We start from the raw sequence: 279219 nt of genomic DNA on the forward strand, positions 1-279219 counted from the left end.
GCATTTCCCCAAATAATAGAGCAATAATCAAATATTGGTAGTATGTAACTATTATAAAACAAAATTCTTGTCTCGTAAGGTAAATGATCTTTTATCTTATTTAGGAGAAATACTTTTTTTTGATGAAAGTTGTTGTAGACATATCTATGCTTCTCAATTAAGGTCTTGATCAATTTGAATTCCAAGTAATTTTGCGGTAGTAACCGTCTCAATTTTCTCAACATGCAGTGATAAAGTTGGGGTTTTCTGATTTCTTTTGTGTTTTGACGACATCAGCATTGATTTTGTTTTCGAGGGATTGATTACTATCCCATTGTTTTCACACCATTTAGCAACCAAATAGAGATCATTTTGGAGATTATGACAAAACTTCAGAATATTAAAACAACGCATTCCGGTTTTATATTTAATTGTACAGGATGGACAGAAATTTACATGTTGTTGGGCCTGTTCGTGTGAATCTGCAACTTTCTGTATTTCGTTCATATTTACAGCTGAATTATGAACAGACACAGAACAATTAGAATTTAATGAAGAGTTCGCGTGAACAGCGTGGCAATTTTCCCTCCATGGCAATCGGCATATTTCCATCTTCATACGGCAATATGACAAACATATACCAACATTAATTTCACTTCTAGTATAACATCAGCTAAAGTAATATAATAATTATACAGATGGTGGATGGGGGCGTGATTAAACTATTCATGGTCATACACGTTACCTACAGCTTTTATTTCCGACAAGGGAGCCACAGTAGCTCGCTAGCCTGGGGGTCGCGTGTTTGATCCCTGCATTGGCCGAGAAAGTTCATCTGGGTTTTCCGGCCTGGTTTCTCCTTGTCAGTGGTGCAGGACGACGGAGAGGACCTGACAAGGAAAGCTGTCTAGTTGGATGAGACGAAAAACTGAGGTCCCGTGGATCCCTTGGTAGTTGGAATTCGATATAAGAGTAGGCCATAGTGCCGCTGCCCGGGCAAAATTTCTCCCATAGCACACTGTATGGCGTATATCCGTCTTCATTAGCCCAGTCGGAGTAGGACGTTAATCCCCATTTCACTTCACTTGACGCCTTCCCCATGTTAATCTCCGTATTATCTACTGATTTAAGACACTTAAAGTAAACGACCTTTCTTGATTTTGGGGATGTCATGTGGTTCAGCACTTCCTGGGGGGAACTGCCCTGTCACATCCAACCTTTCCTTGAAACCCCATTTCATTTATTTCCCACCATCAAGTTTTTAATTCGTGACCATGATTTAAATCCATTTATAACCTCGCACTAAAGTAATCTTTGTCATTTCTTAGCATTTTCAAAATATCTCGTTACTCCTTCAGTACTAAAGTTTATTTAAACTGAACGAGCGAAGTAATATTATTTTGTAGTCCACAAAATATCGAGGCAAATAATATTCCATGTGTACCGAATACACCGACCAAGTTATCTTTTGAAAGTCATCATTGATCCGTTCTTGTGCTTCTAGTAGAGTTAACACCAATTTGTTCTCCAAACTTGTGTAGGGGGAGAGTGGGGTGAAGTGGGACAATTTTCGACTCTTTGTAGATAAAGGTTTAAGTCTAAGAGATGAATCTAGTCAGAGAAGTAAACTTTGATCCATAATATAGCATAATATATTGGCTATAAGTTGTATGTATTAATGGTGGTGACATAATTTATGACTTTATGGGCAATCAAACAATGCACTTAAATATGGGGTCAATTGGGACATCATGCCATGGGTTGAATTGGGACTATGCAAGGAGAATTGGGACATCACATATATATTGATTAATTTCAATGCAGCCTACAAATAAAACTAGTATTATCTGTAAATAAATAAATATCAGATATTATATAAACTAACGGTTTATTATTCTCATTTAATTTGGCACATAAATAAAATTAAAGGTCATTACTTGAACCTCAAACACTAATGTAAGCAAACATAACTCAACCATAACATAATCATTTTACATGGAACGCAAGAAATAAATCTTGACTTAATAAACATAGCTCTGTATTTAATTTAACGAACATCTAATCCTCCAAAATCTAAGGGAAATATCACTCCATCTTTTGTTCTGGTGGTTGTGCCTCTAGAAATTGGTTTCGGTAGAATTGATTTAATCTGACTAGGCAATACATGGGCAATGTCTGCCCCCTGGGGTTTAACAAATTTGCCCTTAACTTTAGAACTTTTTCTGAAAAACTCAACTTCAATCATATTACCATCATCCTCATCGAGTGACAAAATCTGAGTAACAGAATACACACAACATTTATCATATTTCCCAACACCTTTAAATGCCACAACATAATTATTAATCATCAAACTACTTTTGTTAATATCATCATTGACATCTTCTTCGCTGTCGTATTCATCTGTATCATTATCATTAAGTTTAAAAGTTTCCTCAGATGAAGAAGAGCTTTCATAAACTTTCTGTTTCTGTTTACCAGAGCTCATATTTAACTTTTTCTTTGCAGATTTATTTGCATCCCTGATTGACTTTTGTCGTTCTTTTAACTGTGATATTGTTTTTATTTATGCATATAATGTTTTTCTGTGATATAATTTAGCCTGTCTTGTAATATTCACCATATGTTTGGCGCAATATAGCCCGGTTGGAGCTGGCGTGCCATAAAACCACATTTCATTTCATTTCAATGTCGTTCTTTTTCTTCTTCATCTGTTAAATTATCGCGAATACGTTTTAGCTCAGGAGTTGATGTTGCTACCATCGTCTTTCCCCTTTTCTTTCTTCAGCTTTAGGGTAACCTCTGATCTTCTCTGGAGTCAAAAATTCTTCATTATGGGAAGATCCAGGTAGTTCATGAACGTTAGGCTGAAGTATGTTACCATGACTATGGGAAGGTCCAGCATGGTCTGCATTTTGAGTCGGATCTGGTCGATCTGTAATCGAAGATGGTAAGAACTCATCTTGACCAAAATATGCTTGTTGAATGGCCATATTCCTGATGCTCGAAATCCTGCAATTATGTTACAAGGTGTGGAGGTTCTTAACCATGCAGTCCCTATCAACTGGCCCATTTGGTAAATGGTTATGGTTTTACCAGGATTCTTCATCATCCAACTGTTAGCTTCAGAATTAAAATATGTCTTAAATGGTCCTAAACCAGATCGGTCTAGTGGTTGAGTTTTGTGACTAATATGTGGAGGTAAAGTTATGATGTGAACTCCATTATCTTTGGCATACTCTAAATTTGTATAGGACAGATGGCTTTCATGGTTATCCATAATCAAAATTATTGGATTTTCCTTAGTAGAATTGGTATTCTGTACTATGTGCTTCATAACATCAAAAAATAAGGTAGAATTCATCCACCCTGAATCTGATACAAGTCCAAGTGATCCCTCGGGAGCACCTGTTAGAAATGAAATGAAATGAAAATTTTTTCTGGGGAAAACATACGTCAACGGTAAAGAGGTTCCGGTTGCTGAAACAACGGCACAGACAGTGACAAGCTCCCCCACGTTCACGAGAAGTAATTTGTCCAACTTGTTTGGTTCCCTTCTTGCTGATGACCTTGGGTACTTTCTGCACTGTTGTCACACCACTTTCGTCGAGATTAAATATTCTTCCCCCAACAACACTGGTTACTTTCAGCTCTTGCTCGAGAAGATCAAAAAAATTGGTGACTGTATGATGATTGAAAGCAGTCGCCCTGGCCAAAGATGTTGCTTCTGGACTGCGCAAGGACAATGATGGATGTCTACAAAGAAAAGACTTCAGCCATTCTATTCCAGCCATGCTGTTTTCACTCCATTGTTTAGGCATAGAGATGTTATTCTTCTGTGCAACTTGGAAAGCCAACTGTCTTGTCTGAATTGAAGTAAGTCCGTGAAACATCTTCGAAACTGTTTTTATATACTCAACCATGGTCTGTTCTTGATTCATTGTGAAAACAGATCTATGCTGATAATTTGGAACTAAACTGGCTTCATCATTTGCTTCATATTTCTTCATATATCTCTGCAAAGTACTTTTACTTATACCTCTTTCTACGGCAACATTTCGTAATGACTTTCCTAACTGTTTTACTGCCTCTAACATTGCTGCATGAGGTACTAAACCAATATCTGTTTTTCTTGAATATTTTCTAGGCATATTCTGCAAGAAAAAAAGAAGTGAGTTAAGTGGTACATATAAAAAGGAGTCCCAGTTCTCCCCAATATTGACTCATCTAATTTATGCTAGGCTTACAATGTTGACCTAATTAAATCTTTTTGAGGTCATGGTAAAATCAATGAACACATTAGTTATCTAAAAATCTCATAAATTAAAAGCTAAGTCATGTACAGGGTTCACAATAACAAAATAAAAAATATTACCTTTATCAGTAAAAAAACAACTTCTGACTATAAAATTCGAAAGAACAATCAGAAAAGGATGGCCTGACACATGGACCCATCTAAGGTCAATGACTGCACAAATGGTGTAAATTCATGCTGATTGGATGAAAATATTTGAAGATATAAGGCCTGTCCCACTTTACCTCCGTCCCATGTCACCCCCCTCTCCCCTACCAACCTAGTCATCATTGGTCCGTTCCTCTGATTCTAGCAGAGTTATCACCAACCGTGGCCAAATTGTTCTTCACCCAAATTCATATTCTGTAGCCCAACCATTACGGGGGCAAATGATATTCCATATACACCCACAACGATCGCGTGAATACACAGAACCAGTCGTCATTTGAAGTAATCATGGATCCACATTTCCCAGTCGTCATCCTTAACATTTTATTATACAATACAAACAGATATAAATACAAGATGTCTAGTTAATCCGAGTAGCGGGTTCTGATATCGTACTACACAAGTATCATTGATACACGCCAGATCTTTTTCCGTAGCCCTGTGCGCCCCCCCCCCCCCCCGCCACAAAAAACAAAACAAAACATTTTTAACAACCATTTGTGTTTTATTTGCACATATATTACATCTTTACATATTACATACGCGTCTTCATCCAGGCACGAACTGAACTTCCTCCAAATCTACTGCCCAATGGGCTTTTGCTTCTAGCCCTGTAAAGACAGCAACTTTACTAACACATGTAGGTATTTGAATTAAACTAATGCTGTATAACCTGACGAAAAAACATCAGCGTATTCCAAAAAAGGTGCCCTATTTGTGCCAGCCCATAACTGATAATCAAAGGTGGCCTATTTGTGATAAATAAAAAGAATATTTGGCTCAATATGGTACAAAATAGAATTTGAATGTGGTTTATTGATTAATCCTGTAGACATATAATAATGATTAAAAAAATTGTCTAAATTTGTATTGTTTTTATTCGCACTTAAATCTTGCATGACATTTTTTGAGGCTCTGTGCGACCGACCAATAGGGACCACGGTGATGATACACGCCAAACCTTTTCCCGTAGCCCTGTGCACGCCCCCCACCCACAAAAAAAACAAAACTTTTATAACAACCATTTGTGTTTTATTTGCACATATATTACATCTTTACATATTACATACGCGTCTTCATCCAGGCACGAACTGAACTTCCTCCAAATCTACTGCCCAATGGGCTTCTGCTTCTAGCCCTGTAAAGACAACAACTTCACTAACACATGTAGGTATTTGATTTAAAATAATGCTGTATAACTTGACGAAAAAACATCAGCGTATTTCAAAAAAGGTGCCCTATTTGTGCCAGCCCATAACTGATAATCAAAAGTGGCCTATTTGTGATAAATAAAAATAATATTTGGCTCAATATGGTACAAAATAGAATTTGAATGTGGTTTATTGATTAATCCTGTAGACATATAATAATCATTAAAAAAATTGTCTAAATGTGTATTGTTTTTATTCGCACTTAAATCTTGCATGACATTTTCTGAGGCTCTGTGCGACCGACCACTGGGGACCACGGTGATGATACACGCCAGACCTTTTTCCGTAGCCCTGTGCGCCCCCCCCCCCCCAAAAAAAAACCAAAACATTTTTAACAACCATTTGTGTTTTATTTGCACATATATTACATCTTTACATATTACATACGCGTCTTCATCCAGGCACGAACTGAATATCCTCCAAATCCACTGCCCAATGGGCTTCTGCTTCTAGCCCTGTAAAGACAGCAACTTTACTAACACATGTAGGTATTTGAATTAAAATAATGCTGTATAACTTGACGAAAAAACATCAGCGTATTTCAAAGGTGCCCTACTTGTGCCAGCCCATAACTGATAATCAAAGGTGGCCTATTTGTGATAAATAAAAAGAATATTTGGCTCAATATGGTACAAAATAGAATTTGAATGTGGTTTATTGATTAATCCTGTAGACATATAATAATCATTAAAAAAATTGTCTAAATGTGTATTGTTTTTATTCGCACTTAAATCTTGCATGACATTTTCTGAGGCGTTGTGCGACCGACCAATGGGGACCACGGTGATGATACACGCCCCCCCCCCCCAAAAAAAAAAACCAAAACATTTTTAACAACCATTTGTGTTTTTTTTATTTGCACATATATTACATCTTTACATATTACATACGCGTCTTCATCCAGGCACGAACTGAACATCCTCCAAATCTACTGCCCAATGGGCTTCTGCTTCTAGCCCTGTAAAGACAGCAACTTTACTAACACATGTAGGTATTTGAATTAAATTAATGCTGTATAACTTGACGAAAAAACATCAGCGTATTTCAAAGGTGCCCTACTTGTGCCAGCCCATAACTGATAATCAAAGGTGGCCTATTTGTGATAAATAAAAATAATATTTGGCTCAATATGGTACAAAATAGAATTTGAATGTGGTTTATTGATTAATCCTGTAGACATATAATAATCATTAAAAAAATTGTCTAAATGTGTATTGTTTTTATTCGCACTTAAATCTTGCATGACATTTTCTGAGGCTCTGTGCGACCGACCAATGGGGACCACGGTGATGATACACGCCAGACCTTTTCCCGTAGCCCTGTGCGCCCCCCCCCCCCCCCAAAAAAAAAAAAAAAAAAAAACATTTTTAACAACCATTTGTGTTTTTTTATTTGCACATATATTACATCTTTACATATTACATACGCGTCTTCATCCAGGCACGAACTGAACATCCTCCAAATCTACTGCCCAATGGGCTTCTGCTTCTAGCCCTGTAAAGACAGCAACTTTACTAACACATGTAGGTATTTGAATTAAAATAATGCTGTATAACTTGACGAAAAAACATCAGCGTATTTCAAAGGTGCCCTACTTGTGCCAGCCCATAACTGATAATCAAAGGTGGCCTATTTGTGATAAATAAAAATAATATTTGGCTCAATATGGTACAAAATAGAATTTGAATGTGGTTTATTGATTAATCCTGTAGACATATAATAATGATTAAAAAAATTGTCTAAATGTGCATTGTTTTTATTCGCACTTAAATCTTGCATGACATTTTCTGAGGCTCTGTGCGACCGACCAATGGGGACCACGGTGATGATACACGCCAGACCTTTTTCCGTAGCCCTGTGCGCCCCCCCCCCCCAAAAAAAAAAACAAAACATTTTTAACAACTATTTGTTTTTTATTTGCACATATCTTTACATATTACATACACGTCTTCATCCAGGCAGGAACTGAACTTCCTCCAAATCTACTGCCCAATGGGCTTCTGCTTCTAGCCCTGTAAAGACAGCAACTTTACTAACACAACTCGGCTGCCAAGTCTGCTTTAGATCTTCCCATATCTGAATATTTAACGCCATATAAAGATTTTAACTTTATTATAAATAATTTCATTTATGGCCGCTGGCAACGGTCTTGGGATCTTGCAGGCACAAATAAACTTCATCTCAGCAGGAGGGATGAAGTTGTTTTGTCTGGCTCAACCAGAATGTGAACACTGTCATGTTCCTTTGACGGTGAAGCACATTTTGTTTGAGTGGAAGTATCTTGGAAATATTAGATCAAAATATTACCGTTGTCAGACATTAAACCATGTATTTGCTCAACCGGGGCAAAATTGTAAGGTCCTAAACTTTTTAAGAGACAAAATTTTATTATAAGTTTTAATTGTATATATGTAACCCGTCTTCTTTCATTTTAATTGTTTATATTCATAAAGTATTTGATGTTTATTTTTAATTTAACCCTGCAGAACCCAAGACACCTTTTTTCCACAAGAAAAATATGATCTCCTTAAAAAGTGATAGCCATAGACTCGATTAACACCAAAATAAAAGTTTTTATTCAAATTAACCATTATTTAGGATTGGGGTCAGATTTGACCCACTGGGTACTTGGGAAACCTTTTCAAGAAAGAATCGTGTCAAACAAATACACTTCAAACAATGTTAGACTTCTGAAACAGTAATACAAATAAAATCAAGTACGAACAATCCAAACCATTAGACAAAATTCGAAGGTATAGGCAAATAGTGTAATCAGCATATGGACTGTTCACCGTGTACAAAATACACGACAAACAGTGGTAACAGGTGTCCGGAAGAGTAAGCTTACCCTGCCTGGCGCCATAGCTGCATCCAAACTATTAGGCGAAATCTCGGTAAAATAGCGTGATTGGCCAATGAACTATCCGTATGCAAAATGCACGTGATGAACAGTGTTAACGATGTAGTAGACAGACATTATCAGGGAGATAGTACACGCGTCAATTAAATATATCTAGAATAATTGCCGAGAGAGACATGTTATATTTACCAATCAAGTCAATATGACGGCCATAAAACTTTTTAAAGGTTTTAATAAGTTTAGTTCGCAAGTATCCCTGTAGTTGAAGCTTAGATGACAAATGCCTCGATCTACATTAAAAAATCTGAATAAAATGAACAAGCTCTCGCGTAACGAATTAGTTGAGACACAAACACTCCTTAAGCTGGTACCCCCCTGGGGTGTAGGGGGTGATAAGAATATACCCTTCGTATGTCCTGCGTGTCGTAAAAGGCGACTAAAAGGATCCCTGTAATGGGGCAACGTGTTTGCCGTGCGTTGTGTCGGTGGAGAGTGGAATCCTGGTAATTGAGTGGGGATTTGGCTTGCGAGCCTTTTCTCTGCAACACATTACTTTGGCCCATGGTTCACCAAGACGGGAGGTCAGAGTGGCCCACTCTGATCAATCGGCTATGGTCATTTCAGCATTAAAGAGGGTACTTTTTCTCAAGCTTGTTTTTGAACTAAGCTGATTAACCTTTGTGTCCTAGGTACCCTCTTTGACGCGTGGCCTGGGTCAATCAAGTTTGATATATACTTGTATACATCTTGCTTGAGTATACCCTTCGCCTTGCCCTGAGGCAATGCGCTGGCAATCCGCGCTGGTCCTCCCCTAGTAGGCAGGAAAGTAACCTGGGGGTGGCGAAGGGTGAATATCCAAGATATTATTTCATGGATCCCCCAATCCCCAATACGAAAAGAAGGAAGACAGACGAAGATCCTGATATTCCTGTAAAGGTATCTAGATCTTGGCCGAGGTTTCTCCTTATTGAGAGCACCTCAAATGTAGATTTTTCCAAAGTGTCACCTTTCTTGATATCGAAAGGTATCTCTGGCTTGGCTGGAGAGCCCAAAAGTATCAAGAAACTTAAAAGTGGAGCATTATGCAACTATGTTACTTAAATCTGACATGCTTGCTAATTACTCTATCAAAGTGACTCCACATAGGTCACTCAATTCATCTAGAGGTGTTATTCGCTGCCGGGACCTTGAAGGCAGCAGTGAGGAAGAAATGGTTGAACATTTATCATCACAAAATGTTACACATGTTAAAAGAATTAGTGTTCGACGTGGTGAAAAAATAGTTCCCACTAATACATATATCCTCACTTTCAATCGTCCCGACATTCCGAAATCGATAAAGGCAGGTTATCTTAATATTCCTGTTGACACTTACATTTCTAATCCTTTGAGATGTTTCAAATGCCAAAAATACGGTCACAGCAAAACTGTATGCAGAGGTAAAGAAACGTGTGCGCGTTGTGGCCTTGACGGTCACGAGAGCTCTACCTGTGCTGCTGATTTTTGCTGTGTTAACTGTAAGGGCAAGCATTCTGCATATTCTAGAGAATGCCCCGTTTGGCAAAAGGAAAAGAAAATTCAACAGGTCATGTCTGAAAGGAAGATCCCTTATTACGACGCTAAAAAACAGGTGGAAGTAACAACACTTATTCCACCTACTGGGTCTTTCGCTAGTAAAGCGAAAGTCCAGATGAGATCTATTAGCGTCCAGACATCGGAATCCTGTCTAAAAGGAGAAACACCGGTTTTACAGGATAAAACTGCCTCTACGGGTACTACGAGCTTAACACAAACGTATGTCGGCTCGGGAAAAAATAATACCAATAATGATAATAATACTAAAAATAAAAACACTGACAACAAGGGAGCAGGTAATACCCAAAAACATCCCTTACCCGAGAAGCCAAATAAAAAAATAGACTCTTCTCTAGATAAATATAGAAAAGGGAACCGGAAAGGTTCCACTTCCATAGACTTATATAATCGATTTGGAGTAGAGTCGATGGAGGAGGGTATTACTGTTGTTGAAAAACACAACGCCCCTCCCCATAACAAACCTCCTAGAAGTCCTGTAAAACCACCCTGAATATGGTCAATACAATGGAATTGTCGTGGTCTTAAGCCAAATTTTAATGAAGTTCAACTTTTAATTCAAAATAAAAATCCATTAGCTATTTGTCTACAAGAAACTTTTTTTAAAAATTCTGATAGTTTGTCATTCAGGCATTTTGTCTCCTACCATCATTTTTCAATTAATGATGGTAGAGCACATGGTGGTACTTCCATTATTGTCAATGGAGACATTCCACAGAGTCAAGTCACCCTGAATACTCCTTTGCAGGCAGTAGCCGCTCGGGTGACATTACACATTCCCTTTACGCTCTGTTCGCTATACTTATCACCAAGCCTTAATTTAAACCCCAGAGATCTTGATGACCTTTTTGCCCAGCTTCCTCTCCCATATATTCTTATGGGAGATTTCAATGGTCATCATCCACTCTGGGGTAGTCCAGATGATAACTTAAGAGGTAGACAAATAGTAGACTTCATTAACAATAATAATTTGTGCTTATTAAACGATGACTCGCCTACTTATCTACATCCTGCCACAGCTTCTTTTTCTTCCCTCGATCTTACCATTTGCTCTCCGGTCCTGTTTCAGGATTTTACATGGAGAGTAAATGAAGATCTTTGTGGTAGTGACCACTTTCCTATCTTAATTGATAATAATGGTCCCTCTCCAGTCGAAAGACCTTAGAGGTGGAAGTTGCATAAGGCTGATTGGGCTCTGTTTGAATCTTTGTGTCTCTTCTCTTTTGACGCAAAAGAGTTAGAAGATGCAGACGAGCCCATGGCCTTATTCACTTCAATTCTTCAAGATGTAGCTGAGCAGGCGATTCCAAAGACCACAACTGAACCAAAACGTTTCAATAAACCATGGTATAATGACGATTGCAAATCCGCTCTCAAAGAGTGTGATCGTATCCTGAGACGTTTAAAGAACCATCCTTCCATGGAGAATATTGCGGCATACCAAATGGATGGGCCCGTAGAACCATACGACAAGCAAAGAAGTCTTCATGGCAAGGTTATGTCTCAAGGATCAATTCCCGTACCACATCAAAATCGGTATGGGATAGGATTCGTAGGATTAAAGGTAAAAGTAGTGCATTATCAGTTAACCATCTCAATGTTGATAATTCCACCCTAACAACATTTCCTGATATTGCTAATTCACCGGCCAGTACTTTTTCATTCAATTCATCATCCAATTTCCCCTCTAATGCCTTTTGGGTCATTAAACATCAACAGGTGAAAAGGCGACTTAATTTCAAGTCCCGTAATGATGAATGTTACAATGATCTTTTTTCTATTGCAGAGCTCCGTGACTCACTTAAACAGCTCGCGATACCGCAACTGGTCTAGATGAAATTCACTACCAAATTCAAAAACATTTACCTTTTCCAACTCTCTTAATTTTATTAGATCTTTTTAACCGGGTTTGGATTGATGGGAATTTTCCTCCCTCGTGGCATGAAGCCACAATAATTCCCATCCCTAAGCCGGGTAAAGATCATACGAATCCTACCAACTATCATCCGATCGCTTTAACTCGCTGTATTTGCAAAACCATGGAGAGATTGATCAATCGAAGGCTGGTTTGGTACCTCGAGTCCAACAACCTTATTACTGACCTCCAATTTGGATTTCGGTCCCAAAGGATCTTGAGAAAGCATATGATACTACATGGAAATATGGTATCATGCGCGACCTCCATAATCTCGGCTTACGAGGTCGCTTACCTATCTTCATTAAAAATTTCCTGGAAGATAGGTCATTTAAGGTACGACTGGGATCAATCTTCTCTGACCCATAAATGGGGGTTCCCCAAGGAAGTATTTTATCTCCAACATTGTTTGCAATTAAAATTAACACTATCCCAGCGTGCCTTAAACCAGGTACAAACGGGGCTCTCTATGTTGATGACTTTCAGATGTGCTATGGTTCTACAGACATGCGGATAATCGAACGTAAGTTGCAGCTTTGTTTGAATTCACTTCAAAAATGGGCAACCGAAAATGGTTTTCGTTTTTCGAAATCCAAGACTGTCTGCATGCATTTCTGTCAGAAACGAGGTTTGCATCCTGATCCAGAACTTTTCTTGGATGGCAGCCGCCTTCCAGTTGTGGATGAAACCAAATTTCTGGGGCTGATATTTGATAAGAAATTATCATTTATCCCCCACATTAAAAACCTAAAAAAGAAATGTCTGAAAGCCCTCAACATATTGAGTCTTATCAAATACAGCTCAGATTATATCGAGCACTGATCAGATCCAAACTCGATTATGGGTGTATTGTGTATGGGTCTGCCCGCGAGTCTTATCTCAAAGAGCTCGACACCATACACAACCAGGGACTTCGAATCAGTTTAGGAGCATTTCGTACATCTCCAGTGGACAGTTTATACGTCGAGGCGCATGAGCCCTCACTGCACAACAGACGTAATAAACTGGCCCTGCAGTATGCTACGAAAATAGCATCACTTCCGAATCACATTTCATTTAACACCATATTTAGACCTCTTCATGAGCATTTGTATCTAGTGAAGACTAATGTTATTCCATCATTCGGTATTCGCATACAACCCCTTTTGTCTGAGGCTGGTATCAGCCTTGACAGTATTGCGAATACCCCTGTCTTTAGGACTCCACCGTGGGCTATATCTCCCCCAAAGATCGATTTCGATCTTACTCAACATAAAAAGAGAGATACTAGTTCTACGGTGTTCCAATCTCTCTTTAGAGAGTTACGGTCTAAGTATGGTGATTATGCTCCTATTTACACAGATGGTTCTAAGGATGGCGACCGGGTAGCTTCGGCTACCGTGACGCCATCTGAGACCATTTCTGTGTGTCTTCCACCTGCTGCTTCAATATTTACAGCGGAGCTCCAGGCCATTCTTCAGGCCTTGGGAGTTCATACAATCCTCTTCATCTTTAAAGCATATCATCTTTACTGATTCTCTGTCCTCGCTTCAAGCAATTAACAAAAAACAGCTTTAACACCCATTGGTAGCAGATGTTTATCGTCTGCTACTATCTTACGAGTTGAGCAGCAAAGACGTTGTCTTTTGCTGGCTCCCCAGTCACGTTGATATAAGGGGGACTGATCAAGCAGATTTTGCTGCCAAAGCTGCTTTAGATCTTCCCCAATCACCCTTTTTAATACCATATAAAGATTTTAAAGCATGTATAAATTATTTCATTTATGACCGCTGGCAACGGTCTTGGGATCTTGCAGGCACAAATAAACTTCATTACATTAAGCCTCTCCTAGGAGATTGGCCCAACTCCTATAGAACCAACAGGAGGGATGAAGTTGTTTTGTGTCGCTCTCGCATTGGTCATACCTTTTTAACTCATATTTTCATTTTGAAGCGAGAGCCTCAACCGGAATGTGTTCACTGTCATGTTCCTTTGACAGTAAAACACATCTTGATTGAGTGCAAACATCTCAAGTATATTAGATCTAAATACTACCGTTGCCAGTCAGTACGTCAGCTATTTGCTCAACCGGAGCTATATGATAAAGTGTTAACATTTTTAAAAGAGACAAACTTTTATTTTCAATTTTAATTGTATATATTTGATCATGTATATTGTTTTAAATATTTGTATATGTAAAAGATTTGTTATATTTATTTTTAATTAATATATTTTCTGTGATATTTGTTTTTATTTACATATATAAATTCAATTATGTGATATTGTTTTAATTTGTCTTGATAGATTCACCATATGTTTGGCGCAATATAGCCCGGCTGGAGCTGACGTGCCATTAAACAACATTTCATTTCATTTCATATTTTCATCTTAAAGCGAGAGCCTCAACCAGAATGTGAACATTGTCATGTTCCCTTGACAGTGAAGCACATTTTGATTGAGTGTAATCATCTCAAGAATACAAGATCACGATATTATCGTTGCCAGTCACTACATCACTTATTTGCCCACCCCGGGCTATATTGCGAAATGCTAAACTTTTTAAAAGAGACAGGTTTTTATTATAAATTTTAATTTGTTTATAATATATATATATATGTAATATTTATTGTTTATATGCATAAAAGATTGTTTTTATTTTTAAATTTGATAAAACTGTGATATTGTTTTTATTTATGCATATAAAATTTTTGTGATATGATTTAGCTTGTCTCAAAGAATCATTATTATGTTTGGCGCAATATAGCCCGGTTGGAGCTGACGTGCCATAAAACCACATTTCATTTCATTTCATTTCGTTGGCTGGTTTTCAGGACGCGACGGACTTGGATTTGTTGGAAGCATTTTGCGGGACAGTCTTAATTGCGACGTGCCCGGACGGGTGGTCACCAACTGACCAAGCTGTGATGATGCACTTGTTATAGATAATGCATACACCTGTATCACAAACCCCACCATTTCAAAAATATCAATTCGATCCCCCGCTATAAACCACTTCTGCTACAACAGCAAGAAAATCTATGGGTTCAAATTTCGCGGACTTTCAGAACGAGATATTGTAATGACGCAATTTTTCAAGATGGCTGCCCATGGGACAGGGCAGTTTCTTGGCTGCGGTTAAAAGGGGATTTTTCTTGCAGCCAGGATCTTCAAGCGCCGTGAAACATGTGGAGGATATTCAATGGAATACCAAGAGGTGAGTTTATTTGATTGATTTTATCCAGTAACAAATGACAAAGATTTAATGTCAAAATAAAAGCGTAGAACTGTAAACAAAACAACTGGAATTTTCCATTACGATCGAGTGGACTGCTTTTGACTTTGTATTTGCAGCTGTTAACATTTATAGCCCAGGCTTGTGCGTACACATTTGTCATGACTAATAGAGTTGCTATTTATATTAATTTGTCAAATTGTGAGACAATAATGGGGTAATACATGGTAGTTACGACATTTTGGCTTTTGTTATTATTGTTTGTTGTCAAGATTTGAAGTACACGTGAAGGTTATGATCTATATATCTGCTCAAGCGCACTTCCACCGGAAGTATTGAGTCACTACTATATTTAGTAACAAAATCGGGAATTCCCTTGCAAATATTTATGTAGATAGTTCAGTTGAGGTTGCATAGTTTAAGACAAGCGGTGATTTGACATGGGTTTTCCAAGTTTGGATCAGATTTTAGATGATGGTAAATTATATAAAATGAATACTTTATAATAATAATATGTGTCATAGTAATTCTGTGACACATGCATGTATTTTAATTATTGATTAAAAATAGACCCAGTACAGTAATAGGGAATATCATATATGCTGACTAATGAGTTGAAATAACATGTAATACTGGTATGCAGAATTGAAATTTAAAGTTGAATGCATTGGACTGGTCGCCGCTATAGCTAGCTGTTGTCTTTTATTGTAGCTCGGTGCATATTTGCACATTGTTTGTATCAAAGTATTGGGTCCCATTATTTTTTAAGGTAGAGAGCACTGACTTTAAAATGCCCCCGGTTCAATTCTCAGCTTGGGCCAGAATGAACCTTTGCATTTTTTAATCCTGTTTTGCCTTGTCTGGGGTAACATCTGATGGGTTGGAAGTGATGCCCCCCTCTTCATTCAGGATGGACAAAATTAATGGAGATACATCCTCGTACATACTTTAGTAAATAAAGCCTTGACAGTAGGATTTTGATGAAGAGGTGATGGCAACGCCGCTGTCCGGGCAAAATTCTTCTACCAAGCATTGTAGACATAGCCAAGCCAGTTCATACATGTCAAGGGTTGACCGAATGGTTAGCACGTGCGTGCTGTATCATACGGTCTGTCATTGAATCAACTGGTGTGGTTTTGATTTTCCGGTTGTACGTGACGAGGAGAAGGGTCGCCTGTCCACCTGATGGGTTTTCTCCGGGTTCTCTGGTTCCCTCCCACTGCTAATGACCCCTATGCACATGGGAATTAATGAAATAAAATTGAACCATATGTTAGTCCCGAAATGACCTAGTTTGTGTCAAGTGGATGTTAAAACCCATTTGTCTCTCTCATTTTTGGGGGGTTCGCAAATGTTACCTGTTCCTTATGATGATGGGACAAAATTTTTAACATCAAATCTATAATTTATTTCAGCATTACGGGCACATTTTCATGGCCCACGTGCAGCAACAGGAGCAAATTGTGTGGAAGAGGAAGCAATCAATTTAGATACTGACAATACATGTACCTCGTCAGAAAAAGAATCGAAAAATCAAATTTGTAATTTTAAAAGGTGAGTAGCTAAAATTCCCCTTAAAAATATGGTTGTACTTCTCTGCATGAACTGGGATAACGAAGACGGGCATTACCATCGAATGTTTCTTTGACCTATTCTTTATTTTGAATTCCATCTGTAAAGGTTTTTTTTACGTGCATGCTAATGTGCCCAAGATCTCGGTTTTTTTATCCATCCAAATGACTAGACTCTGTCCCTTGTTGGACCGTTCCGTCCTGCACCACAGACACAGGAATCCCTGTTTGAAAATACTGAGGAACTTTCTTAGTCAACACAGGGAGCTAACCTGGCTGAGACCTAATCATTAGCAAGCCACCGTCATGCTGACTGAGCCATCATGGCTCCATAATATGACAGCCCGCCATTCTACTAAATTGTAAAAAACAGGGGTCCAAGATTTTAAGTTATCTTAATTTTGTTTTTATAGAGAGGAGAAAGAATGTGGCCCCCATGTAAAATGGCAGCAAGCTGATCAGGACGAAAAAGACTGGTGGAAACGCCATTCTTGTCGAAATGATTTCTGGGAATTTTTTAATGGAAGTCACAATGCTTTTGAGGCCGTTACTTGGGTAAGTTTAGTTTGTTTTAAAATTGAACATGCTGTAACACAAATGATTGGATGACGGCAGCTGTTTTACATTACGGGGGGTTCAGTGGCCAAACGGTTTAACGTGTGCACCTGTCATGATTCCCTAGGTTACTCCTCAGGAAAGTTATGGTGTACCTGTAATAAATGCAGATTCACCGATTTTATAACTGCTCCAACAAATGCAGCATGGCTAACTTCCATCCTTGAAGATCTTTAAAAGATTTTAACATTTCAGTGAAAGTTGTTTAAACATACATTATGCAGGAGCTAAATCTGCCTATTGCAGGTCTTTCTTTAGGCCTTGAATGTTATATAAACTATTAATTAGACATTTATTAACATGAAAAGACCTTAATCAACTCTCGATACTATCTTGTGTGTATAGCGAGAACTTCCAGCTTCTTGTCTAATCTTCAGTTAGAAATTTGACCATAGTGTAAATAGTGACAGAATCTTCCATAGAGAAATTATTCTTTCTAAGATTATTGACTTGATTGTTAATATTTACAGGGTGCAGCAGTTGTTCTTGGTATCCAGTTATCAAGACCAAGATGGCGTGACCGTTATTTATACGATGGAACGGAACACAGACGAAGTAGTTTTCTCTACCAGGTGGCGTTTGCTCTTCCAGGATCTATAACAACTAAAAATTCCATAAGAGGGAAGCGTGAAGACATTAAGGTGAGAAAGGTTTATCATTGCTTTAGACAGGACATAATCTTGTGGTATACGAGAACTTTGCGTTGTGGAACTGAGCGACATTTGGACAGGGGTCTGTTTCACAAAATTTTAACTAAGATAAAATCCAAATTTTAGTAATTTGATTGGATAATATTAGATTGATTTTAGTGCTTATCCAATCAAACTTGAAGTATCTACTAAAATTTGGATTTTATTTTTAGTTAAAATTTGGAGAAACAGAACCCTGGTCATTATTCTATAGAAGACAAGTACTATCTATTACTGAGCGACGTTTAGTCAGGACATTATTTATGAAACGCAAGAGCTGTTTATTACTGAGCGACGTTTGGACAGAATATTATTCGATGGAAGACAATTTACTCTTTATTACTGCGCGATGTTTATCACTAGGATTCTTCAGTCTTTATCAAGGAATGAAAAGATATAATAGGACATTATGTACAGGTAAAAACTATACTTTGTTAATAATGTCGAATCGGAGACTCACCACTAATATTACCTTGAAGATGACCTGAGTCACGTTATAAAAATGATCAGTAAATTTATTCCACAGACATGTGTCCTGTTTAATTCCAGCTCAATTAATAAATTCAGTTATACTTCATTAAGGCTAGAAGTGAATACAGTCCTTTTTGTGTAAATGAATAACTATTTCCATTTTCATTGACTAAGGATCCACCTAATTATGGTCCTGTTAGGGCTGACATATCATTAACCTGTATTACATTTGGTAAGGATCGCCTAATCATTGCCCTGTTAGGGCTGACATGTTAACCCATAAGGATCTACCTAATTATGGTCCTGTTGGGGCTGACACGTCATTAACCTGTATTTAATAACATTTTTATTTGTAGACAAATGTTTCTGCCACCAGTAATCTCGATAAAGTAATGAAAGACTTTCAGATATCGTGCAAGAACTACTCGGCGCTTGGTAAAAGTATCATTGGTCTGCAACATATAGAATCTCGTAACATGTCCGCAGCTGTTTCCTGTTTAAAGGAATCCAGTAGTCTTGGTCATTCCAGTTCTCAGTTTAATCTTGGTTTATGTTATGAAGTAGGAGATGGTGTGGAAAAAGATTTAGATAAGGTAAATATTTTATTGGGTTTTTTTACCTTATGTTTTTGTAACATTTGTTTTAACCCATAGTCATGGGATTGTTTACACCTGAAAGCACAAGATCTGCCATTGAGTTAAGTGGCATGGTTTCGATTTCCCATTGTATGTAACAAGGAGTGAGGTCACCTGTCCAGCCCCATTGGCTCTCTGCTCCAGGTCCTCAGATTTCTTCCCACTGCTAAAGATCCCTACAGGCAACGAATTATGAAATAAAATTGAACCAAATGTTAGTTCCGAAATGACCTGGTTTGTGTCAAGTGAACGTTATATTTGTATCCATTTGTACTTTTCAGGCAATGGAGTACTATGAGAAGGCTGGAGAATCTGGACATGCTGAAGCCTTGTACAATCTAGCCCTTTTACAGGAAGATGAAGATACCATGATTGAACTCCTTGAAAAATCGGCTGACCATGGTCTGTCGCAGGTAGGTTGATATAAACAACTGATCTTAATTCGCATCAAACACTAATCAACTAGTGTCTGACATTTTGAGACTTTGAGAGAGAGAGAGAGAGAGAGAAAAAGGTTGACCGAATGGTTACACCAGTGTACTACTTTAGATCAGAAGGTCTGTCATTGAGCCAGGTGGCATGGTTTCGATTTTGCGCATGTATGTGACCAGGAGTAGGATAACCTGTACAATCTTGGGTTTTTTTCAGGGTCCTTCGGTTTCCTCTCACTGCTAAAGACCCTAGTAGTGTGTAACCAAATTATTGAAATAAAAATGAACCATATGTTAGTCCTGAAATGATGTAGTTTGTGTCAAGTGGATGTTTGTTATATATTTGATATTTATTTGATGTTTAAAGGCACAGAAGTATCTGGGTGTTTACTATTCAGAATCCACCGATACTGGAGACGTAGAAAAATCCACAGCGTTCTTTAAATCAGCAGCTGATCAAAATGTAAGTCATCTAACTCTATGTGACCTGTGATTGTTCATGATGATAACTAAAAATGCTTTCGACTTCTGACTCATCTTGCTATCTGGGTTCACATATGTTCAATATGATTATTAAATCGTTATAATTGTTTTTCGTGTCAATGATTGTGGTACGATGAGGAAAACTTATAGTGGCTGTTTATCAATCAAAACTTTACGAGATATCTAAAATATTGGCCATGTCAGTGGTGCAGGATGAAGTGTCTGACAAAGCATAACATCCGAATAGAACGTCAACGTAAAATAACGCCTGACAGTTGGAATTTGATAGTAGCCTGTGGTGCAGTTGTCCAGGCAAAATTTTTCTCATAGCACACTGTATGATGTCTGTCTGTCTGTCTTCATTAGCCGAATCGGAACAGAAAAGTAGGACGATAAACCCCATTTCATTTCATTTCCAAATGATAACGGACTACATAAATGTTTTTCCTTCTTCTTGTGGACAATTAACTGGAGGCTTCAGTGTGTGGATAATTCCCTTGAGGAGTCTGTGGACAATTCACTGGAAGCTTCAGTCAGTGGACAATTCACTTTTGATAATTCGCTGGAAGTTTCAGTCTGGTAGAATATAAGAGGCAGCGTTAAACAATTTTATTTTAAAAAAGTTCAGCTAGTTAAATCAAGAAGGATCGTCACATTAAATTGCATACCTTACATTTAGTCATGTACCTATGATGTTGTATATTTCAGGATAGCGAGGCCCAGTGTTTTTTAGGGATGTGTTATGAACGAGGTTTGGGAGTAGAGGTAAACGAATGTAAAGCTGCTGAACTTTATCATAAAGCAGCTCAGTCGGAGAATGATGGCGCCATGTATAATCTGGCAGTTTTTTATGAGCATGGTCTTGGTGGTGAGTAGTATAACAGTATTTTTTGCTTGTACTGGTGGTATACCACAGATTCTAAAAAATGCGTTAAAATCTGGATTATTGTAATTAAATAAATCAACTTCAATAAATAAGGTTTCTATTAAAAAAAATAATAATTACTTTGTTTACTTTTGTTATGAAGGATCAATCGTTTATCATGTCATATACGATGGACAATGATGGGGGGTTGGATGGCCAAATGGTTAGCACATGCACGCTGTATCATAAGGTTTGTCATTGAATCAACTGACGTGGTTTCGATTCCCCGGTTGTACGTGACATGAAGTAGGGTCGTCTGTCCAACCTCGTGGGTTTTCTCCAGGTACTCTGGTTTCCCCCTACTGCTAAAGACCCCTACGCGTAAGAGAATTATTGAAATAAAATTAAACCATATGTTAGTCCCGAAATGACCTAGTTTATGTCGAATGGATGTTAAACCCCATTTCTCTCTCTATCTCTCTTTGATGGACATAATACATCATGTGATTTACCATGGACATGATGTATCATGGACAAAACTATATGATTATAGCTACAGACTAACTTAATCTTGATTCGCTGAAGTCTTCTTCGCACATTTTTACATGTTATTTTTCTCGTTTCAAGGTTTACCTGAAGACAAGATTTCTGCCATGGAATTATATGATAAAGCAGCTAAAGCTGGTAATGAACACGCCCAATTCCGATTGAATGAAATAAAAGCCCGATCAGCTGTGGATGATTGGAAAGGTTTGTAATTATTAACTTTGTAACAGCAGTATTTTAATTATTGAAAATTTTCCCCTCCCACTGGATTCCCCTTGTCAGTGGTACAGGACTAGGAACCTGATAAGGAACAGTGTCTAGTTGTTACGATAATATGAAAAACCGAGGAACCTGTTTGCATGCACGTAAACAAAGCCTTGGCATTTATAATTTGACGAATAGTATGGAGTACACCTGACTTCATTAGGTGCGGGGGGGGGGGGGGGGTGTGTTTAATTAGAGAGAGAGGGAAATGGGGTTTAACGTCCACTCGACACAAACTAGGTCATTTCGGGACTAACATGGTTTTTAATTTTATTTACATAATTCGCTTGCGCGTAGGGGTCTTTAGCAGTGGAAGGAAACCGGAGGACCCGGAGAAAACCCACGAGGTTGGACAGGCGACCCTACTCCTTGCCACGTACAACCGGGGATTCGAAACCACACCAGTCGACTCAATGACAGACTTTATGATACAGCGCGCGCAGTTTAATTAGAAGGTCTGTCATTGAGTTAAGTGGCGTGGTTTTGATTTCCCTCTTGTACGTGACAAGGAGTAGAGTCGCCTGTCCAATCTCGTGTATTTTCTTCGAGGCCTCCAGTTTCCTTCCACTGCTAAAGACCCCTACGCACCAGCTAATTATTGAAATTGAAATAAAATTGAACCATATGTTAGTCCCGAAATGACCTGGACGTTAAACCCCATTTCTTTATTATTAATAGATATTATCATTGATATTAATATTTTCAGTTCTTTATGGCGACAATCAACAGACTAAAGAAGACCCGGATACAAGAATAAACTCAAGCAACACTCTAAGTGTATCTGCCTCTTCCCCAAGTATTACAGACTATGTTCGACAACATTTGGCACAGTTGAGTTTCACTTTCACAGAGAATCTGATTGCTGTAGAAAATACTGAAAAAGAAGACGAAGAAGCACCGAAAACTACGCAGAGAAAGAAGAAGCCACGACCCCAGTTCATATTAGGAGAAAATGACATAGATGATGAAGACTACATGTCTGATCGACAAAACGGACTACTAAAATTATCCAGTCTAAATCCGTCTTCCAACTGTAGCATTATGGGAATGGGTAGAAACAGCACGATGCCGGAACTAGGTTATATACCTTGTCCATGACGTATAATTAACGTTAGGTAATTTCTGTACTCTATAAATAATTTGAACATATCAGTTGTGATAAGATGTTCGCTGGCCAGGGATGCTGTTTTGCTTGTCCGACATTTTTAATCAGGGTTAATAGGGTCAGCAAAAAGCTTCCATTCCCTTTATTAAGAGACTTCAACTACAAATACTTTTTATGTAGTGTACGATCCTGGTCGGATGTTGGTCGACTCGTGCATCACATTAATGGACGAAACAGCATCCATGGTTTACGCTGAGAATGACGGAGATCATAGAAATAATCCAAGAGAACAGGAAATCGTAGAATTAATCCAAGAAAATTCTGATTTTTCTGGTCCAAGAATCAAATGTATTGGATTTTATTTTTTTGTATTCTGATGAAATCCTGATAAAGAGGTTTTGTGATATAATTATGAGAGAGATTTGTTAAGAATGATTTATTAATTATAATCATGTTTTCTGTACGAACAAAATATTCTCTTATATTCGTATGCTTTCGTGTCGTGAGTAAAAAGAGGAGAGTTTTATATTATGTGATTTTAGAAATTTAGAGCGATTGTTACTGATGTGATCCAATAACTTTTACATATATATGTAGTTTAGATCACTTGTTATTGATGTGATCCAATAACTAATATATATATAATTTAGATCATTTGTTTGTGAGATCCAATAACTATTATATATATAATTTAGATCAGTTGTTATTGATGTGATCCAATAACTATTATATATATAATTTATATATATGTTTGTGAGATCAATAACTATCATATATAGTATAGATCAGTTGTTATAAATGTTATATTATTATATATGTTATGCCAGACAGAAAGACTCTGAAATTACAAATAATTTTGACCAATGTTCCCTCAAGTTTGATTGCAGGTATTTATAATTATCTCTAGCAACTCATCAAGCTTTATTGGCAATTAAAAACACATCATCAAGTAATTTTTAAGGGATGTTTCATTATCAGAATTTTTTCCTATTTGGCCCAAATTTTGTGTACACATTAATTTCATTTGTGATCCCGATGCAAAAACACTTTAAAGAGGGAACAGTGATCAGGAGTCTACTTTTCGAAATGTAACGAGCAGAGTTTTTCATGTTTCTTTTTTTATGTCTGATTTAATATTTCATATTCATCGAACAACCTCATGTATCATAGTAGCCTTAAAATATATCTGTACATAAAAACTGATCACCCCCCACTGTTTTAGTCCTTATAACTTGTCTCATCGCAAACCTTCAAGCACAAAGATCATGTTTTTTATGTATATATATATATATTCATATTTAATCGCATACAGCTTTTTTTATTTTTGTACAGACGTATCAAGCTTGGATATATGTTACATGTCAATCACAATTCCTTTGTCACTGACAGTGTCAGGACTTTCAGTCAAAATTCCTCTGTCACTGAAAATGTCAGGACTGTCAGTCAAAATTCCTTTTGTACATGTCATTTACTGTTTCCCTGTGTCCCATCTTCATTCGCCCAATCGGTGCAGGAAAATAGGACGTTAAATTTCATTTTATTACCTGGGTTTTTATTTTCGATACCTTTTAATACATGTCTGTCAACATGACTGACTCCATGGATTGAGGGATATCTAGAGTTGATATGGCTGAATTTTGACAAGGAATATGACCATCACTCTAGATGGGGTTTTTCGTGCTATATTCATGTGGTTGTAACAAGCCGAGGAACAATATACCTGTTCGTTTAGTTGTACCCAAGCCAGGTAACAATATACCTGTTCGTTTAGTTGTACCCAAGCCAGGTAACAATATACCTGTTGGTTTAGTTATAAATGATTATAGAGGAAACATGAGAATATATTAGTTGTTGATGATAAAGTTTTTATTGATTTGTTACATCTCGTATCTCATTATGTTGTAGTGAAGAAAAATGAAACTTTATTATTTGACATAATTAACAAAAAAAACTACCTTAAGCTAGCCTCACAGACTGTAATTTTCACTGTTATAACCTTTGATAAAAAAAAGGTAGTAGCTTATGAGAACGTCTCCAATGATTTTTTTACGTATCGTGGAGAGAATCGTATGAGCGTTGATCTTAAGACATTTGTAGATCTAGAGTAGCTGCTTATTACTGGGGAAGCGTTGACTCTTACCTACCATAATAAAAAGCCATAGTGTGATATCGACAGAATGTTGTCTCACAGAACATCAAAATGTGTGAGGCTGGCGTTACTTGGCATTAAAAATGAACAAAAGAAGTGTGTAGTGGACCCCCTGGTGTCTTACAAATGTTTAAAATATCATCATTTTATAGCCAGTGATCTCATTACTTGCCCTGACCTCGCATCATCTACTCGACAATAGTGTTCACATCAAATACTTGCCCTGACCTCATGTCATCTACTCGACATAGTGTTCACATCAAATACTGATTTTATAAGTCCAGTATTCTAAATTATTTAAAATGATAATTGATAGACCAATCTGGGTGTATTTTCATATTCATGGATTCTGTTTGAAGAACATTAGTTTGATTTTATATTTGAAAAAATATTTCATAGGAAAAACAAAAACAAAAGAAAAAAAAAGATTCCTTTACTTTTACTGAATGTTGAATAACCATGGTAAAAAATTAGATGAAATAGCCATGAAAAAAATATTGAAATTGGAATATTTCAATATTTGTGTGAGCTCAACTGGACAGTATCTAGACATGTTTAAAATCATAGAGTGTTGTGTATGTTTATGTATATATACATTGTCAGTGCCTCAAATTATTCCCTCTGTGTTTCCATAATTTTTATCAGGAAGGACTTGTGTTTTGTTTTTTTTTTTAAAATAAAGTTTTGCTTTGGGGTTAAAATGAATTTGAATCAAAATTTTTTGGACATGTCTTAAGAATGAACACATCAATTGTGTTGAAATAATATCTTGTTTCAATGTTGTGATAATGATGCGGTTTTCAGTTATAAACTTTGACATAACATATTGGAAGATAATATTTCAAATTTCGAAAAAAAACGTTATTCAAGTACAAAAGATTTCTTTTAGCCCCAGGCAAGATGTGTGGACGTGGATTCAGGCTGTATATTTCATTACTTTATAAATAATTTTATATTGATTATTTTTGTTTGTTTTTACTTTAGATAAAGGGGATTATGTTTGATTTTAACAGGTATGATAGTAGTTAGGGTAATGTGTGTGTGTTCATCTGTTTATTAAATATATCCGTTGATTATTAAAAATGTTTTATAAACCTATATTAGGTTTGGAGTATCCTTTTTCTGTTTTTATTTGGGTACTTAAACAATATGTTAATAATAGCCCATTTGATGCTGATTTGTCTTTCTTTTAAAAAATAAATCTCAAATCAGGAGGGGTAGAACCATAGAATGTCTCTGCCTTGTACAACATAATAATGATATTTGAATTCAGATATCATCGTTCTAGAAGGTTAATATATGATTGCGTAGGTTTATATCTACTGTTATTACAGGCATTTCAGTACATTGGGTATTAAAATATAACCTACGACATCCAACCATTTTATATATCTTTATTAGATTCAAATCTTAACCAGTGTTAAATATTTATCTCTAAAATGTGGTCTATAGTCACTGGTGTTTAATATATCTCTAAAGTTACGTTACGTTTGTCTGTAGTCACCTTGTCTGTAGTCACCGGTGTTATCTAACCTTGATATTCAATGTTGCATGTTTTATTACTAGTGCTAGATCCAAGATCCCCCCTATTTTATAGTCAGCAATATCATTTCCGTGGAAGCGGACGTTAAATAAAGATACTTTACACACACGCGATAAAGAACAGTTTAACCTAACATTGAAGACTTTGAATTCGTATCCTTAACTTTGAAGTAGAAAATGAATATGTAAAAATTTATTAAACCGGTAAATGAGATGTTTATATTTTAGCATGTGTTTAAACAGCAATTGACAGATATTCTGTACTTGCCATATTTAATTAAAACCACCAGCACAAAGAATTTATTGTTATCAAGATTTAGATTATCATTTATGTAAAATAAATTTTATATTATAATGGTGATTTTTGTTATTTCTGTTTTTCTACGCCCATATTGCCATCGCTGGATCTGTCTAAAAAAGGTCATGAAATGCTGAATATTAATAGGATTCATTCGCCCATGAAATTTGGAAAAGATCTGTTAAAAACTGTGGTCTCCATCACATTCACAACGTTTTCGACAAACTCTGCAACGAAAAGTCGCACAACCGCACCACGCAGACAAGACAACTGCATCACAGGCAAACCCACAAACTAGTCAACCACACCACATGAACAAAACAACTGCACCACAGACACACCCTCGGACAAAACAACCGCACCATACAGACACCCACGGACATGGGCGTGAATTTAGGGGGGGGGGGACAAATAGGTCTCCGTCCCCCCCATGATTTTGATCGCCATGACAGATTTTCAAATTTATATCCAGATGATGGTGAGCTTGTTTCTACGTATCTAGATCTGAATCAGGACTTGGAACAAGAATTGCCATTCTTCAAGCGCCAGTTTTCGGCCAAATCTATTTCACTTGTGCACGAAGTGTTCCTCATTATGTCACCTGAAGTGAGACAGATGTTCTCTTCTGTCGAAGCTCTTCTCATCTCACACTGCTGAACCCTGCTCAGCGCAACTCCATGACACATAACCAACTGAACCACTTGAGGGCGTGTGCGGTGCATAATGACATCTTCATGTCGCCAAAGATAGTCAATTTTTCCATATTGTCATCATATTACCCCTAATTACAGCCTTCATCGAAATAACACTGGTACAGTAAACTGTTCGTAAGGAAAACTACCTACGAAACGACACAAAAATGATCATAAAACATAACTTACAATATGAACAAACAAAAAATTTGAATGAACAATTTAGTCATAATTTTAAAAAAATCATGGATATATAACTTAAAAGTCCATGAAATAATTCAACAATTTGTAAGGTCTCATTAATTTGCAATAAGGGGAGATAATTACACCAGGTGGCGCAGCTAATGGGTATTCAATATGGTGGACCACGTCAACAATGTCAATATTCATCATCACGCAAACCTTCATGCGCCGATAAATACGGTAAGTATGCAGCGATAAATTGAATTGAAATTAATATCAGGTTTATTTTTTGCCATATTTTCCAACCTTTCAGATGTTACACATAAGATCAGTAACAAACTAGCTTTAAAATGGTAATGAATTTCGGCTCTTTCAACTCTTGGAATTGGATCAGGTTTTGATTCCATCCATCGGCATCACTCACCTTCTGTAGTCTCTCTCTCTCTGTGTTCCTCGGAAGTTTATATTAATGACCGAAATCCTTCAATAATAATGTTATAATTTGTAAACGGTGGGTCCTTCTGATCTTGCATGTAGCGGACGCCAATCAGTCATTTTGAATTTGTCACTTTTTCCTATGATTTATATGTACCGGTACCGGAAAACCGGTATATCATATTATATGTCACGTCACACATCACATTATGTGTCTACAAATTGCTTTCAGTACTATTAGACTATGATTTGTATGTAGGTGTGTCTGCTAATAGTAAATTGCTGTCAATACTATTACATGTACGTGCAATACAGTGACTATACAGTAAACACCGAGGCACATAGCCTGATGTAATGTTGGGTCACACCACATTGTGACATTGTATATTCTAATTAAGCATGTAGTCGTAGAATTACGTACTGTGACATAACATGCACATCGATCAGGTCTTTTGTGATACAGAGTCATGGTTGCTCAGTGTATAAGAATTTAAAGAAGACACTGGGCACTAGCTCCTGCTCATTATAATAACCAGGAGGTCCTGTGTTCGATTCAGGTGTCGGCTCAGAAATTTTGTCAGTGATGCAGGACGGAGGGCCTGACAAGGACAGCTGTCTAGTCGTTCGGATGAGACAAAAAAACGAGGTCCCGTGTACATATTGGCGTGCATGTAAAAGATCCCTTGGCAGTTGGAATTCGATATAAGAGTAGATCGTAGCCCCGCTGCCTGGGCAAAATTTCCCTCATAGCACACTGTATGGCGTATACCCGCCTTCATTAGCCCAGGTTAGGAGCAGACTAAGTAGGACGTTAAACCCCATTTCATTTCATTGATATCTGTTTAATTTTTTTTGACTTTTGTCACAGAATGATGGGTAATATTTCCAAGTCATAGTCCATTGTCTGCCACCACATTTGAAAGATAACGATGTAATCTCTACACAAAAAAATAAATTTATATGTAGCTTTTATATGTACTTTCTACTTAAAACTATTCTTTTTAGAGTACGCACAGTAGGGGAAAATTTGATCTTTCTGTAAGAATTTTTCAGTTCCCGGATTATAGGTGACAAGGAGTAAGGTCGCCTGTCCAGTCTCGTGGATTTTCTACGAATCCTCCGGTTTCCTCCCACTGCTAAAGACCCCTACGCGCAAACGAATTATTGAAATAAAATTGAACCATGTGTTAGTCCCACAATGACGTCAAGTGGATGTTAACCACCATTTCTCTCTATCTCTCTTTCTGTAAGAATTATTTTATAAACCCATAGATGATTTACTTGTTTTTTCTAGGTGTTCTGACATATTGGTGGGGTTTTTTTTTTAAAACTTTCCTAGCCACATGTACATGTAATAACATACTATTAAAATACAATCATTGATTTTAAACAGGAAAATTGAATCTGAAGAAAGAATAAAACCAATGTCATTGAATAAAGTCTAGTAAATGATCCGTAATTTTTGACAATGTCCATTCGGTTTCCACGTTATCCTAGTTCACATTATAAGATTGAGGTAATTGTACATGATTTTTATTGATAAGGTGGTGGTTAATTATATCAGAACTATTTATAGTAACATGGTTATGGTATTGGCATGTACATGTAGGCTAGTATATAGTTTAGCTAATCAACCCTTGGTAACTGGCACAGATCCAGACCAGATCCAGGCCCAATCTACCCCTGGTAACAGGCGCGGATTCAGGCTTGATCTACATGTACCTTCGGTTACAGGCACGGATCCAGGCTCAATCTACCCTCGATAACAGGCATGGGTCCAGGCACAATCTACCCTTGTTAACAGGCATGGATACAGGCTCAGTTATGGGGAATCGGAATCTGAAATAATCGAAAATGGCATCTCTGCAGTGTGGCTCTTTTTTTTCAAATTTATGAGCGTTGACCCCGCAGATCTCCTGTTGTGTGCTTTTCGCAAATTGTGACATATGGAGATCTACCCCCGTCCAAAATTCACCCCTGGATAACCGTAATCAGAGGTGGGTTTTTTTTTCAGTCAGATAGATGTTTTCTGTTTGGCTTTCTCTCTATATTATATACATACTGTAGTAGTGACTAGTACATACGTTGGGTAATATTAAGTGATATAAAAGGTCATAGATCTCAATGATATAATCACATACATACATAACCTATGATTATCATCATATCTGTATAATCAGTACATTGTTATATAATCTATGTAGGGACTATATTAATCATTATATATTCACCAGTACATTGTACTATATAATTATTGGTTCTTTATGTTTCTCAAATTCTGTATTCCACAGATTTCACAGGGGGCCATCAATAAAAAAAATTTCAACTATATGTATGTAAACCACATGTTGAAATTTAAAAGCTGATTTACCAGTCAGAAAATTTTAGTTAAAATATTAAGTCATTCAGAAATGATCATTAGATTACAAACACCTTGAACTTTGAAGCACGATGTAAATACTTAGTGTTATGATTGTTTGAGCCCAGAAACATATGTCAGCCTTCGTAGAAATCTTTTGAGTGGTGCTTATATCATGAAATATAGCTTTTACTATTCAACGATTCCATGTCATTATTCAAATTCTATTAAAATATTCTGTCATATTTTAAGAGACTGTGACATGTGAAAATCGATGTATTTTCTATATCTGTTTATGTTTGAATAGTATCGACTACATAACATTGATTTATATTACCTAAATGTTTGTGTAGGACACAAATATAAATGTTATATTATTGATAACAGATATTACAAGATCTTCTAGTATAGTCTGGAAAAATTATTCAGAGATGAAATTATTGAGATATTTATGTGAACAGTACATGTAGATATTAAATTTGATATGAAACCACCTGTTACAGCAGACCATTTGATATGTGTATTGATTATTATAAACATACAACAAACAAAATATATCCTGTTATCAGACACATATACCATGTTGTTAAAATAGATGATGAGTTCCATTAATATTATAATTAATTTAGAACATTGTTTGATAATTAAACATTGTTATTGATTGGCAAATTATAGAACATTGTTTGATAATAAAACATTGTTATTGATTGACAAATTATTTACTGTCGACAATCTACTGATAACATGTAGACAAACGACCGAGATAGACATCGTAATATCATGGTAATCAGCAAATCTATCTGAGGTTTTTTTATTGGGTGATAATGTCATGGTAATCAGCGTATGTTTTTAAAATTTGTGATAATATTATCGTATAAAAAGCGTATCTTTTTAAAATTTGTGGTAATATCATGGACCTTATAATATAATGTATTATATGTTCCATGGTAATCGAAATATCTTTTTTAAAATTTGTAATTAATTACCATTACCCATTTTTTTTATGAATGTATACATAAAAGCGTTTTTTTTAATAGACATTAATAAAGACAACTTTATTTTTCTGTCGTGGATCACAAACAAAATCACGCTCAATATAATCTTTCTTTGATTCACTATAACAGAATTTTCTGTATGAATCGTTATTTCTATAAAATATCACCGAGAAAAGATGGTGGCAGTGGTGCTGGTTAAAAACTAGTGGACTGCTTGGACAACTGTAGGGGTATGATTTGTTGCCTGGCAACCTGTTTTTTTAGACAATGTAATTTTATATTTTACAGTCTGGTATAGATTTATCCAAATTATCAGAGAAAGAAAGATGGAGGTAATATATATTTATTCTCATCTCCCCACCCACACAAATCCTGATATAGGGTGGGAAGAATCGGCAGGATTTGTCAAACTTAATAGTGGAGCTTGTGAAGTTGTCAAGGATATTGTGTCTAGTGTTTCCAGGGCCAGATCCAGGAATTTTTGCAGGAGGGGGTTTGCCAGGTTCAATTATGTAGCTGAGCAGGGAGGAGGGTGTTGGACCCCCTCCCCCCCCCCCCCCCCCCCGGATCCACCCCTGGTTTCGTATGGAACGAAAATCCAGGATCCACCCCAAGTTTCGTATGGAACGAAAATCCAGGATCCACCCCTGTACACATTTGAATTGAAAGAAGTGTAGGCGGTAAAACCCCCTGTCCAATTATCTCTGTAGCCTGGTTATCAATTAATATTGTGTCCAGTTTAAAGCTGACCATTCAGTTTACAAGTATTTTATTTTTTCAAATTGAGTGAATGCGAAAGAAATTAGCGCTGCATGGAAATACATAAGATTGAATGATAATTGGGTTACACGGCAGTGAATATTCTCATTGCACGCATAAAAGAAATGATATGGGGTTTAACGTCCTACTGTTCTGCTCCAACTGTGCTAATGAAGATGGGCATACGCCATACAGTGTGCTATGAGGAAAATTTTGCCCAGCCAATGCCGGGCTCGAACACGCGACCCCCGGGGTAGCACGCTTAATACAAATGGAAATTATTACATGTTAGTTACAGAAGAGAATTTTGTATGGACTTTATATACCTGGTATTGACAGCGTGTAGTTGTTTGGATGGGACAAACAATTTCAAGGAGTGTGCATAAAACAACCCTTGACAGTTGATATTCAGAATAAGAGTAGTCTGGTCGCCCAATCAGGCTTTAATCCCGGTTTTATTTTGTTACATTTATATGATATTTTAAAAATAATATAGAAATTTAATTTTTTTTTTCACCTTTCAGAATCGAACACCAGCGGTTACATGAAAAACACAAGGGCCATGAAGCAATGCATGCTGAAATGGCCCTGATATTACTGGCTACATTAGTTGTAGCCCAGATTGTACTAGTCCAGTGGAAATTAAGGCATTTTAGATCTTATCAGGTAAGTCCATTTAGAATGAAGGCTACACGTATATATTACTGAAATGGCTTAAACCTGCAGAGCCACAGTGACTCAGTTAGTAGGACATTAGCTCACTAACCTGGCTTTAATTTGTCAACCCTTGCATCAGGATTTTCCGGCGTGATTCACCCTTGTTAGTATTTCAGGAGGGAAAGGAGGAGAGGGCTAAGGGACAAATGGTTTACCTCTTGCACTTTCTCTTGTAAGGGCTATCATTGAATCAAGTGACTTGGTTTCGATGCCCAACTTGTACGTGACAAGGAGTAGGGTTGCCTCATTAACCTTATATGTTTTCTCTAGGTTCTCCGATTTCCTCCCACAACTAAAGATCCCTATGCGCAAGCAAATTATTGAAATACCATTGAAATGTCCCAAAATAACTTAGTTTGTGTCAAGTAGATGTTGAACACCATTTCTCTCCCTCTCCCTCCCTCACACCCTCCCTCCCTCACACCCTCCTTCAATTTATTATATTATCAATCATATATTTTGTGTTTTTTCAGAGAGCAACATTATTAGGACTGAAATAGTTAAACCCCTCTTTCGTATTATCAAGGACATATTTTTTTTTTTTTTAGAGAGCGACATTATTAGGAATGACCTCTAGTCAAACCCTTTTCTCTCTCCTCTCCTGTCTTGTATTATCAAGGACATATTTTGTAAACTGCCTTTCCACTGCGCTCGGGACGAGGGAGGAATTACAGTGAGCTAACCCCGAGTTCTCTTCACCCTAGTAAGATAGACGAATATCCGTTTGAATGACCTTTATTCCAATGAAAACTCTCTGTGAAAGCTAGCTGAGTGACGAGTATGACTGTCAAACAAACCAACGTACATGTTCAAGGGTAAAAAGACTGTAAATTGCACAGGATAAACAAAATAAGTTTCCGCTGAAGTAGCGGCCATGCTTGCCGAGGTTAAACAAAGGGAGATAATTCTAATGTTATGATTTACTTAATACCACAACAAAATAGTTCCAGCACACTCCCCGTCTGATATCCTGTACTGGATATCACTTAAATGAATAAAATTAAAACACTTTATGAAATAAAACACTTAAAAATAAAATGTCCAATCTTTGGGAAGAGTCACTTTAAATTATCAAAATGTTAATTGTCCGTTTCCGAATCAAGTAATACCAATTCAGTAACTGGTCTGGTATAAACAGTTGGTTCACCATCTTTTATGATCCGTAGAGTAACTTTCCTGACGTTGTTGTCATCTCCAGGGAAAATCTGTTCCACCATACCAATAGGCCAATCATTGCGATGAAGTTGGTTATCTTTAAGTAGAACAACGTCTCCTGGTTTGAGGTTTGGTTGTGTACTCTGCCATTTTCGTCTAGGTTGTAGAGTGTGAAGGAATTCACGTCTCCATCTGTTCCAGAATGTATCAGCCATAGATTGAACAGCTCTCCATTGTGATTTATATAAGTCCTTTATATTAAATTGTCCTAAAGGTTGTGTGATGTGATCAACCTTTTGAGTGAGGAGAGTTTGTGGTGAGAGAATGGCTGGTGACTGTGTGTCTGTTGAAACCGGAACTATAGGTCGAGCGTTGACTATAGCTGTAACTTCTGCCATGAAAGTTACCAATACTTCATGTGTGAGATATTTTGAAGATACCTCAGCTAACATAGAGTCTAGGATGCGTCTGGTTATACCGATCATACGTTCCCAAACGCCTCCCATGTGTGATGAATGAGGTGGATTAAAGATCCATTTAGCCTTCCTATTATTCAAAAAGTTAATAACAGGACCGTTTTCGTCCATAATGACTTCCATGTTGAGTTCATTAGTTGTACCAATAAAGTTGGTTCCTCTGTCGGATCTGAACTCGGATACGTTGCCTCGAATTGCGATGAATCTTCTGAGAGCGTTAATAAATCCTGAAGTCCCCATGTCTTCAATGACTTCCAGATGAATAGCTCTCATGGTAAGACAGGTGAAGATGATCGCCCATCGTTTACTGTTTGCCTGGTGACCCCTAGTACGCCTTGAGACAACTGACCAAGGACCAAACGTGTCAACACCAACGTACGTGAAGGGTGGTGCTGGCTTTAGGCGGTTTCCAGGTAGATCTGACATCTTCTGGAACTCTTGTTTTCCTCGTAGTTTTCGACATTTAACACACTTGAAGATGATAGAGGAGATAAGACGTTTACCTCCAACTATCCAAAAACCTGCCGCTCTAACTGCTCCTTCGGTGAAATGTCTGCCTTGGTGTTGTACCAGTTCGTGATGATGCCTGATGATTAGAGTTGATATGTGAGCAGATGCCGGTAAAATAATTGGTGATTTCTCTTGAAAGGGTAACTCTGCTTTTGACAGCCTTCCACCAACGCGCAGCAAGCCATATTCGTCGATGACTGGATCTAGTGTGATTATGGTGCTGTCCTTTGGTAACGGTTTGTCAGCTTTTATTTTGATCAGTTCTTTTCCATAAGTTTCGAGTTGAACTTGTTTGATTATGAACCGTTCCGAATTAAGCTGGGCTTCAGTATTTTTTGATTCATTACAAACATGCCATCCTTTACAGTTTCCTGAACTGTGGTACATTTGAGCAATGTGAATTAATCTACTGATTGTCCAAGTAAGTGTTTTCCATGATGAGAATCGCTCAAACCGATGAATACCCAGCTTGCCTTTGTTGATAGTAGTGAGTAACGTTGTTACAATTGGTCGTACCTCAGAATCCTCTTCTGGATTCCGTAGTTCGTAGAAGTCATCTTCTTCGAATTGCTGTTTCTGGTAAAGGTGAGTAGGACCTTTAAGCCATACCGAATGTTCCAGATCAGATGCCGGAACGGACCTGGTTCCGAGATCTGCAGGATTTTTATCCGTAGGGATAAACTGCCATTGTAGAGGAATGGTTGACTTCCTAATGCGGTCTATTCTATTAGTGACATAGAGATAGAACCTACGTGTTCTGTTGTAGATATATCCTAACACAACCTTGCTGTCGGTGTGAAACGTGATGACATCCGGAGTAATATCAAGATGTTCTTGGATAATGTCGTGGATTTCGACTGCTAAGACAGCAGCACAGAGTTCGAGCCTGGGGATAGTATGACCAGAAGTTGGTGCTAGCTTCGCCTTTCCAAGGATGAAGCCAACATGATGATTTCCGTCAGTGTATGTAGTTCTCATGTAAGCTACTGCTGCTACGGCCTTTTCGGAAGCATCTGAATAGATATGCAGTTCCTTACGAGCAATGCCATAAGAAGTATCAGAATACATTCTAGGTATACGTAGATTATCAAGATGCTGTAATGAACATCTCCATTTATCCCATTCCGTGAGTTGTTTGGTAGGCAGAGGTTCATCCCAGTCTGTAGTTGACGACATAAGATTCCGCAATAGAATTTTGCCTTGGATGACGACTGGAGCGACAAATCCAAACGGGTCAAACAGACTGTTTATGGTAGACAATATACCTCTCCGTGTAAAAGGTTTGATTTCCTGTGATACTTGAAAGGTGAATGTGTCAGACGTTAAGTTCCAAGCTAAGCCTAAACTCCTTTGAATAGGTAGCGAGTCCGTAGAGAAATTGAGTTCTTTCAAGTCCTTTGCCAGGTCTTCGGTAGCGAATGCTTCCATGACTTCTGGGCTGTTCGAAGCTATCTTATGAAGATGAAGATTGCCTCCAACGAGAAGGGCTTTTTGAGTTCTTTTCATAAGATCAATGGCCTGTTCTGATGTGGGAAGTGAGGCCAAACCATCATCGACGTAGAAGTTCCTATCTACGAAGTTTTTGACGTCGATGCCAAATGTTTCCTGTCCTATGAGTGCAGACCGTCTCAGTCCATACGTAGCCACTGCTGGAGAAGGACTGTTTCCGAAGACGTGTACTCTCATCCTGTATTCGATAATTTCATTTTCGAATATGTTATCTTTGTACCAAAGAAATCTCAGGAAGTTTCTGTGGTTTTCCTGTACCAAAAAGCAATGAAACATCTGCTGGATGTCCGCTGTGATGCCGACTTCATGTTTGCGAAAGCGTAGAAGTACCCCAAGTAAGCTGTTGGTGAGGTCAGGACCTGTCAACATTACATTGTTAAGGGAGATATTTTCATGCTGAGCTGAAGAATCGAACACTGCTCGGATTTGGTCTTTCTTCTTAGGATGGTAGACTCCAAAAATGGGTAAGTACCAACACTCATCATCGTCTCTAAGAGGAGGTGCCAATTCCGCATGATTGTTATCGAATACCCTTTTCATAAATGTGAAGAAGTGGGCTCTTTTAGTTGAGTCCTTTCTTAAACTATAATCTAACGACTTGGCTCTGTTGGCTGCCTGAGTTCGATTATTTGGTAGACGGGGTCTATTTTCCTTAAAGGGTAACGGAGCAACCCAATTACCACTTGAATCACGCTGGAATTCTCGATCCATGATAACGAGAAATTCGCGATCTTCTACCGATGGTCCTAGTTTTTCGTCGTTGCGGGAGAGTCTAAATACGGCTTCCCCAATTCCATCGTTGAATGAATCCTGTGATGTGAAGACATCGTACCTTGTTGGATGTAGATCCTTTAATTCCAAATTATTCGGACAGGGCTCGAATAATGTATTTCGACCGTTTGGTAAAGTGTGAGTTTTGTTCACATTGATTACTTCCGGTTTATGTATGTTGCCTAGGCAAGCCTCTCCAATAATTACCCATCCTAATGGGAGTTGTTGAGCGTAAGGTGAATTACGCGGTCCTATCCGTTGATCTAAGACGTGATGAGCCTCAATCAAATCTCTGCCAATTAACAGCTGTATATTAACCAAATCATCCACTGGTGGTATGAATTCAGCTATGTCCTGTAGGTGAGAGTGATGAAGAGCTACTTCCGGAGAAGGTATTTCATCTCTAATTGCCGGTATGTGGTCGCACTCAATTAACTGCGGAAGTTCAAATTTCGCGCTTCCATCCAAAGATTCAATAGTTATTCCTGTTGCCTTTCTGCCAGACGTAGGAAACGTGCCTGCACACGATGATAGTGTGTAAGAGAATGGTTCTGCCTGAACTTCGAGTGAGTCGAAGATGCCTTTGTTTCCGAGTGACCTATTACTTTGATCATCGAAGATGCCATAAACTTGAACTGTCTTAACTGGATTTTCAGTTTGGTAGACTTTTAGTTGAATTATTTTCGCACAAGACTTGCCTCTAAACTTATCGCTGCATACTTGTGTACACTTTGATGTAAGTTGTTTTGGTTCCGTACGCTCCCCGCCGTGGTTGACTGGAGCTGAAGAGGTTCCACTGGTAACTGAATCCGAATTCACGTGCATAGCAGAAGCATGTTGGTTGCTATTGCAAATATCGCATTTGATATTTTCTGTACAAGCTGCAATTAAATGTTCTTTTGTTGCGCAACACCTATAGCAAAACCCAATAGTCTTTAAATATGCCTTCCGTTCACTGATGGGTTTATATCTAAAGGCATTACACTCGTTAATCGAGTGATTAGTATGATGGATTGGACATTTTGATCTATTATCCGTGACCTCAGATTGCTGTTTAACTTCTGTTTTCCGTGTGGAAATATTCGTCCTTAAAGCTGGAGCTGATACCTTTGAAGGGAGCCTATCCCGTTGATTATTTGGTTGATTGTAAGTGCGGTCGTAGGCAAAACTTGGATCATTCTTGGTCTTGCTTACATCTCGTATAAATTCCGCAAAGAAGGAAAATGGTGGAAATGGTACTTGATATGTCTTCTTATATTTGACAGCTTGGCCGGTCCATTTCTCTTGAATTCCCCGGGGAAGTTTGTTTACTATGGGGATAACTCCAGATGAAGAGTCAAAGTAGGCCAAAAGTGAAGCATACATCGGGTCTTCCTTGGCCGATTCGATTTCAGAAATAATATCGGACAACTCGAAGAGTTTCTTATTGTCTTTATCAGTGTATAACTTCGGAAAGTTAGCAAGTTTGTTCTTGAGTGATGCTTCCACCAGTTCTGGGCTTCCATACCTTTCATCAAGGCGTTCCCATATCCGTGCTAATCCGCGAGCTGGGTTGCTGACATTAGCTGCCTTAAGACTAATAGCATTTCTAGACGATTCCAATCCTAACCACTTGATCAGCAAATCCATTTCTTCTGAGGTTGTGACTTGGAGTTCCGACTTAATATGTAAGAAACCTGACTTCCATACTGCGTAGGATTCTGGTTGATCATTAAACTTTGTAAACCTTGAAAGGAGTAAGTCTTTCTTAAGTAAAAACCTTGAAAGTTCACCTGTTATGGTGGTGTTACTATTTAAAGTTGCGTGTGGAAGTGAACTAGGTTGTGAAAATGCAGTTGCGTCAGTTTTTATAGATGGTGCATTGGTGGGTGGTCCACGTTGTACCTGAGTCCTATTTCGTTCCTGTAATAGAGGAGGCGCCTGCCTGGGAAGTTGTGTGTGCTGAGCAGCAGGTTCCAATACCCGTGTTTGAGGGCTATCAACTTCAGGATAATATGGTCTGTGGTAATAATCATACTGATGATTAGACGGGTACCACTGGGATTGATAATCATAATGTTGTTCATTATAATTATCGTAAGGGTCATATTGTTGATTTTGATAATCGGTTAGGTTGTTTTCAAATAGTGTATCTTGATTCTGATCGACAAATTGTTGTGTGCGTTCCATTGTATTTTCCCTTGGTAAACTTCGTAATTCTGATTCGCATGATCTAAAACTTGAGCCTTTGTGTGATTGAAAAACACGAACTTCAGCCTCAGCGATAGCGACGTCAGTTTGCTGTTGAATAAATTCTAATTCGGCATCCAATTCTGCATTAGCATGCTTTAGACGAACAGTTTTTCGTTGTTCCGCAAATTGGGCCTTAGCACGAGCTGTCTCTGCTTTGGTCTGTTTTTCTAATATCATAGAGCTGGAGTCCGATCTGCTTGTTCCAGCCGCTCGCGACACTGTAATCATCGACCTAGAGGGGCCTTGTAAGTCGTTGTCACGTCCATTATCCGATGCCATATTTGTATGTGGAAAATTAATATTTTGCGGTAAGTGCTGTCCATACAAATATAGTTTTACCTTGCCGTGATAATATTCACCGTTATTCAATGAATATGTAGTAAGTAATGTTAAAAGAATGTAAATATTCAAGAATCCTTTTATTGTCATTTATGCCTTTTATTATTTATTTTGGCAGGAATAGTGTTCCATACAAATAAATTTAATGTTATATATGTTAAACCGTGCCGTTATTGTCAATAGAACAAACGAAAAAGTTCCTAGAATGTTTTGTAATAAAAACTGCAATCGTTGTTTTTTACAAATGGCTGAACCGGGCCACCGTAGTTTTCCAGAAATTTTTGGCGTGACTTGTTTTACAAGTGTACCAAGCACCTATATCAGACAATGAGAGGTTGTCTCACGTTGATATTTTGTTCCTATAGCTTGTGATTGAAGCTATGATGTCCGTGTTTACATGTGCAAACTAGTCTTTTTACTAAACTGCCTTTCCACTGCGCTCGGGACGAGGGAGGAATTACAGTGAGCTAACCCCGAGTTCTCTTCACCCTAGTAAGATAGACGAATATCCGTTTGAATGACCTTTATTCCAATGAAAACTCTCTGTGAAAGCTAGCTGAGTGACGAGTATGACTGTCAAACAAACCAACGTACATGTTCAAGGGTAAAAAGACTGTAAATTGCACAGGATAAACAAAATAAGTTTCCGCTGAAGTAGCGGCCATGCTTGCCGAGGTTAAACAAAGGGAGATAATTCTAATGTTATGATTTACTTAATACCACAACAAAATAGTTCCAGCACATTTTGTGTTTTTTTCAGAGAGCGACATTATTAGGAATGTGGTTAATACCGGTAGCATTTTGTATCAAATTTGTGTGGATCAGATTTTTAGTGATCTGGTCAATATTTTCTGTTGCCACTGGTTATATTACATTCCGGGCGACACAGAAGCCATTAGTCGGAACAACACCAAGGTTAGTTAAATATTATATTTGAGAAAGTTTTAATTTTAGATATGGGTATGTTACACTGTAACCCAGGTATCCTTTAATCTTGTGTATTTAGCATCAATTTCTTTCAAATTACATTCAATATCAAATCTTTGTTTAAAAATTTGTAAAAATAAACTAAAATCACCAAAAATCATCTTATTGGTACTTGTGTCCAGTTTAAATTTGATAATCCATATAAAATGATTAATTTTTCAACCATGTTCAGGAAATTAAACACATGTAAATCGGACATTCATTATCAAAATTAAACGGTCAACTTGTTAAAGAATAATCCTATTAATCCTATAATTCACTATTGCCAGTTGAGAAATTGGCAAAAATATCATTTTCAAATTCAAACGTTTGAAGATAGCTACTCCATGGTGGAGAATAGAAAACAAGGGAGGTAATTGTGTTATTATTTCCAATGTAAATGAGTTTTAAGTGTGAGAATGACACCTATGATCGTATAATAGTGGGTTGATAACCTATTGAGCAAATGACAGAAATAATTATGTTTTGACTTTCTTAGAAAATATGAAATTGTCGCCATTAACCATGTTGGTGCTCAAAGAGTAGAACGTTGAAACTGTTTGTCATAACCAGTATCGTGGTAAAGCAATTTGATTAAAACACAGATCTTATTTCGATTTGTTTTTATAGTTCGAAATTTTGTTTTACTTGTCTTTACTACACTAGGATCTGGAACAGTTGTTATCATTGACGTGTTCTGGATGATGTGAGGGATTAGCCAATGAAACGTTTTGTTATGGCAAGTTCTTGACCTTTTGATGCACTGGTAAACCACTAGAAATGTCAACACTGATTGATTAATCAATTTTTGACAACATAGGGTCAAAAGCCGCACGTAAAAGATCCCTTGCCAGTTGGAATTTGAAACAAGAGTAGGCCTTAGTGCCGCTATACGGGCAAAATTTCCCTCCTAACACACTGTAAGGCATATGCCGGTCTTCATTAGCCCTGTTCGGGGCAGAAAAGTAGGACGTTAAACCCCATTTCATTTCATTTAACTAGAACTGTAGTATACTGGTATGTATGTATATTTTCAGGTTGGTGTATAAATGGTTTTTATTAATATATAAACTTAGTTATGCAGCAGGTATTATTGGTTATATCATCATCATGTTCACCATTTTCGGCCTCAACTTATTATTTTTAATCAAACCACAAACAGCCATGGATATGGGCCTACTTATATTATTTTATGGTTTATATTTCGGCGTTGTGTCAAGAGATTTTGCGGAAGTTTGTGCTGATTCTATGGCAGCTCATATAGGTGTAAGTATATAAATCTTCATCAGCATCCAACTTCATAGCAAAATGTTTGCTCGTAGAAATCGGATTAAAACACAGATCCTCTTTCGTTCCTTTTTTTTACAGTTCAAAATTTTGTTTTATTTGTCTGTACTACACTAGGATCTGGAAGAGTTGTTATATAACAGGCGTTCTGGATGGTGTGAAGGTTTAACCAATGAAACCATCTGTTACGGCGACTTCTTGTCATGCGATACACGGAACTGTGAGTAAACCACTCGAAACGTCAACGCTGATTGATTAATCAATGTCTGACGTCATAGGGTCAAAAACTGCTCATACGATCCCTGACGTGAACTTCCAGTACAACTGGTCAGATCTTGTTATGTAGGCCATCGAAATTATAAAAAAACGAAACAAAATATGGATGTGTATTGTAATCAGATGGTGCTTATAGGCAACAATATCGGGTGGCTCAAAAAAAAAAGTTTGGTCATAGGCAACCATACTTAGGGTGTACCGTATTTTTCGGTGTATAAGGCGCACTTTTTTTACCAGGTATTTTATTTTCTAGAAGGGGTGCGCCTAATACATAGTATTAAGCAAATCTTGGCTTTTCTGTGTGTCAACATCGAGGTCTGAAGTTGATCATATCGACAACAGCAATAAAGATGGCGGCCATTTCCCATACCGATATCCCGTATACCGTTAGTCATAGACGACAGTGGCAACAATATGGGTCAATAGCGGTTTAGTGTTATTAAAATATCTGCAAAGATATCGTAAATAATTAGATGACATATTTTTCTGCTATTCCGACATTCCGATGTCGTCATTTTTCGTGCAATAAATATGGCGGCCATTTAAGATACGGTATCTGCTTTTCCGTATACCGTTAGTCATATTTCTATTATTCCGGCTTTTCCGTATACCGTTAGTCATAAACGACAGTGCTAACAATATCTGCAAAATTATCGTTAATATTTCTATTATTCCTGCGTATTTGATGACATATATTTCTGCTAATCCGTTTACCGGTACAGTTAGCCACTGTCGGCAATCCAAACAGTGTGTCGTCAACGGTGATATCAGTCAAGTTGACGAAAAGGCGGGGCTTACGACAGACAAAAAGTTTTCATTGGCTATTAGAAGGGTAATTTCCATTGAGCACACGCTCATTATACCATAGGCTATGGGTATTATCTGTTACAATGACAGCGTTAATGGGCGGGATTACAGTTAAACTGACAGAATACCAATTCTCTCTCAATTTGAGGATAATGTGCGGCGCTCCACCTATTCGCTTCTTTACTAGGTTTCATGTCGGTAAGTTTCCCTTTCATCGCCCTCCAACGTCTCACGTTTGACTCCCCCAAACTAAATTCACGACCCGCGGCCCTATTACCGTGTGCTTCAGCGTAACTAATTACCCTCAACTTCTCCTTAGCAGTATAAGCGGTTCGTCTCGTAGCCATTCTGAATAAATAATTTTTAAGAATGATGGAATGTTCACTGGTGTTTTATATACATCGGGGTGTTTTCTTTGAGCAAGACTGTCTTTTAGTAACCGTTTTAAGTTACCGACGGTTTTCATTCAACATGGATTCAGTGATTGGCCCATTGTTATAATTTACCGGTATAGTTAATTATCTACCAGTGAGTTGTTATCGTTTTCTTTATGAAGTCGTTTGTAGTTGACAAAATCATTGTTTCTTTGATTGGTATTAAAAATGCTATTGTATTATTTTACCGGTATAGTTAATTATCTACCAGTGAGTTGTTACCGTTTTCTTTATGAAGTTGTTTGTAGTTGACAAAATCATTGTTTTTTTGATTGGTATTAAAAATGCTATTGTATTATTTTACTGATAGATCTAAATGGCTACAATCTGGGTATTGTCATGACGCGTGGTGTGGGCGGGGCAACAGACGCTATCGTTTGTCAGTTGTTTGCATAACTTGGAGTAAACTGGAATTGTTGTTTCTCTTTTACCGGTAGTCAGGATTTAAGTTGTGAGTAGCTGATCATGATATATTATTTCTACAGGTATTATTTAATTTGTTTATCATCAAAACCGATTCATTTATCACAGACAATTACTCACGAATTTAACACGATGTAATAGACGGCCATGTTTGTTGTGGGCGGGACTTGAATGACAATTTCACTACCGTACGAGCAACAGAATTACAGCTGAAAGTTATGCAATAATGCAATTGCGTGTTATAATTAATATAAACAAATGTAACAAAAGCAATTTATTTCATAAAGAAATATAATTATATAAAGCTTGATACGGCTAAATATTGGTAATTATTATAACTGTAAACAATAGAGTTTGACCTATTTACTGGAGATCGCAGGTGGATTTGAGTCACATATGTTATGGCACGAGTTTCACACGCGCTGGGAAAGGGTGCGCCTAAGCCACGCATATTTTTTTTTTTCCTGAAACACCTCTGCCAAAGTCGCCCTGCGCCTTATCTACGCATGCGCCTTATACACCGAAAAATACGGTATTCGAAACAGTGTTCTGGTGCAGAGAACGGATGGAGATTGGGTTCTTGTCGGTCTCGAACAGTCGGGTATGCGTTCGCGAACACGTTCGCGTTCTCAAATCCCACACTACCTCGTTAGCTGGTACGAGGCGAGAACAAACATAGTCGATGCGTCGACAACTGCCGAGAAAACAGTATCATGGGTGCATTTATTGATTTAAAAGTTTAATACCGTCGAAAACTGCATGTAGTATGTTGCCAGCATAACACCAGGTAAAACGAAGTCATTTATGCGTAATACAATACTTCTCAAGTTATAGTAATAGATTGTATAAATTTAATTCAACTTGTTACCATGGATACCGTTCTCTCATGTTCGACACTCGTGCGCGTGTTCTCGCGTTCTTCCATGGTTCACGAACACTGTTTCGAATACACCCTTAGTGTCCCCAATAATAATGAGTACACTATTTAAAGTGGAATAATTCAATAAATATTGTTATATTTGTATATTTTTAGTATTATACTACAACTGGTTTACCAGGTAAAAGATTAGATCCTAATGTATGTGCTGTATGTGGTAATCAGATTCTAGTTATCAACAATGAAGATGCCATTATAGAAAAAACATGTAAATTATCATGTGATCATTTGTATCCTTTTATAAAACAAATAATGGGAGGGAAACAACATGAATGGCTGGTAGCTATCTAGATCAGGGTTGGGGGAGGGATGAATATAATGGCCGGTAGCTACAGGTACTTAGATCGTAGGTCCCGTGGGGGGGAGGGAGAATATAATGGCTGGTAGCTATCTAGATCAGGGAGGAAATAGAATGGTAGCTATCTAGATCTGGGAGGGAAATAGAACGGCTGGTAGCTACCTAGATCAGGGAGGGATATAGAATGGCTGGTAGCCACCTAGATCAGGGAGGGATATAGAATGGCCTAATTGATGTTGAGTGGAGGTTATTCTTACTCATCAATGATAATGGGAATAATGATAATATAATTTTGTCCTTAACGAGATATTTTCAGATTTCATGAGTTTTGTATCCGTGGTTGGTGTATTGTGGGTAAAAAAGAAACTTGTCCGTATTGTAAAGAAAAGGTTGATCTGAAGAGAATGTTTCCCAGTCCGTATCCTTTATAAATAAATATGACAAATTGTTTTTATGTTTTAATTTACAGGGTAGATTCTCGCTTCAATAGGAGCAACAATGTTTTGATGAATATGGTGCTGGCTTACAATTAAAGATTTTCTACTTTTCATTCCAGTATTCGCGGAAACATCTCTCCAGAATTTCATAGCCCTGTTACTACCATGGGATGGTTGTACGGCCATTCAAGCTTGGTTGTCCCCATAAGATTGTTGTAAGGCCCGGTTACCACCATAGGATGGTTGTAAGACCTTTTAATTAAATGTGTCTAGCTATTTGGATGGGATCAAAACATGAGCAGAACATTTAAGGTCCCTGGACAGTTGAAAGTTGAAGTAAGAGTAGGCAGTTTCGCCACTGCTGTTCATAGCACACTGTATGATGTATTTACGCTGTCTTCATTAGCCCAGTCGGAACAGTACATTAGGACGTTAAATTAAACCCTGTTTAAAAAAAATGAGTTATCGTTCAAGAATTGAATTCTATTAATCCAACAAATACACTTTGTATAATGCCAAGGCAGTGGTATTTAGTCATTTTCAGAAAAATCAGACCGAAACTGCTGGACAAAATTATCGCTCCTTGTACGCAAATAGTGTTAATTGTTGTGGGCCCTCTAGATGTCACAATTTTGATCTGATTTTGATAAAACTTAAAATATATGTTTATATATATATATCCCAAAGATATTGGTTCCTTTCGATATTCGTGCATATCGGACATCAACTTCCTAGATTATGGCCCCTGATTGTAATAAAAATCGCATTCTTTTTTTGAGCTTGTTCTCTGTCCATCTCTTGTAAAATGTGGGTGTATCTGATTGGGTTAAATCTCAATTTACACCATTGTTGGTCTTGAGAAGGAATACTTTCATACATCTGTTATATGGTAGTTATTTGGTCGAAGGGAGTTACGTAACAGAGTACTGGGACGTGGATACTGTAGATCATAACGTTAGTCATTGAGTTGTGTCACATGTTTTCACAAATGAAATGAGGTTTAACGTCCTGCTGTTCTGCTGCAACTGGGCTAATGAAGATGGGCATTCACCGAACAGTGTGCTATGAGTGAAATTATGCCTGGACAGCAGCGCAACTGCCTACTCTTATATCGAATTCCATCTGCCAAGAGATCTTTTACGTGCAATCCAATGTGTTTGTCGTCCCATCTGAACAACTAGACAGTAGAAACCACACTGGAAAATCCTGATGACCTTTCTCGGCCAACACATGACAAGGAGTAGATACACCTACCTAACCTCCGTGGGTTTACTCTATGACAAGGAGTAAATACACCTACCTAACCTCCGTGGGTTTTCTCTGAGATCCTCCTCTCCTAAAGACCCCCCCCCCCCCACACACACATGTAATATTATTATTGAAATAAGACAGACTCCATGTTAGTCCCAAAATGACCTCTGTAGTCGCGCTATATATATCTCTCTTATTCATTGGTTGAAATCTTTAAAATTATTAGGATTTGAAAATTTTACAAGATTGTAGATCATTTGTAGATTTGTCATTGTTTTTATTGGATATTAAACTTTAGTTTCCTTGACGATATAAACAGATGGGATCGACCTCATGTTATGTATGGTAATCTATTAGATTGGATACGTTATTTAGTTGCCTGGCAACCTGTTATTATTTTAATAGTTCAAGGTATAAACTGGACTCTAGGATTAGAGTAACTATGGTTACCTGATAGAAATATGTAAATAGAATAAATAATTATAAAGTAACACTACCTTCCTGTTTCATATTCATGTCGTTGTATGTTTCTGTGGGAATAGGGTATCGCTTGGGGTGATGGTCGTGATGGATTTCTCTACAGGCTTGGCAGACTGAAGCCTAGGGAGTCCTCAAGATGTAGGGAAATTCTCAAGAGCTAGGGGAACTCTCAAGATCTGGGGGAATCCTCAAGATCTAGGGGAACTCTCAAGATCCAAGGGAAATCTCAAGTTCAAGGGGAACTCCAAGATCAAGGGGAACTCTCAAGATCTAGGGGGGCTCCGGCCAAGGTGTATAATATTTTGGACACTGTCCTGAGGCTTTCTTAAACGCATTTTAGTGTTTAACACCTGTCATCATCCTCGACTTAGCTCATTTCTTTTTAAAAGGAGTGAAAGGTGATATGTTTTATAGTGGAATATCTCCGCACAATCAGAAACAATCCTTGGTCACCTCAAACTGTTTAAATAATCTAAATACCAAGGTTGTGTGTTTATAGCAAGGTTACCTCCCTTTCAATATATCACTCTGGGCTTGGTCACTGTACAATACCTACATCAGAACAGGATGATTGATCTGTACTTGTTCTATGCTAGATGTAGTTCTTTTCTTATGTTTTTATGGAGAAACTAGTTATCGAAATGCACAACAGCAGGGTTTGGGGGGGGGGGGGGGCAGGGGTTGGTGGAGTCAAGCATAAGAACAGGACAGCAGGGGTTGGGGGAGTAAAGCATAAGAACAGGACAGCAGGGGTTGGTGAAGTCAAGCATAAGAACAGGACAGCAGGGGTTGGTGAAGTCAAGCATAAGAACAGGACAGCAGGGGTTTATACTTGACCACTTGTAAACATTGTCTTTTATTTTCATAATAAATAAATAAAATTATTTTCATATACAAACTTTATTTTGATTATTTGATAAGGTTAAAAACACTGATTAAAAAGGACGGAATGCACGTATATTGACAATAATAAAATATATAAATATATACTAAAATAACTAGAATATTTATATAAATACAATATTGGTATCTCTCAACTATCTATATATAGTATTCAACAATCTTTAACACCATTAATCCAAATTCTTCAAAATCGATCAGTTTTAATCCTAATTTACCGTCATTTACAGTGTCGAAAGAGTGATTTCCCACATTAATCAATAACAATCAGTTTTTAAATTAATTATGAATCATTTGGTTCATTGTTCCATAAATTCCCCAGAATTAAGATTCACTGTTCGATAGCTCTCAATGTTAACACTTTAACTTGAAGCACCACCACCCCAAATACACAATAATATAATACTCTTAGATCTCCACACTTCAAATAATATTCTAAATAATTTAATTTTGGGTACATATCACTTCGACAGTACCAAATATTTTACTACATTTCACACTAAATAAAAAATTTACATCATTAAATTATTGAATTCTTATTTCTAATATTTGAGAAAACAAGCATGTTACCCCAGGGGGTTGTTCTCCCATTTCTAAAATCGGGTGTTATCTTGAGAAACGAAATGCACACATCTAAGTTGTGATTGCATGAAACTATTAACTTGTAAACTTTAAAACTGAATTAATGTGCGAAACTATTAGCTAACAAATTACTGCGCTATTATCGAAACAAAAATCTAATTGTAGCCTAAGTATCATGAATATGAAAATGGGGTGACATTTATTTCTGGGAGAACCACATTCCACTACACCCAGTGAAAAAAATTCATCTAATAATAAGATAATTCAAAATCCAAACTAAAGCTAAATAATATATCAGTTAACTAAATAAATAACTTCAACTAAAATATCACAGTAGTTGCTCGGTTCGCTCACGTAATGGACGTCAAAATAAATATTTATAAATAAATAAAAATATATAGGATAAAACAAAATATATAGACAGGGAGTTGCATGAACAACAATATATATAGGACCAGGGGCAGATCCAGGATTTTCAGAAAGGGGGGTGGCGTGCTGCCCCCACTTGGGAGTGCAAAGCCCGTCCCACATTGGGCAGACTAACAGGCAATCAACTAAGTCACCAAACGGCTTGAATCTGCACCTGAGGACGGGGGTTTTAAAAACAACAAAATATAAAGGACGGTAATTTGATATGTAGAATAATAATAAGCTATTTATATGCTTTCTATATTGTTTATATAATATGAATAAAATAATACCTTTTATTAAAATAATACTTTTTATTAAAATAAATAATAATAAATGAAGTGTCAGAACTTCTTTGATTTTTGGGTCCAAATAAAGATGTTAATTTGAAACAAATAATGGAACAAGTTCTGTAGATTTATTTTAATTTTAAGAGTAAGGAGAAGTTCATTTTATTCTTAAAACACTAATTTAATCTAATCTAATCTAATCGATGGACCCAAAAATGGTATCGAAGATGAAACTATCGCTCCAACTGGCTAGAGGTAATGATGCCTTAACCACTTCTCAATTACAGAGTTCACTGTTGTATATATCAACATAAATCAGAGTTGTCTTCTCCTTCTAAATATAAGTTTAACAGGGAGATATACTGGTTAAATGATCAGAAAACATTCTCAGAATTAAATTAAGAATTTCCTTAACTTTCAATCACTGTTTATGAGAAATACCATTGACCTATCTATGCACATAGTTTATAGTTGATGTATGTGATACATTAAAACAACAAAAGTATGATAAAAAAAATAAGGTGAACAATATTGATTAAACGTTTTGTGAAGTACTCGGAGCCTGAATACAGCAGTTGTAATAATATTCAGAGACAATATGTATTGAGACATTTGTTGATTATATTTTCTGTAAAATAGACGCTGTTATTATGGGATTTAGCTGAGACAATACTAGAACTATAGGGTAGAAGGTGGCCATATTGATACAAATACAGATGTTATTGTATACCCTGAGATATTGATGATGATAAAATAAAATAACTGGACAACCTTACTGAAATCATTAATAAAGGCACAGAATGAAATCTACAATGTACACCCTTTGTTAACTTTAAAACTCTGTATATCCTTAAGTGATTTTCCATAAATTTTCAAATGAGTACAAAATCATTTAGTACGATATCTACCTAAATATCACCTTTAAAATATCTTAATATAGATAGGCAGGCTACATTAATATAATATTAAAATATCTTAATATAGACTACATAGATATAATACTATTAAAATATCTTAATATAGACTACATAGATATAATAATATTAAAATATCTTAATATAGACTACAATAATATAATAATATTAAAATAAATAAACAATAGATCTATACTTCTCTTATGCTCATTTTACTAACATCTACTAAACACACTTTTAATATAATTATCTAGAAACTCATATCTATTAAAATACAGACGTTTTTTATTAATTAAATAGCTTAGGAATTATTCAATCTTTTTTTAAAAAAAAAAAAACTATTTTATGATGATTTTAGGCCAATCTAAATAAATAGTCCCACAAGTTCTTTTGAACTAAATTTTTTGTTTAAAATTTCAAAACTTAAAAGATGTAGAATTATGAGAAAAGACAACAAGTAATTTTTTTTTTTTTTTCACCACATGAAACAAGAAGTAACAAATGTTCCCGAAAAACTGAAGTTCAAATAAAGTGTGGTCTTTCTAGATTGAAATTATCCTTCTTCCGAGTTCGTATTATCACCCCAAACATGTTAAAAACATCTATTTCTTTATCTCTATTGATGTAAAACAGTTTAAATAAATAAAATAACTTGTGTCTATTTGTTGTTTAATATCGTGAGTATCGCATCGGACTTAGAGAACGACGTGGGCTGATTGAACGGGCTCGTCTCATTGGACTTACGGAACGGCTCCTGGATCGGGTTCTCAAGGATGGACTCAAACTTCTAACTGGGCTGCGACTTCTTCTTGGTGATCCCTGATAAACAGAAGAAATTATAAGTTAGTTTTCAGTTATATTTTAACTTGGTGTTCTTTGGGGGGTTGAATGGCCGAATGGTTAGCATGTGCGCGCTGTATCATAAGGTCTGTCATTGAGTCAACTTGTATGTGACAAGGAGTAGGGTTGCTTGTCCAACCTCATGGGTTTTCTCCAGGTCCTCCGGGTTTCCTCCCACTGCTAAAGATCCCTACACGCAAGCGAATTATTGAAATAAAATTAAACCATATTATGTCAGTCCTAGTTTGTGTCAAGTGGACGTTAAACCCCATTTCTCTGTCTGTCTTCGGGATTGTCAAGCCCTGTTATATACTTTACTGATCAGAAAAACCAAACTGGTGTTTACTAGACATTTAATGCCTATTTCATTTAATTAATGTCCGATGTTACATTGTTACTGATAGGAAAGATTAGATGAAATTAGGACTTACTAAAGATGCACCACGACGTGTGAGAGCTTCACCTTTCACTAGAACACGAATACCTTGTTGTAGACATGGCCATATATGGTGATTGACTAAAGGAGCAGTATACTCGGAATCATAACTACGACGATATCTGAAAGTAGAATGACGACGATGAAACAAACATAATAAGAAAAAAACTTATATATATAATAAGGAAACATTATTAAATATTCTTTATGATGTAACTTGTAGTTATTAAATTCTAAAAATTTCAAAACAGCGGTAGGCACAAATTATTATGTGAACTGAGTCAAGTGTGGTTTCGATCTGTTTCAAATTTATGGGGTTTAAGAAAGGTGAAATTCCCTACTTACTTGTTATCATCGAAAAGTTCTGCGTCTGTTGCTATGGCGATATCCAATGGATGAGCTAGGGCTGACATCTGCCATGCTAGTTTCACAGATTCTCGGATGAAGGGCTGGATAATAGCGAAGGTATTATCGGGACTCAGGTATATTTTCGGATTTCTGTTTAAAGCTCGAATAACATCCTGTTAAAAAAGAGCCAAAAAATATTATAAAGAGTTACAATCTAAGACTCTTTCGCTATATAGCCCGGTTGGTGCTTACATGCCATTAAACACACAATCATTTCATCTAATTTCCAATCTAACACTGTCAGTAAAATAGTGAAACTCAGGAAAATGTCCAGTCCTTCAGATGGGACGTAAAACCGAGGTTCTGTGTACACATTGTTGTGCATGTAAAAGATCCCTTGACAGTTGGAATTCAATATAAGATATGGTAGCAGTGCTGCACTACTGTTTGAGCAAAGTTTGCCTCATAGCCCACTGTATGGTGTATGCCCATCTTCATTAACCTCATTTCATTTACTGGTAGATATCTAACCATGTATAAATTACTTCAATACTACTTACAGCAACAAGGCCTGGAAGATCGTAAAGGTCTGTATTACGATTGATGTAGTCTTGAACAGCTTCTTCAAGGGTCTCGGGACCAAAATGGGTCTTAAGGAGATTAGAACGAACTTTCATCTTAAATTGACGGAAAGCTTGCTTGGCAGTACTGAATGCTTCCTACAAAATGAATAAAACAAAATTATAATTTACTAAAAAAATGATATTGTATTCACACAATAATCTTGGTACAGATTGTATACATATATCCCATCAAAACTTCTGGTGGATCACGTGGCTAAGTGGGTAATACGTTGGCTTGCTAACCTTGAGGTCGGGTGTTTGATCCCTGCAAAGGCCGATCCGAGAAAGTTCATCCAGATTTTCCGCTGTGGTTCCCCCTTGTCAGTGATGCTGGACGGAGGGCCTGACCAGGACAGCTGTCTAGTCATTTGGATGAGACGAAAAACCGAGGTCCCGTGTACACATTGGCGTGCACGTAAAAGATCCCTTGACAGTAGGAATTCGATATAAGAGTAGGCTGTAGTGCCGCTGTCCGGGCAAAATTTCCCTCACAGCACACTGTATGGTGTATCCCGTCCTCATTAGTCCAGTTCGAGCAAAACAGTAGGACGTTAAACCCCATTTCATTTCATTTCATTTCAAAACTTATGTGTAAACTGTAAAATATGTACTATTTGATTCTCTCTTCATCATGAGCACTTGTAAAGATCGTCCTTCTTATTTCTTTGGGGGAAAAGGACTTATTTAAAAACCAAAAGTACTTGACTGTACTGTTCAAAGGCTTTTAGTTCCACATGGCTATTTATTTATCAATATCATGAACTCACAATCCAATTAGTGTGGTCTAAAGACTGTTGATATTATGTGATCAACTGTAATGAAGGATGGCCTATAGACCTTTGATATTATGTGATCAACTGTAATAAAGGATGGATTGGTTCATATTCAAAAGATATATAAGCACATATTACTATTTTACTGGTCTAAGATAGCCTACATGAAGACAGTATGAAATCAGTAGAAATCAATGTAAACTTTAAATGGCCCAAAAAAGTGTTCAGGAAGACGTATGTTTGATCTTGTTACATGATCGATTGGTCTTGAATAAGAGGATGGGTATAACAAAGTATAGGCATAATCTTGTTGACTGTCTTTATTCTCGCACCATTACAGCTCGGCTCATATAATCACATGACATACAGAATTACAATAACCCTGTTAGTATTTGATACCACTACAGATCTTAACTTTTTATTTATGTTATGGCTTCATTCTACCATTATTATTCCAATGTTGGGGTTTAAATTTTACCTGTAAGGCAGTGAATTTACCTGTAAGGCAGTGAAAATAATTCTTTGTGTGTTTTCGTTGTCGTCTGAGTAGCGTCTCAAGGTATCCATGGCGTTGAGACGATCTTGAGCGAACATGTCGTTAAATCTTGAAATAAGGTTCTGTGATCGTACTCTCTGAACGGGGTCATCGAGAGCCAGGGGTGAGTTGACCTTCGGAACATATCGATACAAGGAAACGGAATCAGTTATATCCCTGAAAATAAAACAACTTTTATAAACACCAATCTCAAATGTGTCCCAGAAAGTTGGGTGGTCGAGTGGTCTAACACGTGTCTGGTACGTAACGGGGAATAGAGTTGCCTGCCTGACCTCATGGGTTTTACCAAATCCTCTGATTTTGGACCGGTCCATCTTCATGGAGCGTGTCCTTTAACACCCCCACCCCCTTGCAACAATAAGCCATTGTGGGGTCCTGAAACCAATACAGACTATAAGACTACGGTAGAAGAATTCAAATTACAAAACTTATGTTAAAGCTATGAGCATGCAGTGTTTCACGTAACTCTTCAAACCATAAAACTTACTTATCAGCGAAAGTTGTTCGTTTTACAGGAGTATAGGTGATTTCATCGCGTAAATTCCTTATTTTACGTTCGTAATCATCAACTAATCCTGCCTTAGCTCGTAATCTAATTACTTCTTCTTCTGCATCTGCGAGTCTGAAAAATACACAAATAATTAGACATAAACCAGATGTCACGTTTTATTTCTTCTTTCATCAGAATCAACAACTTTAACATCCACGTCTGTCGCCATCTCTAATGATGATTTTATAACGTTATAATTTATAATCAACATTTCATATTTTATTGTATCTGTATTGAATTTTGTAATAAATCTAAAAATACAACATCTTATGATATTTTTATCAACTTATCAACCATGTATACAATTTTAAAATTAATCAATTATTTATTTCAATTTTTCTGTTTTGCCTGTATTCTTATTTTGTATAATACATTTGTCATCATTGAAAGCAAATAAACAATGATGGTTTTTAATATCTTAAATAAAGAGGGGGTTAGAATAAGAAAGAGGTATTGGGGGGGAGAGTGGGGGGGGGGGCGGAGGAAGACTAACTACCGATATTTAAATTTTTAGGTCTATCTTAAATACAGAATTGTGAAAATAAAGTCAAAAGTGAATAAAAGTGAAATAAAGAAAGAAATTAAAGATAGTAGAGGTAAGGGTTTCTACAGTAGGTTGCCACTATAACACGAATTACTACTATAAGGCAAGTTTCCATATAAGACCTTAGTTCTGAAATCAGCTAGTTTGTGTCGAGTTGACATTAAACCCCATTTCTCTCTCTCCCGAAATGACCTAGTTTGTGTCGAGTGGACGTTAAACCCCATTTCTCTCTCTCTCTCGTATAAGACTAATGTGTCTGCGATATCACTTTTGGGGAAGCAGAAGTTAACGAAATAAAGACTAACATCTAAACATATAGTTCCACCCTTATTTATATACAAGGATCTAACAATAACATGGTTGTAGTCAGTGAACGACAACCATCAGGTATATAGCTATAATGCGGGTGTAGGTAAGTGTTAAAGCGACGCTGTAGTGTATGATAATAGAAGTGTTATAATGACGTACAAGTGTTGAAAGGCAGGCTTGTTATAATTGGTACCAAATACGTATTTATACTTAACCAATATCCACAAGTAAAATTTATACGCTGAAAGTGATTGGAATATTGTCTAAAGATATGGTTATATCACCTTAAATTCATTCCACAAGATACAGTAGATGTTATAGGCCTATCATTTGATAATTACAGATCAAAAACTATCTCACTACAGTTTAAAATTCTGAATAACTTTTACAACTAAAAATATGAATAAAATTCATTTCGTGGTTCAAACTTCTATAATACGGAAGGGCAAAACTTTTAAATCACCAGACAAACGTCTTTCAAAAATTAAAACTGGTCAAATTGATTTTAGATTTATATTTTTTGTTTTACTTAACTTACAAAAATTATCTTATTGTCCAAAAATATTATTTCATTCTCTATAAAATTTGAACATTATTATTTTGAATCTAAAGATGAAAAGGTAAGAATTTCTTACCTATCAGTATTTTTGAGAGAAACTTTAGCATCTATTTGACCTGCTAGGAATTTTTTTCTGGATGTGAGTAATGAAATATCTTCTCTAAGGCGACTAATTTCGTTGTGATACTCGTTTAAAATACCCGCCTTCATTCTTAAAGTTTTCAGTTCTCCTTCACAATCACCAAGTCTGAGAAAAATAATAATTCCACAAATTCCAGATTCCATTTTTATAAATTATTCTTGCTAAGAATTGTTCCCCAGTTTTGTTTTCAAAATATTTACGCCTTAGAACTCAATATTTGTTGGAAGAAAAAAAGTTTAATTTATATATGTTTGTTCTAAATTTGTCTCGATCACTCGCCAATAATGTTATCATTTGGTCCCTCGACAAGATTTGGTGAGCTGCAATGTTTTAATCATTAAAATACAAAGCTACGGATGGCCCTTACAGATGTTACCATTTGGTCCCTGGACAAGATTTTTTGAGCTGCATTAAAATACAAAGCTATGGATGACACCTACAGAAGTTATAAATAATATAGAACGACTGACAAATAAGGAAGATGGAGGATAGAAGTCGACAAGAATAGATAAATAAAAAGAGAAACAATAAAAAAAAAATAAACCTTTTTTTTATACTACATCTTCAGATAACTAGGGCTATTAAATACTTTAGTCTTGTTACAATTGATGGGGGGTGGCGGGGTGGGAACTAATGGTCGGGGGGGGGGGGGGGGCTAATGCTAATGGTCTAAGACATGCACTTTAGATCTGAAGGTCTGTTACATATCATGGTTTATCTGTTAAATGTCTGGTTATAGTAGTCTATCGATAACCAGGTCTCAATAAAACAACCAATCACAACTTTCAATTAGACTGTTAACATTAATTCCAAATATTGCAGGTGTAACCGTAACCTGTCCATCCATCCATGGACATTATAATACAATATTCTACGATCCATACAGAGAAAGTTCTAGGTTCCATAGTTCACCATTATTTAGAATTCATACAAAGAATCTAAAATAACAGTTTTACAGTGATGTTTACGTTGCTTCTATAGTAAATTTATCTAATAAACTATATTATTATTTTTATAAAAAAAAAAAAAGAGAAAATGTACTTTGAAAAGCTAATGATAAAATGTTATGTTATAAAAAAAAATCCTCTTGAAATTAAAATTATTTAGTTCTTAATATATTTGAATTTTACTACAGAAAGGTTTAGTCAATTTTACTACTAATACAGAAAGGTTTCGTCAATTTTACTACTAATACAGAAAGGTTTAGTCAATTTTACTACTAATACTGAAAGGTTTAGTCAATTTTACTACTAATACTGAAAGGTTTAGTCAATTTTACTACTAATACTGAAAGGTTTAGTCAATTTTACTACTAATACAGAAAGGTTTAATCAATTTTACTACTAATACTGAAAGGTTTAGTTAGTTGAATTGTGCTTTTAGAAGCTAATGATAAATTTTTTACTGATGTTTTATTATTGAAAAATATCTGGTTAACTATAAACCTAACTATTTGACTGTAATCCTGTTGCTATGGTAATACTATAAACCAGTTACTGTAGAAATGTCTTAATCCTGTTACTATAGTAATGTCTTAATCCTGTTACTATAGTAATGTCTTAATCCTGTTACTATAGTAATGTCTTAATCCTGTTACTATAGTAATGTCATAATGCTGTTGCTATGCTAATGTTATAATTCTAATCCTGTTACTATGGTAATATTATAAACCTGTTACTATAGTAATGTTATAAACCTGTTACTATGGCAATGTTATAAACCTGTCACTATGGTAATGTTATAAACCTGTTACTATGGTAACGTTATAATCCTGGTAATGTTATAAACCTAACTATCTGACTATAATCTTACTTTCTATCCCAGTGATCAAATCTCATATCTGTAAGTAAGTAATCAGTTGTTGAAGCTCGTAAATTTCTATTTAAAATGGCTTTAGTTCGTTTTATTCTGTAAACAATTTAATATAGAGAAATATTATAACAAGGTGATCTGAAACACAAATACATAAAACTCTTACTTTCGTTTTAACTCCCTTAATTCAGCTTCCATCATCATTTTCTCACTACTGGTCGATCTAAGCTTGTAGTCTAGTTCATCCTTCGTTTCACGTAATCTGTAAAATCAGGGCAGTTTTAATATGTAGATTCAATTCTCCAAATTGTGTTTTTATCATGCAACACGCAGAGTTATTCAATTTATGCTTTAATACATTTAATTGTATACAGAAGAGAGTTAAAATTTAGTTCTATCTAAAGAGAGTAAAAAGGTCAAGTTACTTACTCGTCACGGAGATCTTGATTTTCACTTCTAAATGACCTCAGATCAGCTTCAAGGTCATCAAGGGATGTCTCATACATAGTTTGAAGATGGTTCATTTCCCTGTCCTTTGCGGCGCATTCTGCTAGAACGGTGAGACTTGTATCTGTGGACAGATTACCACCAGTAGCGAAGAAACTTTGTCCTAGCCATGGTAGGAGTCGAGATTTAATGATGTTCGCTCCACCATATAGACCACCTGTAAAATCATAAAATATAAATCCTATTGAAGAAGGATAGTCAAGATGAAATGAAATAAAATAAAATGGGGTTTAACGTCCTACTTTTCTACACCGACTAGGCTTTTAAAGACGAACATACACTGTGCTATGAAGGAAATCTTTAAAACAGCATTTTTAACAATCAGATTACAATACAGATCTTTATTTTATTTCGTTTTTTATACTTTCGATGGCCTACACTACATAAAGATCTGACTTGTTATAGTGGAAGATAGTGTCAGGGGTCATACGAGCGGCTTTTGACCTTATGATGATAGACTTTTGATTAACCAATCAGTGTTGATGTTTCTAGTGTATTACACACAGTTCCGTGCACCTCACGCCAAAAATTTGCCATAACAGATCGTTTGATTGGCTAATCCCTCATATACATGTAATCCAGAGCAAGTCAATAATAACAACTCTTCCAGATCCTCATGTAGTAAAGACAATTAAAACGAAATTTCGAACTGTAAAAAATGAAATGAAATAGGATCTGTGTTTTAATCAGATTGTATTTTTATTTAAAAAACTAATTTACCTTCAGCAGCACAAACATTGAGCAGTTTAAACAGTTGACCTTGAACTTTGGCATTCAACTCAATAATTTCACAGCCTCTTGCTACATTCTGATCACACGTGTTAATCTGAAATAAAAATATACTTGTATTTATATATAACAATAATTCTATATACAGGTTAATAATACAGCTTATATTTAACGCAGGGTCCCAGGACAAGAAACTCGGCGAGGGGTTGGGGGTCTGGGTTTTCCGCGGAGGTTCTCTTCTTTGGGCTAGAAAAATGTTTGGCATACATGTGGGATAATTTGGGGTCACTTTGTTTCTACACTGCGATTTAACACAACATATCATATACCATATACAGTCATGTAAACTAGGCCCGGGCTAGGCCCTGATTACCTGCTGGCGCCCGGATACCTTCAGTCCCAAACAGAATAAGGATGGGCAGGTGGCTTATAGTTTTTCATTCACCAATTATTCTAATGAGAACCATTTATATCAATATGAACAATGTGTATCTAATGTGAATAATGATAATATAAACAATATTGTACAAAGTGAACAGGGCATTTATGACATGTCTTATTCATATAACAAATGAACAATGTTTTTTTTTTAAGAGAATACTGCTGATAAAGTTGTTAATCATGTATAGCTATCATTATATTTATATTTGTCACAGATCAAAGTTTGTACATGTTGTAATTAATAATATATAATATTAGATATCTGTTTGTGGTGGATGATATTATCAATGATGTTTTATCAATGATGTTCAAGTACTATGATGTTATAATTAGTTCTGTAGTTTGACAGTAGTAACGATTATACCACAGGCCTATTATAGTGTATTATAGAATGATGTTTTTTATTGATTAATTTGTGTATGTAATGACCCATGACTTTATAATAATATTATAAATAGAACACATTACCCTTGATAATATTATTGTTGTATTAAATATACCCCACTTTATCAATAATCTATATACCTATAATAGGTCAAAACAATTTATTTCTTCAAGGTCTTAATAAGACAAAACTCAGTTAATTTACATTTCTTCGTGATCTTGATAAATATAAATATCCTAGTGAATCCAATGAACAAGGTTTTGGTTAAAATTATACGATTGAAATATTTGAAACTAAAACTTTTGAAAAGGGAAACTCATTTTTTTTTTTTTTTTTAGATTATTTTTTTTTTAATTGGTGTGGCGGTCAGGTTTTTTTATTCAACTTCTAATACTGTCATGTAATATATTAGACCAGTTGGTGCAGAAAAGTAGGATGTTACCTTCCCCCCCCCCATTTCATTCTATTCAAACAGTTCAATGAGAGAGAGGGAGAGAGAGAGAGAGAGAGAGAGAGAGAGAGAGAGACATGGGTTTAATCCCCACATGACACAAACTAGGTAATTTTGGGACTACATATCAATGAGTTTATGAAATCTAATTCAATGGTCTATTATTGAATAGTTTACGGTAATGATATCTAGGGGTATATTATTGAACAGTTTACGGTAAATGGTTTAAAGTGTATTATATATTTACCTACTACTACTAATCATTTCAATCTAATGATTTATATATATACCTATACATACACCTGTAGATCAGGTAGGACTTAAATACCTGGCATTATGCCAGGTAAAATACTACTATATACGTTTAGACTAGTGACTATAATTGGCGGGGGAACTGCCAGCTAAGCATTTAATATATAATAAACTTGTCTCGTTCAATATAAAGGCTTATATCAGAGATTTATAACAGGTTTATCTGTAATATACACTATTACATAACTGTCATATATAACAGTCTACTCTTATTTTGGTTTCTAATTGTAAAGGGATCTTTAACGTGCTGTCAATTGTCATTGAGTCAACTGGCATAATTTCGATTCCCAACTTGTACGTGACAAGAAGTAGGATCGCCTGTCCAACCTCGTAGGTTTTCTCCACTAGTAAAGTCCCCTACACGCAAGCGAATTATTGAAATAAAAACTGAACCATGTGTTAGTCTCGAATTGTCCTAGTTTGTGTAGAGTGGAGGTTAAACCCTATTTTTCTCTCTCTTTCTCTTTTTATCAGTACCATCCGAATGACTGGATACGAGCAGCACTGACAAAGACAAACCACGCTGGAAAATCATGGGAAAGTTTCTCAACCAAGTCATGAATTAAACCCAGGGTTTCATAAATTCTAATAAACCTGCATTTCAGAGAATTGTGTATTTTCAAGGTCTTACAGTTAATGAACCAGTTGACTGATCAACTGTGGCCCCACTCTATATAGACAAACATTATATAGAAAGACTTTTACTTTTAATTACTTTTGTTCTCTTGACAGTAAACTTTTATTTTCTTGGCGGTTTAATTTGTTATATAAATATTAATCCAATTAATCTGAGCTGATATATAAAATATATAATCCGAATTTTAAAAAGTTGTGTCAACCATTTTAGAACAACAAAACTCAACTTGATCTCTGGAGATTGAATTTACAAAAACGGGTATGTAACACGAAAAAAAAAATTAAAAGAAACAGTTTTTAAGAAAATGGGATTTTTGACAAGGAATAGTCCTTTGGATGGTACCAAAAACTGATGTTATATTGTTTATATAAGTTATAACTATTTGAGATTAGTGGCGTATAACTATTAGTATATCTTAGTCAACTAGTACAGACTTGAATTGTTTTAACGCACCTGTTTTTACCTGCTAGGTATTCATTCAGTTTAAATTTTATAATTTATTCATCGACATGTTTTACGATATATTATACTGATATATTTCAAAATTATCTTTCCATATATTCAATAATATTTACTATTTATTTATCATTGATAGCGAAATAACGTTACAAAGTGTAGCATTCATAAACCCGCCATTAACAATCAACTACCTGTCGCATTGTCAGTTGTCATGGAGACGTGGACGCACTGAGCGCGACAATTCTAGAACGGGAATGACACGACAACTCGCAGCGTGAAACAAGCAAATAAATAACGAGCAGTAAAATAAAATGTCACTTACGTAATAATCACCCAGCCATCTTTCTAATTTTTCCTGGAGAACTGTAAATGTTCCAATATTCACCAAGCGACGTAGCGACTCCGACATTTTCTCTTCTCCTTCTGTCCTGTCTTCTGTTCGACTTGTTGCGAGACCAGATCGCGACTTGCACGCGGTAATACACTACTGTGATATATGAGTGTCACGTGACGTTATAACGGTAATCTACCTGTGGAATATGTGTGAGAGACAGATAGTAACTGTGATATATAGAGCGGGGGATATAGGTATATATATACATATACACATAGGTAAAGTTAATCTTAGTTACTGCTGAGCTACTTTATCTACTTAAAAAACACAGGGTGACTAATTAATTATTGTCCTCGAGAACAATATAATTAATTAATTAGTCTACCATATATATATATATATACTTACCTGTTTAAAATACCTACCTATTGACAAACAAATCATATTTATTATCTCGAGTGAGTACAACAAAGCCAAGAATTAAAGAATTAAAAATAATGGATTAATTGTAATCCTGACCTCTTATAATAACAATCATTATATTGTTTTTAATAGCATTAGAGAGATTAAAATCATTATTATTATATTTTTATTAATATTATTACCCCCTGGATTACATAAACCAAATATCAGACGGATAAAATAATTTATTTAACATTCACCCAAATTTCTATTGACTGCGATATGACTGCTACGAATAATATATATAACGAAGGCTTAACGGGTTTTTTTAACGTTTGTGTCTTAGGGATCACGGTGGCTACGTGAGTAAGACACTGGCTCGCTAGCCTGGAGGTCGGGTGTTCGATCCCTGCATTGGTTGAGAAAGTTCACTCAGATTTTCCGACGTGTCCCCCCCCCCCCCCCCCCTTGTCAGTGATGCAGGACGGGGGGCCCGACAAGGACAGCTGTCTAGAGGTCCCGTGTACACATTGGCGTGCACATAAAAGATCTCTTGGTAGTTGGAATTCAATATAAGAGTAGGCAGTAGCGCTGTTATTCGAGTAAAATTTCCCTCATAGCACACTGTAAGGTGTATGCCCGTCTTCATTAGCCCAGTTCTGAGCCGTGCAGTAGGACGTTAAACCCCATTTCATTTCATTTACCACGATGATAAGGAGAGGGAAGGAATTCGCCAGGGTTGTGATATTTTAACATGGTGTAAAAGAAATGAAATGAAATAGTGGTCTAACTGTTCTGCTCCGACCGGGCATGGATGGTGTAAAAGAGTAAGGGAAAATTCTCCAGGGCTGGGATATTTTAACACCAGGGGCGATAACTTATGTATACATGTCTTTATTTCCTCTAAAGATTCTGAAGATTACATAATTGACCGATCAAATTACAATGTAAGTGTAGTTTAATGGTCGAGTGCGAGACATAAAGTAATATATTGATATTGTACAAGGGCTATATCTATATATCACACAATGTCTTGCACGAGATCAATAAACATCTTAAAATATAGACACTATCCAGCACGTGCATTTCAATGAAATACGTCACGCGGGTCCAATATTGCAACTAGTAGTACCCCTGGCACATTGCCCGTACTATTATTTGAAATAATGGTACGCCAACATCAAAGGATGATGTCGCCTCACTATGAAGTATAGTAATGCATTCAGATTATCAAATAGCATCACAGAAATATTGGTCATTGTGCCCATGTTTATTATCCCGGTCAGTGCAGGAAAGTAGAACGTTACCTCCCCAAACCCCCTTCCCTCCCCAATTCCATTTCTTTGTGTTGTTGAAACGACAACAGTTTCCAGTTAACAATTTGTCAAAAATTTTGTATACTCAAAAATGTGTGCTACTAGTCACCGACAGGGACGGGCAATAGCGTTTTTGGTCAATATCACTTACTCATAACTTTGTCATTTTTTATATATAAAATCATTAATGGATATGATATGTAGACTATACATGTCTATAACATATCGTTTCCTTGTCGGTCACTTTTGTGGGGGGGGGGGTGGGGGGTGGATGGCTGAATGGTTAGCGTGCGCGCGCTGTATCATAAAGTCTGTCATTGAGTCGACTGGCGTGGTTTCGAATAACCGGTTGTACGTGGCAAGGAGTAAGGTCGCCTGTCCAACCTCGTGGGTTTTCTCCGGGGCCTCCGGTTTCCTCCCACTGCTAAAGACCCCTACGCGCAAGCGAATTATGTAAATAAAATTAAACCATATGTTAGTCCCGAAATGTCCTAGTTTGTGTCGAGTGGACGTTAAACCCCATTTCTCCCTTTCTCTCTCTCTCTCTCTCTCTCTCTCGGTCACGTTTTGCTATATTTTGGACGCTTAGACCAAAACACGCCCCTTGTCTGTCCTTATCGGTGATTAATAGCACCGCCGAAAAACTAATATCTTATTTCTATTTGTGATGACCAATATACTTAATATATATATAATCCGGTTCCTGTCCCACTTGTACGTGACAAGGAGTAGGGTCGCCTGTCCAACCTCGTGGGTTTTCTCCGGGTCCTCCGGTTTCCTCCCATTGCTAAAGACCCCTATGCGCAAGCGAATTATGTAAATAAAATTAAACCATATGTTAGTCCCAAAATGACCTAGTTTGTGTCGAGTGGACGTTAAACCCCATTTCTCCCCCTCTCTCTCTCTCCTGCCCCACTATGTCGAGTATGTTATTATTGTTTAACCGTATAGTTGTAAAAGTTTTACAGTAAACAAGTGAAGGGCTTGAACACAGCTAAGACTGTTTAATACTGTCTAAAGAACAAGTCTCGATTGTTCATTACACAATACAGCCAATAGATCAAATCACACGGTCTATTATCATAATAGATTTAACATTACTACACTGACTTGATAGGTGCTTTATAAAGATATATATACAATACCTGTATAATACCTGTATTATATATATAGAGAGAGAATAGAATATTTAATCAACTACCTGGTGACCTCAACAAGATCTTTTATATAATACTACACATTATTATTATACTATAAAACTTATAATATACAATACATATTATTATATATATACAACTAACAGTTTAACCCTTTAAAGATACATTATGTAATATTTAGATAAAGAGCTGGCCATAATAGTTGTTATAATAGTTGTTATAATAGTTCAAACATATAGATAATGTAAAATGAATAATTTGAAAATTTAATTCAAATTACCATATATTACCCTTTGAATGTTTGACAAGACGTGTGCAATAATTTCAACCACCACACTGGTTGTTCGAAGCTAAGTCTCGCTCCTCCATTTTTAGCTTAAATCAAATGGCTGGACCGTTCTAATCTATTTGATATCGGGGAAACCCTATGCCATCTAGAGTTGATTATGGTGTGTATAAGTTAATTAATGTCTAATTAATAGTTTATATAACATTTTAGGTCTAAAGAAAGACCGGTAATAGGAAGATTTAGCTCTTGATGTTTAATATTATTATACAATATAGAAATATACACTATTAATATAGACATATATTATACAATATAGAAATATACACTATTACTATTATTATACAATATAGAAATATTACTAGCTGGAAGTAAGAGAGTGACCCAAGTGAAATATAATAGAAAACACTTAAAGGGCAATATGGTGTCCACCAATATTATTTAATGTGATAGAACTGGTTAAACACATTCCAAATATAGTTTTAACTCAGATATTTTAGCACACTGATCAACAGTGACTATTCGCCAGGCCCCCTCAATTACTGATAAGGATGACATCGATGCGACTTAATGAGCCACAAATATTAACCTTTTTCCTCCGACAAATTAAATTCTAAAACATTTCTTTTTTTATGTATTAGAAAAATAAATAAAGACGTTTCGAGTATTTGTAGGTAAAAATTATTTCCTATTTAGTGTAAATGGGTATTAAAATGAGCCATTCTGCTCGAATCATTAACGTCTTATGTAAACAATGCAGGCGCCATTCACTCAATGATTGACGCCGCATGATGAGACCTCGTGTGTTGAAGGCAGTCATCTTTTCTAATTCTATTGGTGACCAATGTTGTATACGAAGCAATCTATCTTAAAGATTAAACCAATGTCTAGGATTAAACCATTGTCTATAATAGGATTAAATAAAATGAAGTTTAACTTGGTATGTTATTGTCCCTACGCCATTCAGTCTTCAACGAGGGATTTTTACCTACAATTCATCGAATTCCAAGGTTTCTTGTTCGTCCTATCCGAACGACTAGACATTGCCAGACCCTCCCTTCATCCACCACTGACAAAAGGAAACCATGTTGGAAAACCCCGAGAAACTTTCTCGGTCAATACCGGGTGCCCAGGTTAGTGAACCAGCGTCTTACTCACTGAGCCACCATGGAAGGGGTAACACAGTTGATAGATATCTGTTAAATAGCCATAAACATAAACCCAGGTGTTAATATCATCGACTCATCAAATAAAGGGGAGCTGTTCAGGGTATTTAATATATCATAAACTATATTTATATATGTATTAATATAACATAATATCATATTTATATATCGATAGGTATTTAATATATCATAAACTATACTTATATATACGTATATCAATAATATATCACTAATTATCATAAAAATCATTTACACCTGTGATTAAAGTTAAGGTGAAATACAAAACAAGAAAACACCTGTGATTAAAGTCAAGGTTAAATACACATAACCAACATTGAAAGGGAAGAAGTCAGAAATAAAATAAAATGGGGTTTAACGTCCCCATATATATCACGACGATATGGTGTGTTCTAACCCATTCATATTTACTTATCATGACCATGTGGTGTTATATGCTCTTTATTAATTACATATTACCACGATGGGGTGTTGGGGGAGCACGTGGCTAAGTGGGTAAGACGTTGGCTCGCTAGCCTGGAGGTCGGGTGTTCGATCCCTGCATTGGCCGAGAAAGTTCATTCAGATTTTCCGGCGTGGTTTCCCCTTGTCAGTGATGGAGGGTCTGACAAGGACTGCTGTCTAGGAGTTCGAATGAAACGAAAAACCGAGGACCCGTGTACACATTGGCGTGCACGTAAAAGACACCTTGGCAGTTGGAATTCGATATAAGAGTAGTCCGTAGCGCCGTTGCCCGTGCAAAATTTCCCTCATAGCACACTGTATGGCGTATGCCCGTCTTCATTAGCCCAGGTTAGGAGCAGAACAGTAGGACGTTAAACTTCATTTCATTTCCATGTGGTGTTATATGCCTTTAATACTTATATATGACGATATGTTGTGTTATATACCACGACGATGTGATGTGTTATATTCCCTTTAATACTAACGTATCATCAAATCATTACTATGTCAATATAAGATCATGAATATTCAATATGTTCAATATTATCGCCAATATTTACTTTTAACTTTTATTAATGATATGTTTATTCCCGGAAAAAGTCTCCACATATCAAAAGAAAGTTGACGTTACTTCAAGTGGCTTGTAAAAGGACGGTCCGCATTCCAGACATTTCTCTACAACCAATTCGTTAAACAATTAACGAGGGCTTTTCAACACGAACTAAAATGAAGCGGGGTTTAACAATCTATGTTTTGAAGACAGGTTTTCAACGCATTATATTTTTGTGTATACTAATATTTTAAAATGAATATTTTTTTCGTAATGAAGCGGAGATTTATATTAAACATACAAGAGTTAAATCTGTCTATTGCTGGTCTTTCTTTAGGCCTGAAATGTTATCTAAACTAATAATTAGACAATTATTAACTTTCTAACTCCATAATCAACAACTCTGGATCGATGGTATCTTATGGGTACAATTTTAAACCAATCTGATTAAAATACAGATCTATAGTTCGTTTCGTTTTATACTTTCAATGGCCTGTACTACATGTAGATCTGACCGGTTGTAGTGGAAGGTCACGTACGGGCGGCTTTTGACCCTATGACGTCAGACATTGATTAATCAATCAGCGTTGACGTTTCTAGTAGTTTACCCACAGTTCCGTGCATCGCACGCCAAGAACTCACCGTAACAGACCGTTTCATTGGCTAATCCCTCATGAGGTATCTGATAATGGAATAGCTTAGGGCCTCTTTTTATCTCAATCCGACACTGGTAGTACATTAGTTAGCAAGCCTAGCTGTCATGACCTTTAATCGAGGTCTGTGGTTTTCTTTAGAAATAAATCTGACTGCCCAATGCTACAATATTGATATTAACTATTGGAAAAACAAAATCCCAACAGAAATCTTGGTTTTATTCTTCAGATAGAAATGAATGAATAAAATGTTGTTTTATGACACGTCAGCCGCAACCGGGCTATATTGCGCCAAATATATGGTAAACTTGGAGACAGGCTAAATTATAAAACAAAACAATATTCATAAGCTGAACTTAAAACAAATATCACAGCTAAAGATTCAGACAGGACTGCGGGGGTTATAAACTTTTCAACCGGGCATAACCAGGAATATTGCTACATGGAGTCCAAGTATTTGTGTAGCTCAAGTCAGTTTCAACATTTATACAGTTGGATATTTTATATATAAAATCGCCGTGATAAATATTGCGTGATTCAGTGTTTAATTGGAATATACTATGTATTGAATAGTACAATTTATCACGAGCGTGTATTATACTATGATATATCGTGACAAACCCAACGATATAGTATGATATACTAACTACAAGTACTGACTTGACGTTTCTTCATTCAATCAACTGTCATACACAAATACATTCACATAGATTGTTTAAACTATGGGGCACGATACACAACTAATAAAAAATTCAATAACTTTTATAATTAAACATATTAATGCCAGAGAAAACGGGCAGATTTTTTGTTTTAAGATTATGGAACATGACTTTTTTTTTATTTATTAGATTACACATTCTTCAATGTACTAAATAACTTTTCTGTATTCATGCATTAATATATAGTCACGTAAAGGGGCGCACAAACATATTTTTTCCCGATCGGGGGGGGGGGGGCGTGTCATCATAAAATCGGCCCACACAACATTAGAAAATCAAATATTACCCTCAGCTAGGTCGAAATGTAGTTAGTAAGTATAGCACCATGTAATTTTTAAATGAATCAGTTAATTATTAATTTATAGGCCTATTTTGGTTTGATTGAATGTTAAGAGACTCTAATAAACAAGCCCATTTTCCGAAAAACCGGCCCACTCGGCAAAAAATTCGGCCCATTTGCCCATCTGGACTAAGCTCGGGGGGGGGGGGGGCGCACCCCTTGTTGTGCGCCCGTGTTTGCGAGATATATTGTTTCTGAATGACGAGTATACAACTTGTTATTTATATGAGAATTGATCTATTGTGTTTTGATAGGCTTATTGCGTGTACACCGATCATCATACCTGATTTGTTGGTGAGCTCGGTACAAAAAGGACACATCTCAATTCACATCTATGGCCAAAATAGCAATCCTGTTTTAATAGCCTACTATCACAATAGCAACCCTATTTTACTAAATAGGCAACATTATTTCCTATACACGAAATTAAATGAAATGGGGTTTAACGTCCTACTTTTCTGCTCCGAACTGGACTAATGAAGATGGCTATACGCCATACAGTGTGCTATGAATGACATTTTGCCAGGTCAGCGGGGCTACGGCCTATACTCTTGTATCGAATTCCAACTGACCAGGTTCTTTTACGTGCACGCCAATGTATACACGGGACCTCGGTTTTCGTCCCATCCGAACGACTACATCGCCTCTTTTCAGGTTTTCCGTCCAACACCACTGAGCCGCCGCGACTCCTACGCAATACATCTTTAAAGCCTCGCTCACGACCTGCCGTATGTGTTATGACACGCACGGGTGGTAGTGTTTGGTAGCTCGCAGACCAGCCGTAAGAAACGGGCAAGTAACGCGTAAGTCGCACGCACGGGTTTACTAAAAATCATTTCCCCGTAGACTGCCCGTACGTGACGGCGGATTGTGAGCCAGGCTCTATTATCTCGTTAGTACAATACTACCGTCATTTTGAGACTAACATATGGTAATGTTATTTCAAAGCAGAGTGGGAGAATTTTGCTAGGGCTGTACATGGCATTTACACAAATTCTTCTTTGATTTTTAGGGTGTTGTAACGCGTGTGCGTGAAATCACAAGTAGCCTTGTTTTGATTTCCCGGTTGTACGTGCCAAGGAGTAGGGTCGCCTGTCCAACCTCCGCCCCCCCCCCCCACCACAGCTAAAGACCACAGCGAAATATTGAAATAAAACTGAACCATGTGTTAGTCCCGAAATGACCTAGCTTGTGTCCAGTGGACGTTAACCCCCATCTCTCTCTATATATATCTTTGATTTTTACGTGTCGAAGGCTCTTTAACGTTCACGTCAGTGTGTACAGCGGTATCCCAAACAATGGTTTATTAATATGACCATGTCATCATAACTACCACTAACTGTCCAGTTGTTAACATATCAAATACTGATAGACATGTCAAAATATAAACTCGATATGGTTGTAGTATGAATTATATTGTATAGAATTGATATGTTTGAAGTATGAATTAATCAGTAATAAGTAGGCCTATCTATAGACAAATCAGATGCCAGAATGACGACGAAAATCAAACAAAATGGGATCTATCATTCCGTTCGTGTTCACCGACATCTATATTTGATTTTTTTCAAATGCTGATCTATTAACCGTACAAATTGGATAAAAATATGGCAACCATGACGGCACTGGGCAGACTCTCTGACCCGGTCGGAGCAGACAAGTTGGCAGGCGCATGTCTGGAGGAGTCCGGTGTCTGCCTTGCGCGCGCAGAGCAACTTTTGTTTCTCATTCCATGCTAGTCATGTACATGTATGAGCAGAAATGGTCTCAGAGGTTCTGATTTGATCAAATTCGCGGGGTAATTTCCCAGACCACACGCCAAACTTGGCGTTGTCTCTACCCCAGTCCCACTACTACTCAAATTCCTGAACGATCCCCTGGTAGAACGTTAAACCCCAATTCATTTCATATTTTTGTTGCCTTTTTACAATAGTATTACTGAAGCCAGTGATTATAGGCCTGTATATAATATACAGTAGAGAGTATATAAAGTTAATATAAGTAGATAAGATTAACTGATATTATTGAATATACTCTACTGATTTCACTAACCAAGATTAAATATACAACACAATCTAATCCTACTTTAATAACATCAGGTATCTTAATAACTTCTAGAACAGTTTAAAGGGACATCACCAGGTACGTTAATAACTTCTATAACAATAGGGTTTAAAGGGACATCACCAGGTAAGTTAATAACTTTTATAACAGTTTAAAGGGACATCACCAGGTACGTTAATAACTTCTATAACAGTTTAAAGGGACACCACCAGAAGTTAATAACTTCTATAATAATAGGGTTTAAAGGGACATCACCAGGTAAGTTAATAACTTTGGCATTTATAGGGATGCCATCAGGTCCCTTAAACATACATTATGCAAGAGCTAAATCTGCTTATTGCAGGTCTTTCTTTAGGCCTGAAATGTTATCTAAATTATTAATTAGACATTAATTAACCTATCCAGACCATAATCAACTCTAGATGGCATCGCTAACTTTCGATCTTAAGTGGATTGTGAGCCAATTTACTGCATAACATTCCTTCTCGATTAAACGATTAAATGGATAATTGAGACTACGCTGTTTATCCTACTGATTTTTGTAATGATGACCGAGGCTAGGCAGAAATTTTATTCGCTTAGTTCTCGGTTCATAGTGGATCAATTTGAATAAAATTTCAGCAAATTGCCTTTACGTTATCTAGTTTTTAACTATTATAATGAGAACTGTCAACTCGTTACCGAATCTCCCATAATGTATCTTTAAATAACTTCTATAACAGTTGCGTTTAAAGGGGCAACATCAGGTAAGTTAATAACTTCTATAACGGTTGGTTTAAAGGGACGCAGTCAGCTCTCAATAACAGTTGAGTTTAAAGGGACACCATTGGGTATGTTAATAACTTGTATAAAAGGGACACCATAAGGTCTCTTATCTCCACAATAAAGATCGGGCACAACACCCAGATACGTGATCATTTCTCGGGGAAATAAAACCCCAAAATGATATATTACACGGGCACTTCACCAACAATGTAGCAAACTACAAATATCTTCACTAGGGTCCCTTATATCAGAAACCATCGTCAAACCTAGTTCCCCCGAGAAATGTTCACGGATCACGATGGAGTTTAAAGGGACGGCATAAGGTCTCCAATAACGATTGGGTTTAAGGAAATGAAATGAAATGGGGTTTAATGTCCTACTGTTCTGCTCCTATACTGGGCTAATGAAGACGGGCATACGCTCTACAGTGTGCTATGAGGGAAATTTTGCCCGGGTGGCGGCACTATCACCTACTCTTATATCGAATTCCAACTGCCAGGGGATCTTTTACGTACATTCCAATATATACACGGGACCTCGGTTTTTCGTCTCATCCGAAGGACTAGACAGCTGTCCTTGTCAGGCCCTCCGTTCTGCACCACTGACAAAGGGAAACCACGATGGGGCTTAAAGGGACACCATAAGGTCTATTAACTCCAATAACGATAAGATCTAACGAGGCACCATCATACAATAGAATGGTGTTGATTTTAGGCCAATACTTGGGTCATTTCAGGACTTTCCAAACCAACTGGGCTTACGAAGACAGGGGACTGTTTCACGAAATTTTAACTAAGATAAAATTCAAATTTTAGTAATTTGATTGATTTTAGTGCTTAGCCAATCAAAATTGAAGTATCTATTAAAATTTGGATTTATCTTTAGTTAAAATTTCGAGAAACAGGGCCAAGGTTTACATAATGCAGAGTGCTATGAGGGCAATTTTGCCCAAACAGCGTCACTATGGACAACTCTTATTCCAAATTCCAACTGTTAAGGGTTCTTTTACCTGCACGTCAATGTTAACACAGGCCCTCCATCCTGCACCAGTTACACTGGGGAAACAGTGGCGGAAATTCCCAAGTAACTTTCTTGACCATCACTGGAAACAAATCCGAGACGTCCTGGTTAGGAAGCCAGCATCTTTGTCATAGAGCTACCATGACTCCATAGAAGAAATGGAGAAACAAAGAGAATAAATGGAGAAATGTTATATTGTGTTGATATTTTATGATAATTTATTTACAATGATATCAAGTCAACATTTTATACAGCAAACTATTTATATATAATAAACATACATTAAACAGATACAACGCGGGCAATATAATTATTACTACACCTGCTATAAAGATCTATATGCAGCTTACTTACTTAACACTAACTGTTCATGTCAAACGTTTATGTTTTTTTAAATTTTAACCCTTCTTTTTAGAATTATACTAGTTCGAGACACAGTTTTCTGTAAGAAAATAACTTTCAAATCTTGTAATAACCAAAATAAGAAATGCTGCATACAACCTCATATCAGAATGGTAAAAATATTGATTATAAACACTCCTTGCAATGTTAAGAGTGAGGGATCCTCGATAAATTCAAAACATGCGTTCAAAAAACAACACACGGATAGATCACAACCCACCTGCAGATAGATCTCAACCCACCTGTAGATAGATCTCAACCCACCTGTAGATAGATCTCGACCCATCTGTAGATAGATCTCAAACCACCTGCAGATAGATCTCGACCCACCTGTAGATAGATCTCAACCTACCTGTGGATAGATCACAATCCACCAGCATGACAAAGTAAAACATTATTTCTATTCATGGTTCTATATTAAATATCCAACATTTAATGTTTTCTCTCCACCCAGTGTCATTCAACCGTGAGTTATTTGTAAACAAGTAGGTAATCTATAAATATTGATATATAGAATATAAACAATGATTGGGATGTTGATTATACTTCTCTACATGTTAAACATGATAGAATGAGGAAAAATTCTATGCTATACAGTGAAATAATTTTTAACGTCCTATTTTGCTCCGACTGGGCTAATCAAGACGGAAACTCTGTGGAATACAGGCACAATCAGGTTTTTACAAGAGGAATCTAGTAACAAACAGTTGTTCTGAGACAATACCCCAGCCCCTCACATCTTTATTATCAGGGATTTACAAGAGAAATATACAATTATCAAGACCCAACCCACCCTCATAGCTTATAAACCTTTCTTTGATGAAACTTTTTACACACATTAATATATTATAGTAGTTCAGCCTTTTAATTAAACCTTTTAATTAAACCTTTGTGTTCCATGGTAACATATTTTACATAGTTTTTGTTATACAAGAGAAATAGGATGATGTTATCAGTCTCAGTTATAATATAACAATATAAATCTCAACTTGTAGTTGATTTATACACTGTCAAATAAAGACAGGTTTTACAACGTTATGTTTAAATCTGATATTATACAGTAGATCTATTTTATAGATATCAGTTAAATCTGATATTACGTAGATGTACGACATAATGTTAAATCAGATATTACACACATGTACGATATTTAAAGTGGATTTATACAATATCTATATCATCACACAACTTGATCATTGTCTGTAGATTGTCATCAGTACTGACATGGGTATTGAATGTCATGCTGTAGATTGATGTTAGTACTGACGTAGATATTGTCATACTGTAAACGTAGATATTGATTATCATACTGTCGAATTAAGTAGATATTGAATGTCATAAGAACACTGCACACAATGAGATTAGAACCACAGTAGAACTGATTAGACAACAATCATCTTTAATCTGTATGATCAGTACTTTCCCTCTGACATATTGCCAAACAGACAATTATTGACGTAATTCGCTATTTTTCCAATGAATATATCAATTTTTAGCATTATTTCAAAATTATTTTTTTTATAAATTACATTTCTAAATGTTTTTATACATCAAAACTATCGATTATTGTGTTGTAAGGTTCATGGCAAGCAAACTGTCCGACATGCAAGTTGGTTTATTTCAATACCAGTCAGTCAAATATGATCGAAATGAAAAGAAATTTAACATCCTACTTTTCTGCTCCGACTGGGCTAATGAAGACGGATGACAGTAAAGGTGGGCCGTGGATATTATACCACAGACGAATAGCGGCCATTATTTATCACGCAGCTATACATAAACTGACCATCAACAAGCCAGCTGTAGTGGTTGTATTATTCAGGTCACGTCCTAAAGACGTTTCACGAGAATATATCACAATCATCTGTTTCTATCTGTCAATAATCATTTTCTCCCGTAAATAATCCTGTGTAAGTTCAGAGACTTCCAATAAACAATCATCTTCTGGTAATGGTAATTTACAGATATACGGTGCTAGGGTGCTGAAATAATACAATTATATAAATATGGTGCTAGATTTACATTGGAATTAAAATGGGTTTAAGGACTTATTTTAGGAACCAAATGGGTTAAAGAAAGGGATGGTTTAACATCCACTGGTCACAGACTAGGTAATTTTGGGACTAACACATGGTAGGGGTCTTTAGCAGTGGGAGGAAACCTGAAGACCTGGAGAAAACCTAAGAGGTCGGACAGACGACCTTACTCCTTGTCAGGTACAAGGGATTTTTAACGGGCAGCCAATGTTATACACACGACGTCTGTTTATCGATCCAACAAAAACGACTTCAACAACTTTTCTTACTAGGACCCCTATTGTTTACCAATGATTAGGTGAAACCAAGCGCAAAATGGTGAGGCACTATTGTCAGAGAAAACCTTGTGGTTTTGGACAGTGCGCCAAGGCCTTACTAAATGAGCCAGTATAAGACTAACATACAGTCGTTTTACTATGGTTTTGTGTGGAAAGGGGAGAGAAGCACATAAACCTATAATAATTCAGTTTTTTTTGATGGACTAGGAGTGTGAAAGGTTATATATTTTACTACCTGAATGATTTTATTCCAGTAGGATCTTGTAGAGTAACTAGAGTGCGTAATAGATTGGCTGATTTCTTGGCCATTTCACATTGACATAACCTGTTGATATATAAACATTATAATTAACAACAGACTGTACCTACATTCAAAGTGGTATCATAAATCATTAAGGGTTATAAATGAAATAGGATTTAATGTCATCCGACGGGGTTAATGAAGATTGGCATAAGCCATACTGTGTGTGCTAGGAGAGAAATTTTGCTACGGCTTACACTTACATCGAATTACAACAGTCAAGAATTCTGTTACGTGCATCACAAGAGGAAACCACACCAGAAAATCCTGACAAATTTTCTCGGCCAACACCGGGAGCGAACCGGAGACGGGTTAACGAGCCAGCATCTTACTCACTGAGCCACCGTAGCTCCATCAAGGTTTATAATAGCATATGACTCTCAGAATGAGTTAAATATGTTTATTCTCGTAGCATGTCTCACTTATTCTTGTACCATGCCTCACTTATTCTGGTGGTATATCTCACATATTCCTGTGACAAGTCTTTACTTATATAAATTATTCAAGTGTTAAAATAGCTGTACTTACTTATCCCGAGCGTTTCTACAGTTTAATCCACCAACACGAACACATAATGATTGAACATCTAACTGTAGTTTATCTAAATCACAGATACTTTGTTCATCCTATAAACAATCAGGTATATATACAGCTTATACAGGTATTAATCAGGTGTTATATATATATATATATATAGCCTATACAGGTAACAATCAGGTTTTCTATAACAAGGTGGTGGAGTTGGTGAAATCCTCTACAAAATTAATCTCTTGTAAAATGAAATGATATGAGGTTTAATTTCCTACTGTTCTGCTCCGACTGGGCTAATGAGAGAGAAATGGGTTTAAAGTCCACTTGACACAAACTAGGTCATTTCGGGACTAACACATGGTTTAATTTTATTTCAATAATTCGCTTGTGCATAGGGGTCTTTAGCAGTGGGAGAAAACTGGAGGGCCCGGAGCAACCCCACGAGGTTGGACAGACGACCCTATTCCTTGTCACCTACAACCAGGGAATCGAAACCACGCCAGCTGACTCAATGACAGATCTAATGATAATCATTCAGCCATCCAACTCCCCCTGGGCTAATGAAGACGGACATACACCATACAGTGTGTTATGAGGCAAATTTTGCCCAGACAGCTGCACTACAGACTAATCTTATATCAAATTCCGGCTGGGTTCTTTTACGCAGGGTGACCTTGGGTGTCCTCAGGTTTTCATCCCATCTGAACAACTAGATTACGTTCCTTGTTAGGCCCTCCGTCCGGCACCACAGCCAGAAAATCTTAAGGGACTTTCATGATCAATACCGGGAGACAAACCAGAGACGTGTTGCAATGATGACAGGTGAGTGACGAGATGAATATGTATTGATTATGTTACCTGTTTGAGTTGTTCCAGTGTATAACAAAGATTTATATAATCATAAAAAACTTTTCCACCAGTCGACCAATTTAACACAGAACAACTTCTACTACCAAAACATAACTCTTGTAAAAACTTCATTAAATAATCGTAATTCTCTGTTTAAAATATAAATACACAAGGCAGAGTATTATTACAGGTTTATAACAACTTTACTGTGTTATTATAGCAACAGGTATCATACACAGGGGAGAGTATTATTACAGTTTTTAAAACAACTTTGCTGTGAGAATGCTAGTAACATTGGTATGTTGCTCTAGCGAATTCCACTATTTTGTCACATATATATATATATATGTTCAAGAAGTTTGGATATGATTGCCACTCAGCATTGATCGTACTTTATGTTATAATTTGAATTAAATCTTCAACAGGGTAATTAACAACCCAAATAATTCTATAAATAAATTGAATTGAAACAATCTGTGTAAATCAACAATTACTGAAATATTGCAAGGTACCATTTTATGGATATACAATTACTATGAGGATTCTCTCACATACAATCTCGGCTCCCAGAGAGAAGTTTACCATTCATTTAGCTCTGGGGAAATCATCAAATCGGCTGTTTACAAATGAAATTTTGATGTCACGATGTTGAAATTGATCCAACTCATGAGATGAACTGATGCCTAATTATCAAGAAATCGGCAGCATTACATTCAAACAAATCCAGTCAATCGGGATGCTATTGGGGGAGGAGCTTAGAAACCAAATTCAGACTGATTAATGGCTGGTGTGATTCCCCAGAGAGAAACGAACGGTAAACAATTCTGTGGGAACAGAGATAGTTTAGATAGAATACTATAAAGATAACCAGGATGTTTTACCGTTAATAATAGCATCAGAAGCAATATGTTCTAATATAACTAAATGAGCTTCATTCCATTTCTCAGCTTGTAATAAATAATCAACTTCTTCATCGTGTTTTCGTTCATATCTCGCTTTTACAGCCTGTATTATATAATACAATTTAAATATATTAAACAATAGCTAATCACAGACTAGCATACCTGTCATATATAACCATAGCTAATCAAAGAGTAGCATACCTGTCATATATAACCATAGCTAATCACAGACTAGCATACCTGTCATATATAACCATAGTCAATCAAAGACTAGCATACCTGTCATATTAAACAATAGCCAATCAAAGAGTAGCATACCTGTCATATATAACCATAGCTAATCAAAGAGTAGCACACCTGTCATATTTAACCATTCTGGATTGTAATTGGTATTTTGAGATTATAATGGTAAATGATGTTTCTATGGTTACGTGTGCGATTTTGCTGAATTTTTTTTAAAAATTCTGGCTGGATTTTGCATTTGTGCGTCATTTGATTGACTTTCTTCTTCGCTCATGCAGGCATTCCTACATATGAGTTTATTCGAAAGGCCAGTCAGCTAGTGGCCTGTCACTTAAATACCCGATCTCCTACTCACTTCTAGCTTTATGCATCCATACCAAAGGGACCAGTAACTTACCTTAGCTTCATGTATCCAGATCGAAGGGACCAGTAACTCTTCCAATATAAAACTTTCTTTTTCTATATAATCGTTATCAGTACTCAGTTCAACATGTCTGGTTAACAAAGACTTCACAGCTTCGATACGACTGAAAACAACAAGTTATTATTGTTCTTATAAAAATCAAAAATATTCAAATGGGGACAACTCTCTCTACCTGCATCATGTCCCCACAACTCTCTCTACCTGCATCATGTCCCGACAACTCTCTCTACCTGCATCATGTCCCGACCTCCTCACAGTAGCCTTAGAGAACTCACTGCTAAATATACTTCAATATTATTCCCAATACTAACAGGGACGTGGAATCGATGGGACAAAATGGAAAATATTACATAATTCATTCAGGTTTCAGCTGTATTTTGTTGAGTTGTCTAGGTTAAACCTTGTAATATAAATACTGTTGGGGTTAGTTGGTATTCAATGGAATTTAGTATCCCATATAACACTATATTTTGGTCATTTCAAATTCTATTCTTACGTGAGAATATTGCCGGAGCATGTGTGTTTCAGCTTCTTGATATTTAATTATCAAAGTTTGATTTACATGTATACTTTGATTTCTAGTCAGCCGTAGTTTAATAATGATAATATGAACATATGTATAGCCCAAATTCCACATTTAAAGCATGGTCTATGTGCCTGCTACACACAATTTTAAATTAAATATAACATTTAAACATACATCATGCAAAAGCTAAATCTGCCTATTGTAGGTCTTTCTTTAGGCCTTAAAGGTTATCTTAATTATTAATTAGACATAAATTAACTTATCCAGACCATAATCAACTCACGATGTCATCACTAGCCTGCAATATTTAGTGGATTAGGATCCGATTTGTTGCTCAACTTTCATTCATGATTTAATCATGAAATGGATAATTGAGACTATGTTTTTTTATTGTACCGACTTTAGTAACGATGGTCGAGGCTAGGCCAAAAATTCAATTGCTAAATTCTCGGTTCAGAGTGGATCAATTTGATTGAAATTTTCAGCAAATTCCCTTTACATATCTACTTTTTAACTATTATATTGAGAACTGACAGCTCTATACCTAATCTCCCATAATGTATCTTTAAAAAGGTATGTTTTAAGTCTTGATTGAAAATCTGGATTGAAAACACTCAATAGAAGGAGGACTGGGTGAATACTGGAAGATTGTCCGAATTTGATGGAGAAAGAAAACAAAAGCTCGCCATACGTGTGCTCGACGTCTATTGAATCAGTAATTGATATAAATTTTACCTCTGTGCTTCGTGGATATGTAGAACAACAAACACAGCCCATTCCCATAATCCTATTGATTCTAATTGTGCGGAGAAACTGATGTGAATGGCGGCTGTTAGATAAGGTGAGAGATGATGGTAGTTTAATCCTTGTAATACTTGTAGAAGATGCCAGCTACAAAATATAAAACATACACTAAACATTACTTCAACTTTTACAACCATTTTCTTGTTTCTGTGAAAAATGAAATCAACTCCTAGTTAGTGATCTAGCACCATGTACACTCACTGATCCACTTTGTCTCCACTATAACTCACATCTTGTGTGATTTGTGTGGAGAGATATGGTGTGCTTACTTTGATAGAAAGCATTGTTTAAACAAAATAACTATTGTTATTGAGCCAGGTGAAAGAGAGAGAGAATGAGAAATGGAGTTTAACGTCCCTTTGACACAAACTATTGTTATTGCTCAGTGTGAAAGAAAGAGCGAGGGAGAAAAATGGGGTTTCACGTCCACGACACAAACTAGATCATTTCAGACTAACATATGGTTCAGTTTTATTTCAATAATTCATTTAGCAGAGGGAGAAAACTGGAGAATTTGGAGAAAACTCACAAGGTTGGATAGATGAATCTACACCTTGTCATGTACAAGCTGGGTAGTGAAACCACGCCACTTGACTCAACCTGTTGTGACGTAGGTGTAATATTTACCTTAATCTGTAATCTACTTGTTGTGATGTAGGTGTAATATCTACCTTAATCTATTATCTACCTGTTGTGACGTAGGGGTAATATTTACCTTAATCTGTAATCTACTTGTTGTGATGTAGGTGTAATATCTACCTTAATCTATTATCTACCTGTTGTGACGTAGGTGTAATATTTACCTTAATCTGTAATCTACTTGTTGTGATGTAGGTGTAATATCTACCTTAATCTATTATCTACCTGTTGTGACGTAGGGGTAATATTTACCTTAATCTGTAATCTACTTGTTGTGATGTAGGTGTAATATCTACCTTAATCTATTATCTACCTGTTGTGACGTAGGTGTAATATTTACCTTAATCTATAATCTAATTGTTGTGATGTAGATGTTACTGGATTTAATATTTTCTCTAATCTGTGCATATGATCACTGTATAGTTTTAATATATGATAACACGTATCGTAAATCATCTCTTCCTCTTCACCGCTCTTATCTTTCATACTCTCTAAATATGGAGGTAAAGGAGGTTGGGCGTAACTACGATATTGATCAGAACCCTGGAACGCCTCGTCATACTCTTGTAAAGCTTCTTCTATTAGGGCGTTTGATTTACATTTAAACCTGGACAAAAATACAAAAAATTGTTGAAATATCACATTACATAAAGATAGGTTGCCAGGCAACGAAACATACGCCCCAGCAGCTAAATCGTCCGGGCAGTCAACAAGAGTTGTCGCATATTTTTACTTTTTTCGGTAATTTATACATTTATAATACACTAAAATCTGATTAAGAGCAACTACTCAGAAAACCACTAGAATTTGTTTGGTTTTTATAAAGTTCTGCCCCATGCAAACGTTTTGTATACAAAAATTTTAATACTGTATCATGAATTTAGCTGTTCCAAGTCATAAAAATTCATTGAAAATCAATATACTTGTTTGTCTCAATATCTTAAACTCTGTGTATCAATCTGCAGTCAATCGGATATTAACTTTGGCCTCTAGAGCGTCCACAAGATTTTTTGAAGTGATCAAGGGCCATAACTCCGGCAGTAATTATCGGAAATCGCTGAAAATCAATAGGCTTCTCTGTCTCATGACCTTAAACACTGTGTATAAATTTAAAGTCAATCGGATATTAACTTTGGCCTCTAGAGCGTCCACAAGATTTTTTGAAGTGATCAAGGGCCATAACTCTGGCAGTAATTATCGGAAATCGCTGAAAATCAATAGGCTTCTTCGTCTCATGGCCTTAAACACTGTATGTAAATTTAAAGTCAATCGAATATTAACTTTAGCCTCTAGAGCGTCCCCAAGCAATTGTGGACGCCGGACCGCCGGACGGACGGGGGCGACGACAATATACGACCACATTTCAATGCGGGCGTATAAAAATGGACATAACTTTAAAATCAATCAACACAGAATTTGAATTGTTATGTGCTTTTAACCCATTAAGCACGACGTTTTTAAAACTTTAACTAACTCCTATTGTGTAATTAATTTGACAAAGTGACAAAGAACTATGTACTAAGAATAGGTTCGGGAAAACACCTCCAAGGCGTTGTATTACGCCCTACACACAGTGAGTGGCAGTTGTCCAAGACGTTACATAATGAACTACACCTAGCCAGTCCCAGAGAGAGAGATTTAAGTCCACAAACTAGGTCATTTTGGCACTAGCAGATGGGATGTAACCAGAGGAAACCCATGGACAGGTGACCTTACTCCTTGCAACATACAAGCAGGGAATCGAAACCACGCCAATTGACTCAATGGCAGACCTTATAATCGAAAGTTCATGAATTAAACCATTAATGGAAATGAAATGAAATGTGGTTTAACATCCTACTGTTCTGCTCCTATACAGGGCTAATGAAGACGGGCATACGCCATACAGTGTGCTATGAGAGAAATTTTGCCTGGGCAGCGGCACTATCGCCTACTCTTATATCGAATTCCAACTGCCAAGGGATCTTTTACGTGCATTCCAATGTTTACACGGGACCTCGGTTTTTCGTCTCATCTGAAGGACTAGACAGCTGTCCTTGTCAGGCCCTCCGTCCTGCATCACTGACAAGGGGAAACCACGTCGGAAAATCGGGATGAACTTTCTCGGCCAATGCAGGGATCGAACACCCGACCTCCAAGCTAGCGAGCCAGTGTCTTAACCACCTAGCCACCATGGCTCCAAACCATTAATGGACTCTACAGCCCTATTCAATGTAGCGATGATATTTACCATAGATGTAAAGCGAAAGCTCTCTTCCAATCTAAGTCTTCACAGATATTGATGATGTCATCATCCGTTGTTGACAATACTAGTTGTCCAGACAACAATATATATAATCGTAATCTCATCTTCTTTATAAATTCATTAGCCTTTAAAATAATAAATACAATCACATTTATTTTATCTTTAACAGGATGACAAGAAACTGCAGACAGAGAGAAATTGGGTTTAACGTCCACTCCTGACACAAACTAGGTCATTTCGGGACTAACATATGGTTCAATATTATTTCAATAATTTGCTTGCGCGTAGGGTTCTTTAGCAGTGAGAGGAAACTGGAGGATCCAGAGAAAACCCATGGGGTTAGACAGGCGACCCTACTCCTTGTCACGTACAACCGAAAACTACAGACAAATCAACGGTCAACATTTCTTCATAACAACGTGCCAGTTGATTGACTCAACATTCAACTGTATGTTCCCAATAAACAGGGGGGTTGGATGGCTGAATGGTTAGCGTGCGCGCGCTGTATCATAAAGTCTGTCATTGAGTCGACTGGCGTGGTTTCGAATCCCCGGTTGTACGTGACAAGGAGAAGGGTCGCCTGTCCAACCCCGTGGGTTTTCTCCGGGTCCTCCGGTTTCCTCCCACTGCTAAAGACCCCTACGCGCAAGCGAATTATGTAAATAAAATTAAACCATGTGTTAGTCCCGAAATGACCTAGTTCGTGTCGAGTGGACTTAAAACCCCATTTCTCTCTCTCTCTCTCTCTCTCTCTCTCTCTCCCAATAAACATTGGGTAATAAATTAGAATAACAGCAGGTCATGCAGGCCTTTAAATAATATGACAGTACCCATGAACAAGAATATTGTTTACAGAGTATATTTGATTTAATCTCAAAATATCATCAAGGACTTCATATTTCATACCAAAAGACAAAATCAACCTTTGTCAGCCGTGCAAGTATAGAGATAATGTTCATGTGATCAAGACTACACATCAAATGACTCTGATGTATGGGTAATCTGGATGGTAAATATATATTAACCACACCTGAAGCTGTACAGAATGTCGTGTTCTTTTTGAAAGATAGATTACACTGTACAAGTTAGAAAGACACAGATCGTTACAATTTTATTCAGAAAACAAGAAATTGTCGGAAGAGAGAAAGAAACCACGAGGTTGGACAGGCAACCCTGAAAACACACAACTTGACTCGACGACAGGCCTTATCACTTAAAGCATACATAACACCCTGCTTAATTACCGAATGTATATAAAATGACTTACCCCGACTTCTTTCCAATCTTGTAATTGTTGTTCTAGTAATTGTTTTGATATACAACTACCCGCTGATTGGGCCAATAATAACGCTAGTCTATGGTCACCTGACTGCTGGGCCAATAAACATGCTTCCGCTATCTGACCTCCTGTTAAATGACTAAATATGGCTTCAAGATGGGCGTTTGTCTGAAACACAATAAAATAAAAGATATATCTAATGAAATTGGGTTTAATGTCAGACTTCTGTTCCGACTGGGTTAATGAAGACGGACATACACCATACAGTGTGCTATAAGGGAAATTTTGTCCCTACAGTAGAGCTACAGCCTACTCTTATATTGAATTCCAACTTCCAGAGGATCTTTTACATGAATACCAATGTGTATACGGGACCTTAGTTTTTCGTACCATCCAAACAACTAGACAGCTGTCCCTGTCAGCCCCTCTCTGTTCTGCACCACTGACAAGAGGAAACGAAGCTCGAAAATCCTGAGCGTCTTACTCACTTAGCCATCGTGGCTTCCTATATCTAGTGTAATCAGATCATCTATTCAACCTTTGACATCAACTAGATTATTTTGGGACTAACACATTTATTTCAAACAATTCGCTAGTTCATAGGGGTCTTTAGCAGTGGGAGGAAACTGGAGGACCCAGAGAAAACCCAAAAGGTTGGACATGTGGGGAAACCATGGTATTTGACTCAATGTGAGATCTTTTGATCTAAATGCACAAGTGTTAAACCATTCAGTGACATCCACGCCCTCCGTTAACCTTAATTAGAGCTACCAGTATTGATGTACCTTAAATTTTGATTCGTTAACTTCTCTATATATTTTATCAGCCCCAGTATTAGATAACCATTGTGATAACATTTCTCTTCTCGCTTGATGTATAGCGTACACATCTTCACCTAAAACAATAAACATACATGATGTTTAATGTCATAGCAATCTCGGCTCCCAGAGAAGTTTACCTTTCATCTATCTCTGGGAAAACTTGCCGGCCATTTTGAATGTCATGTGATGTATCCTTTCGACCAATTGTTTCACAAAGATCCAAGATGCGTCTCAAACTCCCATTTCTTCCGAAATTTCACGTATTTTATGTTCACATTGCCAAATCACTCACATTGCACGCTAAAAATAGTTCCCAGTAAATCATCAAATCCACTGCTGATGTCAAGATGTGGAAAATGTTACAAAGATCATTAATATGTAACTGATGTAACGAACCGATACCTAACTGTTGAGAAATAGGCAGCATTTCATTCAAATAAATTCAGCTAATCAGAAGCCACTTGGGGAGGAGTTTAGGAACCGATTTAAGAAAAGTTGGTGAGTTTTGCCAGAGATAAACAAACGAGCCAAGTTTAATGTGTTGGTTTTCTGCGACTGTGTTTTAAAGGAAATAAAGTTCCAATTAATCATTATACATCAATTGGGTTGTTTATTATTGAACAATGATCAGGAAATCAAGAAACTCATCAAACTAACATGGACACAATAAAGATTTGTTATTGAACGAATGTGAAAGATATTAGAGTGTATGATATATAAAACTATAACTTACTATGATATTGATAACCAGGCATATTACCCCACAATGCTACACACAGATTAAATACCATACTCATATGTTGTATTGTACCTTCATCTGGATGCCATTCTATAAATATATCATATCACTTTAATTAAACTATTACATTTTATCAAAAGAGTACAAAAGGTTTCTTTGTTAAAGATACATTATGGGAGATTAGATAAAGAGTTGGCAGTTCTCGCTATAATAGTTAAAAACTAGATAGTGTAAAGGTAATTTGTTGAAAATTTCAGTCAAATTGATCCACTATGAGCCGAGAAAAAAGTGGGTGAAATTTTTGCATAGTCTCGGTCATCATTACTAAAATCATTAATATAAACAGCATAGTCTCGATTATCCACTGTTTTGATTTAATTATCAATGGCCGTTAAGCGGCATATAGGAATCTAATCCAGCCAACATCGAAGGCTAGCCTTGACATCGAGAGTTTATTATGGTCTGGATAAGTTAATTAATGTCTAATTGATAATTTAGATAACATTTCAGGCCTAAAGAAAGACTTGTAATAAGCAGATTTTGCTCTTGCATAATGCATGTTTAAATACTACAGAATTTATTAGCTATGTGAAATCTTCAAATGAGAAAGAGATGTGAAATGTTGTAGCTAATGGGAGTGACAGTTTGGATTTGTAATACATCCATGTACTTTCCCTTAGCTTCTTACGGAGTTTAACGGCCAATTGACACAAACTAGTTCATTCGGAACTAACAAATGGTTCACTTTTATTTCAGTCAGAGGACCTGAAAGAAATCCACGAGTTTGGACAGACCACCCTACTCCTTGTCACGTACAATGGAAACCATGTCACTTGACTTGTGATTTATAGAGCACACATTAGACCAACCCCACCACATCTTCTTAGATTACTTGATATGTTTTCATACTTCTATCTTGTTATGGAAATACTAGTTATCTCATTTGATCCATTACACAAGGTCTATATGAGAGAGAGAGAGAGAGAGAGAGAGAGAGATGGGGTTTAACGTCCACTCGACACAAAATCGGTCATTTCGGGACTAACATATGGTTTTTAATTTAATTTCAATAATTCGGTCGCGCATAGGGGTCTTTAGCGGTGGGAGGAAACCGGAGGACCCGGAGAAAACCCACGAGGTTGAACAGGCGACCCTATTCCTTGTCGTGTATAACCAGGGAATCAAAACCAAGCCAGATGACTCAATGACAGGCCTTATGATACAGCACGCACGTTCTAACCATTCGGCCATCCAACCCTGTATAGAGTATAGATATTTAAGGCCTGTATACAGTGTAGATATTTAACTTACTGAGATCTTTCAATGTTTTATCTGTTAATGTAGAATATTCATGTAAAGCCGTTACACCACGTTGTGTAGCAAATAAAGGACAGCCATTATCAATAGTATTAACACTATTCTTTAACTGTATTGATAACATCTCTCTTTCATGATTCTATAAATAAACATAAACTCTACTTTCATTTTATATAATAACAATCCAATATAATTCATTTAGTCATAGCAACATGACAGGAGGACCAGCAGTAAACCTATGAGGTGGAACCTGCTACCAACCTCTTTGTCACGTATCGAAATGAAATGGGGTTTAACGTCCTACTGTTCTGCTCCGACTGAGCTAATGAAGACGGGCATACGCCATACAGTGTGCTATGAGAGAGAATTCCATCTGTCAAGGGTTCTTTTACGTGCAGACAGGACCTCAGTTTTTAGTCCAATCCAAGCCACTAGAAACTGTAACTGCACCACAGACAAGGGTGAACCTGAAGAAGATGGGACCTCCAGGTAAGTAAGCCAACGTCTAAATAATTGAGCCACCACCAGTCCCACGATGATATACACGATATAAACTTACAATAAATTGTTTATCTTCTGGTGAGAAGTAGTCTGCTACGTCTACCTTCTCCATGGCAACCAACCAATCTCTACCACTAGATTTAACTTGATTATTTCCCTTGTTTGATGGCAGAAGTGAAAATGGAGCTTGTTTGATGGCTTTATCTGTGAAAATAAATTTGTAATTTTGTGATATGAACATTATGATATTTTGAATGAATACATTTATTTTATGATCAGTAGTGGAATACCGCGTTTTATCAGTGAAATAAAAGTGTTATTCCACTGGCTAGCAGTAGTCCATGTTGTTTTTACCTAAAATGATTGTAAAATCATAAAATAAATAGAACATTTGTTGTTTTGTCGTGAATAACATATTTTATTTCATCTCTAAGTAAGAAAAGTTTTCTTGCTTCTCGATGAAATAAAATATGTTATTCACTCTAAAACGACAAATAACCTCTATGTATTATCCGGCCATATACAGCAGATACAAAAGGTGAAATGAAATTGGGTTTATCATCCTACTTCATTTCCCCACCAGGCCAATTAAGATGGACATGCTTCATGTAATAAACTAAGAGGAAAATTTTCCTAGGCAGCAGATAAAGTTTGTTAAGTGAATGTCAATGTTTTTGTACCATCCAACGGATGAATGACTGTAATTTGACAGGCTCTCCATCTTGCACAACTCGCAAAATGAAACAAAGCTGGTAAATTCTGAGAAACATTTACAACCAACACTTGGATCAAACGTTGGGCCTCCTGGTTCGTGAGTCTGTCCCTTACTTACTGAGTCACCGTGACACTTGACTAAAACGGTAACAATTAACAAGATTTTATGTAGCCTACTCAATAACACGTTGTTTTGATTGTTCTAGTTTTCTGTCTTCAGACTTGGTTTGGTATAAAATGGAGTCATCACTAGTTTTAACAGAGTGGTGCATGAATCATCATTAGACAGAATTTAAAAGATCATGTGGAATGTCTTCTGGATGTACTAATTCTATAGAGAACCGTTAATAGCTAGGAACTGCCCTTTTTACAAAATTGGAAGAGAAGCAGTTCTGGCAATCGGACATGGTTTAGTTGCCCACTGAGCTATACCAGTTTATGTAAAATGTATTTGAGCACCCACCTTCGATAGACTGGTAGACAGTGGTACCGCTATGAGCCAACGCCCAACCTGGACCCCATCCTACACGGAATGATCGGCCCATATAGCATCCAGAATCCAGCAGAAGTTTCTGTTGATTATAAACCATTGATTCTTCTACTGGTGGAATTTCTCGTTGGATCCGAGATCCTACGATTCTCCTCGGATAATCCGACTCCTTCATACCACTATGTATGTGAAGATATTCTGGATGTGGTGTTGATATAAAATGCTGGATATTTTTACGGGGTTCAGGTGTAAAAAGTTTCTGAATTTTGGCTGAAAATATAACATCAATTGACATAAAAATATTTTTTTTGTTTTTAAAAAAAGAAAAAGAAAAAAGGATTAATCTGTTATAAAAGAGAGGCATCTTGAAATTATTTACAAATTTAAAGAGAATTTTGTGAAGACTCTAGATTGAGGTTTTGTGGTCATAGTTCATATACTGACAATCTTTATACTTTGATTATCAGGAATTTTCATATATCAAATGTATGGGGGATCTTCTGAAAGCTAACTTTGTGGGGATCGTTGAAGTACACAGTTAATGACAGTACACTAATAGACAATTTTGTCAACTGTGTAGACATTATTCCTCTCATGAAAAGCTATGATGGTCAAAATCAATGTGATCCGACAAACAGAACATTGGTCTTTAGTTGAATCTACATACAACACTTCAACAAGGTAAAGATCTAATCTTTTAATGGTGAGAGGGAGAGAAATGGGGTTTAATGTCCACTTGACACAAACTAGGTCATTTTGGGACTAACACATGGTTCTTTAGCAGTGGAAGGAAACCGAAGGAAACAGTGAAAACCTATGAGGTTGGACAGGTGACCTACTCCTTGTCACGTACAATCGGGGAATCAAAACCATGCCAGTTGACTCAATGACAGACCGTATAATACAGCGCGGACGTGCTAACCATTAGGCCATCCAACCCCGCTCTTTCAATAGTGTTTTATAATTGATTCACAGGTCACAGTAGATACACAAATACTGTGTATTACTGGGGGATAACAACTAGACAAATTACTCAGTAATTGTACTCAATTCAATTAAAGATACTTATGTAAGATTTAGATAAAGAACTAGCCATTCTTGCTATAATAGTGCGAAAGTAGATGATGTAAAATGAATAATTTGAAAATTTCATTCAAATTACTCTATTGCAAACGAAGATATTAGCCTTTGAAGGTTTGACAGACGTGCAATAATTTCAACCACCGTACTGGTTGATCGAAGCTAAGTCTCGGTCCTCCATATTTGATTAAATCAAAGTATCGCTGAAGCATTCTAATCTATTTAATATCGGAGAAATCTGATGCCATCGAGAGTTGATTATGGTCTGGATCAGTTAATTAATGTCTAATTAATAATTTAGATAACATTTCAGGCCTAAAGAAAGACCTGCAATAGGCAGATTTGCATAATGTATGTTTAAAGGAACCAATAGTCTTTTATAATTACTCTTTACTCCTGATACACAAGATTACCTGGGTTACAGCGTTAGTAAAGACTAGCCGAATCTCTCAGTAATAAGGAATAATTGTATTCTAAAGATTTGAACCTATAATTATAAGATTACCTTTTGATTCCATTTCAATATCTGTTGGTAACGGAGATCTGGGTATTGATAAAGGAGATGAATATTTGGACATCAGTGATTGGTTAAAAAGACTTGGCATATTTTTCTCAGCTTGTTTTAAAAGTGGGGAGGCGTGACCGGATGATTTTGTGAAAGTTGATAATTTTCCTGAAAAGTAAAAAAGATAGGTTGCCAGGCAACAAAACATACGCCCACAGCAGCTAAGTCGTCCGGGAAGTCAACAAGGGTTGACCCATATTTTTTCTTTTGTCAGAAATGAAAACATTTACAACACATTAAAAACTGATTACGAGTAACAACCCATTTGGCCTTTAGTTCTACCCTATTCTAACATTTAGCATACAAAACATTTAATATCAATTTCCATAATCATTGGAAATTCTTGAAAATCAATAGGCTTCTTCGTCTCATGACCTTAAACACTGTGTATAAATTTAAGGCCAATCAGATATTAACTTTACCCTCTAAGGCATTCACAAGCAATTGTGGATGCCGGATGGCAGGGGCGACGACAATTCAATGTGGGTGTATAAAAACTAGGGTTTTAAAAGGCCAATATCTAATGTTTCATAACTTAGTGCACTAAAATATACTCAAAATGATTTTAATTTGAAAACTAAACTTAAATAATAACCCCTGGTAATCTTGTAGGATGGAGTAATGACAGGTCAATCAGAACATTTTACACAACACCTATAGGTCACATGGCTTATTTATATCTGTAGACTATTATAAATACTGAATGGATTGATTTATTTTGACGTGTAGAGATTCAACTTTCACAAGAGTGTAATTTACAACAGATATAAAACCTGTTAATCTGTTTTAATTATAAACATAGGGTCAAGTCAACCAGTGTTTTAATATCAATATGATTATTTAATCATTTGTTTCTGTCTTCAGACTTGGTTTGGTGTAAAATGGAGTCATCACTAGTTTTAACAGAGTGGTGCATGAATCATCATAAGACAGATTATTTTATACTTTCAACGGTCTCTACATCAGACAAATTTCTGTTCATAGAATCAAATGAAATCGGGTTTAATCCCTTACGTTGCTGCTTTAACTGGCCTAATGGAGAGAGAGAGAGATGGGTTTAATGCCAACTCGACACAAACATAAAAATGTTATGGAGTTTAACAGTTCTGCTCTGACCAGCCTAATGGAAATCAGCATACGCCATGTAGTGTCCTATGAGGGAAATATTGCCTGAACAGTGACGTTATAGGTTGACCCGCGACAAGGAGAAACTAGATTCTGAGGTACTTGTTGAAGAACACAGGAATTAAATCAGTTTACCAACAATCAAACAATATTTGGCCATCATTCTCTCACATAGCCCTTTTTCCCCTGTGGTTATCCTGCCTTGATCTGGAAAGTAAGCTTGACGTTTTTTATTGAATAGAATGATTTGTACCTTTCTCCAGATCCCCGTAATCATCTTCCGTAAAGAATGATGCTTTCATCACCTGCATATTCTGTGGTCCGACACCGAGTTGTGAGGCTAATCTATGGGAAGATGGGATAGATTTCAAGTCATCATCATCTGAAATAAATACAATTGTAATTCAGATAGATTTTCTAATCTACTTGGGCCATCTTTAATCTAAAAAGTCATTGATATTTTTCTGTTATCACATGCACAATACAAGGAAAGCAAATATATTTTATATTGGGAATGAAATAAAATGGGGTTTAATGTCCTACTGTTCTGCTCCGGCTTGAAGAATTAAGACAGGCATACACCATACAGTGTCCCATGAGGGGAGTTTTGCCCGGGCAGCGTCACCATGGCCTACTCTTATATCAAATTCAAAGTGCCAATTCAAACGGCTTGACAGTTGTCCTTGACAGGTCCTCTATCCTACTAAGCGACCAAAATGAAATGAAATGGTGTTTAACTTGCTACTGTTTTGCTCTTACTGGGCTTATAAAGACGGGCACATGTTTTACAGTGTGCTATAAGGGGAATTTTACTTGGTCAGTAACGCCATGGCCTACTCTTATTTCGGAAAATCCTGATGAACTCGGCCAATGCAGGGATACAACATGCAACCTCTGGTCTGGCGAGCCGGTGTCTTACCCACCTACCAAGCGACCAACTGATTAGACTACAATAAATCACAAGTGTTTAATTTTGACCAATAGAAATTGGGATGTAGTCAAGTATCGCTACTGTTGTTTTATTAGTATGCCCTTTTAATGATGTCTGTAATACTATGACGGTGCAAGGGAAGGAAGTCAATAGGTCAAGGCTACCAAACATTGCCATGGCTATCAAACAATATTATTAAAATACACATCTATATTTCGTTTCGTTTTTTTATGCTTTCGATGGCCTACACTATATGAAAATCTGACCCTATGATGTCATTTGATTAACTAAACAGAATTGATGTTTCTAGTAGGATACCCACAGTTCCATGTATGGAACGTCAAGAACTCGCTGTAACAGACCGTTTGATTGGCTAATCCCTCTCATCAACCAGAACATTGGTTATATAACAACAACTCTTCCAGATCCTATTATAGTAAAGACAAGTAAATGGAAATTTTGAACTATAAAAAAACGAAACGAGACGAAATAGGATCTGTGTTTTAATCAGACTGAGTTATCAAAGTCCAAGGAGAAACCATTTGATTCTGATCAGCAACATAGCCAGCCTACCTTCAGCTTCCATTTTCACTTGTCCATCACCTTTCATGACATCTGACATATCAGCATCTTCATCACTGATGTCAAGAACTTGATCTTTACCCGTGTCACCATCACCTGTTGTCATTGGTAACAACCCTTGACCTTTCAACAGTTCACCATTTTGACCTTCACCTTGCACTTTATGCTGTTGTATTTTCTGTTTCTGCCAACAAATCAAAAGTTGAACCAATCAGTGAATTGACAACATGCCAGTTAAAATCGAGATTCATACAAATTGGTACACTGTAAACCAGGTATCGTTTAATCTTGTGTATCTAGCACTAATTTATTTCACATTCGTTTAATATCAAATCTTTGTTTAAAAATTCATAAAAATCGTTTAAAATCACCAAAAATCATCTAATTTGTACTTGTGTCCAGTTTAAAGCTGCCTGATTAATTTTGATAACGAGTGTCCAATTTACAAGTATTTAATTTCATGACCACTGTTCAAATATTAATCATTATACATCTATAATCAATTGGGTTGTTTATTTTTTAACAGTGATTGAGAAATTAAACACTTGTAAATTGGAAACTCATTATCAAAATTGAATGGTCAGCTTTAAACTGAACATAACTACAAATTAAACGATTTATGGTGATTTTAAATAGGTTTTTTTTACGAATTTTTGAACAAAGATTGGATATTTAACAATGTGAAAGAAATTAGTGCTAGATACACAAGATTAAATGATACCTGGGTTACAGTGGTATGTGATATATATATATTATTCTCGTTCAAATTAATTGCCTCACCCATGTTTTATACGGACTTCCAGCTACTTTCTATTGTTCACCGTATCGAATTGTAGTCTAAAGTTGTCAGAAATTAGTGAAAAACATGGGTGATGTAAAAATTTTCTGTCTTCAGACTTGGTTTGGTGTAAAATGGAGTCATCACTAGTTATAACAGAGTGGTGCATGAATCATCATTAGACAGAATTGGCAGTCAAATGTGTTTACTTATTTTTCAGACAATATGTAAATTTTCACGTGTTATAAAGAATATTGTCATAGCATGTATAAACCATAATGTCATTATGTTTGTAGCAATATGAGCATCTATACTCAGTGTATGGAGTTCAGTGTATTAAACGTACAATATTATTATTTAATATTTAATCAAGTAAACAAGATATCGTTAAATAAACCTCTCGCCTAGGCTTTAACTAAATTAAAGAGGCCTATCAAAATATTTGAGCCAATAGTTACATGTGACACTGGCTTTTTTGTCATTATATCTTGGTAAATATGGAACGGGATTAAACTGATATTCACTTTAGAGATTCGGTTATCACAATATTCTAGATTGTAAGGGATGAAAAGAGAGAGAGAGAGAGAGAGAGAGAGAGAGAGAGAGAGAGAGAGATGGGGTTTAACGTCCACTAGACACAACTAGGTCATTTCAGGACTAACATGTGGTTTAATTTTATTTCAATAATTCACTTGCGCATAGGGGTCTTTAGCAGTGGGAGGAAACCAGAGGACCCGGAGAAAACCCACGAGGTTGGAGAGGCGACCCTACTCCTTGTCACCACGTACAATCGGGGATTAGAAACAACGCCAGTCGACTAGATTCAAAAAGAACAACCAGTACATTAAATGAATATTTCTATCACTCAGTTCACGAAGTTTAAACATACATTATGAAAGAGCTAAATCTGGCTTTTGCAGGTCTTTCTTAAGGCCAGAAATGTTATCTAAATTATTAATTAGACATTAATTAACCTATCCAGACAATAATCAACTCTCGATGACATCTTATGCATCAGATTTTCACTGGATTTAATCTAATCTGTTGCTCAATGCTCATTGATGATTAAATCCAAAATGGATAATCAAGACTATGATTTTTATGGTACCGACTTTAGTAATGATGAGCGAGGCTAGGCTTAAAATTCAAAAGCTAATATCTCAGTTCAGAGTGGATCAATTTGACTTAAATTTTCAACATATTCTATTCACATTATCTATTTCTTTTAACTATTATAGTGAGAATAGTCAACCCTTTATCTATTCTGCCATAATGCTTCTGTAATTAAACACAAGTAAATTAATAAACTTTAAAATATATATTCTTGAATCCAGACTTTTATTGATGTACAAAGACAAATGTAGACATGTATTGGATATAAATCAAACATTATAATATATATATCACAGTAGGTTATATAAAATATATATATAAGATTACTGACGTCCGAGATAAACTATACTAAGAGTGAGACAATATTGAACAATAGATTCAATCAACTAGTCTCTTACAGAGATCTTTTAGTTTTAAACCACCTGTATACAATCATTAACATGTCCATAATCTTGTTGTTTATTTATGATTATATTGTCACTTTGTAAAGTGCCCCTTAACATGTTATATGAAAGGGTGAACTATAAATATGCTGTAATAATAATAATAATAATGATTACTACAACTGTATGATGTGTTTACTAACTCATAAAGATATTTTGGAATGGTTTATGAGACATGAAGCAGAATATGAAAACTGACTGGACGGAGAAGGCCATTACAACAACTCTCACTAAACTTTGTTTCTTGGTATAGTTTTTAATCGGATGTCAGTGTATATATTAGAATCAAAATCTAGCAAAATAAAAACATGCTATAATATCTAAATATTTAGTTCCATAATAATATAAATAAATTGAACAAATATTACATTATACCACATTGAACAGAATTAACAATAACAATAGTACATATCATAAACAGGGCCAGCTTTACATGCTGAAGGGCCCGTCAGCAACATTTCTGGCAGACATTTAAGTTTACAGCTTACGTCTCTTTTTTTTTTCAAAAATTCATTTATTAAAAATAACCAGAAATGACTGCTTTCTTCTATATTAAATATGTAGCCTACTTATAATAAACATAAGAAGACTGGATCCGATTATTCTAGCATGGAGGACCAATATGTCCCAATAGGTGCGATTAATGTCAAGCTGAATCTTTTATACAATAATATGTACATATAAAGTAAGAACATTAGAATCAACAAATGTACATGAAATATTTAAAACAACAGCAAAATAAAATATTTATATCAATCGTAGTCAACATCCAGAAAAATACATTTGTTGCCAAAAACATTTCATTTCAAGCTGGCACCCAACAAATGTTATGGTGACAAGTATCAACAAAAGCAGGTAAGTGCTTTAGAAATGAACTTGGCTTCTTTGTAGAATTTAAAACAAGTGTCCATTCTAACCTTTCGCCGTCTACAATTGTTCCGCTTGAGAGATGACAGTAAGCAACTTGTCAGACATTTGAATTCCTAAATCAACAATTTTACTCAAAAACACTTAAGTATATTTTGAGAAGTATATTTTCTGCTTTCATTAAATATAATTGAAAAAGATTTAATAAGTCTTTGTGTGTATAACAGATGTGAATCGGCATAGGGCCATATTACAGAACAGTTGTTGGATATGGCGGCCATTTAGGACAGAGATCTATTCTCGAAGTATGAAGTATATGGATCTCCGTGTATAGAATAAAGTGTGCTAACAATCAACATGGCTGCTATGTACAATGCACCAGAACAACTGGACAAACGATGGCTGACGAAAAGTAATAGTTTGTGTGATTCTTACATAAAAACAAATATTTATTGGCAATGTGTGTTGAATTGATCAAATTATTATCGTAGAAACGTATCTTAAAACAGATTCAACAACCACCAAAATAATAAAAATATAATTTCATACAGTTATTTTAATAACTTCACTCATGAATTATCAGACACAAAAATATTTCCCATAATCCATCAGAGATTTCCACCAATTATTGACGGCCTCTTATTTGGTTTGCGGGATCATACATTAGGCACCTTTCACACTGGTCACTTTTCATCCAATCATACAGCTTGTTATAAACAGCTAGGTAATTACCTGTACAAGTTGTTGATTGGTTTGAGCCGTTTTCAGTTGTTTTTTCTCGGCCTCTGTTGTATTCTCGTCATCAGAATCATCAACCAAACCATATTTGGAGAAATGTTTCACCTACAGAGAAAAGTAAATTAATTTGAAATTTATTGTGTTAATTTCACTTGCCAGTAAAACCCCTTGGGTACGACTTCATTCTCAGACTTAAGTTAAGAATTTACTCAATTTTCAATCCCTGTTTATGAGAATTATCTTTGATCCAGAAACACAAAACTGTGCACATAGTTTTTATTGATGTATTTGATACATTTCTACATTATCATTACTTGAGGGAAAAAACTTTAACTCAACAGTAACTCTTCTTAAAATGTTGAAAATAGGGTGTCAATTTGTATCAGAGGCTATTCTAATAATAGAAAAATGAAATGGGGTTTAACATCCTACTTTTCTGTTCCTAAACTGGGCTAATGAAGACTGGCACATGCCATACAGTGTGCTATGAGGGAAATTTTGCCCCGACAGCGGCACAAGCCTACTCTTCTATCACATTCCGACTGCCAAGGGATCTTTTACGTCCATGCCAATATATTCATGGGACCTCTGTTTTAGGTACCATACGAATGACTGCTATGGAAGGTATTTCGATCCAATATCTATAAACTCCAACTTACCCCAAATACCCAAGAACCAGTCTCGGGTCTATAATCGATAAACTTGGCGCCAATTTTAGCCGTTATTTCTTCTATCTTCTCCTGATAATTCATAGCCGTTAACCGTTCAACAGACTGAAACAATATAAAACAGTGTTATAGAACTATTTTCTCTTGGATGTCGTCTATTTTAACTATGAGAGAGAGAAATGAAGTTTAACGTCCACTCAACACAAACTAAGTCATTTCAGGACTAACATATGGTTTACTTTTATTTTGATAATTCGCTTGCATGTAGGAGTCTGTAGCAGTGGGAGGAAACTCACAGAAAACCTATGAGGTTGGACAGACAAGCTTACTCCTTGTCATGTACAAGCAGGGAAAGCGAAAACAAGCTACTTGACTCAATGACAGATCTTATGATCTAAAGTTCATATGTTAAACAATTCGGCCACCCAACTCCATTGTAGAGAAAGAGAGAAATGGGGTTTAACATCCACTCGACACAAACTAGGTCATTTCGGGACTAACACATGGTTCAATTTTATTTCAATAACTCACTTGCGTGAAGGGGTTTTTAGCAGTGGGAGGAAACCGGAGGACCCAGAGAAAACCCACGAGGTTGGACAGGCGACCCTACTCCCTTGTGGAGAAAAAATATTGTTTAATGGTACAAACCTTTATAGGTGACCTGGTTGATTTATCAGCAGGCCAGACACAGTCCAGCGTTACTTCTGCTTTTTTATTCAAGCCTTCCCCTAGAGGTGGTTTATCATCATCATCAGGGTATATTACAACTTCTTTACGACGGAAATGAACTGAAAACAGACAAAACACTTTTATAACATTTATAACAAAACAGACGTCCATGTCTTACAATCAATTTTAATTTAATAAAGTCAATTATTGTAAGAATGTCAGGACACTGTGGTAACGAAAAACTGATTTCAAGGATAAATCTTTATTTTTTTTTTCATGCATGATCTCGAAAAACACAGGACTGTGACAGGAGACTACTGAAACAATAGATTTCTATTGCTGAACTATATAAAGAGAACACATTTGGTTAAAATAAAGGAATTCTTGTAAAATAAAGGACTTCTTGTCACATAAAGGATGTATAAATAAAGATCAATCTCTTACCAATTTCATCAAGATTTAATCCGGTTAAATTGGTCAATCCAGGGAAGAAAACACTTCCATAACCTTCACGACCAATGGTAAAATTCTCGACTATACATTCACCATTATCGTCCACGTTGTCACACAGCTCGTCTAAAGATGGGACAGTAAAATATCCAGGACGTCGTAAAACTATTCCAGCTGGATGAGGCTCGTAATCAGTCTCCTGTAAAATAAAAAAAAAAATCATGAAATATCCAAATGAAAAACAATCCCTGAACAACAAACTTAAAGATATATTAGGTTAGAGCTAAAATTGAATAATCGAGACTTAGTCTCTGTTGTCAAGTGCCATTGCTATGATAATAAATAATCCACGCTATTTTTTCAAGAAGTTATAAAACGGGGCTCAGAATTGAATGAAATTTTTTCAATATTTTATTTTTTATTATCTAGTACATCTTTAACCAGACTGCATGATAGTAAAGTGGCTCTAAATAACTGTTGTTGATATATATACCCCCTCCCCACCTCTACAGGGACTATTTATTGTCCGAACGGTCATAGCACACCCAATTGTGTATGCCCGTCTGTATTACCCTTGTTGATGCAGAAACGTAGAATATTAAACCACCATTTCATTTGCAACTCTGATACAACTCAATTTCTTGTCAATAGATTGCCATTTTGTGAAATGAAATGTGGTTTAATATCTTATGTCTGTGCACTGACTGGGCTAATCAAGACAGATGTATGCTATACACAGTGCTATATCGCTATGGCCTAGTCTTATTTCCAATTCCAACCGTTAAAGGTGTAACGGACCCCTGTGTTTCGTCTCATCCAAACGACTTTATGCTGTTTGTCGCCAGGCCTTCAAGTCCTGCAACACTCCCAAACTGGAACCATGCCAGAAAATTCATATAAACTTTCTCTGCCAACCTTGGGATTGAATACGGGACAGGTAGGTTAGCGAGTCACCATGGTTCCCTGGATTGCCATTTTATCTATTTGAATATAAATGTATAACTCACATCATCTGATTGTTGTTCTTCTATCGAGTTTCTAATACCATTGTATCTATCACTGGATGTCGGTGTCTCATTTAACTCTGTACTAGTTTCACCTGATAATCTGGGCTTCTGGAATATTGTGATAGTATCATCCAGACTGCTTGCACTGTAAATACAGGAGAGACATTTTTTCTTTATTCAGGGCTGGCCACGAATAAATTGATGGCGAGCAGATGACTGCTCACGCAAATTTAGGTTTGGGCGAGCAAGGCGAGCAATAAAAATTGCTCACGCAAAATGTTGTTTGCGTGAAACACATTTTGTAACATTGTTTCAATTTAAAATCATAAGAAAATTGCTATTCCTGGCACAAAGTTTGCAGTAAACATGTGTGACCATCGCTTTCTGTTTTTAACAGTCATACGTACTCTTCTTTATTAAAACCAATTTCCGTATGGATTTCTTCACCCCACGAAATAAATGTGGATAGGGCAATCAGGTTGCCTTTGGCCATTATTACGCTTAGATTGAAAATTATACGACTGCACAATGGAATAAAAACCGAAGTTCTGATAAAATAGGAAATATCGATAAATATTAGTTTGAAACGTGTTCATTTAGCGTGAATGCCTAATGCCTAATTCTTTACTTTAGACTCGATTATCACGCGTTCGTTACTGGTGTTCGTAGGAAAACCAGTCATAACGTTCAGGTCTAAAGTGTATTTTTAGTAACAAGAGTGCTGAGTAACTTTTTAGCCAATCAAATTTAAGGAGGAAATGCCGCGTGCAGCTGGGTGAATCTAAGTTTGACAGACGAATTTATGAAGTTTTTGACATTGTTGGTTTAGTTTCGGCAATCAACTTGTCAATATTTTGATTATTTTTTACAGGGTTTTCTTAAAATTTTGCGCGAGCAACGAACCGCTCGCGTAAATGTAGATTTACGCGAGCACAGAGCGAGCGCGAGCAACTGCTCGCGTCTCGTGGCAAGCCCTGTTTATTACTTTCAATAAATGGAGTTCTGAGTTTTCATTCTGAGAGAGATTTTAATATCATTCTCTTCGTGTCTAACATATGGTACAACTTTATCTTAAGGATTTACTTGTGCGTAGGGGTCTTTAGGGTGTAAACTGGAGTAAGAACACAAGTCTAGGCAGACAAGCCTATACCTTGTACTATACAAGACTGGGATTGAACCCATTCCACTTGACTCAATGACCGATCTTTTGTTATATGATAACTTACTCTTTCTGTGAACCTCTATTGATAGGTTCCATCAATTTTCTAGATCGGATGATATTCTGGGAATCTAGAATTCTTCCATTATCACTTTCTTCCAAATTTATCGTCCTATATCAAAAACAAAACAAATAGATAATAGTAGGCCATAGCACGGTTAACTGGGATAAATTTCTCCTTTTAGACACCCAACTGGTTCATTTCAAATATCATCTTAACTAAAAGACAATAGAATGTTGCCAACATTGCCAAATTTGAAATTTTACACAAATTTAGTCCATCAAACATTTGCAGGCCTGGAAATGACGACTTTAGATGTACCTGACAAAATGTCAGACACCAATGAAATAGTACCTGACATTTTCAACTTAGTGCCGGACATGTATTATAATATCAATAAAAAGGACAAATCAGTGCCGGACAAATTGATGACAGGCACCAGAGGTTTTGTGCCTGACAAAGCCTGAATCTGTGCCAGATATTGTCTGTGACAGGTGCCCTATTTGAATGCTTGTAAAATTAATTAGTAGTGAAATATTGAAAATATCTGTCTTCAGACTTGGTTTGGTGTAAAATGGAGTCATCACTAGTTTTAACAGAGTGGTGCATGAATCATCATAAGACAGAATCTTAATATGAAACCGGTCACAAAGGAAACGTCTTATAAAAATAATGTTGGTTGTAAAGGATGTGAGTTATAGGATGTGTTATATAACTTACTGAGCTATAGGATCTGTTATTTTCTGTGTTGATGGTATAATAGAACAGTCAGACGAAATACTTAAATCAGGATATAACCTACAAAATATATAAATATACTCTTATAGACACATTCACGGAATATAACCTATAAAATATACTGTTATAGACACATTCACAGGATATAACCTATAAAATATACTGTATTAACACATTCACAGGATATAACCTATAAAATATACTGTAATAACACATTCACAGGATATAACCTATAAAATATACATCTGTTATAAACACATTCACAGAATTTGATTTACTCTTTACTGATTAATTCCCCCCATTATGACCACACTACCCACGACAACAAACTATAAAGCTTCAATTAGTGAGATAGAAATGGTTTTTGACACCCACTCAATGCAAATAAGGTCATTTCGGGACTAACATATGGTTCTATTTTATTTCAATAATTCATGTAGGTGTCCTTTATCAGTTAGAGAGAGTAATGGGGACTAACATATGGTTCAATTTTATTTCAATAATTCGCTTGCGCGTAGGGGTCTTTAGCAGTGGGAAGAAACCGGAAGACCTAGAGAAAACCAACGACAGCAGGGATTTCAAAATCACATCACTTAACCAAATGACATTAAGTGCACATTCAGCCACCCAACGTGTACATTAGTCTAATGCATGGTATTATGTATAAAATATTAAGATTCAACCGTACCGTTTAACTGGTCCTGATGTAGGACTGGTATCATTATTAATTGATATGTTGCTAGGATACGGTGATGTCACGTTACTAGAACTATCATCATTATCGTGATTCTTCTTTAATACCAATTTCTTGACACTCTTCCTCGGAACAAACGTATCATTACCAAAACTAAAATCATCGTCTCCTAATCCTTCAAATAACTGGGCCTACAACATAACATAACATACAGTATTGATAAGGATCACTTGAGTATAGGGGTCTATAGACGTGAATTGAAACCAGAGGACCTGGCGTAGGGGCTCAAAACCATGCCACAGGGTTCCCGCGGCTTCATCAAACATTTTTTCAAGGATATTCAAGGATAAATATACGTCAAATTCAAGAATTTTCAAGGACATTTTTTAGCCTAAAGTTACAATTTTTCATCTTAAAAATAACCAAAACATTACCAACTATTGTTATAATCTCATATTTAAAAGGAATTGAAGACATTTGAAACAAAATTAAGGATCTCAACTGAAATTCAAGGATATTTTCCTATTTCCGCGAAATTCAAGGATATTCAAGACCTTGAAAATGAAATTTTAAATTTAAGGATATTCAAGGTTTTTCAAGGACCGCGGGAACCCTGTGCCACTTGAATCAAACTAGGTCATTTCGGGACTAACATAGGGTTCAATCTTATTTCAATAATTCGCTTGCGCATAGGGTTCTTTATCAGTAGGAGGAAACTGGAGGACCCGGAGAAAACCCATGAGGTTGGAGAGGCTATCCTACTCCTTTTCACGTACAACCAGGGAATCGAAATCACGCCAGTTGACTCAATGACAGACCTTATGATACAATGCACAAACGCGCACACGCCACCCATTCAGCCACCCAACCCCCCAAGGAAACAAGAGGACCTGGAGAAAACCCACAAGGTGACTGAAGTCAGACCTTATGATCTAAAGAGCCCTCATTAGACTATTTGGCCACCCTTTTATTCATACAACATAATATCCAAACAGCTATGATTCTTCTGGACTAGTAGCATAACAACTAGTTTGTTGTTAATAATACTTCCCAGATGGCCATTTATTCCTGTTGTGTAAACAATAAATAAATAATATTTACCTTGCCACCATTTAACAGATTGTGTAGAGATTTTGGTTTAACTTTTTTCGTGGGTCCAGGGCTGACCTTGTATTGTGAGGATGTCATGAGAGCGGCACGTTGTGCTGTAGGATTAGTTGGTTTTAACACATCTTCCTTCTTAGCACCCGTCTGTAAAATATATAATATTATAATAATTTACTTTCAGACCAAAATGAAATGGTGTTTAATGTCCTACTGTCTAGGACACGGATTCTCAACCAGTGTGACGCGTACTAAGAAAATGCGAAAAAACACATGATCCCAATTGAGCATTCGCTGATGTTCATAGATGTGTTTTTCTTTATTTAGTTGGGGATCACGTGGCTAAGTGGGTAAGACACTGGCTCGCTAGCCCGGAGGTCGGGTGTTCGATCCCTGCATTGTCCCGAGAAAGTTCATCCGGACTAGCATACACCATCAGTGTGCTATGAAGGAAGTATACTACGACCTACAATTATTTTAATTTCAAATTGCTTGTTTTTTAGAGTTTTTTTTTTAAAATATAGCTAATTATATACATGACATCTATCAACACAACTATACACTTTACGCGATCACATTTTCTATTCAAATAATTCAAGTTTATTTACTGAAATACAGTCAAATTTTATTGCTCTTTGAAAGCTTGGTAAATATTTTGCAAAAATCTTCGAAGCTTTAAATGCTTATTTCTGCAAAAATATCTATACAAATCAGATTTCAAGTTTTTCAAAAAATTCTAAACCTAAAAAGTATAATAATGGTGTTTAAAATGAAGATATTTGATATCCGTAAGAGATTAAAAAAGAAATTTACAGGTTTTAGATTCCAGAAGAGAGGATGATCACCATATGGACTGAGAGCTACAGCCAATAGTTGTTGTTGTAACATAGAGTTACTAGCTGTAGATCCAGTATTACTGAAACAAAAAAACATAACTTTCACTACAGATGCCTTTTTCTCAAACAGAATTAGTTTGAGAGTACAATTATATTGCATTAATATTGGTAGAAAGTTAAAATCATTTCATAGAGATTGATATTTACCCAATAAAATAAAAGAAAAGATCAAAGTAGCTTTTTTTCAGAAAATTTAGTTCCAAGTGTGATTAGTGTAATCTTGGAGCAATAAATATCGGATGTGAAAGACCCAATTAAAAAAGTATCACAGACAGAGTAATTAGATATCAAATATAACAGACTATAATTAAATATTGAGTGTAACAGATCAAGTATTTAAATATTGAGGATAAACTTACGTTCCAAGTGTTGATGTATTTCCACCAAAATTACCAAGTCCTGATCCAAGACCCGTTCCAAATCCTGTCACAAAGAACAATTTCATTAGTTTTTGTATGTGAAAAGATAAAATTTCAAGCAGAATTTGAAGACTTGAGAAAGAAGTTGAACTAGGAGTAATCTCCATCATTCCACAGCAACAATAGCAAAAGCTCTGTCCACACGTTGTCACATCAAGTTATTTTAGGAAGATAATTCCCAAAGTCTATCTGAGCACCGTCATGATCTTTAATAATAATAATAATAATGTGCATATTTATAATGCACTATATCCACAAACTAAGTTTATGCTCAAAGCACGACACAATTACTATCCCGGTCTCTAGGATACAGGTAAAGCCTGATTACCTCCCTTTACCCCTGAACTCTTTTTAAATGTTAGAAAGACCCCCAACATATGCTGCTTCACTGAGCGCAACAGTTTTTTGTGTAATACATACACCATCCTACCGGTACCCATTTACAGCTGGGTAGACTGGAATACAGGGATGTTTCGTCTGGTTTTGAAGTTACGGATACAGCATGGCATTTTAATATACCTGAACGTCTCCTCAATGAGGTCATTTATTCTATAACTACATGCAAATACAAGCAAATATCATTGAATACAGCCATTGAATACTGTCATTGAATAAACTATGGTTGTATTCAATGGCTTGGACACGTACTACTTTTGTCCCAAATGACGTCACTATCAGAATTACATCAAACTCTAATGACGTCCCCACTTGGCAACCACAATTTTTGTAAAAAAGAAAGAAAAAAGGGCGGAATCTATGATGAATTTTAACAAATTTTTTGATAATCTGGATAGTACAGTGTATTTTGAGATTTGCTTGTAGTTATAGAATAAAAATAAAACTCAATGACCATTGAATACCGCTTGGGTTATTCAATGGTTCACTCAAGTGTATGCCTATTGCATTCAACTCGCTATCCCTCGTGGAATACTTGCGCAGGGATACACTCTCTTGAACCATTGAATACCCCCAGCGGTATTCAATGGTCATTCAGTTCTATCTATATATTATGTACTTTTTAATGGCTGTAACGAAAAAAGTCTGTGTAAAGTTAACCTGGATTATCTACCATAATTTAAGAAAGTTAAAAGAATAATTAATTAGTTATTCGTACCCGTGGTTGTGTTAGTTGTACCAGTATTATTTAAATTGAAACCAAAGCCTGGTTTATTCTGTGCATTACCGAACATTCCTCCTGTATTGGCAGCGTTCAAACCACCGAGATTAAACGTGTTGCCGCCTGCGTTAAAACCTGTTGTACCAGGTGTAGCACCAAAACCCGTTTTATTACCAAACAATCCTCCCGTCGCTGCTGTGTCTGGAGTAAACAAATAAGACATTTAGATATCTTTTTTTTTTAGCTAGAAATCCGAATAGTATCGAGACATAGTTTAGTAAATCTTACTAACAAGTGTTCAATTTACAAGCATTTTAATTTCCCGTCTACTGTTCAAAAACTTAATGATTATACATCATAAACTATAACACATACTTATGGAAGAACAATTACTGATTTATTTGGGCGACGTTTCGAAGAGTATTCTCTCAACGTTTTCAAGCAAGAAACGTCGCCCAAATAAATCAGTAATTGTTCTTCCATAAGTATGTGTTATAGTTTATTGCTCTATCCAGTTACTAAATGCCTCTAAAAGATGATTATACATCAATTGGGTGGTCGAGAAATTAAATGCCTGTAAATGGTATAATGGGCAACATTACAAATTAAATGATTTTGGCTAATTTTAGACATTTTTTTTTACAAATTTTTCAAACGAAGATTTGAAATTGAATGAAGATTAAATGATATCCAGGTTACAGTTTAGTCTTCTATCTACTTTCAATTTTCCATGAGTTTTCTACACTGACTGGGCCAGTGAATAAAGGCTTACGTCATGCAGTGTGTGGCCAGGGAAATTATTCCCAATTCCAACTGTCAAGGGTTCTTTTTTGTACACAGAACCCCAGTTTTTTGTCCTATCCAAACGACTAGTCACTGTTCCTGGTCAGGCCCCTCCATCTTGCACCACTGACAAGGGGAAACCACACCATGTGTGTATATAATTTGAAAGACTTACTTCCGAATCCTGGAGTGGCAGTAGCATTACCAAAGCCTATTGTAGCAGTTCCTGCAGGTTTAGCTCCGAATAGATTACTACTGGTGTTGTTAAATAAGCCTGTAGAGGCTGTAGTTGTTGTACCAAATCCAGCAGGTTTATTACCAAATAGATTACCTGCCTAAAAATATACAGAAATACACCATACTAGTTAAATATATTATTGAATCCATGTAATTATTAAAGATACATTATTTAAAATTTAGATAAAGAGCTAACCATTCTTGCTATAATAGCTCAAAAATAGATAATGTAAAATGAAAATATTGAAAATTTCATTCAAATTACTTCATTCTGAACCAAGTTATCACTGTTTGTAGTTTTAACAAGATGTGTGCATTGTGGTAACCACGGCTCAGGTATATTCGAGACTTGGCCTCGCTTCCTCATTTTTAAATGGTGAACCGTTCTAATCTAGTTAAAATCTTGAGTATCCGATGCCATTGAGAGTTGATTATGGTCTTTTCATGTTAATTAATGTCTAATTAATACTTTATATAATATTTCAGGCCTAAAGAAAGACGTGCAATAGACAGATTTAGCTCTTGTATAATGTCTTTAATAAAAATAAATAAAGGTGTCTGATGTATATCACGATATAAAATATTTCCTATATAAAGTAAAAGATTACATAAAATAGAGAGATGTAAAATTAGTAAAATGTGACAATAATTCCTGGACCAGTTTGTATTATTATCATGTAATATCATAATTGACAGTTATTTATGCAGTTTTAAAACAAGGCTTTCGCAATTTGCCCACGATATTCAAGTGCCTTGACCCGAAACCAAACTGAACAAAAGATATTGTTAGAAAACACTTACAGAAATCAAATCGACCAAAAGATATTGTAACAAAGAACTTACACTTTGAGCTGGTGTACCAAAAGCTGTATTACCACCAAATGATGTTCCACCAAAAGTTGATGTTCCAGTGGCTGTTCCAAATAAAGGTTGTTGCTGTGTTGTGGCTGTTGCTCCAAACAGAGACTAGAACAGATCATAATGGAGAATTTATTCGTCAAACAAATATTCAACTTTATGCAATCCAACATCATGTTAATTCTTATCTATGTTAAACGCTGTTTCATTGGCTGATTCAGTGAATTCAGAAAGAGAGAAATGAGGTTTAACGTGCACTTGACACAAACTAGGTCATTTCGGGACTAACATTTGGTTCAATTTTATTTCAATAATTTGCTTGCGCATAGAAGTATATAGCAGTGGAAGGAAACCGGAGGACCCAGAGAAAACCCACGAAGATGGACAGATGACCCTACTCCTTGTCACGTACAACCGGGGAATGGAAACTACAATCGTTGACTCAATGACAGACCCTATGATACAGCGCACACGCTAACCATTCGGCCATCCAACTCCCCGCATTTTTCAAGATTAACACATGGTCTATAGTAGTGAGAGGAAACCAGGGGACCCAGAGAAAACCTTCCACATTGGGCAGACAATGCTTCTTTTCCCTGTCACGTACAAGCATGGGATTGAAACCCCACCACTTGACTCGTTAACAGACACTATGGTCTAAAGCACATGTGTCAAGACCATATAACCCCCTTCCCCCCTAAACCCCATGACAAAATAAAAGTTTACCTTCCCACCACCGAAAAGGGTACTAGGTTGACTTGTATTCGTAGTTCCAAATCCAAAACCAGTAGTGTTGTTACTTGTGCTTGGTGTATTACCAAATATAGATTTATTTGCTCCAAATAGACCTGTAGATGACGCCTGGGTGGGTTGTTGACCAAATACACCACTTCCTGATGATGTTGGTGCACCAAAACCTAATGAAACAACAATATGGGTCATTAAACTTTTAGGGGAATACATCAGACAATTGGTTATCAAATAGTCATTTCTATGGTTACACTATCATGTTGTCCAGAGAGAGAGAAATGGGGTTTAACGTCCACTCGACACAAACTAGGTCATATCGGGACTAACATATGGTTTAATTTTATTTCAATAATTCGCTTGCGCGTAGGGGTCTTTAGCAGTGGGAGGAAACCGGAGGACCCGGAGAAAACCCACGAGGTTGGACAGGCGACCCTACTCCTTGCCACGTACAACCGGGATTCGAAACCACGCCAGTCGACTCAATGACAGACTTTATGATACAGCGCGCGCACGCTAACCATTCAGCCATCCAACCCCCCTCATGTTGTCCAGGTTATGATCTTAATGAAATGAAATGGGGTTTAACGTCCTACTGTTGTGCTCTGACTGGGCTAATGAAGACAGGCATACACCATGCAGTGTGCTATGAGGGCAATTTTGTCCCGGCAGCGGCACTACAGCCTACTCTTATATCGAATTCCAACTGCCAAGGGATCTTTTACATGCATGCCAATGTGTACATGGGACCTCGTTTTTTTGTCCCATCTATACTACTAGACAGCAAAACTTTGTCAGGCAATCCGTCCGGCATCACTGACAAGGGGAAACCACCCCCGGAAAATCCTAATGAACTTTCTCCCACAACACCTGGAGCTCATGGCTAGTGAGCCAACATCTTAACTCACTTAATGACATTATGCTTCCGAAGGGCTTGTGTCTAACTAGACTCACTTAATGACATTATGCTTCCAAAGGGCTGGTGTGTAACTAGACATGTGCAACCAATTGGATTAAAACACAGATCTATATTTTGTTTTTTAAACTTTCGATGGCCTTCACTAATGAAGATCGGACCGGTTATATTGGGAGGTCATGTCAGGGTTCATACAAATGACTTTTAATCATATAATGTCAGTCATTCGATTGACCAATTAAATGTCAGTGTTACCAGTTGTCTATTTGGAAATACAAATTTTGCTTTGCTTTATATCTCTGCGAATGTCTACCCACAGTTCCGCGCGCCACACAATATCAACTCGACACAACAACCCAGAGCGTTGGTTATATAACAACTCTTCCAGATTCTAGTGTAGTAAAGACAAGTAAAATGTGAGGGAGAGAGAGAGAGAGAGAAATGGGGTTTAACGTCCACTCGACACAAACTAGGTCATTTCGGGACTAACATATGGTTAGGAAACTGGAGGACCCAGAGAAATGGGGTTTAACACCCATTCGACACAAACTAGGTCATTTTGGGACTAACATATGGTTAGGAAACCGGAGGACCCAGAGAAAACTCACGAGGTTGGACAGGCGACCCTACTTCTTGTCACGTACAACCGGGGAATCGAAACCACGCCAGTTGACTCAATGACAGACCCTATGATACACAAGTAGAATGTAATTTTGAACTATAAATAAAAATGAAAGGAGAAAGGATCTGTCTCAATCAGATTGAGTGATCTTAGCAATAGAATAAGATCGGTCCGTCTTGACATTCTTGTTGTAACTGCTGCCTTCGCCCTCAAAATAAAAATCTGTCGTTCTGCCGTTCAATTTACCTGTTGTTCCACCAAAACCTGTTGTATTTGCGTTAAAACCGAATCCTGTCGACGATTGGGTGGCTGCAGCAGGTGTACCACCAAATAATCCTCCTGCCGTCTGCTGTTTACCTTTTCTGTTGGCACCATAATCTTCAAATCTTAATTCCTGAAACAGAGAGAGAGATGGGCTTTAATGTCCACTCAAATTAAAACTAGGTTATTTCAGGACTAACTAATTTTACTTGCCATGTGCATATAGTCTTTCTATCAGAATCAAAGCATCGTGTCTGATCTCTGCTTATGAAACTAGAGAGCTGTGATAGACCTTTTGCTATGTGTAACTATGGCAACCAGTTGTCTGTGTCAATTTGTATTCTAATAGATAAATTAAATGAAATGGGGGTTTAACGTCCTACTGTTCTGCTCCTATACTGGGCTAATGAAGATGAGCATACGCCATACAGTGTGCTATGAGGGACATTTTGCCCGGACAGCGGCACTATGACCTACTATTATCAAATTCCAACTGCCAAGGGATCTTTTATGCACATGCCAATGTGTACATGGTTTTTCTTCACATCCGAAACTGCACCACTGACAAGGGGGAAACCACAGTGGGTCCTAATAATAGAAAGTGATCTCGTGGAACATCTGCCAGTATATACGCTAGATCTTGATATTTCATGCAAGGACATTGACTACATGCTGGAAATTCCTGGGGAACTTTCTCGACCAACTCCTATTTAGCGAGCGAGGATCATACTCAGTGAGCCACTGCATCTTACCGAGTTACGGTGCCCTGCGTTATTAAAAGGTTACTAGAACAACAAATAGGATGTGTATATTATACCTCTAAACTTTTAGTTTCGTATTGTTTCATGGCCGTGATACATTGATGTCTGGTAGCAATACTCGTTGTTTGTCCATTCTTGACCATTGAATCTTGACCACCTGGTGGTTCAAACTTGACTACTGTACCAGATGTACTCTGAGCTGTACCTCCGAACACTAAAAATATAAACATTTATCACATTATCTCTAAAAATATAAACATTTATCACATTATGTCATGTTCTTTATAACAATTCACTTACATAATAAAATTATTGAGCATGCTAGTGCAATAAGGTGAACAAGTGCCATTTCACACAATCTATAGGGTCCACAACCTTGAAATACCATATTTTTACGCTATTTGAGAACGAAGGGCGGCCATTTTGTCTGTCAATTTTAGGCCGATTTTCACGAAATTCGAACTCAGCCGTCCTTAGGGTTTAACGGTGATATAATAATACGTTTTTTTTAAATCAGATAAAAATTATGACCTCTACATGTATAGAGTCCACAAGCTAAAAACGTGATGTGGGTGTATAAAAATGAATGATCTTATTTAGAAACAACAGCATTTGTCCACCATATTGCTCTAGCATCCTCAATTACTAGTGGATGGGGAAAGTGGTATAAAGTGATGCATTTCAGATCATAAGATCTGTCATTGAGTCAAATGACATGGTTTCAATTCACAGCTAGGAATAGGCTCGACTGTCCGACCTCATGGGTTTTCTCTGGGTCCTCTGGTTTCCTTCCACTGCTAAAGAACATTTATAAAAAATACAATTGAACCATATGTTAGTACTAAAATGACCTAGTTTGTGTTGAGTGGACAGCAGCTTTTTCGCCTACTCTTCGTCAAATTCTAACAGCCAATAATAAAAGTTATGTAACTTACTTGTTCCCCCAGTGTTTTGACCAAATAAGGTACTTCCTGTATTCTGAGTATTGGATCCAAATAATCCTGTATTGGTACCAGTATTCGTACCAAAACCTATAAAAATTAATTTACATTATTACAAAATACCATGAATGAATGTTATATAACCTGATAACAGCAGTGGGTACAACAGTTCCATGTGCTGTACAACTTTAGGTTTGCCATATAACTCGAAAAGATTAATTCTTTAAAGATACCTTCCCGCGTACAAACTACAAACTGGGTGATTTTGATGATATAACAGAAGATGCCTTCCCACATATTTGATATATTTGGACTAAAAACATATTTAAACTAAATTAATCCATCAAAAATTTGCTTCAATTCCCTTTTAAAACATTGTATTATTGTATTCACGAGGAAGTACACCAAGGTATATAAAATCTATTTTTAGAAGCAATGTTTGTCACGTAACTTGATTGAAAGAGGGCCGATTTTTAGAATGTATTTGTCATTACTTACTGTCCATTTACCAAACTTATTGAAGCCTCGTTAAATTCTTTGATTATGACCTGCCAACTTCTATTTCTACTGTTTAATCACAGAGCCTGTTGTACGCTTAAACACCTCAATGTTCCCAAAAACAGTTAACCATTTGATCAAGAAATAACAACTGCTCCTTAAGTCAAGCTGGCACACATAAGCTGACAGATAATGATACCCTGAATTTTTGCCCAGTGCTTGCCCCAAGAGTGTTTTTCGGATAATCAAGTATCTTTGTTGCAAGATTGGGCAGACATGACGTCTGTCTATAATTTCCACATATATACAAAATTTGCCATACTTTTATTAGAAATAACTACCCGATAAATAGTTTCTTGGGAATGTGTCTTTAACATCAGAGCAACACAAATACTGGGTCATTTTGGGACTAACATTGCTGGACAAGTGAGACTACTCCTTGTCACGTACAAGCTAGGGATCGATACCCTGCCCCCAACACAATTACAGGCCTTATGATCTAAATTGTATGCGTCAGATCACTTGACCAATCCAACCTCTTTTCTGCATCTAGTCGAGAGTTCGTTCTCTAATCCACCTACACTAATTGGTAGAAAAATTGACAGAGAATTCTCAGAAAACTTTAAATCTATTCCCCCCATGTGCCATTGTCTGCTAATCTACAATAATTGATTCTTACCCGTGAAACCTGGGGTCTTTGCTCCAAAAGCTGCATTATTATTGGGTGTTGAAAATAATCCACCAGCTGCTGTTTGGGTATTCTGTCCCCCAAACAAACCCCCCGCTGCATTGGTATTCGGGGTGGCACCAAAACCGGTCGTTCCCCCAAAAGATGTTTTATTACCAAACAAGCCTGGTGTATTATTGTTGGTGGAACCAAACAGACCTCCTGTTTGACCGGCACCAGTCGTAAAAGATGAATTGGCTGCTTGACCAAAACCAGCTGGTTGAGCTGTAATCAAATATAACATTTATTTATGAGAGAGAGAGAGAAAGAGAGAGAGAGATGGGGTTAACATCCACGCAAAACAAACTAGATGATTCTGGGACTCGGGTGAATCTGCTCATTGTTGTGTACAAGTGTTGCAACTTGATTCAATGACAGACAGGACAGGAAATAACGGTTTTAGATTTACCTGACAAAATGTCAGGCACTTACGAAATAGTACCTGACGTTTTCAACTTAGTGTCGGACATGTATTAATAATATCAATAAAAAAGACAAATCAGTGCCGGACAAAATGACAGACGCCAGAGGTTTAGTGCCTGACAAAGCCTGGATCTGTGCCTGACATTGTCTGTGACAGGTGCCTTATTTAATTTCTAGGCTTGATGACAAACCTTATGGTCTAAAGCGCATGAGTTCAATAACCAGTCAAAAACCCACAATGTGTCTCTTTCTTTGAATTTTACAAAATATTATCATTGGTTGAAAAATAATCTAGTTTTTAACGGACATTCCATACAGCCTACATAAGATTTAATTTATATTCAAAATTTAATTTCAATTTAGTAATATTAATGAATTATGTTGTTACCTGATCCAAAACTATTTCCAAAAGAGGCTGTAAAATAAAATACAAAATGACTGTTGTAAGGTGAAAAGTTTACAATAGTAACATCAACATGTTTAAAACTATATATTTGTCTTACTTACTGTATACTTATCAAGATGGAGATACACCGTGAGGGGGGCTATGAGGGAAAATTTGGCTACAACAGCCTACTCTTATTTCGGTTTGCAACTTTCAGGAGATCTTTAACATTATATAAACCATTTTTATGACCATCAGAGGGACTAAAAATTTTACCGTGCCAGGTCTTCTGTGAGATACATGTATTGAGAGAGAGAGAGAGAGAAATGGAGTTTAACATCCACTCGACACAAACTAGGTCATTTTGGGACTAACACATGGTTCAATTTTATTTCAATAATTCTCTTGCGCATGGGGTTCTTTAGCAGTGGGAGGAAACCGGAGGACCTGGTGAAAACCTATGTGGTTCGACAGGCGACCCTACTCCTTGTCATGTACAACCGGGGAATCGTAACCATGCCAGTTGACTCAATGAGAGATCTTATGATACAGCAAGCACGTGGTAACCGCCCTTATATGTATTGAAATAAGAACAAGCATGAGATTATGAGTGAGATACTTACATTGACAGACCTTATGATACACCGCGCACGTGTTAACAATTCAACCATACATGTATTTAAACAAGAAAAAGTGTGAGATTACGAGTGAGATAATAAAACTTACATGGTGTATTGTTAAAACCACTAAACATGACTAATTGGTACTGTTAGGATATTATCTGTAAAAACATTGTAATATACATCAATTGACATCAATATAGGAAAACAGCGAACACAAACAATAACCAAACTTCATATTGTCAATTTATCAATATTAATTGTCTTCTAAGATCTGAATTTTTAATTACTGGTGTTTAATGTCCACACAATATAAAGTCGATAACTTCAAGGGTAACACAAACACGAGGCCTATATGTTTATTCTAATAATAGGCTTGGATGTACACGGTATAGGCTTTATTTTCACACTTAAACTGGATTTCTCAGTTTTTGAGATAATAACAGACACAAATAATACAATCAATGTACTATTATAGGACTTTGATAGCGGAAAAAATTACAGCATTTTTTTATGTTTAAAAAAAAAAAAATTTTTTTTTGATGTTTTAGTTTTATTAATTTGTTTTTTTAAAATGGAAAAGTATTTTTAAATTCAAAACTTGATATTACAGATTACGCCATATCAATGTTTCATTTTTTGTTACGAATAAAAATTGATGCTTTAATGTGGTTTCTGAGATGGAAACCGTATTTATAATTACAACATATTATAGATAAAGCAAATGTAGATACATGTACAGCATGTTATATTTCAATAGATGAAAATGTAGGGCAAAACGGAGCAGATATAATTTTTGTTTATTCTGCCCTTTTGTACTCTTATTTGAAAATTATGTAGTAGCCCATGGTCTCACCGCACATTGTCATAATGTACTTTTGTAAACTAATTAAAAGTATCAGTTTATGAAATGGGGTTTTACGTCCACTCGACAAGCAAGCTAGCTCATTTCGGGACTAACACATGGTTCAATTTTATTTTAATAGTTTGCTTGCACATAGGGGTCTTTAGCAGTGGGAGGAAACCGGATGTTCCCGGAGAAAACCCACGTGATTGGACAGGCGACCCTACTCCTTGTCACGTACACCAGGGGAATCGAATCCATGATGAGAGATCGTATGACACAGCATGCTAACCATTTCCCCCCTACCCCTATGTACACAAGACCTTGTATTTGCCCCTTACCACCTGACCCTACATAATACAAGGAGGGGGACCAAACAGAAATCCAGATGAACTTTGTTGGCCAATGTAGGGCTTAAACATGGGGTCTCCGGTTAGCGAGCAAATGTCCTCCCAACAACCCATCTATCAAATCTCATCCTATTCCTGGCGAGATTACGCGTCTTATCAAATGATGTCAATGAAAATAATTCTCACACTTTTCTGTTCTGTTCTGTTCTCAGGCAATGTCTGTTACCGTACATATTAGATTTTGAATATAATCATCCTGTTCAAAATAACCTTATTATTTATCACAAAAATGTTGATCACATGCAATTGGAAAGCCAATTTCATTAAACCTGATCAGTTTTATATGCACATCCAAGATCATAATAATTTAAAAACTAAACTACTAAGTCTAAAATCAGAAATGATGTATGAAATGTTTGACTTTCTCTTTTCATTTCCTCATTTCTATAAATAAAACGCAATAATATTCTAATTCTGACTCTCGTCTCAAAAATATAAAATTTAAAACCCTGTCCCTGGGACCCTTACCCTATGAATTGCACAAGGAATATGTTGTTTACTTTCGTTTCAGCCTACACTTAATAGTGCTTCGTGAATCATTGTTTGATTTGGATTTTTCTGACTGTAACTAGTGTTAATTGGTTTTAACCAGATGGCACTCGATCGCGCCTAAAAATAAATATGGCGTCGTCTTACCAACATGTGAGGGGACCAGTCAATTTATTGTGATAATTGGGATATCATGTCGGAAACAAACGATAGAATAAACATTTAAAATATCCTTCCTTCGTATAAACTAAACTGGTTTATCAGCAAATTTAAAATGCATGTCCTAAATAACGTAGGTATCGAGTGGCGGGAAACGGAAATAAGCGAACATATCTGAAATAACAAATGATCCCTATTGTTTGGTGCTGGACTCTAAATACGAAACGAATGAATGAGTCACTACGTTTTATAATTTCAGCACTCCTTCAAAGCAAATCACGTGAATAAAATTGCATACGTCCCCAGAATAGAAAGTATGTGTTATATCATAAAATGCAATGTGAATGCACATGAAATGAACTCGCACATTTATTTCTTCCTTTTTATTTACTAACAATAGTTTTTAGAAAGATGGCAGACATTCCGTAATCAGTGGGTTCTACACTTCACAGTTTTCGTAATCATTCAAATATCGATAAAAACAATTCGGCCTTTTAAAGGAACTTTATGTTTTTAGTAGGGGTATTTGGTGTTACGGGTATTCGAGATCGATAAATGTCGTAATTTGTTGTCCTAGATCCTTTTTTATTCGTGATTCGTGGTTGTAATTGAGTTCGAAACAGCAGACCTCAAAACAGACAAGTCTATCGATTTCATTTTATTTCTCTTTATCAATAATAATGGTAAAAATGACAGAAAATATTTCCCCCGTCCTACTAGGCATGTGAAAAATCTCAGGCTATGAATTTTGAATATAAATATATTTTGTTAATGTGTTAAACCAAGTGATTACGAATTGACATGTCAGCTGTAAACAGTTGACGCGTGCCCAGACGATTAAAATAGGTAAAAAATAAAATTTAGGAATCAAGGAACTTTATAACTAAACAAAATGACTAGGTGAAAAATTCAATACTTTTTCTAAAAATTATATTGAATAAATGTCCCCAAAATATACGTTTATTTAAATATACTCAAATATTTTAGTTTCCGTTTCCTCTTATTTTCTATTTGATGAATTTCGTTATCAAAGTTTTCCGATAGTAAATTTGTACGTGACCATAATAAACAGGTACCCGGATCTCAACAACGAGCACTGACCTACACTTGGCGGGTACCGAGAATTATTCAAAAAAATTGTCGGCAAATTAAAATATTTCTTTAAAATTTAATGCTGACATGATTTATAAGTTATTAGGGAGTATTTTGGTATAAAAATGTCACAACATTTAGGAACGTCGAACGAGAGAACGCTCGAAGTGGATTACCCGTTACACAAAGCCTGTCGAGACGGCGACCAGGAAAAAGTAACGGCTTTGTTGTTAGCCGGCCAGCATGATCTATACGAAGAAGACGGTTATTATGGCTGGACTCCCACGCACTGGGCGAGCTATTTTGGGAAAGTAAGAATAGTCTGTTTAGTTCCTTTTATAAATATTTGGCTACTGTGTAACATTACGGATGGACTATAGTATATCGACCGTCACTCACTGTCAGTGATTGACAGACATAATTATTTATAATTATAAACGTTTTTCTTAAACTATTGCCCTGGCTTTTTTTGTGTGGGTTAGACACTCAGTGTGTTGGGTTGGGGGGGGGGGGGGCGCTGGCACTCCCTCCTTCAGTGTCACTTTTGACTTTTATTTCTATTTTTTTTAATGGGGTTTAACGTCCACTCAACACAAACTAGGTCATTTCGGGACTAACATGGTTTAATTTTATTTCAATAATTCCCTTGCGTGTAGGGGGTCTTTAGCAGTGGGAGGAAACCGGAGGACCCAGAGAAAACCCACAAGGTTGGACAGGCGCCTTCAGTATCACACAAGTCAAATGTCCATAGGTTTGTTGTATTGCTTGAAGTAAAAGGATGGTCTACATAGTACATACATATGTATTTCTATTTTCTATGCATACAAATTTTATGTCATGTCATTATCATAGTCATAGGTGAAATACATGTACATGTATGTACCTGCAGCTAGATAAAAAGAAATATTCAAATTCAATTTTATTTATTTTTAGCAACATAATTGCCTAGCGGTAGGCCTATCATGCTGCAGTGCACACAGATGTAAACACTTTCAATTCAAATCAATAAGGTGTTATTATAAAAACATTTCATTTTTAAAGATTTACGAACCATAAATTTGATTAAAGTCACAAACCATAAAGGCCATTAATGAAATGCATATTAAACGATGTTTACAAGTAGGCTACTGTATGTTTTAACGGGCGTGTATGTTATAATGTATTTTATTATATTAAACGATGTTTACAAATACTGTATGTTTTACGGACCCTGTTTGTTATTATTATTATGTATTTTGTTATATTAAATGCATGCTGTACAAAATGCTAGCCTGAAGCTGCTAATTATAAAACCCTGAATTATGGGACAGCTCGTTATTTATTTTGTCACATTTTAAGTTTTTATATCCATAAATTATTTTGCTTTATTTATTCTTATAATTTAAAGAGGAATTAGGATTAAACTAAGTTTTTAAAAAATAATTCTGTGTTTAAAATATCCTTGATTAACATGATTGTAAATTATTAGAAATCAGACTCGACATACTTAGTAATATATAGGCCTACATGTACATGTAGTTCAACTGGATACGAGAAGAGGGACGGCAACAATCCCTTAGTAAGGTAACTAAAGCTGGACAGGCTGATACATCTGCGTGGATACTGGATCAGAAAGAGATACCAGCGCGGCGAAGGTGTAGAATCAAATAAATTAAAGGATCCCCGCTCAACAGTAGCACTGTAACAGACTTGGTAGATGTGAAGATTTTTTTATAATGTAACATTTCGGGTAGAGATACATTACAAAGGGTATCTCTACCCGAAACGTTACATTATTAAAAAATCTTCACATCTACCAAGTCTGTTACAGTGCTACTGTTGAGCGGAGATCCTTTAATTTATTTAATGTATTGTTCATGAGGGTTTGTTAAAGTCCTGTGAATGTCATTAGAGGGATTGTGGAATCACTAATGAAATTTGTATCTCTAAAAAGAATATATACATCAGTCCCAAAATCGCTCAGATTTGTTCAGTACGGCATTTACAAACAATGAAGATATCAAAAATTGAAAATCTGTCATCATTTGACATCCATTGCAGACAATATAAACAGGATATGGTCAGAATCTTTTGATAAGCCTCTTTTTAATCCGATTGAATTATCTTCCGTAGATTTTGTTACAATTGAATAAATGTTAACTAATCAATACGATACATTTTAGCTTGGAATAAAGACATGAAACGTTTTGATGACACACATTGTTTAAAAATTAACGTGTGCGATGGATAGGCCATTTACTCCCAAATTTTACACACAATCTAAATTAAATATGCATTATGTAGGAGCTAAATCTGCTTATTACAGGTTTTGATTTATATAAATTATTTTTTAGAAATTTATTAATATATACGGTAACGCATGTACACCGAATAAAAAACGGCCGCAATTTAATGATTTAATTTAAAAATGGAGAAGTGAAGCTGATAATAAAATTTTAATCAAAATTTCAAACAGTGTACCGGTACTCAAAATAAAGTAATTTGAATGAAATTTTTATATATACTTTTGAAGTTATCTATTTTGGAACTATTATAGCAAGAATGGCTAGTGCTTTATCTAAATCTGGGGGGTTGGATGGCTGAATGGTTAGCGTGCGCGCTCTGTATCATAAAGTCTGTCATTGAGTCAACTAGGATGGTTTCGAATCCCCGGTTGTACGTGACAAGGAGTAGGGCTGCCTGTCCAACCTCGTGGGTTTTCTTCGGGTCCTCCGGTTTCCTCCCACTGCTAAAGAACCCTACGCGCAAGCGAATTATTGAAATAAAATAAAACCATGTGTTAGTCCCAAAATGACCTAGTTTGTGTCGAGTGGACGTTAAACCCCATTTCTCTCTCTCTCTTTTATCTAAATCTTACATTATGCATCATTAAAAAGGTGAAATCAAAATTAAAATTATTTTTATTTACCAATCTAAAGATCTTAATGCCTCTTCAAATTAAACATGCCTCTCGTCATTCTTTTGTTTTTGAAGAAATTAAATTAGACCAAAATAACCGCTTTTGTTCCGAATCTGACCAAATATTAATTTATTTTTTCTTTGTTGTGGTTTGATTTTTAGTTGAGCTGTCTTATGAAATTACTAGAGCATGGTTGCAGTTGTGACGCGGCTACTTTCCGTTTTAATCAAACTCCGTTACATATCGCAGCATTAGGAGGAAACGGCCATTGTTTAAAATGGTTGATCCATTGTGGTGCCGCTATAAGTAGACAGGTAACGTTAGAATGATAGATTAAAGTTAAAAAAAAATATCTTCTTTCACTAATATTGTTTCTTTCTAGTATTTCAATCAGTCGTGTACCGGTTCTGTAATGTCATTCATTACTGGCTTTCCTAATACTCTACCATAAATTAAAACATTCAATTACATTGAAAAATTTCAATGCATTATATCAAAAATGACCGATGATGAAAATTTAGAATTGGAACCCTACTCCTCCGTCTAAACTCATTGATGATGAGATTAGCTACAGTCTGGAAAAGCGTGTCAGTATTTATTGGGCTATCTATTTTGAGGGAAAGTTTGATCAATATTTTCAGTTTATTTGCAAATTTAAAAATCATTACCGGAATATTAACAAAATTTATGATTACGCTGATAGTCCACTGCAAAAAATATTTTGCGACGAGTAAACTAGAACGAAAATATTAGTTACGGAAGATATTCATATATAAGAATTTTTTCTCTCTCGGTAACAGTTTTTTTTTCTATTTTATTTTTGTAGCTTGCTTGCCTAAGGAAGTTAATAGGTGAACTAAACTCTGTCTCTGCTTGTAATTTGTCTACCAAAGGTTCTGGGGAGACTCCTGTTCATGTAGCTGCTCTAGGGGGACAACCGAACTGTCTTTTATGGTTACTACAGGCAGGGGGATACCTTGAGACTCAGGTTAGATGTCTTTCTAGGATAGATCATAGAAACTCACCAACTCAAGGGGGGGGGGGCTGGTTTCCGTTAGACTCCATCACAGACGGACCATGTGTATTAACCCACAGCCTTGCGAAGACCATTGTTTTAACTCCAGTTTTCCTTAAATTTCCAATTCATATCCTCCGAGTGTCTCAGTAAAATAGAGCAAGTGGAATGATCAATAAAAGATTAACCTATGCCAGACATACATGTAACAGCCAATACCAGAGGAATTTGTGTCTAACAATATCTTTAACAGATGCCTTACAGGTCTTTCCAACCTAGCATTTAACAAAATTACATCTACATGACTTCATTTATGCCTAACGTCTAGAATTTAGCAACAAAAAAAATTTTGAGTATGGTACATTACCTGAGATGAAATTAACAAAAAATATTTTTACGATCCCTGCTTTCTGGTTTATATTAGTTGCTTACATTAATTACTTTTTAATATCTACTTCCCACTCAAGGCCAATTTTCTACTATTTTCATTGCCTAATAAAAGATACATGTACCATATTATTTGTTACACATGACACAGTTCTATGAAATCCTTTTTTTATTTTTTTTTTTATTATACACCAATATTGAAATATGGCCGTACGAATATTGTTGCTGAGCCTGCCTGTCTGTAGATCATCCATAATTGCTTGGAATTTTAAATTGAGATTTTTACAGTTATTTGATTTCATAAGACAAAGAAGCCTACTGATTTTCAAAGTTTCCCAGATCAATAATGTTGAGAGTTATCTCCCTTTGTCACTTTAGGACCTGCTCGGACGACTAAGCTGATGTTGGCATATGTTTCTTTATGTAAACTTGTATTATTTGCTTGATAAAGATTAGAGAGTAGCCAGCAGTATTCTATAAAAATGTGTCCCTGTGTATTCTATAGAACTGTGTCCCTGTGTAGTTCCAGTTACATACTAAATACCATAGAAACAAATTTTATCAATTAACCAAACTGAAATTTCTAGAAAAAATATTATGAAAACAATTATTTTCGAGTTCCTTCATTCAAAAAGTTAAAAATTAAGAGCAGCTTGAGAGAAGGTCAAAAAATATATTTCATTATGAAAACGATTATTGATAGCCCTCATTCATTCATTGCTTTAAACTCAAAAAATGGCAGCTACATGTATCTTCAACTTTTACGCCCATCCATGTTTACATGTTGACATGTTGAAGAATTGTATTAAAGTACATACTGTTTTTTAAGGATTATCTTGGCGATACACCAATACATAAAGTATATTTTGTTTTTTAAGGATTATCTTGGCGATACACCAATACATAAAGCTGCTAGAGCTGGTAGTATGGAATGTATTAGTTTATTGGTCTCACAAAATGCTGCTTTAGAGTAAGTCTTCTTTCTTTTCTCTTTTATAATTTTGAAAGGGGTTGGATGGCCGAATGATTTAATGTGTAAATGTCATTGAGTCAAGTGGCATGGCTTTGATTCCCCGGTTGAACGTGACAAGGAGTAGTGTCACCCGTCCAACCTTGTGCGTTCTCTCCGGGTCCTCCAGTTTCCTTCCACTGCTAAAGATCCCTACAAAAGCGAATTATTGAAAAAAAATGAAACCATATGTTAGTTCCAAAATAACCTAGTTGTGTCCAGTGGATGTTAAACCCTATCTCCTGCTCCCCGTTAAAATTTTGATAATCGATCCATTAACCCTTTGACTCCTAATGCGTAAGTTGTAAATTAGACACTTATTATCAAAATTAATCAGTCAGATTTAAACTGGACACAAGAACAAATTAGATGATTTTAAACATTTTTACGAATTTTTTACAAATATTTGATATTAGACAAATGTGAAAGAAATTAGTGCTAGATACGCAAGATTAAATGATACCTGGGTTACAGTGTGGAATGTGATAAACGATAACGCATACTTATTGAAGAACAGCTACTAATTTATTTGGCCGACATTTTGAAGAGTATTTTCTTAATGTTTTCAAATACAGTAATACAGTAGCTGTTTTTCATGCATTCTAGTTTATTGATCTATCCAGTTTCTGAATACATCTAAAAGATTATTGGAACTTAAACATGCATTATGCAAGAGCTAAATCTGTCTATTGCAGGTCTTTCTTTAGGCCTGAAATGTTAACTAAATTATTACTTAGACATTAATTAACTTATCCAGACCATAATCAACTCTAGATGGCATCGCTAGCCTGCGATCTTAAGTGGATTGTGAGCCGATTTACTGCATAACTTTCCTTCTCGATTAAACGATTAAATGGATAATCGAGACTATGCTGTTTATCGTACTGACTTTTGTAATGATGACCGAGGCTAGGCAGAAATTTCATTCGCTTAGTTCTCGGTTCATAGTGGATCAATTTGAATGAAATTTTCAGCAAATTGCCTTTACGTTATCTAGTTTTTAATTATTATAGTGAGAACTGCCAACTCGTTATCGAATCTCCCATAATGTATCTTTAATTAATTAACTACATAAATAAACAATAATTCTAAAGTTTTTAATGCACTGCTAATTATTCCTTTCACAAGGGATTTTGGAATAGAAATGTTTTGAAGATTGAATCATGACCTAGTCTGTGTCGTGGATGTTAAACCTATTTATCTTTCTATATTGATTAAAGACGGTTATTTAGCAAGTGTAGAGACCCTGGAGGCTAGATATAGACATTATGATCAATGAGAATATATCATAGTTTAACATGAATAATAATTGATATCTATAAAAACCATGATATACGAGTCAATTAGGCTACACCAAGTTTATTTTCTGTTTCTCGGGAAAATCTGTACAAATTTTCATTCTTATTTAAAGGGGCACTATGGGAGATTTACATAAAAAAACTGACAGTTCTCGCTATAATAGTTAAAAATAGATAATGAAAATAAAATATAATGAAAATTTCAGGCAAATTGCCCCACTCTGAATTTTTATGCTTGCCTCAATCATCATTACTCCGGTTGTACGTGACAAGGAGTAGGGTCGCCTGTCCAACCTCGTGGGTTTTCTCCGGGTCCTCCCATTTCTCTCTCCCTCTCTCAATCATCATTACTAAAGTCAGTACGATAAAAAACAAAGTCTCAATTATCCATTTTTACGTTTAATTAGTTTTCAAAAAATGTATTCCAATCCACTAAATATCGCAGGCTAGTGATGGCATCGAAGGTTCAATGCGCTCTGGATAAGTTAATTAATGTCTAATTAATAATTTAGATATCATTTCAGGCCTAAAGAAAGACCTGCAATAGGCAGATTTAGCTCTTGCATATTGTATGTTTAAAAACCAAATTACCGTTACTTGTTTGTGCTGCTGTTCAAGAGCGTTTAGTTCCAAAACTTTACCATCTTGAAATTTTAAAGAAAATATCTTATTGGTGTGATTCAATTTGTTATTTATTCATTAGGACCCGAAAGAACAGGAAATCAAATTGTTGTGGCTCTACATAGTTCAATCATGCAATCTGTATTCTTTTATTAAATCTAGTACATATGTAATTAACAAAGGTCGTGAATTTATACTTGGGAAGGAAGGAGGGGTTATAGTAATAGTGAGAGAGGTTATTGTAAAATTAGGAGAAGTTATTGTAAAATTAGGAGAGGTTATTTGTAAAATTAGGAGAGACTATTTGTAAAGGGGTTATCCAAGAAAGTAGAAACGGTTATCAAAGAAAGTTTGGGAGGTTATCGAAAAAGTAGAAGTCATTTCAAAGTGGGAGAGGTTATTGTGAAAGTGGGAGAGGTTATTGGATGTATACATGTACTCAGGATTTGGGTTATTCTAAATTAGTACTGTAGGAGGAGTTGTTTGAAAAGTATGAGAAGTTATTGTATAAGAAGGAGAAGTTATTATATTAGTAAGAGAAGTTATTGTAACAGTAGGGGGGGGGGGGGTATCCAAGAAAGTGTATCCATGAAAGCAGGAGGTGTTATTATAAAAGTAAGAGCGGTTATTATAAAGTAGGAGGTGTTATTATAAAAGTAAGAGGGGTTATTATAAATGTAGGAGGGGTTATTATAAATGTAGGAGGGGTTATTATAAAGTAAAAGGGGTTATTATAAAAGTTGGAGGGGTTATTATAAAGTAGGAGGGATTATTGTAAAAGTAGGAGGGGTTATTATAAAAGTAGATAGCCCAATATAGCCAAATTACAATATTCCCCATCCACCAACATGATTCATATCGAATAATACAATGTATCTATTTTTTGTTTTTTATCTTTTTTAGCATGAAAAACTACAATGGACATACAGCTTGTGAAGTGGCTACCAATAGTAATCATATTCATTGCGGAGAATACTTAGAAAAGGCATTGCAACTGCAACAAGCAGGAGAGCTGCAATCGACACATCAACCCATTCAATCGTTAAATAATAATAATAATAATACATGCCTACAATCACATAATATGAATGGACATTCTATGCATAATGGTGAAACGTCACCAGGAGACTGTGATATGGACATGGAAATCTCTACTCATGAAAATCACAATAATCACTCCATACACAATGGTTTCCATGGTTACACTAAGGGAGATGACTCAGAAATGAATGGGGAGTCTCCTATTAATGGTTGTAGAGGCAGTGATTCTGCTGTGTTTCGAGCGTTTTCTGGGATGAAAAGGTCATTAGACGATGAGGAGGATGAGGGAATCAAAAGAAGATGTTACAGAGGTAATTAGGGATCACAGGGGTCCAAGGGCCTGATGAAATAACTATTTGTAACTTGGTTGTATTTTCCACTTGTCAGAGGTTCAGGACACAGACACAGTGTCTAGTTGTTCGAATGGGACAAAAAAACAAGGCCCCATATGTACACATTGGCATGCTTGCAAAAGAACCTTTGACAAAAATTTTCTCATACCACACTGTATGGCGTATGCCCGTCTTCATTAGCCCTGTTCGGAGCAGAACAGTAGGACATTAAACCCCATTTCATTTTATATTTTATATATTTCAACTATTTTAGCCATACCTTGGCTGTTTCTCCAGAAAGATTACTAAAACAAACTAACAACTTGCTTTCATGGTAATTGAATATAGAATCATATCTTTAATGTTAATTGAATATAGAATCATATCTTTTAATGCTTTAACTCTAGACCATATTCATTTGATTTTCAGTTCTAAATGAAAAACATGTTAAAATATAACTTATTTCTCAAGAAAAAACCTAATTAAATTTACAAATCAACAGTACTATATTGTGCTTTACAAGAAATGTTAGTTCCAAATTCCAAGTTTTGAGATTTTTAAATTAAACGTCTTTCACATGATTCAAGCGGCCATTTATTTATCATGTCCACAAAGAACTGGAAATCAAATTGGTGACTTAGTTGATAATTTTATCATATATAAACATACTGTAAACGACAGGTGGCTTGTTTTAAAGTTACTCACAGTCAAACAAACACTCTAATTTCGGTATTCAAAAAATGTTTTTCAAGGTCTGTTCGAACAGATTTAATCTCCCACATTGAACTGTGGTCGTACATCTTTCTATATATCGATTGATTGCTTGTGGAAGCTCTAGAACAATCTCGGCTCCCAGAGAGAAGTTTACCGTTCGTTTATCTCTGGGGAAATCATCAAATCGCCTGTTTTCAAATGAACTTTTGATATCAAGACGTGGAAAATGTTCCAAGGATAGGGTGACCCACCATAAATAAATATCTCCATATATCTCCATATATCTCGACAACTACGCCACAATATTTATATATATATGCCAAGCCTCAAATCAGTTTCACACAATTATAGTCACTAAATAAACGATCATGTTGTACTTAATAAGCTATGACCATTAATCATCTATAATAATAGACTGAAAACTGGTTCCAAGTGTCGTCCATAACATCCAGACACTTTTGAGTAAAAGATAGGTTACATGCCCTTGTTTTAAAATTAGTCTCGCTTAACCAGTCTATCGACCATTCTACGTCTGATTGACAGGTCGGGATAATCAAGACTACTTTTTTACGTAACATAACAGAAAGCTAGAACAAGAAATTGAATTTAGAAATAAGCACGTTAGGTAGCTCAACAATCGTTTTAAGAACCTTGTAAAAGTAAAATGAAACTACTGCTAGTATCATATTCCTGTCTAACCCGAGTGATTCAGAGATATTATTTGTACTAAACCAAAAGATGCCGCTCTTAACGCTACAGTTAATGATAAAGCGATTTAAAAAATGAAACAAACGTAATTTCTAAATCTGCTGTAATAACCAAGAAGCTTAGTTTCACTGCTATTCAAAATCGTCAATAAATTTTTTACGGCTGTAATAGTTGATAGATTTGTAGAGAATTGCACGTGCCATGGCTATTTATAGTATCATACTGTCAGAAAATTGGTCTCGGCACGGCGAATGTGCACGTTTCAGTGGTAGTCTCGAACTATCAGCAGTGAACTGTATTTCTGTAGAGTACATGGGTCACCCTACCAAGGATCATTAATATGTAACTCATGCAACAAATCGATGTCAAATTGTCGAGATACCGGCAGCATTTCATTCTAATAAATCCTGCTAATCAGCAGCCATTGGGGGAGGACCTTAAGAACCGATTTCACGCTGATTATATATTAATGGCTGGCGAGTTTTACTGGAGATAAACAAAAGGTAAAGTTATCTCTGGGGCCGAGATTAACTCTAGAGGTTAAAGCAACGAGTATTTTTGATTGACTAGCAAGAAGTTACATTTGTGTTGATTTCAGTGGTTTCTGTTCACATCAGATCTTTGGTTTACAGTATGGTAGCTGATAATCTCCTTTATATGCAACATTTTATGTGGGTGGATATTGTCATCACCCTTGCATGTCTGTCGGTTAGTCCAAAGTATTTTGTAAACGCTCCAGGAATCGTTTTGGTACTCATAATGGGGAACCATATTAAAATTCAGAGTTGTGCATTAATTTTATGGAGAGTTATTACCTCCTCACAAACATTTTATTGGTCAAAGTTGCTGAGATTTTTTTCTCAAATTTACTTTAATTAAAGATGCATTATGTAAGATTTAGATAAAGAGCTGAGAATTTTTGCTGTAATATTCTAAAAATAGATCATGAAAAATGGATATATTGAAATTTCATTTGAATTACTTTGTTCTGAGTGAAGTTATAACTGTTTGAAGATGTAGCGTTGATCGTTTATTATCGTAGCAACGCTACTAGACAAACCAGGCTTAAGTCTTGAATGTCCTTCATTAAATTTTTAAATCTAGCAGACGTTCTAATCCATTTAGATATCTGCCATCTGATGATCTAGAGAATTTATTATAGGCTTGTCATGTTAATAAATGTCTAAATAATCATTTATATAACATTTAAACATATAGTCAAAATAAGGAACTATTTCGAAATGGACGGTTGTTTATCATGTACATGTATCTGAACCTGAGGTCAGAGTTTAAACCATTTTTTTTTTAAACTTGCTGGAATTGTTTTTCTTGTGATAAGAATGAAGTTAAAATAATCAGTTGATTGAATATTTTATTTCTCCCTGGACTATTGCAGGTCTTTATTGGCTTCAAATGTAATTCTAAATATTACGTCTTCGTTAAACCCCATTACATTTCATTTATATTAAATATTTTTTAGACATTTATTCACATGACAAGCCTTTCAATATATCCATTTTTCATGATCTATTTTTAAACTATTATAGCAAGAACGGCGATCTCTGTATCAAAATCTTACATAATACATGTTTAAAATGCCAATACTGACCTGACCTTGTCTCTGGTGGGCGTATATTTGTTGTCATGGTAACGGTATATTTGTATTTCCAGTACCTTTCTATATGTAAGCTTGTCTATTTTAGAGAGTAAATGTGAGGAGACATCATTGAATAACAATGTACTTAGTTCTTATCAATCTATACTAGCAATTTCTACTACACCTGTCAAGCCTGATCCTGTCATTACTACAGGTAAAAACATAACAAACATACCTTAACATACAGGTGTGGGGGATGGGGGGGACCGAGTGATACCTTCTCACAGAGGGCTTGTACAGATAGCTTCTCACTGAGGGTTGGCACCAGGTATTACAGACAGATTCTAATGGAGGGGTGGGGACTGACTGGTACAGACAGATTCTAATGGAGGGGTGGGGACTGACTGGTACAGACAGATTCTAATGGAGGGGTGGGAACTGACTGGTACAGACAGATTCTAATGGAGGGATGGGGACTGACTGGTACAGACTGATTCTTGTACCTGGTTTCCAATTTCATGTCACTGCTTAAGTACTTTACTAGCAAATGAATTATTGAATAAAATGTTAACATATGTTAGTCCAATACCCCCCCCCCTCTCTCTCTCTCTCTCTCTCTCTCTCTCTCTAGTCAGTGCTTATTTAACCAATCTGAGTAAAACACAAATCTGAATTTCATTCTTTTCTTGTATATTTTCATTTGCCCCCTCTCCATTAAGATCTGACTGGGGAGAATTTGGCAGAGTGTAAATATAATGATTGTCTTCTGTCTCTATAAGATGACTAGGGGATCACGTGGCTAAGTGGGTAAGGCGCTGGCTCACTAGTCTGGAGGTCTGGTGTTCGATCCCTGCATTGGCCGAGAAAGTTCGTCCAGATTTTCCGCCGTGGTTCCCCCTTGTCAGTGATGCAGGACGGAGGGCCTGACAAGGACAGCTATCTAGTCCTTCGGATGAAACGAAAAACTGAGGTCCCGTGTATACATTAGAATGCACGTAAAAGATCCCTTGGGAGTTGGAATTCTATATAAGAGTAGGTCGTAGTGCCGCTGCCCGGGCAAAATTTCCCATCTTCATTAGCCCAGCATAGGAGCAGAACAGTAGGACCTTAAACCCCATTTCATTCATTTCTATTAGATGAACCAGTAGGTTTTGACTTTCATTATTCTAAATATATACCAAATTTTATAGGACACCACTTTTAACAGATTTTAAAAATAATTCAGATCAATGTAACAACAGAAACTTAAAACTGAAATATTTTGAGAATGCAGACTTTTCATTGGTTGATTTGAGTTAGATTGACAGTGAAATGAAAAGGCTGCATCTAGAAATTTTAGGCTTTATATTTGTGAAGAATGCCCCAGGGCTATCAACCAATTTTAAACTCTTCTGTCACGAATGTTAAATAAAGGCTAACTATAATTATACATTCTTTAATAAGGTATCAGAGTCCGACGTACATCTGCCTTCCATGGTTACATACATAAAAGTGATAATCTACATCGACACAAGGACGGAGACGTCCTCTTACTGCCCGTGCGTTATCAAAGTCTAATGAATTTTCACGAGACTGACAACTAATGGCGCTGATACTGATGATAGTAAATTGTTAGTTCTGGTGATGGAAAGCTAACAACCATTATAAATAACTGGTAGTTAGCTTGGTAAATTGTTAGTTCTGGTGATGGAAACCTAACAGCTTCTAGATAACTGGTAGTTAGCTTGGTAAATTGGTTTAGCTTGATTTATAACAGTGCTTTGGTTTACAGATATTTTCAATACTTGTGTAGATTTTTAGACCCCTAAATGGGTGTTACTACTGCAAAAATATAAATCAATGATATCATGGCAATACCCTTGTCTCCATCCATCATCCTCCAAATGTTCTTTAGTTCTTGAGCCCAGCAGATAGTCAGGAGTTGACTGGTTCTCAAGTTGGAGGAAAAGAAGCCACATTGAAAAAATCGAGGAAGATCTGTTCTTCATTCCTGAAAGTCTCCAATCCTTTGTAAACTACAATATTGTCAAAGTCATTAAATGGTTCCAATTCTGTTATATGTTGACACAAAACGAAATTTTGAACTATAAAAAAACGAAAAGAAATAGGATCTGTGTTTTTATCAGATTGATATAATGATAATGTACGACTCCAGATCCTGCTAACAATTTTAAATAATTTTAAATAATTTTAAAAAAAACTGTAAAAATGAGAGCTTAAGATGGAGTATACCCTGACAGTTACAAATCAAAATCTCGGTACATGTAGGCCATAGCCCCTTCTATCCAGGCAAAGTCTCTTTAATAACATGCCCATCTTCATTTACCAGGTCGGTTCAGTTCATTCTCAACATCAGTTAAATCTAAGGATAACATTTTTAAAAAGAAATCATATTTTAATTTCACGAAACAACTCAATAAATCAGAGAGATTGGGCCGAAAAATGCTATTCCATATTCATCATGTTAATGCTTGATTTTAAAAAAAAATTAAAATCCATATATGGTCACGCCAGATTTTCTTTGTTTCTGCAGGTCATCTTGAAGCTGGTGAAGAGAATCGGATGCAGGAATCTATCACGACATGTGATAACGGTACACAAGAACATAGTTATCCCCCCCTTGAGTTGCATAATCCTAGAGTGTCATCTGTCGGCTGTAATGGACCGTCAAGATGTGTCAGCCTCTATTCGCATTTTATATGAAATGTTTTTAGCATAATTAGGTTCGTTTGTTTTATCTACTTTCTGAAATGGTTCTCTGGGACCCTTGATAAAATATTGTAAGCCATAATTAAGTTTTAAAGAAGTGTCAACCCTTACATAAAAATATATAAATGTATTTAATTTTATGTCCCATGACAAGTGATGCCATTAAAAGGAAAGCAGTTATTGTTATTGATGGAGACGAAGTGGAGAGCCACACAACATTTTCAGCTCATGATTTCCCTGATCTTGTGGCCAACAAATAGACTTCCCGAGGGCGGGGGGAATCATTTTTCTGATCTTGTGGCCAGTGCCAACAAATATACTTCCCTGGGGGGTGGGGGAATCATATTCCTAAAGCAATGGCCCGAGAAATCCCTCTCTGGCCATTCGGATGAGACGAAAAACCGAGGTCCCATGTACACATTGGCGTGCATGTAAAAGATCCCTTGACAGTAGTGCCGCTGTCCAGGGAAAATTTCCCTCATAGAACATTGTATGGCGTAAGTCCGTCTTCATTAGCCCAGTTCGGAGTAGGACATTAAACCCCATTTCATTTCTGACCTAAGTTGTTTGTTTGAAGTATTCACAGGATTGTCTCAATTATCAAGTAGCATTGCTGCAATAATGAACTATGTCTTGATTATCCATTTTAGCTTTAAATTATAAAATGGTCCCAATCCATTTAATATCTTAGCCATCTGATGGCCTAGAGTGTTGATTATAGACTTGTTCTGTCAGTAAATGGCGAAATAATAATTTAAATAACATGTGAAGATTGAAAAAAAGACCTAGAATAGACAGAGTTATTTGGTAGTTTATTAAACTTTTGGCATTATTTTATCTGGATTATCGCCCTTTTTATTGTGGTGTTTTGTCACCTTCTAAATTTTGACTTTATTGGCAACCTACCGCCTTTTTTTACGTCCTGTCATTCAGTCAGCAGACGGCTGTCTTGTTCGAGACGGGTTACATTTTCTCATTTGCTTCTTTGTATTCAGTATTGTTTGTTTTTTGCTCTGTTTTTGTGATGGGTGGAACATGTGTCCTAGCTGTATTCAATATGCCTTGATTCTTTTGAATACTAAAATGTTTCTTAATTGACTTAGAGCATTTAGTTTTAGAGTACCTGGTTTTTTTTTTATACATTCCACCTATGTGGTTACTTGTATAGTTAAATTTTACTTCAATATGCTTACATTCATATTTTTCAGTTTCTCTGGGTTGTATTCCTGATTGTTTTCAAATTTGAGTGAAGTCTGTATCACTACAGGCCCGGGACTGTACAGTGCAGTAGACGCTTACGGCTAGCCCCCGGATCCATTCACTTAATTTGTGATTTTGTGTTCGTTTGTGATTTTGCGTATTGTGTCTTGTTCGTAGATTTGTTTTTGTGTAAATTATGTGTGGTGCAGTCCCCCTGCACTTACTATAATGCACCTTTAAATTTCTTCACATTATTGCGTTAATCTCCGTAAATTATTCTAACCAATTCTTTAACAATATAGACTTTAATATTTACTGTCAAGATTCGAATTCTTTTGTCAAATTGAGTATATGACTCTTATTTTCGAGCGTTCGGAAAGATCATTTCATCTTAATCATTTTATGCTATATTTTATTATCATTTCAGAAAATTTCCACCCAGCCTATCACATAAACTCTAAGTCAACAGTTACCATGTCAACGTCCGATAACGTCACACAGAGTGCTATAGAACATACCATATCATTACAAGAACAAAGTGGATACGATAGTCTACTAGCCGCATCACTCATTTATAAAAATTAAACTTGAGAAGAAAGAAGTAGTCCTATTATTTTCACGAGCGACGTCATCTCAAATGGTTTAAAACACGGAGAGTGTAACCAAAGAAATTTACATATTTTTGCATTTAATATAAATGAAAATTAGTTGTTAGCACTCCTGAAACAGGGAATTAATTCAACATCAAATCGGCGTGATATAAATGATTATTGAAATTAACGCACCTATGTGTATATACGTTGTGCCCCTTTCAGGGAAATGTACACTATTGCTATATAATCAAGGACACATGTCCCATTTAAGGCATTAGGGACCTGTGACAGCAAAATGAGTGTCAAATCACAAGTCATTGTTTACGATAAGAATATATCAACAAAAATGTCGAAATAGGCTAAAAATATTCAAAAAATATAGTTCGCTTTATTTGTCACATCTAATCTTTTAACTTTGGTGTCATTTCATTAAAGATATATTTCTACCCTATTTTACCAGTTTTGTTCATATTGTAAAAGATTTGCGACTCATTTTGCCCTGACAGGTCACATTTAATTAGTTTCTTTATTATCATTAACCACACTGATTCCCTTCTTTGTTTACAACTCTCTACTGGAGCCAGTCAATTTTTGGAAGCAAAGTCGTCACAAATCTGACTCTGCACAAATCTGGATTGTTCTTCACACGTAAAGCTCCTGTACAATGTCTCACAATATAATCATTTGGTTGTAGGCTCGTTGCAATTAAATATAATTTGTTTTCGTATGTAGTACTTTACTATTATTTTTGTTGTCTTTGTTTTGATTATCGTAAGTAAATCTAGATCTCTGTTAGATGCCAGAAACCTAGTTATAGGTTCGGATATTAACTCATTATACGCAGAAGTGAAACGATTTAACTTTAAACGGTTTGAACTTTCACTCATATTCATCAGTGTAAATAGATAATAATCGGTTAGATCTCAGTAAATATTCACTTATATACATTTTGAGAGGAATAACATTGGTTAAAGATAGGTGATGTAAGATTTAGATAAAGAGCTGTTCGTTCTTAATATAATAGTTCAAAAATAGATAATGCAAAATGAATATATTGAAAATTTCATTAAAATTACTTTATTCTAAGCAAAGTTATCACTGCTGGCAGATCACTATTAATTATCGTAGCAGTAGTACTTAAAACAGAGGCTAGATTTGATTATATTCTTGTCATGTTAATAAATGTCTACCTACATAATAATTTATTTAAGATTTGAAGCCAGAATAAAGATCTGGAATAGGTAAATTTAACTCTTGCATAATACATGTTTAAATACAGGTTAAAACGTTTTGGCATCTTGCCCTAGAGAACCCAATATAAATAAAATCAATACCTGTTTATGTTGGAGAAGAATTTGGATTTCTGCCATATGTTTTCCTTGCTAATACATTGTTTTTTTTGTTATTTTATAATCACATATATAGAGTATACAGGTGACAATTCTAAGGAATACAATTACTGCTTATTACATAGCATTGTCACCTGTACACTCCAGTTTAATTACTAAATGCGATTGAAACAATTCACATATATAGAATCTGGCACCGAGGTCACAAATCATTCTCAGACTTAAGTTAAGAATTTATTCAACTTTCAATCACTGTTTATAAGAAATATCTTTGATCAAGAAACACAGAAATTTGCACATAGTTTCTTATTGATGTATTTGATACATTAAAACAACAAAAGTTTTATAAAGGGATATATTTAAGTTACAATAAGACGAACAATTTTGAGTAAATTCTTAACTTAAGTCTGAGAATGCTTTGTGAATTCGGGGGCCAGAACGTTTTTATTTTGTTTACAGTAGTTTTAATTTTCAATCTATATATTTGTCTTGCCATATTACCTGGTATTTTTATTTATCTTATTATTAGATCTTAGTTCTGGAAACTCTGTTGGCCATTTTTCTTTTTTTACGATATGTGACATGTGACAGCAAAATGAGTCACAAATCATTATTAACGATATATGAATGAAAATGTCAAAATAGGATAAAATCAGAAAAAAAATATAGTTTTCTTTATTTTTCAATCTAAACTTTTTCATTTCGTGTTACATTATTAAAAAGATGTTTTGTTGATTTTGTAAAAGTCGGCTTATTTTGCTATCACAGGCCACATATTTTAATATTTTTAATGCGATTACGATGCACCAGTTTTAGATCATTTTCTCTGTCTTCATTTACTTGGGGGCGGGGGTCTGGCCGAATGATTAACATATGCATGTTGCTTCGTGAAGTCTGTGTTGGCTCATTAACCTAGAGGTCCCGTGTTCGTTCCCTGCATTCGGGCGAGAAAGTTCATCAGGATGGAACGAAAAACCAAAGTCCTGTGTACACATTGACGTGCACGTAAAAGATCCCTTGACAGTTGGAATTTGATGTAACAGTAGGACGTAGCACCGCTGTCCTTGCAAATTTCCCTTATAGCAAATTTTGTATCATGGGCCTGTCTTCATTAGCCCAGTTGGAGCAAAACAGTAGGACGTTAAACCATTCATTCATTTTGTACACGACAAGGAGTAGGATTATCCAACCTTGTGAGCTTTCTTCCAGTACTCCATGTTTCTTCCACGTGTAAAGACGCCTGCTCGTAAACTGGCAAATCGTAACAGCTTAATAATTTTCACTATAATCAGTAATTTATTATTAAATAACCTTAAAACCAAAGAGATTTTTCATGTCAAAATATTTTCTTTACTTTTTTTTTCTTCTGAACTTGTCTATAATACTTGAGCATAATTTAAGTTGCAGAGATTCACAACTGCATATTCTGTGTTGAATTATTGCTGAAAAATCACCGTTTATAAGAGACCATCACAAAATATCAACACACGAAATAACCCAAAGAACTTCGAACTACCCAGAAAATAATAAAATTGAATCAGAAATGGAACTATATGAATATTTTCTTACTCCGTCTGTGTAGATGAGAACACTGGTGGGTTGGCTCCGTGATCTATCCAAGGGTTACGCGTTTGGACGTAAATGTTGAAATTTTGCGATGGTCGTTAAATTTTATCAGCATTATGAGGAGATATATGTAATTAATCTTCAATCAAAATAATCTAAGAATCTCCTATAATGGTTGAAAATTCAAGGATGGGCCTTATAGAGTTTTTTTTGGGGGGGGGGGGACATCATAAGGTCTGTCATTGAGTCAAGTGGCGTGGTTTTGATGCCCCGGTTGTACGTGACAAGGAGTAGGGTTTCCTGTCCTACCTTGTGGGTTTTTCTCTGGGTCCTACGGTTTCCTCCCACAGCTAAATATCCTTACGCACAAGTGAATTATTGAAATAAAATTGAAATCCCAAAAGGACTTAGGTTGTGTCGAGTATTGCTGGACTCTTTGAAAACAACAAGTAATGAATCTTAATCATCTTTATCTCTGCAATGTTTTGAAATATCACCCTTAAATTTTTTATAATTAGAACACACCTAATTAGATTCCACCCCTTTACCTATATTTAAAATAATATGTCCATCATGCTCATAATAATCTATATACAAAAGTTGTTTTCATCTGAACATTTTGTTAATTTTTGTAAAGAATCCTGAAAAAGTCACAAAATATCTCATTATTGCCAGAATATGTTATTTTTGGCTAAAATTGTATAGAGTCGTATCTGTAGACACATTCCCTCGTTCCCCCACCTACGCTTATTGTGTCTGTAAATACAGCTTTATATAAAATGTCCTGATAAAAATTGTATAGAGTCGTATCATTTGTAGACATATCCCCTCGTTTGCCCACCCTGCTTACTGTGCCTGTGAATACAGCTTTATATAAAATGTCCTGATAAAAACTGCCAATCCTGCTTCATAATATTTTCATATATATATATATCATTATAATCAAAGAAGGTATACACATTGAATTTAATATTTATTAAGAAGAAATTTATCCATGTTTATGTTGTAGCAATATTTGGGTATATTAGAAGTATAAGAGTTTATTTACAGTCTGTCATCTGTTGTAAACACTGTCTATTTGTGATTTGAATCTAGATTATGATACCTGGCCATCGAACCCACCAAGTGTAAGGGATGGTACTGTTAATCCTTCTGTTACTGGTCACTATGGTCTTCAAGTTCACAGGTTTTATGGTTGCCAGCTTACTGAACACTATGGTCTTCAGCCCACAGGTTAATATGGTCATGGAAACACAGTGAGTGTTAACCTGGTGTATGGGACCCTGTGTTATGACTGTTTGTTTTTGGTCAAACTGTGGTTGTTGGAATTGTAGTCACCAGGACCCACATATATTGCTCCTGTGACCGTATTCCTCCACATAATGATAAATGTTAATCTGACGGAAATATGAAGATCTCTGGTCTATCTTGTTATAGGACAATATGTCTCTTTAGAATCTCTCAATAACCCAATCTTCTGTCCACTCTCCAACATTACTTAAATATATAACATCTTAGCCTTTAAATTTACACCACAAATACTTGTATATAAGCATCGGTTGAAAAAGGTTATCATATAACAGACTATAAAAGTCTATTCTGGTATGAATTAGTTTTAGAATCAAAACATGGCAGATTTAAAATCAGATATCTGTCAATCAATCTCATTCAAATACACATCTATATTTCCTTTCGTTTTTTATACTTTCGATGTCCCACACTACATGAAGATCTGGCCGGTTGTAATGGAAGATTGTACGAGCGGCTTTGACCCTGTGACTTCAGACATTGATTAATCAGTCAGCGTTGATGTTTCTAGTGGTTTACCCACAGTTCCATGCACTCGTTGTAAGAGACCATTTCATTGGCTAATCTCTCACTTCAACCAGAATGCCGGTAATATAACAACTCTTTGAGATCCTAGTTTATTAAAGACAAGTAAAATGAAATTTATAAAAAATGAAACGAAATACGATCTGTGTTTTAATCAGACTGGATGATAACAATAATAAGTCTTTAATTGTTTGTCTGATTCTGAACAGAAATTCCAACTACAATCAAGATCCATGTGGCTAGATTTATGGTGCAGTTAAAAAAAACAAAACAATAAAAGGCAGAGATAAAAATTGATTGTGGTTTTGTTGGGAATTATTTGATGAATCAATGCCTATGCTTTGTTAACTTAGTCAAGCTTGTTTATATTATTGTCTATTGTTATTGATATTCTATAGTTAGCTTATAATGTTAAACATTTGTCAGTTCTATTTTTATAAGTTTCCATGACATTTAATGAGAAAATGATATAATAATATTATACAAATTAATTGCATAATGTTTAATTTTACATGTTTGTAATGTATTTTAAATTTTATAAGTTGTTTGATACATATATTTAGCATAATCTGATTTCTGTGTCTGGTTGACCACCGGCTGATCACTGGCGGTTCATTACACAAACGATTCTTGAAGTCTGTTTACATGTGCATTACACATGCACGCTTCAAACTATGTATTTTACTGCTAAAAATGAATTCAATAAAAAAAATCATGAAAATTTTAAGTCTGTAATGGTTGGGTTTCTCCTTTAAGTTTTTTACAAATGTACCCAAAAGGGTCGCCTGTCCAAAATCATGGGTTTTCTCCAGATCCTCCCACTGCTAAAGAACCCTACGCCCAAGTCAATTATTTAAATAAAATTGAACCATAACCATATGTTAGTCCTGAAATGACCTAGTTTATGTCGAGTGGACGTTAAACCCCATTTCTCTCGCTCTCTCCAGAATTTCATTCACCCAAATATATTCAAGGTATACAAGCTGACATATCTTTCATGAGTGATATGAAAATATACAATATTCCAAACACGCTCATAAAATCAAGTTACTTAAAACATTTACATTTGAATCTAAAGAATGAATTATATGTGAGTAAAATATGTTATGTAAATTTAACGTGAATAAATTCAGATGTTTTCAAAGATCAAAATTGTGGTTTTATTTGTCAGTGAACACACCTAAATATAAGGCCCAATACCTGGAGGTGGCAGTTTGACACTCCCAACTCGGGACTCAAGTTCAACTTAAGTCACATCATTGAACCAACCCGACTTGAATCAATTTTTGCGACTCGGATGCTGCAGTCGTGACGTGACGACTCATGACTTGAAGGAGCTTAGGACTCTAAGTCACGGCAAGGGGACATAACTCTAACTTACCTTAATCGCCATGAATTACTAACTTATTGGAAGATCGGGTGACTTGAATCGGCTTTGTGAAGACTTGGGACTCAACTCGTGGGGGGGGGGGGGGAAGTCAGTAACTTGGGACTCGACTCGGACTAGAGGTCCCCGCGATCTGTTCCCACCTCTGATTAACCAGGAGGTTTAAACCAATCAGCGATTCTGGTGTCTGTTCATTTTACTTGTCTTTACTACACTAGGATCTGGAAAAGTTGTTATATAACTCATGGTCTGGTTCATGTGAGGGATTAACCAATGAAATGGTCTGTAGCTGCAAGCTCATGACGTGTGATGCACAGAACTGTGAATATCCCACTAGAGACATCAATGCTGATTGGTTAATCAAATGTCTGACATCATAGGGTCAAAAACCGCTCTTATGACCCCTGATGCAACCTCCTACTACAACAGGTCAGATTTTCATGTAGTGAGGGCCATTGAAAGTATAAAATAAATCGAACGAAATATACATCTGTATTTTAATCAGATTGTAAACAATTTGATTGTCCGAGAGAAAATAATTATTCTGTTTCCAATTTTAAGGTTAAGTGGGAGCCAGGGTGGCTCAGTGAGTAAGAAGCTGCCTCGCAAACCAGGAAGTCTGAGGTTCGATCCGGATGCTGGCTGAGAAATTTGTCTAGCAAGCCACAGTGGCTTCTTGATAAAAACAATAAATAACCCCTGTTCTGGTATCACGACTGAAGACAGCCTATAAAATGCTAAAAAAAACAACCTGCGGCTGCCAGGCAGGATACGCCCACATTTTGCAAGAGATGGATAGATAACAAGCTAAAAACAATTAGGATTTTTTTGTACAATCAGGGGCAATAATCCAGAAAGTTATGGCCTGAAATGCACAAATATCAAAATGGACTGAGATCTTAGGGATATAAAGATATGTATTAAGTTTCATCAGATCGGATAAAAATTGTGACCTCTAGAGGGTCGACAACCTTCGTATTGCATACTTTTACACAATTTGCGTACAAAGAGCGGCCATTTTGTTGGCAGTTTCATTTCAATTTTCCCGAAAATCGAATTCAACCTTCATTATGATGGAATGGTGAAATATTTAAACGGTTTTTAAAATCGGAAAAAAAAAAATTGTGACCTCTAGAGAATCCACAAGCTAAAAATGCCTTTTTTCGAACAATCAGGGGCCATAATCCAGGAAGTTAAGTTCGGGTAACTACATGTATCAAAAGAATCCAAGATGTTAGTGTGTAATGGTGATATATTCACACATTTTTTTCAAATCAGATAAAAATTGTGATCTCTACAGGGACCATAGGCTAAAAACGTGACTTTTTGTTCAATCAAGGGCCATAATTCAGGAAGTTACGATCCGTTATGCACGGATATTGAAAGGAAAAAGATCTTTGAGTTATAAACTTACATTTCAAGTTTCATCAAAATCAGAAGAAAATTATGACGTCTAGAGGGTCCACAACATTGATATACCATATTTTTAAGCTAATTGTGTACAAAGGGCGGCCATTTTGTTCGACAGTTTTGGTCCGATTTTTAACGAAATTCGAACTCAACCAAAATTACGGTGTAACAGTGATATACTTGAACGTTTTTTTCAAATCGGATAATAATTGTGACATCTAGAGGGACCTCATGCTAAAAACACGATTTTTCGTACAACCAGGGGCCATAATTTAGGAAGTTACGGACCGATGTGCGCGAATATCGAAGGAACCGAGATCTTGGGGTTATAGGCTACACTTACATTTCAAGTTTCATCAAAATAGGATTAAACTTGTGATCTCTATAGGGCCCACAAGCTAAAAACATGATTTTTCGTACAATGAAGTTTCGATCCGATACATGCCAATATCGAAAGCAACCGAGATCTTTTGGAGATAAACCTATATTTCAAGTTTCGTCAAAATCGGATGAGAATTGAGACCTGTGTCCACAAACGAATTGTGGACGGACAGACGGACGTCAGGACAGACAGGGGCGACGACAATTACGTCTACATGAAAATGTGGGCGTATAAAAACCAAGAGATATTTTAATCTTTAATCATTTTATTTTCCATAATAGTTCAAGAATTTATTTTAAGATTTCAAATTCCATGTTTCTGTCAACAACTAATGTCCCCACTGTTGTCATGGTAACCAGTGATTCTTAACAATGAGTTTAAATTCAGTACAGACTTAGTTTGTTACTGTGTGGACCTGTGACCTGAACAACGGCTTCGATGTTTTAAAGTGACATGAAACTGACGATTTCGTTTCTTCATTCTGTGAAATTTAGCTGCCCTTAAATTCTATTTTACAATTTATTTGAGCACCAGAATTAGCCGAGACCAGAGAACAAATAGAGAGAGATACTGACAATCTACGTGACCTGTGATAACAAAATGAGTCGCAAGTAGTAGCGATATGAACAAAACTCTTAAAAAAGACTAAAATTATATTTTTAATGATACAGCACAAAATGTTAAACATACATTATGCAAGAGCTAAATCTGCCTAATGCAGGTCTTTCTTTAGGCCTGAAATGTTATATAAACTATTAATTAGACATTAATTAACTTCTCCAGACCATAATCAACTCTCGATGCCATCGGTAGCCCACAATATTTACTGGATTAGGATCCGATTTGGTGCTCACCTTTCATTCATGATTAGTAACTTTAGTTATGATGATCGAGAGTAGGCTAAAATTCAATCGCTAAATGATCGGTTCAGAGTGGATAAATTTGACTGAAATTTTCAGCAAATTGCCTTTATATTATCTAGTTTTTAACTATCATAGTGAGAACTGCCAGCTCTTTATCTAATCTCCCATAATGTATGTTTAAAGTTTAGATTTGACAAATAAAAGAAACTCTATTTCGTTAATATTTTTTAGCCTATTTCGAGATTTTTGTTCATCCGATATATGTATATAGTAAACAGTGACTTACGACTTCCATCTCATTTTGCTTTCACAGGTCACATATTTTAAATTTATATAATTCATATGCACCCAAAATAATATATCTCATTGGATTCAGGGGGAAAGATCTACATGCAAACAAAATTGACAAAAAACTGTGGACAAGACAAAAAAATACACAAGAAATAAGCAATAATATATAATTAAGTGAATGGATCTGGCGGGTTTGCCGTACGTATCCACCCGGACCTGTAATAATACCAGGCTTCACTCAAAATAAAAAACAAAACAATGATTTACAAGAAAGAGGAAATAATGCGACCAGTGTTGATGATGGTCGTCTGGTGAATGGCGATAAGTCAGCCAGTTCACGTTACAATGTTAAATTAAACAATAAAAAGCGATAATCCGGATAAAATTTCGGAAAGTTGTAAAATTGATAAATAAAGTGGAGTAGCTGTTAAATAAATGACCAAAATCTTTACACCTATAGGCCGAGGCATTGATTGTCATTTGCGGTTTTTCGGTCAATATCAAATTTTTTCACAAATTAATCCATGCTAAAATATACTCAAATTGAGTATATAATATTTAATGGTCACCGATAAAAGGTAATATTGACATTCGGGTTCCTGTTATACTTATGGAAAGGATATGTTGACATAATTACTTGCATTATCTATAAAAGTTATGAAGCTTTTGCGGTGACCTTTAATTACAATAGATGATCTCCTAAATTTAGAATTTATCCAACACATATACAATCTGGTTAAAACACAGATCCTATTTTGTTTCGTTTTTATAGTTCAAAATTTTGTTTTATTTGTCTGTACTACACTAGGATCTGGAAGAGTTGTTATATAACATGCATTCTGGATGGCGAGAGGGATTAGCCAATGAAACAGTCTGTTACGGCGACTTCTTTGCGCGCTATACACAGAACTGTGGGTAAACCACTAGAAACGTCAACGCTGATTGTGTGATGTCATAGGGTCAAAAATCGCTCGTAAAACTAGTCAGATCTTCATTTAGTGTAGGCCATCAAAAGTATAAAAAACGAAACGAAATATAGATGTGTATTTTAGTCAGATTGATACATATAAGTGTTGCTGTTTTGGGTTTTTTTTGTCTGCATCCGAAGTTGAATTTTGCAATAATTTCAATTGATCATATCTTTGTAAATGACAATCAATGGCTTTCAGCTTTTAGATTTTACATAGCACGTGATATGAATCTACATAAATATAATAAATAAATATATACAATTATCTGGAATAACAATTACTTAGCTTTTATTAATCGGATATTTAAACTAAGATGTTCTAATCTTTATCAGGCAAAGCTGGGTTGGATGGCCGAATGGTTAGCACATGCGCGCTGTATCATAAGGTCTGTCAGTGAGTCAACTGGCGTGGTTTCGATTCCCTGGTTGTACGTGATGAGGATTAGGGTCGCCTGTCCAATCTCGTGGGTTTTCTCCGAGTCTTCCGGTTTCCTCCCACTACCGAAGACCCCTACGTGCAAGCGAATTATTGTTAGTCCCAAAATGACCTAGTTTGTGTCGAGTGGACGTTAAACCCCATTTCTCGCTCTCTCTTTATCAGGCAAGATTCAGATGGTAAAGAAACAAGCATTTATACACATAGAGAGAAAAATGGGGTTTAACGTCCATTCGACTGAAACTAGGTTATATCGGGACTAACATATGGTTCAATTGCAATAAATCGCTCGCGAATCGGGTCTTTAGCAGTGGGAGGACCTGGAGAAAACCCGCGAGGTTGAACAGTGGACTCTACTCCTTGTCATGTACAAGTTGGGAATCGAAACCACACTACTTGACTCAATGACAGACCTTATGACTTACAGAGCACACGTTAAAACACTTCAGCCACCTAAATCCCCTCATTTATATACAAAATAAATTGTTATATGATCTGATTTATTTCCCTCAGTCTTACTAATCTTCACCCAAGTCACAAATCATTCTCAGACTTGAGTTAAGAATTTACTCAAAATTGTTCACCTTATTTTAACTAAAATATAGCCCTTTATAAAACTTTTGTTGTTTTAATGTATCAAATACATCAACAATAAAGTGCAAATTCTGGATCAAAGATATTTCTCATAAACAGTGATTGAAAGTTGAGTAAATTCTTAACTTAAGTCTAAGAATGTTTGGTTCATGAGATTTACAGCCAGATATCCATGTTTAGAGTTCAGACACGCATGTTAAACTGGTTTTAAAAAATTAAAATCCCCGGCTATCGTTATACCAGTTTAATTGGAGTGTATGAACTCTGAGTTGAGGCAAATAAATTGGTTTAAAAAACACAGCTCTGTACTTGTCTTCGAGAAGACTTTTCTTAAAAGCTATCTTATCTTGGCCGTCTGAAAGTATCAGCTCGGCACCAGTTTGCTTCAGGCACGCTATCCTCCTGGCAAAATGACGACATGTGTTCATGCATAATTACCTCTAACCTTTAACTGACCAGGAGCAAATAGTTTAAACAAGTTTGGTTTATAGTATGTGTAAACGCAACACTATCCTAACTTAAATGAAATGAAATGGGTTTAACATCCTACTGTTCTGCTCCAAACTGGACTAATGAAGACGGGCATACGCCATACAGTGTGCTATGAGGGAAATTTTTTCCGGACAGCAGCAACAGCGGCCTACTCTTATATCGAATTCCAACTGTCAAGGGATCTTTTACGTGCACGCCAATGTGTACACGGGACCTTGTTTTTTTTGTACCATCCGAATGACTATACAGCTGTCCTTGTCAGATCCTAACTTCAAATCTCCGGTGATTTGGAACTAGTTTAAATATAAGCGCCTGAATGGGTTTTAATATCTTGTTATTCCATATAGTTCTATATATTTATTTATGATTGTCAATTCTTAAATGCCATTTAAACACTACATGATATATGATGTCTAAAACACAAGAAATGCCTAAAAAACACATGAAATGCCTAAAAAACACATGAGATGTCTAAAAAAACACATCTAATTCATAAAACATGAGTTAGGGTCGTCTTCTTCAAATCATTAAAGGATCTGTCCCAGATATAGTTTAGTGAATAAACGGGTAAATTCTGCATGAAAGAATCGTAAAAATGGTGATCTTAGTCTAGTGTGACCAGTCTCTATATTATCAGTGGCAGTAGAGTCTGGATAACCCTGCCAATATCCGAGTTGCCAAACTCTGTTAAACAATTTTAACAATCATTCCCAAACTGCCCAAAACTTACAAGTTTTAACTTCACTAGATCAATAAACTATTTTATTACAGTTTGAAAGGGCGTGTCCATGAATTTGAGCAGCGAGGGGTCATAGGTGGAAATGACATCAAGTTTGGCGTATGGTCTGGGGAATTACCCTGCGAATTTGATGAAATCAGAAGCTCAGAGATAATTTCTGCTCATTTAAGTGCAGACATGTACATGATTAGCATGGAGTGAGGCCAAAACAGCAGCAATGCTTCGCACCATTTGGTTTTTGGTTTTTAGATTTAAAGTAGTCTGTGATATCTGGGACATTTCCTTTAAATGCATTTCCATGACAACTAAGTATCAGGAAGGGATGGTCCACCGTCTTGATATTTACCAGAAATACTTGCACCACTGAAATCAAATCCTGGATTCTAAAATAAAAAAAATACAGTTGTATTTACAGTGGAGTAGTGGCGGTGGGGAGCCCCCCTCCCCCCTCCACAATTTCCTCTGAGTTCTAATCTATAATACCTATCTGATAGTAATTATAGCCTCTACCCCCCCCCTCTTTTTTTCAGAGTTATATTTCTGCTCAATTGAAAGTAACAAATTAAAATGAAGCTTGTAATAACATTTATTTGGTATTATCATTAAATATATTTCATTTAAGGAGAGAGAGAGAGAGAGAGAGAGAGAGAGAGAGAGTAGTAGTAGTAAAGGGGTATTGATTGTAGGATTATATTTTAGTCTAGTTGATGGCTTCGGTCCCCATTTTAATCTGTTCTATTTAAGGGAGATAGTGAAGTCATATTCAAAGGGAAATAGTTGTTGTTATAAGTCTTAATTAATGTTATGTTTTGATTGTTAAATTGTCTTACTCATGGATGTACTAGTACTATAAATGTAAGGTTATTATTCATTATTGATCATTGCTTGATGAATATACCTGTAAGAGTATTGTAACATTGTATGTAATAAACCAAGAAGTAGTAAATCAATAAAGTTGTGTTATTATGAATATTGTAAATGTCATTCAAGGAATATATTCGGGCGAATGACAGTGGACACACTAGGCGAATTTCGGCACCAATTGTTTTAGCTGAACAATTCGGCCAATCATTCGGCTAGTGTGTTTCCACCACTTATGATACACTACCTTTTTCTGAAAAGATTCTAAAGTAAGTTTTTTCTGCATCTCGTCGTAGATGAAACTATCAGCCTGATATTGATCTATCAATAACGACTTCCAACAATGGTCTGGTGTCGTGTAAGTTTTACTTAAACAGATTCTCAATAACTTCCCATCCTCTACAAATAAAACAAATAAAATGGGGTTTAAAGTCCAACTTGACACATATTAGGTCATTATGGGATTACATATGGATCAATTTTATTTCAATAATTCGCTTGCACGTAGGGGTTTTTAGCAGTGGGAGAACCCGGAGAAAACCCACGAGGTTGAACAGACGATGCTACTCCTTGTCACGTACAACCGGGGAATCGAAACCCTGCCAGTTGACTTAATGATAGACCTTATGATACAGCGCGCACGTGCTAACCATTCGGCCATCCAACCCCTCAATGCACCAATCAGACTAATAAGGACAAGAGAAAAATGACTAGGTCATTTCCGAGCTAATGTGGTTCGATTTTTTTATTTCAAAGATTCACTTACGCATAGGGTTCTTTAGCTGTGGGGGGAAATCTGAGGACCCGGAGAAAATCCATGAATCTTGACCTTGACCTTACTCCTTGTCATGTACAAGCAGGGAAGCAAAACCACATCTTTAGACTCAATGACAGACATTAACATCCAAAATCTTATACTATTCTGCCGTCTGGCTAATGAAGACATGCATACATCATGCAGAGTTCTATCACATGAATTTTACCCAGACACTGACGATTCTGTCAACTCTTCATCCAAATCGAACTGTTACTATATTAAAGGGGGATGGTCGAACTGTTTCTATATTTAAGGAGACGGTCCAACTGTTTCTATATTAAAGTGGGATGGTCCAACTGTGTCTATATTAAAGGAGATATTCTAAATGTTTCTATATTAAAGGAGGTTGCCCAAATGTGTCTATATTAAAGGAGATATTCTAAATCTTTCTATATTAAAGGAGGTGGTCCAATTGATTCTATAATAACAACAAGGACACCACCACCACCAGCAGTGGGTCGCCCATTTCCTGGTGTAAAAATGATTACCTAAAGTCCAGACAGCATCATCTGTATGAATAGGTTCTGTCAGATCTCCCTGAAAAATAAATAATACAACAAGTATATTAAATATTTATAACTGGGCTCCAATAGAAACAGGTTATCCACAATGGCTTAGTAAGGCCCTGGCTTACTAACCAGTTTATAAGTCAGATCCCGATAATGGTCGAGAAAGTTCCCCAGACATGTAAAATTTTTATGACAGGGCACCAAGCTCAAATAGGAAATGAAAATGAAATGAAATGGGGTTTAACATCCTACTGTTTTGCTCCAAACTGGGCTAATGAAGACGGGCATAAGCCATACAGTGTGCTATGAGGGAAATTTTGCCCGGACAGCGGCACTACGGCCTACTCTTATATCGAATTCCAACTGTCAAGGGATCTTTTTTTGCACACCAATGTGTACATGGGACCTCGGTTTTTCGTACCATCCGAATGACTAGACAGCTGTCCTTGTCAGGCCCTCCATCCTGCATCACTGATAGGGGGGAACCACGCCGGAAAATCTTGATGAACTTTCTCGGCCAATGGCAGCTCAAATTGGAAAAGGTAACTCAGTGTGGTTCAGTAAGGCGCTCGCTCACTAACCAATATTAAATTACATTTGGATTCGATCGAAGACCATAATGACATTAAATAAATGTTAAAATTTATTACAATAATTTGATTTTAAAAAAAACGGTCTAAGATTTACATTTATGATGGTGTTTCCATGAACATCAACACTCAAATGTTTATTTCCAATATCACATTTGATATCTTTAGCTTTAGTATTTGGTGGGACATTGATTTCTATATTTAGGTCTTCCATTGATTGAAACCACTGCCCCCAGTCGGTTTTTACCACCACCGCACCACTCCTTTCATCAAAATCTGTCATATTCAACGTCACTTGACCGTGTTATGAAATAGTCTACTTCAGGTTTCGCTTATGCTCTTCAAAATTAAAAACAACAAACGGTCTAAATAGAATTATTTTTAGTTGTCGCAAATTATAATGTTTCAGCGAAACAATCGCGAAAGAAGCTGCATATTCCTATTATGGAACACTGGTAAATGTAAATCCTTATGCAACCAATTTATCTCATTAAAATGGCGTAAACATAAGTATTTGATAAAGAAATAGTATTTTACGACAACCAACATCGATTCTATGAGAAATCCACATGGGTAAGGTTACAACAACAATATTGTTAATTTCATCATCCTATTTCTCTATGACAAACTGTATGAAATAATGTAATTCGGGGAAATCTAAATTCACAGAGAACCAAAGAGTAATTCGCATAGGGACTTGCAATCGCTATAATCATAAAACAGCCAGAAGCGAACGAGTTAACTACCTGCAAGGAGGAGCGGTTTGTTGACGTATGTTTTTCAGAGTTTATGTGTTACTGTTTTAGGTCGTTCTAATCGTCACTTATCTACTGTTAGTCCGAAACATTACTTATTCAGGCCTGTGTTGACAGATGGCAGAAACATTTCTCACTGTTTTCATTTCATTTTTGAATTCTTAAGTTATAAACACTGCACTTTTATTAGCAAAAATCAATTATTGATTGGCAGTGGATATTTAGCCGTATTATACGGCACTTTACTTTATTTACTATTTTGCCGTACACTTCCGTTTAACATGCGCAGTTCTCTGATACCTGGACATAGCAGTTTTCGCTTTGGCAATGCCGTCTGACATTAACCCATAACCCTAACCCTAACCCAACAGTTCTATTTGTTTTTTGTCTAACATTGCTTCTTTTTTCGTTTCTTATAAAGGAACGAAATAGCCATACTTGAATTTCTATTCTAGAAACTGGAGAATTATTTTTAAAAGAAAATAATATAATAAATGTAAATTGTAGAAAAGCATTTAGAATATTATTCTATTTTGGTCGAGGGCGCATTTCTGCGGATTTTGACTTTTTAATTAAGTACTAAGACTGTCAGTGGTTTATGATTTTCCCGTAAAATCGTGCTTCTGCGCCGAACTTGAAATCAGAAACGATGTACGGTAAAATAGCCGAAGTAGATACTTTGCCGTATACGGTCAAATATCCACTTCGTTATTGATTGGAACCACCTGGATGATAATATAGTATGCGTTCCGTCAAAAGAGAGCATTAAATCAGCTCTATCAATAACCTAACGCACTCACTCTCCCGTCGCGTACATGCCGTAACAGACCCTGAGACGTTCAGATTCAAAACTTATCCACCTTGTCGTCAGTTGTTAGAAGTAGGATTATCCCCATGTTCCCCAAAATATTGGAGGGAATGACGTTTTTATTTATTAAAAAAAAAAATCAAAAGCCTGCAGATAGTAAAATTCAACCCGATCTGCTGGTGAGAATAAACATTTGTAGTTCATTGCCTGGCAACGTATGTTTTATACTTTAGTGACAAAATGGAAAGAAAAAGTACAGCGAAACTAACGGAACTGTTAGAAATACAAAAGAGAGTTCAAGCGAGATGGAATGAAGAAAAGATATTTGAGGCTGATGCACCAACCCCAGGAACACCTGAGGCCAAGTATGTTATTACCGTACACACATTTCTTGATCGTCCATTTTCGGGAAACTAGCGAAATTTTCACTGTTTAATCTGGACACACTACAATGTAATTTATTATTTAATTAAGAAAACAAAATCAAAATGCCAACACTGGATAATCTTTTGAGAAAATTCCAGCTCTCAAAGGGACATTATGGGAGATTTGACAAAGAATTGATAGTTCTCACTATAATAGTTTAAAAATAGATAACGTAAATAGAATATGCTGAAAATTTGAGTCAAATTGCTCCACTTTGAACAGAGATATTAGCATTAGATTTTTAGGCCTCGATCAATATTACTAAAGTCGGTACGATAAAAAACAAAGTCCTTAACAAAATGTATTCAAATCCAGTAAATATTGCCGGCTAGCGATACACACATGTACATTGTAGTTATTGCACCTGAAACTTGGAAGTCATGTTTAGAAATACTGATTTGGGTTTATTTCAGACAGGAGAAATATTTGGTGACATTTCCATATCCTTACATGAATGGAAGACTTCATTTAGGTCATACATTTTCTCTTTCAAAATGTGAGGTAAGTAGAATGGATCTGAGGGCTATAACGAGTTGGGGAGGGGGGAATGGTCAGCAGAACATGATTTGGATAGTAAATAGATTACAATGTTGTAAATCAGAAAAAAAAGAAACCACATTTTAATCTGATTGTCTTCTAATATTAATAGAACAGTAAGATGTTAAACTCCATTAATTTTATTTCTAATTTTGATATTATTAGACTGTTAACATATTATTTAATCTGCTGGAGAACCACAACACCCATAAACAAGAGATACCAATATGACAAACACACCAATCCAATTAAAACACACATCCTATTTCATTTAATTTTTTATAGTTCAAAATTTCATTTTTCTTGTCTTTACTACACTAGGATCTGGAAGAGTTGTTATATAAGCTGTGTTCTGGTTAACGTGAGAAATTAGCCAATGAAATGGTCTGTTACAGCGAGTTCATGGTTAATCAAAAGTCAAGCATCATAGGGCCAAAAGCCGCTCGTATGACCCCTGACATGACCTCCCAGTACAACTGGTCAGATCTTTATGTCGTGGAGGACATATAGATCTGTGTTTTAATCAGACTGACCTATAGATAACACAGATAACACATTGTAAGCAATAAACGATAAAAGAACTATGAAATCAAGTGAATGGATCCAGGGGTCTGTAATTATTAAATAACCCCTCTCACTTGTTTTTATTTTTAGTTTACACAACCTTAAACTAATAACGAGTTATTTTATTTTCAGTTTGCGGTAGGATTCCAGAGACTGATGGGTAAAAACTGTTTGTTTCCATTTGGTTTACATTGTACAGGCATGCCAATCAAAGTAAGTTCTAATTTATAGAGAGAGGTTGGGCGGTCGAGTGGTTTTACACATGAACTTTAGATCATAAGGTCAAGTGGCTTTTTTTCTATCACCAGCATGTATGTAACAACCTCTTGGGTCTCCTCCGTGTCCTGGGAGGCAAGATGGTTTAGTTGGTAGGTCGATGGCTCGTAAACAACCTGGATGTTCCGTATTCGATTCCGTATAGTCGTTCGGACGGGCCTAAAAAAATGACACACTGTGTATACGGACACAGATCACTAAAGATTTCCCCATTGACTCCAATGTTAATTCTCGTATCTTAGACCGGCTCTAACTTTTTCCCAAATTTTCGTTGGGTAGAACGCTTTCTACCACAGATGGAGCAACATGTGGCAACCACTTGCCCAAAAGCACGTATGAGGTTCTTCATGAAAAACTTGAGATACACAAGCTGGAAGTGGAGACAAGTAAACATGCAATTTCAGGCCCTACATTTCAACGTAACCAACCTCTCAACTCTTGTATCCTTCCGCATCAAAATTATGAATATTCACCAAAACCTGGCAGAAAATGTATTTTCAAACCCTTTTCCTCAATTCTACACCAAAAAGTCAACAAAAATCGCCATGCAAAAGGGGGAAAAAGGAAAAGGGAGAGGAAGACTAAAAATAGCTTTGGCCCTTGTTTCGTGGGTGACGGCGTAGGAATATTTGGTGATCTGTGTCCATACATTGGCGCACTCGTAAAAGAACTCTTGATAGTTGTGACTAGACTATTGGCATCTGTAGCAATGAAGGATGGAGTGGATGGCTGAATGGATAGCACAAGTGTATTGTATCATAAGGTCTGCCATCGAGTCAACTGGCTTGGTTTCGAATCCCATGTTGTACTGACAAGAAGTAGGGTCGCCTGTCCAACCTCGTTGGTTTTCTCCGGGTCCTCCGTTTTCCTCCAACTGCTAAAGACCTTTACACCCAAGCAAATTATTATTTTCAAATTAAACCATATGTTAGTCCCGAAATGACCTAGTCGCTCTCTCTCTCTCTCTCTTTCTCTCTCTATCCTATCTCAATCTCTCTCTGTAACAATGAATACCTTGTGTTATCTCCTGTAATTTATTATTCTAGGCATGTTCTGATAAACTAAAGAGAGAAATGGAGACGTTTGGTTTCCCGCCAGTATTTCCTGTAGAAGAGGAAGTAACAGAAGTAGTAAAGAAAGATGTTGAGTCCGTCATTGCTGATAAATCGAAAAGAAAAAAGGTAAAATCAATTCAATTTTATTAGAATGTTTTATTTGATAGAATTATTGATCTATTATTAAACTTATTTATAAAGGTCACTAGATTGACCTTGACCTTTTGGATTTATTCAATAAGTCAGAAACAACTGACTATTATTTAAGTCAGTTTTTTTTTTGTTTTATATTCTGTATTACATATTTTTACCACATTCGCTTTTTTTCTTAACACATGTCAAATCTTGTTCTAAGTTGTGTACTGTAAACATCCAATAGAAATATAGCTTTTACAATCACCCACAGGGAATGTCTGTCCATTGGTCTATTACTCACAGAAGTCTTGTGCATAACTCAAATGATTGACTCAAGTTGGAGAGGGATTCAGAGAGGGGGGGGGGGCAAAGATAGAGATAGAGGTGGAGATACGGAGATAGAGAGCTTAGAGGGTGGAGATAGAGAGGGGAGATAGAGAGAGAGGAGGAGATGAGGGGTGGATAGAAAAAGGGAGGGGGAATACAGAGAGGGCAATAGAGAGAGGGGGGGAGGATAGAGAGAGGAGTATAGAGAGAGAGGGGGGAGATAAAGAGAGGAGTATAGAGAAAGATGGGTTGGTGGTGGATGCAGTGAGATCGGGGAGGGGGTGGTGGAGATAAAGGGAGATGGAGAGAGAGGAGATACAGAGAGAGGGAGATTGAGGAGGATAGATAGGGGAGGATAGTGAGAGGAGGAAAGAGAGAGATGGGGGTGGTGGATAGAAAAAGATGGGGGTGGTGGATAGAAAGAGATGGGGGTGGTGGATAGAAAGAGATGGGGGTGGTGGATAGAAAGGAGAGAGAGAAAGGGATAGAGTGAGGGAGATAGAGAGAGGGAGTTTATTACATCATGTGTTACTGACAGAACTCTTCCATGTCATTCTAATCTGTTGTTATATATTTGTTTAGGGTAAAGTTTTGGCTAAAACAGGAGGGTTAAAATATCAGTGGATGATAATGAAGGCTCTAGGATTATCAGATGATGAAATCACTGAATTTGCTGATCCCATGCATTGGTTGAAGTATTTTCCACCTCATGCTATCAATGATTTGACTGGGATGGGAATAAAGGTAAGAGATGTAGCCTCCTCATGCTATCAATGATTTGACTGGGATAGGAATTAAGGTAAGAGATGAACCCACCTCATGCTATTAATGACCTGACTGGGATAGGAATTAAGGTAAGTGATGTACCCACCCTGGTTTAATTCCATAAAGCTTGTACAATCCTTTATCTTTGTCTGTAAGCCACTGCAGTACAATGAGTAAGGCACTGGCCATGGCTCGCTGACCAGGAGATCCCAGATACGATTCCTTGGGTATGCCAAGAAATTGGGACTAAAAAACAGAGATTCATCAATGTGCATATTGATGTGCAAGTAAAAGATCCTTTGGCAATTTGTTTTTGATGAATAAAAGGCAGAAATGTCGGGGCAGATTCCCAGCATACTACACTGCATGGTGCATGCATTCCAGTTGGTACTGAGAGAGACAGAAACTAGGTCATTTCAGGACTAACATATGGTTCAATTTTATTTCAATTATTGCACATTGGGGTCTTTAGCAGTGGGAAGGAAACAGGAGGACCCACGAGGTTGGACAGGTGACCCTACTCCTCGTCACATACAAGCGGGGAATCAGAACCACAGCAGTTGACTCAATAACAGACTGTGTGATCAAATGTACACACGCTAACCATTCTTGTCAAAACTACAAACCGAATATAAAGTAATTTGAATGAAGTTTTCAACAAGAACAACGAGTTTGTTATCTAACATAATGTACCTTTAAATAATCAGATGTCATGTCTAGAATTCTGTTAAATCTCAAAATAAAAAATAATATGATATGTTTATTTATTTTGTTTGGTTTTACAGGTGGATTGGAGAAGATCGTTTATAACAACTGACGCTAACCCTTATTATGATTCATTTGTACGATGGCAGTTCAACCATCTTAAAGCTCGTGACAAGATCAAGTTTGGTAAACGGTACGTGGAATTTTTCAGTTTAGGGAGAGAGAGATAGATGGGATTGAACATCCACTCGACACAGATTAGATCATTTTGGGACTAACATATGGTTGGAGTTTGTGGAGCTGAATCGGATCTTTGGTTTTGGATCATAATGTCTGCCATTTTGTCAAGTGGCATGGTTTCAATTTCCTGTTTGTACGTGACAAGGAGTAGGGTCCTCCGGTTATCTCTACGAGCAAGTGAATTTCTAAGTAGTTTCTGACGAGTGTACGTTAATCCCCATTTCTCTTTCTCACCTGGGGGATCACGTGGGTAAGTGGGTAAGGTGCTGGCTCGCTAGCCTGGAGGTCGGGTGTTCGATCCCTGCATTGGCCGAGAAAGTTCATCCATATTTTCCGGCGTGGTTCCCCCTTGTCAGTGATGCAGGATGGAGGGCCTGACAAGGACAGCTGTCTAGTCTTTCGAAAGAGACGAAAAACCGAGGTCCCGTGTATACATTAGAATGCACGTAAAAAATCCCTTGGCAGTTGGAATTCGATTTAAGAGTAGGCGATAGTGCCGCTGCCCGGGCAAAATTTCCTTCATAGCACACTGTATGGCGTATGCCCGTCTTCATTAGCCCAGCATAGGAGCAGAACAGTAGGACGTTAAACCCCATTTCATTTCATTTCTTTCTCCCCTTTCAGTGTGCTGTAAGGACTAGGGGGGGGGCGTAGGTGGCCGGATGGTTAACGGGTGGGCGCTGTATCATTAGGACTGTCATTGAGTCAAGTGGTGTGGTTTCCTTTCCCGCTTGTACATGACAGGGATAATAAAAAAAGCTTGGAGACAAAAAAGCTTCTGGATGTTGTATAAAATCAAGCAAAGAACCATACTGTGGTGGGTGCAGGTGACGTCCTGGCAACCTCTATTTATAGAATGAAAGGGAGGTAATGGACCTTTATAGTCAGCTGAATGACTGGATCAGTTACATTCAAGGATAACATGGACACAAGTAATTTATTACGTATATATTTCAAAATGACTTCTTTTTTAATTGATACATATATTTTTTCAGATATACAATTTTTTCTCCTAAAGATGGGCAGCCCTGTATGGACCATGACAGATCTTCAGGAGAGGTCTGTTACATATCAATTTGTTTCTACTTATTGTACTATATTGTGGTGGGTTGTATGGCCGAAGTGCATTGTATCATTATTTGTGTCATTGAGTCAACGCTATGTCCTACTTGTATATATACTTCCTACTGTCAAGGGTTCCGTGTCAAGGGTTCCGTGTCACGGGTTCCGTGATGTACACGTGCACACAGGAGCTCAGTTTTTAATCCAATCAAAACACTTCAAAACCTCAAACCTTCCAAAATATGTGAATAGCTATTCGCGCCCATCTCAGCTGTGCAAGCGTCAGGCGGTTTGGGGTGATCTGATGAGTTGTCGAAGTTCTACAGTACTATAAAACAACTGTCCCTGCCCATATCGTAAAAACTGTTAGACAATAGATGAAATTGTTATTGATATGGTTTATATTGTAGGGTGTTGGACCACAAGAATATACTTTAATTAAACTACGAGTATTGGAACCTTTACCTCCCAAATTAAAGTAAGTACAACTAAATTAAAACTAAATACAAATAAATTAAAAGTAAATACAACTAAGTTAAAGTAAGAACAACTTAGTACAGTAAGTACAACTGAATCAAGTACAACTGAGTTAAAGCACCGCTGCTTGGACAAAATTTCCCTCTGTATGGCGTATGCCCGTCTTCATTAGCCCAGTTTAGGAGGAGAACAGTAGGACGTTAAACCCCCTTTCATTTTATTTCCAGCCTCGTGGGTTGTCTCCGGGTCCTGCAGTTTCCTACTACTGCTAAATATCCATACGCACTAGTGAATTATGTAAATAAAATTGAACCATATGTTAGTCCTGTAATGACCTAGTTTGTGTCGAGTGGACGTTTAACCTAATTTCTCTCTCTCTTTCCTTGCCAAATCCTTCTTTTGATGTCTCTTCCACATTTACTATCCAACCTCGTGGGTTTTCTCTGGGTCCTCCGATTTCCTCCCACTGCTAAAGACCCCTACGTGCAAGCGAATTATTGAAATAAAATTGAACCATATGTTAGTCCCGAAATGACCTAGTTTGTGTCGAGTGGACGTTAAACCCCATTTCTCTCTCTTCTCTCCACATTTACCAGACCACGGGTGTGTTGGAACTTTTTGTATTTCATGTTTTTTTACGATTTTTTTTATTTTGGGGGAATTGAAGGTATTATATTTTTGTTATCTGTAGATCGTTGAGTAAGAAGAAGATTTATTTGGTGGCTGCTACATTACGACCAGAAACTATGTTTGGTCAGACGAATTGTTGGGTTCGACCCGATATGAGATATGTTGCGGTGGATGTTGTTAAAGATGAGGTGTTCGTCTGTACAGCCAGATCGGCACGTAACATGAGTTATCAGGGGTTTACGAAAAATAACGGTCAAGTTGATATCTTAGTGGAGCTGATAGGACAGGTAAATACAGGCTATCCCACTAGAAACATCTACTCTGATTGGTTTATTGATTGTCATATGTCATAGGGTCAAAAACTACCTCTGATGCGACCTCCCATAACAACTGGTCAGATCTTCATGTAGGCCATCGAAAGTACTAAAAAAAACGAAACGAAATATAGATCTGTATTTTAATACAGATTTGATTACAAAGACTTGTCACATTTAGTATCTTTAAATCTGGGGCTATTGGGTGGGATGGAGTCACAAGCATGCTCTTTAAATCTGGGGCTATTGGTTGGGATGGGGTCACAAGCATGCTCTTTAGATCATTAGGTGTGTCATTGAGTCTTTAAGTGGTGTGGTGTCGATTGCAAGCTAGATGACGAGGAGCAGGATTGCTTACAGAACGGAAAAGTGTTTGTTTACTTGATATTCACCAGTTAGACCCCACCTCCTCCTACCAGTTAGACCACGCCTCATCCTACCAGTTAGACCCCACCTCCTCCTACCAGTTAGACCACGCCTCATCCTACCAGTTAGACCCTGCCTCCTCCTACCAGTTAGACCACGCCTCTTCCTACCAGTTAGACCCTGCCTCCTCCTACCAGTTAGACCCTGCCTCCTCCTACCAGTTAGACCACGCCTCTTCCTACCAGTTAGACCCCACCCCCTCCTACCAGTTAGACCACGCCTCTTCCTACCAGTTTGACCACGCCTCTTCCTACCAGTTAGACCACGCCTCTTCCTACCAGTTAGACCCCACCTCCTCCTACCAGTTAGACCCCACCTCCTCCTACCAGTTAGACCACGCCTCTTCCTACCAGTTAGACCCCACCTCCTCCTACCAGTTAGACCCCACCTCCTCCTACCATTTAGACCCCGCCTCCTCGTAGAAACAATATACCTGTAAACAGTAATCAAACTCGTCAACCCCTGATTCAAAGATTAAGATAGGATGTTCACAAGTAGTGTGATTTTCTCTAGCTGTGTGATTGTCTTAATTGTATCCCAGGACATGTTATAAATCTAATTCTCCTTCTGATAAATAGTTTTATATGTGTTTTATTATTACAGGATATACTTGGTATCAAACTATCTGGTCCATTAACATCCTATAAAGTCATCTATACATTACCCATGTTAACTATTAAAGAAGATAAAGGTATGTTCACACTGTCTCATTCTTATAATATAAAGGTATGTTCACACTGTCTGATTCCTATAAGATAAGGGTATGTTCATATCATCATCATTTAATTCCCATAAGATAAGGGTATGTTCACATCATCATCATTTAATTCCCATAAGATAAGGGAATGTTCACATCATCATCATTTAATTCCCATAAGATAAAGTTATGTTCATGCCGTGACTATATTTGCATAAAAATTGCTTTTATCAACAATAAGCAAGTTTGTTAATATTTCTTTATTATGATCGAACTTGGTGAGAGTATAGTTTGAGTATTATATCAGCTAGGTGAGAGTATAGTTTGAGTATTATATCAGCAAGGTGAGAGTATAGTTTGAGTATTATATCAGCTAGGTGAATATATATTTTGATAGATATATCAACTATGAGTTATATTTATAATTGACCAGGTACTGGAGTAGTAACCAGCGTACCGTCCGATGCTCCCGATGATTTCGCAGCTTTACGAGATCTGAAGAAAAAAGAGGTAAGTGTCGAGCATTGTTTTCACAAATAATCTCTCATCATTTCACCTGTCATCTGCAATGCAAATTTTGCCCAGGCAGCAGATTTCTGCCTACTCTTCTTACATTTGTAAGGCTTTCTTTTAACGTGCAAGCGAATGTGTACATAGGGTGGACCTAGATTTTTTTTATCCCAATCAAACGACTACATCATTCCTGTTTCACCCAATAGGTGCCACCCACGAAAAATGACGGCTGGGTTTGAAAAATTCCAAAGGTTCGTCTCAACCCATGATGGGTTTCGAACCTAGGATATTGTAGTTTAGAGCAACAAGTCATGTCACCCACAAACCTGGGATATTGTAGTCTAGAGCTACAAGACTGCTACGTCACCCACAAACCTGGGATATTGAAGTCTAGAACTTCAAGACTACCACATCACCCATCACTTGAAACTCACAGCACATTGCTAATTTTGTGGCATTAAGCCATAACTTGTAAATAGTAAGTGCAGGAGGACCGCACGATACACATACGAACCGGACAAGGCAAACCTGCGGACAAGACACAAACTACACTGATATTGCAACAACTAATATCAAATCAAGCAGCTTTAAGCATGCATGTAAATTATTTGTGTAATTACGTTTGTTAAATGTAAATATAAATTATTTTTGTAGGCTTTGAGAGAGAAATATGGTATTAAAGATGAAATGGTTTTACCTTTTGAACCAGTGAGTTGTCTTTCTTATATTATGATTGCTACTTTGTAACCTGTCTTTATCAATGATTGCTACTTGGTAACCAGTGTTTATCAATGATTGCTACTTGGTAACCAGTGTTTATCAATGATTGCTACTTGGTTTAAACAATATTTTATTTCAAGCATGATATGAGTATATGCAATGGATCTGAAAACATGTGAAGCCTATATTATTGATATAAATTAATTTTACTATTTCTACTTGTAGGTACCTATTATAGATGTACCAGAATTTGGAACTCTATCAGCAGTAACAGCTTGTGAAAACTTGAAGATACAGAGTCAGAATGATAGAGATAAATTACAGGAAGCTAAAGAAATGGTCTATATGAAAGGTTTTTATGAAGGGGTAAGATAGAAAGGTCTATATGATTATATTTATACAGTTATTAGTAGTAAAGGGTTGTGTATATTATACAGGGCCCTTATTCACGAAAACTTAAACTAAGATACAATCGAAATTTTAAGAAATACTGCAATTCGATTGGCTGACCAGTAAAATCAATATGCATATATCCAATGAAGTTGCAGTATTTCTTAAAATTACGGTTGTAACTTAGTTTAAGTTTTCGTGAATAAGGGCCCAGGTATATTATAAAAGTATATTTATACAGGTATTAGTAGTAATACAAGTATATTTATACAGGTATATTATAAAAGTATATTTATACAGGTATTAGTAGTAAAGTGTTATTTATATTATACAGGTATTAGTAGTAAAGGGTTGTGTATATTTATATAGGTATTAGTAGTAAAGGGTTATGAAGGAAAGAAAGTTAAAGATGTGAAGAAAACAATCCAGAAAGAAATGATTGATCGAGTAAGTTTTATTTATTTGTTTTATTTATCAACAATAATAATATCCTCATGCATCATGTCTGAGACAAGTTATAAAAGTACACAGGAGTATTCAAGAGTCAAAATGGTCCCAAGATAGATTCGATGCCATGTTTTTACATGTCAGATCTTGGGAATGGTCTATAACCAGGTGTTATATAATATTAGCTACAGTAGCAAGAATACCATGACAACAATCTGATTACGTTGACGGAAGTAGATATCTGTCTCATATTCAACATGAGTAACTGTTCTGACATGTGAGTACGATTGTTCCAACACATGAGTAGAACTGTTCCGACGCATGAGTAGAGCTGTTCCGACGCATGAGTAGAACTTTTCCGACGCATGAGTAGAACTTTTCCGACGCATGAGTAGAACTGTTCCGACGCAGGAGTAGGACTGTTCCGACGCGTGATTGGGACTGTTTCGACACGTTAGTGGGACTGTTCCGACATGTGAGTAGGACTGTTCCTTGTTAGCTAGACAGAATGACAGACACCAGAGCCATTTGTGATTTCTGGCTTATCTCGATCTCTGTCAGAAGTATATAATATTAGATCTATCTATAGTTGAAGTATGTAATATTAGACCTATCTATAGTTGAAGTATATAATATTAGACCTATCTATAGTTGAAGTATGTAATATTAGACCTATCTATAGTTGAAGTATATAATATTAGATCTATCTATAGTTGAAGTATGTAATATTAGACCTATCTATAGTTGAAGTATATAATATTAGATCTATCTATAGTTGAAGTATGTAATATTAGATCTATCTATAGTTAAAGTATATAATGTATATTTATTAGAATGAAGCCGTTATTTATCAAGAACCAGAGAAGTTGGTGATGTCACGATCAGCTGATGAATGTGTTGTAGCTTTATGTGATCAATGGTAGGTAAACTATATAATATATTCTCATGTAGCTTTATGTGATCAGTGGTAAGTAAACTATATAATATATTCTGTTTAATATACAAGACACTAACTATTGAGGGATAATAAACAATTACTGGACTTTATGTATGGTTGATTGGTCGAGAGCGAGACATTGCGTAATATATTGAAACAACACAAGTGACCTGGAGGACCTGGTGAAAACCAAAGAGGTTGGAGATGCGCCCTACTCCTTGTCACGTACAAGCGGGGAATCAAAACCATGAGACTTGACTCAATGACAGACATTATAATGCAACGCGCGCTTGTTAAAATATATTTGACTTGTAAAATTTGTGTGAACAGTTTGGCTTGTTGTCTGTTTTATTACTTATATAAATTAAAATGGTTGACTACAGGTATTTAGATTACGGTGAAGAGGAATGGAAGAAACAGACACTGTCATCTATACAGAAGATGGAGACGTTTTTAGAAGATACCAAGAATAATTTAATCGCTACTGTAAATTGGTTGCACGAGTATGCATGTTCTAGATCATACGGTTTAGGTAAATATATCACGATATGTTCTAGATCGTATGGATTAAGATATGTTCTAGATCGTACGAATTAGGTAAATATATCACGACATATAAAGATATATTTTGGTTCTTGAATAACGCAGCTGAATGTGATTTGAGGGATGGAAAAATCCCCGTACATACAACAATGTTGTGAAAGTTGGATCTCTAACAGGAATATTATCAGTCCAATAAATGGTTGAATTCTGTTCACTATTTACACACATATGATGAAAATTTGTCAACATTCGGTGGGTTGGATGGCCGAATGGTTAGCTTGTGCGCATTGTATCATAAAGTCTGTCATTGAGTCAACTGGCGTGGTTTCGATTCCTCTGTTGTACGTGACAAGGAGTGGGGTCGCCTGTCCAACCTCAAGGGTTTTCTCCAGGTCCTCTGATTTCCTCCCACTGCTAAAGACCCCTACACGCAAGAAAATTGTTGAAATAAAATTGAATCACATGTTAGTCCCAATGTTAAACCCCATTTCCCTTTCTTTCTTTCTTTGTCAACATTCGGTATCCACTGCAGATGAAATAGTCAACACAAGCTGGCGCCACCTATGAAATGTTTGGATTAAATGGGCGGTCCTCTATCAATGACATATATTAAATGTTAAACTAGCAATTTGAGTACCATGGATTAGACTGAAAAATTAGATAATTTAACAAAAAAAGATGATGAAACAATAAAGAATTATTTCCATCAAATATAACTGAGAAGGGAGAACCATTCCAGAAAGTCTGAATGAACTTTTTCTGCCAATGCAGGGATCGAACATGTGACCTCCGGGCTAGCCACCACGACCCCCTATCTTTATGTGGATTTGGTTTGTAAAGTAACAGAAATGAGTTACACAGTAATCATGCAGATAATGTCAAAATGAATCCGACTTCACCATTGTATTCAATTTCTTGGGTAACGGTATTACACCTGTCCTTTGTTTATTTATTTATTTATTTCAGGTACCAAGTTGCCATGGGATCCACAGTATTTGATAGAATCTCTGTCTGATTCTACGATTTACATGTCTTTCTATACGGTAGCACATTTATTACAAGGTGGTGTTGTTGATGGTAGTAAACCAGGACCAGCTAATATCAAGTAATATATTATAGTTTAACAGTTTTATATATGGTACAGTTTATGATTATACTAGCAGGATACCCGGCTTCGCTCAGGGGTCATAACTCTGAAACCGGAAGTGGTAGACTAACGCCACCTGGCCTATGTTACTCCCCGGTCCGAGCTACCCCTATACCCCAAATTTGAGACTCGGGGCAGAACTAGTGTTGCCGCCTACCCCAAACAGACAGACAGACAAACGACAGTCACAAATATTAGTATAGATACAGGTCTAGAGATTTTAGTTATATCAGACATGTTTTAATACTATCAATAGAATCACAGACATTACAGGTACCAGAGTGAGGAGATGGTTTCATAAAGAGACAGTGTTTCATCAAGACAATGTTTTATTTAGACAATGTTTTATAAAGACAATGTTTCATAAAGACAAGGTTTCAAAGAGTGAAGCAAAATAATAAATTGATTCTCAGCTGTTATAGTATTAGGTCCATATCAGATGGAAACCAAATAGAAATGATATTGATGCGTTTTCACTGAAATCCCATACACAATGAACTGAGTCAACCACGGTCACCGACTGACTGAGTCACACCAAGTACCAAATCTGGCTGAGTCAAACCAGGTAGCAACTCTTGATGGTGTATCGACTTGAACCAAGTCAAACTGGGTACCAACTTTAAACGCATCAATCCAGTTACCGACTCAAACTGGATCAAACCTAGTACTGACTCTGACAGAGTCAAACTGCGTACACACTCTTGACTCAAATCGGGTACCAACTCATATTAAGTGAAACCTGGGTACCAAGTCAAACCAAGTACCAACCCAAACAGAGTCAAACCACTCGACCCAATGCACTTGTGTCTAAAATTGAAATAATATCCACAATCTTCTAAACTGAAGTTCTTGGTGATTTCTTGAAATCTAATGGATAAGAACACATTAAATAAACTGGATAATCAAGACATTATTTCTTATCATAGCAATGGTACTTGACAATCAAGACTAACTTGTCAAACCTTTAAACACTCATAACGTCACGGAGAATAAAGTTAATTGACTGTAATTTTCATTATGTATTTTGAACTATTATAGCAAGAACGGGCAGCTCTTTATCTAAAGGGGGGTTGGATGGCCGAATGGTTAGCACGTGCATGCTGTATCATAAGGTCTGTCATTGAGTCAACTGGCGTGGTTTCGATTCCCTGGTTGTACGTGACAAGGAGTAGGGTCGCCTGTCCAACCTTCTGGGTTTTCTTCGGGCCCTCCGGTTTCTTGCCACACTAAGACCCCTATGCGCAAGCGAATTATTGAAATAATAATTCGACCATGTGTTAGTCCCGAAATGACTAATTCAAGTAGACATTAAACCCCATTTCTCTCTCTATATATATATAAATCTGACATCATGTATCTTTATATTAAAGGGTTTTTTGGGGGTGATTGGTTGAAATGTTTATTTGTATGTTTTAGAGCTGAACAGATGACGGATGAAGTTTGGGATTATATCTTCTTTAAATCGGCACCATTTCCTAAAAATACCAAGATACCAAAAACTACGTTAAATCAACTGAAGAACGAGTTTAATTATTGGTATCCTGTTGATGTACGAGCCTCGGGGAAAGATTTAATACCAAATCATTTAACATATTTCGTATATAATCACTGTGCGATCTGGCCGGATGATAGGTAAGATATACAATCACTGTGCTATCTGGCCGGATGATAGGTAAAATGTAAATTTGAACTATTAAAATTTTGAGTCTTATTTCTTAGGAGAAGAATATTTAAAAACAAAATGTACGTAAAAATATATGAGGCCATATAGAAAAAATATTCTAGTTCCCAGGTTCTCCTGAATCACTTAAAAACTGATATGATTATATTTATTTTTTACTGCCTGTACAGGAAGTAACTCTATATTTATTTTTTACTGCCTGTACAGGAAGTAACTCTATATTTATTTTTTACTGCCTGTACAGGAAGTAACTTTATAAAACCAAAAATGTGGCTTAGACTCATTTATCAAGTACTCAACCCTGTTAAATGTTAATGACAACCAGAAATGATACTGGATAATCATACATTCAAATAAATCAACACAAAAATGTGCTTTAGGCTCAATTATCAAGTACGCAATCCTGTTAAATGTTAATGAAAACCACAAATGATACTGGATAATCATACATTCAAATAAAACAACACAATGAGTTAAATTATAGTGGCTTGAAATATAGCGTTTATGAGGAGCCATTTACTCCCATAGTGATCCTTTGACAAAGTAAAAACCTCCCTCCTATGTTATTTTTTTGTAAGAATTGCCCGAGAACCAGAATATTTTTGTTTGTGTGGCCTTATATAAAAATTAAATCGGCCTATTGCATTTCTTTCTTTAGGCCTGAAATGTTTTCTAAAGTATTAATTAGACATTAATTAACTGATCCAGGCCTTAATCAACTCTCGATGGCATCAGATTTCTCCGATATTAAATAGATTAGAATGGTTCAGCGATACTTTGATTTAATCAAATATGGAGGACTGAGACTTAGCTTCGATCAACCAGTACGGTGGTTGAAATTATTGCACACGTCTGTCAAACCTTCAAAGGCTAATATCTTCACTTGCAATAGAGTAATTTGAATGAAATTTTCAAATTATTCATTTTACATCATCTACTTTCGAACTATTATAGCAAGAATAGCTAGTTCTTTATCTAAATCTTACATAATGTATCTTTAATGTCTTGCTACTTTAAACACACATTATACAAGAGCTAAATCTGCCTATTGTAGTGTGACCCGTGCACCATACAGAAAGTTGGTCGCGGCACGGCGAATGTACACGCTTCTGTGATTTCTCGCTTACACTACGCACTCAGCGGTAGAGTTCTATGATACTATAAATAGCCATCGCACGTGCAATTTTCTACACTTCTATCAACTATTACAGCCGTAAAAAATCTATTGTTGACGATTCTGAATAGCAGTAATATTTAGCTTATTGGTTATTACAACAGCTTTAGAAATTACTTTCGTTTTATTTTTTAAATTGTTTTATCATTTTTTGGTTTAGTACAAATAATATCTCTGAAATACTTGGGTTGGGCAAGACCATGATACTAGCAGTAGTTTCATTTTACTTTTACAAGGTTCTTAAAACATTTGTTGAGTGGCCTAACGTGCGTGTTTCTAAATTCAATTTATTGTTCCAGTTTTCTGTCATGTTTCGTAAAAAAAGTAGTCTTGATTATCCCCGCCTGTTAATCAAACATAGAATGATCGGTAGACTGGTTAAGCGAGAATACTTTCAAAACAAGGGCACGTAACCTATTTTTTACTCACATGTGCTCGGATGTTATGGCCGACACTCGTAACCATCTTTCAGTCTATTATGTATGGATGGTTAAATGGTCATAGCTTAATAAGTACAACATGACCGTTTATTTAGTGACTATAAATGTGCGAAATTGATTTAAGGCTTGGTGTATATATAGATATTGTGGTGTAATTGTCAAGATATCTGGAGATATTTATTTATGGTGGGCACCCTACCTATTGCAGGTCTTTCTTTAGGCCTGAAATGTTATCTAAACTATTAATAAGACATTTATTAACTCTCGATGTCATCGCTAGCCTGCAATATTTACTGGATTAGGATCGGATTTGCTGCTCAACTTTCATTCATGATTAAATCATGAAATGGATAATTGAGACTATGTTTTTTATTGTACCAACTTTAGTAATGATGATCGAGGCTAGGCCGAAAATTCAGTCGCCAAATTCTCGGTTCAGGGTGGATCAATTTGACTGAGATTTTTTAGCAAATTGCCTTTACATTATCTAGTTTTTAACTATTATAGTGAGAACTGCCAACTCGTTATCGAATCTCCCATAATGTATCTTTAAAGATAAAATACACAATATTTTTATTGTTTGTTTTTTTTTTAGTTCTAAATGGCCAAAAGGAATTCGTGCTAATGGACATTTGTTGTTAAATTCAGAGAAGGTATGAATTGTTTACACAGAAATCATGAAACTTGAAATATAAGGTTATATCCCAAAGATCTTGGTTCTTTCGATATTGGTATATATTGGATCGTAACTTCATGGATTATGGTCATTGATTGTACTAAAAATCAGGGTTTTTTTTTTAGCTTGTTCCCTGTCCATCTCTTGCAGACCATTTGCATACCTGTTCCATTTGTAAAATAACCCCGTTGTGTAATAATGGAGATACAAGCGAAAAGAAAAGAGCTATTTATAGCACATGAAATGGTTTCCAAACCTAGATCAATTGTTGAATAAATTATGACGTTGTACACATCCATCATGTGATCGGCAGTAAACAATCTTCGTCCATCGAAGCCATTTTGATCAAAGATATCACATGAATTCCCTCTACAATGCGAGAATCGATGTCTACCATCTATCATGACTGGAACATCGCTGAATTTATTATTTTAATGGTCGAACTCTACCATTTTTGAATGCATGAAATGATTTTGAGAGTGGCGGAGTAGTGAACTGAAGTATTCTTTTGGTGAACAATTTGTAGTTTACCACCCCAAGTAACAAAAAATGTCATATCTTATCAACAAAAATTACAGTGCTATCTTTGAAATGTGAATTTTAGTGTACTCAACGCCCTTAAAGCGAGAACGGTCAGCTCTTGTTCTAAATCGTACATAATGTATCTTTAATGAATATAATAAATATGATTTATTACATGTTTTTTTTACAGATGTCCAAATCAACAGGCAATTATTTAACTTTATCTGATGCTCTACAAAAATTCTCTGCTGATGGTAAGTTGTTAACCCCTGAAACTAGAGGGACTATAAGTCCTTAACCCCTGAAACTAGAGGAACTATAACTTATTAACCCCTGAAACTAGAGGAACTATAAGTTGTTAACCCCTGACACTACAGGGACTAAAACTTGTTAACCCCTGAAACTACAGGAACTATGAGTTGTTAACCCCTGAAACTACAGGGACTATAACTTGTATATAGCTGATCAAGTTTATGTTTTGCATTTTACGGAATAATGGCCCTTTATTTACTAAAAATCCATAAAGATTCAGTTTTCCAGAATTCCTTTAGGTTAATTTTCACAGTATTTAATTCAAGGTATGTACACTGCTGGATAATCAATCAAGAGCATATTGTGTGGACTTCCATCTATTTTTAACTGAATTATGGCCCTTTGCTGACTTACAGTCAATGAAAATTCTAGTGATTTTTAATATACAAGTTTTGCTAGCGTAACTAACGTCTGATGTGAGTGTATGGTTCACTGTAATTGTATCTTGATCTACAGGTATGAGATTCTCGTTGGCTGATGCTGGCGATAGTATAGAAGATGCTAACTTCGTAGAGAAGATGGCTGATGCTGGTTTGTTACGTCTGTATGCGTTCCTGGATTGGGTAAAAGAAGTATTGAGTACTAAAGATACGTTCCGTTCTGGACCAGCCAGTGAATATACATTCAATGATAAAGTTTTTATTAGGTACGTAAAAACAATACGTGCAGATAAGTCCACTGAACACAAATTAGGTCATTTTGGATCTAACATGCAGGGGTAAATGAAATGAAATTTGGTTTAACGTCCTACTGTTCTGCTTCGACTGGGCATACGTCATACAGTGTGCTAGTAGGGAAATTTTGCCCGGACAGCAGCGCTATGGCATACTCTTATACCAACTCCCAATGTGTACACGGGACCTCATTTTTCTGTCCCATTCGAATGACTAGACACCTGTACTGGTCAGGGAAACCATGTGGGAAAATCCTGATCAACTTTCTCGGTCATCATCGTAACCTTGACTTCCAGACTAGCGAGTCAGCATCTTACTCACTTAGCCACCGTGGCTCCCTGTAACATGCGGGGGTCTTTAGCAGTAGGAGGAAACTGAGGACCTTGAACATCACCAACAAGGTTAGTCAGACAGATCTGATGTGCAACCCCTTAGATACAAAAACAACCTGAGGCCTTGAGTATCCCAATAATGTGAAATGTTTAATAAGATATATTTGATATTTTTCAGTGAAATGAATAAAGCTATACAATCAACGAAAGAATATTATCAAGGTTATTTATTTAAAGAAGCACTTCGATCAGGTTTCTTTGAATTTCAGGTTAGATCAAATATTTGTTGTTTTTTTTAATGATGTTGTAATGCGATGAATTGTTATAAATGTGTTGATTTGAATCTACCTCTAATTAAACATACCTTATGCAAGAGCTTAATCTGCCTAATTCAGGTCTTTCTTTAGGCCTGATATGTTATATAAACTATTAATTAGACATTTATAAACGAAAAAAGACCATAATCAACTCTTGATGGCATTGGATACTCGAGATTTTAACTAGATTAGAACACTTCGCCATTTAAAGATTTGATTTAAAAATGGGAAAATGGGGTTATGTCTGGAATATACCAGTGCCGTGGTTACCACAATGCACACATCTTGTCAAAACTACAAAAAGTGATAACTTGGCTCAAAATGATGTAATTTGAATGAATTTTCAATATTTTCATTTTCCAATATCTATTTTTGCGCTATTACAGCAAGAACGCCCAGCCCTTTATCTAAATCTTACATCATGTATCTTTAAACAATAGATCTATGACTGATATTAAAAACTCTGATTTTCGAGCTTAGTGTAAAAGTGCAGAGTTTTCTTTGAATCTGCTAAAAACAAAATGCCCAAAATTAAATTTAAATGATATTAATTAACTATTGTTGATATGTTTCTTATTTAAATCATTTAATGTGGATTAGAAAATGTCTGTAAAGCAGCTTTATTTTAGTAAATGTGTTTATTGTTTTATGTGATACAAATAGACTTGATTTACCAGCATTTTTTTTATATTACAAGCTTTACCCATTACATCTAGACTTGATTTACCAGTTTACTGTTCTATATTACAGGCTTACATAAGGTGATACATATAGACTTGATTCTCCAGTGTTTTTTATATAACAGACTTTATCCATTACATATAGACTTGATTCTCCAGTATATTTGTTTTATATTTTAGGCTTTACGCGATACGTATAGAGAAATAGAAATTAAAGGCATGCATATAGACTTGGTTCTGCGATTTATACGTGATCAGATCTTAATACTGAGTCCCATCTGTCCTCACACGTGTGAACATATCTGGAGTTTATTAGGAGAGGTAAGGTCATATAAATACTATTTGATTGAAGGAGGGGAAGCTGTGGTACCTAGCAATCAGGAATTATTTTACAAGGTCAGCTCCTTTAATTGTCAGAGGTGGCGTAGGTGAGACTGACAAGGAATATGTGCCTAGTAATTTGAATGGAACTAATATGAGGTCCACCACTCGAGCAAACATTGACGTGCTTGTAAAAGACCCATTGATGGATGAAAGTCAACAAAGATCCCACATGTTGAAGAGACATTGAACCCCTGTTCCGTTCCGTTCCGTTCCGTTCCGTTCTAATAGAAAGAGAATATTTAATGAGCACAGGTGTAAATGGTTGCTATGTCTGAGTTCGGTGATGACCATTTTCTGCATAGGCTAAGAAGCCGTTGGGTTAGGTTACCGTTGGGTGATCAATATAGCCCGGTTAGTGCTGACGTGCCATAAAACCACATTTCATTTCATTTCTGTTGGATGATATTTGGTAAATCGTCCTGCCGTCATTTTATTTTATTGTTTAATAGACAGCTAGTATAATAAAAGCAGTATTGGGTAAATATTTTAATTTTATTGTTTAATAGAAGGAAAGTATATTAAGGGCATCATGGCCAGCAGGTGGACCTGTTGATGAAATGTTAGTCCAATCGTCTCTATATCTACAAGAAGCTACTCATTCATTTAGACTACGATTAAAATCAGCCATGGCACCAGGAAAAGGAAAGGTAGGTAATTCATTTTTTATACACCTACACATAGTTAGGGTATAAATAGTTGTCACCCTGTCTGTCCGTTCGTCCGTCCATCAGTCAATATTTAGCTTGTGATACTCGAGTTTTTAACAGATTTTTGCCAAGTTTATCAACATGATAGAGATTAGGTTTTTTGAAGGCATAAAGAATCTTTGGTAAAAACCAAGTTTTCCTTTTGGATAAGCTGCTGTCTGTGGTTTATCTGTTTTTTCGAGAAAAAGCTGCTGTGTGGGCATATTTCGATGCTTTGCATGGCTTTTTCTGCTAAAATATCAAATTTATCACGACTTAATCTCCGCTAATATATACTCAAATTAATTATTTAACATTTAATTAAGAAAATAAAATCAAAATACTATCGCTAGATAACCTACTATCTTGGAATCAATCAGATTTAGAAAAGGCCTATAATTTCTGTTTGCTCAAAACAAAATGGCGGGGAGCTTATTATAAAGCAAGTAGCACATAGAATCGATTGATGAATATTTGTAAATACTGAATGGACTTGAACCATTATTGGACTGATCATTCCTTATTAGAGATTCATCTATCTTAATATTGTATCTTCTTTGATTGGCATTTAGTAATTGAACATCATTTGTTTGATAAAGATGAGAGTATACTCGTCGAAACGTCGCTTAGTATTAAACTCAGTAATTGTATATCCATAAAATTGTACCTTGTGTTAATATTGTAGTTTTCAAGGGATTCTTTCTATAGCTAAAATGACACGATGAGATTATAAATAAAAGTATGTATCATCCATCTTAATATATGATATTTGATTTCAGAAAGTAGCGATTAATCCCTCCCATGGAACTATCTGGGTTGCTAAAACGTATCCTCCATGGCAGAAGACCGTATTAACAACGTTAAAACAGATGTATGAGGTAAGATATTTCTCCTTTAACATCTTTAACTCTAGAGAGCTCTAGTGGCTCAGTTAAATGGCCCCGGTTGACTAACCAGGGTTTCATCGTGGTGTGGTTAGATCCCTGTGTTGGCTGTAAAGTTCCCCAGGTTTTTCCACCGTGGTTTCCCCATGTCAATGATACAGGACAGATGTCTAGTCATACGGATGGGATAAAAAAAAAACCAAGGTCCTGTGTACACATTGACAGGCAAAATTTTCCTCATAGCAAACTGCATGGCATATGCCCGTCTTCATTACCCCAGTCTTCATTAGCTCAGCTATTTTTAAATTGCGTCCAGTTTGTTTATATAATTCCAGTTCTCAGCTGAAGAATGGTAGATTTATCCACAAATGTTCGAACATGAGCAGGACATGTAGAATGTTGTCTTACTGTAGAGTAAAATAGTCAAGTTTAGATAATGTTTTATATATTACAGGAGAAGAATGAAATGCCTGATAATAAAATTATAGCAGGTGCCCTACAGCCGAAACCTGAATTAAAGAAATATAGCAAGAAAATAATGCCTTTTGTTCAGATAATCAAGGTATTTACAGGTGTTTCATTTACAGGTGTTTCATTCTCTTATTTCACAAGCATGATGCACATCTTCTTTCACATTTTTTGGAGGGGTTGGATCCCCGAATGGTTAACATGTGCACGTTATATCATATGGTCTGTCATTGAGTCAACTGGCATGGTTTCGATTCCCTGGTTGTATGTGACGAGTAGAGTCGCCTGTCCAACCACGTGGGTTTTCTCCGAATCCTCCGGTTTCCTCCCATTGCTAAAGGCCCCTACGTGCAAGCGAATTATTGAAATAAAATTGACCGTGTGCTAGTCCCGAAATGACCTAGTTTGTGTGGAATGGACTTTAAACCATATCTCTCTCTCTCTCTCTCTCTCTCTCTCTCTGTCTCTCTCACATTTTTTATTACCTTTTGTACAAGTGAAACACTAATCTAGCAGTCAGGGTACTGGACCCTTGACTAGACTCCCACAGCTTGCAGGTCTGATATGAAAAGTTTGCATATTCGTATTAATGGAACAAAAAACGATGTTCCACTTGTGGACAAACTGGAATGCTGTGAACGTTAAAGATCCCATGATAGGTAGAATTTGATGAAGTGTAGGTGGACATGCTGCTGCCTGGGCAAAATTCTCCAAACCCATATTGGCTACATAATCATAGAAAAATATTAACATATGTTAGTCTCAAAATGAACTAAACAGTTGTTCATTCATTCCTTCGTTCCTTCCTTTGTTCATTTATTCCTTTATTCAATCCCTCATTCATTCCTTCCTTTGTTCATTCTTTTGTTCATTCTTTCCTTTGTTCATTCTTTTATTCATTCATTCCTTTGTTCATTCTTTCCTTCGTTTCATCATTCACCATTTTCTCCACAAAAAGAATATGTATAGAGTGGGATAAATGAAACACTGAGATTTAATGATAGTAGAATTTCACATGGTTCGAGGCTAAGGTCCGCTTGTTAATACATTGTATATCCATGGTTCATTAAATGATTTATACTGGACAATATTGGATTCTTTGAACACTGAGAATCTCCCCAATTCTAGTGTTTCAGATTATTGTTATAAACGTTAAATTGTATGTTTTTATTTAGGAAAGTTTTAGTAAAGATGGAATGAAAGCGTTGAATCTAACGACAGAATATAATGAAATGGATATATTACAAGTTAATCTGAAATATTTAATTTCCACTCTGGAGGTAAGTGGCCTATATACAACCAATAACCGTAATCTCCTGTAGTCCTGTCTCATATTACTATATACAACCAATAACTATAATCCCCTGTTTCGTGTTACTATTATCATGTTACATTTGTTGGTATTAACTGCTCAGCTTGCCCCCCCCCCCCCCCCCCCCCCCCCCCGTGCATTCAGACGACCCTGTTATACGCAATAAATAGATAGAAAATAATGTTTAATAAATACAAATAGAATTCTCAATTATTGAGATTATAAATTGATTAACAAACTGATCCTCTACTACTAAAGGTATACAGTAATGAAACCATGGCAACTGAAGATGTTAATGGTTGCTAGTCTACAGGGTTCTTGTTTAGTTGTAATTACCTGTCTTAACACCTGTTTACCTGAGATATATAATCAAATCTGTATTAAAATAAAGATCTATATTTCATTTCGTTTTATATACTTTCGATGGCCCACACTACATGAAGATCTGACCAGTTGTAGTGGAAGTTTGCATCAGGGTTAATACGAGCGACTTTTGACCCAATCAGCATTGAAGTTTCTACTGGGTTTCCCACAGTTCCGTGCACCTAATGCCAAAAACTTGCCATAACCGGCTATTTTATTGGCTAAATCCCTCACATCATCCAGAATGTGGGTTATATAACAACTCTTTCAGATCCTAGTGTAGTAAAGACAAGTAAAATGAAATTTTGAACTAGAAAAAATGAAATGAAATAGGATCTGTGTTTTAATTAGATTGTATAGTTATTTAACACAATTTATCTTTAAAACATTCAATTTATTTTTTATCTTTCATGGGTAATCTTTGTTTATTAAACAATTTATTTCTATAAACTGAGAGACAATGAGATTACTAGCCATTAATTAACTGCAAATTCACGACATAAAAACAGTCGCAGTGATTCAGTGAGTAAGTCTCAGGCTCTCTAACTTGGAGGTCACAGATTGTTGACCGAGAACGTTCCTTATTAGATTAGGAATAGATTAAATGTTTATTATTTGTTTGTTAATTACTGGAATAGATAATATATTAATTATTTGTTTTTTATTTACAGTTAGAAGGAATAGAAATCAAATTTTCTGATTTAGCCGAAGATAAAGTAAAAGAAGAATGTTGTCCGGGGAAACCTTTCATGACTTTTACAGAACAGGTAATTTATTTTTTAAACAAGGCTATTTATGTGTTGGGGGGGGGGCACGGTGGTTAAGTGGCTAAGACGCTGGCTCGCTAGCCTGGAGGTCGGGTGTTCGATCCCTGCATTGACCGAGAAAGTTCACCCAGATTTTCCGGCATGGTTCCCCCTTGTCAGTGATGCAGGTTGATGTCTTGTCATTCGCATGAGACGAAAAGCTAAGGTCTTGTGAACACATTGGCTTGCACGTAAAAGATCCCTTCAAAATAAGAGTAGGCCATAGTGCTACTGCCTGGGCAAAATTTCCCTCATAGCACACTGTATGGCGTATGCCTGTCTTCATTAGCCCAGTCCATAGGAAAACAGTAGGACGTTACATTTCATTTCATTTTCATTTCTATTTATGTGTGGTTTAAAATATTGATACTTTTCTTCATAATATATTGCAATGTCTTAGTCTCCATCATTAAACAAACTAAAATATAGACACTATTCCACACATGCATTTCAATGAAATCGTCAAGTGATTCCTATATTTCATCTAGTATAAAATAATGTATGATTAGCACCTTGTATGTGTATTATTTGAAACAATTTCTATTTTCAGGCATCTGTAAAAGTGAGATTTGTGAATCCTCAACCGTACAGTGGATTATTTGAACTATTAGTACCGATATATGAAGGTGATGAAACGTGTAAAATAGCCAATCGAATAGCTAAATTAGAACGATCCAAAATAAAAGGTAGGTATTGTTAGGGCCATACTATATACCGGAAAACAACCGGAAAACACCATTTTATACTGAATACCGGAAAACACCGGAAAAACACTAAATACCGGAAAACATCCTAAATACCGGAAAACACTCTAAATAGGTAACCCGGAGCCTGGTCCTCTGTGTGCGGTTTTGGACCAAGTGAGCGCCAATGAAGGAAGGTCAAGGTCATTACGATGTTTGTTTTACAAATAGCCCCCCTCCCCCCCCCCAAAAAAAATTTCCAATTTTTTTTTTCTCCAAAATTTTGTTGATGCCTATTATGTTTTGAATGTTTTAAAAGACGCAATCAGTCTTCCTCCATCATTGACCATATTTTATTTTGTATTTTAATTTTAGTTTTCAGTAAATTTTAGTAGATTTCAGTGTTTCAGTATTTCAGTAGATTAAACACAGCCCTCTGAGGGCCCCATTATATGCCGGTTGCGCCGGTCTCCTGATTCTTACCAGTAACGCTGGCATCAGGGTGGTACGAATTAGTGGAAGGCACGATTAGGCCAACTCCTCCCTAGGTAACAAAAAATCGCATCATAAAACTGCAAGTATCATCAAAAGCGAGTTAATAAATCTCTGAATAGTTCGAGTTGAAGTTCCAGGTTTAACCACTATGTGTCCTAATCACCAAACGAAATGGATGCCACGCAATTCTCGGACAGGCTGTAATCTGAAAAGTGTCTATCCTTTCCAATAGCTATCCATCTCATTGGAAGGGCTAAAAATCTACTTGTTTCTGGGCTTACTTTCATTCCAGGGTCAAATATAATCACTTGAACCATAATAATATTCAACATATTCCATCATAATTCGAGGGCCGCACACAGGATTTTTTTTCTGGATTACTTTTCGAGCTTTATTCCCCAACTCGTTGACCAGTTTTCCTTGAGAAAACCCCAACTTTCGCCCAATTGTCCATGAGAAAACTACATATTCTATCTTACTGCATTGACGGGAAGTGGTAAGCTGGACGTCTGTGAAAAGGGTTGATCCATAAATTTTCAAGGAAGCAATTGTTATTTTTATTTGTGAAATAGAGGACTCTAGTCGATGAGGCTACTTTCCCCCCCGAGAACCTCAGGCAACCAATTTGTTTTATGTACTACTATCGTAATAAAACATTACTATATTAACCACTTCCTGGTGGCTGAAGACTTACACCGAATGGGTATCACGGTATCTGGACCATAGCCTGCTTATGACAGACTGAGAAACATTCATCGTCCGCGCCACAACCGCCTGTGTTGTGCCGATCTGTAGCATGCCAAGGGCACGTAACCTTTCATTTTGGGTAAGCCGACGCATATCAAAATTTGTTTTCTGGTCACTAAAACAATTAAACTGATGTTTCCACCCTGGAATTCAATGCCACAATGACTGTAACATTCAAAGTCAGAGTCGTGCAAATGTTGGGTTGGACCCCCATGATGATCCCAAGCATCACCTGCATTCCATGCGGTAGCTATTGGTGCGTTTGGGCGTCACATGTAACTGGAAATGTTTCTTCTGTTAGGTTCTATAGTGACTTTTTTCGTAGTCATTTGCATATTTTAGTATTATGCCCCCAAAATCAAATATCCCCTACTTTTTTTGAATAGTATATGCTACACTGTGTAAGAACTTGCATCCTTTGATCTGAAGATTGTAGATGGAAAAGTATCATTTGCACTATTTCAGAGTAAACCTGCATTTTCGTATATCATCCCATAATTTGTGATTAATGACAATGACTGTGGAAATAATATGGGTTGAGGAATGGAAGATCTATGTTCGTCACGTGACTGGACAATTCCACCCCCCGTCCCACCCTGATGATGATCCCTCCTGGAGCGGGGCGCGGCACGGCGCGATCTCTAAAAAGAATCTCAGGCACAGTTTACTCTTCTAAGTTTTCCGGTAGCTATTTAGTAATGCGGAGTTTGGTCCTCGTGTGTGGTTTTGGACCAAGTGAGCGCTGATGAAATAAGTTCATTAACATACAAGCGAGCGATCACCTACGGTCAAAGAAAAATTTCTTTTCAGATTTTTTTTAAGAATTTCTTCTCCCAAATTTCTCTCAAAAAAAAATTCCTATTTTTTTTCCAGTATTTTTCTCTGTAAAATTATTTCCTACGGAATGTTTTTTTTGTAAAACCAATTTTTTGGAAAAATTCGATTTTATTTGGGGGGGGGGGGCAGAAAATTTTTTTCGTCAAAAAAATTTGGGAGAAAAAAAAAAAAAAGATTTTTTTTGTTTTTTTTTTGGGGGGGGGGGGGGGGGGGAGGGGGGCTATTTGTAAAACGAACATGACCTTGACCTTCCTTCATCGGCGCTCACTTGGTCCAAAACCGCACACAGAGGACCAGGCTCCGGGTTACCTATTATGGGTGTTTTCCGGTATTTAGGATGTTTTCCGGTATTTAGTGTTTTTCCGGTGTTTTCCGGTTTTCAGTATAAAATGGTGTTTTCCGGTTGTTTTCCGGTGTTTTCCGGTATATAGTATTGCCGGTATTGTTAGCGGGAGAAATGGATTCGAAGACGAAGGATATCTGATAATTTATAAATAGAATTTGACTGTCACTAGTTAAGAGAAAACGAAAAAAATAGAAAAAGTGCATTACCATGTTTTTATTAAATCTAGAATGAATAAAAACAAGGGAATGTACGGACTATTTATATTTTTCTCATTTTCCCTTATGATACAATACTCCCCTTCGTGCTGTATCTCTCTTTCTTGTCCCCCCCCCTACCTTTCCTACTGTCTCTCTCTCACCTCTCCTTCCCCTCTGTTGGATTATTATTACTAATACATGAATTTTATTCAACAGATGCTGCCAATGTACGACTATTACGATATGAAAACACCGAGAGTGGTCATCGAATGATACCGGATATAGATAATCCTGAACAAGGCAAACTTCAAATAAACGATACAGCCATATTTCATATAGACACAGATAACCAGACAGTCACGATACAAGAAAACGGAAAACAAATTAGTACTGGATATCAGCTTGTTTATATTGTATCATAAATAACACTTTTATTATAATTTATTGAAAATATTAAACATACATTATACAAGAGGTAAATCTGTCTATTGTAGGTCTTTCTTTAGGTCGGAAATATTATATAAAGTATTAATTATATATTAATTAACATGAAAAGACCATAATCAACTCTCAGTGTTATCTAATATGTCCGATTTTCATTGGATTTTCAGCAACCCAATCTGCTATTCAACGCACATTGATGATTAAACACAAAAATGGACAATGGAAACTTTGTTTTTATTGTACTGATTTTAGTAATGATGATCGAGACTAGGCCTAAAATTCAATCACTAATATCTTAGTTCAGAGTAGAGCAATTTGATGAAATTTTCAGCATATTCCTATACCTTATCCCCTGGCAGTTGGAATTCGATATAAGAGTAGGCGATAGTGCCGCTGCCCGGGCAAAATTTCCCCCATAGCACACTGTATGGCGTATGTCCGTCTTCATTAGCCCAGCATAGGAGCAGAACAGTAGGACGTTAAACACCATTTCATTTCATTTCATTTTACATTTCAAAACTGAAAAATTTGGAACAAGAAGTTTTTGAACAATGAAACCAAGTTCTTTTGGTTTTCATGTGCACGCTGAATCATAAGGTCTGTCATTGAGTCAACTGGCATGGTTTCGATTCGCCTGGTTGTATGTGACAAGAAGTAGGGTCGCCTGTCTCTGAATCCTCCGTTTTCCTCCCACTGCTGAAGACCCCTACGCACAAGTGAATTATTTAAATAAAATTGAACCATGTGTTAGTCCCGAAATGACCTAGTTTGTGTCGAGTGGACGTTAAACCCCATCATGTAGAAATGAAAATGAAATTGCTTTTGCTTGAACATATATTTTTTTGTTTTATTCCGCTCTTTATTTTATTGGTTCATGGTAATTAAATAAAACTATAAAAATAAGACTGACTATATTTGTCTCAGGTATAAAAATTGGTATTATTCAACAGGTATTTAGTTTCTACCTAAACTCAATCATTCTCCAAAACGTTATTTTTGTTCCTATAGTGTTCATGGCAATGTTGAAATTCAGATGTTTGTTCCATGGCTATTCAAGATGATCCAATTTGTCAGGGGTTTTTTATCGTTCATTATTCCAATTTGATCTGGCTTTGGTTTTTGTTTCCAATGAAATATTTACTGATCATTGAAACAAAAAATATTTAAAATTCATAAATAAACAAATAAAATAAAATATGTTAATTCAATCTGATTAAAACACAGATCCAATTTCATTTCTGATTGGTTAATCAAATGTCTGACTTCATAGGGTCAAAAGCCGCTCGTATGACCTCTGACTCGACTTATTGCTACAACTTGTCAGATCTTCATGTAGTGTAGGCCATCGAAAGTATAAAAAAAAAAAAACCGAAATATAGATCTGTATTTTAATCATATTTCTAATGATTTATTATTATTTTATTATTATTATGATGTATTTATATCGCGCATCTTTCACATATAGAGTGCCAAGATGCTCTTGAAAGACGTACAGTTGTAAAATCTGAAAATACATCAGAAAACGGGCAAATTGAATTCTAGAAGTAAAATCAGTATTGGATGTGTGGACTATTTAACTATTTCTATACCTGGAGATTTATTTGAAATATGAATCTTGTTACTTATTAATAAATTGTTGTATATTGTTACCATAGTAACCCCTGGTTACCATAGTAACAGTATATTGTATATTGGATGAGGTTTTGTGTGAACTAATTAATGATACAATCTGATATTTTAAAAAAAATAAACACAGTTTACATCTAGATGGGATCAATTATTTATAAAACTAGAAATATGAACAAAGTTTACTAGGTCCATAGCCAGAAGGGGGATCACGGTGGCTAAGTGGGTAAGGCGCTGGCTCGCTAGCCTGGAGTTCGGGTGTTCGATCCCTGCATTGGCCGAGAAAGTTCATTCAGATTTTCCGGTGTGGTTTCCCCTTGTCAGTGATGCAGGACAGAGGGCCTGACAAGGACAGCTGTCTAGTCATTTGGATGAGACGAAAAACCGAGGTCCCGTGTACACATTGGCGTGCACGTAAAAGATCCCTTGACAGTTGGAATTCGATATAAGAGTAGGCCTAAGTGCCGCTGTCCGGGCAAAATTTCCCTCATAGCACACTGTATGGCGTATGCCCGTTTTCATTAGCCCAGTTTGGAGCAAAACAGTAGGACGTTAAACCCCATTTCATTTCATTTCATTTCCATAGCCAGAATAACAGTAGTGATGTATGCCCCATCCATAAAACACTGGGTGTCATTTCCGAATAGTTTGCATGTGCGCGCTGTATCATAAGGTCTGTGATTGAGTCAACTGTCGTGGTTTCGATTCTCAGGTTGTAGGTGACCAGGGATGTAGGGTCGCCTGTCAAACTTCGTGGATTTTCTCCAAAATGACCTAGTAGTTTGTGTCGAGTCGACCACTAAAGACCCAAACGCACAAGCGAATTATTGAAATAAAATTGAACCATATGTTAGTCTTAAAATGACCTAGTTTGTGTCGAGTGGACGTTAAACCCCATCTCTCTCTCTCTCTCTCTCTCTCTCTCTCTCTCTCTCTCTCTCCCATAATACACTGTATAATATAGGATTGACAGTATATTATTGTACACAGTTTGAGAATATAATTATCAACATCCTGTATTAGTACCTAGTTATACTTGACTTAATAGACTTGATATAACTACACTATTCACCATAAAAATAACGGATATGAATAGGACTACATCATCTGTCAACATTGTCGGGCAACTTGGCTTAACCTGACATTTGTCATAACATACATCTCTTGTAGGCCAAACTAATTTAATTTTCTCTTCTTCATACATAAATAGGCGCTTCAATCACAGGAAAAGTGTTTCCTTTAAAGTTTTGGAAACTTAAATATATGGACCTAAAAGTACAACCAACTCCGTTTTGTTTTTAAATAGGTATTATTCTCGAAGAAATAAGAAGAAATATTTTAACCGACCGATGTTGCCAAAGAACAGGAAATCAGTTTGATGTGACCTTTCATATTTTCTGGCTAAGTGGTTAAGATGCTGGCTCGCTAGCCTGGAGGTCGGGTGTTCGATCCCTGCATTGGCCGAAAAAGTTCATTCAGATTTTCCGGCGTGGTTCCCCCTTGTCAGTGATGCAGGGCGGGGGGGGGGGGGCTGACCAGAACAGTTGTCTAGCCGTTCAGATGGGACGAAAACCCGAGGTCCCGTGTACACATTGGCGTGTACGTAAAAGATCCCCTGACAGTTGTAATTCGATATAAGAGTAGGCCGTAATGCCGCTGGCTAAATTTCCCTCATAGCCCACTGTATGACGTATGCCCATCTTCATTAGCCCAGGCGGAGCAAAACAGTTGGACGTTAAACCCCATTTCATTCACTTCATTTCAGTCTTCCTTTACACATTCGGCACACCGCGAATAGATCTCTACCCCGAATGGCCGCCATATCTACAAATTAGTAAACTATTTTGTATTGCTGTTGTACTCTGTTTCACATCTTGCATACACACAAAGACTAAATAAACCCTTTCAATTTTACTAAATAGAAGCTGAATAAATACTTCTACAAAGCCTCGAAGCAAACTTAATGTTTTCGACTAAAATCGTGTGTCAACTAGCTTAATGTCTGTTCTCAAGCGGAGCTAACTATAGTCAAGACAGCGTAAGTTTAAGAAGCCTTTCACGTAAACACTTGTACTATTAAATACAATTATTATTTATTATAGTGTGACGTTTCTATTAGGATTCTATCATCTTTATATCGTCAGGCAATAAACAGTAGGCTAATTGGATGCCATAGAAGTGTGTCCTTGTCTAGCCTATATCCCGTTCTAATACTAAATGCCATTGATACGGAGTTGTTGCCAATTGTTGGGGGTTTTTTGTTCAGAAATGGACGCAATGGACACCTATTGCTACAGAAAGTTTGTTAACATAGCTCCCAGTTTATTCGTAATATTAGTTTTCGTTTGGGTTTTTTTAATTTTTTTTATTATTGGGGTGGCAATGATTGTGCCCAAACCCAAAAAGAAACGAAAATAATACGAAGTATTAGTATTAATACTTTTGTGAAGGCCTACCGTGCCCCCCCCCCCCCCCACACACACCTTGCGAGTAGTGCCGGACGAAGGGCCTGGCAATAAACAGGATCTAGTCAGTCGAATGGCACAAAACCCCGTTAAAGAACCGTTTTGACAGTTTGATCTCGGAATAAGAGTAGACCGTCGCACCGCTGTCCTGACAAAATTCCCCCCGTTCTACACTAATCAGTGTATGACCTTCGCCCGAGTGTTGCCGACAAGTTAAAGGCAAGCTATCCTCGTTGATTAAAAAGACGAATCACTAATGAAATATTCTATGGCCATACATTTTATGATTGATAAATTCATGAAACAACCCTGACGTTGTATAGTTCTTTTGTAGGAGTTAAGTTTAAATAAAAATGCATTATGTTAGAGCTAAATCTGCCTATTCCAGGTCTTTCTTTTTGGCCTGAATTTTTTTTCTAATTTATTAATTAGACATTTATTTAAATGACAAGCTTATGATCAACTCTCTAGTCCATCTGATGGCACAGATGTAAATGGATTTAAATACCCGTCAACGATAAAATGGATAATCGTGACTAGGTCAGTCTCGATTAACAAGTACGATTGCTTCGATAGTAACGATCTACCCTACGTATATCTTCAAAGTAATTTGAATGAAATTTTCGATATATTCACGTACCTTCATTATTTATTTTTGGACTATTATAACAATAGTGGTGAGGTCTTTATATAAATCTTACATAATGTAGGCCTAAGTGTTATTATATTGTAAAATCGTTTCAAGAAATCACACGCTTGAAGGAGAAAATCTAAACTAAAACCAAACACATTCGATAGACCAACGTTTTTAGCAAATATCCGTGGTTGGGTAAAACACATGAAAACAATCTGCACACAGAGGACTATGTACTTCTAGAACAGACCTCTACCCTGAATGGCCGCCATGTCCACCATTAGTACAGTACCGTTATACTATTTTATACGGCGGTTCTATCGCTATACTAAATAAACCTATTTTATTTTATTAAAGGGAAGCGGAATAGATATTTCTGAAGCCCGTTTTCCATCAATCTAATTAAAATATAGATCTATATTTCGTTTCGTTTTTTATACTTTCGATGGCCTACACTACACTGAGTGTAGTAAAGACAAGTAAAATCGAAATTTTGAACTATAAAAACGAAACGAAATTGGATCTGTGTTTTAATCAGATTGGTTTCCCATGTACGTGTTTTCGCCGGTTACATGAAAACGGTCCTATTACACGTGCATTAGACCGACTTTTTGGGCCGGCGAAAACGCGTACATGAGAAACTGGCCGTAGTGTTTTCAACTAAAATCGTCAATTTAGGAATTAAAATGTCGGCCAATTAACTTTATTGTCTGTATTCAATAAGCGGAGCGTAAGTTTAGTATGATATTAAACGGGCACCTGTTTCTTTACAGCCTTGATATAAATACACGCTCTAGTTACACTCAATACGTTCTCTTATATACAACTAGTTTATTTTTATCCCTTGTAATTTTAATAAAAAACAGTTCAATGATTCATGTACCGTTTTATTATTATAAAAATATCTTTATAACATTCTATATAGAAATAATAAACAAAGCATTGCAATGGTGTGAACAGGGTATACACATATTATAAACAGAGCATTGCAATGGGGTGAAGAGGATATACACATATCTTATAAACAAAGCATTGCAATGGGGTGAAGAGGGTACATATATATATATATATGTATTATTGTATTACTCCAAAAGATTTGGTGGTGGGGTGCACAGTGTCTCCCATAATATTCAGGCGACCAAAATTCGGCAAATCCTTGCCCTTTACACTTTTTTGAACATTCCACAGGGTATTTTTATTTCTATTTTTTATGGAAACTGGGGCACAATGGATCCGGAGAGTTTGTCTCACATCTGGGAGCTAGAATCTTCTTGTATTTTGGCAAGACTTAGTTGAGTTATGAGATGTGAACGCTTGTGTGTTACAAGTGTGTGATGTTTACTTGTGTGTTACAAGTGTGTGATGTTTACTTGTGTTCTGATGTTTACCTGGATATCCTACTTCCCACAGTGGGGTGGATGAGGGGGGGGGGCGCTGGCCAAGTGGTTAGACGCCGGTTCGCTCCCGGTGTTGACCGAGTTAGTTTATCGGGGTTTTCCGGTGTGGTTTCCCCTTGTCTGGTGCAGAACGGAGGGTCTGACAATGACATCTGTCTAGTCGTTCGGATGGGACGAAAACCGAGGTCCCGTGTACACATTGGCGTGCACGTGAAAGATCCCAGTTGGATTTCAATATAAAAGTAGGGCCATAGTGCCGCTGTCCGGGCAAAATTTCCTTCATTTCACACTGTCTTCTTTATCCCAGTCGGAACAGAACAGTAGGACGTTAAACCCCATTTCATTTCCAATATAGTAGGTGTGATTTTACTTAACATCATCGGTATTGCCCCACTACTTCCTTATTTTTACAAAGCATTTTTTAAGCAGTGTACGGTAGTAAAAACAATGCCCGGGTGCCGCACCCCCCCCCACCCACCCCTCCTAAATAAATATTCGTGTACGCCCGTCGAGACACGTGAATAACAGACGAGTTAAATCTAAACTAATTGATAGACCTACAGTTTACAACCGTCGCCATCGTTCTGTTTGTTTTTAAAAATAATGTATTTTTATGCACATAATTCAAACATTAGTCAGTACACGTCACGTAGTTTTACGTCTCGTAGTTTAAACTCAATAAATGAGGTTGCTGCAAGGTAAATATATAAAAACACTATATGTCACATGACATGATTAATTATAGCCGAACGGGGTAATTAAAATAAAACGGTATTTTTAACATATTTTTTTTGTATGTTTACATTACAGTTGTGGTGATCAACATGGGAAATGCTAAATGATGGAGGGGGGGGGGGGGCGAATGCTTAGCGCGTGCGCGCTGTATCATAAGGTCTGTCATTGAGTCAACTGGCGTGGTTTCGATTACCCGGTTTACGTGGCAAGGAGTAGGGTCGCCTGTCCAACCTCGTGGGTTTTCTCCGGGTTCTCCGGTTTCCTCCCACTGCGAAAGATCCCTACGCACAAGTGAATTATTTAAATAAAATTGAACCATGTGTTAGTCCCGAAATGACCTAGTTTGTGTCGAGTTGACTTTAAACCTCATTTTTCTATTTCAAAGATTAATCTAATAATAACCGATTTAATAAAAAAAAAACAGAAAAAGATCAAACGGGGTTTAACGTCCTAGATGCTTGCACCAACCGGGCTAATGAATGAGGGGGGGGGGCTGCCTAGGGTTTATTTACCTGCAAGCCAGCGTGAATATAGCCCCATCTGAACCTCCTCTCTGTACCACTAGTGAATATAGCCCCATATGAACCTTCCCTCTGTACCACTAGTAAGGGGTAAACAACCACTTTGACTCCCATCGGTCAACAAATTATACCGATATTGTGTAAATATATCGGCGCTACCCCGGCAATAACCACCCGCCACCCCCCTTAGTCGGCTGTAAAACAAATCAAAGAAACTCAAATGAAATTTGGCTGATTCATACATTATTATTATACGATTGTATGAAATGTTGGCAGCCAAACCTACAACAATACATATTTTAATCATGAGTATTTATTTTTGGTACAAAAAAAGACAAAAATAACAAATTATGTAGACAAGAATATATACAAATAAAACAACAAGTTTTATTTACATCATAGTATGTAAACATGTTTACTGTAATGAATTGTAATTACATAGTTGACATTGTTGACAAGCGAATCAACAAAACAACACACTGTATAAACAAATTTAACGGGATATTGTCACTCTGAAAAGGAATATAAATTTCATTCATTATAAAAGGAATATAAATTTCATTCATTATAAAAGGAATATAAATTTCATTCATTATAGATGGGGAGCCGCAGTGGTTCAGTGGGTATAGGAATGTCTCGATAACCGGGGGTCCGGGATTCGAGAGCCTCGCAACAAACTGTGTCTAGTAGTTAAGATGGGACGAAAAACCGAGGTCATGTGTACACATTGGCGTGCACCTAAAATAACCCTTGACAGAGAGAGAGAGAGAGAGGGGGTGGAGGGAGGAGATGGGGTTTAACGTCCACTCAACACCAACTAGGCCATTTCGGGACTAACACATGGTTCAATTGTATTTCAGGTGACCCTACTCCTTGTCACGTACAACCGGGGAATCGAAACCACGCCAGTTGACTCAAAAGCAGACCTTATGATACATCGCGCACGTGCCAACCATTCGGCCATTCAACCCCCCTGAATACGATATTAGAGTAGGCCAGGTGGCGTTAGTCTACCACTTCCGGTTTCGGGGTTATGACCCCCGAGCGAAGCCGGGCATTCTTCTAGTAATATCATATTTAAAATAAACACACGAATCCTTAGTCTAGCTAGTGAGGGGTGGGGTGGTGCACTCCCTTAGACAATGTCCGCACTGCACAACGTTGGAAATTTCCGACGGTGGTATAGATTGTCTCCCATTGAAGACGACAACAGTATTAAACATGCATGGAAAGTTTGTTGTTAATTTTTTTCACTACAGAAGTAAACAGGGTGTCATAATTTTTTCACGGGTTTCTATTTCTTCACTTTTTGTGATAATATTTAAATGTTTGATGTATTTTGTGTTGGGGTTTTTGTGGTGGGAGGCGGCTGACTCAAGGACTTGAACTTTCTAATAACAATGCGACTCCGTCTAGAAGAATGTCGAGGTTTCCAGCGAGGTTTGTCCGGTTACGGTCATGAATGGCTGGTTCTGATCATAAGGTGTGACGACACGACGGTGTTTGAGTTCACTTCCATTATTGTTACACCTTACTCTTATTTCGAATTCCAACTGGACCTCGGGTTGTCCTATCACCGAACGACTAGTTCCTCGTGGTGCAGGACGGACAACCTGATAAGAAACAGTGTTTAGTCGTTCGGATGGGGCAAAAAATGGAGGTACCGTATACACATTGGCGTGCACGTAAAAGAACCCTTAACAGCTGGAATCCAATATAAACGTAGGACGTAGCGCCGCTGTCCGGGCAAAATTTCCCTCATAGTACACTGTATGGTGTACGCCCGACTTTATTAGTCCAGTCAGAGCAGAACAGTAGGACATTAAACCCCATTTTATTTTATTTCTAACTTCTCCCCTTTTAATGTTGGTTATGTGTATTTAACCTTGACTTTTATCCCAGGTGTTTGTATATTTTGTAAATGATTTGTATGATAATTGGTGATATATTATTGATATACGTATATATAAGTATAGTTTATGATATATTAAATACATATCGATATATATATATATATATATATAGTTACGTTAAGTACCTACATATTATTTGTCTAATATCTCCCAAGGAATTGTACTAGATGGTATTTACTTCCTCGTACGACAATGAGTCGTTATATCAAATTACCGCCCCGTTCATGAGTAAGGCCTGTCTTTTATTATAAGATACTTGTGGATTAACAGTTCTGATAAAAACTTCCTTATTCGCTGACAATAATTGGCAGGGAATCAAATTTTACCACGAGTTCACTAATGACAAATTCATTGTATATAACCTATTCCATTATTGATATCTTTAATATTGAAGTCAAATAAATTATATAGCTAGTCGTTTATTTCATCGGTAATATTACCTCTTCTCTTGCTTACTGGAGAGAGAGAGAGAGAGAGAGAGAGAGAGAGAGAGAGTGTGTTAAAGTTCACTCAAGACAAACTAAGCCATTTCGGGACTAATATAATGTTCAATTTTATTTCAATAATTTACTTGCTCGTAGGGGTCTTTATCAGTGATAGGAAACCGGAGGACCCGGAGAAAACCCACGAGGTTGGACAGTCGACCCTACTCCTTGTCACGTACAACCAGGGAATCGAAACCACGCCAGTTCACTCAATGACAGAACTTATGATACAACGCACACGCGTTCCCCAATTCGACCGCCCAACCCCCCCCCTTTACTTCCTGTATATATACAGGACAACAACTACATGACTACAAACACGTCAACATGGTGGTATACCTGTTTATAAAAAAATGAAGATTTCTGAAATGAGATGAAATGGAATTCAATGTTTTATATTTCTTCAAGCACATAGCTAATGAAGACGGACATACGCCATGCAGTGTTCTATGTGGGGAATCTTGCCCCTCAGCTGTCGTGAGATTTTTATCTGCGAATTGTAATACACGAGACCTCGAATTGTCGTCCCGCCCGAAGGACTAGATAATTTTCCCTCCGTTCAATCTATGAAAAAAGCTACCATATTAGTAGATAATGATGAAATGAAATGACTTGGGGTTTAACGTCCGACTTTTCTGCAACGACTGGGCTAATGAAGACGGTTGTTTGTCATGTAGTGTGCTGTGACAGGACGCTTATATCGAATTCATACTGTCAAGGGTTCATTTACATACCCGGGGCCTCGTTTTTTGTCTCATCCGAAGGATTAGACGCCCCCCTCCCCCGTCCTGCACCACTGACAATAAAATTAACATAGTATAATAGAATAAAACTATATATTTACATCTTCTCTCAAGCTTGAAGAATACATGGAAATATATACGTTATTTTCATACATTTAAATCTTGATGCCATGGAGTACCGATCGAGTTTGATTTGTTTTTAAAAAATCCCCAGACAAAATCGACTATGGGTCCTTTGCTCAGATAACGAAATAAGTGATGAATTCCAGTTTTTAAGTGTTCATCCTTCAAGAGTGACTGGATAATATATTTAAAGCTTTATTATCACAATGTATAGATGTGCGTAGTTTAATATAACATGTAATGTATAGATGTGCGTAGTTTAATATAACATGTAATGTACATATATAAATAAATAAATATATATGTATGAATGTAGTATTTTGCTCACAACCTGTCATTAACTGTATAAACTATTTTTGTAAATTGTATTTATATTTCTCATTGTGAGATCTGAATAAACATTATTATTATTACATTTAGTAGACCTAAACAACTCTTTTATTAAACTTACATACACGGCGTGAAACTAATGGACATCGAGAGAGAGAGAGAGAGAGAGAGAGTGAGAGAGAGAGAGAGAGAGAGAGAGATGGGGTCTAACGTCCACTCGACACAAACTAGGTCATTTCGGGACTAACACATGGTTCAATTTTATTTCAATAATTCGCTTGCGCGTAGGGGTCTTTAGCAGTGGGAGGAAACCGGAGGACCCGGAGAAAACCCACGAGGTTGGACAAGAGACCCTACTCCTTGTCACGTACAACCCAGGATTCGAAACGATGCCAGTTGACTCAATGACAGACCTTATGATACAGCGCGCACATTCTAACTATTCGGCCACCCAACACCCCCTATTTCTGGTACATCAGTTGTATAAAGTTTGGTCTAATAGCACGCGCTTGTTACGAAATCAGATGAAATGGGGTTTAACGTCTTACAATCCTCTACAAACCAGGCGGGCAATTGATGACGGGTATAATCCATGCTTAAAATAATGTGCGATGATGGAAATTTTGCCTTTTTTCTTTTGCTACGAGATCTTTAGATTGTTCACCTGACTCCCGAACGCTGACAACATGTCGCCTGGAACGGGAGCAGTAATTATTATATGTTATAAAATCATTTCTCTACCGAACCATTCAGTTGAATTAGTAGCACCCCGAAATCAAAACATTTAAATTGTTTGATTTACGAACAATTAGATCTATCTATGAGAGGATGGCCGAATGATTAGCACCTGCCCACTGTATCATACGGTCTGTCATTGAGTCAACTGGCGTGGTTTCGATTCCCCGGTTGTACGTGACAAAGAGTAGGATCGCCTATTCAACCTGGTTGGTTTTCTCCGGGTCCTCCGGTTTCCTCCCATTGCTAAAACCTAAAAAACCCTACGCGCAAGCGAATTCATGAAATAAATTTGAACTATATGTTAGTTCTGAAATAACGTAGTTTGTTAACGTTAATCTCTCTCTCTCTCTCTCTCTCTCTCTCTCTCTCTCTCACACCATTGGCTGCGTTTGAAACAAATGGAGTATATCGTCCTATCGGGCAATGAAGATGGACAGTGGGGCTCCGGCCTACTTGTATTTCGAAGTTTGTCGAGGGTTCTCAAACGTACCTAGGCCAACGAGTACACATCCTAATACTTGTCTACGATACCAACCTTGGTGGAAGTGGACGTTAAACTCCAGTCACTGCCACTCCTTGTAGATGAATCATTTGGTTTGATCGTTATCTTCCGTACGATGTAGATGAAGCATGAATTGGTATCGTCCGTGTCACCTAATGCATCGATGCATCTATTTAAATTAATAATGTGCATCATGTTCTTGTTAATTGCCTTAGATAATTAACTCAAGTCAAGATGGACTTGAGAATGATTTAGCTAGAATAAGGTTTACTTATGTGCAATGATAACACAGTAAAAACTCCCGGTATAATATTAGATGCACAGACAGCAGCTCAAGAATTATTAGGTACCTTGTCAGAATTTTTTTTCTGTGGCTGTATGAAGTGTGACTTTTATTTACTAATATAAAAAAAAAATCACTTTTCGATTTATCTTTGTGTGCGGTAAAACTTTCGATTGCGCCAAGAGTTTCGATTGACAACTGACAGAAGAGTTGCACTAAAAGTTACAACTCGTGATTATTATTGGACTCTGGAACTAAGAAGATGAAGTTGTGTTGGACTCTCAAGATCTGTGTACTGGTGTTGTTATCTGTGTTGTTATCGATACTAAAAACGGGTGGAATGAGTTTCAACACAAGAAGTGGATTATCACAACGTCGCATAGGATTAAACCGTCGCATGGGATTAAACCATCGCATTGGATTAAACAATCGCCTGGGATTAAACCATCGCATCGATCTGCTTAGCAAATATGAAAGAAAAGTTATGAGAAACCAGGATGAAGTAGACGACCATTATAATAGTAACTTTAAAAGTGTGACAACCACACAATCACAATATTACGACAAATAATAAGGAGAAAATTATAAATGGGGCAACAGGGGGTGCAAAAAATGTTAAAGATGTCCATAAAATGGGAAATATTCATCCATTAGGATTTAAAGATGCTCCTAGAAAACCATGTGCGCTTCGTAGATGGTGTGTTTGTTCCCATAACTATGCCATTTGTTCGGAATCCACATTTTTTAATTTAACGAGTTTGAAACTAAAGACTTTAATTATAAAGAATAATTCCATGGCTCTGTGTCGACCGCGGGCTTTCGGCCATTTAAAATTTATAAAAACGCTGAACATTTCCCAGGAAAATTTTTCGCCAGAGGAACTAAAGAAATGTCTAAATGAAATTTCGGAGACGTCGACCACAAACTTAGAACTGTCAGGGATTAATTTGTCAGCTTTTCCACCTGATATATTTTCAGGGTTGGCAAATAGTTTGGTCCAGCGACTTAATCTATATGGAACTAACGTCAATATATACAACCAGGAGATATTCTCAATCATCCCGAGACTCCGCCATCTTGAACTGGTCTTCTGTAACCTCAACGAAACTCATTTATGGCATTCGGACACCCTCGAAAACCTCAGTTTGATGAATAACCGACTTACATCGTTTCCCAGATTTTGTGTGGACGATAAACCCGTGTTCCTTAATTTAACATTTCTTGACTTCAGTTTTAATTTCCTGACTACTTTAAAACCATCGGACATTAATTGCTTGAAACGACTGACATCTCTCAATATAGACAGGAATCCACTGTTTGTAATAAAGAATAATACCTTTGTAGACCTACCAACGTTAAAAACCCTTTCTTTATCTGGAATTCGGAGTGTGTATTTTACCATCGAGTCACGTGCCTTCAATAGCAAATCATTAACAGAACTTGACTTCTCTAACCAAATTCTAGACTGGTCACGGGTGAACATGAATCTATTAACCCTGTGTCCAAATCTCGAGGTCTTACTCTTATCAGGTAACTCCTTGGCAACTTTTAACGAGGCAGATTTCTACACGTTCTTGAGTCCACTGAAAAATCTCAAAGATATAGACCTCGATGTAACTGGGTTAGGATATCTTCCACGAGTAATTAGTCAGAATCTCACTCACTTAGAAAAATTACACGCCGACAGAAATGAGATCTCCAGTTGGCCTGACGATTATTTTACCTCTTTAACAAATTTACGAGAATTGGGCCTGACTGGAAATTTGATACAGATTATCTATAAAAAATCGATCTCAGAAAGCCTGATAGCACGATTAGAATTGATAGGACTAGAGGGGAACCCGTTTGTCTGTTCATGTCAGCTGCTGTGGTTCATCAGCTTATTAGAACACACCATGTTTAAAGATAACCTCCTGGAAAAATATAAATTTCGCGGTTATCCAGAAAGGTATTTATGCGACGCACCGCTTAAATGGAAAGGAAAACAGATATCCAGCACACCTATTTCGGAGAGATTCTGTTTTCTTCCGTCGCCCATAGCTATCAGTTTAATATCAGCTGTATCGAGCTTAGTTCTATTCGTTTTGTGCGGATCATTTGTGTTCCGATACCGATGGCATTTTAAATATGCTGCCTACATGTTACGATTCCAACACCGTCGTTTCCAACGTCTGGCTGAAAAGGGAGATAATTATAAATTTGATGTTTACGTCAGCTGCAGTGAGGATAACTTGGATCTTGTTCTGGACGAAATAGTTCCAAAACTAGAACAGGAGATGGGACTGCGTCTTTTCATCCCAGAACGTGACGGAATAGGCAATAAAATTGACGTCATATTGCTCAACATGGATGCCAGTAGGAGATCCATCTTGTTTATTTCAAATTCCTACGCCCGAGACCATTTTTGTGAATTTGAAGCAACACTGGCGTATGAGCGATATCTGCACGAAAAACAAACTGTATGATAATTATTTTATTACAAGAAATGAACACATTGAACGTTACTAGGGCTATTTACAGAATTATTAACGCGGATGAATATATAACTTGGTGTGACGGGGAAGAACATCGCAGGCTCTTCTGGCTAAAATTAACGCAAGCCTTGGGCAACAAGGATTACCTGCGTCCATAGTGTGCTTCATATACATTCACGTGTGTCAACCAGCAACTCGTTCCATGTTCGATCTTGTTGTTGGCCGAGAAAGTTCGTTGGGATTTTCCTGCGTGTTTCCCCCTTGTCAGTGGTCTAGGACCGAGGACCTAGCAAACGTAGAGTCGTTTGGATGGATGAAAAACAGAGGTGCCGTAAAAAAAAAACAAAAAAAAAAAACTCTTGGCAGTTGGAATTCGAAATCTTTCCTCATAGCAAACTGCATGGTCTATGTGTGTCTGCTTGAGCAGAAAGGTGGTAATCTTCCTTGTGCTGATCTTTTTCTAGAGGCAACCGTCTTAAAACAAAAGACACAAGACACAAACGTAGCTTGTTGTTGGAACAATTGTGAATCGATTGAATAACTTCGATGACGGACAATTCCACGACGATTGTGATTACGATTATATTGTCTCTATAGTGGGCAGAGGGAAGGGGTGGGGTGGGGTGTTAGTTATAGACCGTACAACGAAGTTTCTAAAAACAACTGCCAAGGATTCTTTTACGAGCACTCCAATGAGTACCTGGCGGATGTCGAAGAACTATGCATTACGTTTGGGAGTGATTATGTTAAATGTTTGCTTCTATTATAAAGATAAAGGCACGGATTACAGGTTACTATCGTTTTTATTTATATGGCAGTTGTCGGTGTATATAGTCGTCCGCCATGTCCGTCAAACCTAGTGCCATATCCACCCTGTCCATCTAACCTAGTACCAGCTCCACCCTGTCCATCTAGCCTAGTACCAGCTCCACCCTGTCTATCAAACCTAGTACCATCTCAGCCCTGTCCATCTAAACCTAGTACCTGCTCCACTTTGTCCATCTAGCCTAGTACCAGATCCACCCTGTCCATCTAGCCTAGTACCAGCTCCACCCTGTCCATCAAACCTAGTACCATCTCAGCCCTGTCCATCTAGCCTAGTACCATCTCAGCCCTGTCCATCTAGCCTAGTACCAGATCCACCCTGTCCATCTAGCCTAGTACCAGATCCACCCTGTCCATCAAACCGAGGGTGGGTTTCATCTGGGTCTCCCGATTTCCCCCAACTGCTAAAGCGAATTATTGAAATAATAAAATTGAACCTTATGTTAGTCGCGAAATGACCTAGTTTGTGTCGAGTGGACGTTCACAGCCCCCCCCCCCCTCCGCTCTCTCTCTGTCACGCAAGCAAATTATCGAAATAAAATTGAATCATATGTTAGTCCCGAAATGACCTAGTTTGTGTCGAGTAGATGTTAAACCCCATCTCTATCTCTTTCTCCCCACCCCCTCCACTCCCCACACCCCTCTTTCTCTCATCACAATAACAATATCAAAGGGGGTTATTAATTCGGGTCAAAGAAATACATTGACTGTGGCATCATTTTACTTGGCCGAGAATCTCTGCTTATTTCTGGTTCTTTTTCTATATTGGTCATTGGCGGTGTTTGTGATTGGTGTTAAATCTTCGGTGGACCTGTTTTCATCAACCCACTAGGAGCAGCAACATAGAACGTCAAATCCCATTTTATTTCGTCTGCGGTGGTTGGGATTAAGATATTATATCTGGAAGGGAGAATTCATTGCCAGGGTTCAAATTCCTGTTTGTGTTACTAGACATAATAAAAATGAATGTTCAACATATGACGTCAGAATTTGAGACGGGCGTGGTTATAATTATATGTCTCTATGGTAACTATGGTTATGGGGTTGTATACTGGTCACTTGATCTCTCACCATCATTATTTATAATGGCTGTTGTCGATATCTTAATCTCTCTCGGGATTAAAATAAATACTATCTATGACTGTAAAATCACATCACTTAGTTATAAAGCCCGGTTCATATCAGAAACTCTACTTTTGTCGCATGTTAGTCTCCCACAATGGAAATGAAATGAAATGGGGTTTAACGTCCTACTGTTCTGCCTCATATTAAATGACTAATCTGGCGTATCATCGCAAACGAAAACAACCAGTGGGCGGGGAAAGATGGTTTACCCTGTCTAGCGATTAGAGATAGTTTCCCCTGGTTGGCGAGGGGGGTGAGGAGAGATGGTTCAACAGAGCTAGTGAGGAGTATGGAAGAGATAGTTCACCCTGGTTAGCGAAGGGTGTGGGAGAGATCGTTCATCCTAGCTAGCGAAGGGTGTGGGAGAGATCGTTCACCCTAGTTAGCGAAGGGTGTGGGAGAGATAGTTCATCCTGGTTAGCGAAGGGTGTGGGAGAAATAGTTCATCCTAGCTAGGGATGGTTGTAAGGAGAGAGTGTTCGTCCTGGCTGGCGAGGTGTGTGTGTGTTAGAAGGATCCTTGTTAGCGAGGAGTGTCGATTGGAGGTCCAACCCTGACTAGCGAGATGTGTGGGAGAGATAGTGCACCCTGGCGAGCGAGGAGTGTCGATTGGAGGGCCAATCTTGACTAGAGAGATGTGTGGGAATCCAAGTGAAGAGAGTTGTGGGATTGGGTGCTTCTACGCCTGTGTGGGGAGGGAGGGTGTGCCTATTGGGAGATGGGTATGGGGAGGGATGACAAGGATGGGGGGGGGGGTAACCCTAGCTAGCGACATGTATGGGGAGGATGCATGAGCGATCTATTTACTCCGGCTAGGAAACAATATTGGAAGGGACGATTATGATATGAGGCGGGCGGGGTCACCATGGCTACAGAGATGAATGGGAAAACAGATGGATCGTTCCTAACCTGTGGTCAAGAGCCGACAAAATTGGTTGATGTGAGTGGGGTTAACACTAGGATAATATTTCCTCGTTATTCGGTTTATGGTCTATGTAATTGACGTCTAATGTCACAATATTTTGATCATGTAAATATTGTACATTACTGAAATAATCTGAATACACGACATAACAATTGGTTATATCATTGTCAACCATATTATCCTGTACGTAAAAACACAAATAATACAAATATTTATATTTCTGTTAGCTTCGTTGTCAAGGTACATGTATACCTCCTCTGTCGGGGAACATGCGTACCTCATTTGTAGGGGGACATGCATACCTCCATTGTCTGAAAACATGAATACCACCTTTATCGGGGGTTGGGGAATGGGGGGGGGGGCATGCATACCCGCTTTTTCAGGAACATACATACCTCCTTTGTCGGAGAACATGTAAACCTCCTCTGTCATAGAACATGTGTACGTCGTAAAACATGCAAACCTCCTTCGTCGTAGAACATGCATATTTCATTTACAGGGGAACATGCATACCGCATTTTTCATGGAACATACATATCTCCTTTGTCATAGAACATACATACCTATTTTTGTTAGGGAACATGCATACCTCCTTCGTTGGGATACATGCATATCCCATTAACCGGGCATGCCAGGCATCCATCCTTTGTCGAGAAACATGCATACCTCCATTGTCGGAGTAAACGCATAACTCCTTTGTCGGGGTACATGCAAACCTCCTTTGTCGGGGTACATTCATAACTCCTTTGTCGGGGTACGTACATACCTTTTCTGTCGGGGTACACGCATACCTCCTCTGACGGGGTACCTGCATAATACTTTATATACTTTGTCGAGGATGATGCATACCTCATAGGATCATTTGTGTGCGGTTCGGTCCGGGAGCGGCCTAGCGTCTAGTAAACTTTCTCTGTATATATATATTTATCCATGTGCAGGAGTTATTTAGTTGTATATATATTTATCCATGTGCAGGAGTTATTTAGTTGTATCAGTATTTATACACTGTGTACGTTTGTTACATCTGTCGACAATAAAAACTTTCATTCGTCAATATTTACACCAGTATACCTCTACAAACATCAGCCTTAAAAAAACTTATATTAAGACGGAAAGAGTAAACGCATGACTCGCTCGTCTCAGAATTTAATGATAGGAGACCGGGGGATTTTGCCACGGCAGCGCCAAGTCTTTATTCTCTATACCTCTACAAACATCAGTCTCACAAATATTTTTTTTATTAAGATGGAAAGCTTACATTCGAGGAGTAAACACAACTGGCTGGTCTCAGAATTTAATGATGGGAGACTGGCGGATTTTGCCAGGACAGCGCCAAGTCTTTATTCTCTTTTCCTCTACCAACATCAGCCTCATAAAAAAAATATATTTGAAGGAAGCTTACATCTCTCAAGTCTCAGGATTTAATGATTGAGAAGGGGGAATTTTGCAAGGACAGCGGCAAGTCTTTGTTTTGTTGACCTCTACAGAATGGAATGGCGTTTTACACCTCGTCAACACAACACATACCTCTGCCATTTTAAGATTAATATAGTGCACGCCCATCGTAAGATTTTATTTCAATAATTCGTTTGAGCGTAGAGGAGAGCATTGGGAGGAAACCGGGGAAACGCCACGAGGTTAAGTAGGCGACTCCTTGACAAACTATATGGAATACATGTTCGTATAATATATTTGTGTTGTGATAAAAGTTCAAGTAATCGATTTGTTCAGACTTTAACTTGCTACAATTGGCTACAGATTCAGACGACGACTTGCTCCAGCTGCTGAGTTCAGACAAAACAAACTTCATATTGTAAACAAACGATTATATTTATACACAGTGACCTTGAATATTATACCCGTTCCTGTATACTGCTTCTACAACAACAACTATTACGACGACTACTACTACTACCACTACTACTACTACTACTATAGAGTGGCTTGAAACGGCGCTGCCCGGGCAAAATGTATCACTAAGCTCATCGAATGACGTGGCCGTCTTCATTATCACGTGGCTATTTGGGTAAGACGCTGGCTCGCCAGCCTGGATGTCGGGTGTTCGATCCCTGCATTGGCCGAGAAAGTTCATCTAGATTTTCCGACGTTGTTTCCCCTTGTCAGTGATGCAAGACGGAGGGCCTGACAAGGACAGCTGTCTAGTCATTCGGATGGGACGAAAAACCGAGGTCCCGTGTACACATTGGCGTGCACGTAAAAGATCCCTTGGCAGTTGGAATTCGATATAAGAGTAGTCCGTAGCGCCGCTGCCCGGGAAAAATTTCCCTCATAGCACACTGTATGGCGTATGCCCGTCTTCATTAGCCCAGTTTAGGAGCAGACCAGTAGGACGTTAAACCCCATTTCATTTCATTTCATGATCCCGGTTGGTGCAGAATAAACCCGAGTTCATTTGACGGGACATCTATATACCCCTTTCATTTAAGAAAAGGCCAACAAAATTGTGTTTTTAAAGTTACAATTTCATATTTTCCATATTTTCTAAGAAAGTCAAAACATAATTATTTCTATGTCTTTTGCTCAATAGGTTGTCAACTCACTATTATACGATCATAGGTTATCTTTCTCACACTTAAAAATCTTCACACCCGAAATAATAACAGTTACCTATCTTCAAACCTTTTGAATTTGAAGTTGAAAATGTTATTTTTGCCAGTTTCTCAACTATGGCAATAGTGAATTATAGGATTAAAAGGATTATTCTTTATCAAGGTAGCACTGTTTATACATAGCATCGAGTTTAAGGCTTTATTTTAATACATTTTAAAAATATAACTTAAAAATATGAAATTGTAGCTTTAATATCTAATACCAAAGGAGTAATGGCGGTTATCTAGAGAAAAGAACAATACAGATGTATGTGAAAGTACATAGATTCGCTACTTATTGTCATTTTAATGTCACCACACGCTGACAATATATGCATCAAAATTAGAAATTTCCCATGTAAAAAGCCGAAATAATGACATATTGATAGTACTGGCTATGACCTATGACTCGTGAGGGTGGTAGTATTCGTGCATCGTTAAAGGTGGTTGACATCATCATCCATCAAACTGGCAGCCGATTCCTCGTCGGTCGTTAAAGTAGCTAAGTCTTTAACTCAATATCATCCAAAGTCGTACCCGTTGAAAACACAAATTATTTGTCAATTCAAATCAACATTGATGTTGTTATCTTACCGGGAAAAGGTAGGCTTCTGATATCCAATATTTAAGACAAATAAACATTTTACCATTGGTACACGAATCGTTTACCATAGTGCGTTTCAGCGTCATTTGTAACAAGTGACCAGAAAGAACACAACTCATGTCAAACTTATCTTGAGAGCATGCGCAATAGACTGGAAAAGTCCATTCGGTTGAGACTCATACTGGATATAACTTATTTGAAATTAGAGTAAAAACGGAAACAATTGAATGTAAATCAGTTTATATACAATCAGATTACATTATTATGTTGCAACCCATTTCTAGGTCCCAAATATTAGCGATTTAGCTCCTTAAAGTGTAACCGACCTTTAGACGGATACATAGCGGGATGTAGGAAATTATATGAAATGCGGTTTAATGTCCTATTGTTCTGCTTCTACTGGGCTAATGAAGACGGGCATACAACGTGCTATAAGGGACATTTTACCCAGACAGTGGAACTAATACCTAATCTTATTATATTGATTTCCACCTGGCAAGGGTTTTTTTTACCTGCATGAGACTAGGTTTTTCGTACCATCCCAAGTATTATACTCTGTCCCTTACCTGGAACTCTGTTCTGCACCACTGATAAGTGGGACCACGCCGGGAAATCTAGATGAACTGTCTTGGCCTCCGGGTTAGGAGTCAACGATTTACTCTTCAACCAATTTCATTTCTAGTATAATATCAAACTTAATCCCTGCTAATCAGGCCCGTAACTGGGGGGGGGGGGCTCTGCAAAAATTTTCGCCACCCCTCCCCTGCAAAAATGTTCACCCCCCCCCCCCCTTTCTAACCTGCTGTTAATTAATAATGTACTTAAATTGATCATTTCACTATTGATTAAAAAAACACACACACCCAAATATGAACGGTAAATATACTCCTAGATCTGACTAGGGTTCTGTAGGAAAGGTTGAGTAAGGGTTCGAACAGATGCAAAATTTCTTTAAAAGACCGCCTGTAAATTGTGCTTTATAGAGTATATCTTGGTGTTTCTAGCTTCTGCACATCTAACTTGCGGCAACTTTAGCATTTCATCAAAAACGACGTAAATTCATGATTAAAAGGGGACTGACTTCAAACTACGCAAGATGATAAAATCGTATATTATTTTACAGGTACAAAATAAAAAAAAAGATATGTTTCTGTTTTATTGAATAAACAAGTTATTGTCATTTCATGCAGAAAGATATGGTGCTAAAACGTGTAGGCCTTACATGGTAGGCCTTAAATTATCATATAAATTAACACTTGGTATTTTGATCAAGTATTTTACAGCAACAAGAACGTTTCCGTTTAATCGAAAATTCCAATAAACAATATATTATTAGTTCGAGGGGAAAGTGCTACAGGTGGTAGATAATATCTAAATGTTGTTTAAATGCATATTTTCATAAACTTATTATCCAGATAGATGTTTATATGACGGTCCACTTGGATATAAAATAATATCTTGTATGAAATAGGCGTCCTGAAGACAATGCAACATAGGAGGCTTATGAAATTATTCAGTCTAGTGAAATAAAAAATAAAAATTTTGCCACCAAAGCTGGTTTGAATACTGTTTGATGCTAAGTGAACGTACCCTTTTCTGCGTGCCCAGTTAGTATGTTTACGGTAATAACATGTCTTAAAATGCTTCTGTTATAAAGGTAACAAAAATTATATATAGGTTTTATTGACGCTAGGTATATTCATTTTGAATTCGTGTGAGAGATTCCGCTCGGTGTATTTTTTCACATTTAAAAGATACTCCGTCTTGTGGTAACTATGTATTGTGACATCACATCTTGCGGTAACTATGCTTGACATCATAAATTAGTATGCACAGATAGTTCTTTATATAAAAAGACCAAACTTCTTTTTTGAGTGTCATTAAAGTATTCTTATTGTTGTAGCATTGTAAATATGCTACTTTTTTTTCAATATTTTTTTAACTTTTTCAATATTTTCACTTAAAAATGTGGTATGTGTATTCTTGAAAATTATTTAAAAAAATACCCAAAATATGTTCTTCAAATAAGTTCACATAAACAGCTTAATTCTAGCGTTTATTTCATAGAAATAGAAAACTAGCGCAAGTGGGATAAAATTGATGACGTCATAGTGGAATAACCTACCACGTGGTGAGTGTCCACCCAAGTTCAAAATACTTACTTCGGCACCCACTAAACATATTTACAAAAACATTCTCCCTACTCAAACTTTCCTACAGAACCATAGTCAGATTCTGTGTAGGATAAAGCACGAGACTGAAGTTATGCTGGGGAAAGAATTACTGAAGAAAATAACACGAGAAAAAGAAAAACCGAGTGTTTTTGTGAAGTCTTTCTTCCCCAGGATAACCTAAGTCGAGAACTTTGTCTTGCTTATACACTATCTATGTTTACATGTACGCAAGATGAGAATATCCCAGAATTCCCGTAAGAAAAACCTTATATCATGTTTTCTTATGGAAAAAAAACCTTACCCCGGAAGAATAATCTGTTACAGGTTTAAAGAAAAACTTTCAGAAGAATAACCCCAAATTCCCTTGTATATATCCAAAACCTCCCTCGACTTTCAGACCGCAAGTTATTCCGGGCATAGAATATACCTCAAAGATCAAAGATATTTACCGTTATAGGTTTATAAGGATTAATAATCACCGGGCAGAGATTCAATAGGATTACAGGTTAGACTGCGGTAAGGTCTGTCATTGAGTCAACTGGCGTGGTTTCGATTCCCCAGATGTATGTGACAAGGAGTATAAGGATTGTCTGTCCAACCTCGCGTGTATTAAAACCATATGTTAGTCCCGTAATAACCTAGTTTGTGTCGAGTGGACGTTAAACCATCTCTCTCTCTCTCTCTCTCTCTCTCTCTCTCTAACTGCCTGATGTCATCTCCCACCAGGCATTGTGTCAAAAATATCTGACGTCATCCGTAGAACGCCTTATTGAAATCGCAAATAAATGGATCATGTAATTACGATTTTTGTTAGGGTTGTCGATCACAGAAACTGATCACCGATAGATTATCACAGGTGATAGATTATTATAGATTATTAATTAATAATATATATAGGTACACGGTGATTAATTCACGATGATGTCATCCTCATATTTCACCTGTATTATTAACACAATACGACTAATGGTGAAATATAATAAAATAATAACGGATATTCACCGGGGTATTTTTAATTACCTCGTAGATGTGGTTATTAAGTGATGTTATTAATATATAGACTCTAATTGGGGTTCACTCTGTTAATATGACACTAGTAGTCAACTTATATATTAATTAAAACCACTAATAAAAGCCTGCGCTTAGTAAAGATACATTACGTAAGATTTAGATAAAGAACTAGCCATTCTTGCTATAATAGTTCATAAATAGATAATGTAAAATGAATAATTTGAAAATTTCATTCCAATTACTCTATTGCGAGCGAAGAAATTAGCCTTTAGATGTTTGACAGTAGGCAGATTTAGCTCTTGCATAATGTATGTTTAAACACAATTCCATGCCCAAACACAATATCTCTGCCGCACTTAGCTCCAAATGACCATCACAAGTCCACTGACTACATACGATATTCTATCAACCAGATGTCCAAACATAGGAAAGGAATGAAATTTAACGTCTCTTTAACACAATAATTCGGGCATTTAAAGACAAGAACTAAGGAGTACTTTATGTGCGTCCGTCTTGATTATCCCTAAAGGTGAAAACAAGTAGAATGTTATATTAAAACCCTATTTCAATTCATTTCAACTTGGCCGACGCCGGGATTCGAACAGCTAAGAGTCTAATCGCTATGGTCTGCTTCCATCCGTTACCAAAGAAATGAAATGAAATGGGGTTTAACGTTCTACTCCGAACTGGGCTGATGAAGAGAGAGAGAGAGAGAGAGAGAGAGAGAGGGAGAGAGAGAGAGAGAAATGGAGTTTAACGTCCACTCGACAAGGGCTAGTGAAGACGGGCATACGACATACAGTGTTCTATGAGGGAAATTTTGCCCGGACAGTGGCACTACGGCCTACTCTTATACAAAATTCCTACTGCCAAGGGATCTTTTACTCGCACGCCAATATGTACACGGGGCCTCCATTATCAAATAGTTCTAGATAAGTGACGTCAGCTCAAACATTATGGTCGTGGCTCAATTACCAGGCTTTCGCCCGGTACAATCCATGTGATTACTCCTCGTGAATTTTACAATCTGATTCCCCTTTCCTTGTCAGTTGAGCATGACGGAGAAACAATGTCTAGTTGTTTGTGTGCACGTAACAGAACCATTAAACACTGGAATTCATGAACAATAGACGTAAACAACACTTTATTCACAACAATTTCACTCATAGTATGCTGTATGGGGCATGACCCCCTTCATTATCCCGGTTGGGGTAGGAGAGGTTCATAGTATACTGTATGGGGCATGGACCTATTCATCATCCCGGTTGGGGTGGGAGAGGTTCATAGTATACTGTATGGGGCATGAACCTATTCATCATCCCGGTTGGGGTAGGAGACGTTAAATATCATATTATTTTATTTCTTAACATATTCAATTCGAATGAATGTAATTGATCTCCAAATAAACTAATAAATATTTAATATCATAACGAGAGATTAGGGGGGGGGGGGCTTGAGTGGCCCAATGGTCTAACACCTGGGCTTTAGATCCAGGGGCGGATTGGGCCCGAAGGGCCGGTCGGACAAAAACTGAAAAAAATAATTTTGTCCAATTCGTCTTAAAAACCCTTTTCTGCTGAACATTATATGGGGGGTGGGGGTATTGGACCGGTCATGGAGCGATGATGATCATGTTGTATGTGGCCGGTGGCTTTAACGGACCGCCACGCCATCACTGGAGTCTGGAATGGGCTGATATAAAAGACTTTCTGGGCCGGGTGTGCTGGGTGTGGGCCGGAATTCGGAATCCTGCATGATATGACGATATGATGATTTCACAGGTTGATGGTTGTAAATTACTTGCAGGTCGGGGTTTTGGCCTAAATTAATCGATTTATGAGATATACTATTTGACAGAGATTATAACCAGATATGCCACCAAATCGCATATTTGGGGTTCATTTTTCAAAAGGGGCCGCTCCGACACGGAAGCCCGGGCCGGTTTCCGGCCCAATCCGCCCCTGTTTAGATCATAAGTTCTGTCATTGGGCCAAGTGGCGTGGTTTCGATTCCCCGATTGTACGTGATAACAAGTAGGACCTCCTGTCCAACCTCTTGGGTTTCCGCCGGGTCCTCAGGTTTCGCCCAACTGCTATAGACTCTGATGTGCAAGCGAATTATTCAAATAAAATTGAACCTCATTTTTCTCTCTCCCTATATATATAAATATAGGACAAGGAGAGAATAACAGCCATTACGGAACTTATTTTATTTAAACTTATATGATAGGGGAAGACCTATCTATTACTAGAGGAAATAAAGTTCCGACTGTATTCAGATCACTTCCTCGTCATCTTATCTTCACGTGAAATACAGGAAACAGTCGACACGTACGTCATCATATATCAATTAGACGGACACATTCCATATTCATTACAAAAGTTGAAATTTTAGACGCCATGGTATTTAGAAGTAGTGTATTTAAAACATAACATTTGGTGTCAAATGCATTTCTGTAACGCTTAAAATTCACGCGTCTTTAACGTGCACCCTATTATGATTTACAAATGGACGAATTGGGCAGAACAATTGTTGCCAGGCGTTTACCAGACTTAGATAGCCCGGGTTGTCCAGAACACGTAGGACGCTAAACCTCGTTTCATTTCATTTCACGGTGGCTGGATGGTCGAATGGTTAGCTTGTGCGCGTTGTATTATAAGGTCTTTCCTTGAGTCAACTGGCGTGGTTTCTATTCCTCGGTTGTACGTGTCAGGAAGTAGAGTTTCCTGTTCAACCTTGTTGGCTTTCTCCGGGTCCTACGGTTTCCTCCCACTGTGTCGAGTGGACGTTACCCCCCTCCCCCCCTCTCTCTCTCTCTCCCTATCTCTCTCCCTCTCTCTCTCTCTCTCTCTCCCTCTCTCTCTCCCTCTCTCTCCCTCCCTCTCTCTCTCTCTCTCTCCCTCTCTCTCCCCCCCTCTCTCTCTCTCTCTCCCTCTCTCTCTCCCTCTCTCTATCTCTCTCTCATTTCATTTAAAGAGGCATATGTAAGAACTAACTTTGCCTATTTGCTTATCTTTCTTTAAATTATTAATTAAGGAGACATTTATTAACATGTCAAGACATAACCAACTTTCGATGCCATCGGGTGGCTCTGATTTGAAGAAGATTAGAACGGTTCTGTCATTTAATGATTTGATTTAAAAATGGTAAAGCGAAGGTAAGACTCGAATGACCAGTACGGTGGTTACGATCAATGCACACATCTTGTCAAAACTACAACCATTGATAATTTCGCTAAAAAATAAAGTAATTTGAATGAATCTTGATCTATTTTTGAAATATAGCGAGAAGGACCTGGGGCCTGTTTCACGAAATTTTAACTGAGATAAAATCCAAATTTTAGTAATTTGATTGGATAATATTAGATTGGTTTTAGTGCTTATCCAATCAAAATTGAAGTATCTGCTAAAATTTGGATTTTATCTTTAGTTAAAATTTCGTAAAACAGGGCCCAGCTCTTTATCTTAATCTTACATATAGTCCCTTTAAGTTTCGTTTTAAACAATGAACAAGGCGAAACTGTCATTTATTCATAATTTGTTTGATTTGTTTAAAGGAGCCAATGCCTGAGATTATTTGCACGTCACCCGTGTCTCCATGGTCTATCATGTCAAATGTCAACCCGATTGGTTTTATAATAAATTAATTCATCTTTGGCATTCCATTCATATGGTAAATAGAATTTGTGAAGTGGGTGTGGCCACGTGTGTATGTTGTGCGACACGTGTGAGGTCACGTCAATCAAAATAACCGAGGCCACCTGCCTTATGAATTCCCGTGGGACTTGGTGGTCGATTGGTCTAAAGTGTGTGTTGCTGATCAAAATGTATGTCACAGATATATTCACATGACTACCAAACCTCGTGGCTTTTCTCCGAGTTCTACGTTTTCCTTCAACGTAAATTACTGCTATAAAGACGAACCATATGTTAGTCCCGAATCGACCCCGCAGTTTGTGTAGAGCGGACGTTAGATTTCGGGTCTAACGCATGGTATAATTATTATTTCATAAATTCGGCGAAAACCCACGAGGTTAGACAGGCGATCCTACTCCTAGGCACGTACGACCTACTCTTATTTCGAATTACAACTGTCAAGGTTTATGTGTAAACGGGACGTCGCCTTCACGTCCCATCCGAACGACTAGACATAGTTCCTCCATCCTGCACATCTAACAAGGGGATACCACCCAGGAAAACCCCGATTAACCTTCCCGATAAACCCTGTCACTGAATCACCGTGGATCCCTTGAAACCTTGTAATTATGGGTTTAATTCTAGTCTACCATATTTTATTTAGGCCCACTGCCAGGGCGAAAAGGCATACTGCCAATTTACTGATTCAGTTTTTGATAGAATTTAATTTCAATTCATTTGTTGAATTTATAAGAACAACATAGAAAGTTGATAGAAATAGACATATTTGATTAAATATAAAATACCATGTTATAAAAGTCTCCATTGATCATTTCCACACATGTATAATACATTTCTATTTTAGTTAAATCTTCAACAAGAAAATTACACAAGATGTCATTTACCATCTTTTAATATTAACGGATCTGTAAGAAGACTAAAATAAATCACATTATTATAGGAAAAAGGGAGAATGACATTTAACATCAGTCGTTGAACTATAGAAAACTATATTTATCATTATTCCATTATAATATGACGTAACTAATACAGGTTAATAAGAGAGAGGGGGGGGGGGGAGAGAGAGAGAGAGTCGGAACTAACATATGGTTAAATTTTATTTCAACAATTCGCTTGTACGTAGGTGTCTTTAGCAGTTGGGTGGGGGGGGGGGGAATAACCACGAGGTTGGACAGGCGATCCTACTCCTTGTCACATACAAGCGGAAATTCAAGAAGATGCCACTTGACTCAATGACAGACCGTATGATTTCAAACGCACAAGTTTATTCACTAGCCCCCCCACCCCCACCCAAGCCGGATAACACAGCTGTCTACCTTAATATGGGAAATTTACCTAGTCGGTCGGATAGGACAAAAACAAACGCGCCGACCCGTGTTCACATTGGCGTGCACGTCGTGAAATAACTTTTGACAGTTGAAATCCAATGTAATGGCCTTAACGCCGCTGCCCGGGCAAAAAGTCCCTCATAGCACATTGTTGCCGGGTGTTTGCCCATCTTCATTACCCCAGTTGGAGCAGAACAGTAGGACGTTAAATCCAATTTCATTTCATTCCTACAGAACATTGTTGATATTATCTTTTAATCTCAAACTTCAGATAAATAAAATCTAAACCATTTCTAATTGCAGGCCTATCGGACTTGAAATGCCATCGAGAAATTCCAGATAATATGACCCGAGTTATCAAACAGTTAGACCTACATTTATATCATTTATGGAATATTTTAAAATCACCCCACATCTTCATCTCGTCAAACTGTGTGATATAAAAGACTATCATGATTGCAGATATCTCCCTCCTTCCCTCTCTCCTGATAATGTATAAACCATCTGGCCATACAGACATACCCCAAGCTGACAAGCTATCATGCTACAGTGCCATATTTCAAACAAAACTCTCCAATATCAAGAATATGGTTACCATAGAAACCGACACACCCTATAAAATTGAACATCAGATCAAAATTCTTATAAATATAAAATTCCCCGGTGTACTTAAAATTCACAGACAAATAATATAGAATTAAAATGATTGAAAACAAATATTTAATAGAAGGCAATGTCAGCAGACCAAGCCTAATGTAATAAACGTTAGTCATACAGGAGATGTTTCATCTCTTGGCATCAGGCAAAATCTGTTTTTTTGAATTCTGTATTATGGCTTGTAAAATGAATCACAACAAAAATAGTTCACAAATAAAATAGTTCCATTTTCAAATTCATTATTGTTAATATTTCATCGATATATTACTTTCATAAATACATTTCCATATTGCGCGTGATAATATTCGATAATAAAACGACACGAACATGTATTATTACACTATTAATAACTGTAATAACAATACCGCGTAGTGATATAAAAGGAGTGGTTAGGCTATGAATTATCAGTCTACTGGGTGATTCAGTATTCGGCAAATAAAGCAAGCGGATAGCCCGAGAAAGACGTGCGTTTTCTCTTCTGTGTCTCTGGTAAGTGCGTCTACTTCGGTATATTTTAAATTTTCTTCCTGGTCACAGGGAATTTTTACACTGTCTAAAATTATTAGCTTTTTACGCGATTTACGCGTTTCCATGTTTTAAATGGCAATCGTAGACAATTCTGTTTGGACAGGGCACGGTGACTTTTACTAGCAGACGATTATTGAGTTTGCGATGTCAGACAACGTCTGGCTAAGCCACAGTTGGGAGTGCTCCAAATCGGAATTCCACAAACATTTTAAATTTTTAAAACAAATTTATTCAGTAGTTAAGGTAATGAAATTAACGACTGTTATTTTAGCCTGTGGCATTGACAGAAATTCAAATAAAAATGTCGAGGTTCAAATTTAGGCGAATGGTATGTAGCTTATTAAATTCAAAATCAGATCTAACTTATTAAATTTGAGATACATTTTAATTCTTTTGTGTAATTTTCGTGACTTTGCAGAAATAAATAAAAGCACCAATCATGGCCGATAAGCCCGATGTTAGTGAAGTCGCCACTTTTGATAAAACAAAACTCAAGAAAACTGAAACACAAGAAAAGAATCCATTACCAACCAAAGAGAGTATGTATTTCTATTTTACTTTAAGATTAAATTATATATTTATTGGGGCCGGACGGGTATATCAATCGTATCAAAACCTCGTGGGTTTCCTTCGGGGCCTGCAGTTTTCTCTCACTATACTAAAGACCCATAATTAAAATTGAACATGTAACATATTAGTCTCGTAATGACATAGTTTGTGTTGAGTGGCCACTAAACCCCATTTTCCTACCATATCAAATATATATTTTTATTGGGGGTGGAAGTGGGGGGGGGGGGGGTAGAGGGCAGTTTATTGTTCACATGAACTAGACAAAAACACCACTTATTTAACCCTACTAGTAAAACACGCTATATTATTCTATTTTTAAACACGTGGATAGAATGGATTGTTTTAAATTATAGTTTCTGGTTGAGTGAGCAGCTGTCTGCTAGTATGATGATACATACATCAAACATTCGGCTGGTGTTACTTGATAGTCAGTCGTGTAGGCTACTCTTCTTCCCTAACAGGCCTTACAGACGATATCGCGTTGTTTACAAAGTATATCTTATCGTCCTTGTTTAACAACAGGAAGGGAAATCTAAACTCACGTGCACTGCATAAAATAAATAATAGAAAAGGAAAAAAAACCCTCACCAAACAACTTCAATATCATACAAAAGTACTTCTCTTATTCAAACTTTCTAGATTTATTTATTTTTATTTTTTTAATTTTTTTAAAGAAGCGGTCTCTTTCAAGATAAAATGCCCAACATATTTAAAACACAATATGCCAATCATTTTAACTTTATAACTTTTTAAATTTTTCTATTTTAAAGTAAAAGTCTATTTTTTTTAGAATTAATTATCTAAATGACCAACCTTGTGGATTTTGGAGCATCGATTGAAATCTGCTGAATGAATACACAAATTCTGTATTGATATCAAATAGTTTTTATTTCTAAAACTCGACAGATTTTCGCTTTAATGGCTAGTATAATTTATGTTTTAAGTATCGACAGCTGGCTACATACAAGAAGAGTCAATCGGCGTTTGTTATGAAAAGAGTTGGATGTTCATATTGATTCGAGTTAGCGCACACTATGAATCATATCCAGGCTTTTGTTATGAGGCTGCTAGCAAATCACAACTTGCAATGGAAAATTTTAAGATTATATTAATTCCATTAGTGGTGCATGGCCATATCGCTGGTTTAGATAATTGTAGTTCCGCTATGTTATAATTATAACGTTTATTATAGTATAGCAGACTGGCATTTTGCCAGAGTACAGTGCCGGTTTAATGACGTCACGATTTATATTTAGTACAAGACGGAATTCCCCTTGAAATGGCGGGAGTTTCAAAGCGACTTATTATTTACCTACAAGTTTAGATTGTTTGGGGAGTCACGGTGGCTCATGAGTAAGGTGATAGCTCGCTAACCATCTTTTCTGGCGTGGTTCTTCCTTGTGAGTAGTGTAAGACGGAGGGACTGGCCAGAGACAAGATTATACGTTCGGATGGGACGCAAAAACGAGGTTCTGTGTACACATTGGTAAAGGAACCCTTGACAGTTGAAATTGAAATCGCTTGGGGTATGCTCGTCGTCAATAGCCAGGTTGGTGAAGAGAAATAGTGTCTAGTCGTGTGGATGGTACGACAAACCGAGATTCCCTGTACACATTGGCGTCCGCGTAAAAGGACTCATGACAGTTGGAATTTGAAATAAGGAGGCCGTAAAGTCGCTGTCTGGGCAATTGTCCCCATAGAACATTGCATAGCGTATGTCCGTCTTCATTAGCCCCGTCGACGTAGAACAGTAGGACGTAACATTAGGTACTATACTTGACTCTTAGCAAAGAATAAAAATATAGTTCACCCCATGCTAAGCGTGAAATTAGGTTAGCAAGTGTCTTGGGACTTCTTCCTCATTGCATGAATAGAAGGAAATAAAAGGTGGCCAATTAAATTGATATAAATAAATCCTTTATATGATAAGATTTATTCAAGGGCGGATCTACTGGGGAGTAGGGGGGGGGGGGAATCGCGCACCCGGCCAACTAACTTAGTGTCTGACCGTCTGTTCTTATGCGTAGTTAACTGTAGACAGCCTGTGTTCAGTATGCATAGAATATATATACAAACTACATTGGCATAATCAACACGTATTATGTATACAGAACAAGGAAGAAAACATACTAGACAATACTTTATTGGTTTACATTATACCATTGTAAGGGGAAATTTATACACCGTCTATTTGTCTTGTGAAAACAACCGGGACTATTTATCCTTCCTCGTTGCAACGCACCGGGAAAATAAACTGGCCAATACAATTGCTATAATTCAGCTTTATATTATATCATTGTAATTACAATTAAACCAACATTCGTCTGTCTCGTGGCAACGCATGAAGGAAGTAAAACTTGGCTAACAATTGTCAGGTCTAACTTGATTTAAAAATTCACTATGGGAGATCAGATAAAGAGTTGGCAATTCTCGCTGAAAAATTAAAACCAATAAATTGAAATGAAATGGGGTTTAACTTCCTACTGTTCTGCTCCGACTGGGCTAATGAAGACGGGCAGGCGCCATACAGTGTGCTATGAGTGATATTTTGCCTGGACAGCGTCACTACGGCCTATTCTTATATCGAATTCCATCTGCCAAGGGATCCTTCACGTGCACGCCAATGTGTACACGGGACCTCAGTTTTTCCGTCCCATCCGAACTACTAGACAGCTGTCCTTGTCAGGGGAACCACGCTGGAAAATCTGAATGAACTTTCTCGGCCAAGGCAGGGATCGAACACCCGACCTCTAGGCTAGCGAGCCAGCGTCTTACCCACTTAGCCACCATGCCCCCCCCCCCCCCCCCGACGTAATACAGGTGTAAATGTAATAAGGATGCAGTATATTAAAAGCTAAATCCGTCTATGGTCTTCTTAGGTTCAATGTTATATAAACCACTTATTAGGCATATCTGCACACAAACAATTAAATCAACTCTCTGGACAATCAGATGACCGTGATATTTAATGGATTAAAAAAAATTGTCAATTACTAATTTAATGTAAAAGTGGTTAATCTAGACTTTGTTTATTATCAAAACAATGGTAGCAAATAAAATCGAGACCAGGCTATTGTTATAAAAACTTCAAACTTAACGTCGCTTAGAATAAAGTAATTTGACTGAAATTTTAAATATATTCATTTTGAATTGTTAAACTATTATAGCAAGAACGGACAGCTCTTTATCTAAATCTTACATAATGTATCTTTAATCATTTGGGATGTTGGATGTCCGAATGGTTAGCGAGTGCGCTCTGTATTACAAGGTCTGTCATTGAGTCAACTGGCGTGGTTTCGATTCCCCGGTTGTACGTGACATGACAAGGAGAACTGTCGCCTGTCCAACCACGTAGACTCCGATTTACTCCCAATGCTATAGACGCCTATAAAATTGAACCATATGCTAGTCCCGAAATGACCTAGTTTGTGTCGAGTTTACGTTAAACCCCATTTCTCTCTCTATAGGTAAATGTAATAAAGGGTATCAAGGATTTGTTATAGGTAAATGCGTGTCCAAATATAAATCATGCATTTGTACGCGAGTAAATAAATGAACGGCGTAAGAATACACTATACGTGGAATGAAAAGAAGCTTTCTTGAACTTGGGGTGTCGAAACATGTGACTTAACGTTCGTGTTTGATTTCGTCTATGCGACATTTCAAAAGGCTTGTCATTATTGTGTTAGAGTTTTAGAGATCGTAGCGATTGTCGAATGTATGTCGGACAGACGTGTTTGTAAAACGAGTGTTATTCCGCGGGTAATTTATGGCAGACGATGTCGTTACGTCATCAGATTAACAGACAAACAATGCCTTTGTTTGGTATAAAAAGAAAGACGGAGATTTTTCGTATCACGCTAACCTTCATTTTAAAGGGACACGCTCTTTCAAAAAGACTTTGAATATTGGATATAATGAAATGAAATGGGGTTTAACGTCCTACTGTTCTGCTACGACTGGGCCAGTGGAGACATGCATACGCCATACAGTGTACTATGAGGGAAATTTTGCCTGGACAGTGGCACTATACGGCCTATCCTTACATCGAATTCCAACTGCCAAGGGATATTCACCTGTACATGCACGGTAATGTGTACACGGGACCTCGGTTAGTCGCCCCCCCCCCCACCCCCAAACGAATTATATTACATAAAACCATTTCGTATAAATACACGTAGTTTTTCGTATTACGTTAATCGTCATTTTAAAGGGACATACTTATTTATAAAGAATTTGAATACCAACTCTGACCATTTCGTTTAAATATTTTGTGGTCCTGACTTTAGGTTATTAAGTATTATTTCCGATGTATTGAGTATTATTTCCGTATATCAACCAGAGACCAACACTGCTAGAAAGATATCGACGAAATCTAACAACAAGAGTTTTAATCACATAGCTTAAACAATTGCTATGAATATTATGGTCTAGTTAACGCTCGCTACCACTGCTTCAGAAATATTTAGATCTTCAAGACTGGTATATGTATGTATATATATATATGTGAACTGAATTATAAACAATCGAAATAAGAGTAGACCATAGTACCGCTGTTCGTGTAAACCCATGGATAACAATTAAGATATAACATTTCGATTAGTCTGGCCCTAACCCATGGATAAAAATTGAAATATAACATATCGATTAGTTTGGCCCTGACCTATGGATAAAAATTGAGATGTAACATATCGACACTGTTTATCTTTGGCGAAGTAGGCAAACACCGATTACGTAATTACACACAGTAGAAATGTAAATTATTTTCTTTGAGCAACTCCTGTGTTTCAATCTACTATAGCCGTGACGCTGTGACCCGCTTCAAGTATTCAACAGCCCTACATAAGACGTGGCTTGTATTCTTTGTTCAGCTAATTAGATCGTCTTTCAACTTTGAAGATTATATAAAGTTTTTCATGTAAAGACATATCTGTAGATCTCAATTTAAAATAATTTCTATTGTTCGACTTTCATGTTCGGTTATCTTGTAACAAAGTATTTTCGGGTCTCACCTTGTTCTAATGACATGACTGCTATCGTTTATATTGTCTTAGTGGTATTTAGGGGGTTGGATGGCCGAGTGGTCTATCGCCTGCACTTTGTATCATTAGGTCTGTAATTGAGTCACGTGGCGTAATATCGATCTTACACTTTTACGTGATAAGGAGTTGGGTCGCCTGTCCCACCCCGTGGGCTTCTGTGTGTGGGGTATGGCTGTGGGTCTCCCCCCCCCCCTTTCTCTCTCTCTCTCTCTGCAAAACAGAAATTATAAGTAAGTGTTGCCTAGTCACTAAGAAGTAAACATTCCCTGAATAGGCGAAAACGCCACTCACCGGGAAAAATCACCACCCTGGCATTGTACACGTGTGACCATAGAGAACAAAATAACCGCATGATTGTCTCGGAATGACTGAATTATTCTGTTGAAGAAACGTTTCCACTTCGTTTAGTTACTATCCTTTTAAAACAACCCCGGGGCCGACAGAAACCCATTTCAATTTTCAATTTTCAATTCTACTTGTGTTGTGTTCTCTCCAAAGAAAGAAGAAAAAAATGGGACAAAATTCACCCAAAAAAATTCTGGAAATACATGGGTTATCTTGGAACCAATTGTACATGCTTTGTGTTTCTAGGCAACAATCCTATAAATTCTCTGTAATACATTATTTGTTATCTATTAGTCAAGATGGATATTCAAGTTCCGCACCACCTTCCTATCACACCACTCACACATCCATCATTGTCTTGTGTTATTCATTAGGCCACACCAATTATATTTTCACTAGTTCAGGTCTTGATAAATAGTCACTTGAATCAACGAGACAGATGGTTAGTTTAAAATTCCAAAACTTAAAAATGGGAATTCAGTCGTTGTTTGTATTTCAGAGGAGAGCCAAAAAAATAGCTCCCCTCCAAAAAACTCTCGCAGTTTTGATAAGAAGAGTGATTTAGAAATTAAGGAGAGTGATTTAGAAATTAAGGAGAGTGATTTAGAAATTAAGGAGAGTGATCTGATATTAAGGAGAGTGATTAGTTATGTGAATGGGAAATGATTCTAAGATCAATAACTGTATGTAATGGGGTTATTCCTGGATTCACAAATGATAATAAACCCCCAATAACTATGTAAAGTAGAGCGATTTTCAGTTTTAAGGGGAGGGAAAAAACTCCCCTCGGTCGCTCGCCTTATAAAAAAAAATGCCCGTCTTCATTAGCCCAGGTTAGGAGCAGAACAGTAGGACGTTAAACTCCATTTCATTTCATTTCATTTATAAAAACAATGATTGGGAAATGAAAAGATTTTGGTGTTTTAGATTAGTCATTTCCCGACAGAAATAAGAACACTTTATTAACAAGTGTTCCCGATGAACAGAAACTCAAATAGGTGTGACCTTACTCCGCTTCCATGATCACGTGATATCAGCTAAAAGTTCTTATCTCATTTCCGTGATTGAACTTTCCACTTCTAATCACATGTACGTTACGTCAGTATATCGTTCAAGTAGGCCGGACTTCCGATCAGTGTAAAGTCCAGTTGAAGTACATGTAGATATTAACATCCAGTCACTAGGTCATCATGTCTACATGCATGACCTATACTTCCGGTGGCCAGCCTGTTACATAATATCTCCCGTTATCAGTGGGGAAAGGACAACGCCTAGTCGTTCGGATGAAACGAAAAACCGAGGTCCCCGAGTATACATTGGCGTGCACGTAAACGATCACTCGACAGTATGAATTCGATTTAAGAATAAGAATAGCCCGTAGCGCCGTTGTCCTGACCCCCCCCCCCCTCCCGATAACACACTGTATGGCACAAGCCCGTGTTCATTAGCCCAATCGGAGCAGAACAGTTGAACGTTAAACCCCATTTCATTTCTTTTTCGACATAATTAGCAGTTTTACTTGACGATTACAGAGCAATTATACACCTTTCCTAGTTAAATTCATTGAGCATATTTTAAACTGAAAACAGATTATTGTGAAAGAATGTGCACGAAATAATAAAATAGGTAAAAAAATAATGAGTAGGCTTATTGCCTTACTTTGTTATTGTTGTGAAAGAATGTGCACGAAATAATAAAATCGCCAAAAATGAGTAAGCTCGCCACTTGTGATCTAAAATGCCACATATAGGCGCATGCGCCGGAGGTTGTCCATCCCTTGCCATATATCATATTTAACATTTTAACAGTGTCTGCGATATTATCCCGGTGGAAGTGGCCGTTAAGCTCCACTGACTGACCCAATCATTCAATGTCACACAAGAATTTTTGGCTTGGGAATATGCGTGTAAAATATGTGTAATATTTCAAGGTTATTTGGTGTGTACACGTGGTACAAGTTAACGAATATTCATATAAGGGACAGAACCCAAAAATATCTAGCGTACCATCTGGGCGTGTCACAAGAATAGCCATTTAATTTGGGGATATATTTATCTAAATTTAAAGGTTGTTTGGGTCCTTGTTTCCGAGTATTCACTAGGGAGACAGAGAAATGGGTTTTAACGTCGATTCGACACAAACTAGGTCATTTCGAGACTAACACATGGTTGAAATTTATTTCAATAATTCGCTTGCGCGTAGGAGTACCCGGAGAAAACTCACGAAGTTGGACAGACGACCCCACTCCTTATCACGTACAACCGGGGAATCGAAACCACACCAGTTGACTCAATGACAGACCTTATGATACAGCGCACACCTGCTAACCATCCCCCCCCCCAACCCCCAGGTTGTTGGGGACCGTGTTTCAAGTTTCCGAGTATTCACTAAGGGGGGGGGGGGGGCGGGGGTATATCTTTCGGACAGGACAACAAACTTAGGACAAAAGTATTCCATAATAACCTATATTTGAAGATCATTTCGTATCTATACGTTTTAAAACTTTCCCAATTTTCTCATTAAAATATACAAATGGTTTTAGTCGCCAAGGATAACGTTTGTTTGAGCCCCCTCTCCTCTCCCCCCCCTCTCTCTCTCTCTCTCTCTTAGAAACGTCATAATAAGCTAAGTTATTCTCGTTTCTATAATTTTGAAATAGAATATTATTGTGTATGTTAGTTTTGTTTTGATATTTAGGGTGTTTAACTCTAATGTTTATTTATTTTCTCATTTCAGCAATCGAGCAAGAAAAGTCATCGTAATACCTAACATAGACTTATCATGCATTAAGAACTATGAACTACGTCACTAGTTTTGTTGAAAGTGATTTTTGTCATGTGACATAACGTCTGTTATTTTATGACTGGCGATATGGATAATGATGATGTCATGGATTATGTTTCTATGGATACCAGCTTGTTATGTAGACAGTTGTTGCACGTTGTAGTATAACATCTTTATAAAAGTGAACGTCGAATTTTCTTATTCCATATTATTGCTCATTTGTGGATCATTTTTTTTTTATTTGGAAAATAAACGCTGGACAATAGTTGAAATTGACCTAGCAAGCATATTATTGTGTTGTTACCTATGTTTGTTGGATTTATGATTTCTTAGATGAAGTCCGAAGTCGCGTGAAACGCGCGTTTTGTGCCGGCCATTGAGGCACGTGGAGGAGTGGTTTCCAATACCCGCTTGTACGTGACAAGGAGTAGGGTTTTCTCCGGATCCTCCGATTTCCTTCCTCTGCTAAAGATCCCTACGCTCAAGCACATTATTGAAATAAAATTGAACCATATGTTAGTCCCGAAATGACCTAGTGGACGTTAAACCCCATTTCCCTCATTGTGTACAAGGGATGTACGGTATTTGAATAAGGCACTGGTTCACAGTAAAGGAGGACCGGGGTTCGACCAAGGTGTTAGCCTAGACAGTTCTTCAGGAATCTCCGCGTGATTTCCATTTGTCCATGGTAAAGGACCCGGGGGTGGGGTGGGGTGGGTGCTGGCAAGGAAATCACATCTAGTTGATCGAAAGGGCCTTAGTAGTATTTCTACCTTGATCGCTTCTACAGTAGCTTGTTTCTGTATATTACAATATGATTTTTCTAGAACCGGAAGCTGTGGACTGTTGATTCTGTTAAAGATCCCCTGACAGTTGCAATTCAAAATAAAAGTATGGTGTAGCAGAATGACACCTCACACTTTAGATCCTATTAGATCTGGAAATGGAGACATTTTCTACTGGACATTAATGACTATAATGTGATGTATCTCTGTATATAATCGGTGTCATGTTTATAAGTCTCCAGTCTTTTACAAATATCTTTTATTACCGATACGGGGGGTTGGGTGGCTGAATGGTTAGCGTGCGCCCGCTGTATCATAAAGTCTGTCATTGAGTCGACTGGCGTGGTTTCGAATCCCCGGTTGTACGTGACAAGGAGTAGGGTCGCCTGTCCAACCTCGTGGGTTTTCTCCGGGTCCTCCGGTTTCCTCCCACTGCTAAAGACCCCTATGCGCATGCGAATTATTGAAATAAAATTAAAACCATATGTTAGTCTCGAAATGACCTAGTTTGTGTCGAGTGGACGTTAAACCACATCTCTCTCTCTCTCTCTTTATTACCGATACAAGAAAAACGCCATCTTGACAACAACAGAGAACCATCTACTTCATTCCTCGAGAATAAATCCCTGCCCTAAATGGCCGCCATATCAAAAAATTAGTGTATACTGTTTTGTAATGCGGTTCTACCGTTTCACATCTGTCATAAACACAAAGACAAAACTTTTTTTTATTTTATTAAATGGAAACAGAATAAATACTTAACAAAATTCTCGAAGTAAACTTAGTCTTTTCGACTAAAATCGACGATTTCGGACTTAATGTCGGTTAACTAGCTTAGTGTCTGTTCAAAAGCGGAGCTAACTCTAGACAGACAGCCAACGCCCGCGACCATACATATATGCAACAAAGCCACCATATTTTTTTAAACCTACGTGTTGTTATTAACTTAGCCCTAAACCCTTGGGGGGGGGGGGGGGAGAGTGGGTTCCGGGGTATAATTCTCGCATCCCCCCCCCCACCACACCTCGATATGGAACGAGAAGATGAGGCGATGACGCATCCGGCAATTGAATATCAACCCGTCGCAAAAAACATCTTTTTACGGGATTGGCAGCGCTGCGACATCGAATCGATTATGTCACTTTACTGCAATTCGAGACCCCCCCCCCCCCCCCTACCTACCATTTTGATCCCGAAAGACCAGACAGAACGTCCCCTGTTAGATCCGGGAGCCACGGTGGGTAAGACGCTGGCTCGCTATTCTGGAGGTCGCGTGTTCCATCCCTGCATTGGCCGAGAAATTTCATCTTGATTATCGGGCGTGGTCCCCCTTGTTAGTGGTGAAGGTTGGAGGGACTGACAAGGACAACTGTCTAGTCGTTCGGAAGGGGCGAAAAACCGAGATCCCGCGTACACATTGGCGTGCACGTAAAAGATCCATTGACAGTTGGAATTCGATATAAGAGTAGGCCGTAGTGCCGCTGTCCGGGCAAAATTTCCCGCATAGCACACTGTATGACGTATGCCCGTCATCATTAGTCCAGTATAGTAGCCGAACAGTCGGACTTTAAAACCCATTTCATGTCATTTTTTTACATCAATTTTGTGTTTCTTGATCAAAGATATTTCTCATAAACATCGATTGAAAGTTGAGTAAATTCTTTACTCAAGTCTGAGTAAATTCCTAACTTACGTCTGAGAATGTTTTGCGATTATCATGTTGTTTATATAGTGTTTAAGATGGCGGTTTTTGTCAAGTTGTCAAACACCATCTATTCACGCTACCTGAATTATAACCACCAAATGTTAATCACTGCATAAACGCTGGCTTACACGTAATCAGATTTCACCCCATTTGCCCTTGGCTAACCTGACAATGTATTTTCGCTTTCCTAAATAATTCCTTTTTTCATCATTAAGGATGGACCCCCTATAAATTCGCTGCCTGGGCACGATACACCACCTTCATCGCACATTGTACACCAAATATGGAAAGCGAAAACAACCTACACAAGGTACCTGATTATATTTTAATTACAAACTGACCATGGCAGCGGCATATTTAAAAGTAAACGGGTAGGCAACCAGGCTAATAAAGAAGGAAATGTAATGGGGTTTAACGTCCTACTGTTCTGCTCCTAACCTGGGCTAATGAAGACGGGCATACGCCATACAATGTTCTATGAGGGAAATTTTGCCCGGGCCGCGGCGCCACGGCCTACGCTTATATCGAATTCCAACTGCCAAGGGATATTTTACGTGCACGCATATATGTACAAGGGACCTCGGTTTTTCGTCCTATCCGAACGACTAGACAGCTGTCCTAATCAGCCCCTCCATCCTGTATCACTGACAAGGGGAAACCACGCCGGAAAATCTGAATGAACTTTCTCGGCCAATGCAGGGATCGAACACCCAACCTCTAGGCTAGCGAGCCAGTAATAAAGACGGACATACGTCACGTAATCGGGAGTCACGGTGGCTAAGTGGGTAAGACGCTGGCTCGCTAGCCTGGAGATCGCAGGTTCGATCCCTGCATTGGCCGAGGAAGTTCATCGGTATCTTCCGACGTGGTTTCCTCTTGTCAGTGGTGCAGGACGGAGGGCCGGACAAAGACAGCCGTCTAGTTGTTCGCATGGGACGAAAACCCGAGGTCCCGTGTATACATTGACATGCACGTAAAAAGATCCCTTGGCAGTTGGCCATAGTGCCGCTGACCGGGCAAAATTTCCCGGGTATTATATATAGCACACTATATGGCGTACGCCCGTCTTCATTAGCCCAGTTCGGAGCAGAACAGTAGAACGTTAAACCCCATTTCATCTACGTCACGTAATTTTCCTCTACTCCTTACCGAATTCTGTTGAGGGTTCTTTAACATGCACGCCCATTTAAACCACGCTGCCAAAGTAGAATTGTCTTTACAAACCATATGCATCTATGCTCTTTGCATGAGAATGAAAAAACATGAAATGAAATGAAATAGGGTTTAACGTCCTACTGTTCTGCTCCTAAACTGGGCGAATGAAGACGGATGAAAAAACATACATTTTAATAAAATATATTTGAAACACACACCAAAGGAAACCAAATTAATTTAAATCAAAAAGCAATTTATATTTAGGAAGTTTTCGTGTCCTCACCCAGAAATGTCAAGTGTGTAATTAACTCGCTTAAAGAAATAAAGCAAGCATAGTGATTAGGAGACATAGTGACTATTGACATTTCATTGTCAGGGTAATTACAACAGACTTATATTTATATGTAAATTGGCCTTTTATATAAGTACATTACTAAGTCGGTACAAGATTAGTTTTTTTTAAAAAAGGAAATAATTAGCCGTCGTTTATTTACTCTTCATTGCGAGACAGTTGAACGGCTTAGTGTGTGATTTTCGTGGTCTTTAAAGGGAGATTCTATGTTATGTAGCTTTCGTTGTCTTTAAAGGGGAGGATGAGATGGGGTGAAGTTGTGCGTCTTTCGTGGTCTTTAAAAGGGGGGGGGGGGCTCGAAGTCTTTAAAGAGGGACTTGAAGTTATGCGTCTTTCGAAGTCTTTAAAGGGGAGCTTGAAGTTTCGCGGTCTTTAAAGGGTGGGTGGGTTAGGGGCTCGAAGTCTTTACGGGGGGGGGGGGGGGGGCTTGAAGTTATGCGTCTTTCGCGGTTCTTACGGCTAGCCCCCGGATCCATTCACTTTTTTTGAATTGTCTGTATGTTTGTGTTTTCCTGAGTATGATGTCCTGTCCGTGTATTTGTTTTTGTGTAAAATTTTGTGTGGTGCAGTCCCCCTGCACTTACTATTTAAAGGGGGCGGGGGGAGCTTGAAGTTATGCGCTTTTCTCGGTCTTAAAGTGAGGCTTGCAGGTGTGACATCACCATTTGTTTCTCTGTCTGTAGTGAAAAACATTCAGCACAACAAAAATTTGGGGAAGTTTGAGGTGGGCAAAGAGACAAAATTAACATTGAAGCCAATGGGGAAATCAATGGTGGTCTGTATTCTGTATTTTCCAGGGGTTATTTCCCCTCGTCAATGGCCCAGTAGGAGACCTCGTCTAGTTCGACTAGTACGAACAACCAAGCTCCCATTTACCGATTGGCATGCACGTGACAGAACCCTGTAAAGTTAAAACTTGATGGAAACGACGCTCTTCGGGCAGAATGTCCCCATAAGTCCTGCACCACCGACAAGGAGGGAACTGGGAACGCAGAGCAATTTTCTCGGCCAACTCACCGAGGCACCGTGGCTCCCTTTAACGTCTTTTAGAGTGTGTTTTAGCCGAGTCTCACTTCAAGAAAGAACTGCATATTACAGATTCCGATAACAGTATATCGTTTAGTTTATAGATAAAAATAAATCTATAATTGATAAATGTTGTTTTTCCATCTTTCCTATCAGCTAATATTCTATTTGTAGTTTATAAAGTAGTATATAACAGTAAGACATGTGATATTACTTAAAAACGCTAACACAGCATAAACTTCTACTTCAATATGATTCAATATACTGGCTTTAATTTACTTGTTTAAAGATGGCGTTCAACGAGAATAACTTACTCTAGGCGCCGGGGAGAGAGAGAGAGAGAGAGAGAGAGAGAAATGGGGTTTAACGTCCACTCGACACAAATTAGGTCATTTTGGTACTAACATATAGTTTAATTTTATTTCAATAATTCGCTTGCGCATAGGGGTCTTTAGCAGTGGGAGGAAACCGGAGGACCCGGAGAAAACCCACGAGGTTGGACAGGCGACCCTACTTCTTGTCACGTACAACCGTGGATTCGAAACCACGCCAGTCGACTCAATGACAGTATTTATGTTACAGCGCGCGCAAGCTAACCATTCAGCCATCCAACCCACCTCTAGGCGCCGGATCCATTCACTAGATGAAATGAAATGGGGTTTAACGTCCTACTGTTCTTCTCCGACTGGACTAATGAAGACGGGCATATGCCATACAGCATGCTATGAGGGCAATTTTGCCTGGGCAGCGGCGCTACGGCCTACACTAACTGTCAATGTGTACACGGGAGCCACGTCAGAAAATCCAAATCGAGCACGGGATCTTCATTTTATTTAGCTATAGTCTTACTCACTGATCCACCGTGGCTCACCATTCATCAGATTTGATCTATACGTTTATTGTTTGAAGGGTGGATGAAGACCAAATGGTCTGCCATTGAGTCAACTGGCGTGGTTTCGATTCCCCGGTTGTACGTGACAAAGATTAGGGTCGCCTGTCCAACCTCGTGGGCTTTCTCCGGGTCCTAGGTTTCCTCCCACAGCTAAATAAAATTAAACCATGCGTTAGTCCCGAAATGACATAGTTTGTGGCGAGTGGACGTTAAACCCCATTTCTCTCCCTCCCTCCCTCCCTCTCTCTCTCTCTCTCCCCCTCTCGCTCTCTCTCTCCCCCCTCCCTCCCTCTCTCTCTCTCTCTCCCCCCTCTCTCTCTCCCCCTCCCTCTCTCTCTCTCTCTCTCTCTCTCTCTCTCTCTCTCTCTCTCTCTCTCCCCCTCTCTCTCTCTCCCTCTCCCCCCTCTCGCTCTCTCTCTCCCCCCCTCCCTCCCTCCCTCTCTCTCTCTCTCTCTCCCCCCTCTCGCTCTCTCTCTCCCCCCTCCCTCCCTCCCTCTCTCTCTCTCTCTCTCTCTCTTATTGTTTAAATGTGTGTGTCGTGTCCTAGGGTTTGTCTTGTGTATTGTGTGTCGTGTCCTAGGGTTTGTCTTGTGTATTGTGTGTCGTGTCCTAGGGTTTGTCTTGTGTATTGTGTGTCGTGTCCTAGGGTTTGTCTTGTATATTGTGTGTCGTGTCCGTAGGTTTGTCTTGTGTATTGTGTGTCGTGTCCGTAGGTTTGTCTTGTATATTGTGTGTCGTGTCCGTAGGTTTGTCTTGTGTATTGTGTGTCGTGTCCGTAGGTTTGTCTTGTGTATTGTGTGTCGTGTCCGTATAGGTTTGTTTATGTGTGGTGCAGTCTTCCTGCACTGTCTACTATTCTGCAAATACTTAAAAAAAAAAACACCCCACATATGGCCGCGACGCCGACCCACCCTCACCCCCATTTTGAATATACCCCATCCTTGCGACACACAGACTAATACATGTGTTCTTAGTTTTGTACATCTGAAATAGATAGGATACATTTGAACAAACACTATAATTGTCCGTTTATCAACAATGACGTGCACAGGAACATTATGTCCACATCCATGTAAAGGGAGATAAGTACATCTCGTGGATATGGGATAAGACCAGTAATTGTAATATGGTATTGACAGCTATTATTTCTCCCAGGGCTGTAGACCATCAGCTATTCTACTTACAAGCCCCCCCCCCCCCCCCCACATGAACTGTATTTAGATAGGCTATTCCATTTGCACCCCCTCCATCCCCATCCTCGCAGCAGTTCAAAATACCATACACCTTGGCGGGGAGCGGGTGGGTTGGATGGCCGAATGGTTAGCACGCGCGCCTGTATCATAAGGCCTATCATTGCGTAAACTGGTGTGGTTTCGAATCCTCGGTTGTACGTGAGTAGGGTCGCCTGTCCAACTTCGTGGGTTTTCTCCGGGTCCTCCGGTTTCCTCTCTCTTCTAAAGACCCCTACGCGCAAGCGAATTATTGAAATAAAATTAAACCATATGTTAGTCCCGAAATGACCTAGTTTGTGTCGAGTGGACGTTAAACCCCATTTCTCTCTCTCTCTTGGCGGGAGGGCCATAGATCGTAACACCACAGGCTTCAGCACTGAAGATGATTCTGAAATATTGGTGGCTATAAAGATGATCACCCATGGTTATAGCAGCCCCTCAACATTAAAGTCGATAGGGAGAGAACTAGTCGTTCTGTGTTCTCATTGAGGGCGATAATATTAAAGCAGCGATAGATTTTATTATTACTGTATAAAAAACCCCAAAGAACGTCCAAAATTTAAAACATGCTATGATCTTTTGAAAACTTATTGAATATTACAAACCTCCATGTTTCTCAAATACAACGTTTGAAAACTCTAATTGTTAAATTGGTAGACTACCCAAATACAGTTTGTTTACAGTAGTTACGTCATAGAGAAAATTGAATATAATACATTAATATGTGCTTTTAGACCATTTAGTTTTAGGTTACCTGGCCCCAAGTTCACAAAACATTCTCAGACTTAAGTCAAGATTATTGTAAATAAAATATAGCCCTTTATAAAACGTTTGTTGTTTAAATATATCCAATACACGAATAAGATATTATGTGCAAAATTGTGTGTTTCTGGATCAAAGATATTTCTGATAAACTGTGATTGAAAGTTGAGTAAATTCTTAACTTAAGTCTGATAATGTTTTGTGAATTCGGGGACTGTTTGTTTTATACATTCACCGATGTGGTTACTTGTATAGTTGAATTTTACTACATGTATGCTTACATTCATATTTAATGTGTCATATAGCAAATAATGACTCATGCTGGCATTACACAATGGTTTCTCTGGGTTATATTCCTGTTTTCAAGATTAAGAGAAGCCTGTGTCACTACAGACCCGGGATTGTACAGCACAGTGGACGCTTACGGCTAGCCCCCCCCCCCCCCGATCCACTGTGGTGCAGTCCCCCTGCACTTACTATTAAGGTACCTAAGAATAGCTCTATACACCCATTGTATTGTCGAGTTGAAGAAGAACTATTACATAGAAACATGAGATAGAGAGAGGACGAGAGAGAGGGAGGGAGAGAGAGAGAGGGAGAGAGAGAGAGAGAGAGAGAGGGTGGGCTTAGCTGATTTCGGGACTAAAATATGTTCAATTTTATTTCAATTATTTGTTACGCGTAGGGGCCTTTAGTAGTGGGAGGAAACCGAAGGACCTGGAGAAAACCACGAGGTTGGATAGGGGACCCTACTCCTTGTCACGTACAGCCGAGGAATCGAAACCACGCCTGATGACTCAATTACAGACCTTCTAATAGAACGCGCACGTGTTAACCATTCGCCTCCCCCCCATTAAAATGAAGCCGTTATGGCTGATTATTGGTGATTTACATTACAGACAGTGATGTAACAAACACCCTATCGATCTTCTCTCTATACTCGACAGATACATTCACTTAGCTAATAATATATCACACAGACACCAGCGTGTTTCTACTCTATCTAGATGATAATATATCACACACGGACTAGCCTCTTTCTACTCTATCTCATTCACACTCATGTACTTAATGGTTAAAGCGCCGGGTAAGAAAATCAAATGTCCAACTTTTCTGCACTGACAGTGTGGTATGAGGGAAGTCATTTTAACTTCCTTTCCGCTGATCTTATATATTTATTATTATTCGGGAATAGGTACCGCCACGCGTATGGGATATCCCGGTGATGACATCACGGAAAGTTATTCTTAGAACAGGATGTCAATCAAATCTGGAGCTTATTACCTCCCTTGCTAGAACTGGCTCACAAACAAGAAGAAGATTACTTGTGTAATTTTCAACCTTCCACTGCCTATTTTTATGGATTGCCAAAGATCCATAAAAGCAAGACTATTCAAGAAGCTGTTAAAATTCCAAAAACTGAAGTTGTTAACATTCGAAATCCGCGTGATTTAACCTTTAGGCCAATTGTAGGGGGGGGGGGGCAACTAGTAGTACTCAACGCTTAAGCAACTTCATTGACATCATATTAAAACCATTTTGCACCAAAGTCAAAAGCGTCCTTCGCGATGACATAGACATAGATAGAAATCTAGGATTAAAAGCGATTGAATATTGGATTGACACCTGAGTTACTCTCAAAACGCTTCACTAAATCATTTATCCTGGAAGCTTTGGACTTAGTTGTGTCTAATAATATTTTTTACTTCGATAATAATTATTATTCACAGATTAAAGGTGTGGCCATGGGTACTAAATTTGGCTCCACCTATGCAACGTTAACTTTAGGATATTTAGAAGAGATTTAGTATGAGAGGGTTGCTATTGAGTTTGATAGATATTTCAGTAACATGATAAAAACACTGTGGTGTCGCTTCCTGGATGACTGTGTTACAATACTTAAAGCAGATATGACAGTTATCTCCAAATTACATAAATTATTGAACGAGTTGGACACTAATATCACATTCACTATTGATTTTAGCCCAACATCATTAAACTTTTTGGACGTAACCATTAATCTGTTACCAAAGGGGGTGATTGAAACGGATCTTTATTACAAACAAACAGATACCCACCAATATCTAAACTTTCACTCTTGTCATCCTTCTCATACCAAACGGAACATACCATATAATTTAGCTAGAAGAGTATGTACCATTGTTTCGAACCCGGTTGTCAAAGTTAAGCGACTAGAGGAATTTAAAAAAAAAACATTTTTATTGAAACAAGATTATCCTCTAGGTCTCATAGAAGATGCAACGATTCGGGCCTTAAGTCTAGATCAGACAAAATTAAGACTACCAAGAACATCCCCAGCGAAAATCTAAATGTTGCTTTAGTCACTACATTTAACCCTTCACAAGAAGATGGGAAATCTTTGATAAATGATAATTTACACATCCTTAAGAATAGTTAGGTAATGTCAAAGATTTTGTCTAAAACTAAGATTATTAACAGTCTTAAACAGCCACGAAATCTAGCTAAATTATTAACATCTTCAAAATTTGATAGCAGTCCAGATACACCGGTGGTAAGTGAATGTGGAGACATAAATTGTAAGACATGTAAAATAATAATTAAGGGCTCCTCAATCCAAATCACCGACAACAAATTCTTTCATATTAAGCAACCCATGAACTGTAAAACCAGTTATGTCATATATGTGATTGTTTGTTCAGGCTGTAATAGACGGTACATTGGAAAAACTATAAGTATGCTAAAGACAAGGATGAACCTCAAACGACATCATATACTCAATCCACAATATAGGATGATCCCCCTTAGTGGACATATAGATGTTTGTGGTGGTTGCAAATTTAGCGTTTTTCCGATGTACAAGCTTAATAGCAATAATAATGATTTATTAGACGCCAAAGAGGCATATTTTATTGACAAATATCTGCCAGCTTTAAATGAAAAATTGGAGTAATTTCATTGTATATAGGCCTAGTTATTGTTGTCTGATTTGATATTAAAGTTATGTTCCCTCTGTGTTACTATGACGCTATGACATCATAATCATTGTTGTATTTCAAAATGTTAATTATCTGAAGAGTATAATAAAATAAGCGAAAGTGCTTGTAATCGACAAATAATGTAGTTCTTTTTTCAAAAACTTTTATATTTTTGTGTATATATCTTATGTATATGTCGTTAAAAGTGTTACATCCAATGTGACATGTACACGTTACAGTAATGTTTAAATGTTGAATATAGCATGATGTTTGGGTTTGTCGTACTTACTTAAAATCACTATCATATATACTATATATATCATTTAGATATTGTTCCGATGGAAACTCGTGTTTATAACTACCGTGATATTCATTTCTAGTGTCCGTCTTCATTAGCCCAGGTTAGGAGCAGAACAGTAGGACGTTAAACCCCCATTTCATGTCATTTTCATTTCTAGTGTCATACCATCCACACACATTTCCCGCTACAATTAAAATGGTTTACATTAACCAAGTCACAATCTTATAGTTCATATAAAATACGTCATAATCACACAGGTAATGAAGTATACGTCATAGTCACACAGGTAATGAAGTATACGTCATAATCACACAGGTAATGAAATATACGTCATAATCTCACAGGTAATGAAGTATACGTCATAATCACACGAGTAATAGTATACGTCAGAATCATACTGGTGATAAAGTATGTCATTACCTAAAGCTTAGAAGCCGGGCACGATCACGCCACTTGCGCCAGGGTAAATTAGGCAATGATCAGTTCCTACATATGAAATAAATAACCTTGGATCAGACCTGAGCTTCTAGATAAGAGGAAGTGTCAGTCTCTCCTAGCAAAACTTTATAACCTCGATATATACAATTATTGTTTCGTATAATAACATGCGATATACTCCCCACTTGGGAAGGGGTAAATATAACGGGTATATTTAGTGGTGGTGATGAGCATGGGATGGAGTGAGTGTATGTGTGTGTGTGTGTGTGGGGGGGGGGGGGGGGTGGGTCCGCTCCGACAATGCAGCTTTGGATGGGCTGTAAAAACGAACAAATGAATATCTTTATTCTGCAAGTTTATCATTAAATAATGCACAAAATTATACACCTTAAAACATCGGTTGGGACGTGTTCGATTGTATTATCTCGAGCGCTCGACTTAGTATCTCGAGCGCTCGACTTAATTATCTCGAGCGCTCGACTTAAAGCTGAACTCCGATTACAAAACTACAGAAATAATAAAATAAAAAAAGTTAACGCCCAAAACAACCGCCATACTCGTTTTCAATTTGTAGAACAACAATGATTTTTTTCATTTAATTAGTAAAAATAATATGTACTTGATCAGGCATAATAATTATGTAGCAATAATATTTTCTGTGAGCTGATAGTGAAAAACCTCATTCAGTCAGGAGGTAATTGGTAGTTGACAGGTAACCGGATGTGGATACCTTGCTTGATACGGCGTTTACTGGAAGTGGGTGTGGCCTGTCTATGCGTTTGTTTGCCCAAAGCGATCGCCATTGTTGCACTGCAAATTGAAAACAAGTATGGCGGTCGTTTAGGGCGTTACCTAATTATTTAACTATCTCGAGCGCTCGACTTAGTAATTTTTTGCGTGTCATAGATCAGCCACAATTTTAATCTTTTAAAACCCGAAATTGTTGCATTCCCTTCTCGAGAAAGTAAAGTCTATGTGTTTGCGGTTAAATTTCTCTGGCGTCATTTTATTTCACCCACCCAACCCTGTCATAAATCAGCCACAATTTTAATCTTTTAAAACCCGAAATTGTTGCATTCCCTTCTCGAGAAAGTAAAGTCTATGTGTTTGCGGTTAAATTTCTCTGGCGTCATTTTATTTCACCCACCCAACCCGACCCCTTTTCTTGAACATGATATTTGGATATCCAATTGAACATATATTGACTCCCAACTGAGCATTAATTGGATTTTGTGCTTGATTTGTAACCGGGCATTTTATTTTGCACAAACAAATGGTTACATATAAGCTTTCAAGGATTTCTAAGACTTTTTGTTTATGGTCAAACATGTAATCCTATGACATTTTTTTCCACATGAGTCCACACCCCAAAATGGATATGTGGTAGATGTGTCTTTTCCAGCTTAATGTTGTATACTTTGGATGTAAATCTATTATTTGTGGTGATCTTTTAAAATGTGGCACTTACAGAACAATAAAATATTAATTAATAGCCTTTTCATACTCCTTGTATGCCATGAATTATGTCACAACTTCCCTTTTCAACTTCATTTGGTCAGGAAATTGATGTAAAAATTAAAACAACTTGCTTCCACAAAATATTTATACCTGTGATTGTTAAAGTGTTTTAATTAATGACATATTCCCATTTTAAAAAAAAATAGTGCTTTGTGACCCTTTTATTAGAGTGGCTGGTTATCACCTGAATACAGCATTTGTTTTACATTTATCAATTTCAATAAATAATTCATACTTCTTACAACTAACTGTGTTTATATGTATGTATATAAGCCAGGGATAGAAGAACATGGCTTTTAGCCATATTCCATCAACAGTATTACTTATGTGGACACAAGTTGGATTTGTTACCACAGCAACATTTTTAGGGGATGGGCTTACAAGTTTCACTATAGTTCCTTACAGTTACCTTCAATGCAACTAATTTGCAGCTTGTATTCTTGTATACTGGCCAAGGTTTCTAGAAATAAATGCCTTTCATCTCAGACTTTTTAAGAAATAGGGACATATTGGCATTTTGAGACATACAAAGTGTAAAAAATGGACCATTTTTGAGAAAAAGGTAAAAGAAAGTCAATTTTTGAAAAATATTCCAATATTTTGAATATGTTTGATGTGAATTGTTTGAAACTCTTTAAGTCGTTTTACAGAACTCACATTTTGACAAAATTAAGAAAGAATCTTCAATTTTAGAACAAAAGGCCCATGGACCTGAGCTGCAACCCAGTATACAAAACAGTACATAACGTTAAAGGGTCACCATTTCTGCAGTATTTTTTTTTTTGATTCTGTATTATAATAATGTTGCAAAAATAAATGTGAAGCTATAAAAAAAAGAATTTCGATGATATATGAACTTATAAAAGCATATAGGAGGCAGACCACCATTAAATTTCACCATCTCCGTACCTACAAATTCTAGTTCGTCTATTCATAGCAATTCTCTCTCCGTCTCTTATCTCCCCTTTTGCATTCCCATTTTTGTTGACGAAGAGGGTTTGAATTAACATTTTCTGCCAGGTTTTGGTAAATATTCATGATTTTGAGTCGGAAGGATAACGGGGTTATCAGGTCTGCCATCAAAAAATAATAACCCCCAACATTTATCTGACCTGCAAAGATCTGTTTCACATTTAGACATTATATGTTTCCTTGAGACTTTGACCATGTGTGAACAGGAAAATGAAAGAAATTTCAAAGAGGCTTTGAGCGGTTAAAATGGCTATATTTTCAGTAGAAAGGGGCGGGGGTTGGGGTGCGCAATTTATGTTAAGGAAGAACTAAAACATGGGATAAGTATTCTTGATACACAAGATGGGGACAAAATACGGTTTCAATAAAAATAAAAACAGTCTTTAGGCTCCCTTCTGATATGTATGTCGCATCTGTTTACATACCTCCAAAAGACTCTCCTATTTGGCATAAAAAGGACTATAACCCGATATACAAAATGCAACGACTGACCTAAGTGATTTTCTGTTAAATGCTGCTAGTCTTGTGTCAAACTTGCTAAACCAAAACTTGATCAAAGAAAATGGTTCAACCGGGATTGTAATACACTTCGATCTGATATGCTGTCTGTTCAACGTGCTTTCAATAAAAAAAAAACATTCGACGCTCAACTTCGTCAGGTATATTACGCAAGGAAAAAAAAAGAACTACAAAAAACTCATTAAGTTCAAAAGTACGATTTTAACAAAACTAAATGATTTGGAATGAAATGACCCCAAAGAATATTAGATTCTAATTAATTCTCTACTTTACAACGATAAGAAAAATGAAAGTAGCGATATTCTAGTAGATACTTGGCAACATCATTTTACCTCTTTATTCAAAAATAAAAATGATTCTGATGCTAGAGATAATGATATCGACAACCGCATTAATAATCTTCACCGTACTTCAACAATAAAGACAAACGAAATGGGGAAATCACGACACAAGAAGTACGCGAAGCCTTTAAGAAACTCAAGAAAAGTAAATCTAATGGCCCCGATCTCATCCTATATGAAATGCGAATTGTATTTCAAGACTTAATGATAGATAATTACTTAAAACTTTTCAATTTAATTTTATCCACAGGAACATTTCAACAGCATGGCAAGATTCTTACATAGCACCCATATACAAAAAAGGTCCTGTAATGGACCCGGGAAATTATAGGGGTATAGCACTTGACAGCTGTCTAAGCAAATCTTTCCTGTCTATTATAAACGCTCGAATATCTAACTATTTGAAAGAGAATGACATCCTTGATCAGGCCCAATTTGGACATCGCCGAGATTTCTGATAACATTATGATTCTTAAAACAGTAATTAGCAAGTTTAAAAACATGAAAATAAATTCCTTTGCTTTGTTGATTTTGGTAAGGCATTTGACACAATGTGGAGAAAGGGACTATTTTTTCAAATTATTAAATAATAACATAAATGGCAATATATTAAATCTATTAACCTCAGTATATGACAGAACTAAATATATTGTTAAAAACTCGTGAAGGTCTTTCAGAACCTATCAATTCTTGCATGGGGGTTAAACAGGGGTGTGTTCTTAGCCCACCCTGTTCAACGTTTATGTCAGTGACCTCCAAACATATCAGAAAGTAACGAATATCTATGCCCCTACACTCCATAATATTGCTGTACCTCATTTAATTTTTGCTGATAATCTGGTACGTTTATCCACTTCCCCCATTGGAATTCAAAATAGTCTTCAATATCATGAGAAGTTTTGCGATGACTAGAAATTCAACCTTAATACAGACAAATCTAAAATAATGTTGTTTATCAATAAACCTAAGCTAAAGAAAACCATTCTTAACAAATACTTTTTCCGTGATTTCAAACTTGAAGTTGTACCGTCTTACGTCTACCTGGGAATCAAGATATGCAATAATTCATCTTTTAAACTAGCAGTCTCGGACCTTGTAAAAAAAGCTAAATGAGCTTGGTTTAGTTTAAGAAGGAAAGTTGGTCTATATTCTTTTCACCATGTCCCTACTGATGTGTTAATAAAACTCTATGATGTGGTTGTGAAATCGATTAGTATCTATGGGAGCGAGATATAGGGGAGTTAACATGTACATAGCAAAACATTTAATGTGTCTAAATGGAGCAAAGTTGAGCACATTAGTGGTTTGATAATAGTGGTTTGTGGTGGGTTTATATAAACTTACCACAGATGCATGTAAATCTATATTATCACAACCACCAAGAACCACTAATATATAGAGAGAAATGGGGTTTAACGCCCACTCGACACAAACCAGGTCATTTTATTTCGGGACTAACATATGGTTTAATTTTATTTCAATAATTCGCTTGCGCGTAGGGGTCTTTAGCACGTGCTAACAATTCCTACTTGAATGCAATCTATTTCATCAAACTATTTACCCCCCCCCCCCCACCACCACCACCGCCATGGTGTACATCTCGCGAAATCTGCCGTTTTATGTGTTCTGCTCTTAAAAGATGTTATCTGACAGGACCTTTTCTGATGTATATATATATGCGAGCAGGCTCTGTTGTATTATCCTGACGTATGTTAGGACTTCTTATGCTGGGGGTGCGTAGCTCTAATACGTCGAAGCACAGCGCTCTCACAATATTTATTATTCAAGGAGCTTTAATCTATAAGAAACATAAGTACTAATTATTTGACATCGAACTGGGTTTATTAACGAATGAACGTGCAAATAAAGACATATTGAAATCATAATTAAAACATCAATTACAAATTATCTATTAAGGAATAATTATATATATAATTTTAGCATATATTATGTAACCAAGTGTAATTGTAAGCTATTTCACATTATCATATTATGCATAAAAGAAACAAACATTAATCAATAAGCGAATATAACGTATTATCATACTATGTGAATAAAAGTAGTAAACTATTTCACATCATAATAAAATAAACTACTAAATGAATTATTAGGCACCACAATTATAGACTAACTCACCTATAAGAAACAGAATTACCAATTATTTGACGTGGGGCTGGGTTTATTAACGAATGAACATAATTGTCCGTATTTCATCTCTTATATTTATACTCAGTCGCTATCACCAACTTAATATCTTAATAATAAATAAACTAGAAATATTTGAACATATACATGACAAGAGTTAAACATATAATACAAAATATGATATAAATTAACATATTTACATTACTGAGACCTAACTCAAATATAGGTACATACTAAATCAAATAGATGTTCAGAAAAAGGGAAATAGATAAGACAGTGCGTTCAGATTAGAACGATCGGGGGTCGGAGTAAAGATTAACTTATCCACTTTAAAGCAATTAGTTAATTTAAATAAGTAATTACATGTATACTATGCAGCAAAAGAAACGTCAGATTGGTATGTTACTCTGAATAGACGCATTGCATACAGTATGCCAAATGTTTTTATTGTATATTTGTGACCACATCTCCAACTTTACCTGAGCAATACGGCTCCTTCCCAAACACAGAATTGAACCCAGAAAATGTTCTCAAAAACGCAACCTGACTTCTGGGATGGTAATGAGTTCTCCATGATTTTCATGTAACTCATGCTGCACGTGATGTTCCCCTGGACCAGCTCTATAATATGCACCTCCATACCTGGTTGAATCATTATCACTACAACGTCAGCAGCATGCCACGACTCACGACAGCTCAGAGGAACCAGGCGCTTGGAAGACTCGACGCTGGCCACACTGCCCAAGCTGTTGCCAATCACTTCCAGGTCAATGTTCGGACCATCTACAGACTTCAGCAACGCTTTCGGGCCACCAACACCACGGATGATAGCCCCCGAACTGGTAGACAAAGGGTTACCACAAGGCGACAAGATCGCCATGATGTGCGACAGCACGTGCAGAATCCCCTCACACAGGCATCTGAGACAGGACGTCAGACAGTGGGAACACACGGATGACCCATCAGTACCGATACAGTGCGCCAAAGTCTCACCAGAGAGAACATCCACTGCCGTAGACCTTACCGTGGACAGATCCCCACCCCTCGTCATCGACGCGAACGTCTATAGTTCGCCCAACAGCACCAGAACTGGCGACACAGGCAATGGAGAACTGTTCTGTTCACAAATGAGAGTCGGTATTGCATATCAACTGCAGATGGCAGATGACCAATGTGTCATGGAACGAGACACATGTGTAGGTCCAAGCATAATGATTTGGGGTAGAATCGGCCTTGACCAGAGAGTGGGTCCTGTGGTGTTCCAAAACCTTGGTCCAGGGAGAGGAGGCGGCATCACAGCAGTGCGCTACATCGATCAAGCTCTCAGACCCCACGTCATACCACATTTCGCACGTCATCGAAACAACGTTTCACAGCATGACAACGCCCGTGCCGACACCACCAGAGTTACTCGGGACTTTCTACAGCAGAACGGTGTCAACTTTATGCACTGCCCATCCCTTAGTCCGGACTTAATCCCGATTGAACATCTTTGGGATGAAATTCAGAGGAGACTTAATAACGTCGTACCGAGACCAAACACAGCCAATGGATTGCGCCAGTCTTTTCTGAGAGTGTAGGTGACAGTGGCGTTTATCAGTCATTTGGTCCTGTGGACACACCAGATACTGATGTATAGACTGTTTACAGACTCTAAACCTTCTCGTAATGTCTTGGAATTGTGATGAATTAATCACTATATGTGTCAACATACTGTTCACAAAAAATTGCTTTGATTCATTTAGTAAGTCGTTTTCTAGAATGATTTGATTAAAGTGCCTCTCTGATTTTGAAATCGTACTGACGTTTTTTTTTTTGCTGTTAAGTATACATCAAAATATGTACAAAGTCCAACTACCGGTAACGATAAAGTCAAGGGCCAAAGTTAAATGTAAAAGGTCAAATGTGTAAAATGACAAAGACAGATAAAACATTAGCTGTAAATATTAGTTGTAATTAAGCATATAAATCAATAAACACAATAAGGAACCATAGTTGATTTATGGAAGGGTATCGCTGCCAAAATTAAACGCCCTTTGATTGTATGGAAAAAGTACAATGTACAAAGTCCAACTACCGGTAATGATAAAGTCAAAATACCCCTACAGCCAATGTTAAATGTAAAACGTCAAATGTGTGAAATGACAAAGACAGATAAAACATTAGCTGTAAATATTAGTTGTAATTAAGCATGTAAATCAATAAACACAATAAGGAATCATAGTTGATTAGTCTAACTTGTAAATATAACTTGAGATAAGGTAAGATTTACTTTTGACTGTTGTGGTTTGGATTGTGATTTGTCTGACCTCTCCTTTAAATTCGTGAAACTGTAGCACACCGGTCCATATGTAATATTGGGTGTTCCATGGGTGGGGGTTCCCATTTTCAAAATGCAGTAAGAATTGGTTTTGATAAAACAAAATGCTTTGTAATTAACCTTTAGTTTATTCTTTTTGAATTTAACACAAACGCAATTTCACTGGAGACTAACAACATATTGAACCTAACGATGGATTCCCTCAAATGTCAAATTTGTAACAATTTGGAGAAAATAAAATATTTTAGAATCTTTAAAATATATTCGTAAGGTTATAGTTTTTGAAAAATACAAATATTGGTTGAAATACATATATATGTCGATTACTTTATTCATCAACCTCAAAAAGTATAGTTTCTGATGCACATCTCACATTCAATATTTCTTCTCCCGACCAGGTTTTCATATTAACTGGAATAATAATCCTGGCTGTTAACACAAGCAAACTTAGGCTATTCCTTGATTACTTTAAATAATCAATTTTAACTATGTAAATAGAGCCTTTAAGTCGAAAGTTTGGAAGAAGCAGGGGAAAGGGGCTGGGGGGGGGGGGTAGAGAAAAGAAAATAAGATAAATGATGATAGAGAGGTAGAGGAAAGATAGAGATGTGATTTAACGTTCACCCGATACAAACTAGCCCATTTCGGAACTAACGTACTTTCAATTTCATATCAATAATTCACTTGCTCGAAAGGATCTTTAGCAGTGGAGTGAAACCAGGAATAGAGTTGATGGTACTGAAGAGTAACTTCCCAAATATAGAAAGAGTTGTCTTGTCATTTCGTAATATTACAGGATATTTTATCTACAATATGGAACTTAACTTTAGAAAAACTTGTGTCGTTAAAGAACTCCCTGTTAGTTTTATAGAAGATAATCTCTTTTTATCTTGAAATAGAAAAGAAATGGTGTTTATCGTCCTAATTTAGAAAAATTAATTTCTGATATAATAAGTGAAATTCTTTATGGAAAATTCCACCAGTATGATTCAATGTGGACGTCAACAGAATCAAACTACATGGTTTGGTAACATATTGTTGTTTTAATGTAACAAAATACAAGTAAATACATGTAAAACTTCATGTTAAATTTAGTTTGGTATTTTCAAATAATCAATAAGTTTATCAAGCTATAGTGATTGCATTCTGTTTATACGTGTCGGGTCAAGGTTCATATAATCTCTTTTAGAGGGTGTCAAATCAAATGCTTTATAGATTGGGGAAGAGGGAGGGAGAGAGAGAGAGAGAGAGAGAGAGAGAGAGAGATATTTTGGAACTAACATATGGTACAATACTACGTATTCGCGTAAGGGTTTTCAGCCGTGGTGGGGGTCGGGAGGTGGAGGGTGGAGAGGCAGTGTCAAACATTCAGTCAAATCCTAACAGGGGACGGAGAGAGAGAGATGAAGATAGATAGAAAGATAGATAGATAGAAAGAAGAATGAAAGAGTGAGAGAGGAAGATAATAAACAGATTATATACAACATATTATATAGCATGTTAAATGTTTATATACAGAGTTAGTTAAAAGCTTGTTCAAATAATTTTGTTTAAGTTGTTGTTTGAACGAATATAGAAATGTACAACATCTTAAACTTAAAGTTAGATAATTCCATAACACATGGGCTTGAAAACCAGTTGAACAGTTTTGGGCTTAAAAAGTAGTATATCTGAGATGAAGTGAGGTGGGGAGGGGGGTCAGATAGATGAGAGATAGAAAGGAAGGAGAGAGGAGAGATAGAAAGGAAGGAGAGAGGAGAGATAGAAAGGAAGGAGAGAGGAGATAGAAAGGAAGGGGAGAGGAGATAGAAAGGAGGGAGAGAGGAGATAGAAAGGAAGGGGAGAGGAGATAGAAAGGAAGGAGAGAGGAGATAGAAAGGAAGGGGAGAGGAGATAGAAAGGAGGGAGAGAGGAGATATAAAGGAAGGGGAGAGGAGATAGAAAGGAGGGAGAGAGGAGATAGAAAGGAAGGAGAGAGGAGATAGAAAGGAAGGAGAGAGGAGAGATAGAAAGGAAGGAGAGAGGAGATAAAGAAAGGAAGGAGAGAGGAGATAAAGAAAGGAAGGAGGCTTACGGATTAAACGAATGACGGAAGCTGTCATCAGGGCATGTGGAGGCTCCATAACAGAGAGTTCAGAGTTATCTTTTAGTTGTGGTTGATTGTAGAGAGAGGAGAGAGAGAGAGAACGATATAGATGGGGAGGTGAACAGTAGGAAGGTAGGGATGAGTTGGATAATGATACAGAAGACGAAATGATAGATAGAGGGGGGTAGAGACAAAGGGTGGAGAAATAGGAAGGTAGAGACGAGCGGGATAGGGATACAGAAGAATAAATGAGCGACAGAGAGGAATAGAGACAGTGGGAGATATACAGGAATAGGAAGAGGGAAGACGAGGGGGGGGGGGGAGAGGTTTAGATGAAGAGAGGGATAGAGACAGTGGGAGATATACAGGAATAGGAAGAGGGAAGACGAGGGGGGGGGGGTAGATGAAGAGAGGGATGGAGATACAGAAGAGAAAGAGGAGAGGTTTAGAGGAAGAGAGGGATGGAGATACAGAAGAATAAATGAGAGACAGAAAGGAATAGAGACAGTGGGAGATATACAGGAATAGGAAGAGGGAAGACTAGGGGGGGGGGAGAGGTTTAGATGAAGAGAGGGATAGAGACAGTGGGAGATATACAGGAATAGGAAGAGGGAAGACGAGGGGGGGGGGAGGTTTAGATGAAGAGAGGGATGGAGACAGTGGGAGATATACAGGAATAGGAAGAGGGAAGACGAGGGGGGGAGGGGTAGAGGAAGAGAGGGATGGAGACAGTGGGAGATATACAGGAATAGGAAGAGGGAAGACGAGGGGGGGGGGTAGATGAAGAGAGGGATAGAGACAGTGGGAGATATACAGGAATAGGAAGAGGGAAGACGAGGGGGGGGGGTAGAGGAAGAGAGGGATAGAGACAGTGGGAGATATACAGGAATAGGAAGAGGGAAGACGAGGGGGGGGGGGGTAGAGGAAGAGAGGGATAGAGACAGTGGGAGATATACAGGAATAGGAAGAGGGAAGACGAGGGGGGGGGGGGTAGAGGAAGAGAGGGATAGAGACAGTGGGAGATATACAGGAATAGGAAGAGGGAAGACGAGGGGGGGGGGTAGAGGAAGAGAGGGATAGAGACAGTGGGAGATATACAGGAATAGGAAGAGGGAAGACGAGGGGGGGGGAGGTTTAGATGAAGAGAGGGATAGAGACAGTGGGAGATATACAGGAATAGGAAGAGGGAAGACGAGGGGGGGGGGTAGAGGAAGAGAGGGATAGAGACAGTGGGAGATATACAGGAATAGGAAGAGGGAAGACGAGGGGGGGGGGGGAGGTTTAGATGAAGAGAGGGATGGAGACAGTGGGAGATATACAGGAATAGGAAGAGGGAAGATGAGGGGGGGGGGAGGTTTAGATGAAGAGAGGGATGGAGATACAGAAGAAGAAATGAGAGAAAGAGAGGAATAGAGACAGTGGGAGATATACAGGAATAGGAAGAGGGAAGACGAGGGGGGGGAGAGGTTTAGATGAAGAGAGGGATAGAGACAGTGGGAGATATACAGGAATAGGAAGAGGGAAGACGAGGGGGGGGGGAGGTTTAGATGAAGAGAGGGATGGAGACAGTGGGAGATATACAGGAATAGGAAGAGGGAAGACGAGGGGGGGGGAGGTTTAGATGAAGAGAGGGATGGAGACAGTGGGAGATATACAGGAATAGGAAGAGGGAAGACGAGGGGGGGGGGGAGGTTTAGATGAAGAGAGGGATGGAGACAGTGGGAGATATACAGGAATAGGAAGAGGGAAGACGAGGGGGGGGGGGAGGTTTAGATGAAGAGAGGGATGGAGACAGTGGGAGATATACAGGAATAGAAAGAGGGAAGACGAGGGGGGGGGGGAGGTTTAGATGAAGAGAGGGATGGAGATACAGAAGAAGAAATGAGAGACAGAAGAATAGAGACTGGAAGAATTTGCAGCAATAGGAAGCAAGAGAGATGAGGGATAGAGATGAAGAGGAGATAGAGGGGAATAGATTTATAGAGAGGGAGGGGTTGAGAGGAAGAGACAGGACGAGAGAGAGAGAGAGAGAGAGAGAGGGAGAGAGAGAGATGAGGATAGGGAGGACGAGATAGAGAGAGAGAGAGAGAGAGAGAGAGAGAGAGAGAGAGAGAGAGAGAGATGAGGATAGGGAGGACGAGATAGAGAGAGAGAGAGAGGGAGAGAGAGAGAGAGAGAGAGAGAGAGGGAGAGAGAGATGAGGATAGGGAGGACGAGATAGAGAGAGAGAGAGAGAGAGAGAGAGAGAGAGAGAGAGAGAGAGAGAGAGATGAGGATAGGGCGGACGAGAGAGAGAGAGAGAGAGAGAGAGAGAGAGAGAGAGAGAGAGAGAGAGAGAGAGATGAGGATAGGGAGGACGAGATAGAGAGAGAGAGAGAGAGAGACGAGGATAGGGAGGACGAGAGAGAGAGAGAGAGAGAGAGAGAGAGAGAGAGAGAGAGAGATGAGGATAGGGAGGACGAGATAGAGAGAGAGAGAGAGGGAGAGAGAGAGAGAGAGATGAGGATAGGGAGGACGAGATAGAGAGAGAGAGAGAGACGAGGATAGGGAGGACGAGAGAGAGAGAGAGAGAGAGAGAGAGAGAGAGAGATGAGGATAGGGAGGACGAGATAGAGAGAGAGAGAGAGAGAGAGAGAGAGAGAGAGATGAGGATAGGGAGGACGAGATTGGGGGGAATATAGTTATGGGAGAGATAAACGGGAATTTATTTCATTTCGGAATGTACAAGGGTGAGACCACAACAAACCAATTTCAGCAGATCAGATAGACGATGCATAGAAACTCGATGTAAAACCAATACAGCCAATACAATTTAACAAAAAAAACCCACAGTGTGCTGTACTCACACCGCAAGCAATGAAATCCGAGAGTATATATATTCTCCGCTCTTCACATGACACTTGTCACAATTTTTCGAGATATGGAATATAACTTGTAACATAGAAAATTATTGTCTATTTACTTGAATATCAACATTTCATATTATTTGACTATGTGTCCAGCTGCGTCATAGTATACATTATATGTACATGCATTAAGCTGCTCATGTGTGCTAGTACATCAATACGCTACTGACTATATGTGAACATTAGTGATAAGTTTCTTCTTCTCATAACCCTGATAATTTACACAAGATTAAAATTCACTTGAAAATTACAGACTCTTTTTAAAGTAGATTCGTCTTCTTATACCGAGGGTCGGGCTATGGTTTTGTGGGTCTATAGGGCAAAATATTTCATGGGACTTATTGCTGCTACATTCTATATAAAAACATGGGCATAACCAAATAATAAGCCCTGTAATGAAATTAAGTCAGGATATAAGCAATCAGTATGCGTTAAAGAGTCTACAGGCAAAACACGTGATTTTTCTTACAATCAGAGTAATATCTAGCAAGTGTATGTCCTACCTAACTTCGGGCTTTTTCTTCGAGTCCTCTGGTTTTCTCCCACTGCAAGCGAATTATTGAAATAAAAATTGAACCATATGTCTGTCCAGAAATGATCTAGTTTCTGTCTAGTGGACGTTAAACCCCATCTTTCTCTCTCATGAGGTCTGTCATTGAGTCAACTGGCGTGGTTTCAATTCCCCGGTTGTACGTTACAAGGAGTTGGGTCGCATGTCCAAAATTCAAACACTCATAAATTCGCACAGAATAAAATTTGAATGATATTTTCATGAAATTCAATTTTCCTAAATCTATCTGGAACTTATATAGCACGAGCGACCAGCTCCTCATCTTATTCATCTAATTTTATTATCTTTAATATTCACTGTTAAGGATATTTATTGAAAACTTTGTTTTTTATTAATAATTTATATTTTCCTTTTTATATGTACTTGTTGTTATTGTATTGGCGCTTACCAGCAGCTTTTAACTGGAATTTGGTCGCCTTATAAATGAATAAATTGTTATTATTATCATTAATACATATTTATTTGTTATCTAACTAATCAATCTTTACAATAAATGAGAATAAAACTTAATATGTCACAAATAAGCGATTCAGCAAAGTTTTTAGTGCATGATCTGGTTACATCTGTGGTCGATAACCTGATCTGTTTTGACCGGTATTTCTGGTCTCCCATTGTGTAAGCTATATAGTCCAGAGTTCATTTGTTACAGTGATTACAAGAACGCGATAGATCCCCAGAGTGATTCATGAGGATACAGAAAATAATAGTGATGCAACGGGATTAATGAATTCTCAAATTATTTCCAAGTGAAAAAAATAAGAACTCAATAGCTCACCAAGCTACAATACACACGACATCGGTTAGGGCAGAAATTAAGCCACGTGTAACTATTTTTAAAAAATCGATGAATGACGTGGATGTTTTCATAGAAATTGTCAAAACATCGTGTCTACATTCCAGAAGCTTGTAAATTTTTCTATATTTCTAAAATCTGTCAGCAGCTGTCTACCTTTGAATGTGTATAAAAGACATGAATATCTCTGAATTATTCATTTACCTTTCTGATTTCTCTACTCTGTAGTCGTGAATCTGAAAATTTACCAACATGCGTTTTTTGCTGACAGTTGTTCTCTTGGTTGCTGTAGTTATGATTGTTGCTAATGCCAGTAGGAACGGTCGTCGTCGGCATAATCGTAATAATCGCCGTTATGGGAGACCGAGAGCAGCTTTGAGAAACGCCAGCTGCCGAAGAGTAAAGAATGCGGGTGTTTGTGAGAGATGCTGTGGTAAGAAATTTTTGTATCCATATTATTAAAACCACGAGAGTCCTGAAATTTTGTAGTTGTGTTACCACATTCTGAAGGTGGTCAGATGAATCACACTATTCTTAACACCTCAATGGTTTCTGGCGAGTCATGACTGATTCGGTGTTGCAATTTGACTCTTCAATCGGGTTGTCTTGCTTCCAGGGACATCTTAACGCAGGGGCAGGCTTGACAGGTTTACGTGTTATCCGATTTGTCTTGGTTCCAGATTATACTAGGTATTTTAAGCATGCCATGGTTCCTGGCTAGTCATAACTGAACAGGTGTCGCAATGTGATTTTTTAACCAGTTACTAAAACCTGGCAACGTGACTGTAAATTGGGTAATTTAGCTTATGAACAAATTTATTATGTGGCAATCTTACCGATTCATCATTCCAAAACTAAAATGTGTCCCCAAACTACGCTGGAACGTTAAATTCTTTATGGGTCCTGGGTCTTCCCATACCATAGATAGACATGGCTGACCCCTTCCCTCAACACAACCATGATTTATAGATAGACATAACTGGGCCGGTTTGACCAGGTATATTACCTACTAGACTCGGGTACAACACCATCAGCTACTTTGCTATTTGTTTGGTTGGCGGTTTGTAACGAAAAAAAATGTTGTTCTGTACCATTTCCCTTTTCGCTCTTCCGCACGACGCTTTATGTTGACCTTTTGGTGTAGAATCGAAAAAACGTGGTTGAATATATATTTACTGCAAGGTTTTCGGTCAATATTCATGGTTTTGAGGCGGACAGATAAGAGAGTTAAGCGGTTAGTTATGTTGAAATGTAGTGCAGACATTTGCATGTTTATTTGTAAGCTACTGCCAATCTGTGTATCTACAAATTTCTATGTTGAACCTCATACATGCTTTGAGCAAGAGGTTACCAGATGTTGCTCCATTTGTGGTAGAAAGCTTTGAACCCAATGGGAATTTAGGGAAAAGATGGAGCCAGTCAACGGACCAGAATTAATATAACAGTCCATTGAGAAATTAATGGCGGCCTGTCTTCATTTTCAGAAAGGGGGGGGGGGCGTGCTGCCCCCACTTGGGAGTGCGAAGCCCGGCTTTCGGTGGGCGGACTGATGGGCAATCAACCAAAGACACAGGGATCGCGGACTTACGACAGCGTGCGCGCGGGGTTCCCCCCCCCCCACACTAGAAAACATTTCAAGAGGATAGCTTTTGTTTTCAAGAGACTTGTCACGGCAGAGTCAGTGGGGATACTCGAATGTCCGCCCGGAACATGCCGAATTGATACGAGTTGCAATCGAGTGACGTGAAATTTAGTCACGTGACAGCCCGATCTGTCCAGACAACTGAGGTGGTGTGAGTAGAATCATGACGTAATTAAACAAAACTGTAACGGTTGGTTGTTGTGTTTTTTGATACAATCAAAGCATGCGCTGTAGCCGGACATCGCCCGTTTCACTCGATTGTCGCTATTTTTGGAATTGTGAGAATTCAATTCCTGAACGTTCAATCGAGTATCCTATTAGGTGTGTATCATGGTGGAAAGTCATGGTAAAATTAATTTATTTAAGTAGCTATCATGATGGAAGTTCATCCAACTATCTTAAATTGTCTTTTTATATTTTAGATCCGTGTGAAGACGTAGTATGTACTGGGCCCCTAACGTGTGATATGGGAGTGTGTAATTGTAACGGCACCATCTGTGACGTTGATCAAACCTGCACTGGAACTGGTGATGGTGCCAGTTGTACAGACAGTAAGTACTGTTTGTGAAAGAGAGAGTGATTAACGTCTACTCGACAAAAACATAATGGTTTAATTATTTTTCAATAATTCGCTTGCGCGTAGAGGTCCTTGGCTGTGTGTGGAAACTGGAGAAATCACACGAAGTTGGACAGGCGACTCAACTCCTTGTTACGTACGTACAACTATGTGATCGAAACCACGGCACTTGACTCTGACAAGGTGAAACCCCGCCGGAAAATCCCGAGGCTTGTTTTTGGTTTCAAGAGAATTATCACAGTGTACAAAGTGTATATAAAATATTTCTTATCATGGTGGAAATTTACCCAGATAAGTTAAATTTTAAATTCTCTTTTTATATTTTAGATTGTAACCCCGATTGTATTTTGCCCTTAACATGTGATGGGGGAGAATGTAAATGTGCAGGCATCGTCTGTGACGTTTGTGACGAGTGCACTGAAACCACCTCAGGTCCAAAGTGTATGGTAAGTACTGTGTGAAACCTGGGAAAACTGATGAGAGAGAGAGAGAGAGAAATAGAGAGAGAGAGAGAGAGAGAGAGAGAGAGGGGCAGCAGGCAGACAAGCAGGCCTTGTCTGGTGGTTTATCTTTAACCACTATTACTTAGATAAAATCTAATGGTGGTATTATTTGAACTCATTGAGAGTTTCTAAGATTACAGAGGTAACCCAACCTTTTTCTAGTCCTAAGTTACCCCAATAAAATATGAGCGATACGTTAAACGACCATTTTATTCTCTTTCAATAATAAACTACATCGGAATTATACAAACTTTACGACCAAAATCAGCTAGCGTAGCTTCTGCAGCCAACTAAATTCAAATTTACTTTACAATACTATCTTGAAGAAATATAAAAAATATATGATAAATGAAACTGACATCTTATTTGAATGCTTGTCTGTTGTTTAATTGTTTTAGAATTCTTATGTCAAATTCTAACTGAATTCAAATGTAAATGGTTAATTTTAAACAACCATTTTATTCTCTTTCAGCCTGGATAATTGGATTCAAATATACAATATTATATAGAAATAATCTAATAAATAATAAATGAAATTCACATCTTATTTTAATGTTTGTTGTTCATTTGTTCAGAATTCTTATGTCCAATTCCAACTGTCAAGGGTTCTTTTTCGTGCACGTCAATCAATACACAAGCGTTCGGTTTGTCTCCCTTGGTTTAATGTATTCATTATAATATTTAATTGTTGGGGTCACAGTGCTCGCTCAGACCGTAAGCTGCTGGCGCACTAACCACGACATCACGGGTTCGGTGCCGGTTTTGTTGTCCGAAAAATTACTTGGGATTGTTCAGTGTAACCTCTCCCCCACAACTCCCTGTCTATTAAATTAAAATTGAACCATTATTTGTATCGAATGAACGATACGTCCCCTCCCCCCAACAACCATCTTCGTCTGTCACAGGAAAACAGAACACACTGTTATGATTAGAAGAGCAATAAATTTGTGGTTCAACACCCCACTTTTCTGCATCTACGGGGGGTATTAAAGACGGACTTACGCCACCAACTATTATATCGAATTCCAGTCGCCAAGTATTGTTTTACGTGCACACCAATGTGTACTAGTCCGGTGGCTCAAGGTGTGTGTGTGGTGGGGGGGGGGGGTCGCAATCCGAGCGGTGTGGTGATCAGGCGTTTGATGGGGCGTTTTCGAGATATGGATATGGGGGTGCGGGATCCAATGTCTACAATCGGGGGAAAATGTGATTATGTTGACATAAATGATGATCATGTTATGTATAAAAAAACATAATTTCTAGGACTGTCCATCTCTAAATAAGTGTAGATGATGCCCTCGGACAACTGTTTTGATTTTTGGAGAGGTGGGCGTGGTGGGTTGCGGATGTGCGTGTATGGAAGAATGGGGTGCTTGGAATTGGGGGGAAATGATTTCACGTTGAAATTTGTTTCTTAGATCTTTTTAATCTTGGTGGGAGTGTGTGTGGGTGTGTGCAGAGCTGTTTTGTCTTCCATATAAGAGAGCTGTTTAAATTTTAAAACAAAACAACCCGTAGACTGAAGATGTACCTCTGTACAATAGTCAAGAGTGTATTTTTAAACGATCATCATTTTTACAGTTATTCTGTGGTTGTATTTACTTGCATGTTGCCAGAATATATAGGAATCAAAACAACTGTGCTGACACTACCTGATACCACCTGATACCACCTGATACCACCAGTATGATACAGCGTTTGGGAAATATCCCCCCCTTTTCTTCAGTTAATGTTAGTTCGTTTTTTATGTTGAGTGAAGTCTGTATCACTACAGGGCCGGGACTGTACAGCACAGTGGACGATTACGACTAGCCAATGGGTCAAATAATTATATGTTTGGGCTGTCGATTTCTCTTGTGTGATTCTTTACACGTGCACTGGACACAGACCACCAATAATACCCCCCCCCCCCAACATTCTCCTCATAAGGTATCCCACGAATTGATTTCCTAATTTAATTTCCCGATTCATCCTCCACCACACACACACATACACTCCCCTAGCCCTTTTGCATGGTGCATTTTTTTCCAGTAGAATTGAAGCACAGTGTTTAAATGTATAATTGATATCCATGACAGAGATATGTTAATTACGTTCGTACAGGTAAACATTGATTAGTATGCTAGTATCGCGAGATTTTCATGGTTAACCTCATACAGGCTTTTGATCAAGTCGTTGTCATTTGTGGCTCCATGAAAGAGACGAGAATTTACATAAGTCAATGGCGATATCAGTGGTGGTCTGATACCAACTACGTTAGTGTAGTCCCTCTGTACCGAACTACCACAGACAGTAACAAATAAGTATACCCACTCTGTACTGAACTACAACAAAACAAACCAACAAAACTTAAAACTGATCTTTATCAAGTGAAACAAGAACCGCTGATGTGAAGACCTAATGTGAGATCATTGAGAGAATTAAACGTGGAAAAAAGATGCCGATAGAGAATAATCCATAAACGTAGGTTTCGATAGTTATGGTAAACAAACAGAAAACATGATCATTGTTATTACTATTGGTTTTAAAGGAGGTGGTTCACGTATTTCTAACAATTAGATAGATTGATAACCATGGTGATAACTAGAATCAACCTGTTTCTATACAATAGATAGGTACAGGTAACTTTGATATCTATATTCTAACCAAAGAGTGGTAACCATGGTAACTACTAGATTCCATACAATATTAGACAGTCTTCGATGAAAGCCTGTTATACGGATGTAACAATATTAGACAGTAGAAATGTCGGCACATGTTATACGGATATAATGGATATAACAATATAAACATATTTTTAATAACAGCTGAATTTTATTTTCTAGATTTTAGATTTTGTGAAATAATCAATATTATCACTAATGATCGATAATGTGATCTTTTTAGATGAACGATAATACATTAAATGTGATATTATAGACAGGTTGATTTAATTAAATTATTTACACTTAATGGATTGAAAACTGGTAAAAAAAACAAACAATCAAAAGTCACCTTAAAATTGGTAAAAACACAAGAATAAAAAAGTCCTTGTATATCAAAAAGTCACATTAAAACACACTCATAAAATCGCTGTCGTGAGACGAGACGGCGGGTCATCTTCTCCGTTTGTTATAATAAAAAAACCAGGTTAAAACAGGTCCAGCTGACTGATATTTGGCGTCATCAGTGCGGATAGAAAAAAAAATACACTGGGGAAAAGAAGATGTTTACCATATGTTCTAAAATGTCGTTGTGTTGGATGAAGACGTCCTTAAGGTGTTGTACTTCCAGGTTGAGGGATTCGGGGTCACAAATGGCCTTTTCTCGTTTAGTAAAGGTGGTGATAATGCATGCTTTTATATGCATTTGGGTTATTAGATTTGTTGTAGATATATTGGTCAACGTGTGTTGGTTTTATGTTCACTGAGGTGGTGACATTGGAGTTTTCTCTTTTTACCATTACATTAAGTAATGGGAGGCTGCTGTTGGTTTCATCTCCACTGTGAACTTCATTCTTGGATGTTGGTTGTTTAAATGATTCAGGGAGGACGACGGTATCATCTTCTTTTTGTAACATGACGAAGGCGTTATCCATCTTTCTGAACCAGAAAACAGGTTGAAAAGGAACGGCTCGAGTGCCTTCTTCTGGTAACATCATATAAATTTTGAAAATCACCATCGGTAAACCATCGGTATACATTTGTATCCATAGATACATTTGATTTTGTTGATTGAAATATGAATACTTCAACGATTAATGTCATTTTATAGATTATGATGCCATAATATTTTTGCTCTGTTCAACTTTGTTTTTGTGTCGATATACCATAATACGACAGCTGGCTGGAAAGTTCTAAGGATATTTCAATTGGATAGAAACAAATTTTTACTACCAACAAGTAAAATCATTGAAAGTATCATAGAGATAAGAACTTCAAATGTAGTTTTATTATTGTCTTTATATCATACCATCATGTGAACCTACCCATTGAAATCATCAGCACAAATGTAAAAATCTGGCTACAGGGCAGTCATCAAGTACCTGCAACTAGAAGGGCTGTAACCCCAACATAAATATATGCTGACATGGTCTCCAGTTTAGGGAAAGACACACCTTTATTTCCACACTAAAGAAGATTCTGCATAATTTAAATGTGGTGGAGTGAGCCTTGACGAAGACCTGTGTAGATTGGCCCCGCAACATGTTGCCAGTGTTATGGATATTTCTCATGAGAAGGTTAAGCACATTATCGCCAATGAGATATGAATGAAAAAGATTTCTGCATGATGGGTATCAAAGCTCTTGACTGTGGATCACAAATTTGTCAGATTCCTGACATCCAGTGACAATATGTGCTGTTTTAAACATATCCTGATAATTTATTAGCCAGATTTGTAACCACTGTGGAGACCTGGATTCATCAGTTTCAACCAGAATCCTAAATTCAGTCAAAACAATGGGAGCATACAGAGTGGCAAGCCCCCAAAAAAGCCAGATCGGTTCCTTCTGCTGGAAAGGTGATGGCTTCTCTTGTTTAGGATTTCAAGGGTATTCTGCTGATTGACTATCTTGAAAAAGGCCAGACTATGAATGGAAGATACTATAAAGGCATCCTGTTCCTTCAAGGCATTGCTCTTGTTCATAAATCGGTGATATCCATGTCAGTGATCCATGATTTCGACTTCAAACTCATCGGACTGTCCCCACTGCTCAACCAATTTGTCATTTTCCTGTCTTGATTGTCTTATTAATGATGACACCATGTCAGCTGTGAATGACCTTTTTCAGGGTTACTGAAGATAATTTGTTGGTGACCTGTATCCAGGCCTTGCAATATTATTAACAAAAGTGTGTACATCTGGAAAGGGACTGTAGAAAAATAAATTGAAACAATCGACTTTATACAGATCTTTCACAGATAGGCTTAGAACTTTACAGCCAGCCATCGTATTTATTGAAATTGAATAGATTTGGTTTGATACACGATGTTATAATTATTCATGTATTATTTGTATTCTATTTTAAAACTATTTTAAAAAATCATTGTTTTTGATAATTATTAAACAATAAAACATACAAAGATTGTAAATATTTATCCATCCATGTCATTATTGATTTAGAATATTACTGTGTATAGTTTGTACATTTTTACACATTCAACCATTAATGACGTTTTGCATACAAAGTATAAATACAGTTGTAAGGGAGATAACCTGTACAATCATTTCCATATGTGTGTTATATAATGATGTGCAGTATACAGCCCTATGACGTAGAAATGTGTAATGTTCCTTTGCGTTGTCACCAAATTATTTGTGTAAGAGGAGGAGAGATAATTTTAATGAATAATTTATTATTTATGAAGGATAAGATACTATAGAGAACTTTATGATTTATACATACCTTTGCTAATCTTATTGTTATATCTTTGTAGTAAAATACCAATATAAATAGTCATATTGTATTCTAGATGAATACTATTATAAATAAAATAAAATGGAATTTAACAACACACTGTTTTGCACTCACTGGGCAAATACAGACCAAAAAAAAAAAAAAAAAAAAATACTATAATAACAACAATATAAAATGTTGCTATGAAATTAAATTAATGTTGTAAACAATAGATAACCTGTTTAATATTAATAACAAGTGAGTGATATTCAATGTTTACTATTGCTTTGTAAATTAATTGTATTAAAATGTAGAAAATCAGTTATATAAAGTTACATTGTACATGACCTGGTATTATCTATTAGATAAGACAGCATTTTATAATACACTTTGAAACAACAAACTAAGAGATGTAAACAAAATGAACTAATGTAAACTTGGTATTATAAATAGAAAGTGAATCAAATTTACCCAATTAAATGTACTTTATATTAACAAAGTCCATCAATTGTACTAAAATGCAAATAGTATGTTGCATGAAGTTACATTATGTGTACCATTATTTCCATATAACCCAATATACAATACCTATTTCTACAAGATATTTGTTTAAATCTAAGATAACTTTATTCACTCTTGTTACATATGGTGTTTATAAATACATGAATAACATAGTGTCAAATTATTGAAACAAATAATGGAAATAGATTATAATTTGATATTGTATGTCATGGTACTATCTGTTAGATCAGACTAAATGGTCTAATCATCTTTTATTATGTTTTGAACCAATGGACTAAAGAGAAAATACGTGGAACATATTGTAAATATAATCGGGTTCTTGATCAACTGGGTACAAGAACAAAGGAAAACACTGTGAATACAATTGTTGTACTGTTTCTCTTATTGTAATCCCTTGTCAGTGATGCAGGACGGAGGGGCTGACAAGGAAAGCTGTCTAGTCGTTCGGATGGGACGAAAAACCGAGGTCCCGTGTACACATTGGCGTGCACGTAAAAGATCCCTTGGCAGTTGGAATTCGATATAAGAGTAGGCCGTAGTGCCGCTGTCCGGGCAAAATTTCCCTCATAGCACACTGTATGGCGTATGCCCGTCTTCATTAGCCCAGGTTAGGAGCAGAACAGTAGGACGTTAAACTCCATTTCATTTCATTTCTCTTATTGTAAAGAAATCATGGTTGTTTTATTTTATATTTAAAATACACATAATCATGGATCATGTATATTTTTGAAGTTGAGAGCAATTGTGTTGCCTGTATGAATATCTCTCAAAAAATAATTTCATCAATGCAAGTATCTTTGTATTTGTATAAGTTGATTTATACTGAATAAAGATTACACAAACATACAAAAATGTGTTAGCTGTGTTAACACCTCAATGATAAGTGTTAGATGCCCCAGAGAGGATATGCAAATACCCCTTGTGAAAAAATTAAAAGCTAATTAGACCGGGGGAGGGGTCAACCTAGCTGAAAAGTACACCAATTTTTCTCCTATATATGGTATCAATGCATGCGTATCTGGTATCATCAGAATGTAAGTCTGCAGTGTATCTGGTGGTGGGTGTGGTGCCATGCTCCCCAACTAGGCTAAATTAACTCAAAAGTGTACCACATGAAATTCGTAAAGCAGTGTACCGTACATCTTCGTAAAGCAGTGTACCGTACATCTTCGTAAAGCAGTGTACCGTACATCTTCAGGTATCACAACAACAGACAGTGGTGGGGTACCCCTAACAGCTATGTAATTGCCAGACATTTGTAGTGGGGGAGTATCCCTAACATTAGTTATCTAATTGCCAGACCACAGCTAGACTAGATTAGCTGAAATCTGTAACACCTAAAACAGCTTTGGGGTTGTTCAGTACCACCCACTAAAGGAATCATGAATGACCACTGGCAGACAGTTTGTGCGGTGGGTTACCTCTAACAGATATGCCGCAAAATGCCACGTCCCCAACTAGGATAGATTAGCGGGCACTGTTCCCGTGTTCTAAAAAAATATTTGTTTGCCAGGATGCGTAGAATACTAATACCTAGGGGGTCTTTAATATTAGCAATGATTTTTTTGACTACAAAATACCAACACACCCCAGGATTAACCTTGTTCACCAAATTATCCTCATCAATTTATGTATAAATTTAAATATACCTTCACTACAAAACGGATTATTTGGAAAGTTATACATATAAACCTATAATGCACATTTCATGCTTACATAGAATATAATATTGGGCTTTTATAAACGACCTATCTACGACCACAGGCTGTTTAAATGTAACATATTATATAGGTTTCATTTTGGAGATTCCCGATTTTTGCCTTATTTTAGGACACTTTCGAGGTATAATCTAAATAACTTGACCACTTTGATTTGGAAAAAATGTGTGATATTTTAATAAAAGTTGGTGGCTTAATTCGTAAACTCGATATCTGTCTACATTTTAAATAGAGAGCTTTTACAAAAGCTGCTAGGCTTTAGTCTTGTATTTCAATCAAGTTATCTTCTTCTTTTTTTTTTAAAAAAAAAAATCAACTTTTAAACACTTGGCTAAAAAGGAGAAAGATGGATATCCTCAGATGACTTCCTGACATATGTCACGGGTTATATAAAGAATCTCTAAAACAATATTAAATTCAATCAAAAACTCCCTAAGTTATAAGCTAGAATATAGCGAGAAACATTTCACCCGGGCGAAAAAAAAAAAAATCTGAAAAAAGGGAGATAACTGGATCTTATCTTGCTGGATTGACTTGCCCTTGCAGAACTTTCAAAAAATAGATCAAACCGTTTAAAAACGGCAAGGATCAGAAAGTAAAATGAAAATGTTAATTTCCTTTTCTTCAAACGAAAACTAATAATATTTATAATAATAAAGACCGAATCTATAAAAAGTATTAGAAATACGTCTAAAAAAATACGTACATACTTTTTCTTTAATACTGCCTTTATGTCTTTTATACATCTTTTTATTATTTACTACAGTTTTTCTATCAAAATTAGATATCCAGATAATTTAATATCTGTGGTGTCCTGCTATTTCTAGCCTATAATAGTAGGAGAGTGGCTCCACTCTTCAGAGTAACCCCAGCCTTAAAAATAGCCCTCTTCCCCCAATGACGTGTACGTCATTGTTTGCCACATTTCACATTTTTTTATTTTTGTCAGTCGGAGCAGAACAGTAGGACGTTAAACCGCATTTCATTTCATGTTTCAACCTAGGATGCTCTGTTCGCTATTGTCACATAAATACATGAATAACACAGTGTTAAATTATTGAAACAAATAATGCTAGTACATCATAATTTGATATTGTATGTCATGGTACTATCTGTTAGATAAGACTACATTTTATAATATATTTGATCCAATGAAATGGCCAACTAGGTACACAAAGAAACACAATATTGTTAATTCAATTGTTGTACTGTTACTATGGTAAAGAAATCATCATTGTTTTATTTCTTGTTACTTCAGAGGGATATACTGCATGTAGGTTTTTGAAGATAAGAGCAATTGTGGTACCTGTATGAATAACTCTTAATTTTCTTTTTAATTGTATTGGCTGATTTATACTGAATAAAGATTACACAAACATGCCAAAATGTGTTAGCTGTGTGACTGTGAACTCCGCAATAAGAAGGTGTATCAGGTGTTTTAGGTGGGGGCCACAGTGGCAATGTGGGGGTCGCGTGTTCGATCCCTGCATAGGTCGAGAAAGTTCATCGGGATTTTCTGACGTGCTTTCCCCTTGTCATTGTGGATCATGTGGCTAAGTGGATAAGACGCTGGCTCGCTAGCCTGGACGTCGGGTGTTCGATCCCTGTATTGGCCGAGAAAGTTCATCCAGATTTTCCGGCGTGGTTTCCCCCTTGTCAGTAATGCAGGGTGGAGGGCTTGACAAGGACAGCTGTCTAGTCGTTCGGATGGGAAGAAAAACCGAGGTCCCGTGTACACATTGGAGTGCACGTAAAAGATCCCTTGGCAGTTGGAATTCGATATAAGAGTAGGCCGTAGCGCCGCTGACGGGCAAAATTTCCCTCATAGCACACTGTATGGCGTATGCCCGTCTTCAATAGCCCAGGTTAGGAGCAGAACAGTTGGACGTTAAACCCCATTTCATTTCTTTTCCCTTGTCAGAGTTGCAAGACGGAGGGCTTGACATAACAATTGTCTAGTCGCTTGGATGGGACAAAAAAAACGTGGTCTGTGTATACATTGGCGTGCACGTAAAGGATCCCTTGGCAGTTGGATTTCGATACATTATCCCAGTTGGAGCAGAACAGTAGGATGTTAAACCCAATTTCATTTTCGATACACTTATGACAATTTTAAAAGACGCATTTTGCTGGATTCCGGACAACTGTCCGTTACAACTAATGTAACATGGTGGTGATGGGGGAGCTGGGACAATTTATATTGGCAGTGATTCACTTTTTTTAAAATACGCCTTCACTACAAAGTAGAAGCCCGTTCTCATTAACCCAACTGGAGCAGAAAAGTGGAATCTTAAACCCTATTTTACCCGTCCTTACAATAGCAACACCCCTTGGGATTAACCCTGTTCACCTTATCATCCTCGTCTATTTATTTGTCAATTCAAACACGCCTTCACAACAAAATAAACGATCGTCTTCATTAACCCAATTGGGGAAGAAAAGTAAGACGCCAAACCCCATTTTATTTAATCTAACAAGATAAACGCCTTTCGGGATTAACACGGTTTACGACATTGTCCTCAAATTTATTAAAAAAAAAATATATATAAACATAAAATGCACATTTGTTGCTTACAAGGAATTTAATTATGGTTTTATATACGAACATTGCTCGACTAGTTGGGCAAAAACCAATATGTTAATAACTTACTTCTGATTTGTTACAGACTCAAAGGGCACAACCGTATATTTGCATATATCAAGCTTCAAAGATTTAGAATAAAGTTATCTGACCAGGTCAGGTGTTTCCACATATCGAACGAAATTAAAACTACGCTACGGACAATATTGCGCAAACATGAAACCGAAATGGTTTGTCACGAACTGTTTAAATGTAACAGAAAACGTATTGCGATGGTTTTATTTTAGAGAAGTTACTTTTTTACGACACTTTCGAGGTTTAATCTAAAATAACCGAGCCACAGTTTTGATTTGGTTAAAAGGTGAAACATCGATTTAATTAAAGATTGTGGCTTTGTAAACTGGATATCTTTCTAAATTTTACATTTTAGATCGATAAGCTTCAACAAGAATTTAACCAGGATGAAACAACCGTGACTCCTCAGTGAAGTCTGTAAGTAAAATATCGAAAAAGCCTTAGTGATTTTTCACATTTCAAGATGGTGTACTTTCCGGTTCGATCGATAGACTTCATATTTTGTGTACGCATCAGTAATGTCTTAGCTAGTACAGAAAAAAAATTCAAGGCAATCTGAACTATATTTTATCGATTTTTTAAAATAAATTTGATCCTTATTTTCTCCAAGGGGAGATAACTTAGATAATTTCCTTGAGGTTGGATCAAACAGATCTTCTTACATTACTAATTTCATGTTCGTTTTACTTCCGGGACGAGATGTCAATGACGTAATATTCGAATTTCGAAAATAGCAGATTTAAAGTAAATGTTTTAATGTATTCAAACAAAAAAGAATCAGTAAAATAGATAAAAAAATCAAAAAGTTACAGCTATGTAGGTCACTTTTTTCATCAGTAAATTTCGATGACTTCAGATTCGTAAAACGTTTTGAAAATATATTGATTCCAAATCCACCCATTCTTTAAAGGAGGCTAACCAGAAATGTATTAATTTCGGGAAATAGGAGACGAATTCACGAAACGGCGGCCGATTTCGATTATTTGTAAGCCGTTAATGGGAATTTTTCGCCCGTAAACAGCTTTGTCGGCACGAAAAACGTCAATGGTGAAATTCGGATTTCTGAAATATTCAAATACCAAAGATTTGACCATGAGACAAGACTATCTTAAATGTATTAATTTCAGAAATAGGAGACGCTTTGAACATACTACGGCCTATTGTGTTTATTTACAAGCCCGTTAATGTAGATTTTTCACTATTTTGACCAAAATCAAAATTCTGCTGGGAACATTTTTTAGGCATTCCTTCAAGGATTCCGAAAATATTACTGCCATAGTTGGTCAAATATCGCAAAAAGCCTTAGGAATTTTTCACGTTTCAAGATGGTGGCACTTCCTGTTTGATCGACAACTCCATATTTTGTGTATTAATCAGTAATTTCTTAGCCAGTACAGAAAAGAAAAAAATCAAGTAATTCTGACCTATATTTTGTCGATTTTTTGAAAACTTTGATCTTTAATTTCTCCAAGGGGAGATCAGTTAGAAATATTCTAATGACATTTTTCAAGTCGCATCAGTAATATCTACTTACATTACAAATTTAATGAAAATCGTGCTAATATTAAAGAAATGATTAAAGAAGTTGTCAAGTTGGTTTCAACTTCCGGGACGAAATGACAGCGACAAATTTTCGAAATTCGAAAATCTGAAATTGCAGATGAAAATAATTTTTTTCAAGCTACTCAAACAAGTTGTCAAGTTGGTTTCAACTTCTGGGACGAAATGACAGCGACAAATTTTCGAAATTCGAAAATCTGAAATTGCAGATGAAAATGATTTTTTTCAAGCTACTCAAACAAGTTGTCAAGTTGGTTTCAACTTCTGGGACGAAATGACAGCGACAAATTTTCGAAATTCGAAAATCTGAAATTTCAGATGAAAATGATTTTTTTCAAGGTACTCAAACAAAAAAGAATTAGTAAAATCGATCAAAAAAACACAAAGTTACGACTATGCATTGTAAGTTTTTTCCTTCGTAAAATTCGCTGATTTCGAATTAGTATTAGTAAAACGTTTTAAAATAATATTTAATCCGCAGCCACCACCCATTCTTGGGGCGGGGGGGGTAGGGAAAAAAATAATAATTTTAACAGAAACAATAAGCTTTCATATGAAATACATATGAAAGCTTAATAATAATAACTGATTTATATAGCGCCAACAATTTGCGCTTTTGGTTTCGTTTGATATTGAATTTCATAACTTCGGAGCACAGACGGCGAAAGATCTATCACCGCAGTTGTTTTTTGAAAAAGGCTTAATTAAGATGTTGTCTGATTGTGATCGAAGGTCTCTAAGGTATTGAGGTGACGAATAGACATTTAGAGCAGAATACGTAATAGACAGTATTTTAAAAGTGATACGTTGACGGGCTGGTAAAATTGATACGTTGACGGACTGGAAGCCAATGGAGATCTTTCAGAATTGGTGTCATATGTTCATTTGGTTTCGTCTTGGTTATGATGCGGGCTGCTTTATTTTGAAGTTTCTGAAGTCGTTTGATTTTATTTTCAGGTAGATTGTACAAAAAAGAATTACAGTAGTCGAGTCTTGATATAACCATAGTGTTACTATCAATGAAAGATCTATTTTTTCCAATATTATAAATCTAAAAATTAATACTTTTACACATTGTCTATTCATGTCCAGATGAGAGTCAAAATAAACACCAATTTTTTTTACAGAATCTGTTTGTGTAATAGAGATATTGCCAATTTGACAGTTTTCTGTTTTAGATTTTAGTAGTTGCTGCCTGCTTCTGACTTTCATTATTTCTGTTTTGTCATCGTTGAGTTTTAATAAATTTGAGTCCATCAATTTACGAATATCTGATAAACGGGCCTCAAGTTTGAATATCGCAGATGGATCAGAAGAAGGCTCAAAAGCTATATAAATTTGAGTGTCGTCGGCATACAGATGGTAGTTAAGACCGTGTTTACGAATGACATTTCCTAAAGATTGTTGTGTATGTGGTAAATAATAAAGGACCGAGAACGGAGCCCTGTGGCACGTCATACTTTAAAACCGTTGATTTTGACGTGGAACCTTTGATAACAACTGCCTGAGTACGGGTCAGTCCACTAACAGCAATCTTTAAAAAAAAAATTTATATATATATATTTGCCTGTGTATTTCTAGATTTAATTTTCGCAACTGTTTTTTCCGCTTTCCTTTTCTTCTGTTTACATTTTTGAATTTCATCATTAAACCATTTTCTATTTGAAAATTTAATAAGAATTTTATTATATTGTTCAATCCTATGATGAATATTATCATTTTCTTTGATCTGTTCATATAACTGCACATAAATTATGTCGGCTTTGAATTGCTCTACATCAATGTTTCTAGTTTGTTAAGAAGGTGTAGTGCGTTTTATTGGTCCAGGTTTATAAAGCGCCAGTATAACGAAAACACAGTAATGATCGGCTATCAATTTATTTTTAACTTGAATGGAAATTAGTAAATTATCATTGATTCTCGTAATAATAATTACGATGAGTAGGCTAGTTTATAGGCTGAGTAAGATTAAATGCGTTGAGAAGTTCAGTGAATTTCTTTGTATGTCTGTCAAGTGGGATATCGAGGTGAATATTGAAATTCCCAACTATAACTAAACGCCCCGACGCGGAAGACAAAACATGGAGTAGATCAGAAAATTATTCGAGAAATTTCTTAAAGTTAGATATGTTATTCTTTTTCATGCTGGAGGTCACAAGATGGATAATTTCACTTTTGCACTGAAATCTCAGCTGCAGGATCTCAAAGCTGTTATATTTGGATGGATTGAGTATAGATGACGTCATAGACTTTCTGTGGACAACGGCGATACCACCCCCATTCCTACATTCTGTTAGCAAATGAAAAATCGTAATTTCCAGTTATGAGTTGGTTTATTGCAAAGTTATCTGTTGGCTTTAACCACGTTTCAGTTAAAATAAAAATGTCAGGATCATTATCATATATGTATTCCCGCAATTCGTCAGTTTTGTTTTTGACAGATTGTGCATTAAGTAAACACAAATTAAAAGAATCTGGGATTTTGGGTTTATATGACCGTTCTACAATATGTTTATTGGTTGGTAATTTGTAAAGATTAGAAATGTTTACTCCCCTGTGTGCCTTGAATGAGTTAGTTGTAGTCACTTTGATATTTCTATCCCATTGCCTTCCACCTTTGACCCCTCTACTTCGAACACAATGGGGATGTTGATTAATGTTGATCAGTTGGGGTGGATTAAAGGTTGTTAGTGAGTACAGTTGATAACTTTAGATGATCATTTGTCCCTTTTGTATACAATCCAATAATATAAATCACAGTTTTGCAAATATCTTATAAAATATATCCCAAAAGAGTAAAAGTTTGACAGTAACGTGTTCCTATATGATTTAAAAGTTTCTGTGCAAAAAATCACAATGACACAACACAAGCAACACAGTAAAAAGACTCAAATACACAGAGCACACAAAAACAGCTGACTCTAAGGCGCTTACATAACCGTCAACATAATCTTAAAACAATTTTTGTATGGGTCAACAAAATTTAGTCCTGAGATAAACGCACTTATTTTCCAAGAAGTCCAACAATTTATTCTCTTATCAAAAAGATTTATCAGATAGGCATAGTCTGTTCCCCAATCCAAATTCAGATTTAATGAATAAAAATATTGTTTATGAAAAAAAGTCATTTGGAATATCCATCTGCAAATTAATTGATTGATGTGTTACTGATGAAAAACCTCTAAAGAGTAAGTGCAATGCCAACGATGAAAAAATTATAATATTTTGAAGTAGTTGTTCCAGCATAAAAATAAAATGAACGATTACCAAAGTTTGCAGAACGTTCTATTAAGATCTAAGATTTTGAAAATAAAATAAGTAAATCTAAATGAAATATGTAAATGAAATATGTAAATCAATAGAATTATATATACAACTAATAGAATTATATGCACAACTAATAGAATTATATGCACAACTAATAGAATTATATGCACAACTAGAAATATGTAAATGTAATAGAAATATGTAAATCTAATTGAAATATGAAAATCTAAATGTAATATGAAAATCTAAATGAATATGTAAATCTAAATGTAATATGAAAATCTAAATGAATATGTAAATCTAATTGAAATATGAAAATCTAAATGTAATATGAAAATCTAAATGAATATGTAAATCTAAATGTAATATGAAAATCTAAATGAATATGTAAATCTAAATGAAACATGTAAATCTAAATTGAACATGTAAATCTAAATGAAACATGTAAATCTAAATTGAACATGTAAATCTAATGACCCATGGAGTTGTTGATGATGTGCTGGGGTTAACATCCTCTTCTACCTTGGAATATATCGCAGACGAAACAGTATGCAATCTTATTGTATAGTAGGACTCCTAGGCTTAAAACTGTTCACTGTAAAAATCTTTCTATTCCCCGCGACCCCGAGTCCATTATTTTGATTTCGTGTTCTCCTTTTACAAACTTTCAATATTATTTTCCGAAATTCTTGCCTTTTACACATATATACAATCCAATTATTAGCCGAATTGGAACTTGCCAACAGAGTAAAGAGCTTGAATGCACCAACCAAACTCGCTGTCTGTTTGTTTACTGTCAAGTATAGAAGATATAACACAGCAGGACTCCAGAATATAAGAAAGTTAAAAAATACTAAGGCCATTGTTTTCGCCTTCTTAATGTGCGTTTTTCGGGATCGCTTAGCAGCAATGCCAACAGGAAAGACGGTGGGTTTTACCCAGGCAGCGAAAACACGACAATACATGAAAGTAGATGCAAGTATTAACCCTGGTATATATAAAGAATGTATAATAATTAGGATAGGCGTCGGTGTAAAGGAACATACTGAAGCCCGATATTCCCATTCATTGCGCGCAATTAAAACTCCCACAGAAAAAAACAGCGCAATGCTCCAACTAAAAATACCAGCACACACGGCTTTCCTGGTTGTAATTAACTTGAAATGTTTCATGGGATAAATTATCGCACAGTATGTCTCGAGGGAAATAAAAAATAAACAATGAACGGAGGAAGTCAAAGAAAATATCCAGAAGAATTCCTTTAAGAAACACGGAAATAATGCGTTAAAGTATTTCTGGGCAATAATCGCATACATATCCAAAGGTAACGACATTAATCCTATACATAAATCTGCCGTAGCTAAATTCATAACTAGAATATCACTTGGTTTACGAAGATGCGGATGAGTTAGTATGGTGACAATAACTACAATATTACCTATTGTTATCAAGGGTATTAAAACTGTTTCTATGGCAATCGGTACTCCATTCCAATCACTGTTCAATTCCTCCATATTTTTGTTTTAATCTCAATATGACCTATAACTAACGATACTCCTTTAATTAATAGTAAACCTTATATACAAAACTTGATGAAATAAGAAATACTGAATATATTATTACGTTGATTACTACTCAAGCGAGTTTCAAAGTAAGATGCGAAGAATATACGTGGTTTCAATATTAATACAGATTGACAGATCACGTGGAACCAATCGCTATTCGCCGTTCAATTTATTCAGGCGCAATGGCGGCCCAAGGAACTGTATATAATTTATATAATGTCAATAGGCAACTGTTATGCATTGTCGGGGATAAAATTCGGTGGAAGCGGACGTTAAATAAAGCTATTTCATACGCACTTGCTAAACATACATTATGCAAGAGCTAAATCTGCCTATTGCAGGTCTTTCTTTAGGCCTGAAATGTTATATAAATTATTAATTAGACATTAATTAACTTATCCAGACCATAATCAACTCTCGATGTTATCACTAGCATGTAATATTTACTGGATTTGAATCCGATCAAGTACTCAACGCTCATTGATGATTAAATCGAGACTATGTTTTTTTTTATCTTACCGACTTTAGTAATGATGATCGAGGCTAGGCTTAAAATTCCACCGTTCAATTCTCGGTTCAGAGTGGATCAATTTGACTGAAATTTTCAGAAAATTCCTTTTGCAACATTTAATTTTTAACTATTATAGTGAGACCTGCAAGCTCTGATTTAATGAGCCATACTGCCCCTATAAAGGACTTACAGACGAAAATGGGCCTAAAGTGTCTCAGCTGCCCCCCCCCCCCCCCGTCACGAGCACAGCATCGTAAGAACTAAATGCTGTTCCTAGCCAGGCACCCCGTCCAGCACCTTATACTTACCCATGTAACATTAGGGACCAGGGGCTGGCTGACCCACGCTCCAAACTAGAACAGGTTTTATGTGTTATTAATTTGTATATTTTCTATTGTCATTGGCTAGTCAGATCACTAATTTAAAATAATTTTCATTGACTAGTCAGACAGTCCGGATACAAGCAGGTATGAAGAAAATAAACGTAGCCAATTGAATTTTTAAAATGGCCGCCATCTGGCAGGTTAAACTTTCTTTCACATGTTGTTACCCGCTTCATCGACTGACAGATGTATTTTGTCAGTACCTGTGTTACTCCGTCCAGACGCCAGTTTACATTTGTTTGTGGAGAGTCGAGAAGTCACATGTTTTATCCGATTTCAATGACACTCAAAACCATGTTAATGTCTAAATTATCAGAGAGGGGTTTGATTTTGGTGCGCATCGGGCTGCTACTTCTTGGGTATTGCTCGACCTTTTACGCATAATGGCGAAATATATGCCAGATTTGTGGACCCTCCAGAGGCCACAATTTTGTTATGATTCAAAGGCTGTTGGATAATTTTGTTATGATTCAAAAGTTGTTGGATAATTTTGTTATGATTCAAAGGTTGTTGGATAATTTTATCGTGTATCATGTCTCACCTTCTTGTGTTGTTTTCCTTGCCCTTTACACAAAATATGAATTACGTTTGTGGGTCCTTTAGAAACTACAATATATGTTAAATAACAAAATCTTGAGAGGATTTTTATTTTAGTCGGGTTATGACCCTTGCCGTTTACGTAAAATGTAGATTGTACAAAGTTTGTGAACCAATCTTTGCTGATTTAGTAGAAACTTGAAATACTTATATGTTCCGTTGCCCGAACGTCAGCAATCTTGAAAATGACCGCCATCTTGGATTTTCGAATGGCTACTGAGCTTTGCGAAAAGAAATGTCCCCAAGGTGTATTTGTGCTAATTGTTATACTTGTATCCACAGTTACAAGTTTTCCCTGATGTTATATAGTGATATATTGCACTATTAGACCAACTAGCCAGTGACAAGATTTCCCTGATGTTATACAGTTATCTACTGCACTAATAGACTAAATAGCCAATCAGCAATTAAAAACAAAGATGTCGTAATATGAATTCAAAGTTTAATTACTTTACATGCGATATAATTTACAGTAGAAGCGGTTTGAAAATCCAGACATGCATTACACTGTAAAGTTAATATCGTTGACTTCAACAAATAACTCTTATAAATGATAATATTTGCCACTAACAGATCAAAGTCTTTATTTTATATACATATTACATGTATTTATTAGTTAAAATTGTTAGTAATCAGACAGTAGTCATTTAGTAGGTGTTTTGTCACTAAGGTATTAAAACCGTGACTATTGAATGATATACACCACTATTGTCCAGGTTTGTGTATTCAATAGTGATGGGTGTTATAAATAGTCACGCTTTTACATCAGTAGTGACATATTTTACAGCTAATTACACACCTGCTAATTAATGACAACTGTATAATTAATAACAAACACTGTCTATGCATACTAAACATTAGTTTAGAATACTGACCACTTATATGATTTAATGACAAGAAATGCCATTACTATAAGCTCCAGGTTCATCAGTCAACGGTATCATCTTACCAGTGTTTTATCTGTTGCACGAATTACTGTAGTGACGGACGTTAAAACCCAGCCAACCAGGAGTTTTATTTACACTTGTGTTTAGAAGCTAGCTAGACCAATGAAAAGGAGCGATCGAATTGACGGAAGTATTTAAAACCCCTACAAAAAATAATCCAAGAGTGCTTCTTTTGTTTCGCCTTCCACGTTAAGTCAAGAACTTTCTCTGATGTTTGTCTGTACTGTTGACTTAAATTCTATTCCTATAATATTCCAGGAAAATGCCAACGATTTGTGAAAGTAATTTTATATAATCTCATTCTGATCCGCTTAACGGTGTCTTTCATTCTCTGTTCATGTATTGATGAAATTGAATATCGTTAAAGAGAGAGATGGGGTTTAACGTCCACTCGACACAAACTAGGTCATTTTGGGACTAACATATGGTTCAATTTTATTTCAATAATTCGCTTGTGTGCAGGGGTCTTTAGCAGTGGGAGGAAACCGGAAGACCCGGAGAAAACACACGAGGATGGACAGACGACCCTACTCCTTGTCACGCACAACCGAGGAATCGAAACCCCTAATATCGTTAAAAGGACAGCGAAGAAACCATCGATCTCCAAATGAACAATGCCACAAGCATATCCACAAACATTGTTTTACAGGCAACGAAAATAAGCCCAACTTTGTGACTTGGGTGGAAATTATGAAAAACACAAATTATATTACAAATGACTTGGGTGGAAATTAAAGTTGACTTGGGTGAAAATTATAAAAAAAACCCAAATTATAATAAAATTGACTTACAAAAATGATACTATTTTTCATATCCCTTATAAGCCACCGTAATGAAAGTCTCGTTGGTGAAAGGAAGGACGGGAAGTGTTAGAACTAGAGAGTATTTGAGATGATAGCAGGTGAAATGTACCCTATTGTTGTTATTTATTGTAGTATATAGTCAAGCATGTAATCCATGAGACATGGTGTCATTGTATGTTATTCACTTTAGACCACGTTGAATATATTAATGTTACGCAGGCCAAGGGGGTCTTGAAGCCGCTGTGATCGTCATTTGGGGGAATTTACAAAATTATTTGAAATCTTTTGCTGCTGTCATGGTTTTCAGTTTAATGCGTGTTGGATCATTAATCAGATTAGAGTATGGTTTTAGAAGGTTGATACGATATTGCGAAACGTCCACTTAAAGCCTATTTTATGTTATTCACCAAGGTCGGATGAAGCTTAAATGGGGCCTCTTGTTGAAAATCTGACAGGGTCATTCGATCAACAGTTAACATTTTTCTGTTCAATGTCCGTCATACATACACGAGCAATTTCTATATCAGTATGGATAGACATAGCGGGCCCCTAAGTAGGTGCACAAAATGTTTTTCCAAACAAGTGTGAAAACACCTATCAGACGGTCTGACTACAATTATACAAAATACGATTCCATTGTTTCATGAACATTGACACTTGACAGAATTCCTTTTACACGAAAGCACTATACTGGACACCAGTTCCATTTACAAGGATGCACTGTATTAGATGCGAGTTTCTTTTACAAGGACACGCAACGCTCGTACCAGTTCCCTTTATACGGACGTTCTACAGTCGACGCAAGTTCTCTTTACAAGGATACACTACGCTCGACGTGAGTTCCCTTTAAAAGGACGTTCTGCACACGACACCAGTTCCGTTTACAAGGACGTTCTACCCTCGACACAAGCCTCTTTCGTGTACGCCGAACAGAAGGAATCCTTTCTCTATTTGGCCCTTGGACCATAAAAACGGACTTTTTGTGGCTGACACGTAACCCAGAAACACGTAAAACAAAACTAACGCCATTCACAGTGCTTTATAATTCAGATTCGAGCGTGTCAAACCATAAGGTCTGTTCTTGGGTCAAGTGGCAGGGTGCTTGAATTTAATGATTGAATATTATTTTTGTATATCGATTACATACGACGCTAGTCAACAAAGAAAATGCATGATTATAGGTAAACATCAACTGACATGTGATCTGATCGGATTATGCACATATTATCAGATGCCACTAATGTACACAAACATATCAGATGACACTAATATATACAGTCATGTGACAACGTGCAACTTGACCATTATTGAAATAAAATTAAAACCATGTGTTAGTGCCGAAATGACCTAGTTTGTGTCGAGTTGACGTTAAACCCCATTTCTCTCTCTCTCTCTCCCTCTCTCTCAAATAAATCATATTATACGCGGATCTTTGATTTATCAACGGATGTTTTCTGCAATTGATTTATTATAAAGGCAATTATTGATTATTCTGATTTTCTGGGATTTTAAGATGTCTGCTAAACATACCTTAAGATGGCTTCTAAACATACCTATGCTATATGTCTAAATACCTTTACTAAACCTAAATTACAGCCATATAACCACACTTTCTGTGAAGAATGTATGGATGATCCTATTAAGGGCCCAACCTGTCGAAAGGAACCGCGGTACCATTAGGTGGTGCCAGTCAGTTTGTCACCAATTTGATCTAGAAGGCGATGATGATGACAGTATTGTTCACAAAGAAAGAAGTACAAGTTTATTGTCGAGATTGGCGGAATTAGATGAAGTAAACCAATAAATAAAAAAAATTGTCCTGAAACTAATTTTTTTCTAAAAACTAAAACATCTCAGTTATTTATATACTATTCAAAAAAAGTAGGGGATATTTGATTTTTAAGTGTTATTAAAGTCACCTAATGAAACTGACGAAGAAACAAATGACAAAATGAAATGAAGTTCACATTCATCGATTTATTCCAAATGATCGTTAGACTAAGTAAGGGACAGACTGACCATTATAAGGGTAAAATGATACCCGGGGTCAAACAGCAAAGTTACCACAGCATCACAACCAAGTCAGTAACGGGTAAATGCTCCTCTGTTTGCCAAACAAGCATTGATCCGACGTGGCATACTCCTAATGAGACGTCTAAGGTCATTTGGGTCCAGATTGTCCCATTCCTGTTGCAACGCAGCAGCAAGTTCTTGGACATTGGCAGGACGTTGTTGACGTTGACGTAACCTCTGTCCAAGCATGTCCCAGACATGCTCGATGGGGGAGAGGTCGGGACTCAGTGCTGGCCAAGGTAATGTGGTGATGTTCTGTTGTTGGAGATAACCTGTAACGATCCTGGCCCTGTGACATCTTGCGTTGTCATCCTGGAAGATGAAACGGCGGTCATGACGTCGTGCGAACGGCACAACATGGACTGCCAAGATGTTGTCCCGGTAGTACTGGCCTGTAACACGCCCTGCAACAACATGTAAAGCCGTTCTTCCAGCAACAGTGATGCCTCCCCACACCATAACAGAACCACCCCCAAATCGATCATGTCTGATGACGTTAACGTCTTGGAAGCGCTCGTTTCGACGACGCCACACCCTCCTACGTCTGTCCAAAAAATCAACAGTGAACCTTGACTCATCTGAAAACATCACATTGCTCCAGTGTCGATTATCCCAGCGTTGACGATCCCTACACCAACGACGTCTTGCCTGAATGTGATGATCTCTCAAACAAGGGATCACGCGAGGACGTCGGGCGCGAAGGTGACCCCTATGCAGTCGATTCCGAATCGTCTGGCCACTCACTCTCACACCAGTGTCTGTTTGAAGACGAGCGCTGATCTGATTTGCTGTGATGACACGATTTCTCAAGGCCAAGGTACGGATAAATCGATCCTGGGCTTGAGTTGTCGCCCTTGGTCGACCTGAGCGTGGTCTGTCCTGTACAGATTGTGTATCACGGTATCTGGACCATAGCCTGCTTATGACAGACTGAGAAACATTCATCGTCCGCGCCACAACCGCCTGTGTTGTGCCGATCTGTAGCATGCCAAGGGCACGTAACCTTTCATTTTGGGTAAGCCGACGCATATCAAAATTTGTTTTCTGGTCACTAAAACAATTAAACTGATGTTTCCACCCTGGAATTCAATGCCACAATGACTGTAACATTCAAAGTCAGAGTCGTTCAAATCTTGGGTTGGACCCCCATGATGATCCCAAGCATCACCTGCATTCCATGCGGTAGCTATTGGTGCGTTTGGGCGTCACATGTAACTGGAAATGTTTCTTCTGTTAGGTTCTATAGTGACTTTTTTCGTAGTAATTTGCATATTTTAGTATTATGCCCCCAAAATCAAATATCCCCTACTTTTTTTGAATAGTATATATATATATATATAATAAACACTAGCCTACAGTTATATATAAAATAAACAGTAGCCTTCAATTATATACTAAGAGGATAAACTGCAGAATGCGAAAAAGCATCATGTTTTACTGTAAATATTACTATGGTTACTATGCTGATATTTATCTTTGTTGTTTGAAGTGTGTATTGTTTATTTTTGTGTAATTTTTATGTTCTGTCTGTGGCATGGTTAGCTGCAAACTTGAATCCCGAATAACAAGTTGAATAACGAGACAGTTATTCACCCCGTCATTAGGTATATGTAATGAGGATATTTCAGGATTTAATTTAAAACGATCATTATACAAAAATAGGGTAATGGATTGCAAAGTATCTCCTAGCAGTAGAGCTTTATAAAGTCAGGTTACATACATTAAGAAAATTACGCAGATACATAAATTAAAAAAAAAAAAAAGTTAGGATACAGATTGATTGTACCTTTATAATCCATTAAACAACCGGCTATAGTCTGTTCTCGGAGAATTACGGATAAGACGAAAAAGATGCGTAAGTAATTCAATACTATGCTCTATTTATTTAGTATAAATTGGAGGAACAGTCAATCGCTGCCTGCACACATCAAGGGACCAGCAACCAATCGCTTCCTGCACAGATCTAGGGGCCACGTTTTAAACAACAGAGAAGATACTGCCTACCTGTGTAATATATAAGGTAAGACATGTTTAATTCTAAGAAATAGATCTATTTCGATCAGAAAAAATATATTGTCGGAAATTCTATTTCTAAGTCATTATAATCTCAGCAATTAGATCTCAGAGTCATTATAATATCAGCAATTAGATCTCTGAGCCATTATAATATGAGCAATTACATCTCTGAGCCATTATAATATCAGCAATTACATCTTTGAGCCATTGAAAAACAAATCTATGTTTAAGTTCGTTCGATGAAATTTGTTTTGTGATCCAAGGCATATGAGACAAAGAGAGAGAGAGAGAGAGAGAAATGGGGTTTAACGTCCACTCAACACAAACTAGGTCATTTCGGGACTAACATATGGTTTTTAATTTCATTTCAATAATTCGCTTGCGCGTAGGGGTCTTTAGCAGTGGGAGGAAACCGGAGGACCCGGAGAAAACCCACGAGGCTGGCCAAGGCATATGTAAAGCGTGATTAATTAATGGGAATTTAAAAAACATATTTCTATATGTCGAAGTGCTTAACAATCGAAGGAAAAAAATACGTCCATAACTAGTCACACGAAAGGTAGGGGGATGGGTGGTCGAATGATTTAACGTGTGCGCATTAGATCATAAGGTCGGTCTTTGAGTATGGTTTTCATTCTTCACTGGTTCGTGACAAGGAGTAGGGTCGCCTGTCTTTTACTGTCGTTTTTGATAAAGAAAAGTTTCAAAACATCATAATTTTCTCATTGACAATGCCATATTTGAGATTGGGGATCAGATAATACAGCAAACAAGTGGTTTACCAATGGGAACTGGCCCCGCCCCATTTATGGAAATGCACATTTATATAAATATGAATACTGCTTTCGGGATCATGCACGAAAAACTGATTACAAGGTAGCTCAAAGTCTAAACTATACATGGGGGTCACTGTGGCTAAGTGGAATAATTAAGTTATGTAATTGCACAAAATATAATACGTAATACCCCTACAAGAAATACAAAACAGGTATGCTGAAGAAATCGTACTATATAAGTGCATTTATGAAGGCATATGAAATAAGGGGGATAATCCAGATAAGATTAGGAAACTACAGAAAATTTATAATAAATAATAAATTGGATCCTTATGGTATGTTACTATAAATCGACGGGTATGTTACTAAATTTATTGTTAACTATATTAATACTCAGGTCAAGCACAGATGCATTTATAGTGCCAGAATTTTCTTTATTTAATATTAGTTGTGGGGGATATATTTCACTTTCATATTTGTTAAATGTTCCGTTATCATTGATGGGTGTTATGTCATCAATGTATCGGAAGGTATAGTTTAGAAATGAAATGAAAATGAAATGAACTGAACGTTTTACTGTTCTGCTCCGAACTGGGCTAATGAAGACGGCCATACGCCATACAGTGTACTACGAGGGAAATTTTCCCCGGACAGCGGCACTACGGCCTACTCTTATATCGAATTCCAACTGCCAAGGGATCCTTTACGTTCACGCCAATGTGTATACGGGTCCTCGGTTTTTCGTCCTATCCGAACGACTAGACTGCTCTCCTTGTCAGGCCCTCCATCCTGTATCACTGACAAGGGGAAACCACGCCGGAAAATCTGGATGGACTTTCTCGGCCAATACAGGGATCGAACACCCGACCTCCAGGCTAGCGAGCCAGCGTCTTACCCACTTAGCCACGTGATCCTCCTCGATAACAGTAGCGCAGTGTCTGTACATGTAGTGAACCAGACGATTGGGGACGGCATTGGCACCTGGAACCACACTCTCAGAATAGCCTGGCGCAATCCATCGGTTGTGTTTGGTCTCGGTACGACGTTATTAAGTCTCCTCTGAATTTCACCCCAAAGATGTTCAATCGGGTTTAAGTCCGGACTAAGGGCTGGCCAGTGCATAACGTTGACACTAGTAGGGACGTCAAATGCCAAATTATCACTGAACCCACTTTTGCCTGATATTTAATGTTTCTCGGTGGATTATTGTTGGGTAGGGTCCCCTTGATTTTTCCAGGGTGGGTGTGCTCGTGTCACCCTTGGGGAAAATTAAATATTCAAGATGGCGGCCAATAATTGTGGGAAAAATACAAAAAAAATATTTTTCACCATCCTAGGTCGTGTAATATATCGTTTTATATGTTTTCGGTGTCGCTAAACATGAACTCGGGCATATTTTTTAACATCCGACTTATTCCAAGCAATATAATTAAAATGAAGGCCAAAAGTACAAGAATTCCATATTTCGCCCTACTAACGCGAATTCGGACATGTTTTTAACATAAGACCCATCATGAAGGCGGAAAATAGAATACAAAGTTCACACAGCTGGATTTATGATAAATCATTCCAGAAATACGATACGATATGTAAATCATATGATTAAAGCAATATTAATATTAATGTATCATATTGTGTCATCTTCATCATCTTCTTCGTCTACATCATCACTGTCCTCTGTTCCAATGTAAATCATATGATTAAAGCAGTATTAATGTATCATATTGTGTCATCTTCTTCGTCTTCATCATCACTGTGTGTTCCAATCTCAACTGAGACGGAATTGAAGCATTTGTATGAATTGGAACAGGAACAAAAATCAAAACATAATAAATCTGACTTTTTACAGCCACAACGACTGCTTTGACATAGCGGCTCAGATTGACACCCGCATTTTAGAACTTTTATCAGAACATCCGGTACCATCTGGTACCAATCTGGGCACTAGTGATTTTTTTGTTCCTGTTTAAATTCATACAAATAACAGTGTGTGTGGGGGGGGGGGGTACGATATTGATCCACGAAAGAGAAAATAAAATCATTAGAACATGATACATAATCCGGTGTATTGATTTCAGTATTGCAACCGCGCTGTGTACAAAGTCCAGCAGAACTATGGCTGAACCTGAAATTGTATACAAAGGTTTTTTTATGACTGATTTTAGTAGCCATGGGTGTCCTCTTTTAGAATCTGGCAGGTGAATCTCGATCACCCTTGAGCGTTTTTAAGAATAAACAATTACTGATTACCAATACTTCGAATATAGTGAATATACTATGTAAAAAACATTTAATTCACCTTCCATTTAAAATAAATGGATTTGAATGAGAGTAATTATCAATGAAAAAAAAACGCAACCCAGTGGCTGTAAAAAGTCAGATATACCATGTTTTGATTTTTGTTCCTGTTCCAATTCATACAAATGCTTCAATTCCGTCTCAGTTGAGATTGGAACAGACAGTGATGATGAAGACGAAGAAGTAGATGACACAATATGATACATTAATATTAATAAGATTTACATATCGTATCTTTTTGTTACTTATAGCCTTACCTAAAATTGAAATTTCTGGAATGATTTATCATAAATCTAGCTGTGTGAAGTTTTTTTGTTTTCTATTTTCCGCCTTCGTGATGAGTCTTTTGTTAATATGATGTCCGAATTTGCGTTAAGCGACCCCCAAAACATATAAAACGATATATCACAAGACCTAGTAGGGCGAAATATGAAATTCTTGTACTTCCGCCGCCATTTTAATATCTTTGTCCGAATAGGTCGGATGTTAAAAATATGCCCGATTTCGTTTTCAGTGACCCCGAAAACATATAAAACGATATATTACACGACCTAGGATGGTGAAAAATGATTTTTTTGTATTTTTCTCACCATTTTTGGCCGCCATCTTGAATATTTAATTTTCCCCAATGGTGACACGACCACACCCACCCTGGAAAAATCAAGGGGACCCTACCCAACAATAATCCACCGAGAAACATTATATATCAAACAAAAGTGGGTTCTCGGCCCTGGCGTCCGGACTACACCGTTCTGTTGTAGAAAGTCCCGAGTAACTCTGGCGGTGTGGGAACGGGCGTTTTTATGCTGCAAAACGTTGTTTCGATGAAGTGCGAAATTTGATATGAGAGCTTGATCGATGTAGCGCACTGCTGTGGTGCCGCCTCCTCTCCCCGGACTAAGATTTTGGAATACCACAGGACCCACTCTCTGGTTTAGGGCGATTCCACCACAAACCATTATGCTTGGACCTCCCCATGAGTCTCGTTCCATGACACAGTGGTCAGAATAACGCTGGCCACGTCGACGCCATATTCTGGTCTTCCCATCTGCAGTTGATACGCAATACCGACTCTCATCTGTGAACAGAACGGTTCTCCATTGCCGCTAGTTCTGGTTCCGCTGAGCTGTCGTGAGTCGTGGCATGCTGCTAACCTTGTAGTGTGAATGATTCAACAAGGTATGGGTGTGCATACCATATATTGTTGGGAGTGCATTGTCCATTTCTAAAGATTGTACCCAACTGAGATAAATTAAAACATCGGCGAATGATGAATATCGTTAGGGTTCGCTTATGGAAGATCAAAACAGCTCTTATTCAATGTCCTTAATTCTTAGTTCATAGTTTTATTTCTTTATTTTTTGTCGCATTCCAACATTTGTACACTAAAATTAACATTATTTTGTATCTTAAAATCGATATGTGTATTGCAAATCAGACATTTGCCATAAAAGATTTGTTAATTGTGTTTTGGTTTAATATAATTTTAGTTATATCAAGATACAATTGAATTTTGAAAATTGAAACATTATCATACATTTCATCAACGACATTGATCGAAAAACAAATCTCGAACAACGAAGTTCCTAATACAAATTTCATTTTTCGAAATTCATGGAAACGGAACATTATGACGACATGAGCGGAAGTCATCATACAATAATGGGGAATCGAGCAAGCATACAATAAGAAAAATTGTGACTTTGGCGAAACCACGTGCGTGTTATGGCTAATCCATAGTCATGTTTCTACATATACTGGTTAAGCCTACGTAGCATGTAATAAGATAAACTGAAAGTAGCCTGCGTTTTAGTAATTAGGTTATATAATGATAGCGACACATTTCTTTGGTCAAACGAAAGAGGATGTTATCTCTTCTAAATCATGTTATCATGAATGTGTCATTCCAGTAAATAACTATACTTGTATATTCAAAGGCGATAGAATAATACTTTCCGGTGATACATCACATGGTAACCGGAATTTCGTTTTAAGATCCGTATTTTGACTTTAACCCCTCCCCCCCCTCTCTAAATATAGTTCAGACCATCCAAAGTACGTATATATGAATATGTCAGAAAATCATATATGATACATGTATGGCAAGATTTGGCGGGAGGGTCGGGTATGGGCATTTCTGTGGAACTTTTCACCACAACAGTTCCACAAGATTTTCAATAGAGTGTTTGGGGTCTGTGGTATATTTTTAAAACGAGAGTTTCACAAGATATTGGTCGTGGTGGTTATTCACCTTTAGAGATCAGTTAAGTCCAATATGTTTTTTCTGGAACAAAACCTAAATTGGGTCATTTTATTTGTTTTAATATTGCATGTCTGGTTAAAGTAACAACTATTTAACCAGTACAATGATCGTCATTGGCATACGACCCCGGTGAATAATGGTGGCGGGGATGGGGGGCGGGGGTGTCAGAAATGAAATGCCTGAAAGGTTACTGTTTGTAGTCGGGCCTTGGCGTTTATGTGGAAAAATAGATTGTCGCAAACGTGTTTTCATACTATTTCAGTCGGTGAGTACAACAACTTAAAACCGGTCCTATTCAACTTCTTGAAACCGGTCCTATACATCTTTACTTATTGGCAGGTAATAGCCATCATAAACAATACTCTAAAGACAAAAGTAGTGGCCTATATTTTTACCTTAGGGGTGTCAGTTTGTTTTTATTCGGCTTTTGTGATTAAATCATCACGATATTTGTCGTTGTGGGGTGGTCTTGTGGACTATGAATTAACCGATTAACACCCAGCAGGGTTATATCCATGGCTATATATTACTAATACAAAACAAAATTCTCCACCGTTGCATCAATAATGTTAATTGCAATACGAAAAGGGTATTTAGAAAATTCCCCGCCCTTGCATTGCAAAATAATCTAAGAAATAGGATACGAGAAGAGGAACGGCAACACATCCTTGAAAGAGTAACTAAACCTATACAGGCTAGCAGATCTGTGTAACTACTGGATCAGGCGGGGCTGGAGTGCAAGACTATAAATTTAAGAATCCCCGCGAAACAGCAGTACTACACAGGGGCGGATCTAGGAATTTTTGCAGGAGGGGGTTTGTCAGGTTCCTGAGACAATGTATCCCCCCTCCCGAATGGTCTCTGTCGTCATTTTGGCGTATATACATACACATTGAGCTTTTTAAACAGAGAAATTCAACACCTCGTTCGACGTCAATTTTTATTACGAATTAATACAATGACATTGTGATTCAATTTCATGGAAGCAAAACATTAATTGTGATATCACATAATGTCTATATCATTATCTCGTGCTTTGAGTGCCCATCCTGTCCCATATCTGACGATAAAGGAATAAAGCACACCGCCGAGAAACTTTTCTCATAAAAAGTGTTGATTTACAAAAAAATTTATGTAGCTGAGCGGCGGGGGGTCGACCCCCCTCTGGATCCGCCCCTGCTACAGACTTGATTAGAGTAGGGATTTTTTAATCCCATAAAGTTTCGGGTATCAGTACCCTTTTTTCAAATAATAACATATAAACATCCTCTGGAGCCTTTAATACAAAGGTTGTGACGTCACGGGATTTATAAATGTATTTATGTACAATAAATGATTATTAAAAAAAAAAGAATTGTTAAATTTATACAAGTTGATAATACCGGGATGGCGCCCTTACTGCGCTGCTGAGACCTTACGGCGACCAGAAAATGCAAGGTCGTCGGCAAACGTGCACACAACGCGAGAAAGTGTTCCCAAAAAAATAAAAAATTGAAAAAAGTCGCGTTCTCACAGCTTTCCAGGTCATAGTCGAAAGAAAGCCGTGACTCGGCGATCATTGCCGACCATGGAGACCACAGCACGATTTCTGGCGTTTCCACCACGCTTAACAGGCTCTGAGACCATTTTCCGCCTCCGTACCAGCGCAGCAAGGACGTCATCCAGGTCTGACGGGATATAACTTTAACGGATATTTATCTAAAAACAATGAGTTATATCGCCAATTTTCATAGGTATTAACTTTCAGCGAAACTCTCATTACAGAATGTCCATTGGTTAACATATGGCTTACACTTCAATTCAATTAAAGATAATTTATTGCTTAGTAATGATTTGAAGTGACCAATGAAATAACTTGTACCAACTTTATCGGAATTTGTCTAAATGTCTTAGTCACCTGGCAAATCAAATCCCCTTAAATTGGTTCTGCTAAACGTTTCTTGTTACGGCCGCCCATCTATATAAGACTAGCCGCCCTTCGAATACATAAGACCAACCGCCTTTCAAATAGGTCAGACTAACCGGCCATCGAAGGTTAAGGGTTTTTACATATTCTCTCATTAAATGGAATGAAGAATGAAGGGTTTACTGTATCGTTTGTGTGAATTATGTACACTAGGTCTAAATTTACTGTGAGCAATTAGATGCTGGACAGTTTTGCTCTGGTCAGTTTTTTTCCAGGACTGGATATATCATATAATCTTGTAAATGTGTTTAAATCAATTTATTCTGCCCCACCCAGTTATTTAAAATAACTATTTAATTTCTATACTACCCGGTGATCCTA

At 37.0% G+C, this 279219-nt stretch overlaps 9 protein-coding genes and 1 long non-coding RNA gene across 18 annotated transcripts; 7 read left to right on the forward strand and 3 right to left on the reverse strand.

The window, feature by feature from the left end:
• Positions 1-15060: 15060 nt before the first annotated feature.
• LOC126829484 (uncharacterized) lies at positions 15061-26956 on the forward strand. The gene is made up of 10 exons (XM_050559390.2): positions 15061-15213; positions 16647-16785; positions 17216-17357; positions 17888-18058; positions 18934-19170; positions 19494-19625; positions 20011-20106; positions 20835-20994; positions 21619-21741; positions 22508-26956. Exons 1-10 carry the CDS (start codon positions 15183-15185, stop codon positions 22897-22899), a joined length of 1623 nt encoding a protein of 540 aa, XP_050415347.2. The 5' UTR covers positions 15061-15182; the 3' UTR covers positions 22900-26956.
• A 920-nt stretch (positions 26957-27876) lies between these two features.
• Positions 27877-47634, forward strand: LOC126830138 (E3 ubiquitin ligase Rnf121). Of its 2 annotated transcripts, XM_050560401.2 has the most exons (9): positions 27877-28010; positions 29599-29721; positions 31848-31891; positions 32843-32984; positions 40788-40942; positions 42031-42259; positions 45254-45387; positions 45772-45873; positions 47463-47634. In XM_050560401.2, the coding sequence occupies exons 2-9, from the start codon at positions 29674-29676 to the stop codon at positions 47581-47583; spliced, it is 975 nt and encodes a 324-aa protein (XP_050416358.1). In that variant the 5' UTR covers positions 27877-28010; positions 29599-29673; the 3' UTR covers positions 47584-47634. The 2 variants fall into 2 exon arrangements, with proteins under 2 accessions (XP_050416358.1, XP_050416357.1); XM_050560400.2 differs by lacking the exon at positions 29599-29721 and having other exon boundaries at positions 27892-28010.
• Positions 47635-51203: 3569 nt separating this feature from the next.
• LOC126829661 (mitochondria-eating protein) lies at positions 51204-62576 on the reverse strand. Its single transcript, XM_050559675.2, has 10 exons — positions 62453-62576; positions 59437-59542; positions 58639-58873; positions 58376-58471; positions 54781-54915; positions 54236-54449; positions 52902-53060; positions 52339-52514; positions 51989-52115; positions 51204-51536 (listed from the first exon to the last, which is right to left on the reverse strand). The coding sequence occupies exons 1-10, from the start codon at positions 62537-62539 to the stop codon at positions 51387-51389; spliced, it is 1485 nt and encodes a 494-aa protein (XP_050415632.1). The 5' UTR covers positions 62540-62576; the 3' UTR covers positions 51204-51386.
• A 10964-nt stretch (positions 62577-73540) lies between these two features.
• LOC126830214 (nuclear pore complex protein Nup98-Nup96) lies at positions 73541-117266 on the reverse strand. Of its 3 annotated transcripts, none has more exons than XM_050560549.2 (40): positions 117111-117266; positions 115495-115549; positions 114772-114798; positions 113913-114185; positions 112730-112825; positions 111851-112008; positions 111019-111166; positions 109214-109404; positions 108473-108595; positions 107568-107727; positions 106607-106810; positions 105433-105496; positions 104991-105093; positions 104175-104324; positions 103068-103264; positions 102362-102439; positions 101648-101752; positions 100422-100566; positions 99409-99613; positions 98944-99083; positions 98287-98400; positions 97622-97732; positions 93680-93872; positions 92429-92557; positions 90991-91158; positions 89379-89675; positions 88260-88405; positions 87695-87839; positions 86378-86473; positions 85609-85718; positions 84812-84991; positions 83530-83669; positions 81640-81906; positions 80592-80747; positions 79304-79433; positions 78643-78766; positions 77771-77910; positions 76910-77007; positions 76316-76405; positions 73541-75748 (listed from the first exon to the last, which is right to left on the reverse strand). In XM_050560549.2, exons 2-40 carry the CDS (start codon positions 115520-115522, stop codon positions 75637-75639), a joined length of 5541 nt encoding a protein of 1846 aa, XP_050416506.2. In that variant the 5' UTR covers positions 115523-115549; positions 117111-117266; the 3' UTR covers positions 73541-75636. The 3 variants fall into 3 exon arrangements, with proteins under 3 accessions (XP_050416506.2, XP_055958695.1, XP_050416509.2); XM_056102720.1 differs by lacking the exon at positions 117111-117266 and adding an exon at positions 116769-117071; XM_050560552.2 differs by lacking the exons at positions 97622-97732; positions 98287-98400; positions 98944-99083; ... (17 more) ...; positions 115495-115549; positions 117111-117266 and adding an exon at positions 94469-94658.
• A 1107-nt stretch (positions 117267-118373) lies between these two features.
• Positions 118374-139980, forward strand: LOC126830223 (ankyrin repeat domain-containing protein 10). 6 transcript variants are annotated; one of them, XM_050560573.2, is made up of 7 exons: positions 118374-118693; positions 121443-121595; positions 123562-123653; positions 126515-126963; positions 130110-130217; positions 132537-132726; positions 134340-134474. In XM_050560573.2, exons 1-6 carry the CDS (start codon positions 118508-118510, stop codon positions 132704-132706), a joined length of 1158 nt encoding a protein of 385 aa, XP_050416530.1. In that variant the 5' UTR covers positions 118374-118507; the 3' UTR covers positions 132707-132726; positions 134340-134474. The 6 variants fall into 6 exon arrangements, with proteins under 6 accessions (XP_050416530.1, XP_050416528.1, XP_050416531.1 ...); XM_050560571.2 differs by lacking the exon at positions 121443-121595 and adding an exon at positions 122108-122269; XM_050560574.2 differs by lacking the exons at positions 121443-121595; positions 132537-132726 and adding an exon at positions 122108-122269 and having other exon boundaries at positions 134340-139980.
• Positions 139981-142679: 2699 nt separating this feature from the next.
• On the reverse strand, positions 142680-149937 carry LOC126830224 (nudC domain-containing protein 2). Its single transcript, XM_050560578.2, has 4 exons — positions 149692-149937; positions 148984-149032; positions 147926-148077; positions 142680-147200 (listed from the first exon to the last, which is right to left on the reverse strand). The coding sequence occupies exons 1-4, from the start codon at positions 149875-149877 to the stop codon at positions 147123-147125; spliced, it is 465 nt and encodes a 154-aa protein (XP_050416535.1). The 5' UTR covers positions 149878-149937; the 3' UTR covers positions 142680-147122.
• Positions 149938-150055: 118 nt separating this feature from the next.
• Positions 150056-161792, forward strand: LOC126830597 (leucine--tRNA ligase, cytoplasmic). The gene is made up of 15 exons (XM_056102796.1): positions 150056-150167; positions 151391-151522; positions 151997-152084; positions 152817-152897; positions 154007-154141; positions 155060-155221; positions 156028-156140; positions 157183-157246; positions 157660-157727; positions 158418-158643; positions 159700-159787; positions 160227-160303; positions 160961-161014; positions 161252-161392; positions 161751-161792. Exons 1-15 carry the CDS (start codon positions 150151-150153, stop codon positions 161790-161792), a joined length of 1488 nt encoding a protein of 495 aa, XP_055958771.1. The 5' UTR covers positions 150056-150150.
• Positions 161793-166143: 4351 nt separating this feature from the next.
• LOC126830221 (leucine--tRNA ligase, cytoplasmic) lies at positions 166144-181718 on the forward strand. Its single transcript, XM_050560569.2, has 13 exons — positions 166144-166162; positions 168381-168438; positions 169174-169237; positions 169752-169941; positions 170480-170570; positions 171479-171619; positions 172189-172329; positions 173148-173246; positions 173707-173814; positions 174896-175000; positions 176067-176162; positions 176752-176887; positions 179723-181718. Exons 3-13 carry the CDS (start codon positions 169174-169176, stop codon positions 179926-179928), a joined length of 1377 nt encoding a protein of 458 aa, XP_050416526.2. The 5' UTR covers positions 166144-166162; positions 168381-168438; the 3' UTR covers positions 179929-181718.
• A 9890-nt stretch (positions 181719-191608) lies between these two features.
• On the forward strand, positions 191609-195703 carry LOC126830216 (toll-like receptor 7). Its single transcript, XM_050560556.2, has 2 exons — positions 191609-191629; positions 193306-195703. Exons 1-2 carry the CDS (start codon positions 191609-191611, stop codon positions 194908-194910), a joined length of 1626 nt encoding a protein of 541 aa, XP_050416513.2. The 3' UTR covers positions 194911-195703.
• Positions 195704-245066: 49363 nt separating this feature from the next.
• Positions 245067-248147, forward strand: LOC126830226 (uncharacterized). Its single transcript, XR_007683765.2, has 4 exons — positions 245067-245311; positions 246943-247071; positions 247425-247543; positions 248073-248147. It is a non-coding gene; the product is annotated as an uncharacterized LOC126830226 (long non-coding RNA).
• The last annotated feature ends 31072 nt before the right edge of the window (positions 248148-279219 follow it).

Source organism: Patella vulgata, chromosome 8 (genome assembly GCF_932274485.2).
Source record: "Patella vulgata chromosome 8, xgPatVulg1.2, whole genome shotgun sequence".
NCBI classification, from domain to species: Eukaryota; Metazoa; Mollusca; class Gastropoda; family Patellidae; genus Patella; species Patella vulgata.

Excerpts from the sequence above, each read along its gene's own strand:
- LOC126829484 (XM_050559390.2), top strand. The coding sequence starts at position 15,183 with ATGTGGAGGATATTCAATGGAATACCAAGAG. Across the intron at positions 16,786-17,215 it reads CAAATTTGTAATTTTAAAAG|AGAGGAGAAAGAATGTGGCC; the intron begins GTGAGTAGCTAA and ends TTGTTTTTATAG. Across the intron at positions 21,742-22,507 it reads AGCTGTGGATGATTGGAAAG|TTCTTTATGGCGACAATCAA; the intron begins GTTTGTAATTAT and ends TAATATTTTCAG.
- LOC126830138 (XM_050560400.2), top strand. The coding sequence starts at position 27,945 with ATGGTGGACCACGTCAACAATGTCAATATTCATCATCACGCAAACCTT. Across the intron at positions 31,892-32,842 it reads TCAGAGAAAGAAAGATGGAG|AATCGAACACCAGCGGTTAC; the intron begins GTAATATATATT and ends TTCACCTTTCAG. Across the intron at positions 40,943-42,030 it reads TTAGTCGGAACAACACCAAG|GTTGGTGTATAAATGGTTTT; the intron begins GTTAGTTAAATA and ends GTATATTTTCAG.
- LOC126829661 (XM_050559675.2), bottom strand. The coding sequence starts at position 62,539 with ATGTCGGAGTCGCTACGTCGCTTGGTGAATATTGGAACATTTACAGTT. Across the intron at positions 58,874-59,436 it reads CAATGTTTGTGCTGCTGAAG|GTGGTCTATATGGTGGAGCG; the intron begins GTAAATTAGTTT and ends ATGATTTTACAG. Across the intron at positions 52,116-52,338 it reads GAACTTTTCGATGATAACAA|ATATCGTCGTAGTTATGATT; the intron begins GTAAGTAGGGAA and ends TTCTACTTTCAG.
- LOC126830214 (XM_050560549.2), bottom strand. The coding sequence starts at position 115,522 with ATGTTTAGTGGTTTTAACAATACACCAT. Across the intron at positions 81,907-83,529 it reads GCTTTCGCTTTACATCTATG|GTTTAAATGTAAATCAAACG; the intron begins GTAAATATCATC and ends ATTTTTGTCCAG. Across the intron at positions 76,406-76,909 it reads TGTAGAAACGCTCGGGATAA|GTTATGTCAATGTGAAATGG; the intron begins GTAAGTACAGCT and ends ATATATCAACAG.
- LOC126830223 (XM_050560571.2), top strand. The coding sequence starts at position 118,508 with ATGTCACAACATTTAGGAACGTCGAACGAGAGAACGCTCGAAGTGGAT. Across the intron at positions 122,270-123,561 it reads GGGGATACCTTGAGACTCAG|GATTATCTTGGCGATACACC; the intron begins GTTAGATGTCTT and ends TTGTTTTTTAAG. Across the intron at positions 126,964-130,109 it reads CAAAAGAAGATGTTACAGAG|AGAGTAAATGTGAGGAGACA; the intron begins GTAATTAGGGAT and ends TGTCTATTTTAG.
- LOC126830224 (XM_050560578.2), bottom strand. The coding sequence starts at position 149,877 with ATGACAGATTTTGATGAAAGGAGTGGTGCGGTGGTGGTAAAAACCGAC. Across the intron at positions 149,033-149,691 it reads ATGGAAACACCATCATAAAT|GGAGATCTGACAGAACCTAT; the intron begins GTAAATCTTAGA and ends TTTATTTTTCAG. Across the intron at positions 147,201-147,925 it reads TAGAATCTTTTCAGAAAAAG|AATCCAGGATTTGATTTCAG; the intron begins GTAGTGTATCAT and ends TTTTTATTTTAG.
- LOC126830597 (XM_056102796.1), top strand. Across the intron at positions 152,085-152,816 it reads TTTCTCTTTCAAAATGTGAG|TTTGCGGTAGGATTCCAGAG; the intron begins GTAAGTAGAATG and ends TTTTATTTTCAG. Across the intron at positions 161,393-161,750 it reads TGAAAGGTTTTTATGAAGGG|GTATTAGTAGTAAAGGGTTG; the intron begins GTAAGATAGAAA and ends TATATTATACAG.
- LOC126830221 (XM_050560569.2), top strand. The coding sequence starts at position 169,174 with ATGTCCAAATCAACAGGCAATTATTTAACTTTATCTGATGCTCTACAA. Across the intron at positions 169,238-169,751 it reads ACAAAAATTCTCTGCTGATG|GTATGAGATTCTCGTTGGCT; the intron begins GTAAGTTGTTAA and ends CTTGATCTACAG. Across the intron at positions 171,620-172,188 it reads TCTGGAGTTTATTAGGAGAG|AAGGAAAGTATATTAAGGGC; the intron begins GTAAGGTCATAT and ends ATTGTTTAATAG.
- LOC126830216 (XM_050560556.2), top strand. The coding sequence starts at position 191,609 with ATGTCGCCTGGAACGGGAGCA. Across the intron at positions 191,630-193,305 it reads TGTCGCCTGGAACGGGAGCA|GAAAATTTTTCGCCAGAGGA; the intron begins GTAATTATTATA and ends AACATTTCCCAG.